This window comes from Lepidochelys kempii, chromosome 9, assembly GCF_965140285.1.
Source record: "Lepidochelys kempii isolate rLepKem1 chromosome 9, rLepKem1.hap1, whole genome shotgun sequence".
Taxonomy (NCBI): Eukaryota; Metazoa; Chordata; order Testudines; family Cheloniidae; genus Lepidochelys; species Lepidochelys kempii.
In genome coordinates, this window is record NC_136388.1 from 54,547,844 (window position 1) to 54,833,924 (window position 286,081).

The 286,081-nt window shown below is 45.7% G+C and overlaps 5 protein-coding genes and 1 long non-coding RNA gene across 18 annotated transcripts; 4 read left to right on the forward strand and 2 right to left on the reverse strand.

Annotated features, from left to right (window-relative positions):
- Positions 1–2,699: 2,699 nt before the first annotated feature.
- Positions 2,700–38,847, forward strand: RNF168 (ring finger protein 168). 9 transcript variants are annotated; one of them, XM_073360398.2, is made up of 10 exons: positions 2,700–2,927; positions 10,633–10,717; positions 11,268–11,396; positions 20,521–20,864; positions 24,649–24,725; positions 29,596–29,772; positions 30,644–30,768; positions 32,169–32,256; positions 32,973–34,042; positions 34,332–35,365. In XM_073360398.2, exons 4-10 carry the CDS (start codon positions 20,564–20,566, stop codon positions 34,414–34,416), a joined length of 1,923 nt encoding a protein of 640 aa, XP_073216499.1. In that variant the 5' UTR covers positions 2,700–2,927; positions 10,633–10,717; positions 11,268–11,396; positions 20,521–20,563; the 3' UTR covers positions 34,417–35,365. The 9 variants fall into 9 exon arrangements, 7 of the variants coding, with proteins under 7 accessions (XP_073216499.1, XP_073216501.1, XP_073216502.1 ...); XM_073360400.2 differs by lacking the exons at positions 10,633–10,717; positions 11,268–11,396 and adding an exon at positions 4,059–4,241; XM_073360401.2 differs by lacking the exons at positions 10,633–10,717; positions 11,268–11,396 and adding an exon at positions 5,011–5,095.
- Positions 38,848–55,402: 16,555 nt separating this feature from the next.
- On the forward strand, positions 55,403–211,798 carry UBXN7 (UBX domain protein 7). 5 transcript variants are annotated; one of them, XR_012160849.1, is made up of 12 exons: positions 55,403–55,525; positions 59,024–59,171; positions 61,168–61,235; positions 65,233–65,298; positions 69,005–69,117; positions 74,848–74,994; positions 75,361–75,451; positions 77,404–77,531; positions 79,400–79,793; positions 80,624–80,703; positions 100,815–101,435; positions 102,263–102,352. XR_012160849.1 is itself a non-coding variant. In XM_073360405.2 (11 exons), the coding sequence occupies exons 1-11, from the start codon at positions 55,453–55,455 to the stop codon at positions 211,781–211,783; spliced, it is 1,458 nt and encodes a 485-aa protein (XP_073216506.1). In that variant the 5' UTR covers positions 55,403–55,452; the 3' UTR covers positions 211,784–211,798. The 5 variants fall into 5 exon arrangements, 3 of the variants coding, with proteins under 3 accessions (XP_073216506.1, XP_073216505.1, XP_073216507.2); XR_012160850.1 differs by lacking the exon at positions 74,848–74,994; XM_073360405.2 differs by lacking the exons at positions 100,815–101,435; positions 102,263–102,352 and adding an exon at positions 211,634–211,798.
- On the forward strand, positions 152,416–165,592 carry TM4SF19 (transmembrane 4 L six family member 19). The gene is made up of 5 exons (XM_073360408.1): positions 152,416–152,679; positions 158,891–159,087; positions 161,393–161,470; positions 164,434–164,603; positions 165,403–165,592. Exons 2-5 carry the CDS (start codon positions 158,911–158,913, stop codon positions 165,590–165,592), a joined length of 615 nt encoding a protein of 204 aa, XP_073216509.1. The 5' UTR covers positions 152,416–152,679; positions 158,891–158,910.
- On the reverse strand, positions 181,259–185,100 carry NEU4 (neuraminidase 4). The gene is made up of 3 exons (XM_073358871.1): positions 184,900–185,100; positions 183,123–183,378; positions 181,259–182,346 (listed from the first exon to the last, which is right to left on the reverse strand). The coding sequence occupies exons 1-3, from the start codon at positions 185,098–185,100 to the stop codon at positions 181,259–181,261; spliced, it is 1,545 nt and encodes a 514-aa protein (XP_073214972.1).
- An 11,536-nt stretch (positions 211,799–223,334) lies between the features above and the next one.
- Positions 223,335–226,770, reverse strand: GAL3ST2 (galactose-3-O-sulfotransferase 2). Its single transcript, XM_073358817.1, has 3 exons — positions 226,751–226,770; positions 225,655–225,934; positions 223,335–224,159 (listed from the first exon to the last, which is right to left on the reverse strand). The coding sequence occupies exons 1-3, from the start codon at positions 226,768–226,770 to the stop codon at positions 223,335–223,337; spliced, it is 1,125 nt and encodes a 374-aa protein (XP_073214918.1).
- A 12,633-nt stretch (positions 226,771–239,403) lies between these two features.
- LOC140917475 (uncharacterized) lies at positions 239,404–249,934 on the forward strand. The gene is made up of 4 exons (XR_012160852.2): positions 239,404–239,527; positions 240,514–240,566; positions 242,347–242,441; positions 243,186–249,934. It is a non-coding gene; the product is annotated as an uncharacterized LOC140917475 (long non-coding RNA).
- The last annotated feature ends 36,147 nt before the right edge of the window (positions 249,935–286,081 follow it).

Below are 286,081 nucleotides of genomic sequence, written 5' to 3' on the forward strand. Positions count from 1 at the left end.
CTAATATCTAATTTAAAATCTCCCTGACTGCAGATTAAGCCTATTAGTTCTTGTCCTTCCTTCAGTGAAGATACAGAACAATTGATCACCATCCTCTTTACAACTGCACTTAACGTATTTAAAGATTTACCAGGTCCCCTTCAGTCTTTTTTCAAGACTACACTTGTGCAGTTTTTTTAACCTTTCCTCATAGGTCAGGTTTTCTAAACAACTTATTTTTTGCAACAGCAGCTCACCTCTGGACTCTCGACAGTTTATCCCTATCTTTTCTGAAGTGTGACACCCAGAATTGGACACACTACTCCAGCTGAGGCCTCACTAGTGCTGACTAGAATAGGACAATTACCTCCTGTGTTTCATATATGATACTCCTGTTAATAGACCCGAGACTGATATTACCCCTTTTTGCAACTTCATCACATTTTTGACTCATATTCAATTTATGATCCACTATAACCCTCAGATCCTCTTTAGCAGCACTAACCCTGGCCAGTTATTCCATTTTGTAGTTGTGCATTTGATTTTTCCTTCCTTAGGGTAGTACTTTACACTTATCTTTACTGAATTTCATCTTGTTGATTTCTTATGAACTGCCATACTGGATCAGACCAATGGTTCATATAGCACAGTATCCTGACTCTGACAGTGGCAATTTTGGAGAGATCCACCCATGTCTTCACCTTCTGGCATTCAGAGGTTTAGGGTCACACTGAGCATGGAGTCATATCCCTGACCCTCTTGGCTAATAGCCATTCTAGTTGCTGGACACATCCTTCATGAGCTTATCTAGTTCTTTTTTGAACGCAGTTTACTTTCAGCCATCACAACATCCCATGGTAATGAGTTCTTCGGATTGACTGTGTGTGGTGTGAAAAAGTACTTCCTTATGTTTGTATTAAACCTGCTGTCTATTAATTTCATTGCCTAACCCCTGGTTTTTGTATTGTGGAAAAGGATAACTAACATGTCTCTATTCACTTTTCCCACACTATTATTTTATACCGTTCTGTCATATGTCCCCTTAATCATCTCTTTTCTAATCTTAACAGCCCTACTCATTTTAGGCTCTACTGATATGGAAGCCATTCTATAGCTTTGATAATCTTTGTTGCCCTTCTCTGAACCTTTTCCAGTTCCACTATATCTCTTTTGAGATGTGGAGACGAGAACTGGATACACTATTCAAGGTGTGGGTGCACCCTGGATTTAAATATTGGTGCTATAATATTTTGTCTTGATTTTCTATTCCATTCCTAATAGCGCCTAACATTCAGTAAGCCCTTTTGAACACAGCTAAAGTTTTCAGAGAACTATCCACAGTAACTCCAAGATCTCTTTCTGGAGTGGTAACAGCTAATTTAGAACCCATCATTTTATATATAGAGAGAGAGAGAGAGATTATTTGCACTTGTCATTGTTGAAGTTTGTCTGCCATTCTGTTGCCTAGTCACTCAGTTTTGTTAGTTCCTCGAGTACCTCTTTACAGTCAGATTTGGACTTAAAAATTTGGAATAATTTTGTGTCATTTGAAAACATTGCCATGGCCCTGTTCACCCCCTTTTACAGATCATTAGTGACTATGTTGAATAGCACTGGTCCCAGTTCAGATCAATTACCTATTTGGCAAGTTCATTTTGAATTCTAAGTGCATCCTCCAAAGTGATTGCAACCCCTGAGCTGAAGTGAGCTGTAGTTCAGGAAAGCTTATGCTCAAATAAATTGGTTAGTCTCTAAGGTGCCACAAGTACTCCTTTCCCTCAGTTTTGCATCATCTGCAGAATTCATTAGCATACTCTCCACTCCACTATCCAAGTAATTAATGAAAATATTAATTAGTATTGCCTGACTCCTGCAGGTAGGGTTACCATCTGGCCAGTATTTGACAGGCCTGGCCAGGTTTTTTAAAAATTTGCCAATTACCAGAAAAATAATTTAATCTGCCAGGGTTTTTTTGCATGGGTCTAGAAATTTGCATTATCATCATAATACCCTGGGATCTCTTATATTAAAAGTTTCTAATTCCAGCTAAAGATGATACTTTAAACGGCTGGGGGAGGGGGGTATATTTAGGAGTTTCCTTGTAGTTAGGATTGCAGGGGTGGGGAAATCATAGAAGATCAGGGTTGGAAGGGACCTCAGGAAATTATCTAGTCCAATCCCCTGCTCAAAGTAGGGCCAATCCCCCATTTTTGCCCTCGATCCCTAAGTGGCCTATTCAAGGACTGAACTTGCAACTCTGGGTTTAGCAGGCCAATGCTCAAACCACTGAGCTATCCCTCCTCCCCCCCAAAGCCTATAGCCTGGCTTCCACGCCCCCGGCTCCACTCGGCCAGCTGTGCCAGAGCAGGCTAAGGGCCCAGACTGGATGTAGGAAAGGGCAGCCATATCAAACAGGAGCCGGCACGTTCAGCCGTGCCCCCGCAGCAGGCAGCTCCCAGCGCGGCCCCGGCCTCTCCCAGCAGCAGGCACGGCCGGGCGGGAGATAAGCTTCTGACGCACGAGCGGCGCCTGGCAGCCCCGCGTCGTTTCTCCGCGTTCCTTTTCCTGGGGCCCGCCCTGCCTGAAATGAGATGCCTCCGCCCGCCGCCTGAGCGAGGGCGGAGCCAGCCAGGCCAGGCCCTGTAACGGGGTTGGGCGGCCGAAGCCAGGCAAGCTGGGGGCGGGACTGGGGCCCGGCCTTTCCCCTCAGTAGCCCTGGCCTCTCCTTCCTTCCTCGCTCCCGGCGGGGCCTTTAGAAGCCAAGCCGCGGCTCCCGCCCTACGGCGCGCCAGAGGACGGGGGCGGGGCCCTGGGGAAGGCGGAAGCCGTGGGATCCAGAAGTGCGGGCCGCGCGCGCGCCTGCCGCGATGACATCAGCTGGTTGTCGCCGAGGGAGAGAGAGGGTTAAGAATCCGTTGCACTCGTGCGGCTTCGAGCTGAGGCGGGCGGTGAGTGTCAGGCTGTAGCTCGGGGGTGGTGGTTAGTGGAGGCTTCAGGCCCAGCTTATGCTGATTCCTGGGGGTAACAGGCCACTGAACTGGTGGGGAGAGATCCCTGGGCCCCTGCACTGGGGGCATAGGCAGGGACCCTGAGGGGGAAGAGGGCTCTAGGCCCTTGGACCACCGCTAGGGTTGTCAGGTGTCTGTTTCTTGGCTGGAAAGCCCAGTCGTATTGGAAAACCCGGGAGGTTCTGGTCAGCACTGCTGACTGGGCCGTTAAAAGTCCAGTTGGTGCAGGGCTGGCAGCAGGGCCATCCCTCGGCATATGCAGAATACACAGCTGTGTGGGGCACCAAATTGCCCCACATTTCATGGTGCCCTAGGCAGTTGCATGCTGCATACATGGCAGCAGCTCTGATGGCCAGCCCTATCCCCTGGCTGGCCCCTTTGTGGGCTACACTCACTACAAGGGGCAGGGCTGTCCCTAGGGTGGTGTGGTCCCAGGACAACTCTTAGTCTTCCCCCATGCTCTGTCACCGGCCTGCTCTCCATTCCACCTCTTTCCCACCCCTGCCTCTTCCCTGACTGACTGCACTATCGGCAGGAAGTGGAGCAACCCGGCTCCAGCCTGCTCCACTCTACCAGCTCCCAGCTGCGTCGCTCCGCTTCCCGCTGCCGGTGAGTGCAGGGGGTAGTCCTTCTCCCTCCCCAAGTGACACGGCTGGGGCGGGGAAGCAGAGCAGGCTGGGGCCAGGTCGTTCCACTCCTGCTACTGGTGAACGCAGGGGCAGTCCTTTCCCCAGCCCCCACCCTCACCCATGCAAGCGACACGGCTGGGGCCGGGGTGCGGGAAGCAGAGCTGGCTGGGGCTGAGTTGTTCCACTTCCTACTGCTGGCGTCAGGCCCCATGCTAATACCCCGGGCCACTTTGGGCCTGTGGAGCCCCCCAAAACTCCTGCCTCCCTGGCCCCGCAGGCCTCGAGCACAGCTCACATCCTCTGCTGGGGGGGGAAAGGGGGGAAGAGCAGATGCTCGTGGTGCTTAGGACACCATAATTGGTAGCAACGGCCATGGTTGGCAGGCTCCTTACCTGGCTCTGCGCATCTCCTGGAAGTGGTGACATGTCCATCTGGTTCCTAGGTGGAGGGACAGCCATGGCCTGAGTGCTGGCTCTGCAGCTCCCATTGGCTGGGAACCATAGCCAGTGGGAGCTACGGGGGTGGTGCCTGCATGGGGAGGCAGTACACACTTCTCAGAGTTCCCTGGCTGCCCCTCTGCCTAGGAGCCGAGGGACACGTCGATGCTTCCAGAGAGCCTCCTAAGGTAAGTGCTGCCTGTCTGGACCCTGCACCCTGAACCCTCTACTGCATCCCAACCCCCTGCCCCAGTTCTGAGCCCTCCCCTGCACCCAAGCTCCCTCCTGGAGCCCATGCCCCACACCCCTCCTGCACCTCAACCCTCACCCCCGTCCTGCACCCAAACTCCCTCTCAGAGTCTGCACCCTACACCCGAATCCCTTGCCCCATCCTGGAATCTGCACCCTAACTCCCTCCCGGAGACTGAGCCCCCTCCCGCACCCAGAATCCCTCCTGAAACCTGCACCCCACATCCCCTCCCGCACCTCAGCCCAGAGCCCCCTCTCGCACCCAAACTCCCTCCTGGAGGCTGTACTCCCTGCTGCACCTTTGCCCCAGCCCTGAGCTCCCTCCTGGAGCCCACACCCTCTCCCATGCTCCAACACCTTGCCCTAGCTCTAAGCCCCCTCCCGTACCCTGAACCCCTCATTTCTGGCCCCACCCTGGAGCCTGCACCCCCAGCCACAGCCCTAGCCCCTCCTATGCCCCAACCCCCAGCTCGGTGAAAATGAGCGAAGGAGTGGGGGGATGGAGTGAGTTGGGGGTGGGGCCTCAGAAGAGGTGGGGCAAGGGTGTTCAAATTTGTGCAATTAGAAAGTTGGCAACCCTACTGCATTGGAAGGTGAGGGGTAGGTTGGGGGAAGGAGGCCCTGCACTGGAGGGGGGCCAAGAGGATCAGTTGGGGGCGAGGGGTAACCGCTGAAACCCTGTTCTTATTTATGTGTGCAAAAATACAGGCAAGCGTGTGCATCTGAAAAATGCAAGTGGCGAGCAAACGCCAAGCTGCTGGTGAGATGCCAATGCAGCCTTCACTGCTGTGGTGTAAGTGCCCCTCTGTGCGTTACACCTGTAAATCTGAACATCATACTGGATACACAGCTGTGCTTTTTATGGAAAAGTCCTTATAAATGAAAAAATAGAACATCTTTTAAGTCTAATGCTTTTCTCCTGCTTTGTCCATTTAAATATTCATAAAAAGAGAGCCCATTTATTCAGGTATCCTGGCACTGAATAGTTCAGTCACTCTAATGGCAACATGTGCATACACTACTCTTAAAGCCTGTTTTCTGTAAATGAATCAGTTGAATAGTTACCAACAAATCTGTGCAACTATTGAAGAGTGAACATAAAATACAGGTTGCACTTAAAAGGTCAAATAAAAGTAATTTATCCTGTTAAAAAAATGAACAGTACCCAGAATTTTTGGAACTGTATCCTTAAAGCTAAGCTCCTTTAGAACCGCTCTAAAATCCTTTAACACCTACTATTAGAGCCCTTGTCCATGTGTAGGTTATCCCTTGCATCATCTGCTACAGTCTCCTCATCATAGAATCATAGAATATCAGGGTTGGAAGGGACCTCAGGAGGTCATCTAGTCCAACCCCCTGCTCAAAGCAGGACCAATCCCCAATTAAATCATCCCAGCCAGGGCTTTGTCAAGCCTGACCTTAAAAACGTCTAAGGAAGGAGATTCTACCACCTCCCTAGGTAACGCATTCCAGTGTTTCACCACCCTCCTAGTGAAAAAGTTTTTCCTAATATCCAACCTAAACTTCCCCCACTGCAACTTGAGACCATTACTCCTTGTCCTGTCCTCTTCTACCACTGAGAATAGTCTAGAACATCCTCTCTGGAACCACCTCTCAGGTAGTTGAAAGCAGCTATTAAATCCCCCCTCATTCTTCTCTTCTGCAGACTAAACAATCCCAGTTCCCTCAGCCTCTCCTCATAACTCATGTGTTCCAGACCCCTAATCATTTTTGTTGCCCTTCGCTGGACTCTCTCCAATTTATCCACATCCTTCTTGTAGTGTGGAGCCCAAAACTGGACACAGTACTCCAGATGAGGCCTCACCAATGTCGAATAGAGGGGGACGATCACGTCCCTCGATCTACTCGCTATGCCCCTACATATACATCCCAAAATGTCATTGGCCTTCTTGGCAACAAGGGCACACTGCTGACTCATATCCAGCTTCTCGTCCACTGTCACCCCTAGGTCCTTTTCCGCAGAACTGCTGCCTAGCCATTCAGTCCCTAGTCTGTAGCTGTGCATTGGGTTCTTCCATCCTAAGTGCAGGACCCTGCACTTATCCTTATTGAACCTCATCAGATTTCTTTTGGCCCAATCCTCCAATTTGTCTAGGTCCCTCTGTATCCTATCCCTGCCCTCCAGCGTATCTACCACTCCTCCCAGTTTAGTATCATCCGCAAATTTGCTGAGAGTGCAAACCACACCATCCACCAGATCATTTATGAAGATATTGAACAAAACCGGCCCCAGGACCGACCCCTGGGGCACTCCACTTGACACCGGCTGCCAACTAGACATGGAGCCATTGATCACTACCCGTTGACCCCGACAATCTAGCCAACTTTATACCCACCTTATAGTGCATTCATCCAGCCCATACTTCTTTAACTTGCTGACAAGAATACTGTGGGAGACCGTGTCAAAAGCTTTGCTAAAGTCAAGAAACAATACATCCACTGCTTTCCCTTCATCCACAGAACCAGTAATCTCATCATAAGTCATCAGACTTCACCTTGTTCACCTCCAGTCTGTATAAAATGCTGCTGTGAAAATTGCACTTCTCTCATTGTTCTGACTGTGTCACTTCCCTGTTCACTGTCCTTTCCTCACAATCTGCATCAAGTTTATCCTCTTCAAGTCCCAGCACAGCAAATTTACTTTCCTTATATTCCCTCTCTCTTAAGCTTCCGTTTATTCAGAAAATTCTTCCTCTCTCCTTATGTGCCAAGCTACTTTCTGTTGTTTTCTGATTCTTCCTTAAAATGTTTTCTTTGAAGCCTTCTATTGATTATTCTACTTTTGGATTTTTAATCTGTGCCACTTTGAGACTATATATTGAGTCAGAGCTATGTTATTTGTCTGATTTAGATTATAATCTTTGGAGCCAGGGCTGCACTCTTTGTGGAGTGCCAAGCGCACTGGCATCACATCAGGGACGGTTTTGCACAACCTTCCTACCTTATTTTTCCTTTCTTCTCATCATTTTTGAGCATTCTATTACTTCTTTTGACCCAAGCAGTTAGTCAAAGATTTGGGGTCTTGCAGGTTATTACAGATAGGAGGAGAAATTGATGATGGAGCCAGGTAACTTGGATGCGGCCCTGTTTATTACAAAAAATATCCAGAGTCTGTTTCCTTTAACAAAGGGAGAATCAAATGAAAGGAGACCGTGTCCTTGCTCACTGGTACAAGCTTCTTTCACCAGCTTGAAGAGGCTTAAGCCAACTATAATAATTCATATTTAATATGATGTGAAGCTTTGAGGCTCACGATACATTGCTTCTGTCAGTGTGTACAAAAGTGAAATAGCTGAGAGTCCTGCAGAAAGATCTATGGACTTTCTAGGCCAGGGGTTCTCAAACTGGGGATTGTGACCCCTCGGGGGGTCGCAAGGTGTCAACCTCCACTCCCAAACCCTGCTTTGCGTCCAGCATTTATAATAATGTTCAATGTAAAAAAGTTTTTAATTTATAAAGGGGGTCACACTGAGAGGCTTGCTGTGTGAAAGGGGTCACCAGTACAAAAGTTTGAGAACCACTGTTCTAGGCGCTTTTCAATGCTATTCTAACGGTAGTGTAGGGATGCTTCAGGTTCTTATATATTCTCCTTCTATATCATAGAATGAGAAGGGGCCCAGCAGATCAGACAGATTATCTTCTGCATTTAAAAACAAAAGAACGGCCATACTGGGTCAGACCAATGGTCCATATAGCCCAGTATCCTGTCTTCCAACGGTGGCCAATGCCAGGTGCTTCAGAGGAAATGAACAGATCAGGTAATCATCAAGTGATCCATCCCCTGTCGCTCATTCCCAGCTCGTGGCAAACAGAGGCTAGGGACACTTCAGAGCGTGGTTTGCATCCCTGCACATCCTGGCTAATAGCCATTCATGCACCTGTTCTCCATGAATTTATCTAATTCCTTTTTGAACCCTGTTATAGTCTTGGTCTTCACAACATCCTCTGGCAAAGAGTTCCACAGGTTGACTGTATGTTGTGTGAAGAAATACTTCCTTTTGTTTGTTTTAAACCTGCTGCCCATTAATTTCATTTAGTGACACCTAGTTCTTGTGTTATGAGAAGGAGTAAATAACACTTCCTTATTTACTTTGTCCACACCGGTCATGATTTTATAGACTTCTATCATATTCCTGTTAGTTGTTTCTTTTCCAAGCTGAAAAGTCCCAGTCTTATTAATCTCTACTTATATGGAAGCCGTTCCATACCCCTAATAATTTTTGTTGCCCTTTTCTGAACCTTTTCCAATTCCAATATATCTTTTTGAGATGGGGTGACCAGATCTGCACGCAGTATTCAAGATATGGGTGTACCATGGATTTATGTAGAGGCAATACACTTCCTCATTTTCTGTCTTCTTATTCTATCCCTTTCCTAACGATTCCTAACACTGTTAGCTTTCTTGACTGCTGATGCACATTGGGTGGATGTTTTCAGAGAACTACCCACAATAACTCCAAGATCATAGAATCATAGAAGATTAGAGTTGGAAGAGACCTCAGGAGGTCATCTAATCCAACTCCCTACTCAAAGGAGGACCAACCCCAACTAAATCATCCCAGCCAGGGCTTTGTCAAGCTGGGACTTAAAAATCTCTAAGGATGGAGATTCCACCACCTCCCTAGGTAACCCATTCCAGTGCTTCACCACACTCCTAGGGTATGTCTTCACTACAAAAATTTTTTTGCTCTTACTTTTTGACTCTTTGGCTAGCTGTTCTTCAAATTCTTTTTAGACCTTCCCAGTTATATTTTACACTTCACTTGCCACAGTTTATGCTCCTTTCTGTTTTCCTCAATAGGATTTAACTTCCACTTTTTAAAGGATGCCTTTTTGCCTCTCACTACTTCTTACTTTTTTTTTTAGCCATGGTGGCACTTTTTTGATCCTCTATGTTTTTTAATTTGGGGTATACTTTTAAATTGAGCCTCTATTTAAAAAGTTTCCATGCTGCTTACAGGGATTTCACTTTTGGCACTGTAGTTTTTAATTTCTATTTATCTCACTTCCTCATTTTTGTGTAGTTTCCTTTTCTGAAATTAAATGCTACTGTGGTGTCCTCCCATCCCCACAGGAATGTTAAATTTTATTATGGTATGCTCACTATTACCAAGCGGTTCAGCTACATTCACCTCTTGGGCCAGATCCTGTGCTCCATTTAGGACTAAATCAAGAATTGCCTCTCATCTTGTGGGTTCCAGGACTAACTGCTCCAAGAAAGGTGTCATTTAAAGTGTCAAGAAACTTTATCTCTGCATCCCCTCCTGAGGTGACATGTACCCAGTCAATATGGGGATAGTTGAAATCCCCCATTATTAGTGAGGTTTTTTTTTTTATTTTTATAGCCTCTCTAATCTCCCCTGAGCATTTCACAGACACTATCACCATCCTGGTCAGGTGATCAGAGTCTCTTCCATCATTGTCCATAATAATGTTTTATGAAAGTGAGTGCTGCATTTCATAGCATGCATCCCAGAATGTCCAGAGCTTGGTTATTGGACTGCATATTCCAACAGTCTCTACCCACTCCTCTTTAGTTGTCAGAGTGTCCTGGATGCAAGCTGAATGGGTTAACTGGTACCTATATAAATGTTCCCTGTAGTTCTGAGGATATCATTGGGAGAGGTTATTTAAACTTAAGCTATTGTAACTTGGAGCATTTACAAAACACTTATTCATTATTATATATTGTCACTTGTTCTGCTCTGATCTATATCAGTGATACTCCGACCTCAGTGGTTCAGGAGCCAAATTAGCAATCAGCATTACCCAAAAGAGCCACTGTAGTGTGAATTCATTGTTTCATTTACTATTTTTAATATATAGATATATTTTCTCACAACTAAATGACCGACCAAGTATTATTATTTTATCAACAGCAATTGGTTAATAACATAGTAAAAGTACATCCTGATTGGTTAATAATGAAATCACACAGTGCTTTAATAACATGTGCTGCAAAAAGGTGCTGGAGGCAAATTAAAGAGCTGCTTGCATTCCCAAGCCTCAGTCTGAGTATCAGTGATCCATATGTTTGTTTGTTTTTTTTTAAATCAGGGCCTATGAAATAAGAAAAGGAGTACTTGTGGCACCTTAGAGACTAACCAATTTATTTGAGCATGAGCTTTCGTGAGCTACAGCTCACTTCATCGGATGCATGCCGTGGAAACTGTAGCTCACGAAAGCTCATGCTCAAATAAATTGGTTAGTCTCTAAGGTGCCACAAGTACTCCTTTTCTTTTTGCGAATACAGACTAACACGGCTGTTACTCTGAAACTGGCCTATGAAATGTATTTTGTGTTCCACAGTACTATTAGAGCAGATGGAAAATGCTGTGAGGAAGGTATGGGATGGTCCATAAAAGTATCACAAATTCTTATTGGACAACCAAAGGTATACAGCATATCATTTCATTTTTTTGCATGCTTTTCAGTTTTGATTACTTCATTTCAGCTTTTTAGCCCTAGGTTAGTCAACCAGGTGAATGCAAATAAACTATCCTTTTGAGGAAGAACCGTTGTTGATCCACAGAACAATACTGAAGGTTAACTTCAGATGATGCTAAAATTGGGGTCCTGTAGTAGTAGCAACTTTTAAAGGACATGTGGATGCAATGCATTGAAACCTTGACTAATGGAAGACATATGTTTATGAACACAAAGCAACAATTGTGATATAATTGTGTACACAGCTGGCAAAAGTAACTTGAGAATACAGATGCAAAAATAAATATTCTGTTATCAAATTACTCAAATGTTAAGTTGCCATGAGCAATATTAGCTTAATTTTGATTATGTACTTATGATTTCTTTGAAAAATGTTTATCTTCAGATAAACTGGAAAGGCTTTACTGAAAGTTGAAAACTCTTGAGATTCTAGTGTAGTGCACATGCGACTATTTTAAAAAGTGTAAATAGTATTTTAACAAGATTACCTCTCTTAGGTCCTGACAAATGTGTGCTGTAGACTTTTTCTCTGCCTGAATTGAATGATATCACAGATACTACTGCTTATAACACTTGTGATATCACTCAGAAGAACTAGAATGTCTTCAGCTCAGGATCTTGAGTAGGTAAATGTCTCTAACCTTGTTAAAATACACATTTTGATTTCATTATTAATAATCGTTATGTTCAGATATGACAAAGTGGGAATTTTCTATTTTTGAATCCTCTGGGCACCTCAGTTTCCCCTCATACTTTGTATTGCTTCTCATTGGTGGGGGAAGGATTAAGTTTGCTTTAAGGGCAGACTAAGAGACATAGGTATGTTTGTCACCTCCCTGTCTGAGTGGAATAAATAAAATCATGAAGGAATTGGCTGAAATGAACCCAGATCAAGAACCAGTCCAGAGAGACAATGCACGCTCCAGTGACTAATGAATCAGTGCTCAACAGTGGGAAGCTCTGGTTAGGGGGGTGCTGTGAACAAAGCATGGCCCTGCCTGGAGAGCAAGGGACTGGGAGGTGTGGGGATAAGTGTGGGCTCTGGATGAGATATGGGTTCTCTTACCTTTTGAATTTACTAAGAAAGGACACCAGAGAGAGAGAACTTGAAAATAGAATTCATTACAGCTCATCTGATGAATTGGGTCTTGGCCAGAATGGACTATGTGCTTTAAGCGACATGTCTGAATGCTAATCTAAGGACTTCTAATGTGGTGGTCCAGTTAACAAATAAATCCTATTCTGTTTTGAAAACGCTGTTTGGGGCTTTACTGCAAATACTGGCTGGGGTGCATTAGTCCCTGAAGAGTGTACAAGTCTCTACCAGGGGGCTATCTCATTTGGACTCGCTGTGTGGCGCTTACAATGTGAAGTAGGAGAGCGGGAGCCAGTAGCTCAGTCCAGGAGGCAGTGAGGATTCATGGTCTCGGAGCAATGAGATCTAATGGGGTTCTGGCCCACTGAAGGGGTTCCTCCAAGTGATTGTTTAAAAACTGGGGTGTAGCAACATCAGGGCTCAAAAAATCCACATGCCAATGGTGAGTAGGAAGCTTTCTTGAGCAAGGAGTTCCCTAAACTTTGCAAAATAAAGTATTTTCTATATTTGTGAAAATGACCTTCCAAACATGTCTCAGATATAGTGTTGCTTCCCTAAAGGTATATCTACACTACGAAATTAGGTCGAATTTATAGAAGTCAATTTTTTAGAAAGCAATTAAGTCGGCGGAGTGCGTCCACAGTACCAAGGCTAGCGTCGACTTCCAGAGCGTTGCACTGTGGGTAGCTTTCCCACAGTCTCCGCCCCCCATTGGAATTCTGGGTTGAGATCCCAGTGCCTGATGGGGCAAAAAACATTGCAGGGGTGGTTCGGGGTATGTTACCAGGCCCTCCCTCCCTGAAAGCAACTGCAGACAATCGTTTTGTGCCTTTTTTCTGGGTTACCTATGCAGATGCCATACCACAGCAACCACGGAGCCCTCTCAGCTCACCGTCGCCGTACATCTCCTGGGTGCTGGCAGGTGCGGGACTGCATTGCTACATAGCAGCAGCTCATTGCCTTGTGGCAGCAGATCATAGAATCAGAATATCAGGGTTGGAAGGGACCTCAGGAGGTCATCTAGTCCAACCCCTTGCTCAAAGCAGGACCAATCCCCAATTTTTGCCCCAGATCTCTAAATGGCCCCCTCAAGAATTCAACTCACAACCCTGGGTTTAGCAGGCCAATGCTCAAACCACTGAGCTATCCCTCCCCCCCAGATGGTGCATTACGACTGGTAGCCGTCCTCCCCATCTCCTGGGAGCTCTTGGCCGACCTCGGTGTGGTCGGTCAGGGCGCCTGGGCAGACACAGGTGCTCCTGGAAGACCTCAATGAGGTCTGTCAGGGGCCCCTGGACATAAACGGGAGTGACTCGGTCATTCTCTTCTTTAAGTTTTGTCTAATGGAGATTCAGTCCTGCCTGGAATATTGGCAGAGGGATAGCTCAGTGGTTTGAGCATTGGCCTGCTAAACCCAGGGTTGTGAGTTCAATCCTTGAGAGAACCATTCTGCCTCAGGTCGCTCTTCCAGCCAGCAGCACCGTGACCACCCAGGAGACTGACAGCTTGCAGTCGTACTGCACTGTCTGCTGCCAGCCTACCCCTTTCTCCCCACTCCCTCCCTCCATGAAAACAACAGCCAACAATCTTTTTGCGCCTTTTTCTGCGCGGGCGCCATATTGCTGTCAGCATCGTCCTCCACCCGCTGCTTCTGCTGCCACTCTGCTCTCCTGCTCACGCCATACCATGGCAAGCATGGAGCCCGCTCAGATCACCGCGGCAGTTGTGACTGTTCTAGACATCATGCGCATTATCCAGCAGTATATGCAGAACCAGAACCTGCAAAAGCAGGCGATGGCAGTGCGGTGAGGACAGTGATGAGGACATAGACACAGACTTCTCTCAAAGTACGGGCCCCAGCAATTTGGCCATCCTGGTGGCAATGGGGCAGGCTCATGCCGTGGAACGCCGATTCTGGGCCTGGGAAACAAGCACAGACTGGTGGGACCGCACAGTGTTGCAGGTCTGGGACGATTCCCAATGGCTGCAAAATTTTCGCATGCGTAAGGGCACTTTCATGGAACTTTGTGACTTGCTTTCCCCTGCCCTGAAGCGCATGAATACCAAGATGAGAGCAGCCGTCACAGTTCACAAGCGAGTGGTGATAGCCCTCTGGAAGCTTGCAACGCCAGACAGCTACCGGTCAGTCGGGAATCAATTTGGAGTGGGCAAATCTACTGTGGGGGCTGCTGTGATGCAAGTAGCTAACGCGATCACTGAGCTGCTGCTATCAAGGGTAGTGACTCTGGGAAATGTGAAGGTCACAGTGGATGGCTTTGCTGCAATGGGATTCCCTAACTGTGGTGGGGTCATAGACGGAACACATATCCCTATCTTGGGACCAGACCACCAAGGCAGCGAGTACATAAACCGCAAGGGGTACTTTTTCAATGGTGCTGCAAGCACTGGTGGATCACAAGGGACGTTTCACCAACATCAACGTGGGATGGCCGGGAAAGGTACATGACGCTTGCATCTTCAGGAACTTTAGTCTGTAGGAACGGCTGCAGCAAGGAACTTACTTTCCAGACCAGAAAATAACCGTTGAGGATGTTGAAATGCCTATAGTTATCCTTGGGGACCCAGCCTACCCCTTAATGTCATGGCTCATGAAGCTATACACAGGCACCCTGGACAGTAGTCAGGAGCTGTTCATCCATAGGCTGTGCATTTGGATGTTTAAAAGCACACTGGTGCAGTTTACTGACTAGATTAGACCTCAGCGAAACCAATATTCCCATCATTATTACGGCTTGATGTGTGCTCCACAATATCTGTGAGAGTAAGGGGGAGACGTTTATGGCGGGCGGGAGGTTGAGGCTGATTACGCGCAGCCAGACACCAGGGCAGTTAGAAGAGCACAGCAGGCCGTGGTGCACATCATAGAAGCTTTGAAAACCAGTTTCATAACTGGCCAGGCTACAGTATGACAGTTCTGTTTGTTTCTCCTTGATGAAAACCCCTGCCCCTTGGTTCACTCTACTTCCCTGTAAGCCAACCGCCCTCCTCTCCCCCCTTTGATCACTGCTTGCAGAGGCAATAAAGCCATTGTTGTTTCAAATTCATGCATTCTTTATTAATTTGTCACACAAATGGGGGGATAACTGCCAAGGTAGCCCGGGAGGGGTGGGAGTAGGGAAGCACCGGGTGGGGTGGGGGAGTAAGGGAGGACGGAAGGACAAAGCCACACTGCACTTCAAAACTTATTGAATGCTAGCTTTCTGTTGCTTGGGCAGTCCTCTGGGGTAGAGTGGTTGGGTGCCTGGAGGCCCCCCACCACATTCTTGGGCGTCTGGGTGAGGAGGCTATGGAACTTGGGGAGGAGGGCGGTTAGTTACACAGGGGCTGCAGCGGTGGTCTGTGCTCCTGCTGCCTTTCCTGCACCTCAGCTATACACCGGAGTATATCAGTTTGATCCTCCAGTAGCCTCAGCATTGCATCCTACCTCCTCTCATCATGCTGACGCCAGCTCTTCTCTTGCTCGTCCCTCCTATCCTCGCGTTCATTTTGTGCTTTCCTGGACTCTGACATTGTCTCCCTCCACGCATTGTGCTGGGCTCTTTCAGTGTACGAGGCCTGCATGAGCTTAGAGAACATTTCATCGCGAGTGTGTGTGTGGTTTTTTTTTTTTTTTTTTTTTACTTCTAATCTTTGATAGCCTCTGGGACGGAGATGATACGTGGAGCGATGAAACATTTGCCGCTGCAGGAGGGGAAAAAAGGGAGATTAGTCTTTAAAAGTACACATTTTAGAGAACAAGGGGTAGACTCTTTCATGGTGAACCAAGCTGTTAACATTACATAGTATGTGTGCTTTGTTTACAAGGTCGCATTTTGCCCCTTATATTGAGGGCCTGCCGGTATGGTGTGAGAGATGACACGCACAGGGCCAGTGGGCAACAGAATTCAGCTTGCAGCCACAGTCTTTTGACTTCTTTAACCTTCCTAAGATGTGGGGATGGTTTCAAACAGCAGTACCCTCATTTCACATACCAAGCACCCGTTGGGTTGGCCATTTAAAAGGAGGGGCTGCGGTTTTCAGGTTAACGTGCAGCACAAACCCAACTCACCGTCTTCCCCCACACACACACCCAATTCTCTGGGATGATCGCTTCACCCCTCCCCCCACCACGTGGGTAACAGCAGGGAAGATTTCTGTTCAGCCACAGGCAAACAGCCCAGCAGGAACGGCCACCTCTGAATGTCCCCTTAATAAAATTCCCCTATTTCAACCAGGTGACCATGAATGATATCACTCTCCTGAGGATAACACAGAGCGATAAAGAACGGATGTTGCTTGAATGCCAGCAAACACCGGGACCATACGCTGCCATGCTTTGTTATGCAATGATTCCAGACTACATGCTGCTGGTGTGCCATGGTAAAGTGTCCTACCATGGAGGACGGAAGAAGGCTGCCCTTCCCCAGAAACCTTTTGCAAAGGCTTTGGGAATACATCCAGGAGAGCTGCACTGAGATGTCCCTGGAGGATTTCCAGTCCATCCCCAGATGTGTTAACAGACTTTTCCAGTAGCTGTACTGGCCGCGAATGCATCCCAAGTCTTCAGGGCAAATTAATCTTTAAACACGCTTGCTTTTAAACCGTGTATTATATTTACAAAGGTACACTCACCAGAAGTCCCTTCTCCGCCTTCTAGATCCGGGAGCCCACCTTCGGTGGGTTGGGAGGGTACTAGATCCAGGGTGAGAAACAGTTCCTGGCTGTCGGGGAAAACGGTTTCTCTGCTTGCTTACTGTGCTTCAACCTCCTCCTCTTCCTCGTCCCCAAAATCCGCATCCCTGTTGCGTGAGAGTCCATTGACGGAGTCCACACACAGGGCTGGGGTAGTTGTAGGGGCACCCCCTAGAATGGCATGCAGCTCATCATAGAAGCGGCATGTCTGGGGCTCTGACCCAGAGCAGCCGTTTGCCTCTCTGGTTCTTTGGTAGGCTTACCTGAGCTCCTTAAGTTTCACACAGCACTGCTGCGGGTCCCTGTTATAGCCTCTGTCCTTCATGCCCTTGGAGATTTTTTTTCAAATATTTTGGCATTTCGTCTTTTCGAACGGAGTTCTGATAGCACGGATTCGTCTTCCTATACAGTGATCAGATACAGTACTTCCCATTCAGTCCATGCTGGAGCTCTTTGTGATTCTGGGACTGCATGGTCACCTGTGCTGAAGAGCTCTGCATGGTCACCTGTGCTGATCAGCTCACCACGCTGGCCAAATAGGAAATGAAATTCAGAAGTTCGCGGGGCTTTTCCTGTCTACCTGGCCTGTGCATCTGAGTTGAGAGTGCTGTCCAGAGCAGTCACAATAGAGCACTCTGGGATAGCTCCCGGAGGCCAATATCGTTGAATTGCATCTGCACTACCCCAAATTGGACCCAGCAAGGTTGATTTCTGCGCTAATCCACTCATCAGGGAGGAGTACAGAAACCAGTTTTTAGAGCCCTTAAAGTTGGGGAAAAAATGGCTTTGTAGTGTGGACGGGTGCAGGGCTAAACCAATCTAACGCTGCTAAATCCGACCTAAACTCGTAGTGTAGACCAGGGCTAAGTCTGCTGACAATCCCACTGCCTATGCTTCTGTTCAGAGCTTTGCCAGATGAAGTCAGTAAAATCTGACCAGACTCTTGTCAGTTTTCTTTACTAGTGTTCAGAATCATGTTGGTAACAGTTAAACAGACAAGAATAGACAAATTTCGTGATGCAGTTAATGGAGGTGTTGACTGAGAAAGGGGACCTCAAACCAGAGGCTAGAAAATATGTACAGTGTTGGAAATGTTCCCCTGGGAAACACAGCAAGAGGGAGGAGAGAATGCTCATCTTTTCCAGTAATGGTGTGGAATAAGTGGCTTCAAATATATAGTCCTACTAGTTCAGTGGTTCTCAAACTTTTGTATTGGTGACCCCTTTCACGCAGCAAGCCCCCACCTTATAAATTAAAAACACATTTTTTTATAATATATATATTTATCACTTTTATAAATGCTGGAGGCAAAGCAGGGTTTGGGGTAAAGGGTGATAGCTTGCGTCCCCCACATAATAACCTTGTGACCCCCTGAGGGTCACCACCCCCAATTTGAAAACCCCTGATCTATCATACACCCCCTTAGTCATCTCTGATCCAATCTGAATAGTCCCAGTCTTTTTAATCTCTTCTTAGATGAAAGTTGTTCTGTACACTTAATCATTTTTGTTGCCGTTCTCTCTGTCTTTTCCACTTCTAAAATGTATTTTTTGGGATAAGGCAACTGGAACTGCATGCAGTATTCAAGGTGTGGGTCTACCATGGATTTGTATAGTGGCATTATGATAGTTATGGTCTTATTATTAGGGCCCTACCAAATTCATGGTTTATTTTGGTCAATTTTAGTGTGTGTGTGTGTGTGTTTAAAATTAGTTAATTTCACATTTTCAGATGTTTACACAGTAACTCCTCACTGGCGGGTTAATGTTTTGTTATGTTGCTGATCAGTTAGAGAACATGCTTGTTTAAAGTTGCGCAATGCTCCCTTATAACATTGTTTGGCAGCCGCCTGCTTTGTCCACTGCTTGCAGGAAGAGCAGCCCATTGGAGCTAGCTGGTGGGGGCTTGGAACCAGGGTCGGCAGGCAGCCCCCCCATCAGCTCCCTGTTCCCTGTGCTGCAGCCGCCCAGCAGGCTGTCAATTGCCAGTCAGTTCAGCTGTCCCTCCCCCCACTGCCTTGTGCTGCTCCTGCCTGCCTTCTGGCTTGGAGCTGCTCCCGAAAGCCTCCTAGTTGCTGTGCGGGGAGGTAAGGAGGGGGAACAGGGGTGCTAATGTCAGGGTGTCCCCCTCCCCTCTGCTCCTGCACCCCATCTCCTCAGAGCAGGGGGGACACGCGACAGGGTTCAGGACAGAGCGAGCTTGCTGGCAGCAGCTGCTGTCTCAATTTACTTATCTACTTAAAAAGGCAGTGTACTTAGAGTGTGGGCAGTGGTGTCTCTGTCTCTCTCTGCCATGCAGTCTCCCCTCCCTCCATTTGTGCTGCCTTGTAGAGTGTGAGGTTACGTTAACAACATGTGTTAACCCTTGAGGGCTCAGCCAAGTGCTAGTTTATCATTTAGCAGTAAGGTATTCCCTAAGAAATATCCCCTTTTCCACCCTCTGACTTCACCACCTCAGCCAAGCTTCACAATCATCATTGCTGTGTACAGTATTAAATTGTTTGTTTAAAAGTTATACTCTGTGTGTGTGTGTGTGTGTGTGTGTGTGTGTGTGTGTGTGTGTGTGTATATATATATATATACATGTCTTTTGTCTGATGAAAAAAAATTTCCTGGAACCTAACGCCCCTGTTTACATTAATTATTATGGGGAAATTGGATTTGCTTAACATCATTTCGCTTAAAGTAGCCTTTTTCAGGAAGATAACTACAATGTTAAGCGAGGAGTTACTGTATCTGAAATTTCACGGTGTTGTAACCGTGAAGGTCCCGAACCAAAAGGTGGTCAGGTGGTGGTGGTGGGGCCGCAAGGCTATTGTAGCGGGATTGTGGGATTGCCACTCTTATTTCTGCCCTGCTGCTGGCAGGAGCACTGCCTTCAGAGCTGGGCAGCCAGAGAGGAAGGCTGCTGCCTGGGTACCCATCTCTAAAACCACCAGCAGCACAGAAGTGAGGGTTGCAGGGTATTGCAGGATGAGTTACCATAGGTCTGGTTCCTGCAGTTTCCCTTCCCTGTGGCCGGCTGACAGCTGGAGCCGCAGCTTCTCCACACAGAGGGGTGACAGCTGGAGCCACAGCCTCTGGGGCAGGGAGGAGGGGTGTAACAGCTGGAGCTGTGGAGCTTCCTGCAGCTGGGGAGAATCCCAGAGATGGATCTGACCTTCTCTGGGAGTGGTCTTACAGGGGAAGAAGTTGTTTCAATCCCTGGCGGGCACTAGCAGCTAGAGCCCTGTGCAGGATAGGAGCTGCTGGCTGGGGTCCAGATTTCACAGGGGAGATCATATTTCACAGTCTGTTAATCATTTTTCACAGCTGTAAATTTGGTGGGGCCCTAGTAATAGGTAATTCAGAACCCATCATTTCATATGTATAGTTGGGATTATGTTTTCCAAAATGTATTACTTTGCATTTATCAACATTGAATTTCATCCGCCATTTAATTAAGGGAATCACCCTGGTAGAAATCTCAATACCTTCCCTGTCCCTGAACTGAGGGGCTGGGGAAATAGGGCAAATGGGCTTGGCTTCTCACCTGCGTGTTCAGCATACTCCCCATCCCACAAGTGGCATTGCAAGGGGCATATCTTTGTAAGGGAAAAGGGGTATGTTGGGAAAAGTATTTTTCACCGTAGCTAGTGGATGCATGTAAATTTTCTAGCCCTGCATACATTTTTTTCCCCCTTCTATTTTGGAATTTTATAATAGAGCATTTAGGATTTGTGCAAAACTTTGCAGTTCATTTCCAAGCATTTTGTGTAACATTTCAGGATGACTTTGAGAAGGATTTCCAGTTTACTCTGCAAATCTGGAATCTTGGGTGTGATGAACAAAAATAGCTGATTAAGCACACATTTTGATAGCGCAAGCCTTTTTATACGTTATTCAGCAAACATTTTAAACTCTGTTTTAAATTGTATTCTTGATAGTACCAACTAAGAAATGCGTTTTTTGTTTTGGCTTCAGGTACTGATGTTGCATTAACCTCCTTCTTTTGCTTGGAATCAAAATGTCAAAGAGATCTGAGGCTCCGCTTTCCTTGACTGACTGTCTTTGCCAAATCTGCATGGAAATTTTTGTGGAGCCAGTGACCCTGCCATGCAACCACACACTCTGTAACTCTTGTTTCCAGTTGACAGTAGAGAAGGCAAGTCTGTACTGCCCTTTTTGCCGCCGGCGGGTCTCTTCTTGGGCACGATATAATGCCCGCAAAAATACTCTTATCAATTGGGAACTGTGGGAAAGGATTCAAAAGAATTACCCAGAAGAATGCCAGCGCAGAGTTAATGGACAGGATCTGGAAGAGGACAGTAAGTAAAATGACATTTGTCTTGTATCTGTTTGTGCTGTCGCAAAGTAATTGGTATTAGTGAGCTTGGATGTCATGAAGTGAGATCATAAAGCAATTGCTGGCACAGCTAAATTATTGAATCATCTGGGAAATGCAGTCTCACACTAGTTTGCTGTTGTTAAAGGTAATTTGCAAAGGAAAGAAATGAGCTTGTGCCCTTTTTTATGTTCGTTTTTTCAAAAGTGCACATTTGTTTTTCTGTTTTGTGTTTTACACAAAAAATGGGCATCTTGTCTATGCAAGGAAAATTACCAGTAGTGGTAATAGAGGAGGCTGTAAATGTAAATGGTGCTTGGGTCTTTTTATTTGATCACCAACATAGTATGAGTGACATGGTTAAAAATACCCAAGCCCTGGCTACATTTTACTGACACCAGGTCACAGCCTGGGAGACTGCTGGATAGACTACTGTAATGGCGGGAAGTTGGGCAGGGCAATGGGTAGTCCCAAGTGGTGGTCAGAGTTAACACAAGGGAAGATCTAATCCAAGGGGAAGGTACAGCGAGGAGGGTGCTGGGGTTAGGGCGAGGCAGCCAGATGAGGTCAGGTGGGGCAAGGCAGGGTCAGGTGGGTCTGACTAGCAACTAGCAGGCAATGGCTTCTTGCTCAGACAAGCCCAGAAGTGAGGCAGTAAGTTTATATATAGTCACCAACCAATCAGGGTCAAGATCCTGTGGTCAGTCAAGAAGCAGGTCATGGAACCCTGAAAGCTGGCCCACCAAGTCTGTGAATTCCCTTGTAACCAATGTGTCGGTGTGGCCTGATGGCCTAGGCTACTTCCAAACAAAACAGTGGGTATGGGTTCGAGCCCAAGGTTCTGACAACTACTAGGATTGGCATCACAGTCATAAGGAAGTGAAACGTGGTTAACTGAGAGTTAGAATGATTTTTATTTAGGCCAGGTCTACACTATAGACCTATATCGGAATAACTGTGTCGCTCATGGGAGTGAAAAATCCATGCCCCTGAGCAACATAGTTATATCGACCTCAGCTCCCATGTTGACATTCCTGATATTTCTAAGGTAAAATAAATTGAAAAAAATTCTTTAGATATCATCATCATCATGATGATTCTCAGCCTTGGGTCTTAACCCTCCAACTTCATATTGACTTTGGAAGTTCCAACCAAATAGTTTTGGAGGGCTGAACGCTTTCACTGACATCAGTTGATTTTATTTACTCCTGAGGTTTCCTCAGGATTTTCAACAAATTATTTCAGTATCTTTGCTGTTCTGTATTTAAATATCAAAAGACAGACTTGTTGCTCAGGAGACTATGATGGGCAGTGTCTTCTATGTGAAAGTTGGGCTCTTCCAGGTCCACTGGACCCTAGTGGTGGCCAGCAGCACTGCAGCCCATTTTTGTGGGCTAAAGGAAATTCTGTACATACAACATTAATTTCTGCAAAATTCTGCATTGCGCAGTGGCGCAGAATTTCCTTAGGAGTAAGGTCCTGTAGCTTCTGGGACAAAGCGATCTATAGGGGAAAGGTCTGGACTGGAGTAAGATCTGACCAAGAGGCGAGGGGCCTCACCCCCTTCTCTCCCACTCCAACAAGAGGAAACAACTAGACACTGAAAGTGAACTGGGAAGCCCCAGATGATTATCTGAATTGTTGAGACTGTGAGAGCAACCCTTTGCTGAGAGGGAAGCAGTGTGTGGGGATTTCACCCCTAGCCAAAGAGAGAACAGGAGATGTAGGAAGTGGCCCAGGAGAGGCTGGTCTAGTGTATTAGCTAAGAGGGTCTGAGACTGTCTCCTCACCACTTCCCCATTGGAGAGGGAGGACCTTGGTACCCCTTCCCTCCTCTGCTGGCTGACTGAGAGAACCCAGGAAGCACAGGGGGATGACAGACTGTAACTTGACAGCCAGGCCCTCAGACTGCCTGACAAGGGAATCCCAAAACTATGGGAGGTTGTTGCACTGCAGCCTGCACCCTAGGCCTGATGGCCCCAAATAAAGCTCGCAACAGGAACACAGATTGTCTCTTGGTGTTAAATTGGGTTTCCTGGCTATTTGTGGCTGTTTTATACAGATTTTGTCTTCATGTGAAGATGTTATGACTATAGAATATTAGGGTTGGAAGAGACCTCAGGAGGTCATCTAGTCCAACCCCTGCTCAAATCAGGACCAACACCAACTAAATCGTCCCAGCCAAGGCTTTGGAAAGGACTCTTACTTTTAGAAAGTAAATAGCTCAAGAAATGTCCCATTTAATAAAAATAGCAACAATACACACTAGATCAGGCAGTGATAAAATTATAGGCACATGCTATGAACTTGCTCCACTGATGAAACCTGCACATTAGTGTTTGCAAAATAAGGGCAGTTCTGATTGCTCTAAGAACCTTCAGAGCCTGATAACCCAGAAATTTCAAACAAGTAATCAGGGCATCATATCCTTCATCAAGAAGGAGGGAGACATGCTTAATTTTGCTTCTTTGAAAATAATAATCTTACAGGAATCTCACTTGTCCATTCACTGTCATCAGAGTTTGAGTGGCTTTACCTGTACAGCTATGAATTGATAAATTTCTTCCATTTATTTGAAAAAGAAACTGACATCTGAGGACACCAGTGAGCTCTATCACTGCCAATCCAGGCTGGGAATGTTCCTCTGTTGATATATGGAGGTGAAGCCCTGCAACAGATTAGCTTTGAGAGTTCTATCCAGTCAAGAATTTTTAGCGCTCAAGAGTGAGAATCCTGTGAAATAGCTTCAAATCAACAGAGCAACACACATTTCAGGCTGTCTTTATATACTATAAAGAACAAAAGAGGGCACAGACTCTTTTTTTTCCTTTGAAGGTCAGCTTTAAGATCTTTACATTTCATGCTGCACTATCCTAAAGTGTAAGGAAGCCTGGCCATTTTCCTCATAGAGCAGAGGTGGGCAAACTACGGCCTGTGGGCCACATCTGGCCCGTGGGACCATCCTGCCCGGCCCTTGAGCTTCCAGCCGGGGAGGCTGGCCCCTGGCTCCTCCCCTGCTGTCCCCCCTTCCCTGCAGCCTCAGCTCGCTGTGCCGCCAGCACTCTGGGAGGCAGGGCTGCAAGCTCCTACCGGGCAGCATTCGGACTGGGTGGCGTGGCTGCCAGACATGCCGCTCTGAGCGGCATGGAAAGGGGGCGGGGAGCGGGGGGTTGGATAAGGGGTAGGGAATCCTGGGGGGCAGTCCGGGAGCAGGGGGCGGTTGGATGGGGTGGAGGTTTTGGGGAGGTAATCGGGGGGAGTGGTCAGGGAACAGGGGAGGTTGGATAGGCGTGGGAGTACTGGGGGGCCTGTCAGAGGGCGGGGGTGTGGATAGGGGTTGGGACAGGGAGCAGGGGGGGGTTGGATGGGTGGGAGGTTCTGAGAGAGGCAGATAGGGGGCAGGGGCCAGGCTGTTTGGGGAGGCACAGCCTTCCCTACCCAGCCCTCCATACAGTTTCAGAACCCCTCAGGCCAAAAAGTTTGCCCACCCCTGTCATAGAGGGTGAGGGAAGCTGGAAGTGATTTGAGAGATGTATTTGCTTTCTCACTGAATTGGAACATACTGCATGTTCCCACTAGGTGGACACAGTTGAGTTAAGGTGCAGTATTGGATATGGTTGTGTTCTGCATATTTTAGGTTTAAGTTAAACTAGGATAATATGAAATTGTAATGGACTATAGGATGAAAATAATCTATAAAAATCTGAGCTATCTAAAGTGATCATTTTGTTTTCCCCACACTCCCCTTCTCTCTTTCTCTGGATTAGTTTGCATATCCCAACCACTGCATCAGCTAAGCAAGCCTGGGGAACTGAGACAGGAATATGAGGCAGAGATTAGCAAGGTAAGTCTAGAAAATTCTGTTTAAAGTAGTAACTGCCTTGACTATTGATTTATTTGAATCTTGTATGTATAGAATGACTCCAGTATTTGACTATTTAATTAGAATAACTTTCCTCTTTCTTTCTTTTAAAATAGAAAGTAAGTTTAGTGCTGTGTTGGAAAATTGAAGAGGAAAGAGCTACAAGAATGGTTTGAGGTTTGGTAACACACCTTACAGTGACAGACTTGAGTTCAGTTTTTCTTATTAAAGAGAAGGTTAGGAGGTGACTTGATCATGATGTACAAGACACTATCCAGGGAGAGGGCATTTGATACTACTGGGCTCTTTAATCTAGCACACAAGGGCGTAACAATATCAAATGTCCGGAAGTCAAAGCTATAAAAATTCAAACAAGAAAATTGCACACCTGATTTAAGTTGTCGTAGGTGGCCATTGGAGTAGTTTACCAAGGAATGTGACTAATTCTCAATCTTCATCTTTCAATAAAGATTGGATGTTTCTTTAAAGACATGCTCTTGTTTAACCACAAATTGTTGGGCTCAGTGCAGGAATTATTCGATCACTTGCTTCTTTTTTACTCTCGACTTTAGGACCCTTCTAAGTGGAATTAAACATGGTACTAATAATGTTTTATAGATTTTCGATTTGAACCAAAGTATGAATGTTCTTGTACCACCTTTTCCTGATGGCTGCATTGTTTTTCATTATGGCAACAAGGAAGTTGAGCGAACCCAGTGATCATGTGCAACCTTCCTCTTACAGCATGTGTGGAAAGAGATTATAGGGATGTCAAGGCTGGCATTGATGGAATAATGGAGAAAGGTTGTGATGGCTGGCACTTAAAAGAGATGGCGCCTTGTGGTTAGAGGGTGGTAAGGGAGCCTGGGCCCTCCCACTCCACCAGTCTTCGGCCCAGAGCCCTGCGAGGGTTTGCCAAGGTCAGACACTCATGAGCACCTTAAAACATGCTTCTCTGGGCCACTTCTACACCTCCACTCTATAGTTCAGGCTTTTCCAATCTGTAGTCAAGTAATGCAGAACAAACACAGTGCCTTTAGTCTGACTGGGGTGGTTTCTTCTGGCTGATCTCCCAAGAAATAAAGTCTGCAGAGGTAATTCCTAAAGGAAGAAAAGATTTTTAACCCATAACTGGAGTTCTCAGTATATTGCATCAAGAAAGCCATACTCACCCACCCTACTATGTTAAAGTTCTTTTGATGCTCTAAACGGTTAGAAAGGAATTGAAAGAGGTGAGTGCTATGCCGTCTTCCATATCCCTGCATTAAATGATTGGCTGTATGAGAGAATGAACAGCTTCAGCAGTCATTGCAATGTGGATGGTTTCCAGTCTACTGTATTCATAGATTCATAGATATTTAGGCCAGAAGGGACCATTATGATCATCTAGTCTGACCTCCTGCACAATGCAGGCCACAGAATTTCACCCACCACTCCTAAAAAAGACCTCACACCTATATCTGTGCTATTGAAGTCCTCAAATTGTAGTTTGAAGACCTCAAGGAGCAGAGAATCCTCCAGCAAGTGACCCGTGCCCCATGCTACAGAGGAAGGCGAAAAACCTCCAGGGCCTTCCAATCTGCCCTGGAGGAAAATTCCTTCCCGACCCTAAATATGGCGATCAGCTAAACCCTGAGCATATGGGCAAGATTCATCAGCCAGATACTACAGAAAATTCTTTCCCGGGTAACTTGGATCTTACCCCATCTAAAAACCCATCACAGGCCATTGGGCCTATTTACCATGAATATTTAATTACCAAAACCATGTTATCCCATCATACCATCTCCTCCATAAACTTATCGAGTTTAATCTTAAAGCAAGATAGATCTTTTGCCCCCACTACTTCCCTCGGAAGGCTATTCCAAAACTTCACTCCTCTGATGGTTAGAAACCTTCGTCTAATTTCTAATCTAAATTTCCTAGTGGCCAGTTTATATCCATTTGTTCTTGTGTCCACATTGGTACTGAGTTTAAATAATTCCTCTCCCTCTCTGGTATTTATCCCTCTGATATATTTATAGAGAGCAATCATATCTCCCCTCAACCTTCTTTTAGTTAGGCTAAACAAGCCAAGCTCCCTGAGTCTCCTTTCATAAGACAAGTTTTCCATTCCTCGGATCATCCTAGTAGCCCTTCTCTGTACCTGTTCCAGTTTGAATTCATCCTTCTTAAACATGGGAGACCAGAACTGCACACAGTATTCCAGGTGAGGTCTCACCAGTGCCTTATATAACGGTACTAAAACCTCCTTATCCCTACTGGAAATACCTCTCCTGATGCATCCCAAGACGACATTAGCTTTTTTCACAGCCATATCACATTGGCAGCTCATAGTCATCCTATGATCAACCAATACTCCAAGGTCCTTTTCCTCCTCCGTTACTTCTAGTTGATGCGTCCCTAGCTTATAACTAAAATTCTTGTTATTAATCCCTAAATGCATGACCTTACACTTCTCACTATTAAATTTCATCCTATTCCTATTACTCCAGTTTACAAGGTCATCCAGATCCTCCTGTAGGGTATCCCTGTCCTTCTCTAAATTAGCAATACCTCCCAGCTTTGTATCATCTGCAAACTTTATTAGCACCCTCCCACTTTTTGTGCCCAGGTCAGTAATAAAAAGATTAAATAAGATTGGTCCCAAAACTGATCCTTGAGGAACTCCACTGGTAACCTCCCTCCAACTTGACAGTTCACCTTTCAGTAGGACCCGTTGTAGTCTCCCCTTTAACCAATTCCCTATCCACCTTTCAATTTTCCTATTGATGCCCATCTTATCCAATTTAACTAATAATTCCCCATGTGGCACAGTATCAAACGCCTTACTAAAATCTAAGTAAATTAGATCCACTGCGTTTCGACATTGGTGAGGCCTCATCTGGAGTACTGTGTCCAGTTTTGGGCCCCACACTTCAAGAAGGATGTGGATAAATTAGAGAGAGTCCAGCGAAGGGCAACAAAAATGATTAGGGGACTGGAACACATGAGTTATGAGGAGAGGCTGAGGGAGCTGGGATTGTTTAGCCTGCAGAAGAGAAGAATGAGGGGGGATTTGATAGCTGCTTTCAACTACCTGAAAGGGGGTTCCAAAGAGGATGGCTCTAGACTGTTCTCAATGGTAGCAGATGACAGAACGAGGAGTAATGGTCTCAAGTTGCAGTGGGGGAGGTTTAGATTGGATATTAGGAAAAACTTTTTCACTAAGAGGGTGGTGAAACACTGGAATGCGTTACCTAGGGAGGTGGTAGAATCTCCTTCCTTAGAGGTTTTTAAGGTCAGGCTTGACAAAGCCCTGGCTGGGATGATTTAACTGGGAATTGGTCCTGCTTCGAGCAGGGGGTTGGACTAGATGACCTTCTGGGGTCCCTTCCAACCCTGATATTCTATGATTCTATGATTCTTTATCTAAAAAATCTGTTACTCTCTCAAAGAAGGAGATCAGGTTGGTTTGGCACGATCTACCTTTTGTAAAACCATGTTGTATTTTGTCCCATTTACCATTGACTTCAGTGTCCTTAACTACCTTCTCCTTCAAAATTTTTTCCAAGACCTTGCATACTACAGATGTCAAACTAACAGGCCTATAATTACTTGGATCACTTTTTTTCCCTTTCTTAAAAATAGGAACTATGTTAGCAATTCTCCAATCATACGGTACAACCCCTGAGTTTACAGATTCATTAAAAATTCTTGCTAATGGGCTTGCAATTTCTTGTGCCAATTCTTTTAATATTCTTGGATGAAGATTATCTGGGCCCCCTGATTTAGTCCCATTAAGCTGTTTGAGTTTCGCTTCTACCTCAGTTATGGTGATGTCTACCTCCATATCCTCATTCCCATTTATCATGCTACCATTATTCCTAAGATCCTCTTTAGTCTTATTAAAGACTGAGGCAAAGTATTTGTTTAGATATTGGGCCATGCCTAGATTATCCTTGACCTCCACTCCATCCTCAGTTTTTAGCGGTCCCACTTCTTCTTTCTTTGTTTTCTTCCTATTTATATGACTATAGAACCTTTTACTATTGGTTTTAATTCCCTTTGCAAGGTCCAACTCTACTTGACTTTTAGCCTGTCTCACTTTATCCCTACATATTCTGACCTCAATAAGGTAGCTTTCCTTACTGATCCCTCCCTTCTTCCACTCCCTATATGCTTTCTGCTTTTTCTTAATTACCTCTCTAAGATGCTTGCTCATCCAGCTTGGTCTACAACTCCTGCCTATGAATTTTTTCCCCTTTCTTGGGATGCAGGCTTCCGATAGCTTCTGCAGCTTTAATTTAAAATAATCCCAGGCCTCCTCTACTTTTTCTCAAGGTTCTCTGTAGATACACGTAGTTGGAGAATTCTAGCTGCAGGTAAGTAACCTTTTCACACTGACTGGGAGACCCTTTGCAAATCACTGAATCCTGCAAATTAGCAAGTTTGAAAATGCAGTTTTCTAAGAATTAAAAAGTAGCTCATTAGTGTACTTGATTCTTTAATACTTAATAGTATCCTAGATTGCATCCTGTATATATGCTAAAATTAGTGAAGTCTTAATAGTGAAGTTAATAGTGAAGACAAAGCCCTGACTGGGATGATTTAACTGGGAATTGGTCCTGCTTCGAGCAGGGGGTTGGACTAGATGACCTTCTGGGGTCCCTTCCAACCCTGATATTCTATGATTCTAAATTTCACAGCACTCTGCTATTAAATGTTTGCTGAGAACATGAAGAGTGCCTTTTTGTGAATGTTTTGTTCATATTAATGAAGTGCAAGATAGAGAGGTTCTAGTGTAATTAATGTGTTGTCTGCAGGTTCACTTGAAATTTAATTTGAGATCTTTTAGAAACTTCTCTTACAGGTGAAGGCAGAGAGGCGGGCACATGAACAAGAGGAGAGCAAAGCAAGTGAGGAGTACATTCAAAGGCTATTAGCAGAGGAAGAAGAAGAGCACAGGCTGGCAGAAGAAAGGCAAAGAGAGATGGATGAACAGCTTAAACAAGATGAAGAGCTGGCATGGGAGCTGAGTATCAATCTGGTGAGTTTGGCTCTTGGGGGCATTAGAGCAGTGTGTATCTCAAAGTGAGTGATCTTTATATCTTCCAGAGCATATGCAAAAATCCTTATGAAGAATTTCAAAAAAATTCTTCAAATTTTATATTGGAACCCAACATTAAATATTCAGTGCTTAAATAAGTTTAAAATCCAACAAAAGAGAGGAGAAAATAAAAATTTCCACTTTTTGAAGTGCTTACCAGTAGTTGATTTAAAATCTCATCCATAGTAACCACCTTCTTGGATACCAGGAGCTCCTCTCTTCTCCCGTCATTTAAAAAATGCTTTTTTGGAGGAGGTTAATGTCTGTAGCCTGTGTTTAGGAGTGGAAAACGCAATGGCATTGTTTGAGAAAGAGTAACTTAGAAGAATCCTAACCATTGAAATATTTATAGATGTGGGATGTACATGCTTCAGTTGCATTTTGATATAACCTGCCATTTTGTGGTAATTCACTGGACCCTCACTAGAACGCACGTCTATATAGTGCGAATTCACATATAACATGGTCGCGGCCATAGATCCCCAAATTACTTTAATTGCAGTTCATTTTAACGCAGTCCCTGCTATAACGCTGTCCCCCCACGTTAACGCGGTACTGCGCATGGATCCCAAATCCCATGTTCTAGCAAGGGTCCAGTATACTAATGAAAAACAATGGATTTATCACTAATGGAAAAACTCCTCTTCTCCTGATATCACTGCCTCCAGGTAAATTTAATGCATGCTGAATGCAGTTCCCTATCTATACTTCTTGTTTGCACCAAAAAATTCGTGCAAATAACTAATCCTGTGTACAGAAGCACAATTATTTTCAATTTTGTCTAATTTCTATATGTTTCCTGTCATTAAAGAACAAGTCCACCAGTGAACACATGTTCAGCACTCCTTTACTTGCAAACAGTCACACGTCTGGCCCATCTCCAATTAGTTCATGCAAGACAAAGAACAAATCAAGCAACTCTGGAGACATCCAAAAGTAAGTAATCAAGCTTTCTGTCCAAGATTTGTTGGTACATTTCCACAACATACACAGCATGTGAAAGGAGAAATATGGTTTTTAGTTTGGAAAGAAATAAGTGTGGCTAAACTTGAAAATGTACCCCTGTAAAAGAGCACATTGGCAGTCTGTGTTGATTCTCTCAACTACTTCCTTATCAAACTTGCTCAGGTAACAGATAAAAAGATGGATTTTCTAATTGTCAGTAGAGCAAATTCAACCTGGAATCTGAAAGTCAAGTTGTGTTCTTACTCTGAGATGACATAGCAATAGAGATTCTGCAGTTGGAGCTCGTTTAGTAATTCTGTTGATGTATGGCCAAGAATAGAATCAGTCTTGTTCTCCTGTAGCTGCAGTGCAAATAGTGAAAACATCAGTAAACAGATAAGATTTGACATATACAGGTAGATCTACTGAATAACAAGTGCCGCCTTTGCATAGTTGACTCTTTCGATTGTAACCTCACTTTAAGATCACTGTGTTCTGCCTTGATATCCTGTTGTAGTCTCATTGGCCTACTTAGGCTGAATTTATTCTATGTTGATATATTCTTTAAACTTGATCACTGTGGCCCCTTTGGTTACTCACCTTTAGTTCTGTTCCTGGCAGATCAGTTTCTGTTAACTTCTTTTCTTTTTTAAAAAGAAAAGGAGTACTTGTGGCACTAGCTCACTTCATCGGATGCATCCGATGAAGTGAACTGTAGCTCATGAAAGCTTATGCTCAAATAAATTGGTTAGTCTCTAAGGTGCCACAAGTACTCCTTTTCTTTCTGCAGATACAGACTAGCACGGCTGCTACTCTGAAACCTTTCGTTTTTAAGTTCACTTTTTCAGAGAAGAAAAGGAGTAGAAACCTTTTCAGAGAAGTGTTCTTCAGTCCTTATGGACTTGTATGCCATCCAGTCTTCCAGTTAGGATCAGAGAACTTGACCCTTTATGGTCCTCCAGCTGTGGCTGGTAGCCACACTGGGTAATCACTATTGCCTTTTAAAGTAAATATGAATTATTTCTCATGGCTTCAAGGAGGCTTAGAAAGTGTAATGGCAAGCATTTGTTTCTTGTTGATGCAATAAATCACCTTCAAAACGACTATAGGTAAATGGTTTTTCATTTGTAAAATAAGCTATCGCGTAATCTTTGGATTCTAGTGGTGATCTGCATTACTTTTTTAGCATACCTTTTTTTTTTTTTTTGGTAATCTATGGTAACTAGAAGCTACTGAATGTTACAGTATTTCAGCACAGGATAATGTGAAAGATAATAGTGGGACACTCACCTACACTGATCTGAAGATTCAGAGAAATGTGGAGGACTCTCAGACTTTAATGTGATGCTTAAAGTTTTGTCTTACTATGTGCTTTTTTCCCCCCCCTTAAGGTATCTGTCTCCAAAATCACCTTGTGCCTCGGTATCAATGTCGCTCTCTAAAAAAGCAGAGAAAGGCAGGAATAACTCCTTTTCTATGGTAATCTATGTCTCCATATTGAAGTTATATATGGCACAATTTTTTAGTAGTTGCATGTTCTTTTCTTTTTGTTGAGGGTATATAGACTGGAAGTACATATATAGCCATAAAAATGAACACACTGTCATCTTAAAAAGGTAAAGGTTGTATTTAAACAGAATTTCAGAAATGGCCTTAGAAAGCATTTCATCCAGACAATCTGTATCACTGACTAGGCAAAATATATTTTTGTTACTCTGTGAAAAATTGCAAGATCCAAATATATATTCTGATTCTCTGATATCAAGTATTGGAGCCAGAAAATTCATTGTTAAGGTCTGCTAAACAGGGGTAATTTCGCCTTATGTTTGAGACCTCTACTTTTCTGACCAAAAAAAATATTCTAACTGCAAACTCAACATAGCATCTGGAAGGCAAGCTTGTATTCATTTTGACTTGTGCATCATCCCCAACAAGAATTGTACAATGGTGACTTGGTTAATAGTTCTGTTGGTGCACAGGCCAGAAAAGAATCCAACTTAATACCCTCTAGCTTTCAGAGCTAATGCAGCCAACAGAAATGAAACGTGCTTTTTATTTTATCAAATTTTCTATTTATATAAAAGCTTATCAGAGCACAATAAACGTTTCTGAACAGAAGTAAAGTTTATAGAATAACTTTTCACCAAGCTGTATTTGATCGGTTTGTTTTCAGTTTTGCCTTATCTTTTCTGTAGGAAAATAACAACACTGAAGAGGACATCTTAATGTGGCAAGAAAAGGATAGAGAGGAAATGCCAACATTGTCTCCACAAACTTTCTCCACTGTTCAAGACAGAAATGTTAAGGATTCATTTTTAGAATCATGTCTGACTTATTTAAATACCTCTCCGGTAGTGGGGTCTCATCCCATTGAGTGGGAAGGTCTGTCAGGAGCAAACTATCAGGTAGATAAAATTACAAATGCACTTCGCAATGTGTCAAAACAGGAAAGGCCTGATACTGGACTTCCTTCTTCCAGTGGAGAGGTAGCCAGAAGTGCCTTTGAAAATGATAACTCTACATGTACAGAAAACATAGACTTTGAAAAATGTGTAGAAATTAGCTCTTCTCTTCAGGAAGTGGTTGATTCTGTGACGTCTGGCAAATTAGAGAACAGGGATGCATCCCATAATCTCATGGAAGTGGCTGCAAACTGCTCAGTTGAAGGAAAGAAACAAAATGTGTTACAGAACAGTAAGGAAACTCCAAAAAGAAAATCTCAAGAATCTCCAACTGAAGCAGCAGTTGATTTATGCTTGATTGATAAAAGGAGGAAAATTTTTCCAGAAACTTTTGAAGACCAAGAGGAGAAGGTAAATGATCTTAATGTGCAAATGCATATAGATTTGGAGAAGCAGCTTTATGAGAGGCGTAAGCAAGAGGAGCAAGACAGGCTCCTGGCTCTACAACTTCAGAGAGAGATAAACAGGGAGCAAAAGACATTAAACCGAAAGAAAGGCTCTCCAGATGAGTACCTTCTGCGTCCTAAAGCATCTCCATCTTTGGAGGAATCTCCAACTGGGAGAGGTAGTCATAAGACTGCAAGTGAGTCGACATCTCCCAAGAGCCAGACTGAAATGAGTCATCGGAAACTGCGAAGAAGCTCCCACAATGAGAACTGGCAGCCTCCCACCAAGCTCCAGATGAAATCGCCCAGTGTCAGAGGAGGAAAAGTGTTGAACTGTGTCAACAGCTGTGCCTCAAAGGATATCCAATCTCTGTTGACCAAGAATAAGCAAAAGACAATCCTTCAGATGTTTAAGAGGTCTGTTTCAAAGTAAACGATCAATAGGACTATGAAGGCACAGTGGGGTGGATGGGAAATAAAGCAGTATCCTTCCTGGTATCAGATAAAGCTTCTTGTAAACAGCTACTTTTAAGTTGATTGTATTAAAAGAGGATCATTTTAGAGCATAAATGCACTCAGAATTATACAGTGCTGTTGAGCCAAGGAGCCTCTAATGCCTTCCTTTTCTCCAGACCTTATTAGTTTTAATTAATTTCTTAACTAAATACAGAACGAGTCTGTATCTTCAATTATTTGTTCACTGCAGGGCTACAGCACTACAGACTTCCATCAACACAGCTGCTGTGCATTATGTTGAAGGCCTGGACTGGAACCTCACCCTGCTTGATTAGTGTTGGCTGGTGAAGATATGACAGTTAACCATGTCTGTTGTAGTTTTTTTCCCTCACAGTTTTGTAATTAGATTACTATAGAAAATATTGGATAAATTAGCATTACTTATTTTTCTATAACAATATGATGAATTTCATCAAAAGTATATAATATACAAAATCACCAGACTGGAAAATGGGGGGTGGGGGAGGAAAAGTCAAGATAAAGAGACTATAATTTGGAATAAGTTATAATTAATGAATCAACAAGTGTGAATAAGGACTAGGTTTATTCCCAGTTTTGAGTTAGTTTATTTGTCTGGTTATAAGACTACCCTTTCTTTTTGTTGTCTTTGTAGTATATCATCCCTTTATGTTAGTAACCATTTTCCTCCTGCTTTGCTTTTTTGGTACATGTTAAATGTTTTTGTTCAAATAAGCAAATAATATCAGAGTTTTATAATTCATCTGAATTGCTGTTTGTCTAGAGTGCAAGAAACTTCAGGCCTGTGAGGAAAAGTTATTGCAGGCTACAAAAGATAGATAAAGGGTTCTCATTTGCCCACATTTCTCCTTCCTCGTTACTTCTCTGAAATTCCCAGTTTACTATTTGCCTGCATTGTGAGGAAACAAAAATTAACAATTTTGTTTCATTTGGACTTGCCAAATGTTTACCTAAATGATAATATACAGAAATACTGATGACACTATTCTATGTATATTCACATTTTTAGTGAATGAGTATTACAGTAAATGTTTGAATCTTATTTTGATCTGTAGATTTGTTTGAACAACAATTAGTTTGGGTGTACTTGGAATGAAAAATTCCAAAACAAAAACTGTGTTTTGGCTCTGAGTTTAGTCTTTAAGGTCAAGCACTTTTCATGGTTTAAGTGTGAGATGTTCCCAAGCCACAATACAGCTGCTGTTTCTTCTGACTTTGTATCAATTAAAATGGCTTTCATCACTATGTAACTTGAATTAATTATTTTGCCATTCTTTTCCTAGGGAAGACTAAAAATACCCGTTTTTAAATTTTGGGTGTAAACCAGGGATTCTCAACCTTTTTCTTCGAGGCCCCCCAACGAGCTACAAAAACTCCATGGCCTGCCTGTGCCACAACTGTTTTTTCTGCATATAAAAGCCAGAGCCAGCATTGGTGTAGCAAGGAGAGCAGTTGCCTGGGGCCCTACACTGCAGGAGTCCCCACAAAGTTAAGTTGCTCATGCTTCAGCCCCAGGTGGCAGGGCTGGGAGCCCTGGGGTTCAGCCCCACACAATGGGGCTTCAGCTTTCTGCCCTGGGTCCCAGCAAGTCTAACACTGGCCCTGCCTGGTGGCCCCCTGAAACCTGCTCATGGCCCTCCAGGGGGGCCTGGACCCATGTTTGAGAACCACTGGTGTAAACAGCATTTTAAAATAATTTCTGGAAAGCATAAGCAGTGGGACAAGCCAAAAAGCTGTGCATGACTTTTTGTCTTCTGATGTTTATGACAATAATAATAGCAGCATGGTATGAGCATTATATGCATAAATGGTACTTTCCCAGAAGAGCTTTTCAGTCTAACAAAGACAATAGGTGAGATGATACATTTAAAATAAAAAAAAACACCAGACCCAAAACAAAACCATTCTCCACTTTGCCCAGGTTATTGCTTTCTCAACCCTTGTGCAGAAGCCTTCACTTACTGTATTTTTCTTTATAAAATATCCTAATTTATATTCGCAAAAAGAAAAGGAGTACTAGTGGCACCTTAGAGACTAACCAATTTATTTGAGCTACTCCTTTTCTTTTTGCGAATACAGACTAACATGGCTGCTACTCTGAAACCTAATTTATATTCTATCCCAGTCCAGCCCTTAATTTTTCTTTTCAATTTTTATAGTTATTTAATATGTATTTACTCTATTACTAATCTTATCTTTTCCCAAAGCTGTTAACCCTTTCCTACATTAAAATGTTTCTCTAAAAACAAAACGTTGACTAGATTCCTGCTCTCCCTAGCATGCACAAGCTGTGATTCCTCTAGCTTTCAAAAGATTTTTTTCTCTTTGAGGCACTGGTAGTTCAGCCCCATTTGAAGGCCAACTGCCTATGCCTTAATCATAGAACCATAGAATATCAGGGTTGGAAGGGACCTCAGGAGGTCATCTAGTCCAACCCCCTGCTCAAAGCAGGACCAAACCCCAATTAAATCATCCCAGCCAGGGCTTTGTCAAGCCTGACCTTAAAAACTTCTAAGGAAGGAGATTCTACCACCTCCCTAGGTAATGCATTCCAGTGTTTCACCACCCTCCTAGTGAAAAAGTTTTTCCTAATATCCAACCTAAACCTCCCCCAGATCATTTATGAAGATATTGAACAAAACAAGCTCCAGGATCGACCCTTGGGGCACTCCACTTGATACCGGTTGCCAGCTAGACATGGAGCCATTGATCACTACCCGTTGAGCCCGACAATCTAGCCAACTTTATACCCACCTTATAGTGCATTCATCCAGCCCATACTTCTTTAACTTGCTGACAAGAATACTGTGGGAGACCGTGTCAAAAGCTTTGCTAAAGTCAAGAAACAATACATCCACTGCTTTCCCTTCATCCACAGAACCAGTAATCTCATCATAGAAGGCGATTAGATTAGTCAGGCATGACCTTCCTTCGTGAATCCATGCTGACTGTTCCTGATCACTTTCCTCTCATGTAAGTGCTTCAGGATTGATTCCTTGAGGACCTGCTCCATGATCTTTCCGGGGACTGAGGTGAGGCTGACTGGCCTGTAGTTCCCAGGATCCTCCTCCTTCCTTCCCTAATACCTTCTGCAGTGTTTTTGTTTCAATTCCTTCTGACTTTGTTCAGAAAAGAAGTTTCCTGTCTAGCTCTCTATTGCCTCGGCAAATTTTTTATCCAGTTTTGATGGCATTTCTGCAACTGTATTGTTCCTTTGTTCTCTTTTGGTTACAGCATTGTCTCCCCGTTGGTGCTTTTTAGCTTTGCAGATGAAGTAGGCCTAGTCTACATTAAAAATTTACACCAGCATGGCTATATTGATCAGGGATACAAAAAAACCATACCCCCTAGTGACATAGCTATGCTGACAAAACCACCAGTGTAAGACACAGCTATGCCAACAGAAGAGGGCTTCTGTCAGCATAGCTAACATTCAGGGGAAGTGGTGTTCCTATATCGGCCAAAATGCTACTTCTGTCGGTGTATGCTGCATCTAGGCTAAGGGGCTATGCGAACAGCCTCTGTAATCTAGACATAGCCATAGTCTGAGTTATCAGTGCTGCTTTGAGGCAAGGAGGGATTTTTGGCTGTTGTGGGTAGATCAATTCGGTTATGTCTACACTAGCATTTTTGTTGGTAAAACATTTGTCAGTGAGGGGGGTGGAAAAAAAACACACCCCTGACTGACATAAGTTTCATTGACAAAAGTGCTGGTGTAGACAGCACTATTGCAGTGGCAGATGCTCTCCCGCCGACATAGATACCACTGCTCATTGGAGGTGATTTAATTATGCCAGCAGGAGAGCTCTCTCCTGCCGACATAAAGCAGCCACACAGGAGACCTTACAGTGGCACAGCTGTACCATAGAGTGAGCCTTTGGCACACTATGGGTCATTGGCCCTATTTTTCTCAGGTGTACTGTCATATAATTAAAGACTCTCAAATGCATACGTACAATGGGAGAGGATTAAAGTTACAAATGCAACTTTAATTTTGACACTTCCTAACTTTAGAGTGCTTTGTTGGTAACCTCAACGATCTTTTAATATTCTTCTGTGATTTCCTAGTTTAAAAATGAAAAAAATATATTGTGTGCAAGTTTAGCAGCCCCCCTGCCCTCACCAACTGCTTTGGATTATCAGCAGAGTTAAAACCTAGGACAGTTCAGTGCGGTAGCATACCTCTACTGCTTGAGCTAAAAAAGTAATTACATTACTTATTAGAGTCAGAAGGCTGTTATCCTCTCTGGACCTGCCACATAACATGCTAAAACAGTGGTTACATATACAGGAATGGCCCCATTTTGCAGATAACATACCTAAGCACCTAGCTTTGGCAGATTCTTTGAGAGGCAATACAGCTGAGATTTGGGCTGCCATATTAGAGAGAATAGTTCTACAGCTTCCTGCCAGCAGTGACTCTGTATCCTCTTACCTCCTAATGTTACAGATATGAGACCTTACTCAATGTTAATGACTGTGGAATGTGCAGCACTAACACCAGTTAGGAGAAGTGAATCTAAAACTCATGGTTGCCTGGTTCATTGGTCAGTTTGCTTTTCCTTAAGCCAAAGGGTGGCAGTGGCAACAGAAGGAGAAGGACCCATTTTGTTTGTGCCTCATCTGGAGGTTCAAGTCTGTGTAACTCCAACACGAGTTTCTACAAGCCATTACCCTATGATCCCACTGAGAGTTACCAAAAGCAACTACAGCATTTGCTCAAGAAACTTCCTGAAAAAGTACAAGATCAAATCCGCACAGACACACCCCTGGAACCCCGACCTGGGATATTCTATCTACTACCCAAGATCCATAAACCTGGAAATCCTGGGCACCCCATCATCTCAGGCATTAGCACCCTGACAGCAGGATTGTCTGGCTATGTAGACTCCCTCCTCAGGCCCTACGCTACCAGCACTCCCAGCTACCTTCGAGACACCACTGACTTCCTGAGGAAACTTCAATCCATCGGTGATCTTCCTGATAACACCATCCTGGCCACTATGGATGTAGAAGCCCTCTACACCAACATTCCACACAAAGATGGACTACAAGCCGTCAGGAACACTATCCCCGATAATGTCACGGCTAACCTGGTGGCTGAACTTTGTGACTTTGTCCTTACCCATAACTATTTCACATTTGGGGACAATGTATACCTTCAGATCAGCGGCACTGCTATGGGTACCCGCATGGCCCCACAGTATGCCAACATTTTTATGGCTGATTTAGAACAACACTTCCTCAGCTCTCGTCCCCTAAAGCCCCTACTCTACTTGCGCTATATTGATGACATCTTCATCATCTGGACCCATGGAAAAGAAGCCCTTGAGGAATTCCACCATGATTTCAACAATTTCCATCCCACCACCAACCTCAGCCTGGTCCAGTCCACACAAGAGATCCACTTCCTGGACACTACAGTGCTAATAAACAATGGTCACATAAACACCACCCTATACCGGAAACCTACTGACCGCTATTCCTACCTGCATGCCTCCAGCTTTCACCCTGACCACACCACACGATCCATCGTCTACAGCCAAGCTCTGCGATACAACCGCATTTGCTCCAACCCCTCAGACAGAGACAAACACCTACAAGATCTCTGTCAAGCTTTCTTACAACTACAATACCCACCTGCGGAAGTAAAGAAACAGATTGATAGAGCCAGAAGAGTTCCCAGAAGTTACCTACTACAGGACAGGCCTAACAAAGAAAATAACAGAACGCCACTAGCTGTCACCTTCAGCCCCCAACTAAAACCCCTCCAACGCATTATTAAGGATCTACAACCTATCCTAAAGGATGACCCAACACTCTCACAAATCTTGGGAGACAGGCCAGTCCTTGCCTACAGACAGCCCCGCAACCTGAAGCAAATACTCACTAACAACCACATACCACACAACAGAACCACTAACCCAGGAACTTATCCTTGCAACAAAGCCCGTTGCCAATTGTGCCTACATATCTATTCAGGGGACACCATCACAGGGCCTAATAACATCAGCCACACTATCAGAGGCTCGTTCACCTGCACATCCACCAATGTGATATATGCCATCATGTGCCAGCAATGCCCCTCTGCCATGTACATTGGTCAAACTGGACAGTCTCTACGTAAAAGAATAAATGGACACAAATCAGATGTCAAGAATTATAACATTCATAAACCAGTCAGAGAACACTTCAGTCTCTCTGGTCACGCAATCACAGACATGAAGGTCGCTATCTTAAAACAAAAAAACTTCAAATCCAGACTCCAGCGAGAAACTGCTGAATTGGAATTCATTTGCAAATTGGATACTATTAATTTAGGCTTAAATAGAGACTGGGAGTGGCTAAGTCATTATGCAAGGTAGCCTATTTCCCCTTGTTTTTTCCTCCTCCCCCCCTCCCCCCAGATGTTCTGGTTTAACTTGGATTTAAACTTGGAGAGTGGTCAGTTTGGATGAGCTGTTATCAGCAGGATAGTGAGTGTGTGTGTGGTTTTTGGGAGGGGGTGAGAGAACCTGGATTTGTGCAGGAAATGGCCCAACTTGATTATCATGCACATTGTGTAAAGAGTTGTCACTTTGGATGGGCTATCACCAGCAGGAGAGTGAATTTGTGTGTGGGGGGGGGGTGGAGGGTGAGAAAACCTGGATTTGTGCTGGAAATGGCCCAACCTGATGATCACTTTAGATAAGCTATTACCAGCAGGACAGTGGGGTGGGAGGAGGTATTGTTTCATATTCTCTGTGTGTATATAAAGTCTGCTGCAGTTTCCACGGTATGCATCCGATGAAGTGAGCTGTAGCTCACGAAAGCTCATGCTCAAATAAATTGGTTAGTCTCTAAGGTGGCACAAGTACTCCTTTTCTTTTTGCAAATACAGACTAACACGGCTGTTACTCTGAAACCTGTTTCAGAGTGATGTCAGTGCCTTGATGAAGCTGAGAAGTATGCACAGTTCAAAGGGAGATTTTTCCTTGGCTAACTGCTTTAAGATCATGAGATCTCATCTGCTCCTGGGGTTTCAGCTTCTATATAAAAAATAACCAAAAATCTACCCCTTGACTCTCAAACTCTTCCCTTCCACTTCCCATTCAAATTGTTTTTGTAAAACTGATCTTTCACTCCTGTGAAGAGCCTTTCACTCATGTGATTGTGAGAATCTCAGTTTACTTTTCATTAATTAAAAAAAAAAAATCTTCTAACCCTTATGGTTGTAAAGGAAGGCTTGAAAATGTGACTCCTAAAAGCACAAAAAGTTATTTTCAAGTCAGTTTCATGACTTTTGGGGTGCTTGACTCATGCTTTTTAAAAACTTGGATGGCAGTCACATTAGCTTGCTGGATTAAATCGTGTATTGGAGAAATTTTGCTGGTGAGGCTCTTGTCCCACCAACTATCAGATTATGTCCTACAGAGATTATTGTGACTTCCTAAACCAGTGGCTACTGGCTCATTTTCTTTACATACTTTCAACAGATACAACATTGATGCTTTGTTTCACCTGATGCATTATTTAGGGAAAAGGAGCAAGATTTTTAAGAATGCCTACAGTTAGGCTCCTCAGTCTGTATGTAGACAACTAAATAAATGGCCTGATTTTTCAGAAGTGCTTTTCCCATTGAGGTTAATAACAAATAAGAAAACCTACAGTTATAGCGATGTTAAAAACAAACCTATCCAAATGGCAAAAATTGGACCTGGATCTGATTTCAAGCACTTCAAAGTTCAGGGGTATATGGAGCCAGGGTTCTTTGCCTATTTTACCTTGGCTTTTGTGTCTATAAAGGTAAGAACCATCTTTAAAATTCCGGATTGGCTCCGCCTTTAGATTTCATATACCCCCCCCCCCCCAAATCAGTGTGAGTCTGGTTTTATAATAAATTCCCCTTCCACCTCCTCTGCTTTTAATTTAATTTCTTCTGTAGGGCTGCCATTTTTCATGCTTCCCAAACTACATATGTTGTGGGGGAAATTGGTTAAATCTGCTCAGCTGGTGCTGAATTATTGGATGATAGAAGTGCAAAAGTGTATTCTATTTTCAAGAATGCTTTTTTCCTGTCTTATAAATCAAAGATGGTAGAAAAAGACCCTCCAAACTTTTTTTTTTAAATTGTAGTATCTATTGCCATAGCACGTGCATTCATTGATTAAATACACTTCAGAAGTCATCCTTAAATAATAGTATGCAAAATTCCGCTATCTTGAATGTCCTCTACCGTGAATGCCTTATGGGCCAAACGGTTAATCTGAGTGTGACTCTAAATTAGTGTTCAAATGAAAATAAAACTAATTAACAACACAAAACTATTTCAATTTATTTTAAAAATGTGTATTTCTAAAATTGGTCCATGCACAGATTACTTAATTTGAAGATCTTTCCATCTCAGGGATAATCTGGAGTTGGTTCTGTATAAAAAAAAAAAAAATCTCCATTAATGTTAAAACATTTGTTCTCAAGGCTGTCTGTGAGCAAGCTGGCCATTCAGTTCTAACTCTCCTGGTGGCCTGCTGCCAAATTGAATTAAAAGACAACTAAAAACACAAAAAATACTTTCCAATTGTTACTACTCAAGGTAAACAATTACAGTGGTTGGCACAGGGCTCTTATAGGAGTGTACATGGAAGGTGAAGTTACCCATGAGACAGTTGCTCTAGTGAGATGTAGTTCTCACTAAAAAGTTTTAAAACTCCTGTTGTTAAGGTAAGCTACATGACAAAGGGAACTGCCTTCTATGGATAGGACATATTTCACTATAGTTTCTCTAGTCTAGTCCAGTGTCACTTTTAGAGCTACAAAACCTTCAGTCAAGCTGTTCATAGCATGAGCTGCCACGAAAACACCCACACTACTCATGACATCACTTGGCCCACACACAGGTATTACACTACTACGTTCTGCCTCACCCACAACATTTGCACCACTGCTGCCCCTCCAGCACTTCCCAATTCAATACCTCTCAGCACCTATGCCACCTATAGCACCCACTGCATTCATAGTGCTTGTGCTTTGTAGCCCTGACTATAATGTGTAGGCCTGCTGAAGTATGGAAGTTCTGAGCACTCCCCCCAGAGCCCAAGTCTCACCATTGATAGTGCTTGAGGCCTTTAGCTTCAATGTGCGGCCTCCAAGGTCTGCACTGAAGCATAGCGCTCTAGGTACCTGCCTAAAGCCCTAGTTCCTGGAGTCCTGTGATGAATCTCAAGTTTAATTAAAAAAAAACATAGACTCATAGGACTGGAAGGGACCTCAGGAGGTCATCTAGTCCAGTCCCCTGCACTCATGGCAGGACAAAGTATATCTAGACCATTCCTGACAGGTGTTTGTCTAACCTGCTATTAAAAATCTCCACTGATGGAGATTCCACAACGTCTCTAGGCAATTTATTCCAGCGCTTAACTTAATAATGGGTTTAGATTTCATGGTTGTTTAAAAAAACATTTAAAAAAACACTTCAAACCATGAGCTGAACATCCCATATGCAATGATGTGTGCCTGAGTCTACAGGCAGCCTTGAACAGCCGCTCTAAGGTGTGAACTGGTCTGAGAGTAACCAACATAAGAATTGTCATACTGGGTCAGACCAATGGTCCATTAAGCTGTCTGCTGTCTTCCAACAATCATAGAATCATAGAATTGGGAGGGACCTCAAGAGGTCATCTAATCCAGTCCCCTGCACTCAAGGCAGGACTAAGTGTTATGGTTGGTGTCAGATGCTTCAGAGGGAATGAACAGAACACAGCAGCTATCAAGTGATCCATCCATTGTCATCCAGTTCCAGCTTCTGTCAATCAAAGGTTTAGGGACACTCAGAGCATGGGGTTGCACCCTGACCATCTTGGCTAATAGCCATTGATGGACCTATCCTCCATGAACTTATCTAACTCTTTTTTGAACCCAGTTATACTTTATGCCTTCACAACACAGAATCATAGAACTGGAAGGGACCTCGAGAGGTCATCTAGTCCAGTCCCCTGCACTCGAGGCAAGACTAAGTATTATCTAGACACTCCTTCACAGGTGTTTGTCTAACCTGCTCTTAAAAATCCCCAATGATGGCGATTCCACAATGTCCCTAGGCAATTTATTCCAGTGCTTAACCACTCTGACACTTAGGAAGTTTTTCCTAATGTCCAACCTAAACTGCGCTTGCTGCAATTTAAGGCCATTGTTTCTTGTTAAGAAGAACAATTTTTCTCCCTCCTCCTTGTAACAACCTTTTATGTACTTGAAAACTGTTATGTCCCCTCTCAGTCTTCTCTTCTCCAGACTAAACAAACCCAATTTTTTCAATCTTCCCTTATAGGTCATATTTTCTAGACCTTTAATCATTTTAATTGCTCTTCTCTGGACTTTCTCCAATTTGTCCACATCTTTCCTGAAATGTGACACCCAGACCTGAACATAATACTCCAGTTGAGGCCTAATCAGTGTGCAGTAGAATTACATCTTGTGTCTTGCTTACAATACTCCTGCTAATACATCCCAGAATGATGTTTGCTTTTTTTGCAACAGCGTTACACTGTTGACTCATATTTAGCTTGTGATCCACTATGATCCCCAGATCCCTTTCCGCAGTACTCCTTCCTAGACAGTCATTTCCCATTTTGTATGTATGCAACTGATTGTTCCTTCCTAAGTGGAGTACTTTGCATTTGTCCTTATTGAATTTCATCCTATTTACTTCAGACCATTTCTCCAGTTTGTTCAGATCATTTTGAATTTTAATCATATCCTCCAAAGCACTTGCAACCCCTCACAGCTTGGTATCATCCGCAAACTTTATGGGTGTACTCTCTATGCCATTATCTAAATCATTTATGAAAATATTGAACTGAACTGGACCCAGAACCGATCCCTGTGGGACCCCCCCTCGGTATGCCCTTCTAGCATGACTCTGAACCACTGATAACTACTCTCTGGGAATGATTTTCCAACCAGTTCTGCACCCATCTTATAGTAGCTCCATCTAGGTTGCATTTCCCTAGTTTGTTTATGAGAAGGTCATGTGAGACACTATCAAAAGCCTTACTAATGTCAAGATATACCACATCTACTGCTTCCCCCCTATCCACAAGGCTTGTTACCCTGTCAATGAAAGTTATCAGGTTGGTTTGACGCGATTTGTTCTTGACCATAGGAACCACCTTCTTGGATACCAGGAGCTCCTCTCTTCTCCCATCTTCTAGGTGTTTGCAAATTGATTGCTTAATTATTTGCTCCATTATCTTTCTGGGTACAGAAGTTAAGCTGACTGATCTGTAATTCCTCGGGTTGTCCTTATTTCCCTTTTTATAGATGGGCACTATATTTGCCATTTTCCAGTCTTCCCATCTTCCACGACTTTTCAAAGATAAGTGCTAATGACTCAGTTAGCTCCTTGAGTATTCTAGGATGCATTTCATCAGGCCCTGGTGATTTGAAGACATCTAACTTGTCTAAGTAATTTTTGACCTGTTCTTTCCCTATTTTAGACTCTGATCCTACCTCATTTTCACTGGCATTCACTAGGTTAGACGTCCAATCGCCACCAACCTTCTTGGTGAAAACTGAAACAAAGAAGTCATTAAGCACCTCTGCCATTTCCACATTTTCTGTTATTGTCTGTCCCCCCTCATTAAGTAATGGGCCTACTCTGTCCTTGGTCTTCCTTTTGCTTCTAATGTATTTGTATAAAGTTTTATTGTTTCCTTTTATGTCTCTAGTTTGATCTCGTTTTGTGCCTTAGCTTTTCTAATTTCATCCCTACATACTTGTGTTACTTCTTTATATTCATCCTTTGTAATTTGAACGAGGTTTCCACTTTTTGTAGGACTCTTTTTTGACTTTTAGATTATTGAAGATCTCCTGGTTAAGCCAGGGTGGTCTCTTGCCATACTTCCTATCTTTCCTATGCAGTGGGATAGTTTGCTCTTGTGCCCTTAATAACGTCTCTTTGAAAAACTGCCAACTGTGTTCAATTGTTTTTCCCCTTAGACTTGCTTCCCAGGGGATTTTACCTACCAACTCCCTGAGCTAAAGTCTGCCTTCTTGAAATCCATTGTCTTTATTGTGCTGTTCTCCCTCCTACCATTCCTTAGAATCATGAACTCTACCATTTCATGATCACTTTCACCCAAGTTGCCTTTCATTTTCAAATTCTCAACCAGTTCTTCCCTATTTGTCAAAATCAAATCTAGAACATCCCCTGGCAATGAGTTCCACAGGTTGACTGTGCATTGTGTGAAGAAGTACTTCCTTATGTTTGTTTTAAACTGCTACCTATTAATTTCATAGGGTATCCTGGGGTTCTTGTGTTATGTGAAGGGATACATAACGCTCCCTTATTCACTTTCTCCAACCCATTCATGATTTTATAGACCTCTATCATATCCCCCCTTAATCATTTAGTTTCTAAGCTGAACAGTCCTGGCCTTTTAAACCTCTCCTCCTATGAAAGCTGTTCCAGATCCCTAATCATTTTGTTGCCCTCTGTACTTTTTCCAATTCTCTCTCTCTCTTTATATATATATTGAGATGGGGCAAGCAGAACTGTGGGTGTACCATGCATTTATATAGTGGCATTATATTTTATCTGTTTCCTAATGATTCTTAATATTGTTAGCTTTTTTTGACTGCTGCTGCACATTTTGAGTGGATGTTGTCAGAGAGCTATCCATGATGACTCCAAGATCTTTTTCTTGAGTGTTAACAGCTAATTTTGATACCATCATTTTGCTTGTATATTGTGATTATGTTTTCAATGTGCGTTACTTTGCATTTATCAACATTTAATTTCCTCTGCCATTTTCTTCCTTACTCACCCCATTTTGTGAGATCCCTTTGTAACTCGTCACAGTCAGCTTTGGACTTTACAATCTTGAATATTTTGGTATCATCTGCAAACTTGGCCACCTCAGTGCTTATCCTCTTTTCCTGATAATTTTTGAATATGTTGAACAGCACAGATCCCACTACAAATCCTTGGGGAAACCCCACTATTTACTTGTTCACTGTGTAAACTGACCATTTAATTCTCATCTTTTTGTTTCCTATCTTTTAACCAATTACTGAGTCATGAGAGGACCTTCCCTCTTATCCCATGACTGCTTACTTTGCTTAAGAGCCTTTGGTGTGGGATCACGTCAAAGGCTTTCTGAAAGTCCAAGTACACTATATCAACCGGATCACCCTTGTCCACATGCTTGTTGACCCCCTCAAAGAATTCTAATATATTGGTGAGGTATGATTTCCCTTTACAAAAACCGTGTTGACTCTTCCCCATAATAGCTAGGAAAATTGTGGAATCCCCATCCTTTGAAGTTTTTAAAAACAAGTTAGACAAACTCCTGTCAGGGATGGTCGAGGTAAACTTGGTCCTTCCTCATCACAGGGACATGGACTAGATAAGATCTTGAGGTCCCTTCCATCCGTTTCTATAATATTATGTTAATCTATATGTGTCTGGTAATTCTGTTCTTTACTATAACTTAAACCAGTTTGCCTGGTACTGAAGTAAGGCTTACTGGCCTGTCACTGCAAGGATTGCCTCTGGAGCCTTCTTTAAAAATCAGCGTAATGTTAGCTATTCTTGAGTCCTATGCTACAGAGGCTGATTTAAGCAATAGGTTACATACAACAGTTAGTAGTTCTGCAATTTCATATTTGAGTTCCTTCAGAACTCTTGAGTGAATACCATGTGGTCCTGCTTTTTCTCAATTTGTTACACCTCTATTGACACCTCAATCTAGGACAGTTCCTCAAATTTGCCACCTAAAAAGAATGAAGATGACTGGATGTGGAGCTGATGTACCTGATCCTCGAGGGGGTACCTGAAAAGAGTTTTGTCTGTATGAAGTGCCACCTGATAGAGCTGTTGGAAGAAAAGATCCGAGGATTGGAGATGCAGGTGGAAACTCTAGTTCAGTTTAGAAGGGGGTTTGAGCAGATGATGGAGCAAAGACAGAAGGAGGCTGAGGGGAAAAGCTCGGACTTGCAGATGGAAGCAGGACCAAAGAACTCTGAGGGGAGACTGCTGGGTGAGGAAAGTGGACAGTTGAAGCATGTGACTAAGAGAACCAAGCAGAGGAAAAGACAGGCTAGTAAAGGAGAAACAGAGCTCAGGAACAGGTTTGCGGAGTTGGAAAATGAAGAAGGGGCACAGCAGGTGGTCTCTGAAGGTGAGACAGCAAGGAAGAAGAGAAGAGCAGCTAGTTCTATAGGAAGAGGGGAAGAGTCAATAGACATAACACCAAATATGAGCCCCAGGAGGATACAGGATGGGTTGCAGAGGCTTGCAAAGGACAATAGGAATTGAGAGGACTTGCAGCCAGAGGGAACAGGAAATAGACCAGAGAATCGCACCATCACCAGGAAAAGGCAGGTCTACATGACTGGGGACTCCTTACTGAGAAGAATAGACAGGCCTGTAACCAGAGCTGATCCAGAGAATAGAAGGGTGTGCTGTCTGCCGGGTGCTAAGATACGGGATGTGGACCTGAGGCTGAAGAGGATCCTAACAGGAGCGGGAAAGAATTCACTGATTGTCCTTCATGTGGGAACAAATGATACAGCTAGATTCTTGCTGGAACGTATCAAGGGAGACTATGCCAGGCTGGGGAAGACGCTTAAGGAAATTGAGACTCAGGTGATCTTCAGTGGGATTCTGCCTGTTTCTGGAGAAGGGCAACAAGGGTGTGACAAGATTATGAGGATTAACAGATGGCTCAGGCATTGGTGCTATTGGCCTTTGAGGTGTATAGCCACTGAGAAGCATTCATGGACAGAGGACTGTTCTCTTGGGATGGACTTCACCTGAATAGGGAGGGAAATAGACTTCTAGGATGGAGGCTGGCACAACTGATTAGGAGAGCTTTAAACTAGGAATCTGTGGGAGATGGTTGGGAGATGTCCAGGTAATCTCCATGCCAGATTTTAACATTGAGAGGGAAGAAAACGAAGTGAGAAAGGATACAGCCGTGGGTAGGAGAATGGACATAAAGAGGAAGGGTAGTGTAGATACCAGTCTAATAGGTGATACTGGTGGTAGAATGTTTGTGCCTAATCGGGTAAAGAATGTGAGCAAAGCCAAACAGCAAAAAGTAAGATGTTTGTACACTAATGCGAGGAGCCTAGGTAACAAAATGGAGGAACTAGAGCTACTGGTGCAACCAAATATTATAGGGATAACACAAACATGGTAGAATATTAGTCATGACTGGAGTACAGGTATGGAAGGGTATGTGCTGTTTAGGAAAGACAGAAATAAAGGCAAGGGTGATGGAGTAGCACTGTACATCAAGGATGAGGTAGACTGTAAAGAAATAAGAAGTGATGGAATGGGTAAGACAGAGTCTGTCCGGGCAAAAATCACATTGGAAAAGAAAGCGATTAGAGCCTTCCCTGGGGTAGTGCTTGGGGTGTGTTATAGACCACCAGGATCCGATTTGGATATGGATAGAGCCCTCTTTAATGCTTTTAATGAAGTAAATACTAATGAGAATTGTGTGATCACGGGAGACTTTAACTTCCTAGATATAGACTGGACGACAAGTGCTAGAAACAATAATAGGGCTCAGATTTTCCTGGATTCCTTTTTGCTGAACCAACAAGAGGGGATTTGATTTTAGATTTGGTTTTGGTGAGTAGTGAGGACCTCCTAGAAGAAATGGTTTTAGGGGACAACCTTGGTTCGAGCGATCATGAGCTAATTCAATTCAAACTAAATGGAAGGATAAACAAAAATAGATCTGTGACTAGGGTTTTTTATTTCAAAAGGGCTACCTTTAAAAAATGAAGGCAATTAGTTAGGGAAGTGGATTGGACTGAAAAACTTGTGGATCTAAAGGTGGAGGAGGCCTGGAATCACTTCAAGTCAAAGTTGCAGACACTATCAGAAGCCTTGTTTCAGAGTAACAGCCGTGTTAGTCTGTATTCGCAAAAAGAAAAGGACTACTTGTGGCACCTTAGAGACTAACCAATTTATTTGAGCATGAGCTTTCGTGAGCTACAGCTCACTTCATCGGATGCATACCGTGGAAACTGCAGCAGACTTTATATACACACAGAGATCATGAAACAATACCTCCTCCCACCCCACTGTCCTGCTGGTAATAGCTTATCTAAAGTGATCATCAAGTTGGGCCATTTCCTGCACAAATCCAGGTTTTCTCACCCTCCACCCCCCCACACGCAAACTCGCTCTCCTGCTAGTAATAGCCCATCCAAAGTGACAACTCTCTAAACAATGTGCATGATAATCAAGGTGGGCCATTTCCTGCACAAATCCAGGTTCTCTCATCCCCTCACCCCCCTCCAAAAAACACACACACACAAACTCACTATCCTGCTGGTAATAGCTCATCCAAGTGACTACTCTCCCTACAATGTGCATGATAATCAAGGTGGGCCATGTCCAGCACAAATCCAGGCTTTCTCACCCCCCCCCTCTTTTTTTCCGGACACACACACACACATACACACACACACAAACTCACTCTCCTGCTGGCAATAGCTCATCCAAACTGACCACTCTCCAAGTTTAAATCCAAGTTTAACCAGAACGTCGGGGGGGGGGGGGTAGGAAAAAACAAGGGGAAATAGTCGGAGAACACTTCAATCTCTCTGGTCAAGCAATCACAGACATGAAGGTCGCTATCTTAAAACAAAAAAACTTCAAATCCAGACTCCAGCGAGAAACTGCTGAATTGGAATTCATTTGCAAATTGGATACTATTAATTTAGGCTTAAATAGAGACTGGGAGTGGCTAAGTCATTATGCAAGGTAGCCTATTTCCCCTTGTTTTTTCCTCCTCCCCCCCTCCCCCCCGACGTTCTGGTTAAACTTGGATTTAAACTTGGAGAGTGGTCAGTTTGGATGAGCTATTGCCAGCAGGAGAGTGAGTGTGTGTGTGTGTGTGTGTGTCCCTGGAAAAAAAAAAAGGGGGGGGGGTGAGAGAGCCTGGATTTGTGCTGGACATGGCCCACCTTGATTACCATGCACATTGTGTAGAGAGTTGTCACTTTGGATGGGCTATTACCAGCAGGAGAGTGAGTTTGTGTGTGGGGGGGTGGAGGGTGAGAGAACCTGGATTTGTGCTGGAAATGGCCCAACTTGATGATCACTTTAGATAAGCTATTACCAGCAGGACAGTGGGGTGGGAGGAGGTATTGTTTCATGATCTCTGTGTGTATATACAGTCTGCTGCAGTTTCCACGGTATGCATCCGATGAAGTGAACTGTAGCTCACGAAAGCTCATGCTCAAATAAATTGGTTAGTCTCTAAGGTGCCACAAGTACTCCTTTTCTTTTTATCAGAAGCCTGCATCCCAAGAAAGGGGGAAAAAATTCATAGGCAGGAGTTGTAGACCAAGCTGGATGAGCAAGCATCTCAGAGAGGTGATTAAGAAAAAGCAGAAAGCATACAGGGAGTGGATGATGGGAAGGATCAGCAAGGAAAGCTACCTTATTGAAGTCAGAACATGTAGGGATGAAGTGTGAAAGGCTAAAAGTCAAGTAGAGTTGGACCTTGCAAAGGGAATTAAAACCAATAGTAAAAGGTTCTGTAGCCATATAAATAAGAAGAAAACAAAGAAAGAAGAAGTGGGACCGCTAAACACTGAGGATGGAGTGGAGGTCAAGGATAATCTAGGCATGGCCCAATATCTAAACAAATTCTTTGCCTCAGTCTTTAATGAGGCTAATGAGGAGCTTAGGGATAATGGTAGGATGACAAATGGGAATGAGGATATGGAGGTAGATATTACCACATCTGAGGTAGAAGCCAAACTCTAACATCTTAATGGGACTAAATTGGGGGGGCCCAGATAATCTTCATCTAAGAATATTAAAGGAACTGGCACATGAAATTGCAAGCCCATTAGCAAGAATTTTTAATGTATTTGTAAACTCAGGGGTTGTACCATATGCCTGGAGACTTGCTAACATAGTTCCAATTTTTAAGAAAGGGGAAAAAACGTGATCTGGGTAACTACAGGCCTGTTAGTTTGACATCTGGAGTATGCAAGGTCTTGGAAAAATTTAAGGACATTGAGGTCAATGGTAATTGGGACAAAATACAACATGGTTTTACAAAAGGTAGATCATGCCAAACCAACCTGATCCCCTTCTTTGAGAAGATAACAGATTTTTTAAACAAAGGAAACACAGTGGATCTAATTTACCTCAATTTCAATAAGGCATTTGATATGATTCCACATGGGGAATTATTAGCTAAATTGGAAAAGATAGGGATCAATATGAAAACTGAAAAGTGAATAAGGAACTGGTTAAAGGGGAGACTACAATGGGTCATACTGAAAGGTGAACTGTCAGGCTGGAAGGAGGTTACTAGTGGAATTCCTCAGGGATTGGTTTTGGGAGAAATCTTATTTAATCTTTTTATTACTGACCTTGGCACAAAAAGTGGGAATGTGCTAATAAAGTTTGTGATGACACGAAGCTGGGAGGTATTGCCAATACAGAGAAGGACCGGGATATCATACAGGAAGATCTGGACCTTGTAAACTGGAGTAATAGTACTAGGATGAAATTTAATAGTGAAAAGTGCAAGGTCATGCATTTAGGGATTAATAAGAATTTTCGTTATAAGCTGGGGGTGCATCACTTGGAAGTAACAAAGGAGGAGAAGGACCTCGGAATATTGGTTGATCACAGGATGAGTATGAGCCGCCAATGTGATATGGCTGTGAAAAAAGCTAATGCGGTCTTGGGATGCATCAGGCGGGGTATTTCCAGTAGAGATAAGGAGGTGTTAGTACTGTTATACAAGGTACTGGTGAGACCTCATCTGGAATATTGTGTGCAGTTTGATCTCCTGTGTTTCAGAAGGATGAATTCAAAGTGGAACAGGTACAGAGAAGGGCTACTAGGATGATCCAAAGGAATGGAAAACCTCTCTTATGAAAGGAGAGTCAAAGAGCTTGGCTTGTTTAGCCTAACCAAAAGAAGGCTGAGGGGAGATATGATTGCTCTCTATAAATATATCAGAGGGATAAATACCAGAGAGGGAGAGGAATTATTTAAGCTCAGTATCAATGTGGACACAAGAACAAATGGATATAAACTGGTCATTGGGAAGTTTAGACTTGAAATTAGACCAAGGTTTCTAACCATCAGAGGAGTGAAGTTTTGGAATAGCCTTCCAAGGGAAGCAGTGGGGGCAAAAGACCTATCTGGCTTTAAGATTAAACTCAATAAGTTTATGGAGGAGATGGTATGATGGGATAATATGATTTTGGTAATTAATTTATCTTTAACTATTCATGGTAAATAGGCCCAATGGCCTGTGATGGGATGTTAAATGGGGTGGGATCTGAGTTACTACAGAAAATTCTTTCCTGGGTATCTGGCTGGTGAATCTTGCCCATACGCTCAGGGTTTAGCTGATTGCCATATTTGGGGTCAGGAAAGGGCAGATTGGCAGAGGCCCTGGGGTTTTTCGCCTTCCTCTGCAGTGTGGGGCACAGGTCACTTGCTGGAGAATTCACTGCACCTTGAAGTTTTTAAACCACGATTTGAGGACTTCAGTAGCTCAGGCATAGGGTTAGGGGTTTGTTACCAGAGTGGATGGGTGAGATTCTGTGGCTTGCATTGTGCAGGAGGTTAGACTAGACGATTGTAATGGTCCTGTCTGACCTTAAAGTCTAAGATTCTATGATTCTAATCACTTAGGTGTGGGAATCTCCCTTATATCCTCTGCAGTGAAGACTAATGCAAAGAATTCATTTAGCTTCTCTGCAACAGTCTTGTCCTCCTTGAGTACCTTGATCATAGTGGACCTAGGTTGTTTGGTAGGCTTCCCACTTCAGATGTACTTGAATATTATTATTTTATTTTTTGCTGTTTGTGTCTTTTGCTATTTGCTCTTCACATTCTTTTTTGACCTGCTTAATTACACTTATACACTTGCCAAAGTTTATGCTCCTTTCTATTTTCCTCAGCAGGATTTGACATCCAGTTTTTAAAGGATGCCTGTTTGCCTTGAACCACCTTTTTTAGTCTGCTGATTAGCCAGGGTGGCAATTTTTGGTCCTATTTTTGTTGTTTTTTATTAATAATAATATACCCCCATAGGGGTATATGTTTAGTTTGAACCTCCATTGTGGCATTTAAGTCTGTTCCATGCAACTTGCAGGCATTTCATTCTTGTGACTGTTCCTTTTAATTTCTGTTTAACTAGCTTCTTTATTTTTGTGTAGTTCCTTTCTTTAAAGTTAAAAAATGCTACCGTTGTGTGTTTCTTTGGTATTTTTTCCGTTACAACAAAGCTAAAATTTAATTACAGTGCCTTCTATGTGACATCTACAGGAAGCATCTGAGAAGTTTTAATTACCCCATTCGTCTGCCTGTTGTGTTTACAGAACGCTCCCTGGCACTGGACTTCTGCCACCAGATTCCTGTCACCGTCACTGCAGCCAGGGGGTGGGTGGAACCCAACTGCTGCCTTCCTTAGAAGTTTTTAAGGTCAGGCTTGACAAAGCCCTGCCTGGGATGATTTAATTGGGGATTGGTCCTGCTTTGAGCAGGGGGTTGGACTAGATGACCTCCTGAGGTCCCTTCCAACCCTGATAGTCTATGATTCCTAGCAGCAGACTCAGCATGGGTGTGGTGTGAGCAGCCTCCTTACAGCATGGTGGTGATGGATCCCCCGAGGGTAGCTTTGGTGTAGATGGCCAGCCTACGGAGACAGTGCCACCACTTCTCATTAATCTATAGTGCGTTGCATGATATATGGTACTTTTCATAAAGCCCCAGCTCTTGGAGTCATGTGAATAGGAGAAACTGTATGTAATAATAAAAAAAGGCATTTTCTAGCCTGCCTGGTAGCATGAAGAATGGGACAAGGCTCAGCCCCACTGCCACATTTAAAGAATCACGTTGTTTCTTTAAAAGAAAAGGAGTACTTGTGGCACCTTAAAGACTAACACGGCTGTTACTCGGAAACCCGTTGTTTCTTTAAAACACCCTCCTGATTTTCTATCTAATCTTATGAGAGCAAGAGCCTGACTCTTGAGTTTTTAGGGCCTGGCCCAAGGAAGGACATGGCCGCACCAGGGGCAGTCAGTGTTTGGCCTTGCTGGAGGGAGCAGATCTAGAACCCCGACTTTGGCCCTGGGCACCTCCCACTGTTGAGGGAAGGGGACAGTAGCGCCCCGCCCCGGGAGGGGCGGGGAAGTGGGCTGAGCAGCCGCGGCCACCAATAAAGCTTGATATTGAAATTGAAAGCGCCTCCCTGGGGGCGAGCGAAGGGAAAGGAGTTTGGGCGGCTCTGCGCCTGTGCACAGCAACCGGGCAGGTGGCTGGTGTGTTGTTGTTCGGCGGCGGCGGCGGCAAGATGGCGGCGCACGGGGGCTCTGCGGCCTCCTCGGCGCTCAAAGGGTTAATCCAGCAGTTCACCGCTATCACGGGTGAGACACACGGAAGCCGGGGGGCTGTGCACGTCCTGTAGCCCCGGTAGCGGGGGGCAACACCGGGGAGCTGGGTCCCGCTGCTCTGGGCCAGCTCCGGGCGGAGCCGGCCTGGGCCAGCGGCGGCTTCCGGCCGGGGGGCGCCGGCACGGAGGCTCCCGGCTGAGGGGATGTCGGGTTCCTCCTCCTCCCTAAGGTGGGCCAGATCAGGGGCTGGCCCGTTTCTCTGTGCCCTTCGAGGGGTGGCCCCGGCCCTGCTCTCCCGGCAAAGTCCTGGGCCCAGGGAAGGGCGCTCAGGCACCCCACCTGGCAGGTGGGCCGCTGCCCGGCCTGTGTCTGCGGCACAGAGACCCGGAGCCGGGTGGGCGAGCGGAGGGACATGCGTGGGGGGACAGGCTGCTGGGGGGGGCTGGCACGGAATCCCTGTCTGCACGGAAACTCCAATGCTGTCAGATGCTCTTTTCCTTTTCCCTCCGTCGCCAAGACAAGTGCTGCTTGTACTCAACAGAGACCACAAGATGCAGCAGTCTTCCTCCTCCTGCTTCCCCCAGTGCAACTGAAGTTCTGTTTGCTTGAGTAATTAGTGGGCAGATTCTGGTGTAACATGATCTGTGGAAGTAATCTATTAATACACTGAAATGATCCTTTTTTCCATATATATTTCCCCCCTGTTCTTACAAACGGCACTGGATTGCTCCCTATGAAAATTCTTTGTTTGGTTTATCTTGAGCACTTGCTACAACTTGTGCATAGTCTGTTTCATTATAGTTTCCTCTCTTTGTGTGCCTTCAAACCACAATAGAGAAGGGAAGGGTTTTAAAAGATAGGAAAATATGGTTGTCATTTTCTATAGTTTCAGAGTTACTTGTCAATGATGGCGTTTCAGTCACATTATGTATGTCACATAGCCACAGTATGTCACCTGTAGCGAAAAGAAAATCTCCATCATCCAGAAACAGCCATAGATAAGTTTGTGATAAGAACCAGCAGATTATAAAAAGAGGTAATTGATGAAAAAATTGCCCGGTTTGTTTATGCAACAAACTCTCCATTCCATATGATTGAGAACCCACACTTCATTAACATGGTTTAGTCATTAAGACCAGGATACAGTCCACCCAATTGCTGGATAAAGTGTATGAAAGAGAAATTGAACAGTGTGCAAAAGGTCTAGAGGGTAAAATTGTTAACCTGAGTCTTGATGGGTGGAGCAATGTCCACAATGATCCTGTTGTATGTGCTTGTGTGACAACAAAAAGGGAATGTCTTCCTTACAAAAACAATTGATACATCAGGAAATGCACACAGAGCAGAATACTTCCAAGAAGTAGCAGTAAAAGCTATAACAAATTGTGGAAAACAATTCAAATGTCTAGTATGTAGCTTGGTCACAGACAATGCTGCAAATGTATCCTAGATGAGAAGAAATTATTTAGCAGAGTGTGAAGAGAGTCCCAACCTAATAACATACAGTTGCAGTGCTCATTTGATGCACCTCTGAGCCAGAGACTTCCGTGTTCCAGAAATAAAGGCTAATGTTGTTGAAATTGCAAAATGCTTCCGTAACACCACTTTGCAGCAGCTTCTCTGAAAAAAGTGGGAGTAACTAAGTTAACTCTCCCACAAGACGTGCGATGGAACTCAGTAGTGGACTGTTTTGAGCGCTATATCAAGAATTGGCCTAATCTGATGACTGTGAACAAAATCATAAGAAAATAGATGGCACTGTCACAGCCAAAGTTCTCAACATTGGGCTTAAGAGAAATGTTGAAAACATGCTGAGTACCATGAAGCCTATTTCTGTAGCCTTGAACAAAATGCAGGGAAATGGCTGTTTTTGTTGCTGACACTGTTGACATTTGGAAGGAACGGAGTGAGATCTTAAGAAAGAAATATGCAGTGACAGTACCAGGGTCAAACTTTAACTGCTGAAGAAGAGGAGTTAGTGCTGAAGTTTATTATAGTTGGCATTATGGAGGAATGATTGCTGGATGCCCATGTCACAGCCAAGGGTGAACCATTCAAGGATTATACATTTGCTGATTGATGTTTTAAAGAAAGTCACACCAGTGAACTGGTGGAAGTCACTTAAGCTCTTGAATTCAGAGGCTGTTGAAGTGATAATCTCACTTTTAACAGCAGTAGCTTCTTTGGACTAATTCATTACAAATTGAGAAATCGTTTGGGACCTGAAAAAGCAGGAAAGCTTGTTTTTCTTTTCCAGATTATAAACAAACAGGAAAATGAAGGAGAAGACGAGTGAGATAGCTGTAGAAGCCAGTATCTTAAGTTTCTCATGTTGACCTGGCTGACATAGTAGTATTTAACTAAAATAGTTAAAATTTGATTTTAACAAAAACAACAATGATTTTTAAAAACTTGAATGTTTAACTAAATTCAAAAATGTATATGCTTGTTTTGTTAAAATACGATGTTTGCTGTTGAAGAAAAAAATCCAGAATACTTAACATTGTTGCTTTAGTTAAATAAAACAATTTTCTGTCTGGTGATGTTCTCCTCGTAATACAGTATGGCAAGAAAATCATAGAATCATAGAATATCAGGGTTGGAAGGGACCTCAGGAGGTCATCTAGTCCAACCCCCTGCTCAAAGCAGGACCAATCCCCAATTTTTGCCCCAGATCCCTAAATGGCCCCCTCAAGGATTGAACTCACAACCCTGGGTTTAGCAGGCCAATGCTCAAACCACTGAGCTATCCAAATATTCATGATTAACTTGTTGAACTGGAGATAGTTCACCTCCCAGTGACTTCATAAATATCTTCTTCAATTACCTTTGTTTGGGTATTTCATTTACAAAATCATTCATTTTCTGATATAGCTGTAAAACTAATCTGAAACATTTGCGAAATCACTTTAAAAATGTATAGTGTGTACCTTCTAAAAACAAAACCTTGATTCTATCTCTGAGTTGTGAAGAATATGTATTAAGGTTATAACAACCAACAAGAATGCACTTTATGTAGAAATCCATGATTAAATCGGATCTTCCTGACTAGTAATTTAAATCAAATCTGCCCTGCATTATACTCATTGCTGATTTAATATTGAGCTGTCTAAAGGGTGTTGAGAAGTTGGTAGTTAATTTTGTGTATAACCCAACATCTTTCTGGATCCTTGCACCTTCTTCATGTTTTGAATTTTGTGTTGGGCAAAGATCTGAGACCTATTAAAAAAACAAAAAAGATTAAATGGCTATTGCTAAACTTTACTTTTTTAAGGAAGGGGATAGGATTGAAGGAGAGCCACGTTTCCATCTCTCTTTTTTCCCCTCCCCAGGCAAGATATGTATATTAGTGTTTCTTCTGGTGGTTTCTAAACTATAAATGCAAAGCAAGTGACAGCCATATAAGTTGTGCATTCTTACTAATTACCAATTCTTTGGAAGAGCAATCTTGCCTGTCAGCTATTCCCAGCACCTCTTTGATCAGGGTCTTGATACTATTTTCTGAGACTTTTTTTGTCTTTGGTATTATAGGTGCCAGTGAAAGTGTGGGGAAACATATGCTTGAAGCATGCAACAATAATCTAGAGATGGCTGTCACTATGTTTCTGGATGGTGGAGGCATAGCAGAGGAGCCCAGCACCAGTTCAGCAGCAGTATCAACTGTACGACCACATACTGAGTATGTGCCTGTGTGAATGTATCCGTGTGAATGAATAACCTGTGTTGAATGGTGGTAGGATAGAAAGGTGGGAAAGTTATGGCATCAAGGCATTTTGCTGTTGCATTGTTCATTTCTCTCATAACCTGCTGTCACTTCACTGTTACTATGTAGTTCTTTAATGATCTTGTCCATTTCTCCACTCCTCTGGTAGGGCTGTTCTAGTAAAACTTTTATCTGGTAGTAAGAATTGTCTTGTGGTTAAAACACAGGACTGGGTTTTAAGAGACCTGGGGTTTGTTTCTCGTTTTGACTTGGGAAAATTACCTATTCTCACTGCTGGTGTTAAAATAGTACCTAGAGGCTAGCACCTTGTTGGTGCTATACAAACATATAACAAAGAGAGAGTCCCCTGTCCTGAAAATTGTACCAGGACTCAATTTCCTCACCTGTAAGTTTTGGATAACATTTGCATACCTATCAGGAATATTGGTTACAAGCCATGCTAGCTAAATGCTGCTGTCAGGGGACATAGAAGCTGGGTCTTGCACAGTGGATGTGTAAGTGGTAGTAATGACAGTTACTTTCACCTCCAAATCACTGGTTTAAACTTGGTCTAAATTGGATTAGTCATGGCTAAAAAGTAATTAGGTTTTTGCTCCTCAAGATATGAGTTAGTGGTTTCTGTCTGGTTCCGAGGGGGCTTGTGTCCTACCAAAAAATCCACAGCAACGTTTGCCATTAATTGCAGGTTTCAGAGTAACAGCCATGTTAGTCTGTATTCGCAAAAAGAAAAGGAGTACCTGTGGCACCTTAGAGACTAACCAATTTATTTGAGCATGAGCTTTCGTGAGCTACAGCTCACTTCATCGGAAAGCTCATGCTCAAATAAATTGGTTAGTCTCTAAGGTGCCACAGGTACTCCTTTTCTTTTTGCCATTAATTGGTGTCCATGTTGTTCATGAAAGGCCAGGGTATGAATAATTATGAAGAGCATATTACCCGCTCATATGCAGAGTTGGTCACTGAAAGGCATGAGTGCGTTGCATTTGGGCATTGTAGGGAAGCTGGCAGTGCTGCACCTTTTGCTCTAGCTGCTCTATGGATGGAGAACTTTGACCCTAGAAACAATCTTATTAAACTTTCTGTCTAAATTCAGGTTAAGTATAAAGATGAAAGTGCCAGAAAAGGGTGTACTTGAGGTTAAAACAGCTGGAGTGATTCCAACAGTCCTAGCTGATGCTAAATTCCATTCCTTTTTGCCAGTTGCCTTTGACAGGTACTGAAGCTAAAAGTCTGTATTCATTAGTGTGGAGGCCTTGTGTCTGTGAATCAGTGACTTTTTTACCACTTTTCAGAGTAGCAGCCGTGTTAGTCTGTATTCACAAAAAGAAAAGGAGGACTTGTGGCACCATAGAGACTAACAAATTTATTTGAGCATAAGCTTTCGTGAGCTACAGCTCACTTCATCGGATGCTTGTAGCTCACGAAAGCTTATGCTCAAAGAAATTTGTTAGTCTCTAAGGTGCCACAAGTCCTCCTTTTCTTTTTATACCACCATAAGTTAAAACCTAGAAGTGCTTTTATTGGAATAAATTTGATACCTTGGCTCCATTCAGGAGCCAGCCAGTCCATCTCCTAAACTTCAAACACAGTGCCTAAAAGACTGTGAAGAAATTGGTAAAACAAATAAAGCATTTCTCTCTGCATTATGTAGGGTTGTAGACTCTAGTCTGTGACACCCTGTATGCATGGAACCTCTTATGTGTCAAAGAACCTCTCTCAATTCAGGTCTTTTAAATATTCACTTCCTCTGTGGAGCCTTTGAGCCACCTGAAATGATAACATCGTTAAAAACGTGTATAACATCCTTACTTCACCGTGGTGGTATGCATCTGTATTATTGTCTGTCATTTAAGCTGCAAGATCCTTGGGGCAGGAACTGGTAGTGTTTGGTTATACAGTGCCCAGCACATCCCTCGGTAAACATGAAGTTATTTTTTTTCCCCTCTGGTAGGGATGAAGTACGAGCACCAATTCCACAAAAGCAGGAAATTTTGGTAGAGCCAGAGCCCTTGTTTGGAGGTAAGATTTGTTTGTGTTTTTGTTTATGTGGCTTCCAACCTGGGTGAGTGACAAAAGAAAAATCATAACTGACTGAGGGGTTGTCTACACATGCCTACAGTGGTGCAGCTGCACCACTCTAGGTACTCCACCTGCTCAAGAGGCAGTGGCTATGTTGATGCGAGAAGCTCTCCCCCCGCCCCCAGTCAGCGCAGCGCTGTCTATACCAGGAGTTCAGTCAGTATAAATGCATTTCTCAGAGAGTGTGGATAAGTCTGGAGTGTAGACCAAGCCTGAGAAATGTAATCCCGTCACTGCTTCTTGCTGCTCTTCTCTACAATAACTCTATAGCCATAGGATGTGATTGCACATTTTGAAATACCTCTATGCAGTTGGAAGTACAGTTCCTCAAAGGAGACATAGGTAATAAATCATGCACCACTGGGAGTGAAGTTTGCTTTATGTGCTATTTATAGTGGGTGCTGCCTCATAAGTTATGCTAAAATACTCCCGTTTACTGGCTGAGTATAGTGGTCCAGGAACAGGACTGGAAGATACTTCTCCCATATTAGAGATGCTCAAAGTGATGGGATTGAAGGGTAGAGTGATTAGTGATGAAGGGAAGAAGAACTGCTGAAGATTCAAGAGGACTAGAGCTACAAAGGAGATAGGAGGATTAGAAGTGAAGTCAGAAGTATATGAAGGGTAAAGACAAACTATTAATGAAATGTTAAAGAAAAATATTTGATTATTTTAGTTCTGCTTTGTATTGAATTTCTTGAGTGATCTGAACCTACCTATCTGCTGAAGAAATATTTTTGGGGAGGCTTAGAAAGTAGAAGGTTTCTGAGAAAGGGGGTGGTTCCTGGGCGTTCTACAGGCAATATGCAATGGGCATTACGGTGTAATGCACCAAGGCTCGAGTAATTGTACACTTGGCACAGTGCAAAGTAAGGATACCGTGTGAATTCGTTTTAGATGGTAATAGTAGCTTTTTCTATTTGTTACTGCTATTGGTAGTTTAATCTCATTTTCTCCTTTGGAGAATAAACTGAAGTTTTGAAATGCACCTTGTAGTTTTTATTTACTGTTTGCTTTAAGTATAAGATTGCTTTATCATCTTTTGCTTTTGAAGTGTTGTCTTTTTTCCCTTTTTAAAGTGACGGGCTAATGAGAAGATCATTTTCCTATTAGTTAAAATATTGATCTTCTGAGAAGAGATGGATATTTATGATGATCCCTGGGAACCCCAATAAAGGTTCAGGGTCCCATTGTGCTAGATATTGTACAGATATGTAAGAAAGGACAGTCTTTGCCCTACAGAACTCCGTCTAGGTATAAGGATATTTGAATTTGAATGTTGTCTGGTTGTTTTTTGCATGGAACTCTCTTGAGAATGGGATACTTAAATAATTGTCTGAAACAGAAGATAACCGCAATCCATAGCCAACTATTAAATTACATCCCAAAGAAACACACAAATATAGGACTATGTTTTCAGACTTGCGTGCCTAATCTCAGGTTCCTAAAGCCACACATAAATACCTAACTACAGACAGCTGATTTTCACAAATGCTGAGCACTTGTAGCACCTGTTGATTTGTGTGAGATTTATGGGTGCTTAGTATTTAACTCCAAAGTTCACATTGAAGCACCCAAGTCTGAAAATTTGTGATTATAATGTACAAAGCAGATCACTTGGGGTCAAAAATATGATGCCTTTTTTCATAGTTATTAGAGATGGAAATTACTCCTGGGGGAATTGTGCGCTACTGCGTGTGTGCAGAATTCATGTCCCCCGCAGATTTCTTTGCTTCCCCGCAGAAAATGACGGGGAAGCAAAGGGAAGCCACAAGAGCGGTCATGCACCCCTCCCCAGCGGTGCGGGCACATCGTTTCGGGCGCCCGGAGCAGCCGGCAGAGAGGTAAATCACTGTGGAGGAGACATCCCAGCCAGTGGCTCCTACCCTGCGCCGGTCTTAGCTGCTAGTCCTGGCTGGGGGGGCGGGGGAGGACAATGGGACCTTCTCTTTCCTTACCCAGAGTGGCCTGGTCCAGATCAGACCCACCCCCAGAAACCTCCCAGGCTCTAAGGAGCTCTGCACTTCCCCAGGCCTCCCCGCTTCCTGTCCCCATTGCTCCTCAGCCCACAGGGGGAGGGGTCACTGTATGAGGAACTGCTTGTCCCCCCTCTGCCCAACCCCTTGTGCATCCAGACCTCCACCAAGCCCTTCCCCCCTGTATCCAGTCCCCACTCCTGCACCCAGACCACTCTCCACACCTGACTCCCCCCCCCACCATGCCTTTCCCCCCTTCATCCAGAGCCCTCTGGACCCTCACCAAGACCTCCCCCTGCACTCAGACCAACCGTCACTGAGGCCCCCTGCACTTGAGCCCCACCTCCCTTACACCTGGACCACCCCAAGAAGCCCTCGCACCTAGACCTCCACTCCACTGAGCCCCAGCCAGCTGCGCCTGGACCTCCACCTCATCAAGCCACCCACCCCGAGCACCTGCCCCCCCCCCGCCTCCATTCCCCCCACATCCAGACCCCCCTGCGCCCCAGTTACCTTCACCAGGACCTCTTCCCCCACACCTGGAACCCCCTCAATGAGCTCCTGAGCATTCAAATTGCTCCACACAGAACCCTCTCACCGAACATCTGGATCCCCCCACACTAAGCATCTCCATTCTTGGATCCTGCTGGGCTGAGCCTGCTTGCCCCACACCTAGTTTGGGGGCTAGAGCTGGGTGTGCGAGACTCTGTCCCTCTTGCTTACTGTCTTGGTACACCGTTCTGGGACAGGCCTGGCCTTCATGCTATGTCAGAGTCAGGTGCAGCCTCACTGCCGAGTTCTTGTCCTGGGGTGGGGGAGGGCTGCAGGGTGATCTCACACCTCCATGCTGCCAGTGGCCTGTGTGCTCCCCACTGCCATGCTGGAACCTTCATGTATATATGTTTGTTTACTGACAAATAAAATATGCAGAATTATGCAGAATTTTAATTTTTTGGTGCAGAATTCCCTCAGGAGTAGGCAATGCCCATTAGTTCAACCAGTCTCCCTGCAAATGGATTTTTTAAAAACAGGCTTTAAGTTTAATTTGTATGGTGGCCTCTTTCCATTTACTTTGAGTGTTTGAACATCTCCTGTAACTGAATTACTTGGAAAATACTGTCTTAATTGTTAAAAATGACCATTCCTAGGCAGACAAAAATTTGAAATAAATCGCTCTATGGTGTCTTGTCTTATGGCCCCATCAGGAGTACTTTGGAGCAGCAGCTATAGATAGTAATGCCAGGTGACTTCAGCCCAACCCTTTATCCTGGTATTACAGAGGTCCGTGTGAGTGAATTGCCCAGACAGAGAATTGGACCAGTATCTCTGCCCCTCCTTTTGTGCCCAGAGGCAACTGCATAGAGCTCCTTGAGAGGGGTTTGCTTGGGGATAGGGTAATAGCAAGATTCCTCCTTTTGAATCCAGGTATTGCCCACCCCACCCAACAGCCAAGAAGATGATGTGGGTGAGAGGCCTGACAGAACTAAATTGGAGAACCCTGGGAGTAGCTGCCTTCCTAGAGGGTTTTCCATTATTACTCCTACAGGACACATAGTTATTTTCTAAAGAGGGTCCCTATTTTATGTTTTGGGTTCAGTGTGGTAAGAATTATTTCATTAAATACTACATTGGGCAGCATGGCAGAAAAGCAATCAGCATGGGTATGTACAAGCATATCAGAAATGGGAGGCCCAGCATTTTACTTGCTTTCATCAGCAACCTGGATTTGCTTTGAGGAAAGACTTGCTCTTGTGGGGGATATCCTAAAGTAAAATATGGTGATACTTGTGTCTGTTGTTCTGGTTACCCCCTACCCTGCCCCAGTGACCTTCCTCCTTATTAATGCTTTGGGTCTTCAGTCTTTTGCATCACAAATTTGTGGTAAGCCATCATTCAAAAGTAATTCTTTGACAATCTAGCTTTGAAATTACATATGAGAGATCTTTTTTTATTTTTTAAAGCTCCTAAACGACGCAGACCTGCCCGTTCAATATTTGATGGTTTTCGGGATTTTCAAACAGAAACCAGTAAGTATCTGTAGTTCATTATGGTAGGGTTTCTAGTTTGTGGTGTGGAATGAACAGAGTTATCTGCTATTGGCCATGATCATTGGCTGCAGTCATCAAACAATTTTTAATTTTAAATGAGATTGGAATTTCCAGTGAAGTAGGCAATATTCTATTCTAAAACTACTTTATTAATCTTTAATTGTAGTGGTGCCATTACTACTTTTATAATTAAAGGTATGTCTATTTATTAACTACAGCTGTCTCCCCACGGATACTAGTGTCATAGTGAGGACTGCTTTTATAATCATGCAATCTTAAATAGTTGTGGGGTGATTATGATGAAGATTCCAAGTCATGGAAATATGAATCTTGGCAGATACTAGTGGACCTTGTTGTGACCCTGATACATACCTCCAATCTTATAAAACAAAAAAATCTGTGTGTGCTCTGTGGCAGTACTGGACATATGAGTAAAGTACTTGCCATACCAGAATGGACTTTGATAACCCAATCTAATTCTTCAAAAGCATTTTTTTCCTTTGGTGGTGGGGGGTGGAACGGTGGGGAAAGAGCTCAAGAATCCTAGGGGAATTAAAGCTCTCATTCACTAATCTGGTCTTTTGTGTGGCCACTGTTGCTCTGCCCGCACTCTTATTAGTCTTCAGATTAGTCCTGGGTTTTACTTGGCAGCACACGAAGTTCTCCATGAATTTGTTTAGCCATTTACCATTACATCCACCCACCCATGTGCAAAATCTCCAAATGACAAAAGTAATAGAGAGACTCTTCTAAATAATAAAATTTCAAAAAATGACTCCTTTGGCAGCTGTGACAAATGCAGCCTTAATAACTTTTATTGTTGTTAATCATTTGCATTACTGTAGTGCCTAAGAGCCCTAGTCATGGACCAGGACCCCTTTGTGCAAGGCACTATACGAACACTGAACAAAAAGCTGACAATCTTCTACTGGCATTTTTCAAAGGGTCCCAGTCAGACTCTTTAATAATAATGTATTTAAAGGTAGTGTCATTGGCTTCTCTGTTAATAACCTATACCCTACTGCATAACCACATTTTTTGACTCCAACACATAGTCTCAGACAGTGTGCTTCATGTTATTTGAACAAAAGATATACAAACTGAGGAGTCTATGTTAAAGTTTAGTAATGTACTGGGAAGTGGTAGATTAAACAACACAGTGGAATTTAGGGTTCCATTACTCTAATTACTCTGTTTCCACAAAGGAAGATGTTCCAAAATGTTTTTTGACACATCCTTACAATAATCCAAAGTGGAATGGCCCATGCTGGTGCATAAAAAGTGGACTCTACAGCTCCATGATCACCAACATGGGTCAGTTAGATGGAACACAACCTTTTGTCTGTTACTATGATGTGTGTTACTAAAAGTGATTAATATTGCAGGCAATGTTTAATTCTTTCATATCCCTATACTAAATGTCTTTGAATCTGGAAGCATTCCACCATGTCAACAGTAGCTCTTGAAGAAGGATATATGATCCAGTTACACATTCTCTCTCCTCTAACTTAATAAAATTCAATAAAAATACATAAATACACCAAAAGCTTTTTTCACCTAAATGAAAGCTGGAAACGTAATAGTTAAAGTCTGACACTAATCTGGCCTTTAATGTTTGCAGACATGTTTCCAGAGGCGGCAAAATAGTGATATTTACAGGTACAGGAGGCTTCTATACTCTGGTCCACTGTCCACTTGCTTGTGTCTAGTGGAGAGTTGGCTGACCACATGGTTCTGGCTCCCCATTTCCAGCTGCTAAACTGCATAAAATACTTTGTGAATTTGCTTTTTTAGGTAAGCAATTGCTGTAATTCCCCCAAAGATTTCATGTGATCACAGATGGGCATGCAAGGTGGCCTCCATGGTCATGAATGGGAGAGGTGGTATCCAGAGGACACTGTTTTTCAAAGTGTGGTGTAGACTATAGAAAGAGTTTGAGAACCTCTGACCTATAAGAGGTTGCAGTAACTAAGTCTATCAGTGAAAGGATTTAATGTTAAATGTCAAGTTTCAGAGTAGCAGCCGTGTTAGTCTGTATCTGCCAAAAAAAAAAAAAAAAAAGGAGGACTTGTGGCACCTTAGAGACTAACCAATTTATTTGAGCATAAGCTTTCATGAGCTACAGCTCACTTCATCGGATGCATTCAGTGGAAAATACAGTGGGGAGATTTATATACACAGAGAACATGAAACAATGGGTGTTACCATACACACTGTAATGAGTGATCAGGTAAGGTGAGCTATTACCAGCAGGAAGGTGGGGGTGGAGGGTGGGGAGAAACCTTTTGTAGTGATAATCAAGGTGGGCCATTTCCAGCAGTTGACAAGAACATCTGAGGAACAGCAGGGGCAGGGGAGGAATAAACATGGGGAAATAGTTTTACTTTGTGTAATTGACCCATCCACTCCCAGTCTTTATTCAAGCCTAAGTTAATTGTATCCTGTTTGCAGATTAATTCCAATTCAGCAGTCTCTTGTTGGAGTCTGTTTTTGAAGTTTTTTTGTTGAAGAATTGCCACTTTTAGGTCTGTAGTCGAGTGACCAGAGAGATTGAAGTGTTCTCCGACTGGTTTTTGAATGTTATAATTCTTGCCATCTGATTTGTGTCCATTTATTCTTTTATGTAGAGACTGTCCAGTTTGGCCAATGTACATGGCAGAGGGGCATTACTGGCACATGATGGCATATATCACATTGGTAGATGTGCAGTTGAACGAGCTTCTGATAGGGTGGCTGATGTGATTAGGCCCTAGGGCTTAGGCAAAGGGCTTTGTTGCAAGGATAGGTTCCTGGGTTAGTTGTTCTGTTGTGTGGTGAGTGGTTGCTGGTGACTATTTGCTTCAGGCTGGGGGGCTGTCTGTAAGCAAGGACTGGCCTGTCTCCCAAGATCTGTGAGAGTGATGAGTCGTCCTTCAGGATAGGTTGTAGATCCTTGATGATGCATTGGAGAGGTTTTAGTTGGGGGCTGAAGGTGACGGCTAGTGTCGTTCTGTTATTTTCTTTGTTGGGCCTGTCCTGTAGTAGGTAACTTCTGGGTACCCTTCTGGCTCTGTCAATCTGTTTCTTCACTTCAGCAGGTGGGTATTGTAGTTGTAAGAATGCTTGATAGAGATCTTGTAGGTGTTTGTCTCTGTCTGAGTAGTTGGAGCAAATGCGGTTGTATCGTAGAGCTTGGCTCTACGATAAATGTGAGTTTCAAAGAATATTCTATTTATGTGAAGAAATATCTGATTCTGTCAAAGGGGTCCTTTGATGTTTGTGAAGGTGAGGGAACCGGTGAAAGATCAAACCAGAAATATTTTTGGATGTAGGTCAATGTTTGAAAAACAGGAGCCTAAAGTTAGACTACTAAATCCATATCTGGGAACCAGAATAAGTTGCCTGATTTTTCACAAGCAGATCCCACTAATGTGTACATTTTACAAATCAAAATATATTTAAATCAATGAGAGTTGAGTGTTCAGCACTTCAGAAAATCAGAGCACTTAGTTGCCTTGTTATGTATTTAGAATCCTCACTTTAGGATCCTGTCTTAAAAAAAAAACTTGGCCTGTGGACTTTGTAACCTTTTAAAATTATTTCAACCAGGTGAATTTGTATCCAGGGAATGGGGATGAAGGCACTGTAATGCACTGTTTTGAATATTTTGTCTAATTCAACTCCTGTTCCTCCCGGGGCTGTATAGTTCGACAGGAGCAGGAGCTGCGGAATGGAGGTGCAATAGATAAGAAACTCACTACCCTTGCAGACCTCTTCAGGCCTCCCATCGATCTGATGCACAAAGGCAGCTTTGAAACGGTAGGTTTCTGTCTTTCAGTAAGACTACCTATGTATTAATTGGGCATAGCTTGTAAGCCCTACATCAGCATGCATGTCCAAATTGATTTATAACATGATCATACAATAAATTACAAGAAAATAGTCTGCTTCTAAATATTGGCAGCTAGCACTTGCATGTGGTAGTAATTTTATGAGTTGTATAGGACTGATCTTAGCAAGTAGTAACTGATTTCTGAAAAGGGTGGGCTTGTTATCCACTGTTCTTTTCCCTGGCCCACACTCTTTTCTTTTTTCTTTTTTTTTAAATGTGAAGTTGCGCAGATGCCACTGGTGAAAGATTTCAGTGCATGAGTGAAGCTGACCAGGATGGAAGAATCCTAGTTGTTTAAATTCAGGAAAGATGCTGTGGCTAAAGGTTTTCTTTATAGGTGCTCTGGGTACCAGATGTCTGTGCAGAATCATGATCTTTCTGCGCAGAAGCATGGTGGTGACGGAAATAGTATTCCACAGATCAAGTATCATCATAATCAATATTGTCCTCGCTCTTCCCTCTCTGAGGAATTCCAGAGCATTGTAATTGCCTGGTTCTCCTGTCTCACAGATCAATATTTCATCACCAGTGTTCCTCTGTGCTCTTCTCTTCTCCCTGGGTTCACTGAACCCTTGAGAGGGGATGAGGTAGCACAAGGACAGGTATCTAACTGCTTCCAAGTCTACACCTCCACTCACTTGTGACCTCTGCCTCTTTGTTCAGTTTTACAAGTGTGACTGCATCTGGCATCTCACCCTGGTGTCCCAACAACTCAATTGTAATGTGGCAAAGACTAGATGGTAAGCTTATTGGGGCAGGCACCATCTTTTTTGTTCTGTTTGTACAGCTGATCCATGACTAGGGCTCCTAGAGGAACTTATTTTTTCCCCCATCCCCAAGTCACTCTCCTGTCCATCAGTTTACCACTATCCTCGCTTCCATGTTCTTTGTCATCTTCGCTCTTTTATGTTACTCCTAAGCCTGGGAAAGCCTCCTTCCTTTTGTATACCTGATAACCACACAGTTTTCTAGACCTTCCTCAAAACTCACTTCTAGCTAACCCCCCTCCATGTACCTGACTACATGATACATTTATGAAATCGAGTAAATCTAATATAACAGTTCTAATGGTCATAAGCTAAAGTTTTTGCCTCCAGAAATATCTAAGAACAAATGTTTCGTACTGCTTACGCCCTCAGATCTTGGTATTATCTTATTTAAATAAATATTTAGATGCTAAATTCCTCTGGGGCGGGGCCATAGCTTATTGTGACATTTACACAAAAGATAGCAGGAGTGGCAGTGTCCACTCTAGTTAAGGTTGTGTGAGCATTTCTATTCAATCCCTTATTTTCAATCATTCAGATTTTTGTAGCTCATCTCTTTGGGCTGAAATTTTCCAGTTTTCATCTGCAACTTAAGTTAACTTACGCACTTCTTAATGTTTTTTGAGGTTTTCTCTCATGACCAGTTCTCATTTTTTAAATACATGTAGAGAGAGGGAGGGAAAAAAGCTTTTCCAACTATTAAAAAAAAATACAATTTAAAAAATTGCAACTTTTTGCACCAGCCATTCCCCCACCTCTGGTTTAAACTGTTATGGATAGAAAATTCAATTTTGGCATTGAAAGTAGCTTTTGTTGAGGAAAAAATGCCTTTGAATGTTCCAGTGAGTATTGATGTGTCTTTGATCAAGTTATGACCCATTTTTCATGTGATCAGTACACTTTACGTAGAGTTTATTGCTATCTGCATGTGGTTTACTTGGCTGTATTGTGAGGGTGTACATAGGTTGAGGCAAGGATTGTGTAAGAGACCTGATTTAGTCCTGTAGACCAATGGTGCTCAACCAGTGGTATGCATACCTCTGGGGGTACGCAGAGGTCTTCCAGGGGGTACATCAACTCATCTAGATTTTTGCTTAGTTTTACTACAGCCTACATAAAAAGCACTAGTGAAGTCAGTGCAAACTAAAATTTCATACAATGACTTGTTTATACTGCTCTGTATACTATACACTGAAATGTAAGTATAATATTCCAATAGGTTTATTTTATAATTATATAAAAATGAGATTGGAAACAATTTTTCAGTAATAGTGTGCTGTGACACTTTTTTGTATTTTTATCTGCTTTTATAAGGAAGTTGTTTTTAAGTGAGGTGAAACTTGAGGTATGCAAGACAAATCAGACTCCTGAAAAGGGGTACAGTAGTCTAGAAAGGATGAGAACCATTGTTGCAGACCTTTTAAAGTAATAGCGGGAGCATTTCCTGACTGCCATATTCAGCCTTGCAACTAATCTTTTTCCTTAATGTAGACTTCTGCATGGAACAAACAATTAAAACCACTGCGACACTAAATATTGTCATTGTACATGGATCCAATTAGGGTAATGAAATAGAGGAGAGGTGAAATGAGGCACTTCATGATGGGAGTTACTGTAGAGTACTTGAAGGCGAGGGAAATATGCATGTAGAGTGTGAAGATGGGAATTGGGAGGCGATTCAGGGACAGATCAAGGGGTTGGGACTAATAAGAGGAAGGTTTAGTCATGGTTAAAAGGAGCGTTGAGTTCTTGCTGAATAGCTCTTGAGAGGATCATAAGTGAACACTTGGTTTCATCCTACTCCCAAAAGAACGCTTTTGTATGTCACAGGCCTTTTGTATGTTTCTACGCCCACAAGCATTGTAGGTGTAATTAGCAGTATCTGCTCATGATACACATGAAGCTGGCATAGCTAGGAATCTGGTGGTCAGGATTCAGTGCATTCTTAGATGTGTGTAAGCAACTAGCCATGTGGCATCTGGTTCTGAACTTTTAATGAGTAAAACGTTTATTTGAACCTTAAAAGTGTGTCGCTTCTTTGAAAAGCCTAATAAAAATTATGTTGTAGAGCTCAATGTTGTCTTTGTGTCCATATCAAATACTGTTAGTTTTTCAGGTTAAAAAGATGTCTTCCAACTATCAGTCTTGCTCTAAGTCAAGTTTGGGTTTGTTTATCCTCACATATAATAAAGGTTCTGATGGCCAAATTAGGCTGTCCTTTAATCTTGTTCAATCCCATGAGTCAGTGAATTTGTATTTGTGTAACTTAATTAGTAAAATACTTATGAATTTCTGTTTCTAATAACAACAAATACAGAGCTATAGGGCTGCTTGGTATAAATGGAACACCAAATATGACCAGCTGTTTGGATCAACCAGTTCAGACTCCTCCTGTTTCACTCTACCACATACAAACAAGAGAACTCTGAGAAGATGCTGTCTTTTTAAATGTGCAACTTTTCTTCTTGGTCACATTCTATCATACATTGGACAGGCAGTATGGTCCAGTAGATGGGGCACCAGGCAGGGATCAGGGGACTGGGGATTCTATTTCTGGCTCTACCACTGACCTGTTGTGACCTTGGACAAGTCTGTGCCTCTTTCCTTTCCCTTTTGTGTCTAAACTGCAAACTCTTTGAAACAGACAGTCTGTATTTGTATAGCACTTGGCACAATAGGGTTCCAATAAATAAATAAACTTGATACTAGTTCCAGTTAGTTCAGTAATAAAAAAGGAGTCATTCAGAAATATTCATCACATTATTAAAGTAAATAGTGACTGCTATTGAACTAGGTCCAAGTTTTGTAGAAAATTCAGGTACTGCAAGTCATTTCTGGGAGTCCAGTGCTTGTCTAATGCTGTAAACTCAATTTTTATTATAAATAAAGGTAATTGCAAGAGTCTTACTACTTGAAAGGACACAGTATAAAATCTGATCAGTTTTAAAAATGAGTTTAAAGTAATTCTGGCATTACACCTGCCCTGAAGAACTCCCCCTCTCCCTCCCTTTTCTCTCCCCTGCCCCTCCAACCCCCCGCCCTCCCAATCAATCTCTGTAGACTTGTTTTTGTAAATACATAGTATGGGTTTTTCTTGTTCACAAACTTTAAAGAGGAAAGTGACTATATTTGGGTGGGAGGGGAGTGAAATTGATTACACAAAACGCTGGCAAATACACACACAAGTAGAAAAATTAGAATTAGAAAATTAGAAAAACACTTTGAGTCTTTTTTTTAATAGTAATTTAGCTATATGTAATGAGTAGGAGAGAAACTGCAGACAGAATAGACCTCTTAGTCATTGTCCCTGTAATCCAGCAGCGTTGGGTGTCAGAGCACAGGACTGGGACCAGGACTCTTGGGTCTAAATATACATTCTGATATGGATTTTCCCCTGAGCCTTGGGCAAGTCATAATTCCAAAAATTAGACATCCAAATCTGTATTTCGGTTCTTAAATAAAAGGCTTGTCTCCTTTGGAGCCGGTGAGCATATTGAAAAATCAGGCCACTTACTTAGATTCGCCTTCTGTTAAATAGGTGCCCAAGGAGTGTTGTGAGGATTAACTAATGAATGAGAAGCACTTTAAAGATAAGTACTGAAGTGCTCGTTATGTGAATATGCAAGAGTACTGGCATATCCTACCTGCACCTAATTTCTGTATGATGTCCTTTAAAGTGAATGGAAAATCAGGCCACAATTGGTCTGGCATCTGGCCAGGCAGAAATCTTATTACCTAGGTGTTTAATGTGAGGTCCTGTGTACAGTAAGTAAACTTGAACCAGCTTTCCTTAACATATACAGGCCCTAACTGAATTACCAGTTAAATGAGGTATTAGCATTGGAATGGTAATACTGAGGTTTTAAATTTACAATTCATTGACATGAGTGGGTAGACAAGACAAGAAACTTCATTCTAAAAGTTAAAGCTTAGGTTCTGAAGAAAACAGTAAAATCTGGTGAAATACCCTAAACCTTTGAATTTGCTGTTTTCCCCCCTTGTGAGTAATGCAGTTAGTGCAAACTCATGTAAGTAAATCTTTTTTTTTTTTTTAAGGAAAGTTCATCACTATTTCCAATCTATCCTGGAGATATGAGCATTCCTGCTTTTGATAAAGCCCTCTTTTTTTCAACAGGTTTGACAATTCAGCGATCAGAATTACATTCTTGATCAAACTCCTACCATTAACTTGCAACCAACCAATCAGACAATGCCAGCTTTGTGACTCAAACCAGTAAGATCTCTTCCTGCGACTTCAAACCCTCCCATCTCTTTCCCCCCTCACCCTCCCTCCACTTGCAGTCTGAATGAGCATCAGAAAATGACTCCTGATTTGGCAGTCACACCAAAATTAAGTTTAACAACATAAAATCTAGAAAAAATGAAGAGTGGAAAAAGGGGGCTGTTGTATAAATACAAGTCCCCAGTCAGTAGCTTTAGCCTATTTACACAGAAAAAGGGTCCACAGGCTTTCCTTTTGAGTAACCAGGTCTTTCCTCTGCTATCAGATGTGACTCACTTCACTCTGTTTTCTCTGAACAAATGGTTAATTCAGATTTTTTTCCATTTTCAGTCTTTTGCTTCTCAAGTTGCTTCCTTTCCCTATCCTTCTGGGCTTAGCTTGTTGATCTCAGTTAACCAAAGTGTGATTTTTTTATTTTATTTTTTTTTTAATACATTTAGCCAACTTGAACTGCAGTTAAGCAGGTCTTCTAGCCCTGCCTTTTGTTTGTCAGGTGTTTTGAGGATGACTTTTGCTAGTCCTGATCATCCTTTCTACTGTAAAGGGGTTTTGGTGAAGCCTGGTGCACAAATCAACCCATCGTTGCTGACATTGTTTCTGTCTAGCCTTTTGTTTTTAAATAATGTATTATTTCTGTCTGCTTGAAGGCCAAAGAGTGTGGTCAGATGCAGAATAAATGGCTCATGATTAACATCCAGAATGTGCAGGACTTTGCATGCCAGTGTCTTAACCGTGACGTCTGGAGCAACGAGGCTGTGAAGAACATTATCCGGGAGCATTTCATTTTTTGGCAGGTGAGAGGCTAATAGAGATACGTTGAAGATAGGAGTTGATGGGAGTGAGACAACAAAATCAATCCTCTTGTAACTTATAAACAAAACAAAACCCAGTGCTCTCTAAGAACTGCCAAGAAAAATGGAACTGTGGATTTAATCTCAGATTACCGAAATGAGTGTATATTAAAACAGTTTTAAAAGCCATGTGTTCAAAACTAGCCTTTTTGGGTCTATGACCTTTCTACGCTAATAAAATCCACATACTAATGTTTGGAAGAGTTAATGGGAATTGTGTACTTACAAACTGTAGAGTATATGGTAAAATAAAGACACGTTTTGTTCAGTTTTGAGGCATTAACTTTTTTCAAATGTGGTGGTCTGTAGGTATACCATGACAGTGAGGAAGGACAGAGATACATACAGTTTTATAAACTGGCAGATTTCCCTTATGTCTCCATTCTGGACCCGAGGACAGGTAAGAGAAAGGACAATATATATGATCTTCAGACAGACTGCTGATTGTAATCTGGAATATTTAGTTCTGCTTGTTTTTGGCAGTGCTAGTTAATATGGGTTAAAACATGTAAATTACATTGTAACAGTCTAAAGGTCTGTACACAAACAGCAGCATTCTCTGAGAGGTACTGAAGCTGTTAAAGATTATGTGGACTAAAAATCTAACAAAAGAACTAAATGAATAAAAATTCAAGTTCTGCACAAATTTTGCGTAGTGACACTTGATTTCAGTTTAGGTTGCTAACTTTATCTATCCATTTGGAAAACAAAATTGATGACACTTCATGGCCAAATCATGAACTGGCTTTGAAGTGCCCTTTAAAGGGCTAATTTAAACCATGTTATAAACAAATATTTCTTTACTTGTGGTATTAAAAACACCGTAGGCTGTTAAAAGTGAAATAATTTTAAAAATCTGTTCACTCATTAGTGGTGCTCCTTGTTTACTATTTTCATTTCTCTCTGCTTGAGTGATGCAAATCTGAAGTCAGTTACTTACTTTTAGGGTCTTAGTCTTCAAACTGACCTGAAGAAGAGCTCTGTATTGCTCAAAAGCTTGCCAATTTCACCAACAGAAGTTGGTCCAATAAAAAATACTCTCACCCACCTTGTCTTTCTAATATCCTCGGACCAACACTGCTACAACAACACTGCAAATCAAAAGTTAATGTCATAGTAGCATGTTAGTCACTACCAGGAGGCTCAGAAATTATTATTTTAGTCACATCTTAATTTTCAAATATCAGTGCAATATTTTGTTTGTTTGCTTTTGGCTTTGACCTTTTTTTTTTTTTTTTGGAATGCTAGACAAAATTAATCTACTGGTTTTTTGGCTTTTTAAGGTCCCCAAGGAATTTTCTGATTCTCTTCCCTTCCCTCCAAACCATTACTGGTCCTCAATTTCTTCATACTGAATTATTGGTTTCTGTAATGAATGCTGACCTGAGATTTCTTACCGCTTGATAACAATAAAAGAATCTGCATTACCGAAACTCAGGCTCAGATAATGCTCTTGACTTTTATGTACGAAGGTTATACATATAACTAAGGTTATAAGAGTAACTTCTCTCTAGTGCTCCTTCCAAAGGGACTGAATTGCAGTTTACTTAGGAGTCTTTATTCCCGGTGGGCCGCAGCCCTTTGAGAATTCCAAACCTTGCTATTCTGTTTAGAACTAGTCACTTAGTATGTGGCTACAGGAAAACCAGGTTCTGATATCTACTCCCTTCCCTTCACCGGCGTTTTCATTGCAAGCTTAAGAAAGACCTTGCAGTTGTATTAGGATTTTTCCATTTAACCTTCTGTTGTATAGAATTAGGCCTTAGTTTTGTTTGCTTCTCCAGCCTTGTAATCTTCCCCATTTTTTTTAAGGTAGAAAACAAATAAACGTATATTGTAGTGAGTTACATTTATGGAAAGAGAGCTCGCAGATTGGGATGTCAGATCCATCTAGGCAAAAGATTGAGTTATGCACACTGAAGAAATCTTAGCTGTGAATTTATTTTCTCAAAACTTGAATTTTAACATTCCATTCATTATGTGTGGTATGCATACATTCTTGCATACAGGAAAGAAGCTATTACTTCTGTTGTGATCAGCACTTTAAATGGAGGCCGGCTCATACTTCTAGCTTGGTAGGGCCAAGAATGAGGCTCTTTAGAAGGTGTGAAAGCTTTGGAGAAAAGGAAACTGCTGACCTTTAGTATAAAAATAATGTAGGGTCCTCCATAAATCCACCCTTGCCTCCTCACCACCTCATCAGTTTTGCAGACCAAAATTGGACCTTTATAAAAACTAATAAGCATTATGTGCTTTAAGATAAATTTGTTTTATGCTCCTTATGGCTAAGCAAAAATCTCTTGAGGGTCCCCCTCAGTGAAATGCAGTCCAATGTTCCTATGTTTTTCATAGGCCAGAAATTAGTGGAGTGGCACCAACTGGATGTAACTTCTTTCTTGGACCAAGTGACTGGTTTCCTGGGTGAGCATGGGCAACTGGATGGACATTCTACCAGCCCTCCCCAAAAATGTTCCCGCTCTGTAAGTATAAGGCCTTGTGGGTAGGGGGAGGGAAAGAGGAAAACTCAGCACATTGTGACTGGTCCAGTAGAACCTCTCACCCCTCTGCATGGGAAATACAAATAGACTTGTGTGAACTAGCAAGTGAGTAAAAACACAAAACATGCAGATAATGCATCAGAGAAAGTACTTTCTCTCCTTTTTGATCAGTAGTTTTGTTTTATTCGATGCTACATAATCTATAGTATTTGTTACAAATGTAATAGCCATAGTAATGTGAGTTTTCACTACGGCACTTTGTTGTTAAAATTGCTAGGTAGAAATGAGAGGTTTGGTGGATGTGAATTCTGAGGTCTAAATATTAGAATGGGTGCACTATAATTTAAATGTTGTTTATTTGATAGATAGTATGGGGGTGGGGAAAATGTTTGTTCTTCTCTGTAGTTGGGTTTTCAACCATCTGTGGTATCCATAACCTCACAACCCCACACCTCCAAATAAAATAAGACTAAGTGGTAGGATTGGTGTCTTGGAAGGAGGGACTGAAAATAAAGGTGAGAGGAAAGTACAGGTACTTGGCACTAGTGCTTGTTCTCCCACCACCTGGTTCACTTGTACAGTTTTCTAGAATACAATAATCCTAAAAGGAAACTTTTTAAAAATACTCATTGTGATTTTAATGTCGTGCAGAATGACTTTCAGTGAGCTAATACAAATTTCAGTACTGGAGTTAATCCATGAAAAGTGTAGAATGCATAATTTCCTGTTTAGGTTACTTAATCTCAATAGAATTGCCTCTTTCAAAATGATGATGCTTCTGTCACTCTTTACACAATTGTTTTTCCTGCTAATTGTATCCCAGACCTGGATTCTTACAGTTTCCAGAGTTTTTTGTGAGCAACTAAACTAAAACCCAAGCACCTTGCTGTAACTTGTGCAGTAGTTTTGTTTGTGTCTTTTGAGTGATTCTTCAGTATAAACGAAGCCGTGATGAAATTTGCAAAAAACAGATTGAAGGGGTTGCAAGCAGAGGATAGAACCAAACTACTGAGTGACCTGGAAAGACTAGGTTGGCAACTAAAGAAAACTTGGGATTAGAACTGTCAACTCCTGTGCCCTGAGAGAAGGAGAGGTTCATCCAGCAGCTGCACAGATCACATTAAAAGAGTGGTCCCCACGCTGGGGCACAGCCCCTTAAGGGGGTTCAGAGGAATGTTCGTGGGAGGGGGCACTACCCACCCTCTCTGCCCCCTGCACCCAACTGCAGACCCTCCCCAGGCCACCCGCCACTGACTGCTGGCCCAGCTGCAGCTCTGGCCCCATCCTCAGCCCCCTTACCTCCGCACCTTCCCCTCTACCAGGAGCCCTGGCCATGGCTCCCAACTGTCCCTCCTGGGAGGTGGGAGGCAGCAGAGATAAGGGAGGGTGTTACATGAAAAGTTTGGGACCACCACATTAAAGGGAGCTTATTACAACTTGCCTCTTTATTATAGACCTTTTAGTACTTTTCCATGCAGACAAATACTGTAGCTGCAATATGGAAATCAAGACTGGACAGTTGGAAGAGTGCAGGTGATCCACCATATTATGAAGGTTTGGGAATGATTGGAATAGACAGTACTCCATGATCAGCATTGCTTCAGAGAATATAGAGGAGTGGGGGAGGGGGAGATGTCAATTGTGGAGAATTTACGTATTCCTCAAAAAGGAGAAATGCAGGCTTTAAAATTGTAGAACAGCTGGCTGCCACACCATTTAATCATTACACACCTATCAGATGTCACCTGAGAACCCTTTGTTAAAGTCCTCTAATTCCTGTTAAAATATTTTGCTTATTTGTTGTTTTTGGGTTTTTTTTTTCGTTTCTGTGTTATGGCTACATCAAACAGGAGAGCCTCATTGATGCTAGTGAGGATAGCCAGATGGAAGCTGCCATCAGGGCCTCCCTGCAGGAGACACATTTTGATTCCTCCCAGGTCAAACAGGACAGCCGATCAGATGAGGAGTCTGAATCTGAGCTTTTCTCTGGAAGTGAGGAATTTATTTCTGTTTGTGGCTCCGATGATGATGATGAGTCCGAGAATCCTGCCAAGTCTAGGAAGTCTCCACACAAGGACTTGGGGTGTAGGAAAGAGGAGAGCCGGAGGCCTCCACCTGAGCCTCCCACAAGGACTGATCCTGGAACAACATCAAACCATCGAGTAGTGTCCTGTATTGATGCTGGGATACTGGAGGAATCAGCTGACAAGCCTGAAAGTGCAGTGGAGGGATTGGATCTGAATGGTGAGCTTTTCCCCTTTAAACGTAACTTAAATTTTTTTTAAAAAGCTTTGCAACAGCCTTTTTATATTATCAAGCATGCTTAAATCCTAATTTTAAGAACACCTTTTTGGTCTTTATCCTTAAAGTTTGCCATTTGGATACGTCCCTCTACTTTCAGCAGCATGAAATGACGTCACAAACGCCAAGAACCTGTTAATCACTGAACTGTATTCTGAGTTTCTATTGGTCTGAGGGCCCATCTATATTAGAGAAATTGGCATTTGTGTAATGTAGATGTGCGTAGTGAGGTACACTGCACAAATGTAAATCCATTTTGCACTTATGCAGCATATCTGCGCTGGTGTGGCTGTATCGGTGCATGTTTTCCTAGTGTAGATGGACCTCAAAAGTTCTACACACCCACACCCTGGCTTTCTCTGCTGGTAGGCAGTAGGACTACAGCAGTTTTCCACAAGACAGTGCAGCAATGTTCAAGTAGAGAGTGCACTGAAGAGAGGGGAATGGCATCAGTTTGGCATGCAAATGGATATGAAGTCAGCAGAGGGCTGCACCTTAAATTCCCTTTGCTGTGGTTTCCCTGTGGAGATGGGGGGGGGGGGAGCAGTATCAGTCACTGGTTTTAACTTAAAAAAAATTAATGAAAACAGGGATTTTGATTAAAAAATACATGTAACAGAAGTTCATCTTCATGGACCAAGCTTTGCAGCTCACCTTTAAGACTTTTGTGTGTTAATTTCCACTCACTAATCCTCTTCTCCCTTAGAGTGAAGTGCAAAAGAGCTCAATTCAGATGCCCTGTTGTTAACCTGTAGCAATTTACTTTACACTAGGACCAAAGGCACAGCTGATGCTAAGGTATCCAGATGGAAAGAGGGAACAAATTTCACTGCCCGAACAAGCTAAACTTCTGGTAAGTGAAGCTAATTGGAGATCCTTGTTTGAATGGAAGAGAGCTGAAACTAGAAAATACTTTTTTCTGATGTCACTTTGAAATTAGACTTAACCAAATATGAAAGTGGTTGGTATACATATGGAGGGGCTTGTGCTGTCAGGCTATGAGGCTTCTTTCTTGCTATATAACTATCTTTCCCACATTACTCCTGAGGGCATTCTGCTCCAGAAAATTAAAAATTCTTTGCCAAAAATATTATGCACACAATATTTTAAAATTCTGCAAATTTTATTTGTCAAATAAATGGGGAGGCTCCAGCATGGAATTGGGAAGCACAGGGCACTGGCTGCACAGAGGTGGGAGATCACTGTGCAGCCTCCCCCGGGTCACTGACTCGGCTGCACCCAACCCTGACACAGCATAAAGACTGGGCCTGCCCCAGAAACACGCTAGGGTCCTGCACCACTGCTTCAGGTTCACCAGGTTTGGGAAGGCAGGCTCAGCAAGGCAGGATCCAAGTATGGAGAGGCCTAATGTGGGGGGATCCAGGTGTGGGTTGAGAGGGTTCTGTGTGGGGGCAATCTGAGTGCGGGCAGTTCAGAGGGGGATCTGGGTACAGGGGGATCTGGATGCACAAGGGCTTGTTGGTGGGGGGGGGGGTTCTGGGTGCAACAGTAATGGGACTCTGCAGGGATGTCCAGGTGAAGGTGGTTGGGGCTCGGTGGGGGTGTGTGGGGGGGGTAGAGCTCAGTGGGGGGTCCAGATGCAGCTGGCTAGGGCTTGGTGGGGTGGGGATATAGGTATGGCTGGCTTGTCTAGGTGGTCCAGATGCAGGGGAATGGGCTCATTGGGGGAGTGTTTCTGGGTGGGGGGGTGAGGTTTGGTGGGAGGGTCTGCATATGAGGGCAACTGGATGCATGGGGGTTGGGGGAGCAGCTCCCTGTACAGGGATTCCTGCAGCTGAGGGGCGATGGGTGTAGGAAGCAAGGCGGGGGGGGGGGGGGAAGGAGTTTGCAGAGCTTCCTTCAGCTGTGGGATAAATCTGGGGGTGGGTCTGACCTGGCCCCAGATGCTATGCAAGAGAAGAGGAAGTCCCATTGTCCACAGCCCAGCCAGGACTAGCAGTTGAGCCCGGCGCAGGGTAAAAGCCACCAGCCGGGTCTTCCACAGTCCCGCCTCTTGCCCCACAGTGATTTACCTCTCTGCCACCTGCCCTAGGCCTCTTGAAACATACTCCTGGGGAGGGTCACAGGATCACTCTTGTGGCTTCTGTCAAAGTCAGATTCAGGACTCACATAATTTGTCAGACCACTCTGTTTATTAGCAAAGCGCTTTGCTAATGCACCCAGATGTGAGCCCCTCTCTGCGGCTCAAGATAACTTATTTATACAGCTAAGCCAAAACCAATTTAACATAAGAGACAAAAGAAAGCAGAAACTGACAAATATACATACATATCTTATTTGCATACTCACGTTTACCAATCTCCTAGCTCAGTAGGAGCTCTAAATTAATTAGTTTGAGGACCCATTGTCTCACACTCCTTAATATTTCTCTTCCTGACAACTATATTTCAACAAACCCCTCAAGTAGCATTTCTTTAATGAATTATAATTTCAATATAATTCATTCTACTTTCACAATCCCTCCTTTTGGTCAAGCTACGCAATGACCAACAATGACTGGGTTCCACATATCAATCGTTCTTTATCTCTTTGTTCATCAGTGATATTTAAAATCATCAAATTAGCACTCTGGTTTGGGGCAGCTATCTGTGTAGCATGCCTGACACAATTTTGGATACAACAGGAAAGTAACTGAAAACATACAAAAATTATTAGGATTCCAAACAGGAGAGTTAGGGTTCCCTGAAACAACCAGTTTCCTATGCCAGAGAAATTGAAAAGGTTACTTAGCCACTTCCCCTCGAAGAGCCAAGTTCTTTATGGAAGATATGCGATTTGTTCTAAGTGGCTAGCACGATCTATTACCTCATTGGTGTTGTCTGGTATATACACACAGCAGTCTTTTCCAATGAGAGCACAAGTCCCTCCTTTTGCCGCCAGCACTATGTCCAATGCCTGACGGTTTTGGAGGGCCATCTGTCGGACTGCCCCTGTTTCTTTGGCCAGGGCTCTTAAACTTTCTCCGGTTTCATTTACCATTATTTCAACTACTGCTTGTAACCTTAGGAGCCTTTTTGCATGATGTATTACTCCCCCTAATGGTATTAAGGAACCGCCAATGGCCTCTTCCCAGGTTAAGGAGCTTATGTTGTTTACATACCATTGGGCATCTGTTAAGTCCTTTCTTTTTCGCCTGAAATTGCGGAGGCGTTCTTGAGGGAAGGTTCCCAGCACTTGGAATTGTGGGAAGAGTCGGGCGGGATAACAGATTCCTGACCAATTAGCTGGTAGTACGGTGTAAGCTCTGGTCCCACACACCCAGTGATGGCCTATAAAGGCCAGGAAGAGTGGGTTGCACCCGTTTGTCATATAGGTGTTTGCAAAGGAGGAGGAGTATCCCCCAAAGGGTACAGGGTAATTCTCCTTACGAGGAATGGTGTGATTTGCATGACAGTGAAAGATTGTATTGTTTTCACTAAGGTTACTGTAGGGGGAACATGAGTGATTTCTCTGTTTGATCCCAGGTTGAGAAAAAAATTCATATCTCCATACCTGGCCCGCCACTTTTTAGTTTTGTTTGAATAATCCCATACACCATTGGCCACAATATGCTGAAGGCAATGGCTTTTCCCCAGATCCAGCCCTGTCCCATTACACACCCAACACCAGTGACCTTTTCCCTCCACCACACTTATCCATTTAGATGCATTTATTCCCACCGCTTCCCAAGTGTCATTGCTGTTCCATATTTTGTTAAACGGACAAGGCCCTCCAGTGAGGTCTGGAGACTTGAGTGGGATAGCCAGGACAGGAACACCAGTTTGAGAGTGGGCTGGGATGTGGCTGCAGACCCAGCAATTAGAAATATTAAGGGTCTGAGCTATCCATACCTGCTGCTGGATAAAAGAATTGTCATCGTGGTCTCCCCAGGCTGTAAGATACCAGCAGCTGAAGAACAGGCAGAGGCGCATGTTGGAGGCAAGGCTCTTCTGGTTCTGACAACCTCAACTGAGGGAACCGCAGTCACGGTTTTATGCCCACCAGACAGTAGGCACTAGGCTCGCTACTGCTTTTTTGGGGTTTTTTTTTTTTGTTCGTCGTCTGCTTCTGGCAACCCTTACGAGAGCGTAGATTGTAAGGTATTGTAGAGTGTTCCTCTACGTCATCTTCTGGAGCCAAAATTGACTCTGCGTTGTCCTGAGGTGGTGATTGTTTCTCTGGGGATGGTGCCTTCTTACACTGTGAAGCATGTATCCACGCTGCAATGCCAGATGGTTTAACAGCCGTCTGTGTAGTAAGCAGTACCTGATGAGGACCCTTCCACCGGGGCTCCAAGGTGTGCTTTCGATGATGGTGCCGTACGTAGACCCAATCACCTGGCTCGAGGTTGTGGCAAGCATCGGAGGTGGGTTCTGTGGGCCAGGCGACTCGAACCTGTGAATGGAAGTGACTTACAGCTTGCATTAGTCCCTTGCAATACTGAAGAAGCGCACTGTGAGTCAAGTTCAAATCTGGAACGGGAGTAATGGTAGTCATAGCTCGCATAGGGTGTCCCATAACAATTTCAAAGGCACTTAATTTATGCCTTTGGGATGGAGTGGATCTCATGTCCGTAAGGGCTACTGGCCAGCTTAATCCTGTAGAGTAACAAATTTTAGCAAGCTTATTCTTAAGTACACCATTTTTTCTTTCAACTGCACCTGCACTCTGTGGGTGGTAGGGACAGTGCAACAGGTGTTTGATATGCAATATACAGTCCAGGTGTTGAACAAATTGTCCAGTAAAATGTGTACCCTGATCACTGGACAGAGTAGCAGGAATTCCCTTGGCAGGCATAATATGATTTAACAAACATTTGACAACAGACAGTGAGTCAGCCTTGCAACAAGGAAAGGCTTCAATCCAACCGGAGAATAAACATACCATAACCAATATAAATTCATATTGTTGACACTTAAGCATTTGTTCAAGAATGGTGCTTGAGGCAGGCCCCGGAACCCCATGGCCACTTTTACAGGTTTACCAATATTATGGCTTTGGCAAATGGTACAGGCTGCACAGTGGCGGGCTGCAAAAGAGCTAAAATGGGGGGGCCCACCATCCTGTCTTTGTTACAGCAGAGACCATCCCCTCCTTTATGACATGCGAAACACCGTGTAGCAGGGCGGCCAGAGATGGGTAGAGTGAAAGGAGGGCTACAAAGGTGCCAGTAGGCGAGTGCCAAAAGGAATCGGGATGTAGAGAGCAACCCTGGGCAACCCAGGATTCTATCTCGGTTTCTGGGGCAGAGTCTTGGAGCAGGGTGAGGTCAGTGAGGGACCAAGAGGGTAAGAGGAGAGCGGAGAACAAGGGAATCAGACATTTCAACTAGGCACGCTGCAGTAGCCACAGCACGCAGGCAGGGGGGTAAGCCTGGGGCAACAGGGTCTAAAGTGGCAGAGAAATAAGCCACTGGGTGGTTCTTTTCTCTGTGCATCTGAGTGAGAACTCCAAGTGCACACCCAGATTGTTAGTGGCAGAAAAGGGTAAAAGGCTTAGAATAGTCAGGAAGCCCTAAGGCAGGGGCAGAAGCCAAACCCTGTTTGAGAGAAACAAAGGCAGAATTGGCCTCAGGGGGCCACGGCATGCGGTCAGGCACAGAGAATCGAGTGAGTTCCTGGAGAGGTTTTTCACGGGAGGCATATTGGGGAGTCCATTGTCTACAAAATCCAGCCATGCCTAAAAACTTCTGGACCTGGAGTGGGGAGCAGGGTCGGGGAAAGCTAAGGATAGCTTGGACGCGGGTGGGAGAAAGTGCACAGGAACCCTGGGAGAGGAGAAAGCCAAGGTATGTGACAGAAGCTTGATAAAGTTGTAGTTTAGAGTGAGAAACTTTGTGACCCTTATTTGCTAGGGCAGTAAGGAGCACTAAAGAGTCAGTTTCAGAGGCAGACAACGAAGGGGAACAGAGGAGTAGATCATCTACATATTGGACTAATGTGGACCTGGATGGGAAAACAAGGTCAGCAAGGTCTTGGGCTAATGCTTGGGAAAAATATGACGGGCTTTCAGTATACCCCTGGGGCAGTGTGGTCCATGTGTACTGTTGCCCCGTGTAAGAAAAGGCAAACAGGAACTGGGAGTCAGGGTGAACCAGGACAGAAATCAACAACAGTAAAATGAGTTGCATCTGGTGGGATAGAAGCCAGAATCTTTGAGAGAGGCAAGTTTTGATTCTGTCCACCTGTGATTTGCCTCTTCCCATCACTGCATGAAACAATCAACCTCTCCTTTTGCCAATTTAGTTTTAAGTTGGCCGAGTTTGTCTTTTAAGACGTCTACTCGGTCTTTGTCCCAAGATCCTAACAGTGGCCACTGAATTTTGGGATTCTCCTAAGTTAGCCTTTTGCATTCCCATACACATCTTCCCCGCCCCCGAGGTCAGCCTTTTGAAGCCATCCCCCACCCATGTCATGAGGTTTTCTGTTTATTAAAATACAACAATGCTAGCAACAAGACAAACACCACAGAGAAACAACACAAAACATAGATCCATGGTATTCTGAGTTATTCTTCCGCTGGCGCCAGCTTGCTCGTAGAGTCTAAAAACAAAAGAAACAATTTCCATCCCCTTGGTGGGGACAGATTATTGCTTAATAATAATACCACTTTCTTTTACAAATTTCTTTGCTAATTGCAGGAAAAACAGAATTACCTCCAGGCTGTACTTATTTTGTTCTATAGTTAGGCTGTTCTATAGTCAGACTAGTGAATTACCCCACTCACTGATCATTTATGAAATTCATGAGGTGGTGTACCTCAGTTTCCCCTCTTGTGCAACAGACCATGTTTGCAATAGTTTCTCTGCTGTACCAAGCTACAAGTTTATTCTCAGGTAATAGCTGAGACACAGCTTCAGATTTTAGCACTATACACGCACACAAAATTCTCTTTTGCCTAACATCCCTTGCACTGTGATTACTCTTTTACACAACTGTACCCCGATTACACTTCCATCTTGTACAACTAGACACAACCAGGAGCAGCCAAGTTAAGTTCCAGTAGAAACCCCTTACATCCTTTAGTGATTTTGATTACATTACCCAATAGTCAAACAATTTTGATCAGATTCTCTCTCTGCCTGCAGCAGTCCCTTATAGACCATTTCTGTGGGAAAAGGGCCCATTTTCCCTCAGAATAGCTGTAAAGGCTTCTGGGGACAGAAGCGTAGTGGTGGTAGTAGCCACTCTATCTGACCCTCTTAGCCTAGACCATTTCTCCAGAAATTTACAGGAGTCCGGACTCTTCCTAAAATACATAAACAACCGGCATTCCTTTAGGGAACTGTCCCAACTTAGACATCTGGTTACCCATACAGGAGGACTTTACACACCAATCACACAAGAAGGAAAGTCGGGTTCGTCAGAGCGATGCCCGGTGCAACACACAAAAGGAGCCCACAGGCTACTGCCTCAATCGCCCTTGCTTTCACACCAAGGGTTTTACCCAAGGTGCAGTGCGGCTGCGATTGTGCAGATTTCACTCACTCAGACCATGGGGACAGGAACCCTTTGATCAGCCGATCCCCGGATGGAGACGGCACCCAGACTCAAACACACCACAGGGAGGACGGATAGACACAGAGACAAGACAGTCCTCAGTCCGGACAAAACACAGAAATAATTACCTGACCAGATTCCTGATGTCAGATCCCGGGATCCCTACCAGAACAGAGTGGGAACCAACAGGTTCGATGGCGTAGACTTCACTGTGGTCATGCACCCTTCTGTTCTGGCGGAGGACAGCTCGGGCCAAATGCCCAGGTGCCGGCTTGCCACGGCCATCCTAAGAACAGTCAGGAGTCACACAGCCCCAGAGAAGACGGTTGCCATCTCGGTGGAACCTCCAAATTGTCAAAGTCAGATTCAGGACTCACATAATTTGTCAGACCACTCTGTTTATTAGCCAAGCGCTTTGCTAATGCACCCAGATGTGAGCCCCTCTCTGAGGCTCAAGATAACTTATTTATACAGCTAAGCCAAAGCCAATTTAACATAAAAGACGAAAGCGGAAACTGACAAATATACATACATATCTTATTTGCATACTAACATTTACCAATCTCCTAGCTCAGTAGGAGCTCTAAGTTTAATTAGTTTGAGGACCCATTGTCTCACACTCCTTAACATCTCTCTTCCTGACAACTATATTTCAACAAACCCCTCAAGTAACATTTCTTTAATGAATTATAATTTCAATATAATTCATTCTACTTTCACACTTCCCTTTGCTTCCCTCTCAAAAGTCATTTTTCTGTGGGGAAGCAAAGAAATCTGCAGGGAACATAAATTTTGCACATGCACACTAGTGCAGAATCCCCCCCAAGAGTACCACATTCAGACACTGCTGGTCCTTTGTTCTCACTGCCACGTCCAGTCCCTATACAGGCTCCCCAGTGTCTTCCCTGGTCCTAATGCTGCTTGCTTCTTTCATATGATAACCTTTCTAATTAATACCTTTTCATTAGCAACTTAAAGCACTTTACAAACATTGTCTCATCTGACTCCAGCGTTTTAGGTGTTCTTTATTTTATGGTGAGCGAAACGGAGAGAAGTGACTTGCCCTTTGTGATAGACAGGAATAGAATACAAAACTCCTGATTCTTGGGTCCTTTTCTCTAATTTTGACTACATATTTCCACAGCTCCCCTCTGTACATAGATAATAGAACTTTCCCCATAGTGGGATCCCCCTAACATGGGAATTTTTTTTTCAACACAGTTCCTGGTGCGTTTCTGCACTGTTCCTCAGAACTGTTTACTATAGTAGGAAGGTGATCATGTGGTAGCAATAGCATAACTCTCCCAAGTACCATTATACTACTAGCAACCAGGCTTGCTCATGATGTGGGGTATGACCAGCAGTGACCCTGCAAACTGAGTAGACATAAAAGCCCTTTCTGGAATTCTCTGATGTCCTTTTGTAAAAGTACAAAACTTCAGAGAGCATTTGCTCAACTCTAGGAAGAACTAGGGTAAGATTGCTATTTATCATGTATCATTTAACCGACACACTTTTTTAGTTCGGGAAGCAAGGCATGGACCTTATACTCTCATCAGGAAAAGAGGCTTTCATATGTGTTGCCTTTGTCAAATTTTTGGAATTTCCTGGAGGGACGGAGTCACCAACATTGAAGTGCTCAAGTGGGCCAGTATACCCAGCATGCAAACACTCCTCAAACAGCGACACCTTTGCTGGCTTAGGTATATGTGCCAAATGAATGATGGGCTTATCCCAAAGGATATCCTCTATGGCAAACTGGCATCTGGAAAAAGACCCAAAGGACACCCAAAACTGCGTTTCAAGGATGTGTACAAGCGAGATGTCAAAGAAATGGACATGGATGTGGATATCTGGGAAGATCACACTCGGGACCGCAGCCTTTTTAAATGAGCTTAACAAAGGTCTCCAGAGTTATGAGAGAAAGCAGTTCAGCTTAGCAGAGGAGAAAAGAGCTCGCAGAAAGCAGAGCCCAAAGGATTGAAACACCACCTTTAAATGTGTCAGACGCATCGGAGATTCTCTCTTGAGTGGGTCTCTTCAGCCACAGTCACGGCTGCCATAAAAAACAGTTGAGTAAATTCTCTCTCTCAGGGGTGCGTATCTATGGTCTCTCGAGACTGAAGGATGCCTACTACTATTTAGCTGAAGAAAATGAGGACATGGCTTGGTCCAAATGCGATATATTAGACATTCACCTTACTCTTGAGTTGAAATTTTGCTTTATTTTCCAAGTGAAAGTTTTTGGTCTCACCCTAGTTCAGGCACATTTTTAAAGAAAATATACCAAACCTACAGGATATTTTGGTATCATTGTCAGATTGTTCTATAGACCTGGGATTTGAATATCACTGTGTTAAAAATCACACCCAAAGAGCATTGACAAAGCTATTCATCTTATGTTTGGGAACCAGTTTTACTTCATGCACTTCAACCCTCATTTATGCCTTGTCTTAGCCAGCAATCATTTGTGTGGAATCTTTTCAAATTTGCCTTTATATTTTACTTGAATTCTTAAAAAGTTATAATTCCATAGCAAAAACAGGTTTCAGAGTATCACCCATGTTAGTCTGTATCCGCAAAACGAAAAGGAGGACTTGTGGCACCTTAGAGACTAACAAATTTATTTGAGCATAAGCTTTCGTGAGCTATAGCTCACTTCATCCAATGAAACGAAACAGTTACAGTTGATTTGTTAAATACTCAAAAGTTAGAAAATATCAAAGTTAATGTTCTTCCAGTGATTGGAGGCATACATTCCCCTCAGGTGTGCACATGCCCAGTGCACCAAAGTTGAAAAACTTTGCTTAGCAGCATGCATCAGGACAGCACTTACACCCTTAAGCCCCTAGCCCTTCCCATGGTAATATAAGAGCGGTGCTGCCCTGACCCCACTCAGTTCTTTCTCACCACTTGCTGCTTGAGATGGAGCATGTTTCTCTATTGCAATGTTTTCTGTACTTTTTGAGTAAATGGTTAATTTTAGTAGTACTGTAGGAGGTAGTTTAGTAGAAATGTAGCCTTGTGTGATGCCTTCACTGGATTTTTAAGCATTATCAATCATGTGGAATGGCTGTCCTTACCAGTGATCCCCACGCTCTGTGTTTATTGTTCCATGGGGAAGGGCACATTAAGGAAATGTGCTCCATCTGCAGATCTTTTAAAAAGAAAACACAAGTGGCTAGAGACTTGCACTCGGAGCAGCCCATGAGGCCCAGTTTGACACCAGGGACCTCCGCAGATCATCAGACCCTCCAGAGAGCACCTGAGCCGGTACATACTGGGGTTCCATAGCTGGATTTGGATCCTCCACCCTGGAGGAAGAGAGAGCATTCTTCTAGATCTCTGAGAAAAAGAACTCACAAAATGGACTGGGGCCATTCCAGAGCTCAGAGCGTTGTCCTTCCCTTCTAAGAGGAGTGGACACTGGCACTGAGTCTTCCCATACACAAGATAGATTAGAGTCATCTACCTACTCTCCGGTACCAGCGTGTGACTAGTTAGACGCCATACCATTGACTCCAGTACCTTCTGTGGGGTGTCTGTTGAGTCTATTACTGAGGACAGTGGTGTCAGCACAGTCTCTTTCCATGCTGGCGACTTATCAGGCAGCAGTGGACTTGCTGTGCCTTTCTGTTCCTGACTCTCCCTTTACTCAGGAACAGACAACTATGGTGGCTTCCTGTTTCGGTAGCTTCAGGATCACCCAGACTGATTGCAGACATATCATTTATTGTCTGCACTGTTGTCCACACCACATCATAACCCAGGGGCAGAATTTGTCTGCTTCCTTCTCAGTACAGAGTCTCGTTGGCCCCGTACTATCTTTGGTACTGACAACGATTGCAGTGCTGTCTGTATCTGCAGGTCCGGTACCAGCTTCAACTTCAGTACCAACATCTGTTTACGCACTGAGTATGAGTGCAATCCCCCATCACTACTTGAAGTACCAGCTCCTGTGCCATTGTTGTTTCCACTGATACCTGTATATTGGCTTTGGATGTGACAGGCTCCGCCTAGAATTGCTCCTCCGTTACCTTCAGCCTACTTGGAAGGTTCTGTAAGATCAAGTTTGGAGACATCTCCCTCTCCTTCACCTTTGCATTACTGCTCTCAAAGGTTGTTGAGACATCCTGGGGTACCACTCCTGCACTATAAAGACTCTTAGCCTAGTTCCTAATGGTCACCAATGCCATACCCCAATCCACAGTGGCCTCCTTGGAAACCCTGGGAGGTTCCTCACTTTGTGACGTCCTGATCCATAGCTCAGTCGAGGACAGGGTTGCCTGTCCCCTAGTAATCTCCCTGCCTGAGCTGTTTGTGAAGCAGTCACAGACTGAGGGGCTCCCTCTGAGTTGGTTCAGCTTGAGCCCTTGTTACAGACACATGTTGCCGCAGAGATGTCACTGGTTTTGCTAGTGTCCTCTTTCTTGTCACCAGATGGCACTGCAGTGCCAGATTCTTTATCTCTGGTGCCTGAGGATTTTAAATCCTATCATGATCTATTGAGACAAATGGCTTTGACGGGTATTCAGACCGAGTTTAAGGAGAAAACGCATAAGTCAGTGGATATTCATTCTTCAGCTCCAGGGAGAATGTTTCACTTACAGGGAGAGTCAGTTTTGGAACCTACAAAGTCTCTGTGGAATACCTCCACATCCTTAACGCCTATTGTGAAGTGTACTGATAAAAGGCGGTATGTCCCCCAGGTAGGGTTTGTGTGGGTTTTTTCCTCACATCCAGCCTGTAATTCCCTTGTTGTGGCGGTGACAAACGAAAGACTGTGGCAGACTAGGTATAATTCCACACCAAAAGACGACAGTCTAAAAGGTTAGATTTGATGGGGGGAGAAATTTTTATTCAACCTCTTCATTACAAGATATGACTTAGTAAATTGCAACACTATGTCCAAGTTTACAGATGAGTTGCCAGAATCCTCCAAGGAAGAATTGAAGGCATTCGTTGCCCAAGGCTGTTCGGTGGGAAAGACTTCTTTGCAGTCGGCACTGAATGTAGCAGACCCTTTGTCCAGACTTTGGCCTCAGCTGTAATGATACCTCATGGCTGCAAGTTTATGGCATAGCTCCTGACATCCAACATAACATAGAGGTGCATTTTCATTTTCTAAGAAAACTGGTGAGACTTTACATTCATTTAAGGACTCTTGTGCTACTTTGCAGTCATTGGGAGATTTGTACCCTGGCCACAAAGAGACGTCATTATGGAGGTCACCAACAATATCATTCATAGCAATGTTTCCAACAGTCATCCTACCCTGCTAGGCAGCAAGAGTTCCCTAGAAAGGAATGTAAATCACAGAGGAGAAACCCCCCTGGGTCCCATTTTAATCAGTCAGCTTGCTCTCTGCTAGTTTCAGGCAGGGAGCCTATTTGACTTGCATATCGAGAGGGGCATTCCAGTTGTGACAGTCTCACCATATCCCTTGAATTCAGGGACAGGCTGTTTCACTTCTGCAGTCCTTGGGAAACAACTACTGAGTCCTACGCACTGTGGGATCAGGTTATGCCATCCAACTTATGTTCATTTCCCATTCCTACCTCCCTACCCCACCCCTTTTCAGGGACATCTCTCATAAGTCCAGACTCTGTGGACTTTGGGAACTACAGAGGAAGTTCCTCCTTCAGCATCAGCAAGAGGAATTCTATTTCCTGAGCCTCAAATCCAAGGGAGAGGTGAGATCTATTCTCAATCTTCCACGTCTCAACAAACTAATGAAATATGAGATTCTGCATGGTAACCCTGGGTATAATCCCTCCCTACATTGGATCACAATTACCTGGTATATTGCTCTCAATCTTCAGGCTGCCTACTTCCATGTGGCAATTTTCCCAGTCCACAGGAAGTTTGAGATTTGTACTGGCAGGTCATCGTCATCAATTCAGTGTTCCCTTTGAGGCTAAGGATAGGCCAACACGTGACTCCTCTGCACGTCCAGTTCACCCGTCATCTCTTTGATCTAGGTCTGATTTTGAACAAAGGGAAGTCAACGTTAATGCCAGCACAAACCATAGAGTTTACTGGGGCCATGCTAGACTGTATGAGTTTGAAGGCTTTCCTGATGATTGAGAGACTTCAGGTAATTTGTCATCCATCTATGCCTCCAGCCTCACCCTTCAGCTACAATCTGCATATGCTTGAGATTGCTAGGGTATATGACAGCATGCACTTCCATAGTTCAGCACACAAAATTGCATTTTCATCCTTTTCAAGCCTGGTTGAAATTAAGTCTCTCTCCTGAATTGTCAGGTGATGGACAGCTTCGTAAGGATTCTACCAAAGATCCTGGACTCCCTAGAGTTGTGGAGAAATCAGAGCAAAGTTTGCCAGGGTGTTCCCTTTGCCTGCCCTTCTCCAACCAGGACTACAGTTACTGTTGCATCCAAAGTGGGCTGGGGAGCACATCTAGGGTCATTAAAAGTTCAGGGTTTGGGGACCAAACAGGAAGCTTCTCTTCATATCAACATTCTGGAGCTTTGAGCCATTTAAAGTGAATGCCAGGCCTTTCGGACTGAAATCAGGTGCACAGCTGTTCATGTACTTACCAGTAATTCTACCGCAGTGTTCCACAGGGGGAACTCACTTCAACCAGCTTTTCCAGGAAGTGAAGTCTTTTTGGCACTTTTGCATCAAGGAGGATATTAGCCCCACAGTGGCACACTTACCCCATGCTCAGAATCAGTTAGACAACCACCTCAGCAGAGTTTTCTTCCAGAATCATGAATGGTCCCTGAAGAACAAGGTGTTCAGAGATCGTGGTATTCAGCAATTGACCTGTTTTGCAACAAAAGACAACAAGAAATGCAGTCAGTTTTGGTCTGAGCTCTTTAAGCAATGCCTTTCATATAGGCTGGGGACCGGAGATGATGTATGCTTTCCCCCTGTTCCTGCTAATTCCTCAGTTTATCCTCAAACTGAAGTTGGATCATGTCACATTGATACTGTCTTAGCCAAACTGGTGTGATGAGTGTTGGTTCTTGGACTTTTTTTTTCTGTTCAGCCTTCCAGACCTTTTCACCTCCTCCCAAACCTTCTGACACAATATTTGGCATCCAACGCTGATCAGTCTGCATCTCTTGGCATGGATGCTGCATGTGTGATGTCCTGGATCGTGAACCAAGACCGCTGCTGCATCCTGGCCTCCACCCAATGTCTGTCAAAACCTGGTGGTCCGAGAAGCTAGTAGGACTATAGCCTCAGCCAAGACATTACCCACAGGAACCCTGATTGAAGGATCACCCAGCTCCACCAATTGGTCCAACCACACTATTTCAGGCTGAAGGAGGCACAGGAAGTCTGTCTGAGCAATAAGGTGATTTCCTGTTATGGCTGCATTGGACCCTGCTTATGCCTGTCTCTTTCACCTAACCCTGTTCCTGATTCCTGCTCTGGTCCGCTCCTGGCCTCTTACCTCTCTCTTTACATCTGTTCCCACCGTGCTCCTGTTCTGTGCTTTGATCCTTGTGTCTCCTCCAGTTCCTGCCCTTACGCCTCGTCTCCAATCAGTTACCAGTCCTGGCCTCTAACTTGTGACCTTGACTCTGGCTTGCCCCTCTGGTGATTGGCAGTTGACTCCGGTGCTGACCCTTGGCTTCACTCCCCACCCTGGACGTCTGCTCCACCCACTAGCCATGACTCCTGCTATGACTACTAGCCTGGACCACCTACATCCCATTCCATAACACATGGTTAGATGAGGAGGAAGAAAAATGCTCAGAAGCAGTGCAGTAGAAAGCTCTCTGCTAGGAGTACATATTTGGCCAAGTAGAAGCGTTTTTCAGTGTGGTCTCTAGCTCGAGGAATCCGGCCAAGGCCAGCACTCATTCATGACTCCTTGGATTATCTGTTGCATTTTAAGTCCTCAGGTCTGTCTCTTATGTTCGTTCAGGGGTCCACTTAGTGGCTATCTCGGTGTTCCACCTGCCAAGACAAAACTGACTTCCTTTGGATAACTGCCTTGTGGCTAGACTTTATTTTTTAAAGGTGGTGGTGGTGATCCCTACTTCCTGTTAAGAGCACTATTGTGAGACCATAATTCGATGCTGGCTGCCCTCACAGGACATCCATCTGAGCCCTTGGCAACCTGTTCTCTGTCCATTCTTTGACAAAAGACAGGTTTTCTCATGGCAGGACCTCTGCACATAGTTTTTCAAGAATAAGTTGGCCCTAAGGACATGTAAGAAAAGTTTTTCTAAAGTGATTTCAGTTTCACCTTAACAAACTATGTATTCGCCTGTAGTCTTTCCTAAACAGCCCTCGAATACAGAGGATTAGCACCTTCATGCATTGGATGTGAGATTGTTTGTTTGGCATTCTATTTGGAAAGGACTAACCATTTCATTGTTCACCTTGGCTCCTTGTGTCTTACGCTGATTGGGTGAAGGGTCAGGTGGTTTCTGCGCAGAAACCATCTGCAGGTGGATTACTACTTATATTATGGCAGTATATGGAGTAGCTCAGTCCATCCCTCCACAAAGACTGGTAGCTCATTTGACAAGGGCCCAAGCGGCTTCAGTCGCATTCCTCAGCGTTTCTACATTGGACATTTGCAGAGCAGCTACCTGGTCTTCAATGCAGCTATTACAACTGCGTCTAGATCAGATGCAAACTTTGGAAAGGGAGTCCTGCGGTTGTTCTTTAGGTAGATGCTGAGCCCCACCTCCTTCAGTTACTGCTTGTAAATCACCTGAGTGGAATACACGTTCGCAACCACTCGAAGAAATAATGACCGTGACTTACCTGTTCTGTAACTTGTTGTTGTTTGAGATTTGGGTACAGATGTGTATTCCACGACCTACCTTCCATCCCCTCTGCATTGGAGTCTTTAGCCTTGGATTCCAGTGGGAGAGATCTGATGAGGGTGAGGTTGGTGCCACCCTTACATAGGCATAGGAATGTGACTGGGCCGAATGGCATGGAATATATGTCGGCACCCACATCTTGAAGAACAACAATTACAGTACAGGTAAGGAACCTTCTTTTGCATGTACAGCCTTAACTCTACCCTTTGTGTATATGAATTCTGGTAGTCTGTGATTGATAACTCTTCCCAATTACAATAAAATATATAGTTAAAAGACAAATTCTACCACCTTGGCTAAGGTCCTTTGAACCTTCTGAAGGCTATTGTCACTTACACCTGTGGCGGGTTCCCCCTGGGTGCCACCTGCAACTGGGGTACCACTGAGGCCCCTGACCCACCAGCCTGGGCTCCCTCTCACACTGCTGCTGTGGTAAGTTGCCAAGCTCTCCAAGATTGCTCTTTCGCCAGCATACACACAGGTAGGGACACACCCAGTGCAGTACTTACAGGCTGCTGAGGTCAGCTCTGCATTGGGAGGCTACAGCTAAGGAACTGACCAGCTGCTCAAAAGCACACCACCCTTTGGAGTGTAAACCCAAAATTATGCTGCCTTGCACTGTCCAGAGATCTGTACAGCATAAGCTCATGAAATTCTCACTCTCTCTCTCACACACACACACACACACACACACACACACACACACACACACACACTCTCCCTCCCTCCCTCCCTCCCTCCCTCCCCAATGTGGAGAGGAAATATGCAACAGTTTTCTGCCCCAAGATATAACTCTCCCACACTGGTTTGTGATAAAACAAAAACACATTTATTAACTACAGCAAGATAAAATTTAAGTGATTATAAGGGATAGCAAATAGATCAAAGCAGATTACCTAGCGAATAAACAAAAACACAATCTAAGTTTAGTATACTAAGGAAGTAGCAAATTCTCACCCAAAATAATTATTTAAGCCAACCTCAGGCTCTTAAGGAGCAAGCTGCACTTGCTTGCAGCTTAAAACCCTAAGTATTGCTTTCACAGGTGTGACAAAGCACTGTCCTTGCTTCCGTGGGTCCCACATTTCCTGGCGGATTTCGCTAGCCTCAGAGGCTCATTGTGGCCCTCCACGTAACCCTTCTTTCTCTAGAGACAAGGGTCACAGTCTACTGAGCCATTTTCTTCATAAGCCAGCAAGGGAGGTGAGGAGAAGTTATCCTTCGTTGCACAGTCTCTGTTGTCTCCCAGTCTCGGTGATTAATCAGGGAGCAAAGGAGGGGGTGGGAGCCCGGGCCCGGGCCCAGGCCCACCCTCTACTCGGGTCTCCAGCCCAGGGACCATAATAGTATCAGCTATGGTAGCTGACCTTTTAGAAACATGACATGTAGAATTCCCTGGGCTACTTCCCCCACAGCAGCCCTCACTTCCTCAAGCTCCACTTCACCCTTACCTCAGGGCCTCCTTCCTTGAGCCTGATATGGTGTGTACTACTCAGCCTCTCCAACAGCGCAACTTCCTTCCACAGCTCCTGACATGCACCCCCACCAACTGGCTGGGAGGCTTTTAACTAGTTTCAGCCAGCCCCCGATTGGCTTCAGGTGTCCCAATCAACCTAGCATTCTCCCTGCCTTCTGGAAAGTTCTTAATTGGCCCCAGGTATCTTAATTGACCTGGAGCAGCTTCCATTTCACTTAACCTGGTACCAGGGATTCGTTTAGCCTGGAGCTAATATATCTATCTCCCACTACTTTTCTATAGCCCCATCTGGCCTTGCCCCGTCACACAGGCTAGAAATCCCTCTAGCCTGGGTCCAGCACCGCTGCTCCCCCCACCACCCCGTCTCAGTCCTTGTTCCTTGTGTCCAAGAGTCTCCTATGGGTAAGGAGTCAGTGAAGAACCCTGATGATGTCACTCCCCTGCCTCAAACAGCTTTTGCATATGGTAGGAACCCTTTGTCTCCCAGCTTGCTTCCCACACCTTTCAGTGGAAAAATGCTGGTATTCCAAGGAGACCAGTACCAGGTGATCTGGTCACATGCCCCTGTAGTGTCATAGCAGCCATGACTCGGAGGCTATTTGTAGCATCGTCAGGAAGGCTCCCTGGTGGGAGATTAGCATTTTCTTAGACCAGTTGTTCTGCTTAATGGTCCATTTGAGTTGAATGGGCCCTTCCCAGCCAGCCATCTAGACTGACAGTCTTTTGCCTAGTGGGCATTTCCCAGGTGTAAACACATTGGTAATAGATACATAGACAATATTCCTAACTTCAGATACCAAAATCATACTTGCATGCAAGTATGATAATCATATTCAGTAAATCATAACCTTTTCAGTGATATCTCACATGACCTATCTTGTATAAAATACATTGTAATTATGCCATACTCATATCACAATAACATTACTATGAAAAATATGGGGCATGGTGTCACACCACCTTCTAAGGATATTAGAGAGACAAGGAAGATGAAGTAATATCTTTTATTGGACCAACTTCTGATGGTGAGAGAGACATACTTTCACCAGAGCTCTTTGTAGTTCAAAAGCTTCTCTCTCTCCACCAAAAGTTGGTCCAATAAAAGATATTACCTTACCCACCTTGTCCCTAATATCCTGGGACTGACATGGCTACAACTACACATCTGCCAAGAATGTCATACTCAACCAGTATGCCCTCTCAATACATTTTACTTTACAGTTGGCTGTACACATGGGCAGCCTTATTTAGTGGCACACTTAATGTGTACTGCAAATGTGCTGATTCTTATGCAGTTGTCAAGTGCTTTCAGTCAAATCAGAGCCAAGTTTCAAAGACAGTTCTTCATGATGGCTATTTCCATGCTGAATTGTTTTTTACCCTCCATGGTTTCAGTTAGTGTTGTCCAAAACAGTCATAAGAATTGTTTATAATGAGGAAAAATTGCATTTTGAAGTTAAAACTGAGACTTTAATTAATGGCAGTTGCCATTACACTAACATTGAATTTGTTGAAAACTCAGACTATTCACAAAAAGAAAAGGAGGACTTGTGGCACCTTAGAGACTAACCAATTTATTTGAGCATAAGCTTTCGTGAGCTACAGCTATTCAGCCTTTAATTTTTACCAGTCTGGATATTGCTTCATTGCACACCAATGTTCACAGAATATGCTTGCACTCTCAATACTGCCCTATTCCCTAGATAGTTTGGGGGGGTGGGAGGGAGCAGAAGCATATGTTGTGTTGGCTCCACTTAAAGGATTGACTCACACTTGTCTTTCCATTTTCCATGTCTTTCTTTCTTTCACTCTTTTGGGTTCAAACAGGCAAAGAAAACAGTGTTAATGTTCTTTTATAGTAGCATTTCCTGTGGATGCCTGTTTCGAGGGCAGTGATGTACAGTAAAAGCTCAGTTTCACTCTTTGCAGGTAACATTTTTCTATGCAGGAACACAGTACTGCTTTTCATCTCTGGCTGTCAGATTTTGTTGTCTAGAAAATGTCTGTTGCCTACCCAGTGGTTTGAGGTGTATGGACAGGGTGGGCTTTAAAATGTTCAGGGAGGTGTGAGCAGCAAACTTAACTGATTTTTAAATAAAAGAGCATGTAGGAGAATTTCCTTTTTCTCTTCTGTTCTTGAAAAGTGGCATTTGCTTTCCTATTTCCAGCAGTTGACAAGAACGTCTGAGGAACTGGGGGGGCACATGATAGCATATATCACATTGGTAGATGTGAGGTGAACGAGCCTGATAGGGTGGCTGATGTGATTAGGTCCTATGATGGTGTCCCCTGAATAGATATGTGGACATAGTTGGTAATGTGTTTATGGTTATGTGGTAATGTGGGCTTTGTTGCAAGGATAGGTTCCTGTGTTAGTGTTTTTGTTGTGTGGTGTGTGGTTGCTGGTGAGTATTTGCTTCAGGTTGGGGGGCTGTCTGTAAGCAAGGACTGGCCTGTCTCCCAAGATCTATGAGAGTGATGGGCCATGTGCCAGCAGTGCCCCTCTGCCATGTACATTGGTCAAACTGGACAGTCTCTATGTAAAAGAATAAATGGACACAAATCAGATGTCAAGAATTATAACATTCAAAAACCAGTCAGAGAACACTTCAATCTCTTTGGTCACTCGATTACAGACCTAAAAGTGGCAATTCTTCAACAAAAAAAATTCAAAAACCGACTCCCAACGAGAGACTGCTGAATTGGAATTAATTTGCAAACGGGAAACAATTAACTTAGGCTTGAATAAAGACTGGGAGTGGATGGGTCATTACACAAAGGAAAACTATTTCCCCATGTTTATTCCTCACCCTTCCCCCCCCCCCCCCCCCCCACAGTTCCTCAGACGTTCTTGTCAACTGCTGGAAATGGCCCACCTTGATCATCACTACAAAAGGTTCCCCCCCACCCCGCCATCCCACCCCGCTCTGCTGCTGGTAATAGCTCACCTTACCTGATCACTCTCGTTACAGTGTGTATGGTAACACCCATTGTTTCATGTTCTCTATGTATATAAATCTCCCCACTGTATTTTCCACTGAATGCATCTGATGAAGTGAGCTGTAGCTCATGAATGCTTATGCTCAAATAAGTGTGTTAGTCTCTAAGGTGCCACAAGTACTCCTTTTCTTTTTATTGTTTTTGTTTGTTTGTTTGTTTGTTTTTTGAGGAGGAAGAGGGGGAAAAACGTGAGAGGAAGAAGAGATATCCAACCCGTCCAACAGCAATGTGTCAGGAAGTGTGGGTGAATGCCCATGTCAAGAGAGGAGGGGAAAGGAACCATCATGTGTGGAAAAGTGGACTGTGGAGAGAAAAGAATACAGAAAATAGTTAAAAGGGGTGCAAGAGGGAAGAAACAACATAGCAAACAAAAATGGGGCAGGGGCTAAAGGATAATAGGAAAGCAAATGCCACTTTTCAAGAACAAGAGAGAAAAAGGAAATTCTCCTACATGCTCTTTTATTTAAAATTCAATCAGTTAAGTTTGCTGCTCACACCTCCCTGAACATTTTAAAGCCCACCCTGTCATTACACCTCAAACCACTTGGTAGGCAATAGACATTTTCTAGACAACAAAATCTGACAGCCAGAGATGAAAAGCAGTACTGGTTCCTGCATAGAACAATATTACCTGCAAAGAGTGAAACTGAGCTATTTACTGTACATCACTGCCCTCGAAACAGGCATCCACAGGAAATGCTACTATAAAAGAACATTAACACTGTTTTCTTTGCCTGTTTGAACCCAAAAGAGTGAAAGAAGGAAAGACATGGAAAATGGGAAGACAAGTGTGAGTCAATCCTTTAAGTGGAGCCAACACAACATATGCTTCTGCTCCCTCCCACCCCCCCAAACTATCTACGGAATAGGGCAGTATTGAGAGTGCAAGCATATTCTGTGAACATTGGTGTGCAATGAAGCAATATCCAGACTGGTAAAAATTAAAGGCTGAATAGCTGTAGCTCACGAAAGCTTATGCTCAAATAAATTGGTTAGTCTCTAAGGTGCCCCAAGTCCTCCTTTTCTTTTTGCGGATACAGACTAACACGGCTGCTACTCTGAGGAAAAAAAAAAAAAACAATATTGCCATTCTAGGGAGAGAAGCAAAGGAGCTAATGAGGGCAGTTACAAAGAAATATATATTTTGAGAATAAGAAAAAGATTAAATTGTAGGTAAAATATGATGAACTCAATATGGTCCTGTTCAAGCAACCTAGAAAAGTCACTTGTTTCACAGAGGATCATTTTTAACTCTTTCTAGTGGTGACTACGAATAAACAACTAAGGGGCTTCCACCTTTGGATATTTTAGGATCCTCTTGCAGGTGCCATTTTACTGTCTTAATGTGTAGTCCAAAATCCAGCTTGTTTGCATTAATATTCTAATATCTATTTCTCTTCTGTTAAAGTATTCGTTAGCTAGGGACCATTTGGTTTAATAGTGTCCAGTATTGTAGTCATGGGAGCTATAGAAATGTGTATATAATACAACTCCTTTATTACCTAACTTCTCGTTCAATGCCCTTTTGTCCATGATGGCAAACTTTAATATTTCAAAGAAACAGTTGTCTGTACTTGATTCTGATGTGAATCAATACTTTTCTGCCTTTTTCTGCAGGCTCTCGTGAAGCATGTCCAGTCAAAAGGATACCCTAATGAACGTTTTGAACTTCTCACCAATTTCCCTCGAAGGAAGCTTTCTCATCTGGACTATGACATCACATTGCAGGAGGCTGGCCTGTGCCCTCAAGAGACTGTCTTTGTGCAGGAAAGGAATTAGCACCAAGGCCTGAGCTCTCCCAGCCTCCCTTCCCTCCTCTTCTTTGCCTGTGATACCAATGCACTAAGTATGCAGCTGGGCTCATGGGATCATCGAGCTGAAATCAGACAGGCAGGCATTTGCCACATCTCCCTCTTCCTCCTTTCTCCTAGTTTTGTGACCAAATGAAAATGCTAAGATATGAGCTTTCCCAGCTTTGGCCTTGGAAAAATCATGCGCTAATTGTGGAGGACCATGCCTCCTACAACTGCACATCCCTTTCTCAGAATAAGAGGGTAGTCTGTGCATCCAACATGCTGGGGTTCGGGATGGCCATAACAAACAAATATTTCTCACCGCTACCCCTAAAAGAAAAATCTATTTTGTTAATATATTTTATTTTTATTGAGAAATACCATGCAGCTAGGCACTGAGTTGTCTCTCTGCACAGAGAAATTGTAATTTGCAGTAGAATTTTTCTTCGTTTTGGTTTTCTACACAAAAGGTCTCCATTAACCTTACAGCCTTGTGAGGATCCCTTGTCATGTCCTCTGCAGAATACTGATTTGCTGGAAGGATGTGGTGTGAGCTGTGTTTAACAATTCAGGTTGGGGCAGCTTGGTAGATTACACATGCATATTTTTCTCTCTCTTCCTGCTGACGAGGTGGCATCTTGTTTTAAGTGAGGGTTGACCTGCCAGTGGATTTGGCAGATATTTAGCATGCCTGATAGGGGAATTGGATGCTTGATCTGGAGCTGAAACCTGCTGTTTTCATAGTTAGAACTTACCCCTCCAGAATCTATTCTCTTATTCCAAAACGTGGCCTCTTTGTTGTCAGGAGTTCATTGGTGGTGGGATATTGTAAGAATCTTAAACAAAAACTTTTGCCATCGTACAATTTAAAAACTAATTTGATTCTCTGTTTCCTAGGTAATTCACTTTCTTGGGGCAATAGGGCATTCACAAAGCAGTCAGGCTATAAGATAAGTAGGCTCTAGTGCTGAGGTTCCTTTTTATTATAAATTGTAAAAAAACTGTCATTGATAGACATCCCACTAATTTAGAATGATCATTTTATTGGGTCACATCATCAGGGTGACTTGAACTCTGTTATCCCACTTCCTAATTGGAACTGCAGTGAAATATATAGAATTGTATCTGTAACAAAAGTTTTGAGTTGTGTAAAGCAACGGTAACTAACTCATGTCAGTATGATTCGGGCTTTACATCGTTCAAAGCTATAAAAACTGTCAGTGTAAGCCATACGTACATTATGACTAAGGAATCAGTTAACCAAACATATAATGCAACGTACAGTGCATCCAAATGGCTTTTTGCACCATGTACTCTCCTTTGTCCTCAGATACTTTACCCTGAGTCTGAGCACAATCGTGTTCAAGGATTTACAGAAGACTGCAGTGAGACAAAACCATTTCATTGCTAACTCATCCTTTTACAGAAACTGGTACTGATCCAGGGTGCTCTTTTGTAACTGATAGTTTGTGTTCGCGTATTCTGTATTTGTGGAGGAAAACAAGCTGCTTCACGTTGGACATAAAAATACAGGTAGGGTTAACTTGAGAATCAGACAAAACTGGCAGTTTTTATAGGGTGAAAGATTAGTGTGCCCCCCCCGGCCAATTTTGCTTCATTGTGTTTGTCAGGAAATCTTATCTCCTGGCATCAGTGTCAAAGAAAAGAATTAATGCTGGCAATAACTATTTCCAAGCCAGAAAAGAACCCTCTGAGTGGATGGCTAGGAATATTATGTGGGATAAAACTTTTCAAGATACTTTGCCTTTAATTTCACTCCAGGCTGCATTTCTGCATTAGAAGATGTTACATGGGAAATCATGGTGATTACCCAGTTTATTCCTTGTGGGTCTTTGCAAGCTAACTGTCCTTTGCCCTTAAAACTGTGAATTCTTATATATAATTTATAAGTATATTTATACAATGCTTTACAAATGGATGATTTGACTAAAAGCATTCACATTGATACCACTTTTTGAGTTCTGTTCCAGGATACAAAAGCCAGTTCTGATCTCCATTCCCTGTCTAGTTGTCGAGTCACATCAAAGGTGACGTGTTGAGACTCTAAAGTGATAACTGGTCATTATCAGCATTTTTCTCAAAGAGAACTATTCCTCCGCTATACTGACCCGAGAAAGAGAACTGCAACAATCAAAGAGAAAGGGAGGGCACTGGTGGTTGTGGGAGAAGGAAAAATGGTGCTTCTAGAATGGAGGATCCTCTGAACCACAAAATACCCAATTCAGACTTGGCCGCATAGGGAGCGGTGTAGTGGTAGCCTGTATCATTTAGTTCTAAATGCTTTCCTGGGCTCCCAAGGGCTAATTGAAATGATTAACTCTGACACTTGTGTGCATGAATCTGTTTGCACCTTCCCAACTGGTGAATATCTGAAGAATTTGAGGTTTAAGAGCACCAAGATTTAGTATCTAGCATTTATCCATGGGCTTTTCCTTGTGCACTAAATTGATTGATTTAAGGCTGCAAGTTTCTGTGGCTCTCCCCTGATGCCCCTTTATGTACATGGGAGTGGGGGCCTTGGCAGTTCCACTAACTCTTGTGTTAAATTATTTCTGTTTGGTGGGGGGACGCTGATTGTTCAAAGCAATATTCTGATTGGGTAGTTGGTCCTTTTTGACATCATACACTCTCAGCTATGATCTCCCTAAATAATTCTGTACACACTTTACATTGAATGGATGGAGGGGAACTTCTCTTCCGAAACCCCATTCTTAATTACATTTTGACTTTAGCTGCAAGGCAGCCAAAAGCCATAAAAGCTCCTTTTTATTTTCTCTTCCTGCTTAGTTGCAAGGAGCTAGACTCTTATATTGGCCATCTTGCATTAAAAAGCTGAATTTAGAGTCCTGAACCAGCTTTTAAGTCAGCTTTGTTATGTTAAAAGCTTGCCCACCCACCTCTCAAGCAGTCTGGTCTGGCAGGGAAGCAATAATTATACTTTGAGAAGAAGCCACTTATGCTTTTTAGTGGTGGAGGTATGAAAAGAAAATCTGCCTCTTACCCAGTCTGGCAGTGGTGCTTAGCACTAGATTTTTAGCATAATGTAAGCTGAATTGGGAGCCTGCAGCTTGCTCCCAGTTCATTTTTAAGCAAATGACATTTTTCAAAAGAGCCTAGCTGTTGGACAAGGAGGAAGGTGAGGAATTTCAGTTGTCCACTGCCATTTCCTTCTACTCCATCTCCTTCCCCAACTGTACTTTAACTACTGGATAATGAATTTCTATACATTTTCATATTCCTCCAGTGATCACTAATCTCCCAAACTTATTTTCATGATTTTAAGAAGTTGAAAGTAGCCATTGGCGAGAAACTGATGAAAAAGGCAGCTCAGCTCACTGGGTTGGAGATCTGAAGAGACAAGATGTCAAAACTCCAGGGAACCTGAAAGGGAGGAAAATACAACAATAAATATATCCATAACATAGTACTTTCTCTTGTGCTGTGAACAATAGTAGAAAGGTATTTGGTGGATTAAACCCCATTCCCCAAAGAAACTGGCTTCTAATGTTTTTTGATTTGGCTTTTTTTGAGACGTTCAGAGTGGCATGGGTCCTTAATTTTAAGTATCTGAAGCTGAGGTGGTGATCACTTATTGTAGCAGTGCACACCCATTGAGAATTTTTCCTCTTAGAAAAGCAAGCTAGCTACCTGACTTAGATACACAGAAGGTTCAAAGATATGAAATACTTCCTGCACTATGGCTATTTCCAGTGACTTCATTTAACACTATGAGTAGGTCCTGGCAATTGGGGGGTGAATGGCTGACTGGTCATGGACTAAAACGTGATCTTTGTGCCAGGCCCTGGTAGCTTGTCTCTTCCCTTCCCAAGAAGTGGTTAGTGCTTGTTCTGGTTGGGTCCTTTATCTTTCAGTTCTCTGCATCTCTGCCAAAGTCCCAAGTTCCCCCTTATGCACATCTGTCTTTTTAAGACCCCCACTGCAAACATCAACTACGCAGTATGGCTAAAACATTGTAGTTCGGACTCCCAAGAGTCAGTAAGTGGCCAGAGAGGCTCCTGTTAAGAGAAATCTTCTCTCCTCAGTCTGAACCTTCATGCATTGCCTCTGACAGACCTAGTCTTAAAAGGCTGGAGGAGTGAGACTGGGAATCTAACCTGGGATTTACATAGAACAGAGCTTTGGCTGGCAGGAATGTAAGCTAGCCTGGTCAGAGGTTTTTTGTATTGACACAGAAGGCGCCCCGTAAACAACAGCTTTGTCAAATTGTTTCATGACACTGAGGCTGTGATGCGCATTACTTTGGAGTGGGCTGGGGAAAGGTCTCATGTTAGTTGCAAGGGAAAGTGGTGATCTAAGGGCTAGCAAAACAAATGTTTGGAAGTGGACATGCTGTGTAGCTTCATGCAAGACCCTTAACCTAAATGACTGCGTAGTTTGGTCTTACTAATGGGTGCTACTTTGTGGATCTGTCATGAAGAGTACTAGGGAGTAGAGATGTGTTTATAGAATGGGAGTCCGTATCCTTGGCAGATACGGGAGGGAATAGCCATCTCAATCCTCTCAGATTAATAGTATTTCAAACTCTTATGTTTTGATTTGTAGCTCCTTTCTTTTAAAAGGAGCAGTTTGTCCCACGTGTACCATTTGTCTTGTTTTGCTCTCCGACTCGTTAATTCCTTGAAAATTAATCACGAGTATAACAGTTAATCATGACTAGGAGTAGGACGTGTATAGTAGCTTCATAAACATCAGATCAAGAGAGCATCGGTTTAAAGGGTTATGATACTAGCTCATCCCTACCGTGGAGGAATTTGAGATGTGTGACGCCTAGGATACTGGGAGCCTTGGCCGTCTTACAGTCATCTCCTCCACTCCCCTGTGGAGCGAGCGATCACCACTATGCTAGGTTTTCAGACACAGCATATAGTAAAGCAAGCTGACCGAAAGCTTCAACCTTGCAACATGCTCTGTCCAGAGAAGGCAGTGAGGGCCTGAGCAAAAGCCACTGGGAGTCTTTTCACTGACTTCAGTGAACTTTGAATTAGGACCTAAAAGATTGGTATTGTACACTCACATCCTAAGCTTTACTTATGGAAGCACATTGCACTCCCTTGTAAATCAGCAAACGTGCTTGTACTCTCTTTTTGAAATTATGTCTAATAGCCTTGTAATTACAGGCTTTTACAGTCTTTAAAGTGTTATTAAACTATAGTAACACAATATAGTGTTACAAAGGGTGTCAGAGTTATCAGGAGTTGTTTAAACAGCATTTCCTTAGCTGTGGTACATCAAAGCTTTTCAGAAAGAACCAAATCTGCTAGTCTGTTAGTACACTAGAATGAAAAACTTTGGGGGGTGGGAGGTGCAATCCATTCCTAACCAGTGTGGATAGTTGAATAGAAATTTAGGTGCCTGTAATTTGTTAGTATTAGTGTTGTAAATACACTCAAGTGCATATAATTCTGCATTTTTCATCTGAGACACAGTAATGCATACAAACCTCTATTTCTGTTATCACGGTTTATGCAGTTGCTAGAAACCATCTGATGAAATACATTCTTGCCTCACACTGGTGCACATTTTAAAAACTAGCAGATTTAACAAAACCCTCTCTGTCTTTCTGTTTCAGTAGACTTACCAACATAGTTGTGCAGACTGCAGTTAAAATGGGATTTATAGACTGAAAGAAATAGCTCATTGCAATGTTCCATATTCTCATTGTTACTTCCCCATAATATTTATGCATTTTACAGAAGTTTGAATGAGCTACATAACTGACAGCACTAAGTCCTCAGTCTGCTCAGAATACAGCTTTGTTTTAAGAGTATAATTGACAAAGATCCTGAAATTTAAAAAAAAAACCCAGATTGCCCTTCAATAGCAATATTGGCCTTGTATGTCTGATACTACTGTAGTGAGAACTCATTTTTGTTATCAAACCAAACAGATTAAATATACCAACAGTTGGGTACCAGTAGAGTATAACTAACAATAACTACCTTTCACCTTTTCTGTTCTGAGTGTTTGATCTGTAGTGCTCAAACAGAACTGCATATGTAGCTATGTGGTACAGCCTAGTGGATTCCCAGTTGAGTGGTGTATGACCTTTGCAATCAGTACTGTGCATGACTAGTTAGTGACAGTGATTATTAGAATGTAACCTTTGGAGTAAGAAGTCTGTTTCTCTATTTGTTGTGTTTGCTCTTCCCAGCTGGAGTGCTGGGTCCACTAGCACTGAAAGACCATGAAAGTTTGATCTACAAATCATCACTTTTCTAGGAGGGAAATAAGGCACCATGTGAGAGAACTCATTGGTCTTCTATCCTTATTCCAGATGCCAAACAGTGTAAAGATGAATACAAATAGACAAGTGATTAATGCTATTCATGTATTGAGGTTAGCTGAGGATTTGTTACAGAGACTTTTTGGGGTGAAACTGGATGTATCCTTTGAGACGTCCCTTTAGCAGTTATCCTTGTAGTGGCTTTGTGGACTATATACTAACTGTTTTTCCCCCCACTCTTCTTGCCTAATTCAGCAGCTCTGCTGAATCAGTTTGCATCATTTCTTAGATTTTTCACCCTTTCTTTTACCAAGCTAGTAGTTAACACAGTGACGCAGTCCAGGGCATGGAGGTGTATGGACATGCTTTGGCTATATTAAGTATAAATACTGACAGCCGTCAGTCACATGAAGTATAGATAGGCATGCCTTTGTCATGCTGTGTTAACATTTCTGATTATGCTATTTTTTTAAAAAGCAATCTTCCCCTGTTATATAAAGGCTAGGATGTTCTTTTTTAATCAACTCAAAACTGGGTAAAGTATTGACCCATATAAATGTGCCAGACGCCTACCTGAGTTGGAATTTTCATTAATCTCCAGATTCTAACTAGTTCCTCTGCAAATTAATCAGAACAGATTTTGACAACTGCTGTTGAAATCTGTGCACATTACTGCTACAGGCATTCTAAAATAATTATTTTACAAGGATTTTTCCCTTGTATGCCAGAAAAGTGCTCAATTTTATTCCAGCTCAGTTATGATCTGCTGTTTGCTTTTTGAGCATGTGAGATTAATAGACGCAGCCTTGGGTAATACAGGAGAATTTTATTTGAATCTCTTAATAGTTAGCTGTGAGATCACTTGCAGTGTCTATCCAGTCCCAGTAAAAATGGCCATACTGGCTTTTTATTGAAGAATGCAGCACTTAGTGTCACTGTCTTATGCCTTAAATTGCCTCACTTTTTATCATCTACCATTATGCAAAAATACATTAATAATTATAGAAATTCTGGTCTTGGTCACTGTCAGTTGTCATTATTTCCACCAATACACCTTCAGTACGGAAGAGAGTAATAATCCTGTATCTTATAATTGTTTAAAGGTATAGGAACTTTTAAGTCGTAAGAGGATACAATATAAACGTAGATGAAGGAGGGGGATGAGGTGCTATCTTATAGAACAGCTTTAATTGACAAAAATCTGAGTCAAATTCAATTGAGTCTAAGAAGTGTAGTGTCTAACCAGGCACATCGTGCACTCTGATACAATACGTTGTTTGTTTATGGGGTTGGGTCCTCCAGTTGATAAACGTAGTTTTTAACTGTGCAAAATTGTGACTTTGCCTGTCATTTTGTACAGCAGCAATTTTCTTTAATTATGATGCAACTAAGTGGGAGGAGGAGAAGTCTTCGGAAGATTTCAGCTCACTGTGCTGGGAGGGAGCAAACTCAAGGAAACCTCTCTAATCGATATAAACAACTGCTGCATTTTTTTATAAATATATGTAAATGTCCTATTGTAATATTTGATCCTGGAAATAAAACAAACTGTTTTCAGTAGCTTCATCTTTTATTTTTTTAGTGGGAATGGTCATGACCCTAAGCTATGTATGGAGCTCCTGCATTTTCATCAGTTTACAGAATTTTATCTCATTGGGTACATGTACGCAGCAATAAAAGACCTGCCGCATCCAGTCTTGGAGCCAAGGTCAGACGACACGGGCTTGCAGGGCTTGGGCAACAGGGCTAAAAGAAGCAGTGTAGACATTCAGGCTTGGGCTGGAGCCTAGGCTCTGACACCCCAAAAGGGGGAAGCTCTCAGTACCTGGCCTCCAGCCCGAGCCCAGCTGGCTACACCAGTGGTTCTCAACTTGTGGACTGCTTGCGGCCAGTCAGCACACAGCTGCGGCTCCAAATGACATCCTCAGGGCCATACAGGTAATATATATATTATGTGGATGTGGCCCACATAACAAAGTCAGAACTGCATATCCAACCCACAATGGTAAACCGGTTGAGAACCACTGGTCAATACTGCAACTCTTTAGCCTTACAGTCCAAGCCCCATGCACCTGAGTCAGCTGACGCTGGCTTTGAGACTCTGCTTTGGATTTTTTATTGCTGTGTAGATGTACCCATTGAGAGTCAATTTTTTGTTCATGTGTGATCTTACAAGGTGGTGGAATTGCCAGAGCTCATATGGGGAGTTAGACCCTGTGTTCAATCTTTCTTTTGCTAATTGCCTCTGAGTGTTAGATGATTTAGCAGAGTAATTCAAGGTGTGATAGCTAAATTCCTGCCCCTGTGGGTTATTTATTGTATATGATCAAAAGCTAAATTAATTTACTGTACAAGACCTGTGGGCACCCTGTTTAAGATGCTGTATTAAAAGGGGTCACTTTTTTCTGCAATAGGAATAATACTGTTGCCCTTTAAAGATGGAGTGCAGTAGCTTTAATACCAGGTTCTATGCATATTTGTTCACAGGGATCCCATTTTTGAGTACACATGCTCCATGCATCCAAGAATGGATTCTTTTGGCTAGCAGTGTCCATTGTGAGCACACCAAGGCCTCAGATGTCTTTGCAACCCCCATCTGAGGGAATAAGGGCAGAATGGACTCAACAACCTCTCAGCAGTTGCAGTAGTGTTAGTGATTAGTTAGTCTTGTTAATTTGCCTGTTGATTTAAACTAAGGGAATTTTTTACTGGTTTTTTTCATAGATAGTTGCCCCACCCCCATACTGCGACTCCAAGCTGTTATGGATGAAGCTAAATCTGAGGTTTAAGACATGCCCCTCCAGTGATCTTGCCACTCAATAATGGGCATTCCAAGGACATGTCTACGCTACAGGCACTACAGTGATGGCACTGTAGCTATGCTGCTTTAACACTGTAGTATAGTCACTTTGTACAGTGACAGAAGGGGTTTTTCCCATCGCTATGGGAACTCCATCTCACTGAGCAACAGTAGCTAGGTAGACGAAAGCATTCGTCCATCAACCTAGCTGCATCTATGTTGGGCATTAGGTCGGCATAGCGATGGTGCTCACATGTGTGACTTTTTCACTGCCTCCCTGGCCACTGCTCTTTTGGCCACTCTTTTTTCCCAAGTGCACTCAGAAGGCTAGGAATGCCCTCCTAAAGTTAGTTTGTCTGGAGCAGAGAAGGAAGGACTCATCCCACATGGGGAAGGATGATATAGCTCAGGCAGCTTCTTCGAGTGGTGTCCCTGTGGGTGCTCCACTTCAGGTGTTGATGCATCCCTGTGCCTTTGATCAGAGAATTTCAGCAGCAGTGTGTATGCATGGTCCCTGTTGCAGCATCGTTGGCACCTCATCTAGCGCATGCACAACCTGACTCCCTCCGTTCCTTCTCAGCCATCCTCTGCATGAGATGGAGCTCCCAGCAGTGTCACAAAATTAGCTCATTTAGCATTAAAATAGTTTTAGCTTAGTTCAGTTATTCACCTCCTTTTCCCTATTTTCCTTAGTTTTTAAAATATTTTTTTTCTTTCCATAGACTAGTTAAGCTCACCCCTAGAGTAAACAGACATCTTTCCAGTTATGCCTGGTTCACTGGGCTTTAAGCAATACCTTTCATGCCAGGATTCCATGCTGGTGTTGGACAGACACTTCCGATGCGTCCACTGCTTGGGTGAGTCGCACATCCCGCAAAAATTCACTCACTGCAGCAACCTAAAGGCTTGAGATAGGAGGTACAGGGATCTGTGCCTCAATCTCATTTTAATGGAGAAGTCTCTGCAACCAGCTTCAGACCCCAGCCAGCAGACTCCCACTGGACAAATAGAATCATAGCATATCAGGGTTAGAAGGGACCTCAGGAGGTCATCTAGTCCAACCCCGTGCTCAAAGCAGGACCAATCCCCAACTAAATCATCAAAGATCCCTGGAGACCTCACGTTCTTCCCAGAGGAAGACTCATTCCTCTAAAAATCAACAAGGAAACAAGCAGCAACTTCTCAGAGAGAACTGACCAAAAATAAACTATCTCCTGCTTAGTCTCCTGCCTCAGTAATGATCGCACCATGGCTGAGTACCTATGAGGCACCGGGATCCTCCAGCACCACCCGCACTGTGGCCTCTGCCAATCCCCAGCACTCCGGTGCTGACTCAAGAGGCAAAGGCAAGCCTACCTCCTCTGCCGTGACACTGTCGACACTGCTTAAGGCAGTGGCATTGAGATCTCCAACACAGGCTACAGCACCACTGCCGGCTCCGCCAGCCTCGATGCCATTGGCACCAAAAACTTTATGGACAAAATCATTGGCATTGTCCACTGCGATGCCGCAACTATTGGCACCGAAGAAGTCAGTGCCGAAACCAGCGTGCCAGTTCCTTCATATTAGTATCATCAACGCTGGACTCATCACTTTTCGGCACCAACATCTCTCCAGTGCACGCAGTATCAAAACAACCCATATCACCACTACCTCTTCCAATTTCCAGCGAGGAGGAAGAGGATCAGAAAGAGGGTCTCTCTCTTCTTCACACCACTCCTCTCCTGTCCAGCTGGCACCACCATCTGGACCTCTACGATCAAGGTCATACAGGACATACATCTGTGGTGTGGTCACCCAAGGATGTCCTCACCCATGCTGTTCCCCACACAGTGGCCCTATTGGGATCCCTGGGCCGCCTAGAGAAGGCATTACAGCAGGCCACTCTACCCCAATAGGGAGGGGATTAGATTGCCGCCACCACCACCACCTTCAGTGCTTGTAACGTCAGAGTCCCCTAAGGAAATAGTTGAGCAAAGGGAGGAGAGACTAAAACAAGACACCACACCACCTAAGTTCCCTCTACACCATGCAGCAGGCTATCAAGGGCCAAGCAGGTGAGTAGAGGTGCCTCTCCCCCAGCCCCGGACTGTTGCAGTGAGAGAGGGCTGGGGGGAGTTCATTCTCTATCTTCCTCTCACCTGTCCCAGCCCTCGGGCAGCCTGCAACCCAAACCCATCATCCCCAGCCCCACCCCGGAGCCCTCACCCCCCACACACACCCCAACCCTATGCCCAACCCTGAACCCCCTCCCACACTCTGAACTCCTCTGCCCCACCCCCACCACAAATCACCTCCATATTGGCGCACATAACAAAATTCATTCCGCACATGGATGTAAAAAATTAGAGGGAACATTGCCACTGATGACTTGATGCAATTTAAAGAACTCTTTAAATGTGTGGTTGAAGGCCTAGAGATCCTTCTTGAGGAGGTACCAGAATCCCAATACAAACTATTGAACACCCTGCAAACCTCCTCAGCCACAAAAATAGTGCTTCCAATCAATGACGCACTAATGGAACCAGCCAAGAACATTTGGCAAACCCTGGTGACAATACCACCCAACTGCAAGAGGGCTGATTTAAAAAAAAAAAAAGTGCCCTCCAACGGCATGGACTTCCTATTTTCGTATCCTACACAAAACTCCCTTGTTGTGGAGGCCATCAACCAATGTGGTAGACAAACTCAGTACAGATCCACTCCCCATGATAAAGAGTGGAAGGAATTGGATCTTTTTGGATGCAAGGTTTACTTATCAGCAACACTGCGATTTTGGGTGGCCAACTATGCGGCATTACTAGCTAAATACAACCACAGCAACAACTCCAAGCTTATGGACTTGATTAATGACATCCCAGAAGACGAGATCAATTTAAATCTATCGTGACTGAAGGTCAGCTTGTAGCTCTGCAAACATCCTTTGATGTGGCAGACACAATGGGGAGATCTACAGCCACCGTGGTTGTCATGCACCACGCATCTTGGCTCCACTCTTCGGGTTTTTCCAGGGAGATGCAATCCATGGTGGAGGACCTCTCCTTCAACCAACAGAAACTGTTTGCTGCAAAGACAGATAAAGTTCTCCACACAGTGACAGACTCCCAAGTGACTTTCTGCACTCTGGGACTATATACGCCTGAAACCAAGAGAAAACAACATGGGTATCAACCTTATCAGTGTGGTAGGTTCGCATCATATGTCCAATACCCCAGTCAGTGCCACCCTTAGGCACTGAAGAATCTGACACTGGCCAGGAAGAGATCATTTCCCTGGCCCTCATCATGTCCCACCTTCACACTGCAAGGGTCCTCCCCAGGTCCATCAAGCCAACCTACAGTTGCGGTACGGGCCCCCTGAGGTAAGTCCACCACCCATGCCTGCCTTCCTCCCTCGCATCCCCCCCCCCCCCCCGACCTTAAAAACTTCTAAGGAAGGAGATTCCACCACCTCCCTAGGAAACGCATTCCAGTGTTTCACCACCCTCCTGGTGAAAAAGTTTTTCCTAATATCCAACCTAAACTTCCCCCACTGCAACTTGAGACCACTAGTCCTCGTTCTGTCATCTGCTACCACTGAGAACAGTCTAGATCCATCCTCTTTGGAGCCCTCTTTCAGGTAGTTGAAAGCAGCTATCAAATCCCCCCTCATTCTTCTCTTCCGCAGACTAAACAATCCCAGTTCCCTCAGACTCTTCTCGTAGGTCTTGTATTCCAGTCCCCTAATAATTTTTGTTGCCCTCCGCTGGACGTTTTCCAACTTTTCGCATCCTTCTTGTAGTGTGGGGCCCAAAACTGGACACAGTACTCCAGATGAGGCCTCACCAATGTCAAATAGAGGGGAACGATCCCGTCCCTCGATCTGCTGGCAATGCCCTTACTTATACATCCCAAAATGCCATTGGCCTTCTTGGCAACAAGGGCACACTGTTGACTCATATCCAGCTTCTTGTCTACTGTAATCCCTAGGTCCTTTTCTGCAGAACTGCTGCCGAGCCATTCGGTCCCTAGTCTGTAGCGGTGCATGGGATTCTTCCGTCCTAAGTGCAGGACTATGCGCTTGACCTTGTTGAACCTCATCAGATTTCTTTTGGCCCAATCTTCTGATTTGTCTAGGGCCCTCTGTATCCTATCCCTACCCTCCAACGTATCTACCTCTCCTCCCAGTTTAGTGTCATCTGCAAACTTGCTGAGGGTGCAATCCACACCATCCTCCAGATCATTAATGAAGATATTGAACAAAACCGGCCCCAGGACCGACCCTTGGGGCACTCCGCTTGATACCGGCTGCCAACTAGACATGGAGCCATTGATCACTACCCACTGAGCCTGACAATCTAGCCAGCTCTCTATCCACCTTATCATCCATTCATCCAGCCCATATTTCTTTAACTTACTGGCAAGAATACTGTGGGAGACCGTGTCAAAAGCTTTGCTAAAGTCAAGGAACAACACATCCACTGCTTTCCCCTCATCCACAGAGCCAGTTATCTCGTCATAGAAGGCAATTAGATTAGTCAGGCATGACTTTCCCTTGGTGAATCCATGCTGACTGTTCCTGATCACTTTCCTCTCCTCTAAGTGCTTCAAAATTAATTCCTTGAGGACCTGCTCCATGATTTTTCCGAGGACTGAGGTGAGGCTGACTGGCCTGTAGTTCCCAGGATCCTCCTTCCCTTTTTTAAAGATAGGCACTTCATTAGCCTTTTTCCAGTCGTCCGGGACCTCTCCCGATCGCCATGAGTTTTCAAAGATAATGGCCAATGGCTCTGCAATCACAACTGCCAACTCCTATAGCACTCTCGGATGCAGCGCATCCGGCCCTATGGACTTGTGTTCGTCCAGCTTGTCTAAATAGTCCCGAACCAATTCTTTCTTCACAGAGGGCTAGTCACCTCTGCACTGCCCAGTGCAGCAGTCTGGGAGTTGACCTTGTTCATGAAGACAGAGGCAAAAAAGCATTGAGTTCATTAGCTTTTTCCACATCCTCTGTCACTAGGTTGCCTCCCTCATTCAGTAAGGGGCCCACACTTTCCTTGACTTCTTCAGGTATGTTAGCAACCAGAAGAAAACCCTTCTTGTTACTCTTAACATCTCTTGCTAGCTGCAACTCCAGGTGTGATTTGGCCTTCCTGATTTCACTCCTGCATGTCTGAGCAATATTTTTATACTCTTCCCTGGTCATTTGTCCAATCTTCCACTTCTTGTAAGCTTCTTTTTTGTGTGTAAGATCAGCAAGGATTTCACTGTTAAGCCAAGCTGGTTGCCTGCCATATTTACTATTCTTTCTACACATCGGGATGGTTTGTCCCTATAACCTCAGTAAGGATTATTTAAAATACAGCAAGCTTTCCCGGACTCCTTTCCCCCTCATGTTATTCTCCCAGGGGATCCTGACCATCAGTTTCCTGAGGTTGTCAAAGTCTGCTTTTCTGAAGTCCAAAGTACGTATTCTGCTGCTCTCCTTTCTTCCCTGTCTCAGGATCCTGAACTCGACCATCTCATGGTCACTGCCTCCCAGGTTCCCATCCACTTTTGCTTCCCCTACTAATTCTTCCCAGTTTGTGAGCAGCAGGTCAAGAAGAGCTCTGCCCCTAGTTGGTTCCTCCAGCACTTGCACCAGGAAATTGTCCCTTAGACTTTCCAAAAACTTCCTGGATTGTCTGTGCACCGCTGTATTGCTCTCCCAGCAGATATCGGAGTGATTGAAGTCTCCCATAAGAACCAGAGCCTGTGATCTAGTAACTTCCGTTAGTTGCCGGAAGAAAGCCTCGTCCACCTCATCCCCCTGATCCTGTGGTCTATAGCAGACTCCCACCACGACATCATCCTTGTTGCTCATGCTTCTAAACTTAATCCAGAGACACTCAAGTTTTTCTGCCGTTCCATACTGGAGCTCTGAGCAGTCATACTGCTCTCTTACATACAATGCAACTCCCCCACCTTTTCTGCCTTGCTTGTCCTTCCTGAACAGTTTATATCCATCCATGACAGTACTCCAGTCATGTGAGTTATCCCACTAAGTCTCTGTTATTCCAATCACATCACAATTCCTTGACTGTGCCAGGACTTCCAGTTCTCCCTGCTTGTTTCCCAGGCTTCTTGCATTTGTGTATAGGCACTTGAGATAACTTGCTGTTTGTCCTGCTTTCTTAGTATGAGGCAGGAGCCCTTCCCTTTCGCATTCTCCTGCTCGTGCTTCCTCCCGGTATCCCACATCCCCACTTACCATAGGGCTTTGGTCTCCTTCCCCCGGTGAACCTAGTTTAAAGCCCTCCTCACTAGGTTAGCCAGCCTCTTGCGAAGATGCTCTTCTCTCTCTTCGTTAGGTGGAGCCCATCTCTGCCTAGCAGTCCTCCTTCTTGGAACACCATCCCATGGTCAAAGAATCCAAAGCTTTCTCTCTGACACCACCTGCGTAGCCATTCATTGACTTCCACGATTCAACGGTCTCTACCCAGGCCTTGTCCTTCCACAGGGAGGATGGACGAAAACACCACTTGCACCTCAAACTCCTTTATCCTTCTTCCCAGAGCCACATAGTCCGCAGTGATCTGCTCAAGGTTATTCTTGGCAGTATCATTGGTGCCCACGTGGAGAAGCAGGAAGGGGTAGCGATTTGAGGGCTTGATGAGTCTCAGCAGTTTCTCCATCACATTGTGAATCATATGTCCTGGCAAGCAGCAGACTTCTCGGTTTTCCCAGTCGGGGCAGCAGATAGATGACTCAGTCCCCCTGAGGAGAGAGTCCCTGACCACCACCACCTGCCACCTTCTCTTGGGAGCGGTGGTCGTGGAACCCCCATCCCTAGGACAGTGCATCTCATGCCTTCCACTCGGCGGAGTCTCCTTCTGTTCCCTTCCCTCAGATGTATCATCTAGTCCACTCTCCGCATTAGTACCTGTGGAGAGAACATGAAAACGGTTGCTTACTTGTATCTGCGCTGCGGGTACATGGACGCTCCCCTTTCTTCTTCTGTAGGTCACATGCTGCCAAATTTCTTCACCGTCCTCCTGTCCCTGCTGCGCAGCCTGCTCTGAATCTTCAGAACATTGTGCCCATAGAAGCATATCCTGACGTCTATTCAGGAAATCTTCAGTTTCTCTTATGCAACACAGGGTCGATACTTGTTTCTCCAGACCTTGAACCTTCTCTTCCAATATGGAGTCCAGCTTGCACTTTGTACAGACAAAGTCGCTTCTGTCCTGTGGAAGAAAGACAAACATGGCACATCCAGTGCAGGTCACAACAGCTCCCCATCCATATTACCTTCCTTCTACGAGCTTCCTCAGGAGTTGTAGTAACTACTCAGAGAGGCCGTCAAGATGTAAGCCTCAGTGGGCTCTCCCCAGGCGAACTCCCAGGCAAACTCTCTCTGTTAGCCTCTCTGCTGTTCGACACTTAGCTGGTTCACAGCTGACTGGCTTTTTATAACAGGCCCACTCAAGGCTCACCTGGAACAAAGTACTCCCAATTCACACTTTTCAAACAAACAACCAATCAATCATTACTGTTTAGAATCATAAATTACCAAACTGTCATGGCCAAATACAATTTTATTAATTATGGGAAACCCAGTATGTTTCTGGAACATTACTGGAAACACGAAAAGAACAGATTCAGGCCATTCTTAGAGACGGTCAGTTAATAGCCAGACTGGTCCTAGAGACAGCACTGGATATAGCTGTTAGAGCTGCCCACCCAGTCTCCATGACAGTGGTACTGAGGTGGGTTGTGTTGTTTTTGTTTTTTGGGCTACACCTCTAGATTGCCCCAAGAACTACGGACTTCCAGTTTGAAGGGCCAAACTCTATGCAGAGAAGACAGATTTTCTCTCCAAATCCTGAACAATTCTCGGACCACGTTACACTCCTTAGGAATCTACACTGTGGGACAGAAGAGAAGATACACAGGCCAGTCAGCCTCACCTCAGTCCCCGGAAAAATCATGGAGCAGGTCCTCAAAGAATCAATCCTGAAGCACTTATATGAGAGGAAAGTGATCAGGAACAGTCAGCATGGATTCACCAAGGGAAGGTCATACCTGACTAATCTAATCGCCTTCTATGATGAGATTACTGGTTCTATGGATGAAGGGAAAGCAGTGGATGTATTGTTTCTTGACTTTAGCAAAGCTTTTGACACGGTCTCCCACAGTATTCTTGTCAGCAAGTTAAGGAAGTATGGGCTGGATGAATGCACTATAAGGTGGGCAGAAAGTTGGCTAGATTGTTGGGCTCAATGGGTAGTGATCAATGGCTCCATGTCTAGTTGGCAGCCGGTGTCAAGTGGAGTGCCCCAGGGGTCGGTCCTGGGGCCGGTTTTGTTCAATATCTTCATTAATGATCTGGAGGATGGTGTGGATTGCACTCTCAGCAAATTTGCGGATGATACTAAACTGGGAGGAGTGGTAGATACGCTGGAGGGCAGGGATAGGATACAGAGGGACCTAGACAAATCAGAGGATTGGGCCAAAAGAAATCTGATGAGGTTCAATAAGGATAAGTGCAGGGTCCTGCACTTAGGACGGAAGAACCCAATGCACAGCTACAGACTAGGGACCGAATGGCTAGGCAGCAGTTCTGCGGAAAAGGACCTAGGGGTGACAGTGGACGAGAAGCTGGATATGAGTCAGCAGTGTGCCCTTGTTGCCAAGAAGGCCAATGGCATTTTGGGATGTATAAGTAGGGGCATAGCGAGCAGATCGAGGGACGTGATCGTCCCCCTCTATTCGACATTGGTGAGGCCTCATCTGGAGTACTGTGTCCAGTTTTGGGCCCCACACTTCAAGAAGGATGTGGATAAATTGGAGAGAGTCCAGCGAAGGGCAACAAAAATGATTAGGGGTCTGGAACACATGACTGATGAGGAGAGGCTGAGGGAACTGGGATTGTTTAGTCTGCAGAAGAGAAGAATGAGGGGGGATTTGATAGCTGCTTTCAACTACCTGAGAGGTGGTTCCAGAGAGGATGTTCTAGACTATTCTCAGTGGTAGAAGAGGACAGGACAAGGAGTAATGGTCTCAAGTTGCAGTGGGGGAGGTTTAGGCTGGATATTAGGAAAAACTTTTTCACTAGGAGGGTGGTGAAACACTGGAATGCGTTACCTAGGGAGGTGGTAGAATCTCCTTCCTTAGAAGTTTTTAAGGTCAGGATTGACAAAGCCCTGGCTGGGATGATTTAATTGGGGATTGGTCCTGCTTTGAGCAGAGGGTTGGACTAGATGACCTCCTGAGGTCCCTTCCAACCCTGATATTCTATGATATACCTCTCAACCACACCACAGGTCACAATCTTCTCAATACCCACCATCTCAGTGCTGTTATGAGCCACAATGTAAGAGGACCAGGGCTCAAAAGTGGGAACAGGCTGCACCCCAGTCTGTGGCCTCTCAAACTGACTCTTATAAGCACTTTTGATGAGCTGGTCGAGGGCCTGAACAACGATATCTTACAGCATCAACTGCCATCTATACACTTGTCACACCACTCGGAAGACACCTTGCCCTACATTCATAGCAGTTAAGACCAGCTCTAAAGCAGGAGATTGTTTCTAGCCCTGAACCTACAGGGTGCCTACTTCCATATCTCAAGACAACCATCGAACAGTAGATTTCCTACTGCTTACCTTTGGGGCAGGATCATTTTCAGTACAGACTGCTCCACACAGGGTGTTCTCCAAGATTCTCTTCATTGTAGCAGCATACTAACCCCGGTACAGTGACTGGACTTTATCAGCACCAACCTGATGCAGTACAATCGAGAGCGTTCCTCTCGTTACCCACATTCACCACCCTGGGACACATCTCCTTAATACGCTGGGAAGATCACCTATACAACCACAAGGTTCAAGACAAATGGCCTTCCATAGAAATGACCTTCCATATCACTCTTTTGGGGCTAAGGCCTGTCAGGAGTGCATGTGCACGCTTTCTGCCTTTTATCAAAAACAACACACAAAGGTCATGATGGACCTGTATGTTTTGTATAAACCACCAAGGAGCTGCCAGATCTCCCTCCCTCTACAAGGCAGCACTCAAACTTTGGAATTGATGCACCCATCACAATGTACTCATCTCAGCCGTCTGTCTAGCAGGGATATGGAACATCACAGCCAAAACAGTCTCAGTTTTCTCATGACAATGAGTGTGTACTGAATTCAGAGGTGCTCCAAGATATATCCGCCCTTTGGGGAACCCTGCCAATGGATCTCTTCGCTACTTAACAGAACAAGAAAGATGTGTGTTACTGCTCCAGGGCTGGCCTGGGGAAACATTCACTGGCAGTTGCCCTCATCTTCCCATGGGACAGGGCCCACTTGTATGTCTCTTCCCAGTTTCCTACTCTATCCAAGATTCTGTTGAAAAGTCAACAAGACAAAGCAAGAGTTATTCTGATTGCCCCTCTTGACCATGATAATTCTGGCTCCCTTACCTGACACAGATGGCAATATGCCCTCCTGTTTCTCTTCAGCCCATCCCTCACCCGCTCTCTTAAAACAATGGGCTGACCCTTCACCCCAGCCTGCAGGTCCTCTGCCTCCAGGCATGGCTCCTTTTTAGTTCCAAGGCTTAGAGGAACTAAGCTCTGACAAGCTGAAAGATGTGTTGCAACACAACCAAAAGCTGACCACTTGACATACTTATCTACAAAATGGAAACGACTCCAAATTTGTGTCATTTCAAACACACAGACTCAACCTCATCTTTCCTCCCTCTGATTTTGCACTATATTTAAACTCTCATTCAACTTCCTTATGGTTCATCTCGTGGTGAAATCGGTTTCCCGCTTGGTGTTTGCTCACCCACTAATGCACAGATTCTTTAAGGGCATTGGGAATCTCTTCCCGCATGTGACACCACCCGCTCCAGCCTGGGACTTTAACCTAGTTCTCAGGGCTTTGACTAGACCTCCCTCCGAGTCCAGGGCAACTTGTTCTTTCTTACACCTGTCCATGAAGACAGCATTACTAATTGCCAGCACCTCAGCTAGGCACATAGGAGAAATAGCGGCCCTGATGGCACATCCATCATTCACATTTTTTTTTTTTTACAGACAAAGTAATTCTAAGGCCATATCCCAAGTTTCTCCCTACTTTCGCTGCACTTTCCATATGAATCAACAGATCCGTCTCCCTGTTTTTTCCCAAAACCACATTGTGACAACTGGGAGATAATTGTGCATATGCTAGATATTAGAAGGACATTAGCGTTCTACTTGGACAGGACTAAGGGGCTCCAGGAAATCCCCTAAACTCTTTTTTTTGTCCACAGAAAGATCCAAAAGCTCTGTGGTATCAGCTCAAAGACTATCCAAATGGATCTCTAGTTGCATTAATCACTTATCAAGCATGCTACTTGCTTCTGTTCAGAGTCCATACGCCCTCCATGAGATCAGTTTTTACCTCAGTCACTGTCTGCAGGGATACCACTATCTCAGCAATCTATCGAGCAACGGCTTGGGCCTCTACCCATGCTTTCGCAGAACATTATGCAATCCCTGAAGATTTGGCCACTCACACCATCTTTGAGTCCACAGTACTCTCTGTAGTAAAAAAACTCCACTCCAAAGTCCCAGCCTCCAGTGGTGGGTACTGCTCAGGAGTCACCTACAGTGGAGCACCCATAAGGACACTACTCGAAGAAGAAGTTACTCCCCTTGTGCAGTAACTGTGGTTCTTCAAACTGTGTCCCCCTAGGGGTGCTCCACAACCCGCCCTCCTCCCCTCTACTTCGGAGTTCTCTTTAGGGCTCTGCGGTAGAGAAGGATGTGAGGGGGGTTCGCCCGTGCAGTGCTAAGTAGCCTTGAGGCAGACCACGAGGGAGGGGGAGGGCACGTGCGCGGGCTCAATGGGACACTGCTACCAAAAATCTCTGATTAGAGGTGCAGGGGCACACATACACCTACAGTGGAGTACCCATAGGGACACACATCTCGAAGAACCATCGTTACTGCACAAGGTGAGTAACTTCCTCTTACAGATAAATGCACAAAAATCAACTCTAAATCCTGTGCAACAGTTGGACTTCATCGAGGCTTCTCATGATCACGAATGGGAACTGAATGATGTGGTCCTGCAAAACATATTTTAACAATGGGGACACTCATTGTATCGACGTCTATGCAACATCACAAAACTACAAATGCCAACAGTTCTGCTTGAAAGCAGGTCTGTGGATCCCTTCGCAAATGGCAAGCATCACTTTTATATACATTCCCACTAGGGCTGTCAGTTAATTAGTAACTCACGTGATTAACTCAAAAATTAATTGCGATTATTCGCAGTTTTAATTGTACTGTTTAAACAGAATATCAATTGAAATTTATTAAATATTTTTGGATGTTTTTCTACATTTTCAAATACATTTCAATTACAACACAGAAAGCAAAGTGTACAGTGCTCACTTTATAATTTTTACAGTGCAAATATTTGTAATAAAAAATATAAACAAATGAAACAGTATTTTTCAATGGCATCTCATACACGTACTGTAGTGCAAACTCTTGCAACTTACAAATGTAGATTTTTTTTTTGTTTTATAACTGCACTCAAGAACAAAACAATGTGAAACTTTAGAGCCTACAAGTCCACTCAGTCCTACTTCTTGTTCAGCCAAACAAGTTTGTTTACATTTTCAGGAGATAATGCTGCCCGCTTCTTGTTTATAGTGTCACCTGAAAGTGAGAAGAGGCGTTCACGTGGTACTATTGTAGCCGGCGTAGCAAGATATTTACGTGCCAGAAGTGCTAAAGAGTCGTACGTCCCTTCATGCTTCAACCACCCTTCCAGAGGACATGTCCGTGCTGGTGGCGGGTTCTGCTCTATAACGATCCAAAGCAGTGTGGACTGATGCATGTTCATTTTCATCATCGGAGTCAGATGCCATCAGCCGAAGATTGCTTTTCTTTTCTGGTGGTTGTTAGCCGACGGCCAAGGATGTTTGGTGAGGTGCCAGCTATGCCCGTTTATACCATCCGTGACTTTAACCGCTAGGACGCACTGTCCTTTCGCGGCGGGCAGCCCGGGCTAGGCTGACGGATGCCCCAAGGTCCTAACCACCCGTGACTTTAACTGCTAGAGCTCAGAGCTCCTTCGCAGCGGGCAGTCAATACTGACTGACAGGTGCCCCAATGGCAGCACTAAGAGCCTCTCCACACCCGTGACTTTAACTGCTAGAGCTCAGAGCTCCTTCACAGCGGGCAGCCAGGATTGACTGACAGGTGCCCCAAGAGTTTGCCCCGTGGAGGCGGCACAACTCAACGCTAGGCTCTTAGTACTCTCACCTAATGGCCAGGCTTTAGAGCCAGAACGGCTGAGGTTCTTTAATTGTGTTGGCTGCTTTACAGTAAACCAGAGAAAACAAGTCAGGCTTATGCATAAATGGTTACCAAAATTTATTAAGCTAGATTCTAATCATGTGGTTACAAAATTGCTAGTGCCTACTTATTTAAATGTAGAGATGTTACACACACAAACAAGTTACAAAACTGAAGCCACAATCCCAAAGAAAGAAAACAAAGTATAGAGCTCTATTTCAAAATATGTGTACACTAAAGATAGGAGATCAGGTGTGGGTGCTTCTTACCCTCCTTGCATCTCTCGATTCCAGCGGTGCCAAGCCAGGATCGGTCACTCAATTCCGCGGAAAGACGAATAAGGGACAAGGCTTAGGGACCCTCTTAGCTGCAGAAGCCTTGGGAGGCTGTCACTTATCTGACCAGCAGATAGATGGTGAAAAGCACTCAAAAATCATGGTGCTGTAGGTCCCCTACTTATACCTCTGTACTCCTTTATTCTCTTTCTCCTTTCTTATGCCAAATTGAGGCTGGTCTGTTGGGGTGACGCCAGCTTTCGCAAGAGTAGTTTACACTTGCAAGGGAGAGAAACAATAAGTGTCGACTACTGGACATTTCTTTTATCAGGGTAAATATTTTCCCACCTAGGATGTTGGTGTGTGTGCATCACGCTATTTAGTAGGGGCTAAGAGCCATGTCTGTCACAGGGCCTCTGCCTGCTGTGAGCTTAATCCTTGTATCTGTTCCCAGAGGCACATTGTAGCAGCACACCTGTGCTTTCACAGCTTCAAGGGCTGTGCTGGAATATATGTTAAGTGCCCTGTTCCGGCTTCCTCCTGTGTTTCCAGCAATGCTGGTCTGAGGGGGGGGGAGGGGCTGGCTGTCTGGCTATAGTGGTTCGGATTCTATAGTTTTCACATTGGAGTGTTGCTCTTTTAAGGCTTATAAAAGCATGATCCACACTTCATCCATCTCAAATTTTGGACGGCACTTCAGATTCTTAAACCTTGGGTTGAGTGCTGTAGCTGTCTTTAGAAATCTCACATTGGTACCTTCTTTGCGTTTTGACAAATCTGCAGTGAAAGTGTTCTTAAAATGAACAACAGATACTGGATCATCATCTGAGACTGCTGTAACATGAAATATACATCTGAATGCAGGTAAAACAGAGCAGGAGCCCCACAATTCTCCCCCAAGGAGTTCAGTCACACATTTACTTAATGCATTATTTTTTTAATAAGTCATCAGCATGGAAGCATGTCCTCTGGAAGGGTGGGTGATGCATGAAGGGGCATACAAATGTTTAGCATATGTGGCACGTAAATACCTTGCAACGCCAGCTACAAAAGTGCTATGTGAACGCCTGTTCTCATTTCAGGTGATATTGTGAATAATGGGGCAGCATCATCTCCTGCACTGTAAACAAACTTGTTTGGCTGCACAAGAAGTAGGACTGAGTGGATTTGTAGGCTCTAAAGTTTTACATTGTTTTGTTTTTGAGTGCAGTTTTTTTTAACATAATACTACATTTGTAAGTTCAACTTTCATAATAAAAAGATTGCACTACAGTATTTGTATTAGGTGAATTGAAAAATACTATTTTGTTTTTTACAGTGCAAATATTTGTAATTAAAAATAGAGTGAGCACTGTATTTGGTTGTAATTGAAATCAGTATATATGAAAATGTAGAAAATATCCAAAATATTTTTTTAAAATTGTGATTTAAATCATGCTGTTAAACAATAGAATACCGTTTATTTAATTGCTTGATAACCTTAATTCCCATCGATACCACTATTGAGGATAATTCACAAAATATATATTGCCAAAGCGAAAGACATACTCATAGCCCTAACATGGTCCAGAGAGACTTGGTACTTTTACCTCATGTACGTGGTACTATGCACTCTTATGCTCCAACCAGACCTTCTAGCTCAGAACAATGGCTATGTTCACTACCCCACCCTGGAAAGACTCCACCTGAAAGTGTGGCTCCTACATAGTTCCATCGTGATGAGCTAGCTTGTTCAGAACAAGTTAAACACGTATTACTGAACAGCAGAAGGCCAACCATTCGTAATACCTACCTCCAGAAATGGAAGAGGTTCTATTTATGGTGCCAAAACAAACACATTCCTGCAGTTTTGGCACCTTTGCCCTTGATATTGGATTACATCTTAGAGCTAAGAGTCTAGATTATCCATTAGTTCTCTCAAAGTACGTCTAGCAGCTATTACCCTCTTCCACCATAAGATTGACAGCGCATCAATATTCGCGCACCCAATTAACAAACACTTCCTTACGAGCATTCAGCATGTTAACCCCAAAATACGTGTACCTACGTGACCATTGGACTTGAACCTGGTATTACAGTGCTTCATTCAGGCCCCATTTGAACCCTGAGCGACATGCTCCCTGATACACCTTTCAATGAAGGTAACATTCTTAGTGTTCATTATATCAGCCCTCCACATGGGTGAGTTAGGGGCCCTCATGGCACACCTACCTTGTACCATTTTTCCCCCCAAAGACAAGGTCATGTTAAGACAGTGGTCCCCAAACTTTGCAGGGTGGAGCCCCCCCACACACTCCAGAGCCAGGAGTGGGGCTATGGCTCCCATGGGGGTGGGGGAAACATGGACGGGGTAAGGAGACCAAGGCAGGGCGTTGGTCTGGGACCGGAAACAAAGCTGCAGCTGGGTGTGGAGCTGTTGCTGGGGATGGGGCCTGGCATAGAACCATAGCTGGGATTGTGACCAGAGCAGAGCTGGGAGCTGGGTGGGGAAGCCTCCCCACCCCCCGTAGGGGCTGGCCTGGGCCCCACCATGCCCCCTAGGGGAGCATGCCCTACAGTTTGGGGACCTCTGCCTTAAGTCCACATCCAGAATTTAAACCCAAGATAGCCTCTTCCTTCCACATAAATCAGCCACTCCATCTCCCTGCATTCTTTCCCAAACTGCATGGCGCACGCGGGACTCCATACTACATACACTGGACATCCGACATGCACTAGCATTCTACCTCAACAGAATTAAGCCATTCAGAAGATCTGCAAGACTTTAGAATGTTCTGTAGTAGAGACTATCTCAACACAGAGACTTATCAAAATGGATATGAGGGTGCATTCATCTCTGTTACCAACAAAAGAACCTGCAACCCCCATCAGGCATCAGAATTCATTCTACCAGGTCTATAGCAACTTCAGTAGCATTTCTGAACAATGTACCACTTACAGACATATGTAGAGATGCCACCTAGTCTCTGAACATACATTCACAAAACACTATGCAATACCCCAGAGCTCTGGCTCAGATTCACCACTAGGTCTAGCAGCGTTATCTTCACTTACTCATGAAATGCCAAAGCCCCTTCCCTCCAAAGTGGGGCAGTGATTTATAGTCACCTGAAGCGGAGCATCCATAGGGACAGCACTTGAAGAAGAGAAGGTTACTCCCTGTGCAATAATTGAGGTTCTTTGAGATGTGTGTCCCTGTGGGTGCTCCACTACCCACTCTCCTTCCCGCTACTTCGGAGTTCAATTTCTGGACTCTCTGGTAGAGAAGGAACTGAGGAGATTGGGTCGTGTGTGCGCTAGATGAGGAGCCAATGGCGCCATGAGACAGGGCCCAGGCTTGGGCAACCTGGACAGGCACTGCTGCTGAAATTTTCCAATCAAAAGCGCAGGGACGCACCAACATCTGAAGTGGAGCACCCACAGGGACACACATCTCAAAGAACCTCAGGTACTTCACAGGCTGAGTAAACTTCTCTCAGTCCTCTCTCCATTCTGTATCAACTAGGGCCCCAGCCAGCCATGTTTCCGCACCGAACTCCACAGCTCCAGAGTTGTCAACTTTGATCCACTTGTTAACCTCTTCCAGAAGAAATAGGCAGGAGCATCACTCCAGAGAAGAGACATGGATCCCCTCTCCAAAGCCCTCAGACCTGAGCTACAAGAGGCCACACGTGTCAGGCTTGTCTCAAGCTCTGCAGCCAATGGCCAAAGATGGGCCCTCGGCATCTGTGCCAGTTATGAACAGACTGCCTGCAGTACCAGCTCAGCCCACTTTTCCTCCAGCACTCTGCCTCAGCTCCTAACACTTCTCTGCTGTCTCTTTTGGTGCCTATAGCCCATATGGCACCAAGTGGCCTGAGTGTGGGCCTGATGCAACAGTGCTAACCAGTGTGAATAAAAATTGATGACCTTTGTGAAGAAAAAAAATTGAACTTATTTAAATTTAAATTATATTTTTTCTTTATAAAATAAAACTCTTTAAAATTTAAATCTGAATTTAATATAAAATATGTTAAGGCCTAAATTTATAATCTCTTAGAACATTTAAATAAAATATAAGCCTGCTGTACGTCGGAGCCTCTCTCAGAAACTTTTGAGTTTAAAGGCTGCTTTTCTATATAAAGAAAGAATCAGGAAAACCATCTACCTTTCAAGGTCAAACTTTATCAGCATCGCACAATAGATCATGTGCTATATTAAGGGCTTGTATCATTTAATAAAAAAGAAATCATATATGCAATTTTGTATGTTTCATTAAATTGTAGTTATTATCCTAATGCAGCTTGACACAAAGCATGAGCAAAAAGTCAATAGAAAATAGGCAGCATATTCACCATTTTCTAACATACTAGAAATGTAGAATTAATCTGAAAATATTGAACTATGTAATTGCCTAACTAAATGTACACTACAACTATATACCTTCCTAAGTAGCAAAAAGATATACCAAATCTAGTGTAAAGGCTCTATTTAGTTGTAAATCAACATGCTTTAATGATATCACCAATGGGAGTGCACCTGCCTTTAGAAAACAATTAAAATTCCTGATTTAAATTGAGGCTTTCCATGTGATGATTTAAATCATCTACTGTAGTGCTAACTATAACTTTGGTCACCAAAAGCATGGTACCCCTCATACAGTGGTAGAGATGTTGGTACTGGTGACTTCCTTTACTCACGTAGAAGGGGAGTAGGCGCACCTTAGCACACGGGAAAGGGTAGCCTAGAGGCCATTCTTTGGGCAGGAGAAGGCATGGGTCTTGCAGGGAACAGGCCCCCCCGTCTCCTTATGCTGATCAGTCATGGCTCCAGTGGTCACCCTGGGGTATGCAGTCATATGCTTACTAGCCAACATCCTCTTGCCCCCTCCCCCCTGCCTTCTAGAGTTTGATTCCCTTCCCCTAAGAGGTAGAATACAGGTGAGTTAATGCAATCACAAATCAAAGAGAGACAGAAGGAGAGTGAGGAGAGCTGCAATGGGCAGAAGTAGAGAAACAATTGATCCTGGTGGCAATTTTGTCATCCTCTCCTGATCAGGCAGTCAATCTCTATCTCGTCCAACAGATAACTTTAAGGTGTTCCAAGACCTGATGAAATATGTGGCCAAAGCCCTTGACCTCCTGCTGGAAGCACTGGAAGAGAAAGTCACCCCAGCTGCTAGACATGCTGTGCATCCTTCCATGCCTACTAGACTCACTATGTCCATTGACAAGGGATTGTTAGAGCCTGTAAAGGACTTGTGGCAGACTCCAGCATCTATATGTACCACTTCTAAAAGGGCAGATCGTACAAAGTTTTCCTCAATGGCTTCTAGTACTTTCATTTGCGTCTGGTTCCAGGCTCATTCGTTGTAGCGGTTGTTCAGGAAAGATCCAAGCAGCAAGGGCCCCTTAAAACAACTTCAAGGGAAAATGACTCTAAGAGACTGGATCTGCTTGGCAGAAAAATACATTCCTGTGCCGGTCTCCAAATATGCATATTTTTGGAAAACCTGGACTGGGATCACCATATGGTAGTGGGTCTGACAGAGTGTCAGCAAAAAATATTGCATACAATTCCACTCCTATCTCCACCACAATCACCTTCCCATGCGCTCTTCAGGGACCCATCTTACAAGATATGATTGAAGCCAGAAGTGGACTTGCTCTGAGATGCAGCAGAAGTGGAGCAGATGCCCTTAGAGTTCAGGGGCAGTGGAGTTATTCCCATTATCTTCTGATCTCCAAGAAGGAAGTGGATTGGTGTCCCATTCTGGACCTTCAGTGTCTCAACAGATTCATCCATTGTTTCAAGTTCAAAATAGTGACTCTAGCCTCCATTATTCCCTCATTAGATCCACAAAACTAGTTTGTGGCTCTTGACCTTCAAGATGCCTGTTTTCAGGCATCCATTCATTCAGCCCATAGGAAATACTTTATGTTCCTAGCAGAAACATCTCGCTGCCAGTTCTGGGCTCTAGCCTTCGGCCTTCCCACAGCACTGAGGGTGTTTGCCAAGTGCTTGACGGTAGTGGTAGCTCATCTAAAGAAACAAGGAATTCAGGTGTACCCTTGCTGATAACTGGCTGACTTGATGAAGATCACACCAATAGGTGAGTAACCTTAGTGCTCTTTGCCTCACCAGGCCTCAAAATCACCAGAGAAAAATTCACCTTATTCTGATTCAAAGCAGAGTTAATAGGAGCAGGCTTGCATTCCAGGTCAGCAAGACCTTACCTTCCCCAAGAAATTCCAAACTGAACCTCATCAACCAACTCCAAGCTCACCCAAATATATCAGTAAGCATATGCTTCAGACTTCTGGGATACATGGCTTCATGCTCCTGTGTCATGCAGTTTGCCAGACTTTGCCTAGATTGAAATGGGTGTATCTAGCCAGCAGTCACCACATGCACATGTTGGTCATGGTCCCTCAAGAAGTCCTCTGCTGATTAAACTGGTGGGAAAGCCGCAGTTCATGTGGGCCGAGCTTCTCTGCACTACTGCCTACCAAGATCACCTTTAAACTCCGGGCCTATGGTCTCCTTAAGAAGCTCAACTGCTCATAAACTTCTTAGAGCTCAGAGCCATCTGCCTGGCATACAAAACATTGCTGCTTTGTCTCCAGGGATCCACAATCCAAATGCTGCTGGATAACACCACAGCTATGTCTTATGAAAGCAGACAAGGAAGAGGCAGGTTATCTCACTGCTATCAGGAGGCCATTTGCCTCTGCACTTGGCATCCATCACCAAGATCACGCTGCTGGCCCTGCATCTTCCAGGCATTTAGAACTCACTAGTGGCTCATCTCAGCAGGCAGTTCTCAGACAATCACAAGGGGTCAATTAAGGACCTAGTGTTGTAGGGCATCTTTTGCAAGGGGTTTATCCATCCATAGACCTATTTGCCACAGACCAGAACAACAAATACCCAGTGTTCTGTTCCAGGGGGGTTCCAGTCCAGACTCCCTGTTGAAGGCTTTCTCATCCCCTAGGCATCAGGACTGGGGTATGCCTTCCCCATGATAGAGGGTCCTGAGAAAATGGAGGCAAGATCCATTAATAAATCTTGCAAAAGCCCTTGCTTGGTGTGGGCACTTCTAGTATTCAGATCTGGTGAAACTCTTAGTGCACCTCCCCCAGAACCTTACTGGCTGTCTGACAGCCTCGCAGTACAATGGTCACATCATACATCCAGGCTCAGCATAGGTAATTACAGTTGACAGCCTTGGATGCTGGCTGGATGACATCCATCAGAAGAAGCTGGTCAGCTGAAGTTCAGAACATTCTTCTCCAAATCAGGAAAGACTCAACTAGAATATAAAGCAAAGTAATCAATTGGGGAAGCAATCCCCTCATGCTGACCACATAGGCAGGGTGGGTGTGCCCATGCAAATGAGATCAGCTCCTGAAGTCCTCTTCCACAGCTCATCACTAGATGGCAGGGGAGAGCTCATTCAGACTCTTCTTACACTTACTTACATCCCTTCAATAAACAGGGACAAATATATTCATCATTGTAGTTGATTGACATGTACATTACAGGCAGTGTTAAAAAAAATCACAGCTTCTTCCACCAGCTTTTTGTTCTCTTGAGTGTTGACAGGTTATGGAGTTGACTACCTGCCAGGCAACACCTCTGCTATGCTGTCCTTAAAGTGTCATTCAGCTGGGTGTCAGTAATACAATGTGTCAGCATAGAATCAGGGAAAATGACAGATAACATCTGCACCAGGCCTGGCCCAACCAAAGCAAAAGCTTGTTCAGGAAGGTTCCCCCGTTTTGCACTAGTATTTCACTATAGAAGCCATGGAGATTTGCCAAAGGAGCCTGAGAGAGGCAACTTCTGCTGTCTCCAAGGCTTAATTCCTAGTGCTATCTTAAAATCAGCATTCCCTTGCCTACCCAGTTTACCTGTCCTATAACTTCACCACATAGATCAGTCTTCTAGCTACACTAAAGGAAACAATACTAAAGACAATCCATCTCAGAAATTGGAATGTTCATCTCCACCTCTCTGAAATGGAAAACAGCATGAATCTGCAATATTTCTTGTCTAGCTTGCAAAATCTTAAGTACTGACTGAGTCAAAAATACCTCTTGATTTATGGTGGGTTTTTTTTTTCCCTCCTGCTATCTAGGTCAAAAAAACAAGAAGTACAGTCATGTGAGGACCTTTTTAGAAATTACTAATGTTTTCGAAGGTGGGTTCTTGTTTTGTGTGTGTTCATCTGACCCGACTCCCTTAGCCCTAAAATTAGGTTAAAGTTCACTGTTCTCGATAAGCTAAATCCGAGTATCAAAAGTTAAGCATGGTTAGTACTTCATGAAAGATACCATGCTGAGAGCTCTGGAAAACAAAATCTTACCTGTGTCTCCAGCGGGGCTATTGCCTATGCAGTTTTCTCCCTGCAACCCCATCAGTGTCCCTCTGCCTGGCGGGACCAGCTATCATGGGATCACATATTTGTCTTTATGATCTTTCTACTGAGCCTGTTAACAAGAGTGGCAGTTATGATGCTGTGTTGTTGTTTTTTTAAAGGGGATGCCTCTCCTCCAGGAAGTGGACACAAACCTCTAAATCACTTCACTTTGAACAACCTTCTTTTAATGATTTAGGGCTGACCCAGGCTGGAGTTGAACTGGTGACCTAGTAATGAAAGGTTTCAGAGTAACAGCCTTGTTAGTCTGTATTCGCAAAAAGAAAAGGAGTACTTGTGGCACCTTAGAGACTAACCAATTTATTAGAGCATAAGCTTTCGTGAGCTACAGCTCACTTCCTCAGATTCCTCAGTAATGAAAGACTCCATTGTATGTTACCCATCCTTTAGCTGTCCATCCATTCCCTTCCTAAATTCTAACTCACCATGCAACTTCATCAAAACCTAGTGTGTGTGGGAAAGCCAGTCCCAGCAGAAGAGTTGAGTGAAACCCAAAAGCAGCGGTTATAATTAGAGCTGACTGGAGGATGACAGTTCCATTTCACAGCAACTTCTGAGATTTTGAAATTTGTTTTTGTGTGAGTGTCTGTCATGTGGTCTGTAGATTGGTGGTTAGGGTGCTGGCCTGGGGTGAGGAAGACCAAGATTCAACTCCCTGCTGTGCTGTGCCTGATTCAGCGCAGCACTTTTCATCCCAGATCACGCCAAATTGGGCAGAGCAGGACTTGAACCTAGATTTCTTACATCCTATAGCGTGTCTATCTCCGACCCAAACACCTATGTGACAAAAGCTTTGTGGAACCCACGACATCTCCACAAAACATTTTGGCTCTTGATCAAAACTGCATTTCTTACCAAACTCTCATTTCAGTTACAATGTTCTCACCAGCTCTCACTATAACAGGCCCATGGAAAGTTCTCTCTCCTGCCAAAGAAGGACAGAGGGTTTCTAAAGGCCACAAGGGATGATTATGATCATCTAGCCTGACCCACATAGCACAGGCCATGGCATGCCCACACCTAGACCACGGTGAGCAGAGCTGGTTACCCTGTCTCAAAAAAGAAACTAGAAACAAAAAAGGTACAGAAAAGGGCAACAAAAATGATTAAGGGGCTAGAACAACTTCCATATGAGGGGAGATTAAAAAGACAGGGACAGTTCATCTTAGAAAAGAAATGATGGGGAGGAGCAGGAGGGATATAATAGAGGTCTATAAAATCATGAATGGAGTGGAGCAGTGAATAAGGAAGTGTTATTTACCCTTTCTCATAACACAAGAACCCCAGGACACCCTATCAAATTAATAGGCAACAGGTTTAAAATAAACAAAAGGAAGTATTTCTTCATACAATGCACAGTCAACCTGTAAAACTTGGTGCCAGGGGATGTTGTGATGGCCAAAACTATAACTGGGTTCAAAAAAGAGTTAGATACGGACCTATCCTCCAGGAACTTTAATGGCTACCAGCCAAGATGGTCAGGGACACAATCCCATGCTCTGGGTGTCCCTAAGCCTCTGACTACGAGAAGCTGGGACTGTATGACATGGAATGGGTCACTCAGTTGCCCTGTTCTGCTCATGTCTTCTGAAGTTCCTGGCACTGAGCACTGTCAGAAGACAGGATACTGGGCTAGATGGACCATTGATCTGACACAGTCTGGCAGTTAGGTTCCCTTACAGCAGATTAAGCCCATTACTGCTTGTCCTACCTTCAAAGGACATGAAGATCAGCTGATCACTGTTCTCTATGTAAAAGAATAAATGGACATAAATCAGACATCAGGAATGAATGATAACATACAAAAGCCAGTAGGAGAACACTTCAATCTCCCTGGACATTCAACAATAGATTTAAAAGTAACCATCCTTCAACAAAAAAAACATCAAAAACAGACTTCAAAGAGAAACTGCAGAGCTACAATTCATTTGCAAATTTAACACCATTAATTTGGTCTTGAATCAGGGACTGGGAGTGGCTAGCTCACTACAAAAGCAATTTTCCCTCTCTTGGTATTGACACCTCCTCATCAATTATTGGGGAATTACATCCACCCTGATTGAATTGGCCCTATCAACACTGGTTCTCCACTTATAAGGTAACTCCCTTCTCTTCATGTCATAGGCGCCGACTGCTTGGGTGCTCCGTGGCTGGAGCACCCACGGGGAAAAATTGGTGGGTGCTCTGCACCCACTGGTAGCCAAGCTCCCCCCCGTCCCCCCCCACCCCAGCTCACCTCCGCCTCCTCCCCTGAGCAAGCCGTGTCCCCGCTTCTCCTCCCAGTGCTTGCTGCTGCAAAACAGCTGTTTTGTGGTGTAACAAGCTGTGGGAGGGAGGGAGGAGGAGAGGGAATGCAGCGTGTTCAGGGGAGGAGGCAGGGAAGAGATGGGGCCAGAGCGGGGATTTGGGGAAGGAGTCCAATAGGGGCAGGGAGGGGACAGAGTTGGGGCGGGGACTTTGGGGAAGGGGTTGGAAGGGGGGCGGGGGTGGGGCGGGGGTGGAGTCAGGGTTGGGGGGTCGACCCCCCACTGGCACCAGGAGAAGTTGGCGCCTATGCTTCATGTGTCAGTATATTCATGCCTGCATCTGTAATTTTCACTCCATGCATCTGAAGAAGTGGGGTTTTTACCCACAAAAGCTTATGCCCAAATAAATCTGTTAGTCTTTAAGGTGCCACCGGACTCCTTGTTGTTTTTGTGGATACAGACTAACACAGCTACCCCCTGATACTTGTCTTCTTTATAATGGCCTGTAACACATTTGAAGACTGTTGTTAGGTCCCTCCTAAGTCGTCTTTTCTCAAGACTGAACCTGCCCAGTTTTTTTAACCTTTCCTCACAGGTCAGGTTTTCAAAACCTTTGATCACTTTTGTTGCTCTCCTTGACTCTCTCCAGTTTATCTGTGTTTCCTAAAGTGAGGTGCCCAGAATCGGACATAGCACTTTAGCTAAGGCCTCATCAGTGCCACATAGAGCAGGACAATTAGTGACAATTACACTTCTGTTAATAGACCCAAGAATGATGTCTTTTTTTGCAACTGCATCACTTTTTGACTTGTATTCAATTTGTGATCCACTATAACCCCAGATCCTTTTAGGCAGGGCTGTTGCCTAGCCAATTATTCCCCATTTTGTAGTTGTACATTTTGATTTTTCCTTCCTAAGTGAAGTACTTCGTACCTGTCTTTATTGAATTTCATTTTGTTGATTTCAGACCAGTTCTCCAATGTGTCAAGCTCATTTTAAATTCTAATCCTGTCCTTCAAACACTTGTAAAACCTCCCAGCTTGGTGTCATCTGCAGACTTTATAAGCATACTGTCCACTTCATTATCCATGTCATTAATGAGACTATTGAATCATACCAGACCCCTGTGATATCCCACTAGAGCCACGCTCCCAGTTTGAAAGCAAACCATCGGTAACTTCTTTTTGAGTCCAAATTTTCAACCAGTTGTGCACTCATTTTACAGTAATTTAATCTAGACCACTTTCCCCTGATTTGCATATGGGAATGTCATGTGGGTCTGTGTCAAAAACCTTATTAAAATCAAAATATATCATGTCTACAGATTCCACCCATCCACCATGGTAGTAACTTGGTCAAAGAAAGAAATTTGGTTGGTTTGACGTGATTTGTTCTTGACAAATCCATGTCAGTTATTCCTTGTAACCTTTTACCCTCTAGGTGCTTACAAATTAATACTTTATTCCAGTATCTTTGCACTTATCAAAATTAGGCTGTCTGTCTCCAGTTCCCTCCTCCCCTCACCCCACCCCTTTTAAAAGGCTGCTTCTGTGTTTGCCCTTATCCAGTCCTCTGGGACTCCCTCACCTATCCTCCATGAGTTCTTGAAGATAATCGCTAATGGTTCCAAGATTGCTTAAGCTAGTTCCTTGAGTACCCTAGGGTGAATTTTGTCAGGCCCTACCAACTTGAATCCATCTAATTATTCTTTAACCTATCCTTTCCCTGTTTTGGCTTGTGTTCCTTCTCTCTTGTTTTGAATATTGTATTAAGTATTTAGCCACACTACCTTTTTTGTGAAGACTGAAGCAAAATAATCGTTAAATGCCACAGTATTTTCCACTGAATGCATCCGATGAAGAGAGCTGTAGCTCACGAAAGCTTATGCTCAGATAAATTGGTTAGTCTCTAAGGTGCCATAAGTACTCCTTTTGCGAATACAGACTAACACAGCTGCTACTCTGAAACCAGTCTTCTTGGGGTCATCCATTATTACCTCTCCTTCCTCACTAAGTAGAGGACCTACACTTTCTTTTGGCTTTCTCTTGCTCCTATAAAGAAACTCTTTCTATTGACCTATGTCCCTTGCTAAATGTAAATCATTTCAACTCTGTGGAGCACAGCATTTAGGTTGTGCTGTCACAAAGCTAAACTGAAGTGTCTTGATACAAATAAGTGGCCATGGCCTCTGACTTCCATCCCCATGCCGGTGATATATTAACCTCTGCCAAAAGGCATGCAGATTTCCTAGATTAAGTGACCACCAGCTTTTCAGCAGCTATTATACAACACTCAAGCTATGTTAATAGTGGAGAGAAAAAATGAATGAAAGCATCTTGCCAGATCTGAGTCATTTGTACAGGGTCATCGTTATGATCCTCATCACTGGTGACTGAATATTGAGCTCTTCATCCAGACCTGATTATATTGTTGCTTTCACAACTGGAATTGATGTGAAACGTGAACGTTTCACCTCTTATTCAGAAAGGTGTTGCCCTCCCATATAGTTCTAAAAATACTTTGCTGTGTCCCTAAATGAGGGAGGGTAAGAATGCTACAAACTTGAGAAGAAAAACTATTTCTGATGTTTCATACTGTGTGGTTTGCTTTGAGCCACAGCTGATCAGACCATCGGTGTAGCAATGCAGGCTGCTCACGCTGGTTTGACGTATCAAGGACACAAGATGAAGTTGCAACACTTTTCCAGTGGAAAAAACACTTCCTCTTCCTTCTGTAAAAAGAAACTCCTTGAGTTACTCTCTTTTGTCAGCTGTTTCAATACCATGAATTTCTTAAGGGAATGTTTCTTTGGTGCTGTGACCTGCCTTCTCAAGGTTAAGCAATCACTAGGTTGAGCTGAGTAAGTCATGCTATCCAAGAATAAACGGGTATTTCCATGTTAGGGCAAATTCAGATTTTCTCCTGGAGGAAGACAATTGACTCTCTGTGAAGAACTGCCCATGTGGACTTGCACACTCAGGATAAGCACATCCCCCAGACCATAGGGTCTTCTAGACAGCAAAGCAAGGTCCACTGAGAGCACTTGCTAACACTGGGCCTTTCCTGCAAAGGTGTAAATAAGGAGCCTGGCACGAACTGCTCTTCAGTTCCTGCTGACAACTGAAGGTGCTTAGAGCATGTTTTGTATTCTCCCTGCTTCCACTGGTGGTCACATCTAGACTGGGAAAATAGATTATGTTTTGAAACATGTTAGTAAACACTGTTTTAAATACTACTTTGAATCTAGTGTAGATAAGGCCAAGCAGTGTTTAAAATTCTCAGCTATTATGGTCAACTCTAGGCTTGCCCATTGCCTATATTGTCCGGGACCCTGTGACTTGAAGGCCATTCATTAGGTCCTGTTTCCTAATGTCAGTCTTGTTCAGCCAGCTTTTCTTTGTAAGTGTCCTCCATGGCTGCAGTCAGCTCCCTAACAGATGGCCTCATAGACATAGCTAAGCTGGCTTCAGGTCTTGTGCTTCATGCTTCAGCATGATGCCTGTTTCAGAGCCCACATTCAGTGTCTGGTGCCTGACAGAAGGTCACAAGTCAGAGAGGTAGCCCATCTGCCTCATCTCTCAACCCATGAAAATCAGAAAGTCGTTTCAAACCCCTGCTGAACGGGAAGACTCTCCAGGCCTGAGTGACTGAGTCCGATACAGAGTGTTCGGCAGCAATGCCCCGAGGCATATCTATTCCAAAGACCTATTTGCCAAAGTCCTCTTCTGTCCTGCACAAAGTGGCAGAGTCCCTAGTCTCATCCAGTATCAAACATGAGGTATCGCTGACACTGAGCATCTCCACTCCAGCCTGTTTGCCCCAAGTGAACAGGCTTTTAACTCCAGCTAAAGGGGCATCAAAGTCCTGCCTCAGCTGACCAGGAGCACGAAGGTGGGTGCAGGTGCTGAATGGATCAGGACCCCAGTTTTGCATGGGGCAGGGGCATGGCTTGGGATCCTTCTTTGCCTGGCTGAAGGGAAAAAGAGTAGAGGCTCAGTTCTCTCAGGTCACCTCTCTGTGTTGTCCAAGGCAGAGAAATGCAGCACTCTCTGTCTGCTTCAGCACTGAGGGGGAGTAGTGTCGGTGATACCTCAGCATCTGCTCCCTTCGCTCTGGCACTGACCTCCCCTGATGTTCCCTCAGGTGCTGGTAAGAGTGGGGGAAATGTACCTCTCATCCCAGAGAGCCCTGTATGAGGGGGCAAAGGGCAACTGGGCCCAGGGACACTACTTTCTGGAGATTGAGCTACTATCCAGGGTGCATTCATCCCTGGGTGCAATCGTCTCTCTAAGAACAGCCAGGATGGCAAATAACAGGTTTGATTCAGAAACCCAATTTTCCTCCTGACTGACTCTAGTCCTTGGATCTCAGCATTCCTTCTCATGCCACCAGAGGGCTCATCCTTGAGGGAAGAGGAAAATCATCTCCTTGTACTCATTAATCCTGGGGGCATTCTGTGTCAAAAATTGAAACATTCTGCACACAATATTTTAAAATTCTGCTAATTTTATTTGTCAAAATAAACACTACATAATCATGCTAGTTTCAATTATTTTGGTAATTTATTTCCAAATACCTGTCAGCAAGTATATCTGTAACAATACAGACACAGACAAAAAATCCCCCGGAAGTAGAGAGTTAAAGAAACACCCATGACAACCCAGTTCTTGTTTCTTGTTCTCTTCCTCCCTCCCCCAGAAGCCAGCCAGGAGTCGAGACACCCACAACACCTCCCTCCCAGAGCCCACCTGTAGGGCCTTCCCCCAGCCAATACACCCAAACCCTCTCCTCCCCAGAGTCCAACCGCAGGCCCCCCACAGCCCAGATACCCGCACCCTGTCTCTCCCCCTACTCCCCCAAGCCCAGACACCCGTCCCCCTTTTCCCCAGAGCCCAGGGATCCAGATGGAAAAACAGCCTGATGCTTGGTCCCAGGCTTGCACAGAGTTTTCTGAATACTGCCCTCTTCTCCCCTCAGGGCATGCTGGGAACAGCAGCTGCCAGAAACCCTCTAGCTCAGGAGCGGACAAACTATGGCCTGGGGGGCCACATCCAGCCCTTCAGACATTTTAATCTGGCCATCGAGCTCCCACCAGAGGGAGCGGGCTCTGGGGCTGCAGCTGGAGAGTGGGGTTAGGGGCTTGCCCCCACTCTGCATGTGCCATGGCTCCGCATGGCTCCCAGAAGCAGTGGCACGGCCCCCCTCCAGTTCCTACACATGGGGCAGCCAGGGGTCTCCTCATGCTCCCTCCCTAAGCGCCGGCTCTGCAGCTGCCATTGGTCAGGAACCGTGGTCAATGGGAGCTGCAAGGGTGGTGTCTATGGATGGGGCAGCGCGCAGAGCCGCCTGGCTGCACCTCCACATAGGAGACGGAGCGGGGACATACCGCTGCTTCCAGGTTCTGCTTGAGGTAAGCGCCACCCGGAGCCTGCACCCCTGACCCCCTCCCACGCCCCAGCCCCCTGCCCCAGCCCTGATCCCCCTCCTGCCCTCCGAATCCCTCGGTCTCAGCCTGGAGCACCCTCCTGCACCCTCAGCTGGAGCCCTCACAAACACACACACACACGCACGCACCCCTGCCCCAGCCCGGAGCCCTTTCGTGCACCCTGGACTCCTCATTTCTGGCCCCACCCCAGAGCTCACACTCCCAGCCAGAGCCCTCACCCCCTACCGCACCCCAACCCCCAGTTTTGTGAGCATTCATGGCTCCCCATACAATTTCCATACCCAGATGTGTCCCCTCGGGCCAAAAAGTTTGCCTGCCCTGCTCTAGCTCCTTCTCCCTCCTCCAAGCAGTGTCTTCTATGTATGAGGTGGGCTCCACCGAGTCCCATGTCCCCTAGTGGTGGCTAGCAGCACTGTAGCCCATTTCAGGTGAGGGCCGGGGAGGGGGAAGGAAATTTTTCATACACAATGTTAATTTCTGCAAAATTCTGCATTGCACAGTGGTACAGAATTCCCCCAGGAGTAGCTCATTCAATCCAGGGCTTTTCTGACAGGTTAATGCTGTCATTTCCATTGGCCGGCATTGTTCCACAGCTGCATGTGTTTAAACCAGAAAGGAGCATTGTCTCTAACCTTCTCCGTACTGCAAATATCTGCTCTCCTACAACTCATTGGGCTGTCCTGGTTCAGCCACTCGCTTCTGGGACACAGAGAGAATCCTCTTGCTCTCTCACCTTTTTACCACCAGCCTTATTAGGCAGGCCAGTAGGTGAATTTCTGGGCTTTGTTTCTGATACTTCAAGGGCCATCAGTGTAGTTCTTCTTCCAGTATTGTCCCTATGGGTGCTGTGCATCAGGTGTGCATGTACTGCTTGAGTCCTTGATTGGAGAGTTCTAGTTAGCGGTGCCCGTTCAGCCCACACACATGCACTGTGCCTCCTCATGGCAGCCTCCTCAAGGCTATGAAGAGGTGTGCAGGTGAACCACCCTCAGTTCCTTGGCCCAAGACGGAACACTAGCATGTCTGCCTAGAGTGTACTTGGCTCTCTTTCACTCTTTTTTCTATCAAAGTGAGTTAGAGTTGTTGTTAGTGTTACATCTAGTTAGTTAGTTTTAGGTGAGAGGACCATTTCCCTCTTTTTTTCCCAGGAGACTTGTCTTCCTAGCAGAAGCCTGGTTCACTGGGCTTCAAATGCTGATTCTCTTGCCGGGAGGCTATTGCCAGTGGGTGACAGTTGCCTGAGGAAGTCCCACATCTCCCAGAAGTGCTGCTTTTTGTTTAGCCCTTAAGTCCAGGGCTAGGAAGCACAGTGAGATAAAGCTCAGATTGCTGGCAATGGAATGGTCCCTACAGCTACCCTCTGAGCCAGGTCAGGAGACATCCCCCTCCTGTACGTCTGTGCTTGTATAGCTCCGGCATCCTGGATCCAGCCTTAGGGCATACTTCCCCTAAGAAAGAGAATCCTTTGGAGCATGCTGGGGAGACTGCCAAAAAGAGGAGCCCAGACTCCATACCTAACGAGCCAGCTCCAAAAAAACCCAGGTCCCTGTTGTGGTCCCTCGTCTCCAAGGGTACCGGAGGCCAAGGACTCATGCTCCGGTTCCAGCAGGCCCGTGAAGCCCTGAAGCTCCAAGGAGAGGCTCCTGTATCCTCCACTAGCAAGGAGAGTGGGCACAGGGTACCATCGAGCTCAGCCCCTACATCAGCACTGAACATCCCACTCAGTGTTGGTGTCGTCATGCACCTTAGCCCAACCATCAGTACCAATGCGCTTAGCTCAGCTGTGGGTACCTGTACAAGCCATACCCGCAGTGCTGAGCAAGCATCAGTCTCTGACATCTACAAAGCCTGCAGTACACAGATCATCATTGGTACCTTTGGCTCCAGCCACGGCAAATTTGGCTATGGTATCGGTACCAGGGTCCTTTCTGGTACCACAGGAGTTCTGATACTCGAGGGACCTCTTGTGTCAGATGAATCAGAGTCCCTGTTGCTGTTGAGGTTCTCCTACAACCCCTTTGAACCCATCCTTATACAGAGAGGGCCTTGCAGTTCATCAAGCATGGTGGAACCAACCCTGTATGCCACCCTACTCCCTTATGGGCCCCCGAAATAGCCATACTGGACCCTGGACTGCCTATCAGCAGCAATTCAATAGACCACAGGTATTGTGCCTTAGGTAAACTGGGATTTCACTCCCTTCCTCTACCCTGCCAAGGCAGGAGGAGATGTTTGAGGAGTTGAAGGCTATTCACCCCTGAGACTCTCATTTCGTTGACGTTGCCAGGTGAGCCGCTCATGCCTCCCCTTCCTTCCGTTGCCAACCATTTCAGACAGTCCCATGACCGCATGAGAAGGGTACTGGAAACTCTGCAGGTCCCTCTGGAGAAGGTCAAAGATCAGCAGCACAGGCAATACCCTCCGGAGTGGCGCTACCTGCCAGGGACGCCGCCCTGGATCCGACTCAGACAGTATGGCAGATGCCGGCCACTATTCCACCAACATGCAAATGGGTGGACACGAAGTATTATGTACCCACTAAGGACTGTGACTTCTTATTTTCCCATGTCTCACCTAGCTTCCCTGTGGTGGATGCTGTGAATGAGTGGGGTAGGCAGCACTTTTTGAGGGCTAACCCCTATGATAAGGACCAAAAGTGAATGGATCTCTTTGAATTAAAGTCTTACTTGTCCACAATCCTTCAGTTTCTCATTCCAAACTACCAGGTAGTTGTGGCCAACTATAACTTTACTAATTATAACAAGCTCACAGCCTCTACTGAACAACTGCTACACCACTGCAGGGAGCAATTCCGCTGTATTGTTGCAAAGGGTCAGCTGATGGTCAGAACAGCTCTCCAAGTGACCAGGGGTTTTCACAGCAAATTTTTTGGTGACTTCAGAGTGCAGCCACTAACTCTTGCTGGTGGCCACACTGACAATTTTTCCTAAAATACTTAATTAACTTTAGGAAAAACAAATAAATATGCACACATACATGTCCAAATCATTGTAATTTATTGATGTAGGGTTTTTTTAGACTCATAGAATCATAGAATATCAGGGTTGGAAGGGACCTCAGGAGGTCTTCTAGTCCAACCCCCTGCTCAAAGCAGGACCAATCCCCAATTAAATCATCCCAGCCAGGGCTTTGTCAAGCCTGACCTTAAAAACTTCTAAGGAAGGAGATTCTACCACCTCCCTAGGCAACGCATTCCAGTGTTTCACCACCCTCCTAGTGAAAAAGTTTTTCCTAATGTCCAACCTAAACCTCCCCCACTCAGTAATAAAAAAAATGTAGAGTGGTCTCTATACTGGACCTAAACAGAATAGAAACACAAATAAGGTGCTTTGCATGTTCTTGTCTTTTTGTTCTTGTTTCTTTTGCTTTTTTTGGTTGCTTTTTTAAAAAAACTTGCTAGATTGTAAGTCTACTGCTGTGAAAAGTGATATTTGTATGTTTGGTTTCAGAGTAGCAGCCATGTTAGTCTGTATTTGCAAAAAGAAAAGGAGTACTAGTGGCACCTTAGAGACGAACCAATTTATTTGAGCATAAGCTTTCGTGAGCTACAGCTCACTTCATCGGATACAAAGCTTATGCTGAAATAAATTGGTTCGTCTCTAAGGTGCCACTAGTACTCCTTTTCTATTTGTATGTTTGTTACTATCACTTTTCACAGCAGACTTACTCAGCCCCAGCAAGTCCGGGGACAAATTAAGCCCTGGATGGGGAGGTGGGCAGGGAGGCTGCCGGGCCCAGGGATGATGGCGTGGATGATAAGCCTGGGACCAGAGCCTGCTACCATTTGGATGAAGCCTGTCCCTCCGCCCCTGGAAGAGGAGGGAATTCACCAGCTGCCTGCACCTCCAATGTTTGTGTCTCTGGAGGGGGGCAGGGCCCAACTCCCACTGGTGGCCCTGGGAGATGGGCCACTGCTTCCCTCAATCACAGCCCAGGAGGCTGTGGCAGCAAGAAAAGCCCCTGGTGGCCGCACATGGCCACAGTGGCTGCATTTGAGAAACGCTCTAGACACTGTGGACACTGCTGCCAGATCTACCTCCATTGCAGTAGTTATGCACAGGGTGTTCTGGCTCCAGCTTTTGGGATTTCTGTAGAAGACCTTGCCTTTGATGGTAATAAGCTCTTCTCAAGGCCAAGAATGACTCCCGGCACATGCTCAAGGACTCCAGGGCTACCCTACGTTCTTTGGGCATTTACACATCTACAAGCAAGAAATGTTTCAGTAGGCCACAGAATGCCCAGAGCTCATGCCTTGCTCAGTTCTTGAGGTACCAAAGACCCCCAGAATCCTCCAGAAAGAGGCAGGTTTCAGAGGAAGAGGTCTGCCCATGCACTCTCCACAGCCACTCAGGTGACATCAAAACAGCCGTTCTGATGGGTTGGCCAAAGGTCTCAATCCTCCCACTCCTCTGATTTTACAGTTGTGTCCTTTAGCCCATTTCCCGTACTCTGGAGATGGCCTTGTCCATCTCCACCAGGCTTGGGAATGGATCACTACAGACCAATGGGTCTTGGAGGTCATAATATTGGGCTATACCATCCAGTTTTGAGCATTCTCTCCCTTCCACCCTCCTTCAGGAGACCCTCTAACAAACTGCTATTAAGGCAAAAAGTGGACTATCTCCTCTGGCTAGTAGCAACAGAAGCAGTCCCTTACAGGGGCAGGGAGTTCTACTCAAAATACTCCCCAGTACCAAAGACGGACAGAGGTTTGAGGCCAATCTTAGATCTAAGACAGCTGAGGCCTCAGAAGTTCAGGATGGTGACTTTAGCACCTATAATTTATTTTCCAGAGGAAGGTGATTGGTTTTCATCCCTCGACCTACAAGACACCTATTTCCATATAAGTATACATCCATCGCAAAGGAAATATCTACATTTAACCATAGACCAAGATAATTTCTAGTACCAAGTGCTTCCCTTCAGCCTGTCTAGGGCCCTGTCAAGGTTCCTTCCTCACTCTGAACTCTAGGGTACTCTAGGGAGTTGCACCTATAGCTGAATGCAAAGAAATCCATGTTAGTACCAGTGCAAAGGACACAGTTGATAGGGGGCCTACTTGGACTCAGTGACAGCCAGAGCATACCTCCCTTTAGATAGATTCATGACTCTGTTAAGACTGATAGGGATGATTCAGGGAAGCCATCGGACATCTAGAAGGAATTGTCTCCAACTCCTTGGTCATATGGCAGTATGAATCTTTGTAACCAGTCATGCATGGCTGAGCTTCTGCTGCTTCTAAGGTTAGTTGAGAACTGCTGTTCTCTGACCAGAGATGCCTTGGACAGGCAGGTGGTGGTCCCCTTGCATATAAAGAACTCCCTAAACTGCTGGAAGGAGCAATTCCATGTTTGTGCGGGCATTTCTTTCTGCTACCCAACCCCATCAGCAACTCTAACAATTGGTGCATCCCTGTTAGGATGGGAAGCCCAACTTGGCACACTCATGGTTTAGGGCAAATAGAGGGTCCACAAAACCAGTCTCCACATCAACTTGTTGGAGCTCAGGGGAGTCAGGAAAGCCCTGTCCTTCATCAGGTACAAAATAATCAGTCTTGATGAACAAAATGTCCTGCATATTTTATATCAACAAGGAGGAGGAGTAAGATCCCCCTCCTTGAGAGCTGAAGCTATGAAAGCTTTGGAACTGGTGCATAACCAACCACATCCAGATTTCAGCAGCCTATCTTCCAGGCTTCCGGAACACCACAGCCAATGCCCTCAGCAGGCACTTCTGCCACGACTATGAATGGGACCTGGATGCTCAGGTCCCCTGAGAGATATTCCAGAGATGGGGATGGCCAGAGATCAATCTTTTTGCCACCTCCAAGAAAAGGAAGTGCCCTCTCTTCTGTTCGGGGGGTCTGGGTCACCGCTCCCTAGGGGATGCCTTCCTTCTACTGTCGAAGAGGAGTCTGTTCTATGCCTTTCCCCCAACACCCCCAATTCTAAGGATGATGAACAAGATCTGGCCAGGTAAGTTATCCTCATAGTACCTACCTGGCCGAGGCAAGCTTTGTACCCTTACCTGCTTCAGCTGTGGCCAACTGCCAGTCAAGCTCCCAACCATCCCTCATCTCGTGCCTCAGGATCCAGGTCACACACTTCCCCCCAACCTGGCAGTTCTACACCTCAGAGTCTGACTCCTGGATGGTTCTCAGGATTAAAGGTTTCCTGCTCTAATAGAAGTGCAGCTGGTGTTATTAAACAGTAGAAAAATGTCAACCCGCACTACTTACCTGCAGAAATGGAAGAGATTCATCTGTTGATAAAGTCGTCACTACCTCAGGCCTGAATTAGTTTCCCTTTCCCTCATCTTAGATTCGTTGCTGGATCTGAAGACATCCGGGTTATCCATCAGTTATGTCAAGGTACAGCCTTTCATCCCCCAGTCAAAGGATTCTCCATTTTTGCTCACTTGGTGTCTTCCAGAGTTATTAAGGGTCTGGGTAATCTCTTACCCCCACACTAGACATCCCACCCCATCTTGGGACCTCAACCTGATTTTCCACCACCTCACAAGACCTCCATTTGAACCTGTTCCCTACTTCATGTATCTGTGAAGACAGCCTTCCTAGTCGCCATTGTGTCAGCCCATAGGGTCAGGGAGATTGGAGCCTTTATGAGAGATTCCTCCTTTACCATGTTCTTTTGTGATAAGGTCTCTTTACATCCACATCCTAGGTTCCTAACCAAGGTTACATCGGATTTTCATCATAAGCAATCTATCCATCTACCAGAATTTTTTCCAAAACCTCACAATTTGGGAATCTTCTTTCCAGACTCTGGACTTTAGAAGGCCCTTGGCCTTCTACCTTGATAGGACTAAGCAGTTTAGGAGATTGCCTATACTCTTCATAGCCTTCACAGACAGATCTAAGAGGGCTTCCATTTCTGCACAAAGACTTTCAAAATGGATAATTTGTAGTATCTACACCTGGTATGACGTTGCAGGTCCTCAGAACCCCCAGGTCTGAGAGTGCATTCAACCATATCACAAGCAATAACTACTGCATTTTTGAAGAATGTCCCAGTACCTGAGCTATGTAGATAGCTAGTCTCCAATCTATGTGTTTTCGAAGTGTTCCACCCTGCTCCATGGCCTCAGATCTGATGCAGCACTTGGCTCTGCAGTGCAGTCTTCAGTTCTGGATTCTGTTCTGAAGCTTCTGCCCCTTCATTGGATACTGCTCTGAAGTGGGGCACACATAGGGACACAACTCAAAGAAGAAGGAAATGTTACTCACCCTGAGCAGTAACTGGAGTTCTTTGAGATGTGTATCCCTAGGAGTGCTCCATTCCCCTCTCTCCTTCCCCTCCACTTCGGTTGTTTCTTAGGGGATGACTGAGTAGAGGAGGAACTGAGGACAGGTTGCCAGAGTACCCCTATATAGATAGGCGCCGACTCTGTGGGTGCTCCGGGGCTGGAGCACCTACAGGGAAAAATTAGTGGGTGCTCTGCACCACTGGCAGCCAAGGTCCTCCACCTACCTCCCAGCATGTCCTGCCTGGCCACTGCCAAACAGCTGTTTGGCAGCATTAGTACGCTCCAGGGTGGGGGGAAGAGGCAGGGCAGGGGTGGGGCCTCATGGAAGAGATGGAGTGGAGGTGGGGCCAGGGGCAGAGGGGGGGTCAAGCACCCATGTGAAAGCGGGGAAGTCGGCGCCTATGCCTATATATCCTCGGTGTCTGCCACCAGGAGGCATAGGGAACATGCGCGGGCTGAATGGGCACTTCTAGCTAGAAATCTCCAATCAAGGGCTTGAGAGGTGCACATGGCCCTGATGTGGAGCACAAATAGGGACACATCTCGCAGAACTACAGTTACGGCGCAGGGTGAGTAATGTTTCCTTAGCTAACAGTCTAATATTGGTTCATAAACTGTTAGTACAATGATTACCATGTAGACTGTTCAGCGTACTCCCTTATCAACAGTGGCCAATTGAAAGTTGGCTAGGAAATCTAGTTTGTCACTAGTCCATTTTTATCCGGGGAGGGATAGCTCAGTGGTTTGAGCATTGGACTGCTAAACCAAGGGCTATGAGTTCCATCCTTGAGGGGGCCATTTAGGGATCTGGGGCAAAAATTGGGGATTGGTCCTGCTTTAAGCAAGGGGTTGGACTAGATGAGGTCCCTTCCAACCCTGATATTCTATGACCTATCCTCCTTAATACAATTAAACATAGAGGTAGGAAACCTAGAGCCGTTGGGTCCCTAATTTAAAATTACCACAATATTTTCCATTTAATCACCAGGATGTGAGATAAGCATCTATATTTTTAAATGTAAAGTACAGTGTAATAAAGGGGTTGTATTCCTTTCATCTAATTTACGCCAAAGTGTACATCTCCCTTTTTTTTTTTAAAGAATAGTTATGTTTTAAAGATTTCAACTAAAATCCATCAGATAGTTGTTACATTCAATGAGTGAACATGCAGGAAAGTAATACTGATCAGCATTTGAATGCATCACAAATTCATGCAAAGGAACTTTTAAAATCATGAATATCTATTTACAGCAAAAAACCAAACCAAAGCGGCATAAACAGACACTACTTATTGGTTTCATTTTAGATTTTTTCTAGTTTCAAAAGGGTTGGTTTTGGGGGTTTGGGTTTTTTTAAATTTTTTTAAGTAGCATCAGGGTTGCCCGGTCTCCCAATACTGGATGTTTTCCTCAAAGCCCCAGTGCCTGGAGTCACATGAAGATCCCAGCTTTCATTGAAAAACAAAGTTTCTAGTCCTCATGGTTGTGGAGGAAAAATGGAAAATGTGAATCCCAATAGCTCAAAAACCAGAATGCAAACAAAAAGAATCCAAAACTTATTTTAAAATGTCATGCTCTTTAAATGCTTGGGGTTGGTAATGGGGAGGGGTTGGGGAAACACTGATGGAAGGAAGGGCCTATACATAATTTGGGATAGTAGTCAGGAAACTAAAGTTGCAGTGATGAGCTATCATAACTGAGGATAGCGTGACAAATATTTAAAGTGTGAGTATACATATTGGAATGCAAATCTGCAGAATTTCAACAAATGTGTATTTTCCAGCGTGTTTTTAGTGTTCACTATCTCTACTTCTGAATTGTGGTGTCCTTTAATAGATGTCGCTCATCAGGCATTCCAGGCTGCAGATTTAGTTTGAGACATGCAAATGCAGCATTTGAATACCAGAAGTCTCTCCTATTAAGGTATTTACTTGTCAATCCAAGAAAAAAAATCCTAAAACACCCAAGATGTGTCTCAATAGATTTAAAAGTCTGGTCTCCATTAACATTACATTTACAAATAGTACATTTAACAAACAGTACATTTAAAATTATCTGGATGAAGAGATTAATTGTACCCTCAGCAAGTTCGCAGGTGACACTAAGCTGGGGGGAGAGATAGAAATGATGGAGGGTAGGGATAGGGTCCAGAGGGACCTAGACAAATTGGAGGATTGGCCCAAAAGAAATCTGATGAGGTTCAACAAGGACAAGTGCAGAGTTCTGCACTTAGGATGAAAGAATCCCATGCACAACTACAGACTAGGGACCGAATGGCTAGGCAGCAGTTCTGCAGAAAAGGACCTAGGGACGAGAAGCTGGATATGAGTCAACAGTGTGCCCTTGTTGCCAAGAAGGCTAACAGCATTTTGGGCTGTATAAGTAGGGGCATTGCCAGCAGATTGAGGGACATAATCGTTACCCTCTATTCGACGTTGGTGAGGCCTCAACTGGAGTACTGTGTCCAATTCTGGGCCCCACACTACAAGAAGGATGTGGAAAAATTGGAAAGAGTCCAGCGGAGGGCAACAAAAATGATTAGGGTACTGGAACACATGACTTATGAGGAGAGGCTGAGTGAACTGGGATTGTTTAGTCTGCAGAAGAGAAGAATGAGGGGGGATTTGATAACTGCTTTTAACTACCTGAAAGGGGGTTCCAAAGGGGATGGATCTAGACAGTAGAGAGACTTCTAGACATACTTCTAACAGTCTCTGCTGATGTGCTGATAACCTGCTACAATACATGCCATTAATTTCTGTAACATGCTTCTAACATCTAATAATAATTTATTAACTCATATGTGGAATCTTGCTACCAAGTATGACGGAAAGTTTTTTCCATGTCGTGAAATACTGACTTGAAACAGCTCTGTTTAAAAAAATTGTCATTATCTTATGAGGAATAGATTTCTCCTTAAGATGTCCATAGAGCTTTCCCAAGAATTTTGGATGTTATATCCCTTTCTCCTGCCCTTTGGATGTGTAGGCTATTTGTAGTGTAAGCTCTTCGGGGCAGAGCCTGTCTCTTCATGTGTGTACATATAGCACATAGCACAGTGGGGCCCTGCTCTCAGTAGATCACCAGGCATTACTGGAATAAACATAACTTGATGAATGCATTTTTCTTTAGTGACAAGTACCTGATAAATGTTGAGTTGATACTTGTAAAGTTTAATATTCTTATCTTGACATTTTGTCATTACAGTAACTTGGGACATTCTTAAATGCAATGAACCTCTTGCACACCATTTTTGCATTTGATGATGTGTTGACGGAAGTGTGTGTATCCGTTGTCTCTGTAGAACAATCTTTCTGTGCTTCCTTAAGTGTTAGCAAGATCAGACCCTATCATGCATATAAGTATGCATCTGAGTGCTTCAATTTATTTCAGTGGCACTACATGTGAGTAGGGTTACACACCTGCCTAAGTGCATAACCCGTTCTGATAGCGTGGCTATCTGTCCGCTTCCAGAGTCTGGAGCACAGCATAGTCGTCAGGTCTGCTACTGTCTCTGATGTAATGCCGCTGCTTCTTTCGCTCCAGCAGTAAGAGAGTCATGCCTTTAGCTCCAGCAGTCCCAGATCCAGTCCCCACAGATGGCCTCAGCAGGGTCTCATTGCAAGTGTTTGCAGGATCAGGGCCTTGGGTGTCCAAGCCATTCACGTTTGCTTGATTAATTCACATGCCAGGGGCACAGAGGGAAGCTCCTTGCATAGACAATCAGCTTCAGCCACTCTGCCTGGCTCTTGGATGCCCACATCATTCCATGCAAATATGCACACGCTCTGCCCCACCCTTCCTCCAGGAACCAGCTTTCTTGTTTAGTAACAATTCTCATTTCCTTCCATGAGTGCAAGGTGGTTTTTTGAGAATGTGTCATCACCACTTCAGAGCTGTCAGTCATGTGGAGGAGATGAGGCATATGACTGGTGTGTGGGTGACGGATGAATAGAACTTCAGACCATCTATGGGAAAAACTGGAGACAGCCTGATACAGTCAAAACACTTATAAATATCCAATATCCATGACTCTTCAGGGATCTTCGCCTTTTCTTGGGACGATAACAAGCCTCATTAGACCCTCTCCAGTAACCTAGATATTGTCCATTGGGGGAGACAGAGGTGAGACTGCCATTGTACTGGGAGACAACTCATTGCTTTTGCATCACATCACTTCATTTCTCTCAGGTAAGTGGAGAAGGAAAGCATTCACTGGGATTTGATGTGACTGTGGGCTACTTGAGAAGGATGATTTAGGGACCGAATGCATCTGCTCTGAGTGATGATGATGATTTATTTGTATTACCGTAGCACCTAGGTCTAACATCAATGGAAGGTTAGAGGGATTGGAGAGTTTCTCTGGGGTTCCCAATCTGGGACTGATTCAACCTCTGTTGCCAAGCCTTGGGCATCTGTGCTTGTTGATTTGTGATTGTTGGTGTAAAATCTTTCTCCCTTCTGGATTTCATCTCCTCTAGTGACCCAGCAGTAGCCTGTTGTGTATGAGATCAGCTGACACAGAACCTGTTTGCAGCTTGAGGGGAAAGGTCAATCAAAGCAGTTAAACATCTTCTGGGAAAGAGATTGATACCATTTCCAAAGCATCCCGAGGGATGTCACTTGGTACAAGAAACAGGGAGGTTCTGGTGGTCATTGTCTTCCATCATGTGCGACTGCCAGTGTGGAATCAGCTTGTGGACTCAGTCCAATTCCTAGCAGGTGGTGCCCACATCACACCTGGCCCTGAAGAGCAGCTTCTTTGGAAGGCTAAGCAATGTACTGTGGTAGTGCCTAGAGAGTCCAACAGAGATCTGGACCCCATTGTGCTAGGTGCTGTACAAACACATAGTGCCTGCCCCAAAGAGCTTATAATCGAAATAGACAAGGCAACAGGTGGTAGGGGAAACAGAGGCACACAAGGGTGGGGAGGGATAGCTCAGTGGTTTGAGCTTTGGCCGGCTAAACCCAGGGTTGTGAGTTCCATCCTTGAGAGGGCCATTTAGGGATCTGGGGCAAAAATTGGGGATTGGTCCTGCTTTGAGCAGGGGGTTGGACTAGATGACCTCCTGAGGTCCCTTCCAACCCTGATATTCTATGATTCTAAGGGGACATGAATCCCTGAAGAGGGTACAGCAGCTCAGTGTCAGAGGCAAGAATCACACTGGACTTCCCAACTGTCAGTCTAGCACCCTCTCCAAGTCCATCAGTGTCAGTGAATTTACATTAGCAAAGGGTTGAGAGCAGAGTATCCCAAGCAATAGTGCACACATCTTGTAATGTTGTTACTCTAGGGTTATATGGTTACTCTAGGGTCTTCCTGGCACCTGATTAGCTTGTCACTAGTCAGTTGCACTGGTTGGCTGGCTTCTGCACTGCAGTGGTTTCAGATATCAAGCTTCCTTAGAACGTGAAATAGCTGGGCTAAGAGAATTCTCAGTGAGTGGCAGCTTGATGGGTTCCATGTCCGCCTCCTTCTGGTTCAGCTCTGGCAGGATGAATTGTTCTACCTACTTCAGCTCTTGCAAAATTGATGTGTTCTGCCCCTGATGCCAAGGTTTTTCAGGACATCAGAGGTCTATAAGGGGTTGTTGCGTAATTATTTCGACTTTCACTTCTGAAATTTCACTTCAACAGTTCCAGTCGGTCTATTTTTTTGAAGCAAAATATTTTTTAAATGATTGCCTTACTGTGATTGCACAATAAATGCCATAGAATCCAGATGCATCAAATAAATGAGTTAAATAGTAACTGCACTGTTCAGGCATGATACTATAAAAAACACTGGAAATCTGTTTAACCCAAATGGGCATATGCTCATGTGAGTTAACTGAATGGCCCGGCAAGACTGAATTTCATTTGCTGCTGCTGTTGTCTGCAAAACTACTAGCCATAGTTAAAAATCACTGCATGTTGTAAGTATGTTGCCACTTTATTTGCACCAGTAAATGCCCAGAAGTTAACTTTATCTGACTACAATACCACCCAAAATGGAGTTTTGCACTGACCCTTTATAATTTGAAGTTCCTTGTTATACAAAGTAAAGTGAATCTAGATTGATATTACCCAATTTCAAAAGAACACTACGCTACTCTTACTAAATGGTGCCAAACTGTTTACTAATCAAGCCATTCACAAAGGAGATGCTAAATGATCGGGAAAAGGTTATTTGAGAAACTGATCTATCCTCACAACTATTGCCGATAGACAGGAACTCTAATTTTCTTCTGATGTAGGGCCAAGTTTTGGTCTTGGTTTTATCAATTTAAACACGGACGGTGCATGAAATGCCAGCTGGGGTTGGCTAGCCCCCAACCCTGCCCCTTCCACCTGAGGCCCTGCCCTTTCCGCGCCTTCCCCACATCAGAGCCCAACCCACCATAGCCACCAGCCCCCCATCCCTCCCGGCTAGCGCCCCCAGGCCCAGAGTGCAGGGCGGATGGGCAGTGCAGCCCCAGAGCACCGAGAGGCCGGGCGGTGCAGCCCCACACCGAACCAGGGCCACTGCACATGGATGGAGCCATGCAGAGTGGGAAGCAGGAGAAGAGGGGCCTGAAGGCAGAGCATGGGCAGGGCCATGCCTGGCTGTTTGGGGAGGCACAGCTTCCGCCAGCCTATGATTTCCCCACCCATGAGTTTAAACAGGGGTAACTCTCTTGAAATGAATAATTATTCCAAATGTATTCTGGTGTAACTGAGTGGAATTTGGCCTGAGGACTTTAGGAAGATGTGGCTAGGAGAGGAATTTGTGTAAAATGTTGTATCTGAAACATAAACACTAAATATCCTGTGCACGGGATAGAAAGAGATTTAAACTGGAAACCCCACCACTTTGCCAAAATCTCCAGTTTAAACTGTATATGCTGGTGTGAAAAGTTGTCCCTTAGACTAAATCTGGTCAGTGAGCTTCAAAACTCACAGTAAAGTCACTGAATCATGTTCTAATCTGCCACACCAATGTAAATCCATGGTAACTCAGTTGACTTCAGTAGCATTACTGGATTCATACTAGTGTAAATGAGATTAAAATAGTCCGAATGTTATCAAATGATGTTCACTGCTACTTTGTAAATAAATTCCAAGTAAAATTTTGAAGAGACAAGGCAAAGTGTTATTAAGTGGAGCTGGTCAAAGTATTCAGAGCAAACAGCTTGGTTAGATTTTCCCCTTCTCTTTTCATATTGACCATGAACAGATCATGACTTTTTTCTTATTTGAAACTGTTTTTGTACAAACACCTATGGGTTGCTATAACCAGTCTCATAACAAGTTCCTTTGAGTATTCAATCAGAATTCACTGTTTGAGCTGTGTGGGTTGTTTGCAAAGTTGCATAGTTTAGTTTCTGGTCTTTGCCAGGAGACCCTAATCATTATAAGCAAGGGCAGGGGAGTGGGGCAAGTGTAAAGAGATTGATAAATTGGTAGAAACTGCTCTGGAGAAGATCTGTTGGTTGGACCAACACAGGGATAATAAATCCCTCTAGGATTTATTATATCATAGACTTTAAGACCAGAAGGGACCATCATGATCATCTAGTCTGACCTCCTGCACATCGCAGGCCAAGAACCTCACCCACCCACTCCTGTAATGGACCCCTAACCTCTAGCTGAGTTGCTGAAGACCTCACATAATGGTTTAAAGACTTCCACTTACAGAGAATTCACCATTTGCACTAGTTTAAACCTGCAAGTGACCTGTCCCCCATGCTGCAGAGGAAGGCAAAAAAACCCCAGGGTAGTGACTACGTCCCCAACCGAGATTAGAGCCCCAGCATGCGAGGCACTTTACAAACACATGGTACGAGACAGTCCCTACCCTGGAGATTTTAATATAAACAGAGTTCCTTTTCTGGCCCTGTCTTATCTGTTGTTCTCAAACTGTAAGACATTTGGGGAGACAAACAAAATTTTGACCACAAGACTGTGGAGATAACATTTTAAGTTCCTATTTAAGGCGTTTCTCACTCCAGCAAAGCTTGTTGATTTTATTAGAGATACTTACCTTTCTCTGCCTGGGATGTGAGTTTCAAGAGGGGATTATTTAAATATGTTCTTGCTTTGTCATAAACTATGTGGGGTTTTTGTCAAGAAACAGTCTCTCTGATCTGGGACATTACTAAAGTTGCAATCCCATTGCAATATATTGACTATAGAAGATCTGTGCAATAGCCACTGATAGATACAAAGATTTGTTCAGCTGTCTTTATGGATGGCAAAATGTACCACTTAATTGGTTTGGAAATCCAAGAATCTACCCAGGAGCCAACTTTGGTGCAGATCAATATCTTTCAGTCTTAGCCCCCACTTGAAAGAAAGCCTCCAACTATTTCCAGTGCTGACCAGTAGAATCTGGCCTTGCCGGGCTCCTTTCTTAGCTTGCTGTAACAGCAGAAGCTGCTTAAACCCAGAGACTAGAACAGGGACTGAGATCCTGGTGATCTAGGTATTATTCCCAAATTTGAATGGCCTTTGGCAATCACTGCACCTTTCTGTGCCTCTATTTCCTTCTCTGTGAAATGGAATGATGATGGTGCTCACCTCCTTTGTGAAGTGCACTGAGCACTCTGGCTGCAAAGTGTGAGGGAAGAGCTAGGTGTTGATTAGTAGCAATCTGGTAGTGTTGACTAATTGCTGTTCTTGGGCAGATGTTTGCTTTTCTTCATATCCTTTAAAAAGCTGTCTAAATGAGACATCTCAGTATTGCACCAGAAGGTCACCCCTCTCATCCTAGGGCTGGGATTTTTAGATTAGTTATGGATTACGTCTCTTTATCCATGGTATCTTTGTGTCATGAGAGATGAAGAGGTTTTGCTTTATTGACCAAATATTTTATCTACTATATTTGGTATGCCAGGTCATAGCTGATAGATAGATTTCAGAAAAGGGCACACTCAAACAGCTAAAATCTCTTGGCAGTTAATTTTTATCATGATGTGCAGAAAAAGGGCTATTCCTATCCTTGTCAGAGAATTTTTTCAGATGGAAGCTATACACTAGGCTCCAGATTTTTCAAGTGCTCAGAACTCAGGGGCACCAGAACTGGGGGACCAGGGGGCCATGGCCCCATGACTTTTTAAAGTACGAGGGCTATGCCCTCCCACTTTGTACTGGCCAGGAGGGAGGGAGCGGAGAGGAGGAAGCAGGGGGCGGGGTCTTGGGGGAAGAGGCGGTGCAGGGGTGGGGCTTTGAGGGAAGAGGTGGCAGGGGGCAGGGCCCTGGAGGAAGAGGCAGTGCGAGGGCAGGGCCTTGGGGGAAGGGACAGCGCAAGGGTGGGGCCTCATTTCAGGCACCAGTCCCCCCCACACACACTTTTAGGGAGCTTCCATTGCCCCTGTCAGAACTCACCATTGGATTGGATTTTGAGAGCTCACCAAAATAAAGAGGCCAGGTTTTCGAAAGCATCCAACATCTCCCTTGTTCTCTTTTGTGCTAGCCAGCAGCATGGAGAGTGGAAACAAAGCGGAAATACGTTGGGTATATACAGCTCTTTCTTGTCAATCCTTTACCATGGTTATGGCAATGCTCTTACCTGGGTACATGCAGCTAGAGCGAAAACATCCAGCCCTAGTGAGAAGGCAGACATGACCTTAACAGCAAGCAAAGAGGCAAGTGCCCATGGCTTAAGTACCTAAGTAAGTCTCAGAAATGGCATTTAGATGTCATACAAACCCAGAAGGGGAGTCCTATCCTCAGCGAAGCTCTGAAGAAGTCAGTGGTGAATCATAGAATATCAGGGTTGGAAGGGACCTCAGGAGGTCATCTAGTCCAACCCCCTGCTCAAAGCAGGACCAATCCCCAACTAAATCATCCCAGCCAGGGCTTTGTCAAGCCTGACCTTGAAAACCTCTAAGGATGGAGATTCCACCACCTCCCTAGATAACCCATTCCAGTGCTTTACCACCCTCCTAGTGAAAAAGTTTTTCCTAACATCCAACCTAAATCTTCCCCACTGCAACTTGAGACCATTACTCCTTGTTCTGTCATCTGGTACCACTGAGAACAGTCTGGATCCATCCTCTTTGGAACCCCCTTTCACGTAGTTGAAAGCAGCTATCAAATCCCCCCCTCATTCTTCTCTTCTGTAGAGTAAACAATCCCAGTTCCCTCAGCCTCTCCTCATAAGTCCTGTGCTCCAGCCCCCTAATAATTTTTGTTGCCCTTTGCTGGACTCTTTCCAATTTTTCCACATCCTTCTTGTAGTGTGGGGCCCAAAACTGGACACAGTACCCCAGATGAGGCCTCACCAATGTCGAATAGAGGGGAATGATCTGCTGGCAATGCCCCTACTTATACAACCCAAAATGCCGTTAGCCTATGGTGCTACTTTTCCTTCTACCAGCTGAGGATCTGGCCCAGAGACTGTGAAATCCAATCATTCTTTTTTCCCCTCCCCTCTGTGCAGGGCTCACTGGCTTGCTGACAATGTGCGTAGGGAAGTGCACTCGGATTCTGGGCCCATGCCTCATTGCCTTGGGTGTGCTTTCCATTGCTGCCAACGTGCTCCTCCTCTTTCCCAGCTGGATGTGGAGCTATCTGAAGGAGGGCCACATCACCAAACAGGCTATGCAAGTGCCAGGAGTCTGGGGAGGAGGCATAATTGTAAGTGGTGTGACTTCTTTGCCTTCCTTTCCCTTTTCCCCAGCATGTGTGCACTGTCTTGGACAGAACATTCACCAAGGGAGTCACAGGACCAAGGCACAATGTGTTCAGTGGGTAGGGCATGATACCACTGGCCTGCTGGGTGACTTTGGGCAAGCTCATTCCCCACTCTGTGCCTCAGTTTCCCCATCTGAGAAGTGGGGATGTTGGTAAGCTGGGGCACAGTTGGGCTCCATGCTACAACCCCTGGCTGACATTCTATGGGCTGTGTTAGACAGCAGGGCAGACTTGATGATCAGGGTGACCCCTTACAGCCTTATGAAAGGCTTCTGGATGTCATTATGTCCCCTTTTTCCTCAGGGGAGGGATAGCTCAGTGGTTTGAGCATTGGCCTGCTAAACCCATGGTTGTGAGTTCAATCCTTGAGGGGGCCATTTGGGATCTGGGGCAAAAATTGGGGATTGGTCCTGCTTTGAGCAGGAGGTTGGACTAGATGACCTCCTGAGGTCCCTTCCAACCCTGATATTCTATGATTCTATAGGGCTTTGTATGCTGGTGGCTGACACTAACATACTTCTCATACCTATATACTGTATAGGCCCTGACCTGAAGTCAGCTGAAAGACTCACATCAGCTTTAACAGGCTTTGGATCAAGTCCTAAGGGTAACAGAAAAGAAAATCCAGATAGAAAATCACATATTTACAAACTTCTTGGAACAGTTAACAGATTAAACGAATTAGTCCTTTCCTCCATAATGTCCTCAGTTGGTATAATGACCATTAGCAAGAATCACTTCCATGTCGCATGGGCAACACATGAACCGCCAGCTGCGGGAGGCTAGCTCTCAGCCCCGTCCCTTCTCCCCCAGACACCACCCCTTCCGCCCCCTCTGCCAGAGCCCAGAACCCCACCACCACAGCCACCCACCCGGCCACAGCCCCCCTAGCCCTGGAGCGCCAGGAGGGAGGGCAGGCAGTGCCACCGCAGGCCCCCGCCAGCCCTGGAGCCGGGCTGCAGAGCAGAAGCAGGGAGCCTGGGGGCAGAGCATGGGTGAGGCCATGCCTGGCTGTTTGGGGAGGCACAGCCTCCCCCAGGCTATGGTACCCACCGCCCATGCCATGTCGTCATGTTGCCCATCTGCTTGGTGCTAGTAACTTCTGTATTTGCTAATCCAAACTTCTCCATGCTGCTCTCCAGGGAGGCCATTTTGGAGCCTCGCCAGGTTCACGGTGACACATCAGGCCACTGAGTGAAATGATCGTTATCTTCCAAGAAAGCTGCTCCAGTATGGCAACGCTTTGCTCTGCACCTTGGCAGTGCAATCAGGCGCCCTGGCAAGGACTGGGATGGAGTGGGGTAGCCAACAATAGTCTAATAGCATATTTGATGAATTCTGGGATGCTTTTAAATTAACTTTTCTTATTGTTTGCCTAGCTCGGCTCCCCGCTGGCTACTGGTATGTTATGCTAGTGTCAGTATAACTAGCAAAGTCTCCTGCACGATTGTTTGCAATGGCTCCTTGGCTGGTTTTAAACAGTAATAATACCATTTTGCTGCTAGAGGAAAATCAGTTCCTGTGGCCTCATTGACGTCTTTGGCAAAATTCCCATAGACTTCAGTGAGTCCAGTATTCTACCCCGTATCGCCGCTTTAAAGGCATGTGTTATGTTCATAACTGAAGCACATAGACAGTAAGTGATTTTGTCTTTGTCGAAGCCCTGGTAATAGAACTCAGGTGTCTGTAGTCCCAGTTCTATTTCACTGGGAATTCATCTTCCATTTTGCATACCCCGATTTGTTATGGTTTATTTTAATTACTGTAGCTCCTACGAGCCCTAGTTACAGCCCAGGACTTAGTCGCAGGGCTCTGTACAAACACACAATAAAGAGATGGTGGTGGATAACAGATTCTAAATGCTGGTCCTTCTGACATTTCTAACTTTCCATATGCAGCAAAATGTTTTCTCTAAATGAAAAGCACACGCTCATAAGCAGCCACCTAGATGTTGCAGACAGATATTAGATTGACATGGTACAGCCTATTGCCAGGGTTCTAACTTTAGCCTTAATCACACAAGGAGCATAGCACAAGCCAGAACCTCCATGAATGACTTCGGTGGTGCTCTGCATAGGCATGAGGATCCGTCCACAGGTCTTGTTGCAGGATTTGGGATCTTTAAGACTGGGATGAAGGGTAGTTCATAACTGCTCCATGCTGAATAAGGGAAAGAACTAACTGCCAGCTCTTGGTGCCAGCAGACTGGATCGTCCCATTCATCCTGAATCATTTCCTGCTCTCTCAGGTTCTTCTGGCTGCAACTCAGATCACGGCTGTTGGGTGGCGCTGTGGCCGTTCCTCCGACTGCAGAACTTGCCGGAATGTAAGACAGAGATTCCTTTGACTTGTGGAAAATTTTCTTATTTTAGCTGCAGAACCAGACTCCAGACCCACAGTTCTGGAGTTAACAGGCCACACCTCTCTGTCACTGGGCCACCAGATTTAATGGTGCTGTGTTAGCGTAGCCCCAGAAGGGAACGATACGTTTTGCAGACAAGTAGAAAGAAAAATTCCTTAGCTTATGTTCCAAACAGGCCACTGTTTAGATAGGGAGTGAGACAGCCCAACGAGCTGCAATTATGTGGCAAAGAGAGGAAGGGTGATCCAGTGATTAAAGCACTAGCCTGGAACTCGGGAGACCTCGGGTCAGGTGCTTGCTCCATCCTGGATTCCCTGTAGGGTTTTTGACCGGAACACCTGGTTGAAAAGGGACCCTGGCGTCTCTGGTCAACACCACTGACTGGGCTGTTAAAAGTCCCGTCAGCGGAGCAGCAGGGCTAAGGCGGGCTCCCTGCTTGCCATGGCTCCATACGGCTGCTGGAAGCAGCATCATGTTCCACCTCTGGCTCTTACGCATAGGGGCACCCAGGGGGAGCCGCATGTTGCACCCTCCCCAACTGCCACCTCCGCAGCTCCCACTGGCTGGGAAACACAGCCAATGGGATCTGCGGGGGTGGTGCCTGCGGACGGGGCAGCATGCAGAGCCGCCTGGTCGCACCTTTGCCTAGGAGCTGGAGAGGGGACATGACGCTACTTCCGGGAGCTGCTTGCGGTAAATGTCACCCAGATCTTGCACCCCGACCCCCTCCCATTCCCCAACCCCTTACCCCAGCCCTGATTCCCCCTCCCACCCTCTGAACCCCTCGTTCCCAGCCCAGAGCACCCTCCTACACCCCAAACCCCTCATCCCTGGCCCCACATCAGAACCCGCACCACCAGCCAGAGCCCTCCCCCTCACACACTTGAGCCCCCTGCCCCAGCCCAGAGCCCCATCCCACACCCTGAACCCCTCATTTCTGGCCCACCCTGGAACCTACACCTCCAGCTCAGAGACTGTACCCTCTCCCACACACCAACCCCCTGTCTCAGCCTGGAGCCCCCTCCCATACTGTGAACCCCTCAGCTGCACCCCACAGCCCAGAGCCCCCTCCTGCACCCCAAAATCCTCATCCCTGGCTCAACCCCAGAGCCTGCACGCCCAGCCAGAGTCCTCACCCCCTCCTGCACCCCAACCCCCTGAGCCAGCCCAGTGAAAATGAGTGAGTGAGTGAGGGTGGGGAGAGTGAGTGACAGAGGGAATGGGGATGGAGGGAGCGGGGGCAAGGCCTCAGAGAAGGGGTGGGGAAGAGGCAGGGCATTGGAGGAGGGGTGGGGCAGGGCAAGAGTGTTTGGTTTTGTGCGAGTAGAAAGTTGGCAAGCCTAACTCTCTGTTAGGCCCATCAAGGGAAATTTGGGGCCCTGTACACCATGTTTGCTGGGGTGTCACCCCCTCCCGTTTCCAATCAGGTACAGGCATTTTTGGGGGTCCCCTTTGCCCTGCTCTTGTCAGCCCTGCTCCTTGTATGAGCTTGGGTAAGTCGCTAAATCCCTCTGGGCCTCATTTCTTCCTCTGTGAACTGGGGATCACCCCTGCCTCACAGGGGCGTTGAGACTAAAAACATTACAGCTTGTTGGGGGGCTCAACTACTCCAGTAATGGGGGCCAGATTGGTACCACATCTGGTTGGTCCCATGGTTTTTTTAGCCCTCCCCTCGTGCACTCCCCTCGGTAAGCTAAGCCCCCATTTTGCAAATCCTCCTTTATCCGCATCTCCGCACCTACCCGCAGGTTTAGGGTGCTGGGTCTCTAATGGTAAAAAGGATACAGCCCTTTCTTCAATGCAGATCTGAATGATATTGTCACAAGACCTTGTGTGATAACAGGATCCTAGTTATCACTCACTGCTCTGTCCCCACCGGCTGTTCTGTTAGGCAGGACAAAAAAAAAAAAAAAAATCCCATGCTGGAGCTTGCGGTTTGCCTCTAGCCTGCAGAAGCAAGGAACCTGCCTTTCTTGGCATTGCAATCCTGATGGGAGTTTCTGATCCTTAGGCCTTTTAAAGGGACATACCTGACAATGGCAGGGAAATAGCCAGTGTACCTGCCCTAATGGAGCTGGAAGGGTAATCTCCCCTAGCCCTTTCCCAGGGTCTCTCATGCAAATGCAGCTTTCCGGAAGAGTATAAAGCAGCATATGCTCCCATCACAGTAATCTTGTACACTAAGGCCACGCTTTCAAAAGGAGCCACTGACTTTGGGCACCACCTGGGCCTGATGTTCAGCAGTGCTGAGGGCCTGCAGCTCTCATGGCCTCCAGCTGGAGTCACGCATGCTCAGCACTTCTGCAAATCAGGTCCACTTTTGCAAATAGCCTCAATGCCTCACGGCTGAGTGTGGATGAGCAAGTTGAAGTGGAGGAGGAGAACCACAACAGCAGCCTTGCCTCCTGCCAGCACTTTTTGTTGGATCATGCCATGGGACTGACTTGATTACTTTCTGAGTGACTTCCTGTGCACATATGCCCAATAACATGTTGGGAGGGGGTTAAGTGCACAGGGTCTTCTGCCTTGTGTATTCTCTTCCAGCACGCAGCAAGCGGCCGATCTGATCTGTCCATGTTTTGAAGTCACGGCACGTAGCTGTAACCGGTGGTGCAAGTTGCAGGGCAGGGGGGGATCAGGACTCATGTTGCAGTTGTAAAGAAGCTCTGGCTAGGAGCCGAGACAGTTCTCATCTGCAGTGACTCCTTTGGTTAAAGTCATACAGGAGCTGCAAGGGTTTCCCAGCTTCTTCCGGCAGTTGTAATTGCAGCATCTGAGGCCATTAGAGTTCATTTCACGCCCTTGGCAGTTTCTTGTTGCTCCAGTCTCTGCTAAGGGTAGGCCCAGCCATGCGGGACTCCTGACATTTGAGGAGAGAAGCATGATCCCTGGAATTACAAGTTTGTTTCTGTGTCTTTTACCCACAGATGTTCCTTTCCATTGTATTGTCGGGGCTGGCGTTGCTGGGATCTACTGCTTGCTTTATCCTTTCGGGTGTGGGCTTGACAAACGGACCCCTCTGTCTATACAACCAGACTGAAGTCCCGCAGTGGGATTACCCTTTCATAAACATGGAAAACCAGGCCTTCCACACCAGGTAGAAGGAGCTTGTGTGATGTCCAGGCAGCAGTAGGGCTAAAATATTCACAAAGCTTCATCTCTTCCCTTAATCCAACAATCTGAGGAAGAACGTTAAATGATTCAGCATTCAACAGACTTGGTAACATTGAGAACGAAGTTCTCCTCCTGCTGAGGAGCATTAAACCAGCATTACAGCAAGCTGGCTTGCCAGGAAACAGGGAGTGGAGCAGTCCAGGATGAATGGCCACTAAAGATGACCTTAAAATGGGGAACTAGTGGGGGCTTATTTCCTCTTATGGCTTTATAATACATAGACAGGTCTGAAAGGTGATTTTAAGGGTGGGGGTTTTTACCTGCTTGTTTTTTCCATTAGATCAGGTCCAGTCTAGCTGGGATGGCTCTGCAGTGCCTGGAGAAACTGAAATTATTACATTAACAAGAGCCATGTGCTCAAGCTGAGCGGATGTCAGTGTAGGGCATCTTTAGTATTCCATGCTTTTGCTATTTAACTTTAATGGCTACTGAATATTTTTGGGGAAGGAAGTATTTGTTGATGTTTTATAATTCAGACCTGATAGCTCACAATACACATATCTGAGACCCCTATGAGGTCCTTCAGAAAAGTCAAGGAAGGTCTGATCAAATTCATGTTATTTTTAAAATTACAAAAGTAGCAGGCTGCCTTTATCCATCACAATGAAGCAAAAAGGGAACACATGCCCCCCTCCACACACACACGTTTTACACAATCAACTGCATGTCATCTCTTCAGATGTCTTTGTCCTATCACTGTCTCATCAGAGTCTCTCTTTAAGGGCTCAGAATTATTTGTATGACCAATCTCTCTGGAATTCAGTCTGCATTGAGCCCCCGAATGTTGTAGCCTGGAATATTTACTTCTTCTCTGTTCTGCTGGTCATCAGCGTGGTCGAAATGGTCCTGGCTTCTCTTCAGATCATCAATGGCTTCTTTGGATGCCTCTGTGGCTTATGTGAAGGCAAATAGGTAATTTCAATTCCTAATAACTCTGTCACTGCTTTTCCTCCTCTTCCCTGTGTGAATGGTGCCACCAAGAATTTCAGGCAAAAACTCCTGCAGGCTTTCCTGCATGATCTGAGTGCATCATCTTTTTGCTGAGACTTTGCCCAGGTGTGATGCACAATAAGGGTTTGATTCTGCACAGAGTGGGAGTGGAATTATGTATCAGTGCAAGGTAAAATGTGGTGGGCAGGGCAGAAAGTGGAGGACAGTGTGAGAGCACGGCTGGCTGACCCCAAGTTACCCCTTCTACTGGATTGGAGTAAAGGGTTAGGAGTCTATCTCTAGACCAGCTGTGTGAGAGGCAGCCGTGGGTTGAAGTGTAGTGTTCAAAGCAGATGATGGGTAGCGTAGGGTGACCAGGTATCCCAATTTTATTGGGTTAGTCCTGATTTTTGGGTCTTTCTTATATAGGCTCCTATTACTCCCCGGCCTGATTTTTCACACTTGCTGTCTGGTCACCAAGGGTAGTGTCTTGACCGAGATACATCTTGTAGTGCACTATACTACACTGGATCAACTGACATTCTCACTGCAGGCCCACAGTGGTGGTACAGTGTAATGGGGCTCTGGAATGCTCAGATGTAGCCAGTGCTCAGACAGGGCTGAGGCATGCTCCCCTAGCAGCCCTTTATTCCCACACGGTTAGGTCAATCCCAGCATTAGGAACCCAGTAGCAGAAAAAGAAATCTCCCTGAATATTCCTTCTAGGCAGGGTTTATTTCAGCTAGTGACAAATGCTAGTGGAGACAGGCAAGAATGTGATGATGGATTCAGCCAGTAGAATGAATCAGGCCTCGTCTTGATGAGGATTTTTGGTAGGCTTGGAAGGATTCAATTTTTTAAATCAGTAAATGTCAATTTCACCATACACACCCGCATGCACCCCCCACCCCGCACATAGGCACACACACTGCTGTGCCTGCACACACAGAGCAATAAAAAAACATTCCTATCACTCATAACTGAAATTTACAGACAGGCAAAATAAGAAAAATGCTGCTTGAAAACATATTAGTTTGATTTAAGAATATTTATTTTGTATATTTTGATGTGATAGAGACAATTTGTTTTAACAGTTTTGAATGTCACCGTTTACTGTCATTAAATAATTATGATTGATAATTTCCCACAACTATGAACATTTAAATAAAGAAAAATTGGTGAAAAAAATTTAAACTGCCCATAATTTTGCATAACTCTGAAAGTTAAAATAGATACAAATCAGAAAAAAATGCTTTAAAATAAATATTGATCTCATCCATCAAAATTATTTTTAAAAAATTCCGCCACATTTAATTTTAGCATGTGCTGAACTGATCGAGCTAAAACTGGCAGGGGAACCCTACATTATTATTTGACTTCCTAGAAGTGTTAACTGTGGCTAATTTGAAAAAACAAAACAAAACCCTACTTAACACCAATTGAGTGAAGCTAGCTCTGCAAACCCACCATGTTTCCCAGTCACACCCAGTCCTTACCAGGCAAGAGAGGGAAAGCAGAACAAAAATCCAGTGGTAGTAAAGCCTTGTCTAAACTGAAGATTTTCAAGCAATCAGTCAATCTTCTAATGTTGCCCTGTGGCTGCTCAACTGATGTTAGCGCTGGTGGGAGGGCTAGGATGTACTGGCTGCTGCCATTTCCACTGCTGTGCCATCAGGGGCTGCTCTGAGCACATCTGGGAAGCTGTGGGAAACAGGTAATTTAGAGATGGACTATCCTTGCTTTCCTCCCACTACAGGTGAGGCTAAAGTGCTATCCTCTAAGCTGATCTGCTGTTTGATTTTGTTGCAGGTTCAGTGCACATCAGACTCCTGTGTTGCCTGGATTTTGCTGTGCAGAGTAGAGGTGGCATTTACAAAGGGGTGATCATCCCAGAGCTTTGAGCCTTTACATCAGCTACACCTGTGCAAATATTAAACCGATCGTGGTCTCCTGGATAGCCATATTACTCATCACTACAAGGACATTTAATACACACTAGAATCACTGCCACCATTTTATACCAGGGTGGCAGCTAGAGCTGGATATCAGACTTATGCTTGTGTGATGGAGCTTCAATGTAGTTTCTGTATGAACACATTGTACTGAATTGATGGGGCCATTATATGAATACCCTTTGATTTCTACAGGCACAAACCCAGGAGGAAGCGGAAATAATCCGTGCTAGCTGTTTACCTTTGTCTGGGAAGGGTGTGATGTCCCTTAGCGCCAGATTCAGGAAATGTACAGACCCTTTGTCAAGGGAAGAACACTGTGCAAGTCTGGAAAGAAGCCAAGACCTAGGGCACTAGACATGACAGATTCTGCACGTGCAAGGGATTGCTTTGAAGAACAAATGAATCCTGCGTCATCTGATCTGGGTTTTCCCACCCTGTGGTTTCATCTGTGCTGAGGCAATGCCTCTAACTAGTGGCTTGAAACTGGCCTGTCTGAGGGCTGCTGATTAACAGAGAGACTATGGATGGACTATGTGACCCTTGAGCTTACATTTTTCTTAATGACAAAGAGATGGAAGGGGGCATCACTTGGGACCAATAACCTTTTTGACCTTTATTCATCATAACAAAGCAAAATAGCCATGAGCCCCATTTTTTCCTGTTTGCACAACCCATATGACTGTAGCCTATGTAGCGATATTTATAGTGACATTAGTCCAAAACGTGGTTTATTTTTTATTTTATTTAATTTATTAATCTAATAAATCTGAATTTAGACATACTGAGTTGGAGCCTTCTGGATGCTGCCATTGGGTTTGATCATTATTTGGCATCTCTGAAGAGTGAGAAACCAATTCCTGGACTCTGGGTCAGGACCAGTGTTCTCTCTAATTTTTTCCATCCATGTGTGGAATAAATTGTTAGTGCACTAAGGTAATGTGCGGATGTATGCCACCAAGAGAAACAAAACACCTAGATAGAATATATATTTTAAAAAGATATTATAGGGATAATTACTCCAGCCAGGACAGATTAGGCATTTTAGAACTCACTACTCAAAGAATTAAAATTAAGTGTAAGAGAGAAATAATTATGAAATGTGTAGACCAGTTAAACAAAAATACTCTTTGAAAGACTAAAATTACCAAGAATATATGTGCATTGCAAGAAGTACTAAGTAGTAACAACAATAATACAAGTATGTGTTGGGAGTGTGTGTGAGTGTGTGAGCTGGCTGCTGGGGAAGTCTGAGAGACCGTGCACTGTCTCTTTAAGGCACTAACTCAGTCACTCACCTGGAAGGCTCGTTCAAACCTCAGACCACAGCAGCTCTCTCCCGCTCAGAGTCCTGAGCCAGGCTGTCCCCTCTCCCCTGCTCTGTGGAGATGGGGTACAGGGGTGAGGGAAGGGGGACACCCTGACATCAGCACCCCCACTCTTCTTCCCCTTCTGCAGGAGGGTCCCAGGAGCAGCAGCAACATGGCTGCAAAGTAGCGGGGGGGAGGGGCACCTAAACACATGCTGCCAGATGTGCACAGTTCTGCTAATCAAGTGCGCAGCCCTTAAATCACTCCTGGACAGCTGCCCGACCGCACAGCCTAGAGGGTACACCGGTCCGGACTGAGGGATGCTTTCTCCAAAGGCAGAGTGAATTAAGTCATCCCTGCCCCATTCCCATATCTTGTCGGCCTACAAAGGCTAGAATGATGTAGTTTATGACTCGTAAACCCAATGAAGTCAATTGGGTATGCCCATGGACATTTAGTAGCTACTGAAACAGATCCACGCTGAACTGCTGGAGAGAACTGATACAGCCACACTGTTTACATGTTTACAGGGGGATAGCTCAGTGGTTTGAGCATTGGCCTGCTAAACCCAGGGTTGTGAGTTCAATCCTTAAGGGGGCCATTTAGGGATCTGGGGCAAAAATTGGGGATTTGTCCTGCTTTGAGCAGGGGGTTGGACTAGATGACCTCCTGAGGTCCCTTCCAACCCTGATATTCTATGACTACATTTTCTATGACTTTTTGTCAAAAGACTACACAATTTTTAATCATGAGGTAATGCCTATCAAAGAATGATATGACTTTAAAAATCAGGCCCTGTCCTTCAACATTAAGGCAGTCTGGGACCATTCATTTCTCTCATCGTTGAGGCTAAAATTGTGTCTTGGTTATTTTTAGCAAAAGTCAGAGACAGCTCATGGCAATAAACAAAAATTCACGGAAACCCATGACCTGTCCCTGACTTTTGCTAAAAATACCCTGGGGAAAGGGGACAAAGAGCACTGCCGGGACTTGCACCTTCTCCAGCCCCTCTGCTGCTCCTGTGACAGGGGCTGACAGCTGCTGCTTCAGCCCCAGGGGAGCTGACCCAAGCCCAGCTGCTGCTCTGGCAGCCCCAGGGCTGACAGCTGCTACAGCCCTGCCCCAGAAGTCGTCACAGAGGTTCTGGAAAGTCACAGAATCTATGACCTCGGTGACAGTCATAGCCCTACTCACTGTGAATTCAGAAGTCTCCTAGACACCACCAGAGGGAGCTAAAACCACAGCACCTGCCAAGCTTTGCTATGGCTGCTTTTCTCCATCCTTAAAAGGCAAAAGAAAACTAATTCTATTGCAACTTTCTTCTCCGAATCGGTTTGTAAAGGAGCTTGCAATACCACACATGGCAGTTTTAGGGGGACAGGGGAGCAGGGAGTTAAAGGGTTAGGGGGATTGTCTGGACCAGGAGTGGTGTCTTCACCTCTAGCCAGAATGTGATGGAGAGTCCAGGGGCAGGCTGCCCACATATGTAGATTTCAGAGTAACAGCCGTGTTAGTCTGTATTCGCAAAAAGAAAAGGAGGACTTGTGGCACCTTAGAGACTAACCAATTTATTTGAGCATAAGCTTTCGTGAGCTGCAGGGATGTGGGGGGCCACAGACACTTGCTCAGGCAGTGGCCACGAGCTCTCAGGCTTTAGGTGGCAGGACCCTTCTTCCCAGTGTCGCCCCTGCCCCGTCGGGGTTACGATCCCCCTCCAAGTCTGGCCTGCCAGGTGTCTTGGCTGGGGGCGTTTACCTGCGCTGGGCCCGCTACCCAGGGTCCCCCCTCACTCTCCCCAGCTGCTCACCACACCCAGCTCTGGACTGCTCCCGCCTCAGCTCCAGCTCCACCATCTGATGAAGTGAACTGTAGCTCACGAAAGCTTATGCTCAAAGAAATTGGTTAGTCTCTAAGGTGCCACAAGTCCTCCTTTTCTTTTCACATATGTAGAGTTTTCTAACTCACACGCCTGTTTGCTAGTGTAAGGGGACCATTGTCCCTTTACTGACATTCAGTGGGGGTGTTTTGTTCAGCTAGCTCCAGTACTAAAAGTAAGGGGTAGGGTCAATGAGAAATCAGGATCCTGAGACCGAGTCCCCAGGAACAATGAGGAGAGACCAATGCTCCAGATCAGCCTGATTGACAGGGCGGGCAGGCTCTTCAGGGAGTCAGGAGGGTCCCGTCCTCCGTGTGAGCTGGAATTGCCTGGGTCAGACAGAGTGGGGCCAAGGTAAGGGGAAAGCAGGGGCCTAAGCTAAGCTAGGAAGCAGAGCTGTGCCAGCCAGAAAAGCAGCCCAGGAATCAGGTCTGAGCTGGGAGCAGAGTCACAGAAGCAGCCCGCAGAGCAGACCTGTGCTGGGAGCAGAGCTGCAGCAACCAGAGCCAGGGGGCCAGAGAATCAGCCCAAGGAGCTAGAGGCAGAGCAGCAACAGCGCTGAGACAGAGTGGTGGAGCTGGAGCTGAGGCGGGAGCAGTCCAGAGCTGGGTGTGGTGAGCAGCTGGGGAGAGTGAGGGGGGACCCTGGGTAGCGGGCCCAGCGCAGGTAAACGCCCCCAGCCAAGACACCTGGCAGGCCAGACTTGGAGGGGGATCGTAACCCCAACGGGGCAGGGGTGACACTGGGAAGAAGGGTCCTGCCACCTAAAGCCTGAGAGCTCGTGGCCACTGCCAGAGCAAGTGTCTGGCCCACCACATCCCTGCAGCACAGCCAGGGTCTGAGAAGGGGCCTAGGACTTGTGAGGAACAGACTTAAGTTCCTTCCCTTATATTCCAGAGACACTGGTTGTGATGCCCCTGGGCCACAGAGCAGGGTGACATGTTTTCCTTTAACCTTTTCCCATTTTTTCCTTATTTTTTTAAAAATTATTTGCTTTGATCAGTGGGTCAGGGAAGCACACAGTGCAGAGAGAGCACCCAGGAGTGGGGACACCCTAGCCTCTGCCTTAAGTGACCCCAACAAGGCTGGGGGTCAAGCCCCCCAGGAATCCTGGGCCCAGTCTTGTTGGGGTTACGAGGATTCTACGTATTGTTGTCGGGAGGGATAGCTCAGTGGTTTGAATATTGGCTTGCTAAACCCAGGGTTGTGAGTTCAATCCTTGAAGGGGCCACTTAGGGATCTGGGGCAAAAATTGGGGATGTGTCCTGCTTTGAGCAGGGGGTTGGACTAGATGACCTGAGGCCCCTTCCAATCCTGATAGTCTATGATTCTAGGACTCTGCCAAACAGGAGAGTGGAAGGGGAGCCCCCAAGGTCAGGCAGGCCTCTGGGTAAAGGGAGTGGGAGCAAGGACTCAGATCCTTTCACTAGTCCACTTCACCAGGATAGTGTATAAGCCAAGAAAGTTCCTCACAATAGCAGGACTAACATGAAGGGGAAAGGAGTCCAGGAGAGCTGGCTGTATTTCAAGGAATCCCTGTTGAGGTTACAGGGACAAACCATTCCGATGTGTCGAAAGAATAGTAAATATGGCAGGCGACCAGCTTGGCTAAACGGTGAAATCCTAGCGGATCTTAAACATAAAAAAGAAGCTTACAAGAAGTGGAAGGTTGGACATATGACCAGGGAAGAGTATAAAAATATTGCTCGGGCATGTAGGAATGAAATTAGGAGGGCCAAATCGCACCTGGAGCTGCAGCTAGCGAGAGATGTTAAGAGTAACAAGAAGGGTTTCTTCAGGTATGTTGGCAACAAGAAGAAAGCCAAGGAAAGCGTGGGCCCCTTAATGAATGAGGGAGGCAACCTAGTGACAGAGGATGTGGAAAAAGCTAATGCACTCAATGCTTTTTTGCCTCTGTCTTCACAAACAAGGTCAGCTCCCAGACTGCTGCGCTGGGCATCACAACGTGGGGAATAGATGGCCAGCCCTCTGTGGAGAAAGAGGTGGTTAGGGACTATTTAGAAAAGCTGGACGTGCACAAGTCCATGGGGCCGGACGAGTTGCATCCGAGAGTGCTAAAGGAACTGGCGGCTGTGATTGCAGAGCCATTGGCCATTATCTTTGAAAACTAGTGGCGAACGGGGGAAGTCCCGGATGACTGGAAAAAGGCTAATGTAGTGCCAATCTTTAAAAAAGGGAAGAAGGAGGATCCTGGGAACTACAGGCCAGTCAGCCTCACTTCAGTCCCCAGAAAAATCATGGAGCAGGTCCTCAAAGAATCAATCCTGAAGCACTTACATGAGAGGAAAGTGATCAGGAACAGTCAGCATGGATTCACCAAGGGAAGGTCATGCCTGACTAATCTAATCGCCTTCTATGATGAGATTACTGGTTCCGAAAGCAGTGGATGTATTGTATCTTGACTTTAGCAAAGTTTTTGACACGGTCTCCCACAGTATTCTTGTCAGCAAGTTAAAGAAGTATGGGCTGGATGAATGCACTATAAGGTGGGTAGAAAGTTGGCTAGATTGTCGGGCTCAACGGGTAGTGATCAATGGCTCCATGTCTAGTTGGCAGCCGGTGTCAAGTGGAGTGCCCCAGGGGTCGGTCCTGGGGCCGGTTTTGTTCAATATCTTCATAAATGATCTGGAGGATGGTGTGGATTGCACTCTCAGCAAATTTGCAGATGATACTAAACTGGGAGGAGTGGTAGATATGCTGGAGGGCAGGGATAGGATACAGAGGGACCTAGACAAATTGGAGGATTGGGCCAAAAGAAATCTGATGAGGTTCAATAAGGATAAGTGCAGGGTCCTGCATTTAGGACGGAAGAATCCAATGCACAGCTACAGACTAGGGACCGAATGGCTAGGCAGCAGTTCTGCGGAAAAGGACCTAGGGGTGACAGTGGACGAGAAGCTGGATATGAGTCAGCAGTGTGCCCTTGTTGCCAAGAAGGCCAATGGCATTTTGGGATGTATAAGTAGGGGCATAGCGAGCAGATCGAGGGACGTGATCGTTCCCCTCTATTCAACATTGGTGAGGCCTCATCCGGAGTATTGTGTCCAGTTTTGGGCCCCACACTACAAGAAGGATGTGGATAAATTGGAAAGAGTCCAGCGAAGGGCGACAAAAATGATTAGGGGTCTGGAACACATGACTTATGAGGAGAGGCTGAGGGAACTGGGATTGTTTAGTCTGCGGAAGAGAAGAATGAGGGGGGATTTGATAGCTGCTTTCAACTACCTGAGAGGTGATTCCAGAGAGGATGGTTCTAGACTATTCTCGGTGGTGGAAGAGGACAGGAGAAGGAGTAATGGTCTCAAGTTGCAGTGGGGGAGGTTTAGGTTGGATATTAGGAAAAAAATTTTCACTAGGAGGGTGGTGAAACACTGGAATGCGTTGCCTAGGGAGGTGGTGGAATCTCCTTCCTTAGAAGTTTTTAAGGTCAGGCTTGACAAAGCCCTGGCTGGGATGATTTAATTGGGGACGGGTCCTGCTTTTGAGCAGGGGGTTGGACTAGATGACCTCCTGAGGTCCCTTCGAACCCTGATATTCTATGATTCTATGACTATTTCCCTGCTGTGACAAGATGGCCAATGTCAGCCTGGTGGGTCCTGCACTTTTCTTGGTGGGGAGCTAAGATGCCACTGCTTGCCCCAGTTCTTGGGGCATCAATAGCCCCACTAGTGGCCCAGGAAGGTGGTAAAGGAGAGAAGCAGGGGAGGGGTTTGGGTTTGCTCCTCACTCTGAACCCCAGCCCCTCTCAAACCCTGTGGGTTCTTACCCTCTTCCCCCTTGGGTGGGGTATTTGCAGTCCTTAGATGCTGGGGTAGGGAGTCTCCCTCCTCGCCTGAGACTGGGGTAGGGTCCCCCTTACTTCAGTTCTCTGATTTTCCAAGTCTTACAGCACATCTCCAAGCTCTAGTCCTCTCTCCTTCTCTGTCTGCCTGAAGCGGGGGGGGGGGGGTTATTAGGTTCCTAACAGGGCCTTAATTGACTATAGGTGCTCCAATTAACCTCCAGCCTCCTTCCCTAGTCTACAGGGAACCATGCCTTAATTAGCCTTGAGCTTATATATTTCCCCTCTAGCACTCTCCTATGGTTCTCTAGTCCTTCTGTATCACACTGCTTACAAGTTTTAGGGGAGCAGGGGGTTAGAGGGATTGCTCTGACCCAGGAGTGGTGTCTTCACCTCTAGCTAGAATGTGATGGAGAGTCCAGGGGCAGGCTGCCCACATATGTAGAGTTTTCTAACTCACATTCCTGTTTGCTAGCAGGCAGGTAGAGTCTTTATCTATTACTTTTGGTGACATCTTCAACTCTATCTAAAAAATTAGCCTCTCTCTCATATCTCTGCCTGCTTTCCAGCCCATTAGATGGCTCCCCTCACTGATAAGTTCAGAAATATAGTGCCTAGATTTAAGAGGTGGCAGCACTTGGGATGGGTCAGTTTAGTGGTCACAGCCGAGTAGCCCAAGTGGAGGTTTATCATTATCAGTAGTAATAAATAACCATTAGCAATTTACTTCCATGCTGCTGTCCTGCCATTCAGTCAGCTTCATGCACCCCCAACCCTTCCCTTCCAACCCTTGCCTGAAAACTGCCGGCAAAATAATCAAGGCCCCAGCCACACTTCCAGCATGATGCTCCTTCTACCCAACCTCCGTTAGCTATATAGCTTTACCTCTGCTCCCCTCCCCAAGCCTATTCTCTGGCCTTGTCTCTCTGCTACCCATCCCCTTTGCTTCTCTCACACACTTCCACTCTCATCACTAAGCTTGGAACAGCCTTTCCCTCCCTCTGTGCCCATCACGCTGCTCTTCCAGAGGGCTGGTGGAAAGCTCAGCTTGTGCCAATAGTTCCAAAGGATAAAAGGGATAACCCAGGTAATTACAGGCCTGTCAGGCTGACATCAATCCCAGGCAAGATAATGAAGCAGCTGATATGGGACTTGATTAACAGAGAATAAAAGGACGGTAATGTAATTAATGCCAAGTAACATGGGTTTATGGACAATAGATCCTGTCTAACTAACTTGGTATTTTTTTTATGAAATTACAAATTTGGTCGATAAAAGTAATAGCATTGACGTAATGGAGTTTTGTAGGGCATTTGACTTTGTACCACATGACATTTTGATTAAAAAACCATGAAGAGATAAATATTAACATGCCCGCATTAAATGGATTAAAAGCCGCCTAACTGTTAGATCTAAAATGTAATTGTAAACGGGGAATCCTCATGGATCGACCACGTGCATTTCTAGTTGGGTACCACAGGGATAGGTTCTTGGTCTTACGCTGTTAACAGTTTTATTAAATAAACGGGAAGAAAACATAAAACCATCACTGAAAAAGTTTGCAGACCTCACACACATAGTGGGAGTGGTAAATAATGAAGGGGACAAGTCATTGATACAGAGCAATCTAGATTGTTTGGTAAGCTTGGCAAAAGCAAATGTACAATACATTTTAATACTGCTAAATGTCTACATCTGGGAACAGAGAATGTAGGCCGTTCTTGCAGGATAGGGGACTCTAGCCTGGCAGGCATTGACTGTGAAAAAGATTTGGGAGTTGTGGCAAACATGAGGTCTCAGTGTGTTACTGTGACCAGAAGAGCTACTATGATTCTAGGATGCATAAAAGGGGGATCTTGAATAGGAGTAGTGAGGCTATTTTACCTCTGTATTTGGCATTAGTGTGACCGCTGGTGGAATACTGGGTCCAGTTGTGGTGCCGGTCGTTCAAGAATGATGTTGGTAAATTGGAGGAGAGGGCTGAATGAAGAGCCTCAAGAATCCTCTTCTTTCGTATGGCTTGGGTAGATAGCAACAATTACAAATTTATATCTAGATTTGATAGTCACACATTGCTGCAGCAGTGAGCTGGTGAATGTCCTTTAGGCCCTGGCAAAAGAACAAAGGGGACACTCAGATATGATGTGCTCCATTGTTTTTGCCTGGTGACCACAGTTGCATACAGATGTTTGCCTCATTTTCCATTTAAAGAGGGTTTGTCCACATCTCCCATGAGATGTCCTGATATGATTCAATCTGCACCAGCCTGCCCGATATAAATCAAAACCTGGTGATTCCTTGGCAGGATTAGTGATGAGCTGTTTGTTTTGAATGGTCAAAATGCTCCATGTGGCTCTCCATTGAGCCTCAGCATCGAAGTTGGATGTAAGGCTTGATGCAGTTTCACAGAGGGTTGCAGGATTTTTATCTGGTCTTTGGCAGGTTCTGCAGGTCATCGTGCAATGGGATCCTTGTGTTTGCACTGACATGGTTGAGAAAGCAAGATGTCTGGGCAGCTCTTCTAATCTGTGGAAGCTGGATGTGTGATAGGACCAGGAGCCAGTCGATTTGAGCGCCCCTGACACTATGCGCATGGTGTTATTGAGTTGCATATCATGGACTTTAGTGTGACTGCTGTGAGACCAGACTGTGCACAGTATTGAGCTGCAGACTGTACCAAGACAATTGTTGCAGTTCATAGGGTCCATGGCCTGGAACCCCAAAATGTTCTGGCCAATTTCCTGGTAAGCGTGACATGAGACCTGACCTTATCCCGGGTGTTTTTGAGGTGTTGTCAAAGGTCAAACTCCGGTCCAGTATAATGCCGAGATACTTTGGGTTAGCTTTGTGGCTGACGCTTTCACCACAGAACTGCACATCGAGTTTGGCATTAGCCATTTAATTGTTCAGATGGAAAGTGGTCATTATGTTTTTTTTCGGGTTAGGCCTAAGCTTCCAGCCCTGGAAATAATCAGCCACTGTTATAAGATCTTGGGTTACGCACAGCTGATGGTATGGAGGCTTGTGTGCTTAGCAGCTAGGGCAATGTAATCTGAATACATGAATTTCCTCAACTCTGTCACTGGTATATCCACGGTGTATAGATTAAAAAGTATCTGGGCCAGGACAGTGCCCTGCGGGATGCCCAAGTTAAGAGTTTTTGGTCTACTGATCTAGCCATTAAGGCAGAGGTGGGCAAACTATGGCCCACAGGCCACATCCGGCCCGCGGGACCGTCCTGACCAGCCACTGAGCTCATGGCCCTGGAGGCTGTCCCCCGGCCCCTCCCCCATTGTCCCCGCTCTCCTGCAGCCACACTGCCGCGCAGGCAGTGCTCTGGGTGGCGGGGCTGCACGCTCATGCAGGGCAGTGCGGCAGCTTGTCTGGTTCTGGCCGGGCGGTGCGGCTGCCAGACTTGCTGCTCTGAGCAGCATGGTAAGGGGCCCAGGGCCAGGGCCTGGGGTTGGATAAGGGGCAGGGGGTCCCGGGGGCAGTCAGGAGACAAGGAGCAGGGGGCTGTTGGATAGGGCAGAGGTTCTGGGGGGTGTGCCAGAGGATGGGGAGCAGGGGGGGTTGGATAGGCATGGGAGTCCTGGGGGGCCTGTCAAGGGGTGGGGATGTGGACGGGGGGGGCAGGGAGCAGGGGGGTGGATGGGGGGGTCCAGGGGGCGATTAGGGGAGGGGGTCCCCAGAGGTGGGGGTCAGGGGACAAGAAGCAGGAAAGGTTGGATGGGTCAGGGATTCTGAGGGGAGCAGTCAGAGGGCATAAAGTGGGAGGGGGCGGATGGGGGTGGGGGCCAGGCTGTTTGGGGAGGCACAGCCTTCCCTACCCAGCCCTTCATACAGTTTTGGGACCCCGATGTGAACCTCGGGCCAAAAAGTTTTTCCACCCCTGCATTAAGCTGTATCTTAAAGTGGTGGTCCCCAGTCATCACCACCAAGAGGTGGATCATTTGCTGGCACTGAATAATGCGGGAGATCTTGAGGAGGAGGCCCTGTCTCCAGATGGCATTGCATGCCAAGGACAAATCAACAAGCGTGATCCCTGTCTTCAACTTACATTGGAATTCTGCCTCAGTGTAGCTGGTAAGTGAAGCTACTTGGTCACAGCAGTTCCTCTTAGGGCAAAATCCTGCCTGCCCCGCTGGGAGGATGTCTTTGATAATGTCAGACAGGCAGTGGAGCAGTGCCCATTCCATGAGCTTGCTGGTAGTTGAGAGGAGAGAGATAGGGTGGTAGCTGTCTGCATCCTCTTGGAGTTTTCCAGGCTTCAGTAGGGCAACCACTGTTGCCTGTCACCAGCTTGTTGGCACTTCTCCAGTTCTATGCACGGCAGTAAAAAGCACCACCAGCCATTCCTGTCCCCGTCTCCCCAGGTTCTTGAGAAACTCCAGAGGAATGCCATCAACCCCTGCAGCTTTCCAGCTTTTGGGTTCCGACAAGAATGATTAAAGGATTAGAAAACATGTCTTATAGAGATTGAGCACCCCAAGTCTATCTATTTAGCTTAACAAAGAGAAGGTTAAGGGGCGACTTCATTACAATCTATAAGTATCTACACAGGGAACAAATATTTAATAATGGGCTCTTCAAGGAAACAGAGAAAGGTCTAATATGATCCAGTGGCTGGAAGCTGAAGCTCGACAAATTCAGAATGGGAATAAGGTATAAATTTTTAACAGGGAGGATAATTAACCACTGGAACAATTTACCAAAGGTCGTGGTGGATTCTCCATCACTGGCACTTTTAAAATCAAGATTGGATGTTTCTTCTACACGGTATCCTCTAGGAATTATTTGGGGGATGTTCTATAGCCTGTGTTATATGAGAAGTATGTAGATGATCACAATGTTTGCTTCTGGCCTTGGAATCTCTGAATCTTCTCCTTTAAAGCCCATCTGTACTACTCATCGCTTTACTGCACCATGCCAAATCTGACCTTGATGAGAGCTGCTCCATTGCTGGTATCTGATTAGAAGGGAACTAAGCAACTAACACACGAGAAAAGCAAAACTGCATCAAAATGCCAGGGCTAACTCCTGTAAATCGTGCTCCTACCTGAAAAGCTGACCCTCCCTTCGCTGGATCCCCCCCTCTTCCCCAGTCTGTTACAGCTTTTTGTTTTGCCATTTGTTTCACAGACTGGAAGCTCCTGGAGGCAGGAGCTTTGTCACTCTATTGGGCTGTAAAACTCCATGCACACTGTGACATCAGACGCCAGAGAGCAAGTATTGGCCTCATTCACAAGTTGAGGAAAATGAAGCACTTAGAGGTTAAGGCGACATTTGCAAAACTGAATAAACAAAGTAAATCAGCCTAGCTTCATCATTAGGGGCCTAAATAAGTAGCCTGATTAGCATGGTTTGAGGTGGCAAACTCAGGGTATGGCCACCCTGGGATGCCCGCAGCATGAGTAGTCCTAGCCGAGCGAGCTTTAACCTGGCTGTCCTGAACAGCAGCAGCAGGGCGGCAGCAGTGGCACAGGTGGCAGGCTGGCTTGTACAGACCAGACCAGACCAGAGCCCTGGGGAGCCACTCCAGCAGCTAGCCAATGCGGCCACCTGTGCAAGTACCACAGCTTCTCGGCTAGCCGTGCCCACACGGTCTTGAGCCAAGCTAGCTCACTACAGTGCTGCAGTCAGACCTCGGACTGCAGGCTAGCCAGACCTCAGCCACAGCGTTCAAACCTGAGGGACATGCCCATGGCCACGCATTGCCTGTGGCAGAGGCAGTCCTAGTTCTTTCTCCTCTAATCCTTCCTTGGGCCTAGGCCTGCCCTTATGGCCAAAGTTCACTTCATTGGACAACAAGCAGGGGAAATTTACATAGCAGAACTATCCCGCTGATGAGGGCATGACAGAGACTAGCCCCAAGCATGACAGATAGAAAGGGTGTTTTCACAGTTACTATACAAATGAGCCATGGCGAGTTGCAGCTGAACTTTTCTGCAGGCTTTCTGATGCAGTGGTACAGAGGCCACAACTGGGCATGTCTATTCTAGCTGGTAATGAATGAGCAGCACGGATCATTTTCTGTAACATCTAGTTTTCTTGCCATTGGGTCGCTGGGTCTCATGCCGCATGGCACCTTGTGGTGTCATTTACACCTGTGCAGCAGGGGTGTAATATTGCTACCCCGGTGACAGGTAGGAGCATTTTGCAGTGTTGCATACTACTGCACAGAGCTCAAGGCACTGTTGAATCAGGCTCACTGTATCTTAGAGCAATCACACATCGGGATGTTTCTCTCTTATTTAAAAGTGAGTCCCCTTTAAGTAAAAGTGCACAATGTTTTGTGATTACTTGTAAAAATGTACAGTGTTCCTGCATAGCTGCACTGTAATATATGGGTAACAGTTCCTTCTAGGGTATTAAACCATACATTGGGCTTGAGCCTGATTGCAAGCATTTGATTACACAAGCAAACCTTATTATGCATGTTCTAGTCCCGTTGACTTCTGTAGGATATATGAATATGGGTCTGCAGCTTGGGCCTTTGATGTTTTCACTGATGAAGGTGTGGGTCAGCTCCTCAGCTGGTGTCAGGCAGCATATCTGCACTCATGGCAGGGGAGCTGTGCTTGCTTACAGCAGCTAAGGATCTGGCCCACTATCAGTCTGAATACAAATAATTAGGCATCCTTCATGCCACCCTGTAGCGAGTTCCATCCCACACTTCTAGCTCCTGAGTGCTGTGGAGTTGGAGCTTTAGGAGGTGACACAACTCCTCCCCCTCTTTTTCTTATCCAAGTGGTGCTTCGGGTCTGGTGATGTGACTTTCAGGGGGATGTTCTGAATCACGTCATACAGTGTGAACAAGCTGAAGGAGATCTGCTCGTAGGGGGACCTCGTCCCATTTTCATACAGGCAAGCAAAGGCTATGGCTGGGATCCCAGTGGCTGAGAACTCAGAGAAGGGCAGTTCAATGTAGGCCAGATCTGAGTAGGCGCTGGGGCCTTCATAAATGACCCAGGGCTCTGTCCAGCTATCTGCATCACTGGGGAATGTACTGAGATAGACACCCATGTTGACCCGAGACCTGGAGCTTGTTGGGTGGGAATAGAGCACCCATGTTGGGGTTTGGAAGAGGACAATGGATTTGGAAGCAGCTCCTGGTTCAGGCTGCCCCGTACCTCCACATGACACAGTTGAGGACATGGAGTCATGGATCTCGTGATGGCTGCTGGAAGGACAGGGCTCTTTTGACCCTGCCGGCTGTTGGTGACCCTGCAGCTGGCTGCCCAAAGACATGGCTGCTGGGTTTTCAACAGCCATGTCACAGAGAGGGAGATAACAGTGTCTAGTGGTTTTTCTAGACAGCAGTGGGCAGTCTGGGCCATTGATAGACCAAGGCGTGCTCCACTGTGAATGGGGGCTGCTCGGGGCATAGAAGGGAGGGGCTGGGAAGCCAATGATACTGCCATGACAGCCATGAGGGGGCTCTACAAGCCGCTGAACAAGCTGCCCCAAGTGGAAAACTGCTCCATCATCTGTGCTCAGCGCTTGCACTCTGAAGCCCATGGGGCTCCTGGCATTGCAGTAGAGGACATTGCTGCCATCCTCCTCATCCACAGACACCATCTGACATTCCACGGTGGGCAGGTTGGGGATGAACTCGCCGAAGCGCCATCTCTGGCCATGGTCATCGCTGTAGAAGGTGAAGGAGTGAGGGGTTGTCTTGCAGAGCTTCCCAAAGCACTCCTTGCAGTCGATGTGGTAAGTGTAGGCTGGAACCAGCAGTCGTCCCGACTTGAGCTGAATTCCATGGCCAGGGCCTAGAGCAAAAGTGGCCCAATCTGTGCGGAAAAGAAAAGACCGATGTTGGGAACTTTCCCTTCTACCCTCTCCATCTTCTCCCCCTAACTGTCTTTCCCTTAGAAGTGCACTTAGTGCCAGAACCAGGGGCTGAGACTTTGAGTCTGATGTCCCCAGCGCAGCATGTGGAAGAACGAGCATCCCTTATGCACCCCTTCATTGTGCCTCTACCCTGAGCTCCAGAGACCACTTTTCTGGGGAAAAGGGTAGTTCTGTCTTCAGCCTCATTCACTCCTCAGTCTCTCTGCCAAGATGCCATCAATGGTGCTAGTTATGAGAAGCCCTTCTGTCCACTAACACCTGAGCTGAGAGCCAGGAATGTCATTGAGCCCTGTGTTGTCACGTCAGCCCACCGAGCATGAGGTACAGAGCCTAAGGCGAGCAAGGCTTCCCCAGCAGCAACTGAGGGGAGGTGCAAGCCCAGCTGATCAGCCTCTTTCCTTGAAGTATCTTGACCATGGCAACAACTGATCAAAAGAGAGAGAACCTTGCAAATACTGACTCCCTCCCATGCTCCTCCTCCTCACCTTCTCTCCTGACCCTGGTGGTTCTGCTCCTTTCCTGCTGTCCCTATTGCCTTGGGCCTGGCCGTTTACCAACGCTGGGCAAGCAAAACTCCAGGCTGAAGGAAGTGTGCTTCCTCCTCACTGACTCCCACACTCAGCTTCCTAGGAAGCCAGGAGAGAGCACTTTGTCCCAGCCCCCTCTGAACCTCTTTGTTCTCCCCTGCCCCCTGCCTACCTCTTGGGATCTTTACCTGTGATGGACCTGCCAATGACCTGCTGTGTCAGGTCTGTAACCTTGCTCCAGCTCAGCCCCTGGTCGGAACTGGACACATAGCACAGGCGGGCGACGTTCTGGCCTGTGATGATCTGATAGGCCTCAGGAGTCTTGCCCAGCACAGCAGTGAAGAAGAGGAAGACGATGCCTGTGAATTCATCATAGACAGGACAGGGGTTCATGGACCGATGGTGCTTCAAGGTCGCAGTCTCGAGTGCTCTCATGTCTTCCCACTAGCAGGAGAGGGCAAGATGGGGTTACAGGCTCTCACTGACTGAGTGCCCCAAGGGTCGGTCCTCGGGCCGGTTTTGTTCAATATCTTCACTAATGATCTGGAGGATGGTGTGGATTGCACTCTCAGCAAGTTTGCAGATGACACTAAACTGGGAGGAGAGGTAGATACACTGGAGGGTAGGGATAGGATACAGAGGACCCTAGACAAATTAGAGGATTGGGCCAAAAGAAATCTGATGAGGTTCAACAAGGACAAGTGCAGAGTCCTGCACTTAGGACGGAAGAATCCCATACACCGCTACAGGCTAGGGACCGAATGGCTCGGCAGCAGTTCTGCACAAAAGGATCTAGGGGTTACAGTGGACAAGAAGTGTGCCCTTGTTGCCAAGAAGGCCAATGGCATTTTGGGATGTATAAGTAGGGGCATTGCCAGCAGATCGAGGGATGTGATCGTTCCCCTCTATTCAACATTAGTGAGGCCTCATCTGGAGTACTGTGTCCAGTTGTGGGCCCCACACTACAAGAAGGATGTGGAAAAATTGGAAAGAGTCCAGCGGAGGGCAACAAAAATGATTAGGGGTCTGGAACACATGACTTATGAGGAGAGGCTGAGTGAACTGGGATTGTTTAGTCTGCAGAAGAGAAGAATGAGGGGGGATTTGATAGCTGCTTTTAACTACCTGAAAAGGGGTTCCAAAGAGGATGGATCTAGACTGTTCTCAGTGGTAGCTGATAACAGAACAAGGAGTAATGGTCTCAAGTTGCAGTGGGGGAGGTTTAGGTTGGATATTAGGAAAAACTTTTTCACTAGGAGGGTGGAATGTGTTACCTAGGGAGGTGGTGGAATCTCCTTCTTTAGAGGTTTTCAAGATCAAGCTTGACAAAGCCCTGGCTGGGATGATTTAGTTGGGGATTGGTCCTGCTTTGAGCAGGGGGTTGGACTAGATGACCTCCTGAGGTCCCTTCCAACCCTGATATTCTATGATTCTATGACTCTCACCCATCTTTTCTCCTGAACTGTGGCCTTTGTCTGTTCCCTCACAAACCAGGTCACCTCAGCCATTGTCCCACACTGACTCCAGTCACCATCCTCTTTTCGGTTGCTCTCCCTGCTGGAGCTGGAGGGGTTGCTGCCTTTATGAAAACGGGAGTTCTGCACACCTCACAGCAACTTGCACAACAGACAGGAATATTGGGCCTGCTCCTTGGGTCACATCATGCCCAAGGCAGGACCCATGGGTGGGAACAAGATGAAGTCATGTCATCTTTATCCCTCCTTCCCCATTTTAAAGCCCCACAGAGAAAAGCCTCAGGGCTGCTGTAAGCTATATCATGTTACACAGGGTTGTCTGTCCCAGCCACACACCCCATTGGTCCCCTGTCATGCCCCACACCAGTGGGGTGGGAAAGGGTGATGCAGAGCAAGCCGTGGGGACCCCCGCAGATCTGGCCCTAACTATTTTGTTGTTCCAGACAGCTGCCTAATTAGTTGATTTAACAGCATCGGCCTTCCCCCTCACCTCCACGTAGTTTCTGTAGAAGGTTCCTCGTCTCAGCACCAGCAGGTTGGCATGGGCATCATCAATGCTCAACCTCTCCTCAGCAAAGGCCAACAGCTTTGCCATGCAGGGGATGTAGAGCAGAGCTGGGACACGGTAAGTCACTCCACTCAGCTCCCTCTCGAACAGCACAGTGCGAGCTGGGAAATGGCGCGATCCCATCACTGCTGCAGCCAGGGACAGAAAACACATAAACCCCAAACAGATGAGGCATAACAAAGGGGAAAATACTGATGCAGTTTCCTGTGTCTGTATTCCTCCCCTCCCCACACAAACACACACTCCTGTGGTCCGCTTCAGCAGTGCCCTCTCAGGTCTCCAGTCATCACCGATCTCTGGGTTGGGACCCATGTCCCACTCCCTCCTGACCAGAGGTTTTAAGGCTGCCTTAGACTGGAATAGCCCAAGCAAGCCACCTGCCTAACTACTGGCACCTGTGCATTGCTGTTTCTCCGAAGGCTGTGAACACTTTATTGTCAGCAATCATACACAGCTCTTTCTAAGCAAGCACATTTATTCTTCAGGTAAAAGCATTACAGAGAAAACATGTAAAAAACAATAAACAGATTTAAAAGACACTAAACATACCAGAGTCACCCCTTAGTCTTATAAGCCCCTAGCAGGCCAAAGTCTTGTCCCACCCTTCTGCCATATACAGGGTAGCTGCTTGTCAAGGCCACAGGGCACATCCAGACAATGACCTTGCTGATGTCAGCCAGGAACTTGGCCATCCTTGTGTTCTATTCATTTGGCCCAGCCTGGAACAATCAAGGCCCCGATATGGAACCCAGGGAGTGTGAGGTTCCAGTAGCGTATGCATGGGTCAAAACATTATCTACAGTCTCCACTGAACAATTTACATCTCTTTTTTAAAGATCATTTATATTAAGTTTTCAAGTGAACTAAAAGAGCTGCCACAACCCCCTGGACCAATCCCTGTTAAATTCAAAATCAGTGTGTGGTTTGTGATGCAGTGCAGAGACTGCTGGGAGCGTAGCACAACACATGTGTGAACACCTTGAAGCTATTGAGCATAAGACAGGGCTAGAACCACAAAGGCACTGAGGTGTTGCAATGCTCAGTATGGCTACTCTTCGTTCCTAGCTCCCCTGCTGCACAGCGGACTCCTCAGGCCCCAGGTAGGCCACCAGGCTCCCAATATAATGCATGGGGTGAGCTTGGTGCCTAACACAGGGATTATCAGAAACCAGCATGCTGAGCAAGGAGCTAGGAGTGAAATGCATAGGAAAAGGGCAGGGCTTAAGGCCCAGATCCACAAAGGTTCTCAGGTGTCTAACTCCCATTGATCTGGGCCTCTAGGCAGCTGACTGAAACCTAGATGCAAATCCCAGCTCTGACTGACTTGGAGCACGGTTTCCAGTGCAGGTCTCCCACCTCCCTGATGCATGCCCTAATGATCAGGAGGGGTATTCAGGAGAGGCCTCTCTCTTGGAGAAGCTATTCCAGTTTATATGAGGAGATATTCACTGGAGTGGGGACTTGAGCCTGACTTTCCCTCATCCCATCTGAGTGCTTCAGTCACTGGAGTACAATGGAATAGCTTCAGCAGGAGAAATTCCTGTCACAGTTTAGGGCAACTGCATCTGTATTCTGGCTCCATGGTCCACCAAGGACACCCACTAGGTTCCTCAGCCTTCACCTCTATTGCATAGAGACCCGCACCTCTCCCCTCCTGACCGAGTTTTTTCTAGGTTGCACAATTCCCTGCCTATCCTGTGATATCCTGAGCAAGCCAGATGGCCTAAACAGCCCAGTGTTTGCACGTTGCTTTCTCTCTGAAGGCTGTGAACAGCTGTAATTGCCAGCAGCTATAAGTTACCACACATCCCAGTATAAGCAAGCACCTTTATTCTTATGGTGAAAGCATTACAGAGAAAACATTAAAAACAACAAAAACTTACATGCAGGCTAAAAACCTTACCACTGGTACCCCACAACTCCAACTTCGGTCTTTGGTGTAAAAAGAAAAGGAGTACTTGTGGCACCTTAGAGACTAACCAATTTATTTGAGCATGAGCTTTCGTGAGCTACAGCTCACTTCATCGGATGCATACTGTGGAAACTGCAGCAGACTTTATATCCACACAGAGATCATGAAACAATACCTCCTCCCACCCCACTGTCCTGCTGGTAATAGCTTATCTAAAGTGATCATCAAGTTGGGCCATTTCCAGCACAAATCCAGGTTTTCTCACCCTCCACCCCCCCACACACAAACTCACTCTCCTGCACGTTGGGCCATTTCCAGCACAAATCCAGGTTTTTTCATCCTCCACCCCCCCACACACAAACTCACTCTCTCCTGAGGAGGAGAGAGTGAGTTTGTGTGTGGGGGGGTGGAGGATGAAAAAACCTGGATTTGTGCTGGAAATGGCCCAACTTGATGATCACTTTAGATGAGCTATTACCAGCAGGACAGTGGGGTGGGAGGAGGTATGGTTTCATGATCTCTGTGTGTATATAAAGTCTGCTGCAGTTTCCACGGTATGCATCCGATGAAGTGAGCTGCAGCTCACGAAAGCTCATGCTCAAATAAATTGGTTAGTCTCTAAGGTGCCACAAGTACTCCTTTTCTTTTTGCGAATACAGACTAACACGGCTGTTTCTCTGAAACCGGTCTTTGGTGTGTGTCAGTCCTTCAAAATCCACAACTGGGTTTTCCCTGTCGTTACAAGTTCATGACTGTCTCCAATTCAAAATCAGAACAACCATGACTAGTTTAGTATTTCCTTTATACAGCTTTGGCCTTTGATCCTGGCCTCAGGTAATAGGTGATCAGCAGACAAAGGCCCACTCTGTAGCTTCAAAAGCCTGGCTTTGTGCATAACCAGAGGGAATCTGCCTTCATTTCCCCCTAGATATTCCCCAGGAAAACCACATAACATACTTTGTTCCAAGAGGCCATAGTTATCTGGCACATAATTCAGTATAGTCCTTTGAGCCCCCAGGTCTCACATCTGTGATGTCTCCCACCTCGAGAGGTTACATAAAATCCCGACCCACAATAATAAATAAACCCTTCATTTAATACAATGGACCCCAAAGATACTTAATTCAAGGTCTCCCAAGGATGTGGCAGGAGGTTGCCAAGTCTGTCACAATTCCCACCTCCCACGCACCTGGGAAACTTGTGATCAAGTCCCTGCTCCAAGTCAGGCAGAGCAGGAAAGTGAATCTAGGTCTCTCACCTCCCAGGTGAGTTCCCTGGCCATTGGGTGTCACTCATGAATATGCCCACTCCTGTCCTGTGATGCCCAATGAAATGTTAGCTGTGAGGTAGAGGCAGGTCTCAGGTGGTTTTGCATATGCCCATGAGCAAAACTTAGCTGGCAGCTGAGCTGGGGTTTTTCAGAATGTCAGTGGCAGCTAACTGTTGGACTTAGGCACCTTAGTTATATTGTGGATCTGATTAAATATGATTCGATTTAGATTAAATGTCAGGGAAAACTTCCTAACTGTAAGAACAGTAGGACAATGGAACAGACTCCTAGGAAGGTTGTGGAAGCTCCTTCACTGGAGTTTTTCAAAAGGAGGCTGGATAGCCACCTGTCTTGGATGGTTTAGAAACAACAAATCCTGCCTCTTGGCAGGGAGTTAAACTAGATGATCCCTTCTAACCCTATGGTTCTATGATCTAGTTCACAGTACGTAACCAACCGCAGCATACAAATATTGATAATCTGGAGAACCTGCAAATAATTTAAAGGGCTAAACAGCGCAAATACAAACTTGTGAACAGATTCTGTGTGGATGTGTGTATTCTTCACAAAGTAATAAATCCTTCAGAACTACCCTCTGTCAAATACATTAAATATCAGTTGTGAGAGATATTGACATGGCTGAACTGGGTTGACTCCAAGGATTAGCTGCATATCTTTGACACATATAAACAAAGCTATCCTTCAGATGAATCATCTTTTGGTTCATGTTTAAAGGTGGTGCACTCTCTATAACACATTGGGAACAGAAAAAGAGGTACTTTCCCAGAGTGTGTTCTTTGACCACCCAAAAAAACACGTTGGTACTCCATTGCTGGCGATGATGACAATGATGATGCAATTCTCATCTATGGCCATGCATATGGATTTGTCAAGGGCAAGTCATGCCTGACCAACCTGATTGCCTTCTATGATGAGATAACTGGCTCTGTGGATATGGGGAAAGTGGTGGATGTGATATACCTTGACTTTAGCAAAGCTTTTGATACGGTCTCCCACAGTATTCTTGCCAACAAGTTAAAGTAAGGATTGGATAAATGGACTATAAGGTGGATAGAAAGCTGGCTAGATTGTCGGGCTTAACAGGTAGTGATCAACGGCTCAATGGCTAGTTGGCAGCAGGTATCAAGAGGAGTGCCCCAGGGGTCGGTCCTGGGACCAGTTTTGTTCAACATCTTCATTACTGATCTGGATGATGGGATGGATTGCACCCTCAGCAAGTTTGTGGATGACACTAAGATGGGGGAAGAGGTAGATAAACTGGAGGATAGGGATAGGGTCCAGAGTGACCTAGACAAATTGGAGGATTGGGCCAAAAGAAATCTGATGAGGTTCAACAAGGACAAGTGCAGAGTCCTGCACTTAGAACAAATGAATCCCAAGCACTGCTACAGGCGAGGGACCAACTGACTAAGAGGCAGTTCTGCAGAAAAGGATCTGGGGATTACAGTGGATGAGAAGCTTGATATGAGGCAACAGTGTACCTTGTTGCCAAGAAGGCTAATGGCATATTGGGCTGCATGAATAAGAGCATTGCCAGCAGATTGAGGGAAGTGATTATTCCCCTCTATTTGGCACTAGTGAGGCCACAGCTGGAGTACTGTATTCAGTTTTGGGCCCCCCACTACAGAAAGGATGTGGACAAATTGGAGAGAGTCCAGCAGAGGGAACAAAATTAATTAGGGGTCTGGGGCACATGACGTATGAGGAGAGACTGAGGGAACGGAGGTTATTTAGTCTGTAGAAGAGAAGAGTGAGGCGGGATTTGGTTGCAGCCTTCAAGTACCTGAAGCGGGAATTCCAAAGAGGATGGAGCTCAGCTGTTCTCAGTGATGGCAGAACAAAGAGCAATGGTCTCAAGTTGCAGTAGGGGTGGTCTAGGTTGGATATTACAAAAAACTATTTCACTAGGAGGGTGGTGAAGGAATGGAATGGGTTACCTAGGGAAGTAGTGGCATCTATTCAGCAGACACCATCATAGGGCTTAATCACATCAGCCACACTATCAGAGGCTCGTTCACCTGTGCATCTACCAATGTGATATGTGCCAGCAATGCCCCTCTGCCATGTACATTGGCCAAACTGGACAGTCTTTAAGTAAAAGAATAAATGGACACAAATCAGACGTCAAGATTTATAACATTCAAAAACCAGTCGGAGAACACTTCAATCTCTTTGGTCACTCGATTACAGACCTAAAAGTGGCAATTCTTCAACAAAAAAAACTTCAAAAACACACTCCAATGAGAGACTTTTGGACGTCGTTGCAGAACCTCACGCTGCCATCCGGCTTAGGCACTGAAACCACTGGACTTGACCATTGTCTATGAGATTCTTCAATGACTCCTAAGGCCAGCATTTTCCTGACCTATGTCCTGATCTCCTCTCTTTTGGTCTCCGGGATCTGGTATGGCTTGATGTTCACCTTCACTCCAGGCCCTGTGAGGATGTGATGGTGAACCTCAGTAGTCCTGCCTGGCTTTTCTGAGAACACATCCTGGTTGCGTTTAATCAGGCTGATCACTTCAGATCGTTGCTCCGGAGTCAACTCCGGGGATATTCCCACTTGGTCAGGCTGGTCGCTTTTAGGGGATGGTGCCCCTAGTGCAACCACATGCACTTCTCTATCCTGCCATGGTTTCAGCAGGTTTATATGGAAAATCTGCTCCAGCTTCTGGTGACCCAGCTGTTGGACTTTATAGTCGACTTCTCCTATGGCTTCTATTATCTCATATGGCCCCTGCCACCTGGCCAGGAGCTTGCTCTCTGCCATGGGTATGAGCACCATTACCCGGTCTCCCACCTGGAACTTCCGAGTCGTTGCTTGGCGATTGTAGTATGTCCGTTGGGCCCCTTGGGCCTTCTCCAGGTGTTCATGCACAAGGGGGGGGCGACTTGGGCTATCCTGTCTTTCATTTGCAATACATGTTCAATGATGTTTCTCCTGGTGTTCAGCTGTTCTTCCCAGCCCTCTTTGGCCATGTCCAATATGCCCCTGGGGTGGCGACCATATAACAGCTCGAATGGGGAGAATCCAGTGGAAGCTTGAGGAACCTCCCGTACAAGAAACAGCAAGTAAGGCAGCAAGGCATCCCAGTCTTTCGCGACTAACCACTTTCCGTAGCATGTTCTTCAATGTTCTATTGACGTGTTGGACAAGACCATCAGTCTGGGGATGATAGACTGACGTCCTGAGGGTCCATATGTGGAGCACTGCACATAAGTCCTTCATTAACTTAGACACAAAGGGGGTCCGTTGGTCCATCAGGATCTCTTTAGGTATCCCTACTCTGGAAAAAATCCAGACTAATTCTTTGGCTATGGTCTTGGACATGGTGTTCCGTAGGGGTATGGCCTCGGGATATCGGGTGGCATAATCTAGTACAACCAGAATGTACTGATGACCCCAGGCTGACTTCTCCAGTGGCCCTACTAGATCCATAGCTATTCGCTTGAATGGGATTTCAATAATTGGTAGAGGGACCAAAGGGGCCCTTAGGTGTGGTCGGGGCCCATGTAACTGACATTCTGGACAGGAGGTACAATATCGCTGGACAGCCGCATAAATGCCGGGCCAAAAAAAACCTCTGCAGAATCAGATCAAGGGTCTTATCTACCCCTAGATGGTCCCCAAACAGATGGCTGTGGGCCAGATCTATCACGCCCCTCTGATGCTTCTGTGGGACCAAGAGTTGTTCTACGACTTGCTCTTGGACCTGGACTACTCTGTATAGCAGATCACCCTTAATCACATAATATGGCCCTGGGCCCTTGACTCTCCCCTCCACGGGGACCCCATTTACCTCAACTACTTCTTTATGAATATTGCTGTATATTGGATCATTGACCTGATCCTGACCAAAATTCCCAAGTTAGGTCCCCATTTGTCCAAACTCCGGGGGATCTACCTCTGTCTCCCCCTTGGGGAAAACCCCTGGGGAACAAGGTCCAGCTATTGGGTCATTGATCTCCTGCCCCAACCCGCTGTCTGTTGAGCCACCTCTTTCCCCTACAAGTGTAGATTTCTGGTATTGGGTCAAGATCCTCATTCCCCTCCTTTTGTCCGCCCTCCATTCCCTCCAAGTCTTCCGGGGCTTTCCTGGTGAGGAGAACAAATCCTGGCCAAATTTGTGGAAGACTGGGTGGGGGTTATCTATCTGGGCCACCCCTGGGTCCCAGGTTCATTATTTTCTTCCACCTTCTCCCCAGGGAGTAGGCTATCAAACCCCGGGAAGTCTCGTCCGATAAGGACTGGGTAGGGGAGTTTCGGAACTACTCCCACCGTCACCTTAGTGGGGTTTCCAAGAACTTCTATTTTTACGGGGATGATCGGGTGGTAACTGACATCCCCATGCACACAGGATATTCCTGAGCATTTGGCCCGGGATAGTTGGTCCTCCCCGACCAGCTTTCCTGAGACCAGCGTGATTGCACTTCCCGAGTCTACTAACACAGTGGTCTCTATACCATTCATCTTAACGGGTCTAATGTATCTATGAGGGACCATCACAATCCCTACTAGACTTATTAGATCACATGGTCCCCCTATATCTCCCAGTTCGCATTGCATGGGCTCTTCTAGATTTGGGCATTGGGCAGCGATATGCCCCAATTCGCCACATGCATAACATCGGTACCCTGCTCGGGGCAGCCCCTGATTTTTCGAGCAACTGGGCTTTATCCCCTGAGCCTTTCTCCCCCCAGCCTCAAGTCTCTCGGGGACCTCTGGCTGCTCTTCAGCCTCCTTCCTCCCCTCCACAGTCCGGCCTGGTGTTAGGGCAAACCGGGGCCTCGGCGCAGAGACTTGTCTCCGATGCTGGTGCCTTCCTTCCTCGGTGATCCGCGAAAGTTCTTGGGCTGCTAGGTGTCTCTCTACAAGGGCAACCAGTTCATCATAGGAGGAGGGATCGTTTTGGCGGACCCACCCCCGTATGTCTGGCGGCAACCCCCTCATGTACCTGTCCAACACGAGGATTTCCACTATCTTCTCCGGCCCATGGGTCTCGGGGCGGAGCCACTTCCAGGCGAGGTTGATTAAATCAAATAGCTGGGACCTTGGTGGTTTGCTGTCCCGGTATTTCCACTCCACTCATGGAAGCGCTGGGCCCGTATGGCTGACATCACAACTGACCTTGCCAGGATTTCTGCCTTCAGCTGGGGCTAATCCATAGATGTCTCTGAGGTCATGTTGAAATAGGCCTTTTGGGGCTCCCCACACAGAAATGGAGCCAGGATACCTGCCCACTGGTCTTGAGGCCAGGCCTCCCACAGTGCTGCCCTCTCGAAGGCAAGGAGATATGCCTCTATATCATTGTCCGTAGTCATCTTCTGTAAATAGTTGCTTGCCCGCAGCGGCCGGATCCCCTGGGGCCTGTGCGTCAGCGTGGTCAGGGCTTTTAACTGGCTCACTACTTCATTCAGGGTGGTTCGATCTTGGGCCGCCTGGTTCATCAGTAATTGATTTGTCTCCTGTTGGACGCATACTGACTCTTGCTGGGCAAGCATCTGCACCCTGGTAGCCTCTTGTTGGGCCGCAGTGGCCTGTAACAATGCCTTCACTACATCCTCCATTTTTTTTTTTTTTTTGGTGATTTACCCTGCCCTGAGATTGCTTGCCACAGAGCCTACTCACTCACCACACCCCACTTCTGACACCACGTGTGGCAAAATACCTTGTTCGCCTCAGTAGGCTCAGTCCTTTTTAGCCTTGGAAACTCAGGTTTGGGGCAAGGCGAATCCTTATAGGTGGAACAGGGTCCTGCTACTCCTCTTCTCAGTCAGTCCCTTGTGCTTATTTTCCTTCCCTCTTGGGGCGCGAGTGCAGCCTCCCTACTGGGAAGGTTTGGTGTCTTGCTGCAAACAGCCTACTGGCAGCTTCCCTACTCCTTCACTCTCCCCCTCCCACCACCCAGGGGAGGGTTTAAAAAGGTCCCCAGTAGTTGGAGTCAGCTGAACCTAATTGGTTTCCTAGCAACTCCTTTTCCAGCTGAACCTTATTGCCCTGTGGTTCTCTCTTCTCAGTGGATAGGGAGGGGCCTTTTAAACCCCTGGGACTAATTACTACCTCCCTTTTGTAACTGTTTGTCCTGGGTTTACCACACAGTGTGTATGGTAACACCCATTGTTTCATGTTCTCTGTGTGTATAAATCTCCCCACTGTATTTTCCACTGCATGCATCTGATGAAGTGAGCCGTAGCTCACGAAAGCTTATGCTCAAATAAATTTGTTAGTCTCTAAGTCTTCCTTTTCTTTTTGTGGCTACAGACTAACACAGCTGCTACTCTGAAACCTCCTTGTCGTTGATGAGGGTTAAGCCATCTGCTGACTTCAGGGAAGCTGTGCCAGATTTAGATGGTCCGTAGACTGCTTTTAGAGAATCAAAGAACATCTTTGTGTTGTTTGTATCTGCGTAATACTGAACTTCTGCAGCTTTCCTCTCCCACCACTCACCCAGCATTCTCCTCTGTTCAGACGGGGCCTTTCTCTGTAGTACTTAAATCTATCTTTCTTTGAGATGGAAATGAGACCATTCTGCCATTCAACAAACGCTTTTTGCTTGTCACTTAGGAGTTTGAAAATGTCCTCATTGTTGTCATTGAACCTGGAGTACCCTTTTCTTTGGCCCCAGCACTGATTCTGTGTCAAAAATCACATCTTTCAACAGGTTCCATTTTTCTTTTGGGTTGCCGGTGATTGGTGGGCATGAAAAAATTTTGTCATCAAATAACTGCTGAAACTGCACCTGATAGTTGATGTGCTTGAGCTTTACTCTGTTGAAGGCTGTTCTGTTGAGCTTGGGGCGCTTGCGCTGTGAAGGGACTATATACAGGTTGAGCACTGCTCTTACCTATCTGTGTTATGTCCAGCATTCTGTGTCACGCACAGCTCAGGTAATTCTGACATTGCAGATGTCTCATTGGCGGGTGACAACATAGATGATCAGATGCCATTGTTTGGACTGCGGGCGCATCCATGTCATTTTATATTTATCATTTTGCCTAAAGGTGGTGTTAGTGATGAGCAGTCTGTGTTCTGCACATTTACCCAAGAGGAGGAGTCTGTTGCTGTTCATCTTTCCCATTCCATGTCATCCTATCACACCTCTCCAGCCACTGCTGTCTCTACCAACCTTAGCACTGAAGTCTCCCAGCAGGATGAGCTGCTTGTATGCAGGGGTTGATCTGAGGATGGAGTCCAGGTCAGAGAAGAACTGCTCCTTGCTTTCCTCTGTGCTGGTCAGTGTAGGCGCATAGGCACTGATGACAGTAACATGCATAAAGGATTCAGGGGGAATCAAAATTTCATGAGCTGTTCATTCAGGCCAACAGGGAAATCAGGAAGTTGTTTCAGGAAAGATGTTCTTACTGCAAATCCAGCTCTATGGATCCTGTCTTCATCCTCTACTTTTCCTTTCTAGAAGAAAGTGTAATCGCCTCCTAGCTCACTGATGGAACCACCTCCAGCCAATCTAGTCTCACTCAGTGCTGCAATATCAATATTGTAGCAGGCGAGTTCTCTAGAGACAAGAGCTGTTCTTCTCTCAGGCCTTCATGCATCACCTTCGTCCATAAGGGTGTGGACATTCCATGCTCCTAGAATGAGTCGTTTCTTCTTTATTGTTTTTCAACTGCTGTAGGATGACTGCTGGACAGCCATGGTAGTCTGGCCAGATGTTATGGGGCAGGCAATGTATAGGGCACCTTTTCTAGCCTCTTCCCTTAAAAAGGGAGAACAGTGCTATCCTAAAAAGGGTTGTTCAGTTGCCTAGGATGCTGCTGAACTTCTCCACTGCCCCAGGGATGGAGCTGAACAGCCACTCATCCCAAGGACGCCTACATGCAGGATTGTGGCTATGACTGCCAGTGGTCATCTCCACCTGTCGCTTTGCCACACCCCCATCGCCGCAGGACTTGGATTGATGATATGATGATGATGAGCTTTGATAAGATGCTGTTAATGGGATGAGATTTGCAAGAAAACCTGTGTGGAAAACTTTTAAATGACAAAGCCGTTGCACAGGGGCAGTCCTACTCTCTCAGCTGTGGAAACTAGATTCCAGTGGCATGAAGGGTTGTTACAGCTAGGGACTTCCTTCTCTGCAGCGGATGGCCAGGACATTGTCAGTGCCTTGTCATGCTCTCTGTACCTCCCACAGCACAGTGCTGAACTGCCTACATGTTCATTGAATTAAAAATTGATTTCCTCCACCCAGTCCACCGGAGAACATACCCAGAGAACATACTCTGTTACAATAGGACCTAGAGGAAAAAAAAACACTCCCAAAGCAAAAACTAACACGCTTCCAGTGGCTCATCACAATGATTTCCGATGATCTTTGAAAGTGGCTCACTGAAAAGTCAGGCCTGTCAGAAAACTGCAGCGCATGTGATCTAAAGTTGCCCAGTCACCATATCTAGTTCCAAACTAGAGAGAAAGGCACACGATAGCATTCCCAGGGTGGGGTGTGGAATCTCTGACTTTTATTGCATTTCTTTTAGTCTGGTATTGGAGGGAATGTCTAGAATCAACTTAGAAAAGCTGCCAGCAAGAGCTCCATTTAGGTCTTTGGAAGAAAGGGCAGGAAAAGTCACTATGATAAATCTGGCTTTTGATGTCCTCTTCACTCCAGGATCTAAATGTTATTTGTAACTCAGTATGATCTAAGGCCTATTTAAGACAATGGTCTTTGCCTCTGGCTTTTAGAAAAGCTTGGGATAAAAACACCATCCTCAACCCGAACCTACAAATGGTGTTTTGCTCCTGGAGTAAAGAAGGCATCCAAAGCAATAAAGGTCGGTGATTTTGTGTCCCACGTTTCTCCCCGATTTAATATGAAATGTGGATGTACAAAGTATGCTCCCAAACAGATCAGCAAGACAGACACAGTGCAATTCAAAAGCACGTAGTAAATTCCTGTCTGGGATTTCTTTGGGTCTGCCAAACATGAACTACATCAGCTAGTTATTTAAATTCCATTTTTGGCTCTAGCCCTTATTGCTCCATGACAGAGATCCCATCCCTCTCTTACACCAAGCTACATTTTGTTCACAAACGTGTTTCATTTGGGGCACTTACTCCTGGGGTAATTCTGTGCCACTATGCAAGTGCAGAATTAATGTCCCCTGTAGATTTTACTCTTTTCTTGCAGAAAAATTAATTCACTTGCCCCTCTGGGGCAGGGTCAGTATGTGTGTGGGGGGTACGTGTCTGGTTCGGGCACCGGGAGCAGCCAGGGGAGACATAAATCACTGACTTGGGAGGTGGGGCTGCACTCTCTCTGTCCCTCTCGCTCACTATCATGGTGTACCTAGAAACGGGGAGGGTCAGGACTGGGGCCACCCCAACCAGGGACTCCTACCATGTGCCAGGCTCCAGCTGCTTATCCCATTTGGGCTGGTGGGGGGAGACAGGACTTCCTCTTCCCCTGCACGGGCTGCTCCCAGGGTGGGGGGTGGGTCAGAACCACCTCTGAGAACCTCCCCTGGCTGTAGAAAGCTACACACACACACCCCACTTCCTGCCGCCATCCCTCCCTAGCCGTGGGGGGAGAGGTCACAGGGAGCTGCCTCCCCGTCCACCCAACCCTTGTGCATCCAGACCCTCCTCCGCACCCAGACTCCCCCACCAAGCCCCACCCTCTTGCATCCAGACCCCCACTTTTGCACCCAGACCACCCCCCTGCTGAGTCCCCTGCACTCAACCCCCCCCCACTGAGCCCCAACTCCCTTGCACCTGGACCACCCCATTGAGCCCCCTGCACCTGGACTCCCACCCCACTGATTCCCAACCAGCTGCACCCAGACCCCCACCCCTCCAAGCCCAACTCCCCAGCACCCAGACTCCCCGCTCAGACACCCAGACCCCCCCGCTGAGCCTCATCCCTTCTCACAGACCCTGCCCCCCCACTGAGCCCCAACCACCTTCACCTGAACCCCCATAGAGTCCCATTCTACCCGCACTCAGAATGCCTCAACAAATCCCTGTGCATCCACATCCACCACACACCCAGCCCCCCACTAAACCACTCACTCCCAGAGTGTCCCACGCAGAACCCTCTCACCCCAGACCTGTACCTCCCCCACACTAAGCCCCCCCTCACATTTGGCTCCTGCCAGGCTGTTCCTGCCTGTCCCACACCTTGATTGGAGCAGGGCTGGGTGTGCATAGAAGACTCTGTCCCTCTTGCTCACTGTGGAGCCATCTGCTAATATGCCTAGTAAGGAATCTATTTATCAAAAACCATTTCCTGACTTTTTGTCTGTATTGTTACAGACACACTTACTGACAGGTATTTTGAAATAAATTACCAAAAGTATTGAAAACGGTGTGATTATTTTGTGTTAATTTGGCAAATAAAATATGCAGAATTTTAAAATATTGTGCATAGAATGTTTAATTTTTTGGTGCAGACTTCCCACAGGAGGAGGCACTACAGAGATGAAGGGAAATCCTGACAGGGATTCTTGATTAAGTGTTCTATACTCTACTCCTTATTGTAAGTCACTGATGTCAATGGAGCTATAAGTGACTTACATCTGGTGAGCATCTGGCTCATTCTCTCTGCATTCAGTATATTGGATTGTTTAGATGGTCACAGGAGACTTAGGTTTTTTTCTTTGTTTACACTCCTTTAACTGTATCTGTTTCTGCTTTGACTACTGGCTATCTCATTGCATTAATTATACATTTCAGTTAACCAGGAAAAAAAATACTAGATAATGCCCATACGTGAACTGATTCAGAATGCTCTGACCTAGGGCTCCTGTAGGAAGGGAACTAGTGATAGCAGGCAGGAAATGTCCTGTTGTGACCTATGGAATGGAAAGCTAAAGATGGAAATTAGTGGTTTGCTAGTAGAATCTGCTACTGAGGAAATATGTCTTTGACCAGCAGTTTCCCTGCAACAGGGAGCTGCGACAGCCAGGGAAACACATTTCATCTAGTGCTTAGAACCAATCTATCAGGCGCTCACTAAAGGAGTAGTGGAACCTGGAAAAATGAAGTAACTCACCTAATCCCCCTCTCAGTTTGGCGTGTTCTCGTTCCTCCCCAAAGCTAGAACTGACAGATCAGAGCACACTTCCAGCCTTGTTCTCCTGAGTGCTGGTTGTGAACTGGTTTAAATGTTATCATCATAGCAAGTCTTCCGATCTCCTGGTTTTTCTAGGATGCATTTCATCCATTGTGTTCTCTCTTTAGACCCATCACTCCAGCCTCCCTCTCCCCTGCCTGGCCCCCTGTGGCTCACTCACATGGCTTGCTGACAGCAGAGATCTTCAGTGATCAGGAAAAAAACCCTGAGACAGCAACGCTTGGCTCAAACAGCAAAATGAGACCAACAAAGGCCTCATTGTCAGAGAGCAGTGAAATAGTGATCAGCAGTGACCCATGTTCAGGTCCCCACGGTCATCCATTTACAGCTTATTTATTAGGGAGGGCCTGGGAACGGAGGAGATTCTCAGGGACATGCATAATGCCTAATGAATAATGCCTCCCTACCACAAAGCTCTGGGGTTCCCTGTGAGATATCCACAGGCAAAAACTATCACTCAGCATGTTACAAAAATGTGGGAGCAAGACACCAGGTGCCTTACATGTCTGGAGACACAGGGTCTGATTCTACGTTCACACTGGCTTTACAACTGTGTCCCTCCACTGACCTCAGAGGCGCTACTCCTGATTTACACTGGTATGAAATGAGAATTAGACCCACAGATCTGAGTTTCCTTAGGAAACAGTTTGGTTTAAAGCAAGATAAATTGTCTCCTAGTTCCCATTTGTGCCCATTATAAGTCCATCACACAATTTGGATCAAGCATCTGTTTGAGGGGCCAAGGCCTGGAATAACTAGGGGAAAGGGATCAGAGGGACAGCTCAAGGATCTATCAATAGAATGAACATGATGGGGTGTTTCTGGACAGGGATAAAGGCTCGTTAACAAAGCTGTGTGTGGAAGCTTACGCAGTGCCTGCCTCCATTATGCCTGGCTCAATCTGGTGCTCTTAGCCTCTGACTCGTAAGCACTGAAATCCACCCAACCTTTGATTTAAAAGCATGCATTTCTGAATACCTTTGTGGCTGGAGAAAAGCTAAATAGCAGTTCAGGATTAGCTGGGATTCAGGATATCAGTCTGGGATACCAATCCACCATAGCATTGCAAGAACTGTCATGGTGCTGAGTTGTATAGTTATTATGTAAAAAGTTGCTCATGTACCACATTTATATGGATTGTGCCCCTACGCGCACTGGTTGCCAAGAAGGCTGCATGGATAACGCACTTGCACCATTGCCCCATCTTTCTGCTTATGAGACCTGTTCCTAAAGCAGTAACCCAAATGCAGTGTGATATGTCAAAGCCAGAAATTTGAAGTGAAAGGTGCTAGAGTGGTAGCAAGGCAGGAGTTCCCAGACTGATCTGTGCTCCATGGCATTGTCTAATTCATGGAGGTGCAGCATCTATCAGCATTCAAGTAGTGCTGCTACCTATTACCCCATCTAAGACTCCTTCAGGTTCTCCAAAGACTTCTCTGAAAAACAAGCCTCTCTCAGCAGTCTATATGGCTGTTTGATGCCAGAGGTGTCTTTGGTTAAGTGGGGATGATTAGAGTAGTAGGGGCTACAGTCAGTTAGGACAGGAGATTTAGTACCAACAAGTGGAAAGTGCCACACCGAGAGAGGAAGTGAACAGCAGGTGCAGCATGGGGGACATACCAGTAGCAAGGCTCAGGAAGCCAATTGCAGTGCATAGTAACAGTTTTATGGAATTTACCAAGAGCAGTGCTACATGTTAACATAAGAACTGCCATGGTGGGTCAGACCAATGGTTCATCTAGCCCACTCTCCTGTCTTCCCACAATGACTAGGGTCAGATGCTTCAGAGGGAATGAACATATCAGGGAAAGTATCAAGTGATCCTTTCCTTTTCATCCAGCCCCGCCATCTGGCAGTCAGAGGTTCAGGGATATCCAGAGCATGGGATTGCATCAATAGCCATTGATGGACCTTGTGATGGGTTCCCCCCCCAGGGTGCAACCTGGAACTGGGGTATCACTGAGCCTTCTGACCCACCAGCCTGGGCTCCCTCTCACACTGTGCTGCTATGACAAGTTGAAAAGCCCTCCAAGCTTGCACTTTCACCAGCATTCACACAGGTAGAGACACACGCAGCTGCAGTTACATGCAGGCTCTCTAACCACCAGCCTCCCAGTTAGGACCCCAGAGCAGTACCATCCTGCCTTGGTCAAATCTGGCCTGTATATGGGTTTAACACCCAGTCCACCACTCCCTCAATGTGAAGAGGACCATGCACACTTGGGGTAACCAAGCTGAGATTTTCCCCAGAAATCTTAGTCAAACACACACTGGTTTGGATTAAAGCATAAAATATGTTTATTAACTACAAAAGCTATATTTTAAGTGATCATCAGTGATAGCAAACAGATGAAAGCAGATTACCTAGTAAATAAACAAAGCCACAAGCTGAGTTTACCATACTAGATAGGTAGGATATGAATTAGCAAATTCTCACCCTGAGCGATAAGCAGGCTGGCTGATTCTTAAGGCACAAGCTGCCTTTGCTTTGCAGCTTGGGTTTCCTGGGTTGTCATACACAGGCTAGAAATTCATTTAGCTGGGGACCATCACTTCCCCCAGTCTAGTCTTTGTTCTTCAGGTGTTTCCAGGTGTATTGTTGTAGGGAGAGTGAGGTACCATCATGATGTCATTTCCTCCTTTTATATCTTCTTCCCACTTGCTGGAAAGATCTTTTGCTGTGACCTGGGTCAAACAGTTCCCATTGTGTAGTACTATCTTTGAGAGGTTTCTATTGTACACAGCTCCTGGGGTTCTTGTGTTACATGAAGGAATAAATAACACTTCCTTATTCACTTTTTCCACACCAGTCATGATTTTATAGACCTTAATCATATCCCCCTTTAGTTGTCTCTTTTCCAAGCTGAAGAGTCCCAGTCTTTTTGGTCTCTCCTCATATGGAATTGTTCCAGACCCCCAATTATTTTTGTTGCCCTTCTCTGTACTTCTTCCAATTCTAATACATGTTTTCTGAGATGAAGCAACCAGAACTGCACGCAGTATTCACAGTGTGGACATACCATGGATTTATATAGTAGTATTATGATATTTTCTGTCTTATCTTTCTCTTTTCCTAATAGCTCCTAACATTGTTAGCTTTGACTGCCATTGCACATTGAACAAAAGGTTTTCAGAGAACTATCCACAATGACGCCAAGATCTCTTTCTTGAGTGGCAACAGCTAATTTAGACCCCATCATTTTGTATGTAGCATTAAGATTATAGAATCATAGAATATCAGGGTTGGAAGGGACCTCAGGAGGTCATCTAGTCCAAACCCCTGCTCAAAGCAGGACCAATCCCCAATTAAATCATCCCAGCCAGGGCTTTGTCAAGCCTGACCTTAAAAACTTCTAAGGAAGGAGATTCCGCCACCTCCCTAGGTAACGCATTCCAGTGTTTCACCACCCTCCTAGTGAAAAAGTTTTTCCTAATATCCAACCTAAACCTCCCCCACTGCAACTTGAGACCATTACTCCTTGTTCTGTCATCCGCTACCACTGAGAACAGTCTAGATCCATCCTCTTTGGAACCCCCTTTCAGGTAGTTGAAAGCAGCTATCAAATCCCCCCTCATTCTTCTCTTCCGCAGACTAAACAATCCCAGTTCCCTCAGCCTCTCCTCATAAGTCATGTGTTCCAGTTCCCTAATAATTTTTGTTGCCCTCTGCTGGACTCTTTCCAATTTTTCCTACATATACATCCTAAAATGCCATTGGCCTTCTTGGCAACAAGGGCACACTGTTGACTCATATCCAGCTTCTCGTCCACTGTAATCCCTCGGTCCTTTTTTGCAGAACTGCTGCCAAGCCATTCGGTCCCTAGTCTGTAGCGGTGCATGGGATTCTTCCATCCTAAGTGCAGGACTCTGCACTTGTCCTTGTTGAACCTCATCAGATTTCTTTTGGCCCAATCCTCTAATTTGTCTAGGGCCCTCTGTATCCTATCCCTACCCTCCAGCGTATCTACCTCTCCTCCCAGTTTAGTGTCATCTGCAAACTTGCTGAGAGTGCAATCCACACCATCCTCCAGATCATTTATGAAGATATTGAATAAAACCAGCCGGAGGACTGACCCTTGGGGCACTCCACTTGATACCGGCTGCCAACTAGACATGGAGCCATTGATCACTACCCGTTGAGCCCGACAATCTAGCCAACTTTCTATCCACCTTATAGTCCATTCATCCAGCCCATACTTTAACTTGCTGGCAAGAATACTGTGGGAGACTGTGTCAAAAGCTTTGCTAAAGCTTATTATGGTTTCCAATGTGCATTACTTTGCATTTATCAACATTGAATTTCATCTGCCATTTTGTTGCCCAGTCACGCAGTTCCTACATGCCAGAAAATGGCACTTTTTGTGTTATCTACATATACTCATGCGTATAGACATTTCTTATATGGCTTTCTCTTAACAGGCAGGACCTGTAAAATCCCAGGAGCAGTGGCAGATGGCTACAGAGGAGAGGTGACTCAGGGTCACAACGCAGAAAAGGGGTTCCAATTTCTTTCCAGACTAAAGAGAACTGGAAGGGAGACGGAATCAAATGTGTTTGGTTCTCACAGTTTGTAGTTGCTCTACAGTTTTAGTGTCATGCTGAGGCCCATAACATTGACAAATACGTACAACCCACCACAAGAGGTAAGACCCCACCCAAAAAAGGAAGCCATAATCAGCCAGAAAGTTTGGCAAAAAAGGCGTCTCAGTAGAAAAATACTTGCATGTGCCATACTCAGGCAATGACACTGCAGAGATCTGAACTGAGGCATTCTAGGGGTCTGTAATGAGTAAAACATCGAAAGTCACCCTTCCTCCAAGTCTTCGTATGTCTCATTACTGTGTTGTTTGTCTACCGTTTGATTGTCAGGAAAGTAAAAAATAGAAAGAACTGCGGGGAGGTGGGGCAGGAGAAGTGATATCACCAGAGCAGAATGGCTGCTTGAAGTTGGCACAATCCTCAGCCTTCACTACTCCCCAGTCCCCCATGACTCCCCAGAAAGCCTCACCTAATTCCTTAATAGATCTCCTTCATATGGAGTTCCCATCTGTCAACATGGATTTGTCAAGAACAAATCATATCAAACCAGCCTAATATCCTTCTTTGGCAGGGAAGCAAGCCTTGTGGATAGGGAGGAAGCAATACATATGATATATGTCAACTTTAGTAAGGCTTTTGATACTGTCTCACATGACATTCTTGTAAACAAACTAGAGAACTATAGCCTAGACAAAACCTACTACTCGTTGGAAAAGTGCAGTCAGAGTATTTATCAATGGTTCACAATCAAGCTGGAAGGGCATAGCAAGTGGGGTCCTGCAGGGATCTGTCCTGGATCTGATTCCTAAATTCCCTCTAAGCTGCCCGGCTGCGCCCAAGAAGCTATCATGTGCCACGCACTTCATGTGTCCCTCCCCTCACTGCTGCACTGCTCCTGCCCTCTGCCTTGGAGCCCCTGGCCAGCTGCTCCTGGGAGCCTCCTGCTTGCTGTGCAGAGCAGGGGGGAGGGAAGGAGGGGCACTGATGTCAGGATGTCCCCTCCTCCCACCCCTGTACCCCATCTCCACAGAGCCGGGTGAGGGACACGACAGGGGTCAGGACAGAGGCAGCTGATTGGCAGCTGTTGCTGTGTCTGAACAAGCAGGGAGCAGGCTTCAGACTGCTGAATGCCGATCTACTTAAAAGGCAGTCTCTCTGTGTCACACACACACACACACACACACAGTGTGTGTCTCGGTCTCACTCACACATGCACACACACTCTGTCTTTCACACTCATCTCCCATCACATACGTGTATTATTGTTGTTGTTGTTATTTAATAGTTCTTTCAAAGTGTGTGATTTTAGTGTTTTGACTGATCTATGCATTTCATAATTTTTATTTCTTTCTTACACTTAAATTTAATTCTTTGACTAGTGAATTCTAAAATGCCTACCCTGTCCTGGCTGGAGTACTTATCGCTATGGTAACTTTTTAAATATATATATTATATCTAGGTTTTTTGTTTCTACTGGTGGCGCAAATCCTCACATTACCTTGATATGGTGCACATAACAAAATTCATTCCACACATGGATTAGAGGGAACACTGTCTGGTTCTATTCAATATCTTCATAAATTACTTTGATAATGGTGTAAAGAGCACAGTCTGTGGATGATGCCAAACTAGGAGAAGTTGAACGTGCTTTGTAGGACAGGATTAGAATTCAAATAGATCTTGACAAACTGGAGAAATGGTCTGAAATAAATAGGCAGAAATTCAATAAAGACAAATGCAAAGTACTACGCTTAGGAAACAATAATCAATTGCACAAGTACAAAATGGGAAATGACTGCCTAGAACGGAGTATTGCAGAAAGCGATCTGGGCATTATAGTGGTTCACAAACGAAGTATGAGTCAACAATGTAATATTGTTGCACCGAAAGGGATGTGTTAGCAGCAGTGGTGTAAGTAAGAAACAAGAAATAATTCTTCCATTCTACTCAGCACTGATAAGGCCTCAACTGGAATATGGTGTCCAGTTTAGGATACCATACTTCAGGAAAGATGTGGACTAATTGGAAAAAGTCCAAAGGAGAGCAACAAAAATGATTAAAGTCTTAGAAAACATGAACTAAGAAAAAAGATTGAAAAAAATAGGGTTTGTTTAATCTGGAGAAGTGAAGACTAAGAGGGGACATGATAACAGCCTTCAAGCACATAAAAGGTTGCTATAAAGAGGAGGGTGATAAATTGTTCTTCTCAACCACTGAGGACAGGACAAGGAGTAATGGGGTTATATTGCAGCAAGGGAGATTTAGGTTACATATTGGGAAAAACTTCCTAACTGTCAGGGACAGGGTAGTTAGACACTGAAACAAATTACCTAGGGAGATGTGGAATCTCTGTCACTGGAGATTTTTAAGAACAAGTTAGACAAACACCTATCAGAAATGGTCTTGATAGTACTTAGTCCTGCCTCTGTCCTGGAGACTGGACTAGAAGTATCAAGGTCCCTTCCGGGGCTACATTTCTATGATTCCATTTCTAGAAAAGGAATTTACAAGGTAGGGAGATTGCAGAGCAGGCTGAGCTGGAAAAATCCAAGATGGTGGCTGTCATATATTTCTTGTACATGGTAGGTTACAGGGCTGCTACTAGCAGGTCAAGCTTCTGTACCAGATATTGACAGATGCACAAAATATATCTTCCATAAGATCCTTTAATGCTCTACCAGGTTAGATATGGTTAGCTTAAACAATGTATGTTGCACATAGTGTCACCTAATGGTGGTACAGTATAATATAGTCTGGCATTCTGTTACAGTAGCTGCCTGGCCCAGCCAGGCCTCTCAGGAGAGGAAGGTTTTGGTGATCTGATTTCTGAGTTTAGATCTCCCTCTAGATGCCAAATTGGCTAAAGTTAATGCTGATCTCAGCAAAATGGGGGTGAGAGTGATCAGTCTGGAGACAGGCATAGGGGAGAGATTGGACGCTGAAGCTCTGCTGTAGAATAGAATTAAAATGCTAGGTTCAAAAAGAGGGACCCTGCAGAGAAGCTTAAAGAAAGAACTGTGAGAGGAGCAGTAACCTAAGGATCAGGGGCCTCCCTGAAGGAGTGGAACAAAGGGAAAAAGGCTGGAAAAAGGCTAATGTAGTGCCCACCTTTAAAAAAGGGAAGAAGGAGGATCCTGGGAACTACAGACCAGTCAGCCTCACCTCAGTCCCTGGAAAAATCATGGAGCAGGTCCTCAAGGAATCAATTCTGAAGCACTTAGACGAGAGGAAAGTGATAAGGAACAGTCAGCATGGATTCACCAAGGACAAGTCATGCCTGACTAATCTAATTGCCTTCTATGACGAGATAACTGGCTCTGTGGATGAGGGGAAAGCAGTGGATGTGTTGTTCCTTGACTTTAGCAAAGCTTTTGACACGGTCTCCCACAGTATTCTTGCCAGCAAGTTAAAGAAGTATGGGCTGGATGAATGGACTATAAGGTGGATAGAAAGTTGGCTAGATTGTCGGGCTCAATGGGTAGTGATCAATGGCTCCATGTCTGGATGGCAGCCGGTATCAAGTGGAGTGCCCCAAGGGTCGGTCCTCGGGCCAGTTTTGTTCAATATCTTCATAAAAGATCTGGAGGATTGTGTGGACAGATTGGTCCTGCTTTGAGCAGGGGATTGGACTAAATGACATCCTGAGGTCCCTTCCAACCCTGATATTCTATGATTCTATGATTCAGTGCAAATTCTAAAGCAGGCATCTCCTACACCTTCTTATACCCAGGAGCTAGAAAAATTGAGAAAGAGTTCAGAGGCCTGCATGCTCCCCCACTAACATTTCAATAGGCAGGATTCATAGAATATCAGGGTTGGAAGGGACATCAGGAAATCATCTAGTCCAACACCCTGCTCAAAGCAGGACACATCCCCAATTTTTGCCCCAGATCCCTAAATGGTCCCCTCAAGGATTGAACTCACAACCCTGGGTTTAGCAGGCCAATATTCAAACCACTGAGCTATCCCTCCTACCAGATTGTATGATTTCTCTATTTTGTGCAAAAAGATCTAATTGTAAGAAAAGCCAGAGAGGTCACAGTGGTAATTCTAGGGGGTCATAAACTACTGATCTTGCAGGATCCAGCAGCCACCATTCCAAAACACAGAAGGGAGCTAGCTGAACTCTCAACAGCATTATGGGACACTCAAAATACAGAAAAGGAGTACTTGTGGCACCTTAGAGACTAACACATTTATTTGAGCATAAGCTTTCGTGAGCTACAGCTCACTTCATCAGATGCATACTGTGGAAAGTGTAGAAGATCTTTTTATATATACACAAAGCATGAAAAAATACCTCCTCCCACCCCACTCTCCTGCTGGTGATAGGTTATCTAAAGTGATCACCCTCCTTACAATGTGTATGATAATCAAGTTGGGCCATTTCCAGCACAAATCCACATTCTCTCACCTCACCCCACCCCACCCCACCCCCACCACCACACACACAAACCCACTCTCCTGCTGGTAATAGCTTATCTAAAGTGACCACTCTCCTTACAATGTGTATGATAATCAAGGTGGGCCATTTCCAGCACAAATCTAGGATTTAACAAGAATGTCGGGCGGGGGGGAGGGGTAGGAAAAAACAAGGGGAAATAGTTTACCTTGCATAATGACTTAGCCACTCCCAGTCTCTATTCAAGCCTAAGTTAATTGTATCAAATTTGCAAATGAATTCCAATTCAACAGTTTCTCACTGGAGTCTGGATTTGAAGTTTTTTTGTTGTAATATCACAACTTTCATGTCTGTAATCGCGTGACTAGAGAGATTGAAGTGTTCTCCAACTGGTTTATGAATGTTATAATTCTTGACATCTGATTTGTGTCCATTTATTCTTTTACGTAGCGACTGTCCAGTTTGACCAATGCACATGGCAGAGGGGCATTGCTGGCACATGATGGCATATATCACATTGGTGGATGTGCAGGTGAACGAGCCTCTGATAGTGTGGCTGATGTTATTAGGCCCTGTGATGGTGTCCCCTGAATAGATATGTGGGCACAGTTGGCAACGGGCTTTGTTGCCAGCAGGAGAGTGGGGTGGGAGGAGGTATTTTTTTATGCTTTGTGTGTATATAAAAAGATCTTCTACACTTTCCACAGTATGCATCCGATGAAGTGAGCTGTAGCTCACGAAAGCTTATGCTCAAATAAATTGGTTAGTCTCTAAGGTGCCACAAGTACTCCTTTTCTTTTTGCGAATACAGACTAACACGGCTGTTACTCTGAAAGCTGTATTAGGCAGATCCTTAATGGACCTTATGATGAAGAAAGCTGAGATGCAGAAGCTTGGTCTGTGACTAGCCCATCTCTGGTACAGGAGTGTGACATCTTTTATCTCCTCTTCATCCACAACAGACAAGCATACAAGAGAAAAAAGAGAAGGGATTAGCAGGGCCATCCCTACCCATATGCAAAGTACGCAGCTGCGTAGGGCACCAGGAACAATGGGGCACCAAATTTCCTGGTGCCCTACACAGCTGTGTGCTGCTCCAGCCCCTGCTCCGCCTCTTCCCCATGGCCCCCGCCCTGCTCCGCCCCAGCCCGCCTTTTCCCACCCCTGCTCCACCCCTACTCCACCCCTTCCCCAAAGCCCCTGCCCCGCTCCCACCCCACCTCTTCCCCATGGCCCCCGCCCTGCTCCGCCCCAGCCCGCCTCTTCCCACCCCTGCTCCACCCCCACTCCACCCCTTCCCCAAAGCCCCTTCCCCGCTCCCACCCCACCTCTTCCCCATGCCCCCCACCCCTTCTCTGCCCCTGTCCTGCAGGCCTGCACTCACCAGTGGCAGGAAGTGCAGCGACCTGGCCACAGCCCGCGCCACACCACTGGTGAGTGCTGGGGGGTGGTTCCCCCCTGCTTCCCAAGGCTGAGAGCCAGGGGAGCAGAGCAGAGCGGGCTGGGGCTGGGTTACTCCACTTCCCGCCACCCCGTAAGTGTGGGGTCGGGCCTGCCCTGCAATCACCAGGCAGCAGGAAGTGGAGCGACCTGGCCCCAACCCACTCTGCTCCGCCGGCTCGTGCTGGGGAGCGGTTTCCCCCCTGCCTCCCAAGCCTTCTCCTTCCCCCACACAGAGGCCTGGGGCCAGTTCCCCGCCATGGAGGCCTGAGGCCCCACACAGTCCCCCCCATGGGGCGGGGGGGGGCGTTGCATAGGGCACCGAAATTGCTAGGGACAGCCCTGGGGATTAGGACCCTCAAAAGAGTAAACCTTGTGGAAGGCTGTCCAGACTCTCTGGGGGACAGACATCAAACCAGCAAACCAAGATAAGGATTAGCAGTTAGTCAAACCTAGAAGAAAGAGATTGCTGTGACAGGATCACTGGGGTACCACCGGGAATTGTGGGACCACTGTGTCCCTTAATTCTCCAGCCTGGGCTGTCTCTCACAATGCTATGCCAGTGAGAAGCCACAAACTCCTCCAGGCTCTGTGATCACTCAGCCATCAGCATGTGGAGACCCACACCCAGCTAATTTATACGAATGCTGTCTAAGCCATTCATGAATCATATACAGAGAGGCACCAGCCAGTCACCCGAGACTCTAGCCTTGCACCCCAGAAATATACCATTTTACACTGCTCAAGACTCCTCTGGATGGTGTAAGCTCATTAATTAGTTCACTATTCCAGCAAAGGATCGTGGATGTGCAACAGCCATTGTTAACCTTAGTTGAGGTTCCCCAAGCACTTCAACCAAAACCACACTGTTTTAGGTAAAATATAAAACAGATTTATTAACTACAGGAAGATACATTATAAGTGATTATAACTAGCAGGCATAAAAGCTCAAAGTTGGTTACATAAGAAATTAAAATAAAATTACAGTCTAGATTCTACAGACTAAGGCCTGGTCTACACTACGAGTTTATGTTTCTGTACTCCTCCCCAACAAGGGGATTAGCGCTGAAATCGACATCACCTTTTCGAATTAGAGTTAGTGTGGACGCAATTTGACGGTATTGGCCTCCGGGAGCTATCGCACAGTGCACCATTATGACTGCTCTGGACAGCACTCTGAACTCGGATGCACTGGCCAGGTTTCTGGGGAGAGCAGCCTTATTCCATCCTCCATGGTAGGACACTTTACTATGCCATGATAGTAGCAAGTAATCTGGTATCATTGCATGACAAAGCCTGGCAGCGTATGGTCCAGGTTTTTGCTAGCATTCAAGCAACATCCATTCTTTATCTCTCTGTTATCCTCAGGAGAGTGATATTATTCATGGTAACCTGGTAGAAATAGGGGAATTTAATTAAGGGGACATTCAGAGGTGGCCGTTTCTACTGGGCTGTTTGCCTGTGATTGAAAAGAAATCCTCCCGCAGTTAGCCAAGCGGTGGGGGGCGGAGCAGGGTGCCATTGGCGCTGAGCTGTTCACGTTTGGCTAGCAGGGATCTTCCCTGATACCAGCCATGCGGTGGGGGGAAGGGTAAATCAATCATCCCAGAGAATTGGATGAGGGGGGGTTAGTTTGATTTCTGCTGCTGCACGTTAACACGAAAACTGCAGCACTAAATGGCCAACTCAACGGGCTTTGCTTGGTATGGGAAAGGAGGGCACTGTTGTTATGAAGGTTGCAGAAGCCGAAAGACTATGGCTACCATGGCTGCCTGCAAGCTGAATTCTGTTGCCTGGCACTGCGTGTGTGATCTCTAACACCAAAGCCGCAGGCACTCAATATAAGATGCAAAATGCGACCTTGTACCGAAATCACATGTGCTGTGTAATGTGAATAGTGTTGTTCACCATGAAAGAGTATAGACATTGTTCTGTAAAATGTATCTTTTTAAATACTTCTCTCCCTTTTTTCCCTCTCACAGCTGCAAATGTTTCAAGCCTCCCTCCTCCGTCCCAAAGGCTATCTCAGATTAGGCAGCGAAAAAAATGCATGCACGATGAAATGTTCTCTGAGCTCATGCAGTCGTCCGACACTGACAGAGCTCAGCAGAATGTGTGGAGGGACACAGTAGCACAGTGCAGGAAAGCGGCCAATGAACGTGAGGACAGGAGGGACGATCGAGATGAGAGGTGGGGGCAGGAAGATCAGAGGAGGCAGGATGCAACACTGAGGCTACTGCGGGATCAAACGGACATGCTCCAGCATTTGGTGGAGGTTCAGGAATGGCAGCAGGATCACAGACTGCCGCTGCAGCCCCTATGTAACCAACCGCCCTCCTCCCCAAGTTCCATAGCCTCCTCACCCAGACGCCCAAGAAAGCTGCGGGGTGGGGAGGCTCCGGGCACCCAACCACTCCACCCCAGTGGATAGCCCAAGCAACAGAAGGCTGTCATTCAACAAGTTTTGAAGTGGCCTTTTCCTTCCCTTCTGTCCTCCTCCCACACCCCACCCGGGCTACCTTGTGAGTTATCTCCCTGTTTTTATAATCAATTAATAAAGAATACATGGTTTTTAAATGATAGTGACTTTATTTCCTTTGCAAGCAAGCTGTGATCCAAGGGGGGAGGGCGGGTGGCTTACAGGGAATTAGAGTCAACCAAGGGGGCGCGTTTTCATCAAGGAGAAACAAACAGAAGTGTCACATGGTACCCTGGCCAGTCATGAAACTGGTTTTCAAAGCTTCTCTGTTGCGCACCGCACCCTGCTGAGCTCTTTTAGTCGCCCTGGTGCCGGGCTGCGTGTATTCAGTGGGCAGGTGACTTGCCTCAACCTCCCACCCCTCCATAAACGTCTATAGTTGAACAGCTCCTTACTACTGTCCAGGGTTCCTGTGTATGGCTTCATGAGCCAGGGCATTAAGGGGTAGGCTGGGTCCCCAAGGATAACTATAGGCATTTCAACATCCCTAACAGTTATTTTCTGGTCTGGGAAGTAAGTCCCTTCCTGCAGCCATTTAAACAGACCAGAGTTCCTGAAGACGTGAGCATCATGCACCTTTCCCGACCATCCCACGTTGATGTTGGTGAAATGTCCCTTGTGATCCACCAGTGCTTGCAGCACCATTGAAAAGTACCCCTTGCGGTTTATGTACTGGCTGTCCTGGTGGTCCGGTCCCAAGATAGGGATATGGGTTCCGTTTATAGCCCCACCACAGTTAGGGAATCCCGTTGCAGCAAAGCCATCCACTATGACCTGCACATTTCCCAGAGTCACTACCTTTGATAGCAGCTGCTCAATGATTGCGTTGGCTACTTGCATCACAGCAACCACCACAGTAGATTTGCCCATTCCAAATTGATTACCGACTGACCAGTAGCTGTCTGGCGTTGCAAGCTGCCACAGGGCTATTGCCACCCGCTTCTCAACTGTGAGGGCTGCTCTCATCTTGGTATCCATGCGCTTCAGGGCAAGGGAAAGCAAGTCACAAAGTTCCATGAAAGTGCCCTTACTCCTGCAAAAGTTTCTGAGCCACTGGGAATCATCCCAAACCTGCAACACTATGTGGTCCCACCAGTCTGTGCTTGTTTCCTGGGCCCAGAATCAACATTACACAACATGAGCCTGCCCCAGTAACACCATGATCTCCAAATTGCCGGGGACCGCGGTTTTAGAGAAATCTATGTCCATGTCCTCATCACTCTCGTCACCGCGCTGCCATTGCCTCCTCACCTGGTTTTTCAGGTTCTGGTTCTGCATAAACTGCATGATAATGCATGAGGTGTTTACAATGGTCATAACTGCTGCGGTGAGCTGAACAGGCTCCTTGCTTGCTGTGCTATGGCGTCTGCTTGGGCAATCCAGGGAAAAGGGCATGAAATGATTGTCTGATGTTGCTTTCACGGAGGGAGGGTTGACTGACAACATTTACCCATAACCACTTGTGATAAATGTCTGGCCCCTCAGGCCTTGGGAGCTCAGCCCAGAATTCCAATGGGCAGCGGGGACTGTGGAAACTGTAGGATAGCTACCCAAAGTGCACCGCTTGGAATGTCGATGCTTGCCACAGTATTGTGGACGCACACCGCCAAATTAATGTGCTCAGTGTGGATGCATGGACTCGACTTTATACAATCTGTTCCCAAAAATCGACTTCTGTAAAATCGGAGTCATTTCGTAGTGTAGACAAGGCCTAAGCAAGTTTTGAATCAAGCAGTTTCTCACCCTAATAATTCCTAATGTAAGGTATTCTCCGGGAATGTCAGTCAGCCTGGAACACTCCCATTCTACCCGTACAGAAGCCTGATGGCACGTATCGGCTGGTACAGGACCTGAGGGCAGTCAATGAACGGGTTAAGACGCTGCACCCACTTGTCCCTAACCCGTATACCTTATTGGCTTCTATAGGGGGACAGTATACCCATTTTTCAGTCCTCGATCTGAAAGATGCTTTCTTTACCATCCCAGTTGCCACCCCGTCACAGGAGATTTTCTCCTTCGAGTGGGAGGACCGAAAAAGGGTTAAAAAGCAACTTTGCTGGACAGTGTTGGCCCAGGGATTTAAAAACTGCCCCACCCTCTTTGGCCAGGCTCTGGCCAGGGACCTAGAGGAGTTGGATAATGAGGAGGCCCTCCTTCTGCAGTATGTAGATGATTTATTAATTGCCACTGTGGGCCAAACCCCCTGCCTTAAAGCCACCGTGAGCCTCATGAATTTTATTGGATTCCGGGGATATCAGGTAGCACGGAGTAAGGCTCAAATCGCCCTCCCAGAGGTATGGTACCTCGGGTTTCACATACAGCAAGGGGAGCGTCAGCTTTCAAGCGAAAGAAAGGAAGCTATCTGTCAAGTTCCTACCCCAAGTAATCGTAAGCGGCTCAGGCCATTTCTGGGTATGGCAGGCTTTTGCAGGATATGGATCCCAGAGTTTGGACTGTGAGCTAAACCTCTGTATGACTGTGTAAAAGGAGCAGATCATGACCCCTTCTATTGGACCCCAGAGGCTGACAGGGCATTTAAAATCTTGAAAAGGAAGTTGATGGAAGCCCCAGCACTGGGCCTGCCAGATCTCTCTAAGCCGTTTCAGTTGTATGTACATGAACGAAAGGGGGTGGCCCTAGGAGTGCTCACACAGCTGTTAGGAGCATGGAGACGTCCCGTGGCTTATTTTTCTAAGCAACTGGATCAGGTTGCAAAGGGTTGGCCGGCATGTTTACGGGCGGTCGCAGCTACTGCCCTAGTGCTTGAGGAAGCTGAGAAGCTAACATTGGAAGGGGTTATGCAAATCTATACTCCCCATATGGTCCGAGCCTTATTGGATGCAAAGGGAGGGCTTTGGCTCACCCAGGCTCGGATTGCTCGGTACCAGGCTAAGCTGTTAGAGAACTCTGAAGTCACCTTACAGCCTTGACCCTCCCTTAACCCAGCCACTCTCTTTCCAGAAAGAGAGGAACAAAAACATGACTGTTTAGAGATCATAGATGCCCAGTACTCCAGCCGTCCGGATTTAAATTTAAATCCCTCCCAAATGCAGATTATGAGTGGTACACTGATGGTAGCAGTACTGTAATAGATGGGCAAAGGAGGGCGGGTTATGCTGTTGTGACCCTCCATGACACTGTGGAAGCTGAAGGTTTGCCTGCTGGGACCTCTGCCCAGCTTGCCGAACTAATAGCCCTGACCCATGCACTTGAACTGTCAAAAGGAAAGCGGGTCAACATTTTTACTGATTCAAAGTATGCTTTTGATATGCTCATGCTGGTCTATGGAAGCAAAGGGGAATGCTGACAGCCCAAGGCTCCCCAGTCAAGTATGGGCCCCAAATCCTCCGGCTCCTAGAAGCCGTACAACTCCCCTCGGAAGTGGCGGTGGTACACTGTAAAGCCCATCAAAGGGAGGATCAAGATGTGGCCAGAGGTAACGCCCGGGCAGATAGAGAGGCTAAGCATGCTGCCACCCTGCCATCCCATCAGACTGAGAACGCCCATATGCATGCCCTTATCCCATCAGTAGGGGAGCTTCCACCCCTCAGTACTCTGGGGAGGAGAGACAGCTAACTGACAAACTCGGTCTCTGGGAAAAGGAGAGATGGCTCCATTCCCCAGAAGGGAAGGCCTCTTACCAAAGGGCCTGATCCAGCTGGTGCTGCAGAAACTACATCAAACCACTCATGCTGGCAGGGAAGCACTTATCCAGCTAATGGGAAAATACTTTATCACTTCCGGACTCCGACCCCTGGCTGCCCAGGTACAAGCGGACTGCTTAGTCTGCCAAAAGAATAACCCCCGACCGGGACATCCTGTGCCACCAGCTGCCCTAGAACCCACTCCGGGCCCCGGACAAGTGTGGCAAATAGACTTTACTGAGTTTCCCCGGCCCCAAGGGTTCAAATATCTCCTTGTTATAGTGGATCGGTTCAGCGGATGGCCAGAAGCCTTTCCATGCCTTAATTGCACTGCCAGAACAGTGGCCCTCAAGTTTGTTAAGGAGATCATTCCTCGCTTTGGACTCCCCCTATGGATGGAATCTGACAACGGGACACACTTCACGTCAAAAATCATTCAAAGCATCTCACATGCCTCACAGATCCCCTGGAAACTCCATACGCCCTGGAGACCGCAAGCCAGTGGGGTAGTGGAGCGTACCAATCAGACCCTTAAACGGCATCTCCCAAAAGTGTGCCAAGAAGCCTCACTGCGATGGCCTGATGCTTTGCCCCTCATCCTACTCCGTATCCGTGTTCTCCCTAAGGGTAGATTAGGGCTTAGTCCCTTTGAAATTATGTTTGGAAGGGCATAAATGAATGAATGGCACCCCGGTTCTGTCAGGGGAATGGGAGCTGGGTAATGGTTTTTTGTCACAGTATATGTGTTCCCTGTCTCCTGTTCTCTTGTCTCTTCACAGGTATACCAAGGATTCCCAGCCTCTCCCCTTGGACTCTCTCGTCCACTCCTTACAGCCCAGTGACTCTGTGCTTGTTTGCACCTGGAAAGACGAGCCTCTCCAGGAAAAGTGGAAAGGACCCTATACCGTCCTGCTGATCTCCCATACAGCGGCAAAGATCGAGGGACACAAGAACTGGATCCATCACTCTCGTCTGAAGGCAGTACCCGCCCCCTCGTCAGCAGAACAGTGGACCGTCCAACCTGCGGACTCCTCATCTAGTGATGATCTCGGGCTAAAGCTACTGTTTAAAAGACACAAATAGTGGGCACCTTTACGCTGAAATGGGCCCACCCAGGTACTAAAGACCCTGGGTTAAAAAGACTCTGGTGATAATTAATTGGGTAACATTGTTAGTCTCTGTATTGGTATTTCCAAACTGTGCATATCGGGAGCATAACTCCTTTGTTTCGCTTGCACACCATGTTGCTACTTTAACAAACCAGACTGATTGCTGTGTATGTGCTCCAACTCCACTGTCCCCCAAAACGGGAATGCCCCTTGACATGCTGCCCTTGATCTTAGCAGAATTAGCCACCACCAAAGAGCAGGAAAGAACAGACTCGCCATTCTGGAATAAGACCTCTTTACAGCAGGCCACCTATCAGGACCAGGAGTAGTCAGTTGCAGTACTCACTGAGGGAGTGTTATGTTTTACCCGAAACCAATCTGATCACTATGGGCGTCCTGTGGGAAAAAGCTCCTGTGTTATTACACAGTGGGCTGATGGGTATTGGATAAAGACCAAAAGGGGAGGCCAGCAGTGTGGGTGTAATGGTTCCTCCCCTTTTAGGGAAACTCTTACAAATAATCTTACCACAAAAGAAAGGTTTGGAAATATAACTTGCCGTCCAGTTAATATCTCCAATGTAGCAAGCCAATGGTGGGTTTGTAGTGGTCCCTATGGCAAGTGTAATTTGAACGGCGCAATTAGAAACGCCCCCACTTGTACCCAATCAGGAGGATGGGATGCCCCCTTAGGGGCATATGAACTGTTTGGAAAAGCAGCCAAAGCAGCTTTAAATATCCCAGGAATCCCCTTAAGAAACAGTCCTTACTGGGCCCTAGAGGGTCACTATTTTGCATGTGGCCGAAAGGCTTACAAGGTGCTGCCAGCCAACTGGACAGATAGCTGTTATATAGCTCATGGAGTTCCTCATCTTTCCATAACTGCCACACTGCCCAAAGGAAAGATTAGAAATGCCCAAGACACCTCTGTTAAGTCACTAGAAAAAACCCTGCGGCGACTGACCACGGCATTAGAGGGCAGTATGAAGAATTCCCTCATAACCGAGAAGCTTGTAGGGTGCTCTGTACTGGAAATAGCGCCACTGTTTACCGGGCCAGCCATGGCATGCTGGTACTTGAGAAAGTACATGCTGGCATAATGGTACATGAGAAAGTGGCCTTAGAGTTAGAGGACTCGGTTAGTGATTTAGGATCAGCAGTAAAAACATTAAATAAAGAGGTACAGCAGCTCAGGACGTTTTCCCTCCAAAACAGACTGGCTTTGGACTATCTCTTGGCATCCCAAGGAGGGGTTTGTGCCCTCGTTGGGCCCCGATGTTGTGTATATGTAAATGGTAGCAGTTATGAGATCTATGAAAAGGTGGTACAGGCCGAGGCCCATGCCCGAGCCGGAGCACAGGTTGCCTATACTGTCCCATAGAGTGATTGGTTGCAAACCTTGTTTTCAGGCTGGGGTTTGTCATTTTGGCTTGGTGGTTTATTTATTGAAACTTCTCTTTCCTGTATTGCTTGTATTATTGGTATTATGCTGTGCAGTATCATGTGTTAGGGCCCTTTTGCAAAAGTTAATAAGTCATTCTCTTCAGGGCTATCACAAAGTGCTTATGCAAAGTCCTATTGTAAAGAAATAAGTAGCCCAAGTGAGAAAACTCAGAGCCAAGGTTGTTGAGCGTTCTCAAAGGAGGGAGTTGTTGAGGACACTGGGGCATGGCCACTAGGTAACTTGAGGGGATGGAAGACCACGAGTGTCAATGAAGCCCCCTCACACTAGGCCCAAGTGTTCTTGGCCCCCTCCTGCCTGGAGGCACTCGCAACAGCTCTGCGTACTAGGCCCAAGTGTCCTTGGCCCCCCCGCCTGGAGGCACTCGCAGCAGTTATGCTGAGGATCTGCAACAATATGTTGCAGAGTCAGACTGCCTGAAACTAAGCAAGGCCAAACAGGGCAGATATGGAAGAACAATGCTGAATAAAGCAGCTTTATGTATGGTTTAAGAAATGATACAGCGCACAAGGGCACTAGCTGGGAACTGGATTGGCTGGCTATATGGATACTTAGGGCAGCTTGCTATTGGATAAGTATGCTGGGAAAAAGGATGTATAAAAGCCTGTGTAACTTCCTGCTCTGTGTGCAGGATTTGATATTTTATTCTCCCTGTACCTTTTTGCAGCTGCAAATAAACTTTTCTGCTTCTCCACCCAGTTGTGATTATTGGGTGTAGCACACCGGGTGGAGAACCAACTCCAGCTGTTGTTTAGCCTCTCGGCACTGGATGCCGGCAACACCTTTGTTGTTTTAGCTGCCACCCTTTCTCTTCTCCCCCCCCTTACAGGGCCACAAGCTAGTACAGCAGAGAGGTCTCCTCTTCTTTGGTGCCATATAGATGGCATCTGTGTGGAACTGGTGTCACCTAGTTTCCAGTCCTGGACTCCCTGTTGGATCTCCTGTGCCCTGTGTATGCCTGCTTATACATGATTATGACTTGGAAGATGGTACGGTACCTTCCGGCAGGGGTTGCATTTGTCTATTCTGTGTCCCTCCCCTCTGTGAATCAGGACATCCAGGTTCAGTTTAGATGATACATGTCCCTTATTCATTTTAGCTATCACACCCCCTTCAAAGGCAGGCACAGACACCTGATTTGTAGAGAAGGGTCTTCAAACCCTTCCTGTCACCAAGTTTAGGGAGACAAAGAATAGCCCACTGGATTAGGAGCACCAGTCCTGGCTAGAGGTTGGTGGGAGGGTCACCATCCCTCTAGGGCAGGTTCAAAAGGGAGAGAGAATAGCTACCCAGTCTCAGCTGTAGGAGAACAACATGGCAGGTCTCCTTGGCTACAGGAAGTAAAACAAATGTGAGCAGCTTCCTTCAGCCTAGCCCTAGGGTCCATCCTAAACAGACAAAATGGAAGGTGATCAAAAGGACCGGCCTTCCCTGTAAGCGGCAATGAGAGAGCTAGTGATGGAAGCTGCTCTTGGAGTGGGAGTTGAAGAGGGAGCATGGGCTTGGAGCGATCCTCCCTGGGGTGGATGCAGAAGGACTCATTGCTGGGAGCTCTCCTCCTGAGGGAGTAAAGATGAAGTCGGGAAACCCGTCCCACCAAGGGCGGGGGGAAGCCAATATTGCTGTCTGGCAAAAGACAGCCTGAGTCTGTCCTCTGGAAGTGAAGGAAGAGCCTCTGTTTTCCTCTCTTGTGGAGGATGAATAACAAGGTCTGCACCCTCCACCGAGCCCCCAGCAGGGAGAGAGCCCCATTCTGCCCCCTGGAGGGCACTGTGCTGACCTCATTCCTTTGCTTTAGCTCAGAGTTTCTCAACCTTGTCAGGCTGGTGACCCCTTACTCAAAGGCAAGAATGTTTGCACCCCTCCCCCAACATTTACTACAAAAGTTAGAGTAAAAATCTGTCTCCATGGTAACAATGATCAGCCTGTGTAATATACGAGTGTGTGCGTGAGTTACAAGAGGTGATAGGGATACTTGGCCTTGAAGGATACAGGGTGTGTGGAAAGTGGGGCAGCAAGATTTTCTTTGTTTAGGCTGTAGTAATATTTTCACTCCCTTGTGACTCTTCTGATTGCTAATGCCCCAGGCATCACAACCCACTGGTAGAGTGGCACTGTTCCAGATTATGGATTCTGGAGTTTGTCGGTAGCTACTGCATGCACTCCTATCCCCACAGCAGCATGGATTGCAATGGAGACTCGCACTAGTGCTTGCACCATGTTTTTATTTAATTTGTAAAGCTCAGCATTCACCCCTTTCCCTTCTCCAGACTAACTCCCTTTCCACCACCTCTATGCTCTCTCCTTATGCCCAGTTAACCAAGGCATCCACAGTGGTTTTAGCTTTATTCCAGGTCTACACCAGAAACTTTTGTCAGTATAGTTGTCGCTCAGGGGTGTGATTACCTGTGATATTGCTATACCAGCAAAAGCCCTATGGTGGACCAGTTACATCAACCTAAAAGTGCTACTGGGGGAACAGTTCATTTCACTTGGGTGCCCAGTATAAGCTATACTAGCAAAGGCACATTTATGCCAGTATAGCTATGGCTATGCTCGGAGGGCTTGCCAGCATCGCTGTACCGGTATAGTGACACCAGCAAACATGGCCCTTGCCCACTGCACTGTAATTATTAACCCTCTCCATTATACCCACCGCAGTGCTGCTGAGTGGGGAAGGACAGATGGCACAGCATGGCAATAAGGTGGAATAAGACCTAGCAGCCATAGTGCTCCAGGGAAGGAATGGGTGTCACCTGTTTTCAATGGGTTTATTGTGTAATCAGTGCTTATACAGTAACTGAGGTAGGAAACAGTTGATGAAATATATCACCCTTATTGATTTACTGCACACTTAAAATTCCTGCCCTTGACATGGGACAGATAAGGGAGAGGGGTGTCGTATTTACCACTCTGAGCACTGTAGCAATGCCATTGCACTGGAAGAGTTGTAATACTTGAACTCCATGTCCTGTCACAAAGTGTTTGCACATGTGACCACCTCTCAATCTGTAGATTCAAAAACTATCCCAATCTGCAAAGATCTGTTCAGGAGCAACAGATTAATATGACACAGTCTTTATTGTTAATTATTAACATAGTATACAACACCTTATATGCTATTTATTTACCTTTCATTGAAGGAACCCAGACCAGAGGACAATCTTTACAAACTACACACCATCATCAGATGAAATTTAATGTTGATAAATGATTCTAAGATTCTATGATTTATCTATTAGACCAAGCTGCTGTCTCAAAAAGGAACATTTGCATAATCTCACATCTTTCCTTAAATCTCTAATGGTGGATAATGACACTGACATCTCTCTAACCTAGCTGACAGTAATACTCTGCCTCACTGTGCTCTGTACTACCTGACACATTTCGGGCTAGCTGGAGGATGACAGCTGCTGTGTAAAATCACGAGCCCAGAGGGCAACATTTGGCAGAAAAAGGTGAGTCCAGCTTGAAGCATCTTCTGCTGACTGAAATCGCAGCCATCTATTGGCTTCTCTGAGTTGGGCTGATGTTTGGGGCTTGGCTTGGTCTGTCTGTGGAGATTCTGGTTCCAAGTACGAGAGCCTGGCTTAGTGCATGTGTGTGGTCACATTCCTGTCTCCACTGAGCATCACAGCCTGCAACTTAGCGATGGCTCATGGCATAACTCCTTTATCTCTCCTAGGTGGGGCTTGTGCTTTTGATTCTGAAGGTCCCAGGCTGTAGCCCTGCTAATGATCACACTGCTTCTGCGTACATAGAAATAACCTACTACCCTCCCAGAGCCCTTGAATAGTCTGTTCTCTGTAGCTATTACATGGGCGGGGGGGCGAATATATTCCAAACATAGGCACTGACTCTATGGGTGCTCTGGGGCTGGAGCACCCATGGGGAAAAATTAGTTGGTGCTCTGCACCCACCGGCAGCCAAGCTCCCTGCCCCACTCCACTTCTCCTCACCTCCACCTCCTCCCCCGAACACACTGCATCCCCACTCCTCTGCCTACCTCCCAGTGCTTGCCACTGCCAAACAGCTGTAGCAAGCTCTGGGAGTGGGGAGGAGCAGGAATGTGGCGTGCTCAGGAGAGGAGGCAGGGAAGAGGCGGGGCCAGGGTGGGGATTTGGGAAAGGAGTCGGAATAGGGGCAGGGAGGGGGCGGAGACTTTGGGGAAGGGGTTGGAATGGGGGCAGGAGGGGACAGGGCAGTGGTGGAGTAGTGGCCGGGGGGGGGGGGGGGGTCGAGCACTCACCGGCACCAGTAGCAGTCGGTGTCTATGTTCCAGACTCAAAGGGATGTTGTATCTCAGGAGTCTGTTCCTGTGTTTCAACAGCTGGCACGGTACATCCTGTGAGCTCAGTTCCACTGACTTGTGATATAAAGTACAATCAAATAAACTGAAATATAAAGCTTTCCCTCAGGCCTGTTAAATATGCTGTCTAGTCTTTGGAATGTCTTTGTGCACGAAATTGACCTATAATGCACTGGCAATCCCTGCGTTAGCCTAGAATGGGAAACAGGAATTTCCCAGTGCAGAGTCACTTCTCTGCAGTATTTTCCATTTACAACAAGATCAGTGCAGGTATTTTTACTAAACCTGATGCTGTGATTTAAACTAGTATTTCACCCACAGAGGAAAGGCCAGTATCTGCTCTGTACAGCAGAGACAGTAGGTGGTTAGGGAACCAGTCACAGCTCCCTGGTTCTTTAGCCAACTTCACCCCAGCCCAGCCCCTGGTGTAGGCTGAAGCAAGCAAAGACATCCAGGGAACCATATGGCAAATGGAGTCAGCTGGGGAGTGCTGTGTTCCTGCCACACCCCTTCTGTCTCCCTACCCCACTCCCGGATCTGAAAACTCTGTAAGGAAATTTCATGGGTTAAATCCATTAGGCCACAAAAATGTAAACACATCTCTGGGAGGTACATGAACAAGGTGATAGGAATGTTATAAGCATTATTGCTCTGTGGGTGATATTAACAATCCACCAACACTGTCATCTCAGCCACAAGGGAAAAGCTGTGCTCTTCCTCCTCTTCTCTGGAAACTGATGAGCATACAGATATGACATATACTGAAGCTCAGGCAGGATCAGTCTCAGGCAGGTTCTCAGAGTCTCATTAGCCATGTCTTCTTTAAGATTATAGCCCAGAATATTTGCACGCCCTGACTGGAAGGGCTGAAGTTTTTTGTCTTTGATCTTGTTCTTATCTATCGGCACTGGATCCAAGAGACACAGCTCCATAAGTTCCTTTTGTCTCATTCTCAGGAGATTCACCTCCTGATCCAATTTTTCTAGCCCTATTGTCTCCTGAATTCTCCTCCAGAAGGTTCTGTTGAAGTGTTGGTAGAGCTTCCAGTCCAATGAGCACCATTCTTTTACCTTTTCCTTGCTCTCAGGGGTCATGCTCTTGATAGTGTCCTGGCTTCGGGAATTCAGCTTGAAGTAAACCACATCATCCAGCTCCCAGCCCAAAGTGTCCTTCAGCAGGACCATGGACTCATCAAAGTAATCAGTTAGCAACATCAGCTGAAAAGCCTGTTCGATCTCCGCTATGACACTCTGAACGTAGTCCTCAGTGTCCATTGCGTTGTTGTCATAGCCAAAGTCAAACCACATGTAGTTCCTCGCAGGAATGTTATTTGTGCATTCACTCATATTGTAATATGTCCATGGAGATGCCAGAAACGCATTCACATCCTTTGATCTTCTAAATGCTGGTGTAAAAAATTTATTATAGGCATAAGAGGACTCCATCAGTGAAACTGGGTTTCTCAGGATGGAAAAGTAGGTGGTGGTGTTTGGCATTACTTTTCGGACCTGTTTATAAGAAGACAGCACAATGTGGCCATTAATGTATCTCTTGCTTATGCACAGGAGAGGTTTTGTGGTACAAAAATGGCTCCTACTTGACTTGAAGGGTAAACAGGCCAAAAGAACAAGCACAGTGTAGGTCATTTGCAGGGGGTTAAAACATAGTCATGGTGGGAAAGTCTAAGTACAAGCACTGTACTGACAGGTTGTAGGCAACTGGTCCAGTTCTCTCTCTATGTTAGGAAGGCTTGCCAACACTGCTATAGCTACACCAGCTCACATGGTAAGTACAGTAAGCATATGAAAGGGGAGCTCTCTCATTCCTGTTAGGGCTGAGTGAATAGTTTGGCCTTTTATCCTGGGCTGCATGAGGGGTTTTCTAGCTGAACAATCACAGAGGGGTATGGTACCCCCATTACCTGTGCTCCCCTAAACACCATGGACGTGGACTCAAGGCCAGCCCCACTTGGCTGATGCTGAAGGACACATTGGGTTCAGGCCAGTGGTGGGGTGAAGATCCACATTTATGTAGACCCAGTGATTTTCCCAACTGCTACAGTGAGACTGTGGCTGTTATTCCAGACCATTGGCTGGAGCAGTAGCTGTGGGAAGAGGGCTGTGCAACAAACACTGCACTCTGGCCCTTGGTGAAGGGTGGATTTCACCTCCCAAATCGCTCCTTGTGCCCTCCACATAGAGTCTGAATCTTGGGATTTGTTAGCATGGAGTGGATTTCACCCCCAGTTACACTATCAAGAAGAGAGAAAGACAGAGAGATCATGGCCAGGCCTAGAAGTTGACTCTCTATTTTCCAAAGCAAAGGGTCCTCCCTGAGCCAAACAAGGTAACTCCAGTCTCATTTGTTTGTTTTATAAATAATTGTCAGTCCTAAGATTCTTAGAGGGATTACCAGCTAACGATGGCCATTCCCCAGTACTTGTGGGCTTTGTGATTGAAGGCCAACATACTAATTCCTAACTCAGAAAACATTTTACATGCTAATTGCAATGCACTTCATGAAGGGAAAGGCCTCTGCAGAGTGATATTTAGTGCTAGCTAATAACCAGGGATCCTAGATATCTGGTTGACACGGAAAAACATGGAATTTGCATTTTTACAGAGAATCTTTAGTTTTTACAGTTGTGAGAAAATAAAAATATATACAGTGGAACCCCGATTAGCTAATCTAATTGGTACCAAGACCAGATCAGATCATCAAAAATTCAGATAATCAGGAGAATGGCCAGGGCTCTGACTGCAGGCCTGCTTTAAAATTGTAAATATATCAATAAAACACTGTGTTCACCTGATACCTATATGTATTGTGGGTAGGGTAACTAAAGTTCAGCATTTCATTTTAATCATGGAAAAACATGGATTTCTATGTTTTTTTATTGGAGAATTTTGGGTTTTTATCATGGAAAACTAGGATCCCTGATAATAACAGCACCACAGTCATTTCACAGGATGCCTCCCGAACTGCTGCTGCCCAGGATCTCACCTCTTGGAGGTTAAACCTCATGTGGTTGCACATGATGTTGTAACTTTGTCCGATGGTTTTAAATCCCTCTACAAACTGGGCCATGAAGCGATGAGGATAGCCCAAGTGGTAGTTCTGGCCAGCAGGAAGGGCTAGGGTCAGATTGTGCCTCTCTGCAAACCGGAATAGGATGTTCATGATGGTGCTGCTGGCAGTTTTGTGGGTCTTGAGAAACATCACGTTCGTCTGGGGGTGACTGGGTCTCAGGTGCTTGGTGGAAAACCCCCACATTCTGTATGAACTTAAAGCACATAGGAAATGTTTTCTCTAGTGTTGTAATCCATTTCTTCCACCTGACAGTGCTGCTTTCCCCTGCCATTTCCTACCCTGCTGGCCCTCTCATTTTACTTTTCCAAAGAGCCGCCAAAGTTTAACCTTTCCTTAGGCTAACTGGGGCCAGATCCACACCTGGAATAAATCAGCATCACTCCCTTGAACTCAATGGGCCCATTCCACAGCTGGCATAAATCAGCATAGCCTCATTGAAGTCAATGGGCCACATCCCACACTGGTGTAAATTGGCCATAGCTCTATTGAAGTCAATATACCAGATCCCCAGCTGGTGTAAATCGGCATTGCTCCTTTGCAGTCACTGGGGCTATGGCAATTGACACCAGCTAAAGATCCAGCACTTTGTCTGTAGTTCTAAAAAGCACAGATGAGCACACCCCTCTTCTGCCCTCATTAGCTCTGAATGCCAGTCTGCATGGCTCTTTCAGCTCCACACAATAATCAGCTTATTTGTTACTGAGGGGGTTGGGAGGGGCTTTGGCTTCTCCTGCTCACTCCCCTTGCTTTGTTAGTATTGTTGCAGCTACTCCCAGCTGCTAGATGCTCTACACTGTTGATAGGTCACTTATTTAGGTGCTAGATATGAATTTAGGAGCCCAACTTTAGGCCCCCGGTCTTGAAAATCCTAGCCCTAGTCTCTGTGCTTAGGGCTACCTTTAGCAATCCAAAAATATAAGATATGATGGATCATCTTGCTGCCCCTGCACAGACGTGGCACATGGCAAGTTCTTCTTACTCTTTCTATCCCTGTAGAAAGTGGACTTACGAGATGACATTTCCTTTCATATGGAAGAACCCAGCTAGAAAAATGACTCCCAGCCAAAGCCCCAGGATTCTGGAATGCCTGCAAAAGAAACAGAGATCCAGTGAGTCCAAAATAAAATGTAATGTCCTCCCAATTCGAACCACATCAAATTTCCTGCCACTCTTTGTAACTGAGGGCTTGTCGATGTAAGCAGTGTCAGGATGAGCTCCACCCTGACATCTGGTGGTGAGGTGTGGCAAGGTGTGGAAAAGAACTTCAGGGGCCGATCTCATTTGCATAGGCACACCCACCATGCCTAGAATGAGACCATAGCTGCCCAAATGGTCACTTTGGCTGCTGTGGGATCCCCAGTGTCTCTGTTATTGGGGCAGGAAGAATAAATTGCTATTACCCTGATTATGGGAACTGTGCTTGGAACTGTACGTGGCCTTTTGTTATGATGGAGGGATTCACCATCAACTAAGTAGCACTCGCTAGGCAAGGGTCATGGGTTCCAAAACTGTGTGAATGGAGAGAGGCTGGGGACAAGTATTAATACTTGGTGGCATGGGCCCCTTGGTGAGGGCCTTACATGCTGATTGCACTTCCTCCTCTCTCCACTGTGGAATATCAGAGCTAATTTTGATTTCATTAGAAGTCTAGTTATAGGCTGCTGAGCTCACTTTGGGCTGACAGTGCACCAGCACTGGGGCTCCCCTACTATAAGCTGAATTCACCTAAGAGCTGAAATCACTGAGTGTTGTGTTAAGTAGTGGGGGAGCCTGAAGATATATTGTGGAGCAGTTTGCGGGACGGCTGGTGAAGCAGTTCGACGCGGAGCAGTGTGTGGATGGCAGGAGCTGCTTGTGGGCCGTGGAGCTGAGTGAAGGAGTTCGTGGGGCGGCTGGCGGAGCGGAGCGCAGCTGAGTGAAGGAGTTCGTGGGGCGGCTGGCGGAGCGGAGCGCAGCTGAGCGAAGGAGTTCGTGGGGCGGCTGGCGGAGCGGAGCGCCGCTATGGAGCTATGGGGCGGTCAGCTTCAGATCACGTAAGGTGCCTCTTACCCCTGTCCCATTTCCACCCAGATTGGGAGGTAAAGCTCCGCCGATAAACTTTCGAACTCTGGGGCTGCCCTGACCAGGGACAGAGACTTTTGGGGCATTGGACTTTTGGGACTTTGGGTGATTTGGGGTTGCTGGACTCAAGAACCAAAGGGAAAAGGGCATGCCCCAATTTGCCTGGGGTGGGGTTGTTTTTGCTCATGGGTTGTGTTATGAATCCGGTTGGTGGTGTTTCCCCAACATAATGCCACATTGTTTCTCTCTGTTATTAAAAGACTTTTGCTACACTCAGACTATGTGCTTGCGAGAGGGGAAGTATTGCCTCTTGGAGGCGCCCAGCGGGGGTGGTATATATTGGTCCCAGGTCACTGGGTGGGGGCTCGAGCCGGTTTGCATTGTGTTATTGGAATGGAACCCCTAGATATTGAACCCGGCCCTTGTTGCTGCCAACTCTGACGGGCAGAAGGGTTACATTTTTGCCCCAGTGCTGGTGCACTGTCAGCCCAAAGTGAGCTCAGCAGCCTATAACTAGACTTCTAATGAAATCAAAATTAGCTCTGATATTCCACAGTGGAGAGAGGAGGAAGTGCAATCAGCATGTAAGGCCCTCACCAAGGGGCCCATGCCACCAAGTATTAATACTTGTCCCCAGCCTCTCTCCATTCACACAGTTTTGGAACCCATGACCCTTGCCTAGCGAGTGCTACTTAGTTGATGGTGAATCCCTCCATCATAACAAAAGGCCACGTACAGTTCCAAGCACAGTTCCCATAATCAGGGTAATAGCAATTTATTCTTCCTGCCCCAATAACAGAGACACTGGGGATCCCACAGCAGCCAAAGTGACCATTTGGGCAGCTATGGTCTCATTCTAGGCGTGGTGGGTGTGCCTATGCAAATGAGATCGGCCCCTGAAGTTCTTTTCCACAACTTGCCACACCTCACCACCAGATGTCAGGGTGGAGCTCATCCTGACACTGCTTACATCCTCCCCCCAGCCGAGACTTTGTCGTCCCGACAAATCACACTCCCTTTATACCAACTCATTGGTTTCCTCCAAAGGGCCTCAGGAAGCCCACTTTAGCTTCCACAAGCCTGTGTGCTAAATGTATTGGCTCCTCACTAGTCACCCCAGGTGCATCATAAGTTAACCGTTTCACTGGTCTTATCACCCTGTCTCGTCTATTGAGAATCTCTGTTGCCGAAGTAAGGGGAACATCCTCTTGAGTGATGGATGGAGAGGCTTCCCTGGAGGGTCCCTCGGCTACTGGCGTAGGCCCCTGCACTCCTAGTTCTAACGCTGGAGGGTCCAAGGTGCCCAGGACATCCTCTACCTGTCTGTCCCCATTGTCCAATAACCTGTGTTTGTCATCACAGGGGGGTCTCATCAGCAGCACCGGGGTATCAGAAAGGGGCCTAAATAGTTCCGCCAATGGGTTTAGGGCGGAAAAGGGAGAACTCTCGTTTGGTTCAGCTGATCGAGACTGAAATCTTGTCTCCATCCCAGGATACACCAGGGTTGTGTCTTCCTCCTCAGACTCACTCTCAGATGTGCAGAATAGGGGTAAGTTAGCTGCAGGGGGCCCACTGTCTGTGTTGGATGGCGGCTTTGGTCTAGCACCTCTGTTCTGCCCGGCGGCCCTGCCGTGGCCCATCTCACAAGGGGTGCTTACCAATTCCCCCACAGGGAGCAAAAGGTTTCTATGCACCGTCTTTATTTGCCCTGGACCGTCTTCAGGTTTGATCTTGTAGACCGGCAGATCTCCCAGCTTTTCCATCACCAGGTAAGGTATTGCCTTCCATCTGTCAGCTATCTTGTGTTTGCCAGCAATACCCAAATTTCGCAGCAGGACTCTGTCCCCCAGCTGGAGCTCCTGCGAACGCACTCTAGCATCATATCGATGTTTGTTGCGGTCTGCGTTCTTCCGAGCCGCAGCGGTAGCTAAGCGATAAGCATCCCGCAGCTTTTCTCTTAGTCGGGATACATATTGCTGATGAGTTTCATAGCTATCTCCATCCTCTGATACACCAAAGCACAAGTCTATGGGTAATCTTGGTTCTCGCCCAAACATCAAGAGATATGGGGTGACTCCCGTAGCATCGTTCTTTGTGGCATTGTAGGCATGCACCAGAAATGCGACATGCTGGCTCCAGGTTGCCTTCTGCTCTGGTCGCAAAGTTCCCAACATATCTAATAGGGTTCGATTGAACCTCTCTGGCTGAGGATCACCTTGGGGGTGATAAGGCGTTGTCCTAGACTTTTTAATTCCTGCTATCTTCAGCACCTCCTTCAGAAGGTGACTCTCAAAATCCCGCCCCTGATCAGAGTGTATCCGAGCCGGGAATCCATAGACTGAGAAATATTTGTCCCACAATACTCGAGCAACGGTGGTGGCCCTCTGATCACGTGTGGGATATGCTTGTGCATACCGTGTAAAATGGTCAGTCACTACTAGAATGTTTCCAACATTCCTCTTGTCTACCTCTACAGACAAGAAATCAATGCATACCAACTCCAAAGGTTTGTTGCTGGTGATGTTCTTGAGATATGCAGCCCTCGTGGGCAGAGTTTTCCTTTGAACACATCGAGCGCAAGTCTCACATTTCCTGCGAACATCTTCAGCCATTCGGGGCCAATAGAACCTACTACGAATAAGTTCCAGGGTCCTCTCCATCCCTAAATGCCCAAAGTCATCATGCAGGGCCCTCATGGCCAGGGCTCTGTACTTTTTTGGCAGTACTAGTTGTGCTCGTTGTTTTTGTAAAGGGTCAGTGGTCATTCGGTGTAGCACTCCCTGAATCAGTTTTAGTTTGGTCCATTCTCTCAATAGTAGTTTACCCTCCGGGTTAGGTGGGACAACCGCAGTTGGGCTTCGCCCCTCCCTTTTGGCAAGTAGTGTATCACGAATGTCAATATCTTGCCGCTGGGCTTCTTGCCAGTCAGCCGCATTGAGCATGGGCAAAGGAGATTGGTCTAATGCAATATAGTTCACCGAAGCAGAAGGCATGCATTCAGGGGGCAGGCCCAAAGCTTCTGCAACACATCCCTGAAAGTCTTCACGGGCCTCTGGCTCTCGGCGACTCACACTGCAAATAGCTCTCACTCCATCTGTGGGTATCACAGCAACTTCTGGAGCCTGCGGACGCCTGGACAATGCATCTGCATCTACATTGCTTCTCCCTGATCGGTACTGAATGCTGAACTCATAGCTAGCCAAGGCGGCCACCCATCTCTGCCCTGTAGCATCCAGCTTAGCACTTGTTAACACATAAGTCAGTGGATTGTTATCTGTCCACACCTGGAACTGAGCACCATACAAGTAGTCTCGAAATTTCTCAGTGATGGCCCATTTCAAGGCCAAAAACTCCAGCTTGTGGGTGGGATAGCGAGTTTCACTATCAGACAATCCTCGGCTGGCAAAGGCTACAGGTTTACATTTCCCTTCCACTTCCTGGTACAGGACTGCTCCCAGACCCTCCAAACTGGCATCAGTATGCAGGATAAATGGTTATATTTTGATTTCATTAGAAGTCTAGTTATAGGCTGCTGAGCGCACTTTGGGCTGACAGTGCACCAGCACTGGGGCTCCCCTACTATAAGCTGAATTCACCTAAGAGCTGAAATCACTGAGTGTTGTGTTAAGTAGTGGGGGAGCCTGAAGATATATTGTGGAGCAGTTTGCGGGACGGCTGGTGAAGCAGTTCGACGCGGAGCAGTGTGTGGATGGCAGGAGCTGCTTGTGGGCCGTGGAGCTGAGTGAAGGAGTTCGTGGGGCGGCTGGCGGAGCGGAGCGCAGCTGAGCGAAGGAGTTCGTGGGGCGGCTGGCGGAGCGGAGCGCCGCTATGGAGCTATGGGGCGGTCAGCTTCAGATCACGTAAGGTGCCTCTTACCCCTGTCCCATTTCCACCCAGATTGGGAGGTAAAGCTCCGCCGATAAACTTTCGAACTCTGGGGCTGCCCTGACCAGGGACAGAGACTTTTGGGGCATTGGACTTTTGGGACTTTGGGTGATTTGGGGTTGCTGGACTCAAGAACCAAAGGGAAAAGGGCATGCCCCAATTTGCCTGGGGTGGGGTTGTTTTTGCTCATGGGTTGTGTTATGAATCCGGTTGGTGGTGTTTCCCCAACATAATGCCACATTGTTTCTCTCTGTTATTAAAAGACTTTTGCTACACTCAGACTATGTGCTTGCGAGAGGGGAAGTATTGCCTCTTGGAGGCGCCCAGCGGGGGTGGTATATATTGGTCCCAGGTCACTGGGTGGGGGCTCGAGCCGGTTTGCATTGTGTTATTGGAATGGAACCCCTAGATATTGAACCCGGCCCTTGTTGCTGCCAACTCTGACGGGCAGAAGGGTTACATTTTTGTCCTTGGGGTGCATCTGCAGGTGCTCCCGGTGAGTTTGAATCTTGGCAGTCAAAATAGCAGTTTGTACCTCGAAGGAACCGTTGTCACTGGGAGTCCTCCGAACCTTCTCTATCAGCTGCTGTGTCTTTATCTTCACCTTCTCTCTCTGGCTGGCCATTTCCAGAGACAACAGCCTTTTCACTACGTCATCAACCTTATCTATTATTGGGACATTGGCATAATCTTTCTTCAGCATGGTAGGAGGAAGGTCATCCAGATGGCTGGGGAGTGCTTGCTTGGGCAGCTATGGTCTCATTCTAGGCGTGGTGGGTGTGCCTATGCAAATGAGATCGGCCCCTGAAGTTCTTTTCCACAACTTGCCACACCTCACCACCAGATGTCAGGGTGGAGCTCATCCTGACACTGCTTACATCTACATAAATGTTTAGTTTGTGGAAGCTGGGTGTAAATCTGTCCCCCTAGCCTGCTGCACGCAACTGTCTGTGTGGACCCTGCTGACACTCATTAAAGTTCCATTTTGCAATCTGATACAAACATAAGAACAGCCATACTGGGTCAGCGTAATGGTCCATTAGCCCAGTGTCCTGTCTCTGCCAGCGGCCAGTGCCAGGTGCTTCAAAGGGACTGAACAGAACAGGATGATTTCCAGTGATTCATCCTCTGTCGGCCATTCCCAGTGTCTGGCAATCAGAGGAGCTACCCCACTTTGAAAAGGCAGTAGTGCACTAGGGAACTGCTAGTTCACATCAGCAGGGTCCACATGGCCAGTTCATAGAATATCAGGGTTGGAAGGGACCTCAGGTAGTCCAACCCCCTGCTCAAAGCAGGGCCGATCCCCAATTTTTGCCCCAGATCCCTAAATGACCCCCTCAAGGATTGAACTCACAACCCTGGGTTTAGCAGGCCAATGCTCAAACCACTGAGCTATCCCTCCCCCCACATGGAAAGCCAGTGAATGGCCCACACAAGGTTAGTCCATGGAAGGCCAGCGACGGGTAGATTTACAGCCCAGATTTACAGCTTGTCACAAGCTAAATGTTTGTATAGAGAAGCTCTTAATTGCTGTTACAGCCGCCTCCTTTCTGGCCTCTCCATGTTAGATAGCATAAGAGTGGTGATCAGCATCTGCCTCTCCTGCCCTGGTGGTAACTCTTGTTCTCTGCAGTAAAGCAAGAGCCCTTATGTTTTAACAGTTACATTCTTTTAATTTAAATCTCACATAAATCGAGCACAACAGCAACCAGAGCCTGCTGTAAGCTGCAGCCAGCTGTTCTCTGACCTGCCCATGCAGGCTACACGAGTGCCAACCCAGAGCACTCAGAAATAAGAGTCAGGCCCCCGAAATCATGTGATTGGCTTAACAGTCAAGAGGTTTTTATGAAAAATACTAAATGTTGGTTCTTTTTCTTTGCTTTCTGGGTCCTGAGCCATAGAGTTCTCTCACTTCACGTTTTCAAGGTTTTCTCTGCAACCCCCAGGATGTAAAATTTCCTTTTTTACAAAAGAAAGCAGAGCGTCTCAGGTAAGCATGACCCCAGGAGCTGGGGCTTTAAGAAAAACACTCGTGATCAAATCTCAAAAGCTGGCAATGGAATGCAGACTAGAATTCCACCTTCCAAAATGGAGATGACGGACCTTTGATCTCTGCAGCTGCACCCACAACCCTCGACAACAAACGCAGCTCCTCCATTCAGTAACTATACCCACAAGGGCTGTATCCCTGCCACTTGGTTTATTTTGCCCTTCTACACCCTCTATATATGTCATCATTTTTTTCTGTCTTTGGAGAGAAGACCAGCTCCATCACCTCCCCACCCATTTGATCAGTGAACCTGCCCAGATGCCCCTTTTTCTCAGCCCAGCTGAACCTGTAGATCAGTGGTTCCCAAACTTGTTCCGCCTCTTGCGCAGGGAAAGCCCCTGACGGGCCAGGCCTGTTTGTTTTCCTGCCGCGTCTGCAGGTTTGGCCGATCGCGGTTCCCAGTGGCCGCGGTTTGCTGCTCCAGGCCAATGGGAGATGCTGGAAGCAGCGTGGGCTGAGGGACACAGCAAACCCCAGCCACTGGGAGCTGTGATAGGCCAAACCTGCGGACGCGGCAGGTAAACAAAGCAGCCCGGCCCGGCCCGCCAGGGGCTTTCCCTGCACAAGCGGTGGAACAAGTTTGGGAAACACTGTTGTAGGGCAACGTTCCCTCTAATGTTTCCCACTCATGTGCAGAATGAATTTTGTTATGTGCACCAATATGGAGGTGATGTGTCACACATCACCTCCATATTGGTGCACATAACAAAATTTATGTGGTGGGGTGGGAGCTCAGGGCTGGGGCAGAGGGTTGGAGTGCAGGGCAGTAAGGGCTCTGGCTGGGGATGAGGGACTCAGGGCTGGGGATGAGGGTTGGGGTGCAGGGGGATGAGGTGCAGTGGGGTTCCCCGGAGCTACAGAGATGCCTGCAACCCCAGCTCTCTCCCCCTGCAGCAGCACCTGGGCTGGGCCGGAGCCGAGGGAGGGGCACCTAGCTATTGGAAGTCCGGGACTGGGTTGGGGCCGGGGCACCTCTCCCCCAGCTGCAACAGGTTCAGGGCTGGGCTGGGTTGGGTTGGGGGCAAGGGAGGGTCTCCATGGCAGGCCTGAAGCTTGGGGAGAGGCATCTCTTCCCGCCGCAGCCCTGAGCACCTGCATGGGGCTTAATAGGCAGCTGCATGGCTGCACATGTTGTACCAATAAATTAAAAACCAGCAGGATCTTATTAAAAGGGAAAAAGGCAAAATACCACATTTATTGTGAATACAGAAAGAATCATAGTAAGTAGTTAATTATAGCTATAACATTCCATTCAATCTCATATTTATTCACACATTCATTCATACAAACACACACACACACAGGTTCTGCAAGGTTGTTATCATAGTTACCAGCCTTAGAGTTGCTCATGCCAAGCCACTGGCCAGGTGGTCTGGACATGAGGAGGGAGCAGGGCCTTGTCAGATGCTCATCTGATGCTCCTGGAAGTTAGTTTGCAGAATCAGACCCCCCAAAGTTCTCACTTTCTAGAGTCTATTTTTATAGGAATTTATTCCTAGGCCAGTCTGTGGGAATTGCTTCATCATGCTGTTGCTGAATCAATCAGCAGATGGCACATTCCTGACGGCTCCGTGCTGCTAGATGTTATCTTGTTCTTTGGTTCTTCCATTCTTGAGGCTGTTGGGTGGATTCCAGTCTGCCCTCCGGTGGGGGGGGGGGGGTCCTCTGGTTATTTCCACTTGACACCTTCTTCAGCCGATGGACACTGGATTCTTAGGCTGGCACCTCCCTGATCATTCAGTTATTATCCACACCAAGCATCCATCCACATACATCCTCTATCTCTATTTTAATCACAATTGTTAATACAACAAAAGGGCAGGGAGTCTCTGGGTGCTGTTTCTGTTGTTTTGAATCTCTCTCTCTGTGAATTGCGTTGAGAACAGACTCTGTCTTAGAATGTACTAACGCAATTAGCAGCTTGCAAGTTTCACACATAACAGAGAGAGAAACAGCACCAAAAACCAAGAGACCTCTTAATTAGTAATACCCTGGAATTTAAACTATGGGGAATCAAATTCATTTGTGATTTTAATACAGAACTTCTTTAATATGATCCAACACACAGCTTAGAGGGAACTTAGCTAGGGGACATCACCCCCCACAAGCCCGCTCACAAGGGGACTCATTCAGTGCTGACACACACTGCCTGAAGTCAATGAATCCTATGAAGTCAGCTGGGTAGCACATGGGAAATAAGGAAGCGCTGAGGTTGATCTCCAGGATGGGGAACCACTGCTGTTCAGGAACTGTGGGGAAAGTACCTTGCAATGCTCTGGGGGAAATCGCTGAAAGCCAAGATCAGGGATCCAAGAGGAGCACATGTGCTTGCTGAAAATCCTGCGGTGTGTTCCCCTGCAGGGACAGGTTGAGTGGGTGTGTGGAGATGCCAGCCACCTGGAACCTCACCTCGTAGCTCTGGCAGTCACCTTATGGCAGTGTGCTGGCTGGGAGACTGCATTCTATCCTAAACTATAGGGCCAAATCCTCCAATGGTACAAACTGACACAGCTCTCCTGAAGTCACCTAGACAGTCTCCCCTGGTGTCAAAGGGGCTGTGCTAACTTACATCAGCTGAAGATCCAGCCTGTTGCAAATAATATATGACTAATTTTGTCTGATTGTTGGCAAATCCCTATGACAAACTTTACCCTTTAGGCACAAGTTATTCCTGTGCGCCCGTTTCAGCATAGGCACATCAAGTAGACTGTTATCCTGAAATACGTGGAGCCAAACCCATCCCGGTGTGGCTCTGCTTACTTCAGTGGAGTAACATCAGGAATTTATTGGCCCTGACTGCATCAAACTACGTGTATTACAAGGCAGTGTGTAAGTTTGGATCTCCACACCTCCGGAGACTGCTTAGAAATTTTTCTGTCTTATACCAAGCTCCTTCAAAGCAGGCCCAATGCTCAAGAGTCAAACCATGGTAAGTTGAAGTTATAATAGAAACCAGCTGAGCTATCAGAGCGCAAAAACATGGTGAAATTCTTCATTGTGGTAGTTTATGAACTAACCGAACACAGGCAAACCTTGCACCCAAGACTATCTCTGGGCTGAGAACAAGCAAGAGAAATGTCACAAAGGCCAACTCAATTTTTGCTGATTACTGAACCCCAGACCTCTGCCAAGAAATGTGGACAAATGGAGAGAGTCCAGAGAGAGCTACAAAAATTATCAGAGGTTTAGAAAACATGACATTGAGGAAATGTTAAAAGAACTGAACATGTTTAGTCCAGAGAAGAGAAGGCTGGGGCGGGAGAGCTGGGTGGGAGGAGGGGGGAGAAGAGAGGGGACCCTGATAACAGTCTTCAACTATGTAAAAAGTTGTTATAAAGAAGACTGTGATCATGGCCATTCAGCACTATGGACCTCCACGGTCTACACATATTATTGTTGCTCAATTGTCCTCCATGTCCACTGAAGGTAGGGCACAAATGTGACACTGGTCTAGCAGGCACCAGCTTATGCCAAGGTACCCGTGGCTCAGCTGAACACTGCCAGATACATAGCTGGAATCTGTCTGGCTCACCTGGGGGTTTGCATTGATGGGGCAGGTATTAGAATGATAAGTGTTTCATGTCTGGACTCTATTGAATGCTTGTGAGTTAATGCCTACATTATGCTAACTTGCAAGATCTGTAATGTAATATTTGGGCAAGTATCACATGAGTAGGATTGCCAATTTTGGTTGGACATATTCCTGGAGATTTTATCACAAGATATAATCTTTAATGTGACAAAGTTCCTCCTCTGCCTTGGTGGATCCTGCGCTTATTGGTGGATTTGCTTACCTCAGAGATTCATGGCAGCCCTCAGTTTGGCCACTTTTGCCAATGGCTCAAACCTGCCATTCACTCAGCTAACCTCATCACTGACCAGCATGGGGAAAAAGGAGGAGAACAATCCCCGCAGTCTCTGCTGGCCCACCTAGTGGGTTGGGGGACAGGCCATAGACCTTCCCCTCTCGTGGGACCCACAGTCCAGATCAACTCCTCTTATATCAAATAAGGAATTGGGGAGGATGGGGGAACCCAGGCCCATCCTCTACTCTGGGTTCCAGCCCAGGGCCCTGTGGATTGCAGCTGTCTACAGTGTCTCCTGTAACAGCTACAACTCCCTGGGCTACTTCCCCATGGCCTCCCCCCAGCACCTTCTTTATCCTCACAGCAAGATCTTCCTCCTGAAGCCTGACCACACTTGTATTCCTCAATCCTCCAGCAGCACACCTTCTCACTCCCTGCTCCTTGTATGCCCTCCACTAACTGATGGAAGGTCCTTTTTAAACCAGGTGTCCTGATTAGTCTGCCTGCCATAATTGATTCTAGTATGTTCTTAATTGGCTCCAGGTGTCTTAATTAGCTTGCCTATCTTAATTGGTTCTAGCAGATTTCTGATTGCTCTAGGGCAGCCCCTGGTCTGGTCACTCAGGGAACAAAAAACTGCTTATCCAGTGGCCAGTATATCTGCCTTCTACTGCTCTGCTGTACCCAGCTGGTCTGGCTCTATCACAGTAATTAAATATTAATCTTTAATTCCTGAGACTCCAGGACAATCCTGGAGGACTGGTAAAACTAAGCATGAGCTTCTGTGACCAAATGAATCACCACATGTCATAAACATACAGCTAAGGGAGCATAAAATCCCTCTTTTACCTGTAAGGGGTTAAGAAGCTCAAATAACCTGGTTGGCACCTGACCAAAAGGACCAATAAGGGAAGAAGATCCTTTCAAATCTATGGGGGAAGGTTTCTTGTTTGTGTGGTCTTTTGTTGTTCTCTCGGGGACAGAGAGGGACAAGGGCAGAAAAAAACATCTCCTAAACCCTACCTGAAATAAGCATCCAAGATTATGCCCTTGCTACTGTGTAGAAGGGGAAACTGAGGCACACGCCTCATGGCATTGGTGGCTAAATACCAAGACACCTACACTTTAACAGATATTGCTCTCTTTATTTTGTTAGCAATACTACACCCCAACCTGTTTTCAGGCATCCAGGGACCAAGAACCCCAAAACTAGCTCGAACACTTATGAATGACATCATATGGTTTAAAGGTACTGAAAAGGAGTGTCACCAAAGACAAACAGGGATTTTACATGTACTGCCTCTGCCATGGACAGTGTCCAAGCCTCTGGCAGTAAGTTCAGGAGGAGGGTGTGACAGGCCCCCCCATAAGGCTTTATGGAAATATGCTTATGAATATATATGACATAACTGGAATATGTTTTATGCTACATATGCCATGTAACATATCTATGTAAAGGTTATGATCTATTGAATCTATTAATCCTATTTGTATGCAGGTATCATTTTTTGTATTCGAAGTTATGAATAGTGGCTGCATACTTGTTTGATTCTAAGTAGGTTTTAGTGAAGCAGTTGGTCAGCTTCCTGAGAATAGACTATTCTTCAGTAAGTACCCAATCGAGAAGCCCTTAAGTCAACAATGAACTTGGAAACACTAATCCAGATCTGGGCTTTCCCAGGAATGTGGCTTGGCTGGTAAGGAACTCAGTCATGCATGGACATGTGACTTGCCCAGGTGACTCCAAAACTCCATCTTAGAGCTGGACTTTGCATAGGAGAGAGGAGGGGGTCTCCACCCACAAGAGATAGTCTATTTAAACCCTTGGGAGACCCCTCATTTTGTCTTCAGCTGACTAAAGAGAGAGCCTCTCCACCGCCAAAGATACCTGAAAGAAACTGGAACAAAGGACAGTAACTACAGGGGGTGTGAGTGATTGCTGGACCCAGACTAGAAAGGTAGTCTGTAAAAGGAAGCTTACTGGGTGAGGATTTTATCTGTATTCAGTTTTATTACTGTCCTACACTTAGACTTGCGTCTTATTTTATTTTGCTTGGTAATTCACTTTGTTCTGTCTGTTACTACTTGGAACCACTTAAATCCTACTTTCTGTATTTAATAAAATCACTTTTTACTTATTAATTTTTTAAAAAAAGACCATACAAACAAAAAAAAACTTCCCCCACAGACTTGAAAGGATCTTCTTCCAGTATTGGTCCTTTTGGTCAGGAGCCAGCCAGGTTATCTGAGCTTCTTACAAGTAAAGGAGGGATTTTTATGCTACCCTTAGCTGTATGTTTATGACACCACAAAAGAGAGGACATTAATTAGTATGAAGAGACGCTCTTCTGTAGAAACTGTTACACCCCTTCCAAAAGAGGAGACCCAGGAATACCAGACTGGCTTTGGGCGGATCTTACAACCGGAAACTCCCTACATCTGGATTGCGGAATTGTCAACAAAAGGACTAAAAGCTCATTGTTCTGCTCCCCTCCCCATGAAGATGAATCGCAGGAATAGACTCCTTCTAGCAGCTGAGTTTGCAGCTGAAAGTACATGGCAGAAGGGGGATGAAAACCCCCAACAAAAGGGCCTAAGGATCTCTGTGCTGCTGGGACTCTGGGGGTATGTCAACACTGCAAAGAAAAACCCACGACTGGCCCGTGCCAGCTGACTCGGGCTCACAGGGCTCAGACTAAAGGGCTGTTTCATTGCTGTATAGACTTACAGGCTTGGACCCTGTGAAGTCTACACAGCAATGAAACAGCCCTGCATCCTGAGCCCTGCGAGCCTGAGTCAGCTGGCACGGGCCAGCCGTGGGTTTTTCTTTGCAGTGTAGACATACCCTGGGGGGCAAGGAGTTTCCTAGGCATAAGAAAGAGATCGTGAGTCCATATTCACTTGCTTTAACCTCAAAACTAACTCTCTATTTTCCTTTTCCTATTTAACTAATCTTCATATAAATTATAGGATTGGCTGCAAGCATTGTCTTGATGTGAGACCTAAGGCACAATTGATCTGGGGTAAGTGACTGATCCTTTGGGATTGGGAGTAACCTGAATATTGCTAAAAGAAAAGGAGTACTTGTGGCACCTTAGAGGCTAACAAATTTATTTGAGCATAAACTTTCGTGAGTTACAGCTCACTTCATCGGATGCATTCAGTGGAAATAAATAAATAGATTAGTCTCTAAGGTGCCACAAGTACTCCTTTTTTTTTTGCGAATACAGACTAACATGGCTGCTACTCTGAAACCTGAATAGTGCTGTGATTCTTTGTCTTAAGGGCCATTTATCACAGAGACATGGTGACAAGACAGACCAGTGAATCCAAGATGGCTGTCTGTGACTGTGTTTAAGGCTGTTAATGCACCTGAGGAGTTTGCACTTGGTGCAGTTGGTTGGTGAAATCTAAGTTTAGAATTCACAACCAATTTGGGGTTTGTGCTTTGTTTAAAAAAAAAAAAAAAAAAGTCTGCCCAGAGGTTGGTACTCCTACTCTTGTGCCACCTTGGAAGCCTCACAATGAAGTAATCGACTTAGTTTGCAGCAAGGGAGATTTAGGCTATCTATTAGAAAAAATGTTCTAACTAGAAGGATAGTTAAGCAGTGGAGCAGGTTACCTAGGGCAGTGCTACTCAAAGTGGTGGTCCACGGACTGGTGCCGTTCCGCAAGCCATCAGCTGATGGTCCACAGTGCCTGGGACCCGAGGCAGCACATTCTCTTCGCACCGGCTCCACTCCGCTCCCCGTACACTGCCCTGGCTCAACCCCAGCCGCCACAACAGCAGCTGCCAGCAACTCTGCCATGGCCGTTGCCATGGGCCAGGTCACCCCCCTCCCGTCACTCTTACACAGCGGAGAGGGAGAGGCGCAGCGTGTGTAATGTATTCCTGTGTTTCCTGCACATTGTGCCATCCATTCACACTGCCCCCCGCCCAGCCCTGAGCAGACAAAGCCCACAAACACACTAATAAGGAGAAGACTCATTAATCTCTGGCAATTTCTGGGCTTGGCTGCCACCCCCTCTCTTTTCCTCATCTCTCCACCCCACTCAAAAAATAATAAAAAAAAAAAAGTAGCCCCTTAATTCTGGAAGACAGTTTAGCACAGGTCTGGGGAGAGGAGGATTAATTATTATTGTTGGTGTTGTTGCTCCATGAAATTTGACAGCATCCGCACTGATCAGCAGAGCTAGTGGAGGAAAAAGACACTGCAGCAGGTTATCGGGTGGGAGAGGATAAGCCCCCCAAAAAATGTCCGCCAACTTTTATTATATTCATTATATTGTGTGAGGGAAAGTTAACACGACATAAAACTCAGGTCAAGGCCCTGACTTTGGTTAAGCTTGCCTGCAGGCCATAAACTGAAATCCTGCTTGCTTGTGTGTGTCAAGGGGTAGGAGAAGTCAGAGCGAAAAGTCCCCAAAACGGAACAATGGTTTTCTGTTCATAAGGGGCATGAAGGGGCAGGATGGAAAAGTCCACAGACAGAACAAATTTGCAATAGTCAAGCTTATGAAATATATAACCACAACAGCTGTGTTAAAAAGGTCGCTGACCGCAAAAGAACAGACAGTGAAAAACAGGAAGACGCTTGTTTTTTGCTTTTGACCAGTGTTAATTTTGCAATATATTCCAAATAAGGTAATTATTATGGAAGTATGTGTAATTTGTCTGGGGTTTTAAGCTTTAAAAAGCTGTGTGTGCTTTGCATCGAGGGGCAGCTACTTAGAGCTTTTACCTCCCTGCACTTGTAAGCAATAAAGGAGCCTCTGATCCAAACACGTGGTTAATTTTTGAAGCGACAAAATTGGTTTCGTGACTCGGATAGACAGCCAACCCCCAGAACCGGAGGACCGCGAGCAGTTCCCCGCCAGACCCAGGGCCCATCTGAAAGGTAAGAGACCTTTTGAAATCTCTATTGTGGGTTTCTGGTGGAGGACTGCCCATAGGCTCTGGGTTTGGGTGAGTTGCACTCTCTATTTGGACTTTTTGCTGCCAGACACGCCTGACACCCTTGGGGTGGAGTCCCATCCAGGTTTGGTTTCCCTGGGAAGAGCCACTGAGTGTGGCTGGGCAGGTCATGGATAGACCTAGTTCCATGTGCCAGTGTGAAAGTGAAGGTCGGTAGACCGGTGTGAGTGTGAGTCACAGGAAGACACCCAGAGCACCCTGCAAAGCCGTGGGCTCATGACCGGCGAGAGGCCTGTCTGGGTCTAGAAGTGTGTGATCCCACCCTCTCCGTCCTCGGACCGTCTGTTTCCGTACCCTCTTTCTGCCCTCTAGTTCCCACCTGAATGTGGTTTGAAAAGCCACTGACTAGTCTGATCACCTTGACTGAAGCAACTGAGTATGCGGCACCAGCGATGCTCTTTGCTAAAGGGGGGCTGTAAAACAGTCGTGGAGGCCCTAAACAAACCTTCCCTGTATGAGTGGGACAAGTGAAAGATCTGTAGGGATTCTGGGAGCCAGGGGGTCCAAAAGGGATTCCCGCACTCACCAGCTTAAATGGGGGCCAGTGAGTCAAGAAGGATCACTGTCTCACCAAAAGGCGCACACTAGTTCACTTGCAAGTTTCTGGAAAAATTGGAATTGGTATACCAGGGATAGGGATAATTTAAAGTTATGGTTTCCCTTACAGGGAAAGTTTCAACATTGACAAGATTGTGCAGCTCAGACGTGTGCTTCTGGCCGATGTCAGGGTGAGGCATATTTCTATTGGCATGAAGAAACAGAAGAAAGAAAAACAAACGGCGCCGTGAATCTCAAATAAGGAGTCTCAAGGACTCCCAGGAGAAACTTACAACACAATTAAAAGAGATAAAAAGAAAATTGGCAAAGAATTTAAATCCAGCTAAGCTGGCAAGAAATATTAAACAACAGAAGCCCCTTACATTCACCCCTCAGACAATGACTCCCCGTACTGAGGAAATGTTCCCCTTGCACCAATTCCCAGGCATTGGTGCTTCGGGTCACGAGACCTTGGTGTCTGCACATGCATCTTGGTCTCCTACGGAATTGTATAATTTACTTAATTTTCTAAAAGTAAGAGAGGACCCTGTTGAAGTCAAAGAGGAATTGCAAATTGCTATAAACTGTTATAACCCTGCATGGGCAGATTTAAATCAGCTTATGTGAGGGATCATGCCAAGGGAAACACTGAGTTGCCTTTGTGAAGAAGCTCAGTGGCCCAAGCAAAATCCAGGCCATGACCAGGAAAAGTTAAATAAAATCAGGGAGAAGCGGTTTGGTAAAATTCTCAGTCTGCCCAAAGAATGCTGACTGGACCAAAATTAGCACCTGTAAACAAAGTAAAAATAAGAATTTGAATAAAACCCAATACTCTCACCGCCACATTAAAACTATGTTAATGACGTTCCAGCTCCAGAACATACAGGGACCCCGCCCATTGCAGGGGGACAAGGGGAAGGCCAAACCAAGGTCCCCACCATCCACCTCCCCTAAGGATCCAGTGATGGCACGTGTTACTATTGCAAGCAAATGGGCCATTGGATACAGTAAATGTCCCTACTGCCCTGGTCAATCCAAAGGCGGTAGGGGTGGGCAATACTCTTATTCCCCACCCCATCTCTTCACCTCTGTCCATTTCTATTGGTCCTTTGTTTGACCGTCATACTTTCCTCCTAAGCCCTTGTTCACCTGCTAACCTTTAGGTAAAAGGCTTGCTGTGTAAATTAAATTGTATAATCTGCTGTCCCTCAAATGGTGTGTATCTGCATATGCCTGATCCTGCTCACAATAAGGTCCTGGCAGTTTACAGGAAAAGACTCCTTGCAACAGGAACTGCTGGCTAAGGTCTCTCCCTCTTTGAAAGCCTTGTGAGCCAATCATGCCAACCAGGTTGGGTGCATTGGGTCTGCCCAACCTGTTAAAATTCACCTAAACGCAGCAAGACCCCTTCCTGAGGTGCAGCAGTACCCTCTATCAAAACAGGCCAAGGAAAAATCCAACCTGTTCTTACCTCCTGCATTCAGCAAGGAGTCATTATTCCTACAGTCAATGAGTGTAACTCCCCCATTTTACTGTGTTGTTAATGCTGCTGTACTCTCTACCTTTCACGTTGTTCCTAGCCCTGCTACTATCCTTTCCTACAAAGCACCAGTGCTGAGGGGTTGTTACCGCCTCAAATAAGGAAAAGCTTGTATTAAGTCTGGACATAAAAGAATTAAGGTTATTGTTAAATAAGATGCATCTAGATGTAAGAAATAAATGGGTGTGTGTGTATGTAAATAGGTGTGTATAAATAAATAAAAGGGGAGTTAGTCAAAAAGCCACCCTCCTTGCTAAATTGGTAGTGAAACAATGCCTGTGCCCATGGAAAGAAATAATGCAACAACAACAACAAAGGATCAGGCCCAGACAAGCAGGCAACCATAGTGGAGGAAGTTAAAAGAAAGAAAGTGAGAGGTTAACTCTGTAGTTACTGGAGGAAATTAAGCAGTGAAACTTTGTACAAATGTTAAAAGAAGGTGTTATGAAAAGATAATTCTGGTTTCTTTGCAGCCATTCCTTTGAAGAAAGGGTGCATTTCTCTGGAAGAATTTCTGTAAATAATCCAGGCAAAAGGTTATTTTAAGTGAAATCATTTAACTATAAACAAGTTAGGCAAATTAGCTAAAACACACTCCTGGTGTGCACAATCTTTGTTTTATAAGTTTAAAATAAATTGGTGTTTTAAAATTGTAAAACAAAAAAAGATACTTTTGCCAAACAAAAGAAACTAGTGTTGTTTAATTTTGGTATTTAGCATTTAATCCTTACTGTGACTTAATGCTTTATAAGATTTAAAATGTTTTTAAATAAAGACCAAAGTTGTGGCTGCAGCAGGGCAGTCAAAGCCAGGAAAGTGAAAAAAAGATTTTAAATCTGTTTTGGTAACAAATAGAAGATAAAAGCTGTAGTCGGTGCCCCACACTAAGTCTTAAGGTGGCTCTGTGTAATCTATGGTCACATTGCCAAAGGGGAGCCAAATTGGGTTGTGATTTCCTTTTCAAATCAGTGTGTGTTTAAAAGCAGAAGTTAAAAGTTAGAAGTTAATTGTGTCCTTTTGAGACAAAGTCTCTAAGTGGCTGATAACTTTGAATCCAAAAGCAAGCCGAAAATGTCTGTGTTAATGCAAATCACTTAAATAATAAGGATAGAAGCCATTGAAACCTGACCTGCCTATATAACAAATACAGAAAAATATGGGAGTAATTCCTCAGTTTTGCCTGCAAACAACAAGGTATTTGTAAAGAAAGGAATATTTTAAGCAATACTGCCAACAGTGTGTAATCTGCCAGCAACATAGTGTTGGTAAAGCTACCAAGGTTAGGCAGGCAGCACATCCCCTTTCCTGGGGACGCTTGTGTAAATATTCAGATTGATTCAAATGCTTAAATGTTGTAATTGTAAGTATGTTAGTTTTAGTAATGTATTGCCTTGTAAAAAGGCAGATGCCAAAACTGTTAAACTTTTGCTTAAGGATTTTGTATCACAATTTGGCATACCTGGACAGATTATAAAAGATTTATGTGCAGTTTCACAGATCCAATATGGCCAAATGCCCTTTGAAGACCCCTCCCAATCAAAAGACCAGACTCAGCCCACATAAGATTTCTAACAGGGTGCCTAATGCGACTACTGGCTGTGCCCCACTGGTCCTGGCTCAGATGGACAGTCATTTAATGACTAACACAATGCTTAATTATTGTCAGGCACTAACAAAATGTGTTAGGTCTTTTTATATACAGCAGCCCTGCCACTCGCTGAAACCAGGAGACTGGGTCTACATACAGGTCCATCAGCGAGGAACTGCCCTGACCCCATGCTGAAAGACCCTTATCAAGTCCTGTTAATTATCAACACCGCTGTGAAGTGCTGAGAATTGACTACCCGCCCATGTTTCTCACTGTAATGGCTCTCCGACTGATGATCGGTCTATCTTTTCTTCTGGCGTTGTTGCTCCTTCTGGACAGCAGGAGTGAAGGACAAGGTGAAAAGCCAGTAACCTCTCCTTTGTCTGCTGACAGACCCACCATGCCTTTGAAGGCACAACCTCTCCACCTGAAGACATAATAAAGCCTCTAACCAAGCAAGGTGATTGTGCTAGTAACCTCTCCGTTGCTGCCTCATTGCTGAGCAGATAAGTGAACTAAGACTACGAAATCTTGAATAGCTTGCAGAAGCTAGCCAGAACTACCTGAAGATAAAACTTTTAATATTCCTCAGCCTCTCCTTCCTAACAAACTTAGGGTGGAGATGGGAAAGTAATATTTTCTAGATCTTGACCAATCAGTAGCCTCACTAGTAAATAATCAAACATATACCCAAAAAGTTTGTTCTGCCACTGGAGATTTTACCTGTACTGAAATTATTCCTGTAACTAATAAGTTATCCTGAACCCTACTGCAATACACCCCTTCCTTTGCCATTGATGCTGATGCCTCTCCGCCTTTTTGTGAAGGTGTTTAGCCAACAGATGTGGTAGAATACTTCACAAGGGAGAGATGTGTTAGTGTGTTGGGACACCGATAGACTAATTAATGCCACATTAGGGACCATTAAATTCACATTGCCCTTATCCAGTTTTTAAATTACTTCTGCATATCCAAATTGCTCTAAAGGTTAGCACAGCAAAGGGCCTGTGTTTCCCCTAGAAAGAAAAGAGACTTGGCTGGACACCTATGGGATGGTGCAAATAGCGTAGCGGCAATCTGGAATAACCATAAGAGTCAAGAACATGAGGAAAAAATTGGGACACTTAGAAAAAGCCCCAGGCCTTATTACTTGAGCACAGTTGACCCAGACACAAGCGGGAGTAGGTGAATTACATATTATTTCCACCCTTAGTGCAATGACCCAGAAGCTTGTAACAGATATGGTGCTTAGTATCACTGGGGCTGGAAAGGCATTGCAGTGGGATCAGGCTTGTTCAGAGGTTCAAGATTTTCTGAATGACCAGCTCACGGCCATTCAGAGGGATCTTGAACATCAGGCATGGCCCTCTGACCTTACAGCCACCTCAGGAGTACCATCTGATCTGTGACCAGGGAGACATACTTGAAGATTCTCTGGGTGGAAATGCAGACGTTCGTAGTGTTCCTTCCAAGCATATGGGCCGCTCAGAGGGATGTGGGCTTCCACATACCGAACCCTGCTGCATCAGTGGGGAGGATGTATGTGGGACTGGGAAATTCACCAAGACATTTGGGAAATTAAACCACCTGGTATGCCTAACAGATTTAGTCAGTGCTCCTGAAAATAACGCCCAATATCTTAGTAGGAATAGGAAATCAATGGACACTCTGACCGCCAGAACCCCACAGCTTCAGCGTGTACATAAACTGAAGCCAGGAAAAGTTGTCACTGTTCATGACAACATTTGTTGGGAGGGTATGTGTCAAGGTTCCTTTCCCACTCTGAACTCTAGGGTACAGATGTGGGGACCTGCATGAAAACCCCCTAAGCTTATTTTTACCAGCTTAGGTTAAAACTTCCCCAAGGTACAAACTATTTTACCCTTTGCCCTTGGACTTTCGTTGCCATCAAACATTTAACTGGTTACTGGGAAAGAGTTGTTTGGAAACATCTTTCCCCCAAAAAATCCTCCCAACCCTTGCACCCCACTTCCTGGGGAAGGTTTGGTAAAAATCCTCACCAATTTGCATAGGTGAGGAAAGACCCAAACCCTTGGATCTTAAGAACAATGAAAAAGCATTCAGTTTCTGAAAAGAAGAATTTTAATAGAAGTAAAAAGAATCACCTCTGTAAAATCAGGATGGTAAATACCTTACAGGGTAATTAGATTCAAAACATAGAGAATCCCTCTAGGCAAAACCTTAAGTTACAAAAAGACACAAAGACAGGAATATCCATTCCTTTCAGCACAGCTTATTTCCTCAGCCATTTAAAGAAATCATAATCTAATGCATATCTAGCTAGATTACTTACTAAGTTCTAAGACTCCATTCCTGTTCTGTCCCTGACAAAAACATCACCCAGACAGACCCAGACCCTTTGCTTCCCCCCCTGCTCCCCAGCTTTGAAAGTATCTTGTCTCCTCATTGGTCATTGTGGTCAGGTGCCAGCGAGGTTATCCTAGCTTCTTAACCCTTTACAGGTGAAAGGGTTTTTCCTCTGGCCAGGAGGGATTTTAAAGGTGTTTACCCTTCCTTTTATATTTATGACAGTATGGGACAAGAAACTACCCTGATAGGACACCTACTTTTCCAAGCTAATGACAGCTCTGTGCTTGTTAAGGCCACCATCTTGCAAAATATACATTTTAATCTTACCACTGCTACAGGAAGCCATATCATATATTGGCCTGCAGAGAGAATTTTGCAGTCGGCCCTTCAACCTCAAATACCTTTTAACTGGACTACTTTAGTACCTGATTGATTCCAAAATTTGCTTTCAATTCTATCAGAGGTTCATAAAATTTCCGACCTACAGGGACAGATTCACATGCTCCAAAATATATATCAAGTTGAAAAGAACGCCTTTCATACAGCCTCTAGGGAGTCTACCTTATGTACTAAGTATGATGCTTTGTGTTTTGTGACTAAGACTATTCAGCAATCTCAACCCCATCGTTTTATTGCCATAGAAATGTTGTTTTTATTACTGTTTGATATGGTGTTATGTTATTGCTGTTGTAGTAGAGATGTTTATCACTGCCTGCCTGGTCCTAGACCTGTTAAGCTCAGTGTAAACAAGTGGCACTAATGATTGTCAATAAACTCTATGATAACAGGAGGCAAGAGGCAGCAATGAATGTTTAAGAGGAAATGCAGGTAGTACGTGAGGAAGAGAGAGGAAATTAATTAATGATAGAATAAAATGAGGCTAAAAAGGCCTCAAAGGGGAGAACTGTGAGAGAAAATTAATAGGACATAAAACTCAGGTCAAGGTCCTGACTTTGGTCAAGTTTGCCTGCAGGCCGTAAACTGAGCTTGCTTATGTGTGTCAAGGGGTAGGAGAAGTCAGAGTGAAAAGTCCCCAAAACGGAACAATGGTTTTCTGTGCATAAGGGGCATGAAGGGGCAGGATGGAAAAGTCCACAGACAGAACAAATTTGCAATAGTCAAGCCTATGAAATATATAACCGCAATAGTTGTGTTAAAAAGGTCGCTGACCGCAAAAGAACAGACAGTGAAAAACAGGAAAGGTCTAGTGGGGGAAGACGCTTGTTTTTTGCTTTTGACTAGTGTTAATTTTGCAATGTATTCCAAATAAGGTAATTAATATGGAAGTATGTGTAATTTGTCTGTGGTTAAGCTTTAAAAAGATGTGTCTGTTTTGCATCAAGGGGCAGCTACTTCGAGCGTTTACCCCCCTGCGCTTGTAATCAATAAAGGAGTCTCAGGCTTTCTGATCCAAACACAACGCATGGTTAATTTTTCCACGGCAATTGTTTCCAATATAAATTATTATTACTACGAATGTTCAAATAATATTTTCTTGGGTCGTAAACCAATAGTCATTTTATACTATCCGCACAGACACACAGCCTTTCAGTCAGTCTTCAATGTATTTAAATGGGAACATCTCCGCAAGTACGCCACACTCCCATTCCAATTAATGGAGTGAAGAATGTTAGTTTTTCTGATCTGATGTGCTACATGCCTATGCGAATATGATAATATGGCACAAATATGGTACCGGTCCCTGGCACATTGGGGAAAAAAATTGCCGGTCCGCCACATCAGATAGTTTGAGAAGCACTGACCTAGGAAGGCTGTCGAAACCCTGTTATTGCAGGTTTTTAAGAACAGGCTAGACAAACACCTATAGAGATGGTCTAGGTATATTTAATCCTACCTCAGCACAGAAGGATGGACTAGATGACCTCTTGAGATCCCTTCCAGCCCTACATTTCTATGAGCTTCTACAGAGTGAACTAAAGGATCCTCCAGCTGGGTGCTGTAGAAAAGTCAAATCATTGGTGGATCAGTCCCAGAGGGGCCACACAACACTGAGCAATGGGCTATAAAAGCACTTGAAAACGGGGGTCTAGCTGAAAGTGTCTTCTCTGCCAAAACTACAGTGCCAAGCTCTGATATTTCAAATGTTATATGTAAATGTTAAAAAAAGAATTTGGACAAACTTTTGACCCTTTGGATCAAAGTGGAAGGAAACAGCAGCTTCAAAGACGTGCCAAAATTATACTGTGATTTAATTTAAAATATTCCTTAAAGACTGTTTTCCCAGCTTTGCATCCACACCTGGATCCCAGCAAGGACCAGCCAGCTCGCAATTAATCTCTGGCCCTGGATCAAGCCAGGGCTGACTCAGAGATGTCTAAACTATTTAGACAGCTTAGCCAATACATTCACTACAGCTTCCTACGAAACTATTTCTCGATCATACCCGCATGACCACTTCTTTGCCCCTTACTGTCTTCTTACCTCCAAGAGCATCCTAGGCTTTTCATGCTGTCTCCAACCTCACCACGGTGAGCTTGAATGAGTGTCCTTTGCAAACCAGCCAAATACACTTCCCTGTCATTCCAGCTCTCCCAGTGTCTCGTATTAGTGCCACTATTTCTAGCAGTCCTTCACAACTATAAAAGGCTAGGACAGGCTGGGACAAAGGGAGTGGCTACGTGTCCATTGGGTGAAAGCGCAACTTATTTTATAAGGCAAGAGGAGCTTTGAGACGACACTGCCTGTCATAAATATAAAGGGAATGGTAACCACCTTTCTGTATACAGTGCTATAAAATCCCTCCTGGCCAGAGGCAAAACCCTTTCACCTGTAAAGGGTTAAGAAGCTAAAATAACTTTGCTGGCACCTGACCCAAAATAACCAATGAGGGGACAAGATACTTTCAAATCTGGAGGGGGGTGGGTGGGCACAAAGGGTTCTGTCTGATGCTTTTGCCATCTCCAGTGCATGCTTCCTCTCTTTTTCCTTCTCCTCCATTTCTTTTTTTTTTTTTGTCTCCCTTTCTTTTTCTGTCTGTTTGAGTTCTACCCGTCTTTCATGTTCCTTTTGTCTTTCCTCAGTCTCAAATCTGGCTAATTCCAGCTTCTGTTGAACATTGTATTCGGTCATCCTAACCTCTGTTTTTAAACTAACTTTACACCCGAGAGTTAGAAAGAAAACAAAAAAAACCTGGCTTGTAAAATTTTGTTGTGCTGTAACCTTATACCTTTTTTCTCTGATAGCTGTTCTCAGCCTAGAGAAAAATCCTTTTGTTATGCCTGCTGCTCTGTCCCCAGGCAGAGAGACAGAATCTACAGCTGCAATCACCTTTTACAAAACCTTTTAAAATCCTGCTGTGATTCTGGTTCAGAATGATCCCACCGTTCTGCCACCATGTCAAGGTTCCTTCCCCAAACTGAACTCTAGGGTACAGATGTGGGACATGCATGAAAGACCCCCTAAGCTTATTTTTACCAGCTTAGGTTAAAACTTTGTCTTGTTCTTGAACAGTATGCTGCCACCACTAAGTGTTTTAAACAAAGAATAGGGAAAGACCACTTGGAGACATCTTCCCCCAAAATTCCCTCCCCCCCACACCAAGCCCTACAGCCCCTTTCCTAGGGAAGGCTTGATAATAATCCTCACCAATTGGTACAGGTGAGCACAGACCCAAACCCTTGGATCTTAAGAACAATGAAAAAGCAATCAGGTTCTTCAAAGAAGAATTTTAATTAAAGAAAAGGTAAAAGAATCATCTCTGTAAAATCAGGACAGTAAATACCTTACAGGGTAATCAGATTCAAAACACAGAGAATCCCTCTAGGCAAAACCTTAAGTTACAAAAAGACACAAAAACAGGAATATATATTCCATTCAGCAGAGCTTATTTTACCAGCCATTAAACAAAAGGAAATCTAATGCATTTCTAGCTAGATTACTTACTAACTTTACAGAAGTTCTGAGTCTGCATTCCGGATCTGTCCCCGGCAAAAGCATCACACAGACAAACCCTTTGTTCCCCCCCAAGATTTGAAAGTATCTTGTCTTCTCATTGGTCATTTTGGTCAGGTGCCAGCGAGGTTATCTTAGCTTCTTAACCCTTTACAGGTGAAAGGGTTTTGCCTCTGGCCAGGAGGGATTTTATAGTAGTGTATACAGAAAGCTGGTTACCCTTCCCTTTATATTTATGACACTGCCAGTACACAGGAGAACAAGAGACAGGTGCAAACCCTCATCCCATCCCTGGGAGTTCATGCATCAGGAGGCAGATATGGGAAAACCATCAGTGAGGGTCTCATGATTTTTGTAATCTTGAGAGGAAGCCACACACATGCACATAGCTGCGAGTAGCGAAGAGAAGGGCTCCAGTCCTGGCACTGGAGGAAAGGGAGGGAATTGCCATTGTTGGTTGTATATTATCTGTGCATATTTTTATACACAGCCTGGCTCTAACTGTCAGTCACATTTTGCTGTATTACACCTCCAGTTTTTGTTGGCCTCACACATATATGTAACCCTTCTGCCAGGTGACGTTGGCAGCAAAAAGGGCCAGGTTTAGACACCTAGGGGTTCCTCTTAAAGTTAACAAACAGCACGAGCCTGAACCTCCACCCAGAAACCTGGTGGAAAACCATCTTGCCACAAGGTAGAAGGTTTTTTTTCCCCCTTCCTCTTTATCTGACTTGTGTCCAAGGAGTGAATCCCTTCTGGTAAGGACCTATATGCCATTGGCCTCCCACTACAGGCAGCTCTTTGCTAAATGAAAGCAGGGAATGGTCCCACTATTAAGGGGAACGTTCCTGGCTTCTGCACTACCCTGGTGGAGTGGGCTAGCGAAAGGCTCTGAGTCCTTGCTCCCACTCCCATTACCCAGAGGCCTGCCTGACCTTGAGGACTCCCCTTCTGCTCTCCCGAGCAGCGGGATCCTTATAACCCCAACAAGCCTGGGCCCAGGATTCCTGAGAGGCTGTACCCCCAGTCTCATCATGGTCACTTAGGACAGGGGCTAGGGTGTACCCACTCTGGGGTGCTCGCTCTGCGCCAGTCACATCCTTGGCCCAGTGAGCACAACATTAAGTTCAAACCAAATACAATTTAATAAACAGCAAGAAACAGTGAAAAAAAATGGGAAAGGTTAAAGCAGTGGCTCTCAACCTTCCCAGACTACTGTACCCCTTTCTGGAGTCTGATTTGTCTTGTGTACCCTAAGTCTCACCTCACTTAAAAACCACTTGCTTACAAAATCAGACATAAAAATACAAAAGTTCACAGCACACTAGTACTGAAACTTTGCTACTGCCTCATTTTACCATATAAGTATCAAATAAATCTATCTGAATATAAATACTGTACTTACATTTCAGTATGACACTTGAGCCTGCTTTTCACTTGTGAGCCTTGTCTGAAGCCCATGTAACTTGTTTCACAGTGACCCTGTGGCATGGGGCCCTGGGTAACTGCCCTGTTTGCCACCGCCTATGGCCAACCCTGCACTTGTGGACAACCCCCCGCAAGCCTGACCTGTGACTCCCACTGAGGGTTGCAATCCCAGGTTGAGAAACACCGATCTAGATGAGTTGAGTACCCACTGGAAGACCCCTGCAAACCCCAAGGGGTAGGCACACCCCTGGTTGAGAACCACTGGGTTAAAGGAATAAGGACCCCACCTGCAGAGACACCACAACCAGCCATTTCTGGGATGTAAGGAAAAGTCACAGTCTGTTCCTCACCCATCCCAGGCCTCCCCACAGGCCCTGGCTATGCTGCGGTGACACCATGAGTCAGACCCTGATCTGGCAGTGACCAGATGCCAACAGGCAGCTCGGTGGCAGTGACCCCTCTCCCCAGTGTAGCTCCTCCCATTGGGATCATGTCCCCCCTCCTGAGTCTGGCCTGCAAGGCATCTTGTCCTGAGACGTCTCCCTGCGCTGTGCCCTCTGCCAAGGACCCCGGTCACTCTTTGCAGCTGCTAGCCATGCTCAAATCCATTGTTACTTGTGGCACAGCCAGTGTCTGCTCCAGAGCTCTGGGCCCGCAGCTCCTGCTGTAGCTCAACCCTGGATCCCAGTCGGCACGGCTGCTCTGCTCTGCTCTGCCTCTGCCTCTGCCTCTGCCCCTGCCCCTGCCCCTGCCCCTGGTCTGTCCGGCTCACTGCCCTCAGTGGCAGCTGCTCTCCCCTTAGCTCTGCCCTACTCTGGCTCAGTCAGCTCCTGCTCACATATAGGATGGGCCCTGGGCTCCTGACTCCCTCATTGGTCTACCTGCCATGTCAATCAGGCTGACTTGGAGCGTTGGCCTCTCCCCATTGGCCCTGGAGACTGTCAGTCTTAGGATCTTGATCTCTCTTCATCCCTTCCCCTTTCTATTGGTACTGGGAGAGAGCCCACTAAGTTTCCAACAGCCCGCTGACATAAAGGCACAGGGTGCAAGGCCAGAGCTGAGTGACCTTTGGAAATGATCTCCTTAGCCAGCCCACTGGAGCTGAACTCACAACATCAGTGTTAGGTGGTGGAGCCTCTGGACTGGCTCCAGACCCTGGTGAGAGGGGGGCAGGGACAGCATCAATGTGAGAAGTGATGCTACAGTGGTTCTTCACTACAGTTTCAGAGGGCAACAACAGCTGAGTGGACGCCACTAGAGCTGAAATCACTGAGCTAGGTGGTGGAGCCTGAGAGTCAGACCAGGCTGGCCCTGAGGCACCATGACAAGAGATCGGGGGGCAACAAGACTCACCATAGAGATGGTGGCACACTGAGATGAAAGATGACGCAGGAGCAGCAACCAGGTGTCTCTTCATGGAAATCAGCGGCACTTCCCCAAGGGGCTGGAGCCAGGCCTGCCTGAGCTCACTCCTGGACTCTGGGACTTTGCTACCCTTTGAGAACAAACCATGAGTAGGGGGCAGCAGAGGAGGAAAGGGGAGAGTGACATGTTCAAGGGACTTTTGTTCGTCAGCCGTTCACACCGACAGGTGGGGAAACTGAGTCAAAGGTCCCTAGATACTGTGGGGAAGGGTGTTTGACTTATTATTCATATAATCATATTGTTGCTGTGTTTTCCCACGTTCATACTGTGTCGCTTAATACATTTTCCTTGGTTCATGTGCAGATTCTGTGCTTGGGAGAGGAGTAAGGATGCCAGGGAAGATATTTAGGTTTCCCAGGTTTCTGGGCTGGGACTGAACTTTCAAGAGGATCCCTTAGATATTTGAACCTGGACCTTTTTTCTGCCCACACCTATCAGAAGAGTTGTACATGGATGTTTCTGATTTGTTGCTTATTTGTTTGGAAACTGTTACAGACCATGACTCAAGAAATCCTGGTCTTTATTCTGTTCATTGCTATATTCTGGGTTAATGTTAATTCTTTCAGTGTTGTGGCCGTCCCCATACACTTTTCCATGAGTTCACTTTTTAAGTCCGTCACGGCAATAATTGCATTATAACCTTCAATAATAGATTTAGTTACCTTAGATGGTGCATGCAGCAAGAAGTATTCTATCCTGTGAGCGAAGGGTGACATATTCAGAGACCCAAAACTGGAGCTGTAGGACTTGATAAAAACTTTTATTAGGAAGATAAACCTGAGGGTTGAATTGCTGAATTGTAATCCTCTAGCAACTCCTTCCTCTCTCTTCCTAGCCCAGGGCAAGCTGTACATCCAATCTGCCACTGAACTAAGGGGTACAGCTCTACAATCAGACACAGGCAGAAAAGCACTGCTCACCGCACGCACCATTAGCCTTGCCAAATCTGTGCAAAGTTCCTGCAGCCCCTAAGTCTGTGGTGGATCTCTGCCAGCTGGGTTTGCTCCTCACCCTTCTCTAAGGGCTTCATGTTTACACTTAACTGGAAAGAACAGTCAGCGTGAGAAGCTATTTCTGTATATACCCTGCACCAGGCATCAATCTCTTTTAAAAAGGCCACAAGCAGAATTTTAAACCTTAAGAGAAAAAGGGAGGTGGGAGTGAGTGGAGAAAACAAAAAATCTGCTCTGGAAAGAAGAGACAACAACTACCCAGCTTGCAAAAAGCAAAGCAGGGAGGCTTCTTGCCATTACAACATCACAAGCTTTTCACGGATCTGCATTACGTGATATTGAGCTGTTATCTCTCTGTAACCCAGGCAAAGCAATGCTATAATCTGTCTGTTTGTTTCTATCATGACAATGAGTGAGTCACTTTTTCTCTTCCTCTTCGTTATGGCATTTCACAGATTTTCAGTTCAACCAGCACTTTTGTATCAAAGGCCCTGTTTGTTGCAGAGGCGGTAGTCTACAGACACCACATGTAATGGGGCCAGACCCTTCACTAGTATAAATCACTACAGCTCCATGGCAGAGCCATGCCAATCTAGCTCACAATCTGGCCCCATGGTCCATCCTTGGTTAAAAATTGTATGCTGGTCTGGTTACTAGAATGCCCTAGTGGCGGTGATTGAGTCTGAGTCTTGAGTAGATTTAACCTGAGTTTTCAAAGTATAGACGTTTCCTCCAAGACTATTGTCTTTCAAATTCCCCAATTCGTGACTCAAGAGTCTGACTAAATATTCCACCTCCCAAAGGGGTCACTGCCACCAGCATGGATGAAAGCAGCCCTGAGGCTCCTTTAACTGGCCCAGTGCTGCTGCCAAGAGGAGGGAAGCAGAAGGTGGTATAATGCCCATTTTTGCCCACCCAGCTGCTCAGGTCCTGCTCCACATGCAGCTGTCTGAAAGCGAAGATATGAACCAACAAGTTTAGAGTCAGGAAAGTTCACAAGAACCTCCAGTTTTCAATGACTATTAGAGATTATCTGCAGGGAGCAAATCTGGAGCTTGTCAATGCCAGTATTACGCTGGAGAGCTGGTTAATGGGCCAGCTGGGTGCGTGGGCCAGCACTGCTTGCTGGAGGTGATAAAGACTGTAGGGGATCCCACCCTTGAAGGAATCTAACGTGGCAAGAATCCCAACATATATTTCTGTGAAAATCGGCCCCCTTGGTAAAAGAAATGTGCCTTACAGGATTGGTGAAAAAATCCTGAAGAACAAGAATAGACCTGATTTTCTCCTACTTTACACAGAAATGCATATGATTAATTTATATGCACATGATGTCTTACTCCACATAACTGTTGCAAAGATCATTGCTGGCCATAACAGATCAAGTTTCCACCCCTCTTGAGCTGCAAGATTAAATTCTCTACATCTCATTATCAGGTACATTTTTAAAGACAATGAACCAAATATTTACCTTTTGCTTAGCACCGTCTGGTGCTTTATCTACCTTCTGTAGTTTATAAGTAGGCTTGACACCTTAGCAGGGCCATCCTTAGGATTTATGGGGCCCTATGCAGTATTATTAAACTGGGTGCCCCTATGCTCAATGGCAGCCCGGGCTCACATGTGTACTTTAGATAAGGGTGGTCTTTTGAAGGATTAATTTAAAAAACTGTATGTCTGAAGATCCAATTATTTAAGGCTAAAGATGAATATTCAGCTTGTGCAAATAAACACTTATGCAAGGACTTTTTTAGAGATTTGGTTTTATAATCTTCAGCAACACACTAATGAAATATTTTTAAAGCAAAATTTTAAACTAAGGTCCTGTAGACTAACATATTCTGAGTAAACATTACAGTAATGCACAACCGTTTTTGTCAGTAAATTCAGAAACTGAGGCTGTGTCCACGCTGCCACTTTCAGTGCTAAAACATTAGTTGTTCAGGGGTGTGAAAAACACACCCGAGTGACAAAAGTTTCAGAGCTGAAAAGTGCCAGTATGGAAAGTGCTTTTATCACCAGGAATCATAGAATCATAGAATATCAGGGTTGGAAGGGACCCCAGAAGGTCATCTAGTCCAACCCCCTGCTCGAAGCAGGACCAATTCCCAGTTAAATCATCCCAGCCAGGGCTTTGTCAAGCCTGACCTTAAAAACCTCTAAGGAAGGAGATTCTACCACCTCCCTAGGTAACGCATTCCAGTGTTTCACCACCCTCCTAGTGAAAAAGTTTTTCCTAATATCCAATCTAAACCTCCCCCACTGCAACTTGAGACCATTACTCCTCGTTCTGTCATCTGCTACCATTGAGAACAGTCTAGAGCCATCCTCTTTGGAACCCCCTTTCAGGTAGTTGAAAGCAGCTATCAAATCCCCCCTCATTCTTCTCTTCTGCAGGCTAAACAATCCCAGCTCCCTCAGCCTCTCCTCATAACTCATGTGTTCCAGTCCCCTAATCATTTTTGTTGCCCTTCGCTGGACTCTCTCCAATTTATCCACATCCTTCTTGAAGTGTGGGGCCCAAAACTGGACACAGTACTCCAGATGAGGCCTCACCAATGTCGAATAGAGGGGAACGATCACGTCCCTCGATCTGCTCGCTATGCCCCTACTTATACATCCCAAAATGCCATTGGCCTTCTTGGCAACAAGGGCACACTGCTGACTCATATCCAGCTTCTCGTCCACTGTCACCCCTAGGTCCTTTTCTGCAGAACTGCTGCCTAGCCATTCGGTCCCTAGTCTGTAGCTGTGCATTGGGTTCTTCCGTCCTAAGTGCAGGACCCTGCACTTATCCTTATTGAACCTCATCAGATTCCTTTTGGCCCAATCTTCCAATTGGTCTAGGTCCTTCTGTATCCTATCCCTCCCCTCCAGCGTATCTACCACTCCTCCCAGTTTAGTATCTTCCACAAATTTGCTGAGAGTGCAATCCACACCATCCTCCAGATCATTTATGAAGATATTGAATAAAACCGGCCCCAGGACCGACCCTTGGGGCACTCCACTTGATACCGGCTGCCAACTAGACATGGAGCCATTGATCACTACCCGTTGAGCCCGACAATTTAGCCAGCTTTCTACCCACCTTATAGTGCATTCATCCAGCCCATACTTCCTTAACTTGCTGACAAGAATACTATGGGAGACCGTGTCAAAAGCTTTGCTAAAGTCAAGAAACAATACATCCACTGCTTTCCCTTCATCCACAGAACCAGTAATCTCATCATAAAAGGCGATTAGATTAGTCAGGCATGACCTTCCCTTGGTGAATCCATGCTGGCTGTTCCTGATCACTTTCCTCTCATGCAAGTGCTTCAGGATTGATTCTTTGAGGACCTGCTCCATGATTTTTCCAGGGACTGAGGTGAGGCTGACTGGCCTGTAGTTCCCAGGATCTTCCTTCTTCCCTTTTTTAAAGATTGGCACTACATTAGCCTTTTTCCAGTCATCCGGGACTTCCCCGGTTCGCCACGAGTTTTCAAAGATAATGGCCAGTGGCTCTGCAATCACAGCCGCCAATTCCTTCAGCACTCTCGGATGCAACTCGTCCGGCCCCATGGACTTGTGCACGTCCAGCTTTTCTAAATAGTCCCTAACCGCCTCTATCTCCACAGAGGGCTGGCCATCTCTTCCCCATTTTGTGATGCCCAGCGCAGCAGTCTGGGAGCTGACCTTGTTAGTGAAAACAGAGGCAAAAAAAGCATTGAGTACATTAGCTTTTTCCACATCCTCTGTCACTAGGTTGCCTCCCTCATTCAGTAAGGGGCCCACACATTCCTTGGCTTTCTTCTTGTTGCCAACATACCTGAAGAAACCCTTCTTGTTACTCTTGACATCTCTGGCTAGCTGCAGCTCCAGGTGCGATTTGGCCCTCCTGATAACATTCCTACATGCCCGAGCAATATTTTTATACTCTTCCCTGGTCATATGTCCAACCTTCCACTTCTTGTAAGCTTCTTTTTTATGTTTAAGATCCGCTAGGATTTCACCATTAAGCCAAGCTGGTCGCCTGCCATATTTACTATTCTTTCGACTCATCGGGATGGTTTGTCCCTGTAACCTCAACAGGGATTCCTTGAAATACAGCCAGCTCTCCTGGACTCCTTTCCCCTTCAAGTTAGTCCCCCAGGGGATCCTGGCCATCCGTTCCCTGAGGGAGTCGAAGTCTGCTTTCCTGAAGTCCAGGGTCCGTATCCTGCTGCTTACCTTTCTTCCCTGCGTCAGGAGTTGTGCTCCCGGCGATAAAGCTACAATCCCTCATTTGGGATGGTTATTTTTTATTGCCGGGAGAGGTCTCCCCTGGCGATAAAGCATGACTACACTGCCCACCTCACGTGGCTGTGCTGTAACGTGGGCAGGGTAGACATACCCTGACAGTATATACCTGGGGGTTGGCAATTGCCTGTTAAATGGCTTCATTACCACTTGAATGGCTCTTTAACAGTTTCAGTGTTGTGCTAATAGGTCTGGCAGGCTGGAAGGCTTTTTCACTTTTAAGTACTAGATCCCCTCCGGTGGAACACTCACCAGGTCGCAGCAGCCAGCTGTGGTGGGAACCTGCAGGAAGGGTCAGATTAGAACAAGAGATAGGAAGAGGTGGAAGGGTGGACACTAAGACCCAGGGGTGCCCCAAATTTTCAGGTGCCCTACACAGCTGTGTGTGCTGTGTATGCCTAAGGACGGCCTTGCACCTTAGGATCTAAGCCCTTAAATACATGCACTGAGATTCACATGTTTCAGAGTATCAGCTCTGTTAGTCTGTATTCACAAAAAGAAAAGGGGTACTTGTGGCACCTTAGAGATGAACCAATTTATTTGATCATAAGCTTTCGTGAGCTACAGCTCACTTCAAGTTCATGGAGGGTATTACAGAAGAGCTTCCCAAATCCCTGGAAACATTTATTTGCCTCATTTTGTGTTTGCATCAACGTTAAGAATGCCTTGTCTTCCGTTATGGTGGGAGGGCAGCGGCCAACAGAGGGGTTTTCAGCATGTTCTAAAGATGGCCAGGCCTCCTCTCCTCTAGTAACGTGTCCCACAGTCAGTCTCGCAACAGAGAATACGTTACATTATCTCCAGCTCCCACCAGCCTCATGGTGGCCCTGTGAGGGGCAAGCTGGGGACAGGGGAATGGGGAGGAGCTGGGGGTGAGACAGGAGAGTGCACTGGGGAGCTGGAGAGGAAGTTGTAAGGAGTCTGGTGAATGTGGAAAGAGAAGGAGGCATACTGGGAAAAAGCGAAGGAAATATGGGAGGGGGGCCAAGGGAATGTAGGAGGCAAGTTAAGGGCAGGAGGCTGTGGAGGAGCATAGAAGGACAATAGATAGCTGCCTAGCCTGTCTCGGGAGGGAGGGGGATGGAGAAGGATAGACCGTCAGCCCCCAACTTCAGGAGAGCATGAGTGATGCTCCCTCTGCAAAATGAGCAGAGGCTGCATTTTTATAATAAACAGCTGTGCCAAAGGATGCGGCATCCTGATTCCACAGGGGACTCCACCAGAATGTAGTCCACACTCCACAGCAGGCAGCTCTAGAGCATCAACTGTGAGCAGCACACTAGCCCTGTCACTGGCCCTGAGCTGGATGGGGCCTGTGAGGAAAGGGGCCCTTGTAGCCGCAGCACTCTTTGAACCAAGCACCTCTGTGGTCAGCTCCTTGGATAGCTGGGTTCCCCCTGAACGTTGTAGGACAGGCTAGTGTGGTAACAAGGACCCCAGAGGATGCTGTGTGTTGAGCATGGAATTTCCCAGTAAACTTCACTGCCCTTAACTATGAAGCTTGATGAATAACATGTATCCAAATATCTGAGACAAGCTGCCCTTTGAGTCCCCTGCCCTGGACTCTCAAAAGGATGAACGGGCATCTTAAAGAAATCTCCAAGTACTAAAACAGAGCAAAGAGTGAAAACATCCTCCATCCATTCATTCAAATCGGACTTGGATTCAATTGCCTGTGAACTTAAATTGCCTGTGAACTTATGGTCCATTTCAAACAGTGCAACACTAACATGCAACAGGGAAGTTGTGTTTCAGAGTAGCAGCGGTGTTAGTCTGTATCAGCAAAAAAAACAGAAGTACTTGTGGCACCTTAGAGACTAACAAATTTATTAGAGAATGCTCAGGGGTGACCCCCAAGCCTGCTCTAATAAATTTGTTAATCTCTAAGGTGCCACAAGTACTCCTGTTCTTTTTAGGGAAGTTCTGGTGCGTGCCAGCAGGGGCCACATGGGCCCATTGGTGTGAGACATGCTAGTGCAGACTAAACTTCACCCTTCTGGTGCGGACTAAAGGACTGTGTAGACGGGGTGAAAGTAACATCAAGCACTTACTGGTTCAGGGACCTGGCTTGGGGCCCCCAGAAGAGGCGGAGCTGAGGATCAGCCTCCACCAGTCAGCCCATCTGCGCTGCCTGGCCCACGGCGCCCAGGGCTCCGGTGGCGATTTAAAGTGCCCTAACCCTAATCCTTCCGCCCCCTCGGCCTCCGTCAGCGGCCCAGGGTGGGACAAAGGGGGCAAGGATGTTAAAGCGGTTTAAGCAGGATCCTTTGCCGCTGCAGTGCTTTAACATCGGCCACTTTTTACCAGTACGCTGTACCGGCCCACTTTCACCCCTGTGTGTAGACAAGCCCCAAGTCCCCCAAACCCCAGGCCCTAACCACTGGACCATCTTGCCATCCCAGGGGACCAATATTGTCCTCCCCTGAGGGGAGAACAAACAACAGTCCACTGATCTAGCTGTTCTAGGTCCCAAACTGGGATTTGGAGAGGCTGACGCAGGGCGTCAACAGAGGTTCCTGCCAGCCTGCAGGGAGCCCCTAGGCTTTGGGGGTATGAGGATAAGATGCCCCACTCCTGCATGGAGTCCCTAGCCTCTGTTTGCCAGAAGCCGGAAATGTGTGACAGGGGGTGGATCACTTGATGATTGCCTGTTCTGTTCATTCCCTCTGGGGCACCTGGCACTGGCCACTGTCAGAAGACAGGATACTGGGCTAGATGGACCTTTGGTCTGACCCAGTATGGCCGTTCTTTTGCAGAGGCACAGGGGGCGTCAAGGTTCCTTTCTCTCTCTGAACTCTAAGGTACAGATGTGGGGACCTGCATGAAAGACCCCCTAAGATTATTCTTACCAGCTTAGGTTAAAAACTTCCCCAAGGTACAAACTTTGCCTTATCCTTGAACCGTATGCTGCCACCACCAAGCGTGTTAAACAAAGAACAGGGAAAGAGACCACTAGGAGACATCTTCCCGCAAAATATCCCCCCAAGCCCTACAGCCCCTTTCCTGGGGAAGGCTTGATAATAATCCTCACCATTTGGTACAGGTGAACACAGACCCAAAACCCTGGATCTTAAGAACAATGAAAAAGCAATCAGGTTCTTCAAAGAAGAATTTTAATTAAAGAAAAGGTAAAAGAATCACCTCTGTAAAATCAGGACGGTAAATACCTTACAGGGTAATCAGATTCAAAACACAGAGAATCCCTCTAGGCAAAACCTTAAGTTACAAAAAGACACAAAAACAGGAATATACATTCCATTCAGCAGAGCTTATTTTACCAGCCATTAAACAAAAGGAAATCTAATGCATTTCTAGCTAGATTACTTACTAACTTTACAGAAGTTCTGAGTCTGCATTCCTGATCTGACCCCAGCAAAAGCATCACACACACTGACAAACCCTTCCCCCCCCTCAAGATTTGAAAGTATCTTGTCTTCTCATTGGTCATTTTGGTCAGGTGCCAGCGAGGTTATCTTAGCTTCTTAACCCTTTACAGGTGAAAGGGTTTTGCCTCTGGCCAGGAGGGATTTTATAGCACTGTATACAGAAAGGTGGTTACCCTTCCCTTTATTTCTATGACAGGGGGTGTCACAGAAACAGACTAAAGGGAGGGCTGCATATCTGTTTGCTTCCCTGGGAATGTCTACGCCTGACATACAGGGGCCAGCACATACTGTGGGACGATGTTTGTAGAAACGGTTATGACTGAATATAAAACTCAGCCATTAAAACTCTTGGAGTGATTACTAGGTGGCAGAGGCTGCACATGTGGCTTCCACAGAGCAGGACGTGTTCTATCCTGTTAGCTAAGGGTGGTATAGTGAAATCACTATAAATTTAATTACACAAAACTGTATTTGGAAGTGTTGACAAAAGTTTTTATTAGGAAGATAAAATGGGGCTGAATTCTTGAATCTTAATCCTCTGGCAATGCCTTCCTCTCTCTGCATAGCCCAGAGCAAGCTGTACATCCATTCTGCCACTGAGCTAAGAGGTACAACTCTACTGTAAGGCACCGTCAGAAAAGCACTGCTCACCGCACCCACCATTAGCCTGGCAATTACTACTGGCTAAGGTGTGCAAAGTTCCTGGAGCCTCTAAGTCTGTTGCGGGTCACTGTCAGGCACAGTTTCCCCTTCCTCTTTCTCTAAGGGCTTTGTGTGTAAAGAGCGATCAGCATGAGAAGCTATTTCTGAATCTGAACTCCCTGCATCAGGCATTGATCTCTTTTAATAAGGCTATAAAGCAGAATTTAAATCTTAATTCTCCCAGTGTGGTAAAAAGGGAGATGGGAGTGAGTGGAGAAAACAAAAAGTCTGCTCGGGAAAGAAGAGGCAACAACTACTCAGTTTGCAAAAAGCAAAGTAGGGTGGCTTATTGCCATTGCAACTGTGCTTATTGCCATTGCACCCGTGTTCCCCCTCCGGGGCCCAGCCAGGGCACCCACCCTCAGGCTCCTGGCTCCCCAGCCCTCACCTCTCTTGGGCAGAAACACACGTCTCCCTCCCTCCTGACCGGGGTATTTCCAGGCTGCACAGCTCTCTGCCTACACTGTGAATCCCCCAGCAAAGTCAGACTTCATCAGCAGGCCGGGTTTGCTTTTCTTTTCCAAGATGGCAAACAGTGCCATTGCCAGGGCCATAACCAGGGTGCTGGGAGAGGGGCAGAAGGGCAGCCGCCCAGGGCACAAAACCACGGGGGCAGAAAAATGGGAAGGAGAAATGATGGAAATAACAGCAGGGGGTGCAAATATGCTTGCTCGCCCAGGGCACTAAAATGCCTCATTACAACTCTGGACACTGCCACCACTGAACTACCACCCAGCTCTTTCTAAGCAAGCACATTGATTCTTACAGTACAAGTATTACAGAGAAAAAATAAAAGAACCTACACTCATGTTAATCAGTTTGCCAGAAGTCACACCCCCTCCCCCTCTCTACCAGGACTCTGGTCAGTGTCAGACCTTCCCAGCCTTCCCTAAAGTTGGTGGGGGCGGGGCTTGGAGAGAAGGGTCTGTCCGTTTGCTGGAGCCGAAAGCAGGCCCTGAGGCAGTTTAAACTCAGGCTATTTTTCCAAAAACCCTTTCTGTGTTTGTTGGTGCCTGGAGACTCTAGTTTGAACCAGTGGCTGTGAGCCTCTCTCTAGGGGATGAGATCTCTCTGGAGGTGTTACAACTGAGTGACTTTACCTAATCCCCCTCCCCCCGCCCCCACACACACTGTTATTAGTGTTGCCGGCACCCAGTGCCGAGAGGCAAAACAACAGCAGGGGTTTGTTACCCGGTATGCTTTACTCAATAATTACAACAGGGTGGAGAAGCAGAAAAGTTTATTTGCAGCTGCAAATAAGGTACAGGGAGAATAGAATCTTAAATCCTGCACACCAGAGCAGGTCATTACACACACTTTTATATTCTTTAATGCTACTGCACTACACATCAGACAATTAAAACTTAACACAAATACTCTGCCTTTTTTGTATGGGTTACAACAATGTTAATTTTTTGCAACTTTTAACAAGCATTTTTAGCAACTTAAACAACCAGCACATTTTGCCTGGCCTTGTAACTATCTTCTATTATTTTTAACTTGGCGTCAGCAAACCTTGCACTATAAGGCATTATCTGCGGCTGCAACATTGTTTTAAGAGCAAAATAGCTTACTCAAACCAGCCAGGCCTGAATTTTATTAAGGGGGGTTAAGAAGAATCCCGTAGGCCTTCAGCAGGGAGACTTCTTTAACCCTTATGGCCTTCCATCCCCTCGACTTAACTATGGCCATGCCCTGGGGTCTCCAACATTAGTATCTGGAGGGCTGTGCTCCCCTCCCCCATGGAGTGCATACAATCCCAGCCCACAATGATAACAGAAACTCAATTCAATAAGGTTTGCTCAGGTTAGTGCCGGAAATTACCCTGTCACAGCTTTTTCACAACTCTGCATTACATATTATTGGCCTGCGGTGGCTCTGGGAATCCAGGCAAATGCACGCTATGATCCACCAACCTCTCACCTGGTTGTTTCCCTTCCCAATAGAGTCACTGCGTCTAGTCCATTTAATTATGGCATTTCACAGACCCCAAATTCCTTAGCCAGCCCATTTGTCCCAAAGGCCCTGTTTGCAGCAGAGCTGGTACTCTACAGACAATGAGTACAGGGTGGCCAGACCCTTCACTGGGCCCAGTCAGCACAGCTCCATGGTGGAGCCATTTCAAACAGTGCGATGCTAACGTGCACCAGGGAAGTTCTGGGGTGCACCAGCAGGGGCCATGTGGGCCAGTTGGTGTGAGACAGGCTAGTGCAGACTAAATGTACACCCCCTCTGGTGCGGAGTAAAGCACTATGTAGACAGGCCTCATGTCTCCCAAGCCCCAGCCAGGGCCCTAATCACTGGACCCTCCTTCCATCCCAGGAGACCAAATCTCATCTTCCCCTGAGGGGCAAACAAACAGCAGTCCATTGATCTAGCTGTGCCAGGTCTCAGATCAGGGTTTGGGAGTGGCTGAGGCAGGGCTATAGGCATCGACAGGGATTCCTGGCAACCTGCAGGGAGCCTCCAGGCATTGGGGGTATGAGGGTAAGATGTCCCACTCTTGCAGAGGCACAATATGTGTCACAGAAACAGGCTAATGGGCGGGCCGCATATCTGTTTGCTTCCGTGGGAATGTTTGACTCTGGGAATGGCTGCCCAGCCCATGGCAGCGAGCCTCCCAGCCTGGGGCGACCAACTCAGGTTTAGTGGGGCTTGCGCTAGTGCTCCCAAAGCAGCTGTGTACATGGCACTTTGAAGTTTGCCGCTTGAGCTGGAGCTCAGGCTGTGAAGACTAGGGAGGGGGCTTCTGCCCAGGGCTGTGCACACAAGGGCCAGCATGGGAGGATGTTTGTAGGACTGTTTATGACTGAAATATAAAAACCCAACAATAAAATTCTCTGAATCATTAACAGGTGGCAGAGGGAGAATGCCAGACCAAGTGTCCAACCCGCAGCATCCCTGCAGCACAGCCAGGGCCTGGGCAGGGGCCTGGGATGTATGAGGAACAGACTGTGAACTACCCTGACCCTTCAGAGATGGTTGGTTGTGATGTCCCCATGCCACAGAGCGGGGTGACATATTTTCCTTTAACCTTTCCCATTTTTTCCTTATTTTTTAATTGATTGCTGTTTAATACATTGCATATGCTTTGAACTGTATGTAATGATCAGTAGGTCAGGGAAGTGTCCAGTGCAGAGAGAGCACCCCGGAGTGGGGAAACCCTAGCCTGTGCCCTAAGTGACCACGACAAGATGTTTCACCCCTAATGGCCCCCTCTCTCAGGGGGTCCCCTGAGAGGGGCAGATTAGCATTGTATATTGCTAACGCTGTTACAAGCATTACAAGGCATGTTGGGGAAGGGTCAAAGGTGTGAGTGTGGAGGGGAAAATTTTTTTTGCAGGTTGCGAGAAGCCAAAAGGAAAAGGAAGGAAGAAAGCAAAGGGTTAACTTGACACCTTAGCTAGCTCCATTTGAAAATAAGACGCTGGCTTCGGTTCAAGATTAGGGGCTTGACAAGAAGTCGGCAGCTGCATTTACATTTTATCCAACCCTTCCGCTAGCCGTAAAAAAAAAACAAAAAAAAACACCTAAGCAAAGCAGGGCTGCAAAAATTACAATAAAAACAAATAAGATGGGAAAGGCCAACGGGGTGGGGAAACAAAGTCTCTAGAGCTGGTGTGTTTGGGAAAGCCGAGGAGGCCACAGCAAGCCAGTTTAAACTAATATAAAAAGCACCAGGAACAAAAGCCACCAAACAAAAACACCCCCAAAAGAACCCAGGACTTAAAAACCCTCCCAAAAGCCACAACAAGTTGGAGATCACAGAGGACCCTGGACAACTCGTGCACGGGGCAAGAACTCCTTCCCTTCCCTCCTCTTCTTCTTACATTACGCCCAGGCTTGGCCAGCCTCAGGTCATGTGTGTGTGAGTATGAAAGTGGGTTAGGGCTCGGGTACTGATGCTTTCTTTTTTCCTTTAAGTGACGTAGGAGCAGTCTCAACACTCACTGCTGTTAGCCCTGGTCTACACTAGGACTTTAGGTCGAATTTAGCAGCGTTAAATCGATTTAAACCTGCACCCGTCCACACAGTGAAGCCCTTTATTTCGACTTAAAGGGCTCTTAAAATCGATTTCCTTACTCCACCCCTGACAAGTGGATTAGCGCTTAAATCGACGTTCCCAGCTCGAATTTGGGGTACTGTGGACACAATTCGATGGTATTGGCCTCCGGGAGCTATCCCAGAGTGCTCCATTCTGACCGCTTTGGACAGCACTCTCAACTCAGATGCACTGGCCAGGTAGACAGGAAAAGAACCGCAAACTTTTGAATCTCATTTCCTGTTTGGCCACCGTGGCAAGCTGCAGGTGACCATGCAGAGCTCATCAGCACAGGTGACCATGATGGAGTCCCAGAATCGCAAAAGAGCTCCAGCATGGACCGAACGGGAGGTACGGGATCTGATTGCTGTTTGGGGAGAGGAATCCGTGCTATCAGAACTCCGTTCCAGTTTTCGAAATGCCAAAACCTTTGTCAAAATCTCCCAGGGCATGAAGGACAGAGGCCATAACAGGGACCCGAAGCAGTGCCGCGTGAAACTGAAGGAGCTGAGGCAAGCCTACCAGAAAACCAGAGAGGCGAACAGCCGCTCTGGGTCAGAGCCCCAAACATGCCGCTTCTATGATGAGCTGCATGCCATTTTAGGGGGTTCAGCCACCACTACCCCAGCCGTGTTGTTTGACTCCTTCAATGGAGATGGAGGCAATACGGAAGCAGGTTTTGGGGACGAAGAAGATGATGAGGAGGAGGAGGTTGTAGATAGCTCACAGCAAGCAAGCGGAGAAACCGGTTTTCCCGACAGCCAGGAACTGTTTCTCACCCTAGACCTGGAGCCAGTACCCCCCGAACCCACCCAAGGCTGCCTCCTGGACCCAGCAGGCGGAGAAGGGACCTCTGGTGAGTGTACCTTTTAAAATGCTATACATGGGTTAAAAGCAAGCATGTGAAAGGATTACTTTGCCCTGGCATTTGCGGTTCTCCTAGATGTAGTCCTAAAGCCTTTGCAAAAGGTTTCTGGGGAGGGCAGCCTTATTTCGTCCTTCATGGTAGGACACTTTACCACTCCAGGCCAGTAACACGTACTCGGGAATCACTGTAGAACAAAGCATTGCAGTGTATGTTTGCTGGCATTCAACCAAAATCCGTTCTTTATCTCTCTGTGTTATCCTCAGGAGAGTGAGATATAATTCATGGTCACCTGGTTGAAATAGAGTGCTTTTCTTCAGGGGACACTCAGAGGAGCCCATTCCTGCTGGGCTGTTTGCCTGTGGCTAAACAGAAATGTTCCCCGCTGTTAGCCACAGGGAGGGGGGAAGGTTGAGGGGGTAGTCACGCGGTGGGAGGAGGCAAAATGCGACCTTGTAACGAAAGCACATGTGCTATGTATGTAATGTTAACAGCAAGGTTTACCCTGAAAGAGTGTAGCCACTGTTTTATAAAATGTGTCTTTTTAAATACCGCTGTCCCTTTTTTTTTCTCCACCAGCTGCATGTGTTTCAATGATCACAGGATCTTCTCCTTCCCAGAGGCTAGTGAAGCTTAGAAAGAAAAAAAAACGCACTCGCGATGAAATGTTCTCCGAGCTCATGCTGTCCTCCCACACTGACAGAGCACAGACGAATGCGTGGAGGCAAATAATGTCAGAGTGCAGGAAAGCAAAAAATGACCGGGAGGAGAGGTGGAGGGCTGAAGAGAGTAAGTGGCGGGCTGAAGAGAGTAAGTGGCGGGCTGAAGACAGGGCTGAAGCTCAAATGTGGCGGCAGCGTGATGAGAGGAGGCAGGATTCAATGCTGAGGCTGCTGCAGGACCAAACCAGTATGCTCCAGTGTATGGTTGAGCTGCAGCAAAGGCAGCTGGAGCACAGACTGCCACTGCTGCCCCTCTGTAACCAACCGCCCTCCTCCCCAGTTCCATAGCCTCCACACCCAGACGCCCAAGAACGCGGTGGGGGGGCCTCCGGCCAACCAGCCACTCCACCACAGAGGATTGCCCAAAAAAAAGAAGGCTGTCATTCAATAAATTTTAAAGTTGTAAACTTTTAAAGTGCTGTGCTTAAAGTGCTGTGTGGCATTTTCCTTCCCTCCTCCACCACCCCTCCTGGGATACCTTGGTAGTCATCTCCCTATTTGTGTGATGAATGAATAACGAATGCATGACTGTGAAGCAGCAATGACTTTATTGCCTCTGCAAGCGGTGATTAAAGGGAGGAGGGGAGGGTGGTTAGCTTACAGGGAAGTAGAGTGAACCAAGGGGCGGGGGGTTTCATCAAGGAGAAACAAACAGAACTTTCACAGCGTAGCCTGGCCAGTCATGAAACTGGTTTTCAAAGCTTCTCTGATGCGTACCGCGCCCTCCTGTGCTCTTCTAACCGCCCTGGTGTCTGGCTGCGCGTAACCAGCAGCCAGGCGATTTGCCTCAACCTCCCACCCCGCCATAAACGTCTCCCCCTTACTCTCACAGATATTGTGGAGCACACAGCAAGCAGTAATAACAGTGGGAATATTGGTTTTGCTGAGGTCTAAGCGAGTCAGTAAACTGCGCCAGCGTGCCTTTAAACGTCCAAATGCACATTCTACCTCCATTCTGCACTTGCTCAGCCTGTAGTTGAACAGCTCCTGACTACTGTCCAGGCTGCCTGTGTACGGCTTCATGAGCCATGGCATTAAGGGGTAGGCTGGGTCCCCAAGGATACATATAGGCATTTCAACATCCCCAACAGTTATTTTCTGGTCTGGGAATAAAGTCCCTTCCTGCAGCTTTTGAAACAGACCAGAGTTCCTGAAGATGTGAGCGTCATGCACCTTTCCCGGCCATCCCACGTTGATGTTGGTGAAACGTCCCTTGTGATCCACCAGAGCTTGCAGCACTATCGAAAAGTACCCCTTGCGGTTTATGTACTCGGCGGCTTGGTGCTCCGGTGCCAAGATAGGGATATGGGTTCCGTCTATAGCCCCACCACAGTTAGGGAATCCCATTGCAGCAAAGCCATCCACTATGACCTGCACATTTCCCAGGGTCACTACCCTTGATATCAGCAGATCTTTGATTGCGTGAGCTACTTGCATAACAGCAGCCCCCACAGTAGATTTGCCCACTCCAAATTGATTCCCAACTGACCGGTAGCTGACTGGCGTTGCAAGCTTCCACAGGGCTATCGCCACTCGCTTCTCAACTGTGAGGGCTGCTCTCATCCTGGTATTCATGCACTTCAGGGCAGGGGAAAGCAAGTCACAAAGTTCCATGAAAGTGCCCTTACGCATGCGAAAGTTTCGCAGCCACTGGGAATCGTCCCAGACCTGCAACACTATGCGGTCCCACCAGTCTGTGCTTGTTTCCCGAGCCCAGAATCGGCGTTCCACAGCATGAACCTGCCCCATTAGCACCATGATGCATGCATTGGCAGGGCCCATGCTTTCAGAGAAATCTGTGTCCATGTCCTGATCACTCACGGGACCGCGCTGACGTCGCCTCCTCACCCGGTATCGCGTTGCCATTTTCTGGTGCTGCATATACTGCTGGATAATGCGTGTGGTGTTTAATGTGCTCCTAATTGCCAAAATGAGCTCAGCGGCCTCCATGCTTGCCTTGGTATGGAGTCCGCACAGAAAAAAGGCGCGGAACGATTGTCTGCCGTTGCTCTGACGGAGGGAGGGGCGACTGACGACACGGCTTACAGGGTTGGCTTCAGGGAGCTAAAATCAACAAAGGGGGTGCCTGTACATCAAGGAGTATTTCAGGCAGGACTGCACGGAGGGTTCCAATAAGAAATGGTGCACCTAAGTTATCGTTGTTATTGGAACAAGGAGGTTAGTCTGGCCTCTGATTGATACATGGCTAGATTTACCACGCTGCACCTTCTCTGTGAGTGACTGCAGTGTGATCTAGACAGGGGAGGAGGCAAATGAGTACAAAACAAATCTGGTCTATTTCTTGTTCTGACCCACTCCATCTATCTTTTACATCTTTGGCTGGCAGCAGACGGTGCAGAAGGACTGCATGCCATCCACATCTCATGGCTGCTCGGCAGAAGATGGTACAGTACGACTGCTAGCCATCCTCATCTCTTGCCTGCCTGGCAGAAGATGGTACAATACGGCTGCTAGCAATCCTCATCTCTTGCCTGCCTGGCAGAAGATGGTACAGTACGACTGCTAGCAGTCCGTATCGCCTGCCCGCTCACCATAAGACGGTTCAATAGGACTGCAGGACTAAAGAGAATGACCTGGTCAAGTCACTCCAAATTTAGTCCCTGCGCCCATGTCTGCCCAGGCGCTCCCAGCCGACGTGGCCAGGAGCACCTCGGACACGACGAGGACGACTACCAGTCGTATTGCACCGTCTGCTGCCAGAAGGCAATGGGTTGCTGCTACTGTGCAGCAAAGCCGTACCGCGTCTGCCAGCACCCAGGAGACATAGGGTGACGGTTACCTGTGCGGGCTCCATGCTTGCCGTGGTATGGCGTCTGCACAGGTAACTCAGGAAAAAAGGCGCGAAATGATTGTCTGCCCTTGCTTTCACGGGGGGAGGGAGGGAACGGGGGCCTGACGATATGTACCCAGAACCACCCGCGACAATGTTTTAGCCCCATCAGGCATTGGGATCTCAACCCAGAATTCCAATGGGCAGCGGAGACTGCGGGAACTGTGGGATAGCTACCCACAGTGTAACGCTCCAGAAGTCGACGCTTGCCTCGGTACTGTGGAAGCGCTCCGCCAAGTTAATGCACTTAATGCACTTAGAGCATTTTCTGTGGGGACACACACACTCGAATATATAAAACCAATTTCTAAAAAACCGACTTCTATAAATTCGACCTAGTTTCGTAGTGTAGACATACCCTTATTTTATTATTTTATTAATAAAGCTTTAAAATTCAGACACTTGGTGTGCTCTTCATCTCCTCCCCTAAAAATCCTGCGGCCTCAGCCTGATCACCTGACGCCCCAGGCAGATTGGTAACATAAATCTGTCACAGTTTTGGTGGAGAATTGCAGAGCAGGGTGGCCCTGCAGTGCGCACCAACTTCTTTTGCCCTTGGCTTTTCATGTTTGCTCTGTCCGGCACTGTTGGTATTTTATGTTAAGGGGGTTTAGAGTTCTCTCTCCACCCCGGTCAGCAGGGGAAGGGTGCAGGTGGGTCTACCCCAGGCAGTAGAAGTGTCAGGCAATCGGAGGAGGACTTAGGGATCCTCACTCCGAGCCACAGAATAAAATCCTCAGTGCATACACCCTCAGCCATAACAGGAGTGAGTGGAAGAGGAGAACTTAGGGTGTCTCACTCTGCCCCGGGGGGGTGGGGTGGGGGATACGTATATTGGGTGTATGGGCCTTCGGTGGTAGAGGCAAAGTGATACAGAGGGAGGCTTAGCGTCCCTCCCTCTGGTCCAGTGGAGTAAAGTTGGAAGCCCCCATGCCAGTGTGGGCAGCATAAAATCTCAAGTAATTAAAAAACCTTCAAAATGGTACTAATGGTTTGTAATAATATATTAAGGAAACAGAAGGGTACAGTGGCAGACTCGGGAATCCCACAGTCGTGGGCGATAGCATCAACAATGGGTTCAAACTCGATGCACAGGCATTAGGAAGCGCGGACACGGAAGTCAGGCTGCCCAGCCCGATGGTGTCACGGGAGGCTGATGAACCTGATGCCTGAGCCATGGAAGGAGCAACAAAAAGGGACGGGACCCTGTTGCCTCTTTCAAAGGGGGGTGAGGAACTCTCCTGGGATATAATCCCTAAGGTTCCATGGCAAAGCTTCAAAAAGGGGTGCAGACTTAGCCGGATTTGTTAGACCTGTATGCCAAGTATGAAAAGCTGAAGGGTAAAAAAACCTGGGGGCAGCTGTGGAATTAATTTGGACTGCAGCAGCCATGTGGTATCAGATGTTGTCGGGACAGAAGGAGGATATGGGGGGAAGGGAAGGGAAATTAGTGAAATTTGTGGAACTAGTGGAAATTGAGCAACTAAAGGCGCAAATCACTAATCAGGCAGCAACCCAAGCCTATACCCAAAAAAAGTTGCAAGCCTTGAGACAGGACTTCCAGGAGGAAAAACGGAACATACCCACCTGGAAGCACTGGCTAAGCAAGTACCGGTCCTTCAGGGGCTTGTCAAAGATTTGACTATTCATGCTCAGCATATGCTGCAACAGCAGTGTGCCCACCATAAGAAAAAAAATTAAACAGTTAAAACGTCAATTGGTCATGCGTTCGGTCCAGGTGAGCCTCACGGGGTATGAATCAGGTGACCCTTGTGAGGTCTTTGCTCTCTCCCTTTGTGAGAATCCTCAGTTTTGGGCAGAACCTTGTTGCACCCCTATAGCGGCCCTCATTAAGATCAAGGAGAGGTCTAGCGGGTGAAGGGGGAGAAGGCTGTATATATGGCATGCCCAACTATGAAGAGAGCACCCCATGGGGTAATTATGAAGAGAAAAGGAACCAGGAGGGGTGGGAGCTAATTAAGGAGCCCTCCTTCCTTGCTAAATTGGTAGTAAAACAAAGTCTGTGCCCATGGAAAGGGACAGTGCAGCAAGGAAAACAGGATTGGGCCCAAACAAGCAGGCAGGCAGCAAATAAAAAAAATTAAAAAGCAGATTAAAAGCTTTAAGGGCATAGTGGCCGGAGCAAAGGAAGCAGTAAGTACAAGCATAAAAAATTCAAATCCCTAAAATAATACCTAAAATAATAAAATCTAAGTTAATAAAAATATCATTTAAAAAATAAGCAAATAATTTCAAAAAAAGTAAAAAATTAGCTCTGCAAAGGCTGGAGGGAATTAAGAAATTAAACATTATAACAATATTTAAAAAAATATATTATAAAAAAAAAATCTTGGTTTCTTTGTAGCCATTCTAAAAAAGAAATGGGCCCTTTTCCAAAGGAATGTCTGTAAATAATCCAAGCAAAAAAACTATCTAATTAAAATAATTTAACTATAAACAATTTAGTCAAATTTGCTAAAAAAAATATAAGGGGGTTCTATTAAAACTTAATTGCCCCAAACGTATAAAAGAAATGTAATTTAGATACAGCTCTGTAAAAACAGAGCAGTGTATATTGTAGTAGGGGTAAAAAAAAGTGCAAAAACATACCAAACTACTATTAGGGCTCCAAAAAAGCCACAATAGGTTATGTTTTCTTTTAAATTGCTGTATGATTTAAAAGCAAAAATTAAAAATTAAAAGTAATCAAAACTCTGGTGAAAGTTGATTGTGTCCCTTTTAAAACAAAGTCTCTGAGCTGCTAATGGCTTTGAATCCAAAAGCAAGCCAAAAAGCATCTGTGTTAATGAAAATTACCTAACTAATAAAAATAAAAGCCATTAAAACCTGGCCTGCCTATAAAATAAACACAGGAAAATATGGGGGTAATTCCTCTGTTTTGCCTGCAATCAGCCAGGGTATTTATAATATATATATATATTTTAAGCAATAATCTGCCATCCCAAAGGGGTAAAAATATATGTCTTTCAAAACAACAATAAAAGCTAATACCAGCTAAAAAGCAACCCAAAATACCATAAATCTACTGTCACAATAAAAATTGTGTTTTGTGTTCTACATTTTGTCTTGTGTTGTTTGTCTTGTTGCTAGCACTGTTGTGTACCAAATGCTGCAAAAAAACCTCCCCAAGTAGCAAACACCATATTAAAAAAAATTAATTTTAAAGCAAAAATTATAAATACTATAAACCTAGAAATAATTAAAAATAAATTAAGCACTCTGTCTGAGCTACAAAACAGCCTAACACAAAACAAATAAAAATAAAAAACATACTGCTATAGCTATAAAATGTACTAAAATGCAAATACTTGCTTTGTTCACCTTAAAACATAAAATGTTTTAAGTAATATCAAAAAACACTAAAATGTTAATACACTTACTAAAGCAAAGCAAAAAATCACTGTTTAATACTTATCAATACAAATAAATGCAATATGTTTCTGGCATAGTAAGGCCAAACCTTTTAAGTGGGGAAATTGTTAAAAATGCACACCAACAAGCTCTGGAAGCAAAAATATAAAAAGTGAGCCCACTTCTCATATGGCACATGGAATCCTTCTGGCTACCCCAGACCTCGAGCCAGTGGGCTGGGGAGGGAGGAAAGCTATTGAATACGAGGCGTTGGACCGAGTGGACTCCTCAAAAGTGGGTGTGCTTGTCCTTGCTTCTTGCTCCAAAGCCCTGTAGTAAAAACATTTCACTAAAATCCTGTATATAAAATAAATTAAATAATAAAACCAAAGTACTGTATAATGGGCAATAGGTATATGTTAATTCCTGGGAAGAAGTGTTTTAAAAAAATAAAAGTGTTAGCAACCCTCTAATAAACAAATATAAATGTAATGTAAGTACTGTATTTACCAATAATCACATTTACTATTTGCAGTAACCAAAAAAGTCTCAGCTTTGCCCATTTGAGGGAGGAGCTATGTAAAACCCGCAAAGCCATAAATGGCCTCTTTAAATTAAAAAAAAGCCAAATATAAAAAAAGCATTATTAAAAACATCCAAAAATAATAAATTAAAAACATGGTAATGTTGCAAAAGCTGGGAAAGGCGGCCCACACTCTAAACGCCAAGTGGGTGGGTCAGTACTCCATTGTAAATTGCACTCCCCAGTAGTGTACCAGCTTCAGCTACCAGGCAAATTAAAATCAGCTCAAAACAGATGCTTCTCCCTAGGTTTCTGGTCATGGCATTGTGGGCCTCGGTTGTGGACCAGCCATCTGCCTGGACCATCCGAGATTCCAGCTGTCCATAAAATTATCTAAATAATAATAATTAAAAGAAAAAAATATCTCCTAAGGCTCTCCTTAGCTCGAGTGGCCAAAGGAGCGGTGCCCAAGCCACAGTGTGGCGGAAGGCGGGAGGGGAAGTGCCTTAAAGACAGTGCATAGTCCAGATAGACACAGCAGGGCCATAGCAAAATACCTGGTGAGTGGACCTGAACCTCCCCTGAATCCTATGGGGACAAACCCTGTTCATCCTGTGGTGGTCTAAAATAAAAGTAAAATAAAAAGCCCTTTGGCAAGCAATAGCAATTACTAATCTCAAAATGTAATATTGTTATTGTAAACTCCTAAACCAGGCAAACAACATCCATAACAAAAGCCAAAAAGGGCTGTAACAAAACAACTAATAATTTAGGTAGTTTTTTATCCGTGCCTCAGTTTCCCCAATAGGCACATTTGTGTTGTTCGCTTTCTTTCCTTCTTGCTTTGTTAGCAAAACAAGGCAGTAATAGGAAGAGCCTAGGAACACCCCGAACAGGAGTGGTGGGACCACTCTTGCTGCTTCAGGCCTGCAAAATTTGTTAGTGTAATACAGTGTATGTATGGTGGCACACACCTATGTGACTCCTCAGGTGTCCGATGCTTTTGTCCTCCTTTGTTAATTGTACCACTGTTCAAAATTAGCCATAATTAAAAAAAAAAGTCAATTATCCATTGGCAGGGGGGCAATTGTGATTAGCATCCTGGGAATGTGGCATCACATATTATCGGGGATTGGGTGGTCCATCGCGACATGTAGGAGGTAGCTCCCCCCCAATGTCATGGCTAAGCAGTATGTGCTAACTACATCTTCTGACTATCAGCACATATGGATTGCAGATGGCAACACTTAGCAGCTATGGCCTATAAAGCCCCCTCAAATAATGTGTCAAAAAAAAGGCAATGCCAGGCCGCTTTTATGAGGTGGGTCAACACATCTGCTGGGAAGGGGAGGCATTGGGATATGCCCCCACTAAGGCCCAGGTGTTTACCAATACCTCTGCGTGTGTTTGAAGGACCACCTACCCCAAGGTACCCCTTAATTTGCTGTTACAGTCTCAGGCGAAATTTTTTCAGTGCATTGGCCTGCGGTTATGCAAAATATGGTCAATATCTCTAACTATAAAGAAAAGGAGTACTTGTGGCACCTTAGAGACTAACCAATTTATTAGAGCATAAGCTTTCGTGAGCTACAGCTCACTTCCTCAGATGCATATCGTGGAAACTATGGCAGGCTTTATATATACACAGAGAATATGAAACAATACCTCCTCCCACCCCACTGTCCTGCTGGTAATAGCTTATCTAAAGTGATCATCAGGTGGGCCATTTCCAGCACAAATCTTTCTGGATTTGTGCTGGAAATGGCCCACCTGATGATCACTTTAGATAAGCTATTACCAGCAGGACAGTGGGGTGGGAGGAGGTATTGTTTCATATTCTCTGTGTATATATAAAGCCTGCCATAGTTTCCACGATATGCATCTGAGGAAGTGAGCTGTAGCTCACGAAAGCTTATGCTCTAATAAATTGGTTAGTCTCTAAGGTGCCACAAGTACTCCTTTTCTTTTTGCGAATACAGACTAACACGGCTGTTACTCTGAAACATCTCTAACTATGTGGTGTTTAATTTTTCATGGATTACACCCAATGTTTTCCTGCCCTTGACACACACTCGGGAACAACTGACTGTATTCCAGACAGATGCCTCATCCTTTACAGTGTTGCAGCACATGTTTAATCTGGAGAAAGCTGCCTTTGCCGCAGCCATCTGGATGGGGCTTCTATGCCAACAGGGGGACTTGTTATGCTATGTTACTAATAAAGCCAAAAGCCACTACTGGCTAGTGTATGCAATTATTGCTGCCCTAACCATTTTGTTTGTGCTATATTGCTGTTTATATAAAAGACCAACAGTAACCTTAGCCACCATGTCAGAGAGAGGGTAAAAACCTAAGTGGTGACCCCTCACAACAAAATGTTGTTTCGGGCTCAAGGGGGGGGAATGTCACACCCCAATGGCCCCCTCCCTCAGTGGGTCCCCTGGAAGAGGCAGATCAGCATTGTATATTGCTAACACTGTTGCAAGCATTACAAGGCATGTTGGGGAAGGGTCAAAGGTGTGAGTGTGGAGTGGAAAATTCCTTTGCAGGTTGCAAGAGGCCAAAAGGAAAAGGAAGGAAGAGAGCAAAGAACGGGTTAACTTGACACCTCAGCTAGCTGAAAATAAGACTCTGGCCCTGGTCCACGGTCAGGGGCTTGACAAGAAGTCGGCAGCTGCATTCACATCTTACCCAACCCTTCCCCCCCCCCCCCGCCCCAGCAGTAAAAAAAAAGAAAACAACTAAGTTAAGCAGGGCTGCAAAAATTACAATAAAAACAAATAAGATGGCAAAGGCCAACGGGGGGGAAAACAAAGTCTGTAAAGCTGGTATGTTTTTAAAAAAGCCAAAAAGGCCACAGCAAGCTGGTTTAAACTAATACAAAAAGCACCAAAAACAAAAGCCACCAAACAAAAACACCCCCAAAAAACCCCCAAATTTAAAAACCCTCCCAAAAGCCACAACAAGTCGGAGATCACAGAGGACCCTAAATAACCCATGCATGGGGCAAGAACTCCCGTCAACCCTTCCCTATCTTCTTTTTACGTTACACCCAGGCTTGGCCAGCATCGAGTCGTGCGTGTGTGAGTATGAAAGTGTGTTAGGGCTGGGGTACTAATGCTTTCTTTTTTCCTTTAAATTACGTGGGAGCAGTCCCAACACTCACCGCTATTATTTTATTAATAAAGCTTTAAAATTCAGACACTTGGTGTGCTCTTCGTCTCCTCCCCAAAAAATCCTGCGACCTCAGCCTAATCACCTGATGCTCCAGGCAGATTGGTAACATAAATTGTCACAAAGATTGGGGGTCGAACCACCCAGGAATCCTGGGCCCAGCCTTGTTGGGGTTACAAGGACTCTGCCTGTCAAGGTTCCTTCCCCACTCTGAACTCTAGGGTACAGATGTGGGGACCTGCATGAAAACTTCTTAAGCTTACTTTCACCAGCTTAAGTTAAAACTTCCCCAAGGTACAAATTAATTTTATCCTTTGACCCTGGATCTCCACTGCCACCACCAAACTTTAACTGGGTTTACTGGGTAACGTAGTTTGGACAAGTCTTTCCCCCCCAAAATCCTCCCAACCCTTGCACCCCACTTCCTGGGGGAGGTTTGGTAAAAATCTTCACCAATTTGCATAGGTGACCACAACTCAAACCCTTGGAACTGAGAACAATGAAAAAGCATTCCGTTTTCTTACAAGAAGACTTTTAATAGAAGTAAAGGAATCACCTCTGTAAAATCAGGATGGTAGATACCTTACAGGTAATTAGATTCAAAACATAGAGAATCCCTCTAGGCAAAACCTTAAGTTACAAAAAAAGACACACAGACAGGAATAGTCATTGTATTCAGCACAGTTCCTTTCTCAGCCATTTAAAGAAATCATTATCTAACACATACCTAGCTAGATTACTTACTAAAAGTTCTAAGCATAATGACAGGTTTCAGAGTAACAGCCGTGTTAGTCTGTATTTGCAAAAAGAAACGGAGTACTTGTGGCACCTTAGAGACTAACCAATTTATCTGAGCATAAGTTTTCGTGAGCTACAGCAAGTGAGCTGTAGCTCACGAAAGCTTATGCTCAGATAAATTGGTTAGTCTCTAAGGTGCCACAAGTACTCCTTTTCTTTTTGTAAAAGTTCTAAGACTCCATTCCTGTTCTATCCCCGGCAAAAGCAGCATACAGACAGACACAGACTCTTTGTTTCTCTCCCTCCTCCCAGCTTTTGAAAGTATCTTGTCTCCTCATTGGTCATTTTGGTCAGGTGCCAGCGAGGTTACCTTTAGCTTCTTAACCCTTTACAGTTGAGAGGATTTTTCCTCTGGCCAGGAGGGATTTTTAAGGGGTTTACCCTTCCCTTTATATTTATGACACTGCCACACAGGAGAGTGGAAGGGGAGCCCTCAAGGTCAGGCAGGCCTCTGGGTAAAGGAAGTGGGAGCGAGGACTCAGATCCTTTCGCTAGCCCATTTCACCAGGTTAGTGTATAAGCCAGGAAAGTTCTCCACAATAGCAGGACCATTCCCCCGCTTACATAATTGGCATCACCAACCAAATCCTATTCACAAGGTCCACCCCATTGGTTTGCTGGTTGAGTTCTGGTAGCACTGTCCATGCCTGGTTGAAAACCCTACCATGGCTGGAGTTGAGGAACTATGGGCCCAGTTTGCTGACCTTCAGAGCAGATTATCAAACTAAGCTGAGGCATTACAACAAACTGGAACTGAACAGAGAGAAGCCTAAACTCTGGCTAAGGCACTAATAGACCAACAGGCAGCAGAAGCTAAGAAACAACCAATGGCTCAATGTCTAGTTGGCAGCCGGTATCAAGTGGGGTGCCCCAAAGGTTGGTCCTGGGGCCGGTTTTGTTCAACATCTTTTTCAATGATCTGGGTGATGGGATGAATTGCACCCTCAGCAAATTTGCAGATGACACTAAACTGGGGGGAGAGGTAGATACACTGGAGGGTAGGGATAGGTTCCAGAGGGACCTAGACAAATTGGAGGATTGAGCCAAAAGAAATCTGATGACGTTCAACAAGGACAAACGCATAATCCTGCCCTTAGGAAGGAAGAATCCCAAGAATCTGTAGCAGTGCATGGGAATACCACCAATCCCCATTTGCCCCTTCTGACTGGTTGCTTGACCTTGCTTTGGGATAGGGGTTGAGGCAGTCTTCAAGTGTATGCTCATATATTACACTCCCACCATGGCCTCCCTTCCCCCCCGTAACACTGTAACTGCTCTATCCCTTATCTCTTCCCATTATACTAACAAACCCATCTGGCTAGGGAGAAGCAACACACACAGTGTCTTTGTCCTTTGTTCACACATATTAATATGAGTATCAAAAAGTCAAACCCAAAATTCTATCTCAGACTGACAAACAAGCCTATATATACTAACATGGAGTCCCCCTGCCCTGCGACAGGAGTCTTGGAGCTGCGGGGGTCCCCCTGACCCCCTGTGGCAGCCGGGGAGCTGCGGAGGTCCCCATGCCCCCCCATGGTGGCCGGGGAGCTGCTGGAGTCCCTCTTCCGCACTGTGCATGGCGGGGAGCTGGGGGGATCACCCTGCCCCACCGCAGCAGCTGGGAAGCTGCGAGGATACCACTGCCCCACCACAGCAGCTGGGGAGCTGTGGGGGTCCCGCTGCCCCGTTGTGGTGGACAGGGAGCTGTGGGGGTCCCCCTGCCCCATGGCGGGGGACAGGAAACTGTGCGGATCCCCCTGTCCCACGGCGGTGGCCAAGGAGCTGCCGGAGTCCTTTTGCCCCTCCGCAGGTGGTGGGGAGCTGTGGGGATCCCCATGACCAGCTGTAGCTGGCAGGGAGCTGTGGGGATCCCCCAGACCCCCTGTGGTGGCCAGAGAGCTGCAGGGATCCCCCTGCCCCGCCATGGTGAAGGAGAGCTGTGGATCCCCTCCTGCTGCCACGGTGGGGAGCTGTGGGGGTCACCCTGTCCCGCAACGGCAGCTGGGGAGCTCCAGAGTCCCCTTGCCCCGCCGCGGCAACCAGAGAGCTGCAGGGGTCCTCCCGTTGCCCGTAGTGGCTGGGAGCTTCAGGATATCCCCCCACCCACGGCAGCCGGGAGCTGTGGAGTACCCTCGCTGCCCATGGTGTCTTGGAGCTAGGGAGCCAGCTGCCTCAGGAGGCCGGAGTACCTCACAGCTCCCTGCCACTGCAGAGGCAGCAGGACCTTGCAGCTCCCAGCCCCTGGGGCTGAGGTCACGGAGGTCTTTGGAAGTCATGGATTCTGTAACCTCCGTGGCAAAATCGTAGCCTTAGTAATGATCCAACAGTCTTAAGAAGGTCCCAGAGAACTACTAAGGGTGTACTGCCGATAAAACTTAGAGATAATTATGTTATTGGTTCTATATATTGTTTTAATGAATATTGTCACTAGGGCCCTACCAAATTCACGGTACATTTTGGTCTATTTCACGGTCATAGGATTTAAAAAATCATAAATTTCATGATTTCACCTATTTAAATCTAAAATTTCACGTTGTTGTAATTGTAGGGGCCTGACCCAAAAAAGAGTTGTGGGGAGGGGGCATCACAAGATTATTGTAAGGGGTATTGTGGTACTGCTACCCTTATATTAGTGCTGCTGGCAGTGGTGCTGCCTTCAGAGCTGGACTGCTAGAGAGCGGAGGCTGCTGGCTGGGATCACAGTCCTGAAGGCAGAGCCGCCACCAGCAGCAGGGCAGAAGTAAGGATGGCACGGCATGGTATTGCCACCCTTCTTCTGCGCTGCTGCCTGCAGAGCTGGGCCCTCAGTCAACAGCCGCCACTCTCTGGCCACCCAGCTCTGAAGGCAGCAGCGCAGAAGTAAGAATGGCATCAGATGGTATTGCCACCCTTACTTCTGCACTGCTGCTGGCTGGGTGCTGCTGTCAGAGCTGGGCATCCTGCCAACAGCTGCCGCTCTGCAGTTGCTCAGCTTTGAAGGCAATGCAGAAAAAAGGGTGGCAATACCACCAACCCCCCCCCAAAAACCTTATGACTCCCTCTCCCCGCAACTCCCTTTTGGGTCAGGACCCCCAATTTGAGAAACGCTGGTCTCCACCCATGAAATCTGTATAGTATAGGGTAAAAGCATACAAAAGACAAGATTTCATGGGAGAAGACCAGATATCATGGTTCGTGACACATTTTTCATGGCCATGAATTTGGCAGGGACCTAATTATCTCGTATAGTATGAAAAAGTAGACATACAATGTTAAATACGTCAAATGTTCTTTTGTTAAATATTAATTATTTTTATATGACATGATGTGCATATATGTTGCTAATATGGGACCCGGAGGTACAGTGAATACTGTGGCTGTGGCAGAATTTTAGCAAGGGGGACTGTAAGGGACTGTTGGCCCCTTACTAAAACTAAGTGGGTTTTTTTTGATTGGCTAGCTCCCAGTACCAAAAGAAAGGGGAAGGATTGATAGGAAAGCAGGACCCTGAGACTGACAGTCTCCAGGAGCAATGGGGAGAGGCCAATGCTCCAAGTCAGCCTGATTTACAGGGCTGGAAAGCAAATGAGAGAGTCAGGACGCTGGGGGATCCCATCCTCCATGTGAGCTGGAATTGCCTGGAATGGAGAGGGGCCGAGCTAAGGAGAGAGCAGGGACCTGAGCTGAGCTGGGGAGCAGAGCTGTGTTAGCCAGACAGAATCACAGAATCACAGAAGATTAGGGTTGGAACAGACCTCAAGAGGTCATCTAGTCCAACCCCATGCTCAAAGCAGGACCAACCCCAACTAAATTGTCCCAGCCAGGGCTTTGTCAAGCCAGGCCTTAAAAACCTCTAAGGACGGAGATTCTACCACCTCCCTAGATAACCCCTTCCAGTGCTTCACCACCCTCCTAGTGAAATAGTTTTTTTCCTAATATCCAACCTAGACCTTCCTCACTGCAACTGAGACCATTGCTTCTTGTTCTGTCATCTGCCACCACTGAAAACAGCCGAGCTCCATTCTCTTTGGAACCTCCCTTCAGGTAGTTGAAGGCTGCTATCAAATCCCCCCTCACTCTTTTCTTCTGCAGACTAAATAAGCCCAGTTCCCTCAGCCTCTCCTGATAAGTGCCCCAGCCCCTAATAATTTTCGTTGCCCTCCATGGGACTCTCTCCAATTTGACCACATCCTTTCTGTAGCGGTGGGACCAAAACTGGACGTAATACTCCAGATGTGGCCTCACCAGTGCCGAATAAAGGGGAACAATCCCTTCCCTCGATCTGCTGGCAATGCTCCTACTAATGCAGTCCAATATGCCGTTAACCTTCTTGGCAACCAGGGCACACTGTTGACTCATATCCAGCTTCTCATCCACTGTTATTCCCAGTTCCTTTTCTGCAGAACTGCCACTTAGCCAGTCGGTCCCCAGCCTGTAGGTGTGACATTGCACTCTATATGTTTATGGAAATATGCTTATGAGTGTAAATATGACATAACTGGAATATGCTTTGTGCTAGATATGCCATGTAACATATCTTTGCAAATGTTATGATCTACTGAATATATTCATCCTATTTGTAGGTGTGTATCATTTTTATATCTGAAGTTATGAGTGTTGGCTCTATGCTTGTATTTGAAGTCTTTGCTTTAGGAAACACATAAGGAAGGTTAGGCCAACATATTGTGAAGGGTCTAGTCAAGTAATTGGAAGTACTTAACTAACATCCACATCTGAGCTTTCCTGGGAATGTTCAAACTAACGTAAACAATGGTGTCAGCCTGCAAAAAGCCAAATCATTCATGAACATGTGACTTACCAAGGTGGCTACAAACTCCCATATTGTTGCTGTGATTTTGCACAGAAGAACAAAGCTGTTTCCGCCCACAAGAGAGAGAATATAAAAGGCCCTGAAAGCCTCTCCATTTTGGTCTTCAGCTGGTTCAAGAGATGGCCTCTCCACCCCAAAGAAATGTCTGAAAGAAACTGGAACAAAGAACTGTAACTATGGGGGTGGGAGTGATTGCTGCACCCAGGCCATAAACTACAACATTGGTCTGAAAAGGATTGTACCTGAGATAACTTCTAGGGTGAGAAGTTAGTATTTGTAACTAGATCCTTAGTGTATTAAGTTAGCTTTGCGTATTTTGATTT

Bases quoted from the DNA above. Each gene is read 5' to 3' on its own strand.
- RNF168 (XM_073360400.2), top strand. From the start codon at position 20,564: ATGTCAAAGAGATCTGAGGCTCCGCTTTCCTTGACTGACTGTCTTTGC. The intron at 20,865-24,648 runs GTAAGTAAAATG...TCTCTGGATTAG, and splicing joins ACAGGATCTGGAAGAGGACA to TTTGCATATCCCAACCACTG. The intron at 24,726-29,595 runs GTAAGTCTAGAA...CTTCTCTTACAG, and splicing joins ATGAGGCAGAGATTAGCAAG to GTGAAGGCAGAGAGGCGGGC.
- UBXN7 (XM_073360404.2), top strand. From the start codon at position 55,453: ATGGCGGCGCACGGGGGCTCTGCGGCCTCCTCGGCGCTCAAAGGGTTA. The intron at 55,526-59,023 runs GTGAGACACACG...TTGGTATTATAG, and splicing joins GCAGTTCACCGCTATCACGG to GTGCCAGTGAAAGTGTGGGG. The intron at 59,172-61,167 runs GTATGTGCCTGT...CCCCTCTGGTAG, and splicing joins ACTGTACGACCACATACTGA to GGATGAAGTACGAGCACCAA.
- TM4SF19 (XM_073360408.1), top strand. From the start codon at position 158,911: ATGTGCGTAGGGAAGTGCACTCGGATTCTGGGCCCATGCCTCATTGCC. The intron at 161,471-164,433 runs GTAAGACAGAGA...TTTTACCCACAG, and splicing joins ACTGCAGAACTTGCCGGAAT to ATGTTCCTTTCCATTGTATT. The intron at 164,604-165,402 runs GTAGAAGGAGCT...TCTCTCTTTAAG, and splicing joins AACCAGGCCTTCCACACCAG to GGCTCAGAATTATTTGTATG.
- NEU4 (XM_073358871.1), bottom strand. From the start codon at position 185,100: ATGGGATCGCGCCATTTCCCAGCTCGCACTGTGCTGTTCGAGAGGGAG. The intron at 183,379-184,899 runs GTGAGGGGGAAG...CTCTCCTGCTAG, and splicing joins TCTACAGAAACTACGTGGAG to TGGGAAGACATGAGAGCACT. The intron at 182,347-183,122 runs GTAAAGATCCCA...TTTTCCGCACAG, and splicing joins CATTGGCAGGTCCATCACAG to ATTGGGCCACTTTTGCTCTA.
- GAL3ST2 (XM_073358817.1), bottom strand. From the start codon at position 226,770: ATGAAAGGAAATGTCATCTC. The intron at 225,935-226,750 runs GTAAGTCCACTT...ATGTGCTTTAAG, and splicing joins ATGAAAGGAAATGTCATCTC to TTCATACAGAATGTGGGGGT. The intron at 224,160-225,654 runs GTGAGATCCTGG...TCTTATAAACAG, and splicing joins TGAGGTTTAACCTCCAAGAG to GTCCGAAAAGTAATGCCAAA.